General features: G+C 27.6%; 8 protein-coding genes and 2 long non-coding RNA genes across 18 annotated transcripts; 5 read left to right on the forward strand and 5 right to left on the reverse strand.

Moving 5' to 3' along the window:
• Positions 1-896: 896 nt before the first annotated feature.
• On the reverse strand, positions 897-4779 carry LOC132917745 (tRNA-dihydrouridine(20) synthase [NAD(P)+]-like). Of its 2 annotated transcripts, none has more exons than XM_060978623.1 (6): positions 4328-4779; positions 4132-4270; positions 3736-4068; positions 1936-2223; positions 1127-1456; positions 897-1061 (listed from the first exon to the last, which is right to left on the reverse strand). In XM_060978623.1, the coding sequence occupies exons 1-6, from the start codon at positions 4503-4505 to the stop codon at positions 956-958; spliced, it is 1374 nt and encodes a 457-aa protein (XP_060834606.1). In that variant the 5' UTR covers positions 4506-4779; the 3' UTR covers positions 897-955. The 2 variants fall into 2 exon arrangements, with proteins under 2 accessions (XP_060834606.1, XP_060834607.1); XM_060978624.1 differs by having other exon boundaries at positions 4335-4498.
• Positions 4780-7005: 2226 nt separating this feature from the next.
• LOC132930442 (dnaJ homolog subfamily C member 17) lies at positions 7006-8672 on the reverse strand. Of its 2 annotated transcripts, XM_060996331.1 has the most exons (8): positions 8573-8672; positions 8388-8488; positions 8184-8312; positions 7968-8120; positions 7727-7909; positions 7583-7663; positions 7314-7508; positions 7006-7252 (listed from the first exon to the last, which is right to left on the reverse strand). In XM_060996331.1, exons 2-8 carry the CDS (start codon positions 8457-8459, stop codon positions 7139-7141), a joined length of 927 nt encoding a protein of 308 aa, XP_060852314.1. In that variant the 5' UTR covers positions 8460-8488; positions 8573-8672; the 3' UTR covers positions 7006-7138. The 2 variants fall into 2 exon arrangements, with proteins under 2 accessions (XP_060852314.1, XP_060852306.1); XM_060996323.1 differs by having other exon boundaries at positions 8388-8632.
• Positions 8673-8774: 102 nt separating this feature from the next.
• Positions 8775-11273, forward strand: LOC132930457 (anaphase-promoting complex subunit 15). Its single transcript, XM_060996343.1, has 3 exons — positions 8775-9066; positions 9137-9205; positions 10121-11273. The coding sequence occupies exons 1-3, from the start codon at positions 8938-8940 to the stop codon at positions 10268-10270; spliced, it is 348 nt and encodes a 115-aa protein (XP_060852326.1). The 5' UTR covers positions 8775-8937; the 3' UTR covers positions 10271-11273.
• A 543-nt stretch (positions 11274-11816) lies between these two features.
• LOC132930433 (aarF domain-containing kinase 1) lies at positions 11817-16998 on the forward strand. Its single transcript, XM_060996311.1, has 10 exons — positions 11817-12199; positions 12274-12363; positions 12443-12646; positions 14808-14969; positions 15461-15619; positions 15771-15871; positions 16080-16242; positions 16301-16498; positions 16569-16711; positions 16776-16998. The coding sequence occupies exons 1-10, from the start codon at positions 12062-12064 to the stop codon at positions 16942-16944; spliced, it is 1527 nt and encodes a 508-aa protein (XP_060852294.1). The 5' UTR covers positions 11817-12061; the 3' UTR covers positions 16945-16998.
• Positions 16999-20680: 3682 nt separating this feature from the next.
• Positions 20681-22944, forward strand: LOC132931594 (COP9 signalosome complex subunit 4). The gene is made up of 9 exons (XM_060997464.1): positions 20681-20977; positions 21046-21125; positions 21231-21352; positions 21408-21544; positions 21606-21720; positions 21787-21976; positions 22236-22406; positions 22460-22660; positions 22730-22944. Exons 1-9 carry the CDS (start codon positions 20895-20897, stop codon positions 22867-22869), a joined length of 1239 nt encoding a protein of 412 aa, XP_060853447.1. The 5' UTR covers positions 20681-20894; the 3' UTR covers positions 22870-22944.
• On the reverse strand, positions 22864-24828 carry LOC132931595 (voltage-dependent anion-selective channel-like). Its single transcript, XM_060997465.1, has 7 exons — positions 24609-24828; positions 24134-24357; positions 23806-23923; positions 23628-23746; positions 23463-23571; positions 23193-23401; positions 22864-23126 (listed from the first exon to the last, which is right to left on the reverse strand). The coding sequence occupies exons 2-7, from the start codon at positions 24330-24332 to the stop codon at positions 23035-23037; spliced, it is 846 nt and encodes a 281-aa protein (XP_060853448.1). The 5' UTR covers positions 24333-24357; positions 24609-24828; the 3' UTR covers positions 22864-23034.
• Positions 24829-26394: 1566 nt separating this feature from the next.
• On the forward strand, positions 26395-135943 carry LOC132917005 (lachesin-like). Of its 4 annotated transcripts, none has more exons than XM_060977504.1 (11): positions 26395-26613; positions 35723-35834; positions 70243-70326; positions 94387-94490; positions 97682-97889; positions 100910-101065; positions 123710-123838; positions 125507-125644; positions 125691-125855; positions 134020-134079; positions 135144-135943. In XM_060977504.1, exons 2-11 carry the CDS (start codon positions 35768-35770, stop codon positions 135326-135328), a joined length of 1296 nt encoding a protein of 431 aa, XP_060833487.1. In that variant the 5' UTR covers positions 26395-26613; positions 35723-35767; the 3' UTR covers positions 135329-135943. The 4 variants fall into 4 exon arrangements, with proteins under 4 accessions (XP_060833487.1, XP_060833489.1, XP_060833486.1 ...); XM_060977503.1 differs by lacking the exon at positions 26395-26613 and adding an exon at positions 34100-34362; XM_060977505.1 differs by lacking the exon at positions 26395-26613 and adding an exon at positions 34102-34362 and having other exon boundaries at positions 125706-125855.
• On the forward strand, positions 40305-41590 carry LOC132918112 (uncharacterized). The gene is made up of 2 exons (XM_060979212.1): positions 40305-40622; positions 41329-41590. Exons 1-2 carry the CDS (start codon positions 40311-40313, stop codon positions 41419-41421), a joined length of 405 nt encoding a protein of 134 aa, XP_060835195.1. The 5' UTR covers positions 40305-40310; the 3' UTR covers positions 41422-41590.
• Positions 43241-102171, reverse strand: LOC132917007 (uncharacterized). Of its 4 annotated transcripts, XR_009660235.1 has the most exons (4): positions 101814-102170; positions 82140-82391; positions 81829-82068; positions 81345-81757 (listed from the first exon to the last, which is right to left on the reverse strand). It is a non-coding gene; the product is annotated as an uncharacterized LOC132917007 (long non-coding RNA). The 4 variants fall into 4 exon arrangements; XR_009660234.1 differs by lacking the exons at positions 81345-81757; positions 81829-82068; positions 82140-82391 and adding exons at positions 43241-43475; positions 44269-44427 and having other exon boundaries at positions 101814-102167; XR_009660233.1 differs by lacking the exons at positions 81345-81757; positions 81829-82068; positions 82140-82391 and adding exons at positions 67210-67534; positions 67600-67696 and having other exon boundaries at positions 101814-102167.
• Positions 135944-203464: 67521 nt separating the features above from the next.
• On the reverse strand, positions 203465-205734 carry LOC132917201 (uncharacterized). Its single transcript, XR_009660259.1, has 2 exons — positions 205386-205734; positions 203465-204422 (listed from the first exon to the last, which is right to left on the reverse strand). It is a non-coding gene; the product is annotated as an uncharacterized LOC132917201 (long non-coding RNA).
• Between the last annotated feature and the right edge of the window lie 58777 nt (positions 205735-264511).

Raw genomic sequence — 264511 nt, forward strand, 5'->3', positions numbered from 1 at the left:
TAAATAATCTCTTTCAGAGATTTATTCTGGATAGTAAAATGCTTTTTTTATATATCAGAATTTAAGATCACTTCAAATTAGTATTGATAAATGATAATAATTTATAAATTATATATTTTAATTAATACAGCTATCATAAGTCACATAAAAACTTGATAATATGATATTGATATTGAGTTAATGTACATTTACAAATATATTAAATGTTATGTATCTGTGTAGTGTACCCTCTAAGTTTCTGTCATTAAAAGTAACAAATTTAAAACAATTTAATGAATCTATCTTTCCACTTACTTATTTATTTTAGTATGGTAAGCAAAAAACGTAATGCAACTATTACGTTTTATACTCATGATTGATAACACTTAATATTATAATAATACAGAGTGTATCAAAAGTCTTCATCCGATTACAAATGTATATAGCTCGGCAAACGTTAGCCACTAGTAAGCGATCCATATACTAATGAAAAGTTAGATAACCAAGTTTATTTTAAGTTATCTTTCGATTAGTATATAGGTAATTTACCTGCGGCTAACGATTGCCGAACTATATAAATTTGTAATCGGATGAAGACTTTTGAAACACTCTGTATTATTGTAGCATAAAATTCTTAGTATAATTTTGATTATAAAAAATAAAAATAAAAATACATGCAAATTTATACTTTAATTAGTGCTTGTAATTTGTTTTAGATTCATCGAGTGTTTTAATACCTGTCTTTTATATCTTAGTCTAAAAATTTGAACATTATCTGTATAACGCCAATAGAAACTGACATACATTTTTAATGATTAGAATTCATTTATTTACCATGTATCCACATATAGTTTATAATGTGGTAATTTAAGGTAAATTAATGCAGTAAAATATATGGTAAAAACGAAATACTTGAATAATATGGTAAAATGCATTTTATTTAATTAAAAGAAGAATTCAAGTTAATAACACCATTTTAACCAAGAATTCCATTAATTTTCATGTAGTCAATATCATAAACTTTTAAGTAATGTAAACATACAATTGCAGAACCCTGCTCTGCCCATCTTTTATTTTTTTCCCTGAAAAGTACAAATCAGAAAATAAATATTATAAAATTTATCTTTATTCACAAATTAATAATTACCAAAAAGATGATGAGTATTTTTGATTATCAAATGTTACCGTACTCTTGAAAAGTTTTTCAAATTGTTCTGTATGATATTTTGGTAATGGTTTATTGTGTATTTTTGCCCAATTTAAAAGTTTGGTTTTTGGCAAGTCTTCCGGTCTAGGGTATAATGATCGTATATACATACACTTTAAACTATTAACATAATTTTTTGATTCTTCTTCATCAACAGAATTCTGCTTAATTCGTTTTTGGTCATTACACGCTACATCTCTTTCTTCAAAACGAAGATAGTTCATTTTCTTTTGTTTTTGACGACAGTAATCACCTAATTCCCAAAGGTCACTAAAAAGTCAAAATTATAAAATATTAGGCAAATTTAAAGTATAAATTAATTTTAATTTCCTAGGATCGGTTCACATTAGTACAGGATTGTGCAGGCAGCTAAGTCAAAATAAAGCAAAATTTAAAAACTGAAAATTAAGAATACAATAAAACAATACACTTAATAAACAAGTGAAACAGATAATAAGTTGGATCAGTAGCGCAACTAGGGGGGTGCAAAAAGGTCTTTAGCACCCCTTGCTTTTTTACCAAACTATTATTATTTTAGTGAAATACCATCAATTGGTAAATTGTCAACAGTCTTAGCACCCCACGTTTTAGAGATCTAGTTGTGCCTTTGAGTCATATATAATTATGCAATAGTCATATAGGTTAAATGTAAATCTAAAAGACATCATAACAGTATGTTTGCAATAAATTTAAACAAAACTGACTATAGACTACAAACTGTACTAATGCGAACCTGCCTTTAAACAAACCAAATTTGTTGTAAGGATGTAGACTCCAAAAAATGTCTTCCTTGCTCTGTTTCTTGAATATTTTGTAGCATATTTTGAATACAGTATTTTGTATTAGGAGCAACATTATCATAATCAACAGCATGGCGTAGGTAATCTCTTATTACAGTAAATAATTCTAATTTCCCATCTCTTTTAAATATAGAACAATTCTTTTCAGCTGTACGTGCTATCATAACACTTGAACAACCAGTTATGTTTTTGAATTTTATAATATCCTCAAACACTTTAATTTCTTTTGATCCACCACTACAAAATACATTAAAAATTAAAATAAATCAAAAATCTAATTTTTTAAAGTTATAAATATATAATAATATATAGGTGTCTAGGTGTCTCATGTTGTAATCTTATGGAGTGCTTACAACCCCTTTCAATCATTATATACAGGGTATATCTCCTGAAATAATGGAGATATCATAATATTATGGATTTTTAATAAGATTTACAGAGATAAGAATTACAAATATTTTATGTTTTAATTTGTTTTAATGTTAAGGTAAAAAAGTTAAAAAAATAATTTTTTTATTTAATTTTCAGAAAAATTGAAGATGGCCATTTTTTAGTTCATTTTTCTGAAAATATTGACATTTCAACATTTTAATTTTATTAATCTCTTGATTTTTAATCTATCAATCATGTGGCCCGTGTGCTCATATGGTTGGTGAACGTGGTAATATGCAGTTTTTCTTGAAACTAGAAAAAATGGTACAAAATGGCTATCTTCATTTTCTTTTGAAAATAATTAAATAAAAAAATATGTCAAAACATGAAATATTTGTAGTTCTTGTCCCCATGCATCTTATTAAAAACCAGAATTATGATATCTTCATTATTTCAGGAAATATCGCATTGGGTAAATCCTCACAGAACATCCTGTATACTCCTATATCCATTATCTTAAAATAACTATTTACCTGATTAAACAATGCATTATTTGAGCTAATAACACTTATGATTAAAATTTAAAGCAAGGACTATACAAGTCACAATTCAGTATATTACTCTTTTAATATTTAGTTCATTTTTAGATACTTTGTTCGAAATCATGTACTTTGCTAAATATTATCCATGAATTAAGTCAAAATAGTAAAATATTATTTTTATTAATTAAAGTGAGATCAAATCGTTATGATCGATAGATAAACTACTATATATTATATATCTATTAGTAATTTAATGTAAGTAATAAGTGACCATTATAGATTGTTATATACTATAATTGTAATAGATACTATAATAATTTAATTTTTGTTATCTATATTTAAGAATTTTAATTATATTAAATTATGATACATCTTTATTATGTTAATCTCACAGATTATTTTTAACAAATGATACATAATTGGTTAATTGATTGAAAAAAAGCAACTCTAGGCGAGACAGTTATGTAAAATTGATGTCAGAGATATCATCTATACACCAAATCAGAAAACCAAAAATAGTTTTTATTCTTACGCTAAATGTTAGCATTGTTAGCATGGGCAGATAGGCCATTTTTAACCTACCGGGAAATTTAAAAAAAGGGCCTAACCATAACACGAAGGGGGGGGGGGGGGCACCGGGAAATGCCCGGTTTCCCGGTAGGCCTATCCGCCCTTGTTGTTAACATTATAGGCAACTAAACTGTGTTAAATTTGGTTGCCTATAATGGCAACCCGTGTTAGGGTGCATTTTGTACGAAGTGTAGTAGTAAGGACAGCTAGTATTACGTATTATATATATTGTTAATATTTTATATATTTATTTATCATTACTAACTTAGCAATAACTGGGATATTTAATGCTTCAGATATAGTTTTAATGAAATGGTCTCTATTTGGATGCATTGGCCTCTCTTTAATGGTACGACCATGTATACCAATTGCAGCGATTCCAGTAGCAGCTAATTTCTTACACAACGTAACTGTATCATCAATATTTTGTAACACGCGAATCTTACATGTCACTGGTATTTTAACAGCTGAAACCACTGCAGAAAGAATTGCACAAGCTTTATCAGGATTAAATAAAAGAGCAGCTCCCATTCCTCCTTTGAGTGAGAAGTCTTTCGGGCAACCCATGTTTATGTCAATTCCTGCTACATCTTGTTCTCTAATGGTAACAATCACAAAAGTAATAATATTTAGCATTTATGGTTATTAAAATTGTACCCACACTACTTGTGCAGCCTTAGCTGCTCGTTCAGGATCACTAGTTCCAATTTGTAGAACAACATATGGCTTTTCACGTGAGCAAGTGCGGAATACTACAGTAGCATCGCTTTTGTCAATATAATCAACACTTTGTAATGTCTCTAAAAAAATTATATTGGTTGTCTATCATGTAAATGAGAATTTTTTTTTCAAATTACCATTTACTTTTCGATAACATCTTATTAGCCTATGATCAATCAATTCTTCGGTGTATACTATATCAGCTCCATAATCCAATGCTAATAAACGCATTGGTAGCGTATTTATTCTGACCATGGGTGCCAGTATAATTTTGTTGTCGTAACATAGTTGTTTAATGTTTTCCATACAGACCATAAATACACTACACTTAGTAAAAATAACGATATTTTGTAACGAAAATAATTATTTCTCTTGGTTAACTAAAAAACTTAAATTAATAATACGATTAACTGGTTGAATAACTTATATTTTATCACGAAAAAATATCTTATTTTTTGTATTTTAGATTTATTTTATATTTTTATAGTATCATACTATTAAATTACTATGAAAAAAATACTAAAAATCAAAATAATAACTTCACTTTTTCTGTTTTCATCATTCGATAGGTAATACATTTAAAATTTAAAAGTGTGTGATTATGCAATCATAATATTTATAATCGTATCATAAATTCTGTATATCCACCACGGATATAGATGTAGATCCGTGATATCCACCTAGCTTTGGTTTGTGGTTAATATATGTATAATCACATAATACTGATAAAAGTTAACTACCGTGATAGTAATTCAAATTTCAGATAAATGATGTGGTTTGTTTGCAACGAAAATTCAAAATATTAGATTAATAAATACATTTTTCCTCATTTGAAGAATTTAAGTAGTATATTAGTTTATTTAGTCATGTTAATTAGGTATTTGCAACTTCTAGTATACAAATAATAATTATAACGAACAGTTGTTACCAACAGTCACTATAAACGAGTTGAACTAAGTTATAAATCTGACGTTTGTTTTCTAGAATTAGAAAAAAAAGTCCCCAAGGTAATACTAACAATAGTACACACATAAAACTTATTATAAATATTACTTATAGTTTTACATTATAATAGTTGGTTTATAGGTTTGTTACTATAACATGGGCGGATAGGGCATTTTTGGCCCACCGAGAAATTTTAAAAAGGGGCCCCCCACATAAAAAAAAACAGTCTAAAAAGGCCCCCTTTACCGAAATACGAAGGGGGGCCCACCGGGAAACAGGCCTATCTGCTCATGTACTATAATAAAATAATAGTGATTTATAAATTGTGTCTACATTATTAATAAGATATTTAAAAATAATTTGTATATGATATTTAGGTTAAAGTTAAAGATAAGGTTTAGGTCTTATAATATTCATCACACTGTGGTAAATTTTAGTTTTACCTAGTCAAACCTCACTTTTTGAAACGTTAATTGACATTGACACAATAGTGATAAAAGATTGATATTTTTTTCAAAAATTACTTTTTTAATACTTTGAAGATTTTTTTAGTTGCTCTAAAAGCATAATTTAATCATAAAACATGGACGTCCAAATTTTTAATATTTTTCTAACACGATGGTTAAAATACTGTTCAAGTCTTGATAATCTTTTTAAATTTTAATAACTGGAAATACACATTTTAGGTGTATCAATAAAGAGTGCTATGAAAGTATTGTAGTTTACATATCAAATAGGAAGACGATCATGTTAGATCAAGTATAAGTTATTCTAGGGAGGCGGGCTCCAGTTGGCCCAAGAAAAAAAGGAGATGAAAACCGTCCAAAAATGAACTATAAGGGAGGCAAGATGGGGAATGTTTGATTTACCCACCCACAATGTTGTACAAATACCTATTATTTATGTTTTTTTATTTTTTATTACGTCTTCTTGATTATTAAAGATATTATTATTAAAAAGGACTTATTGAAAACTCTTTTGGTAATTTTATGATTAACCTAACTCTTAACTGTATAGAACAATACCATGGTTTAATAGAACCATATACTGATATACTTGGTTTTGTGTGAGGATTTATTTAAATTATCATTACTTCACATCAAGATCTTGGCTGGGAAAAATTGGGGGAGGGAGGGGTTTGGAGTTCGGACCTCCTTAGCTAAGGTATTGCCTCCCCTGCCAAGAAGACCTGTGTACATTTATGATAATAAATCATAATCAAAACAATTTTAATAATCAAACAATTCAAAGGAAACTATCAATAGCAATTTAAAATGTAATGCAAAAGATTTGTATGAAATAAAATACATTTTTACATTTTACTAAGACAATCATCCTACACAATGATATAAAGTTACTTAAAATATCATTCAAATCATTGCACAAATTCATAAAAAAACCCTTTTTAAATTAAACAAAATCTTGAATGACGTGTAGTATGCCAAGACTATGATTGCATTTGACACTGTACCTATTAAATATTGGCACATAGACAACAATCACAAAAGTATGACCATATACAGTGGCGACGAACTCATATGTCATGTGAAGCGATCGCTTCATATCTTAAATAGGCGGTTGGATGTGTACTACAGGTGAGTTCTTAGGGTTAATGAGTTAATAAAGTTAAATAAGGTGTTATTTATATTATAATTGATACCTGATAGTGTGTGACATAGATATTAGAAGTCAAATAAACAATAATTTTAGATTTTGCTTCACAAAAAAAGTCCGAGTTCGGCGCCACTGATCATATAGGTACTAGAATCACCAATAAGTTACTTCACTATAAATCTGTATAGTATACTACTATTCAGAGCAATGTTAAATGAATAAATAACATAATTAGACAGTTGTATGTAGGCAGTCATCACTTTGTAATTTTTAACATTTAATCAATCAAGATAAAAATAAAAAATAAATATTTATACATATTTACATATGGACATAATAACTATAAATATTAGATTATTAATAATTATGTACATTAAATGTTAGATTTTTCATAATACCCTTGGTTCTTCTGTATTTATTTTGTTTGAATTACTATTTTCTTGTTGAGGTTTACCAGCTTGTCGAAATCTCTCAAGTATCATTGCTTCATAATCCAAAAATGCCTAGGAAAATTATAATTTTTTTATAAATACTTAATTAATTAAAATGGATTAAAAAAATTACTTGTGCAGATGATGTAGTTTTTGAAGTATTTTCAGTATGATTGACATTTTGATTTTGATGAGCTGAAAAGATATTACTAGGATTTTGGGCAGAAGTATGAGTAGAGCTCTTTTTATTCTCTTGTCCATAATCTCCGAGAAAACTCACAATTAGTGGACAATTTGGATAACCAACTTCCAAATTTTTGGCATTTATCTAGCAAAATGAGGTATTTGTATGAACATAGAAAATTATTTATATAACATTTAATTTAATTTAAAATTACTTACAGCAGAAGTCTTAGATTTGTACTCAACAAGAGCAACACATTTTTTGTTTTCTAGAACCACAACAGTTATTACATCGCCATGCTATAATATGTAGTATATTAGAAATTAATATTCAAAATACAGTTTTGATAAATAACAACTTACCTTAGAAAACAATGATGTTAAATTGTCTTTGTTATATACTCCATTTTCCTTCCATTTTACTTTCAGCTTGAACGAACCAATCTTTTCTTTTTCAGATTCTTGTTGCTTAAGGAGCTCATTAACTCGAGCTCTTTCTTTTGCAAGTAGAGATGAACTTTCTTTTCTTAAACGCTCCAGTTCTTTCTATAATAAATATATATATATATTAGAAAAGAAAAAAATGAATAAAATAAAAAGTTACCTCAAAATTACGTTCCACTGTATCTTTTTGTTTTCCTAATGCCGCATTTTCTCTTTTAACAAGATCATCTATAAGCTTTTTTCTTTTTGAATCATATTCTTTTTCGCGCAATTTTGCAGCAATTTTAGCATTTACTAATTTGTCATAAGCTAACTAAGATTAAATAAAATATATGTAAAAAAAAACCATTTACAATATAAAAGCAATAAATCTTACTCGTGCTGCAGTGTCTGTAAGAATAGTTAATATTTTAGATAACTGCAAGAACAATTGAGCTGCTTTAGGATTATCGGGATTTTTATCTGGATGGCATTGTAGAGCTTTTTTCCGATATGCTGTTTTAATCTAATTGAAATAACCAATAAATAATAAGTAGTAAGTAGTAATAAGTAGTACATGAATAATTAAAAATTTACATACCTCTTTTTCAGTAGCGGACTGTTGAATCTCAAGTATTCCATAAAGATCTAAATCTTTCAAATCTGAATCCATCTTAAAAAAGATGCTTAATAATAAGAATTCTATAACAACAGTCACAATGCACAATATAAAATACCGTGTTACAAGTTACAACTTAATCAAAGTAATTATATGTTTATAACTACCTTTGAGGCTTTGATATTATGAAAAGTTCTAAAATGGGTAAATTATAGTTTGTTATCAGTTGATACCTTAACCGGGCTTAACGGATAGCACAACTACTGATTATATAATAAATAATAATATTGTTCTGTGGTACGTCATACCTTGTCTGCTTATAGTTGTATATATGGTTATGTTTATCAATACAACTGTTTCTGTTATTTTTATTCGTAGATGGTAAATTAGTATTTAGTAATCACTATTTTTTTTTATAATCTTGTCAGCTTGTCTCATCGACGGCCGATAACAATTTAAATTTTTTATGAGATGTTTTTCTTTTAAATATTTATATTTATTGAATTTAATTTTTTCATTATAATACATCATAATGAATCCTGGCATCCCAATTTTTCCTACTATGATTCCAAATATTGTCAACCCGTTATGGTTTAGTGTTGATGAGCCTAAAAACGAAGATACAGAGCTTATACGAATAGAGAGTATCCACCAAAATTGGGTAAAATTAAGAATATTTACTAAAATATTTTATAAACGGATTTAATAATAATGATTTATTCATTTTTTAGTTACTTACATTAACAAATAAAATCAATGACAAAGACTTTCCAGTACCAATTGGCAAAACAGCGACTGAAGTAATACACTTGTTATAATATTTTTATCATGATTAATAATTTTCTTGCATTGTTTATATTGCAGTTTGTGTTTACTAGTGGTAGTTTACCTGTATGTTATAATATTATTTTTAGTAATATTTGAAGTAGTTGTATTGAAGTATAATTTTTAAATTCTAAAAAAAGGTACAAAGGTATCTATAAAGTATTTATTATAAAATTGTAAAACAAATATTTATCTAAAGACTAAAATATTCATGTTTAGGTACAACTTAATATAATTATTCTATTCTAGACAGTGTTTAGCATTAATGGTTATGCTATCATTATATTATTTTTAGAGACAGGACATTGATGACCTAAAAATGTATTAAAAATGCTTTAATGTCCTAAAAAATATAGAAAATGACCAAAAAAATATTAAAAATGTTTGTACACAAAATTTAATGAACATTTATATTTTAAGTTCAATTTACAGTTGAAAAAAATATATGAAATTATTAAAAAGTAAAATATGAATAAAAAAAACTTAGTTTTCATTTGACTAATAAGTAATTAGTTAATAACTAGTTATACTTGTTTCAATAAAAAATAATAAAAAAATTGTTTTTGAGAAATTTTCTTTAAAATCTAAAATTTGAGAAAAATGCCCCATATTGTACAATCAACTACTAAAAATGATCTATAATATGAAAAAATAACATTAAAAATCAAAAAATGTATACCTTAAAATGCAAAAAATTGCAAAATAAAATTAGTATATTTTGAATTGAGGGAGCATGAAACAAATTTTTAGCTAAGGTAGCAATTTATAGGATTAAAGAAAAAAAATGCAAGTCATCAATATCTTATCTATAATTTATTATTATAAATAGCAATGTATATTGTATGCTTCCTTAATTATAATTTACTTAATTAATTTTCTTCTTTATTTAGGTGCAAGATGAAGAGGATGAAGAGGATGAGGAGGAAGAAGTTAATGCTTCAGATGATAGTGAAACCCATGATGAGGAAGATGATGATGTCGAAATGGATGTTACCAATACATATGATCGAGATTCACCCATTTCTGTTTCTACTAGATAAAAATAAATAATAATAATTATGGTTTAAATCATTGATAATGATGGGCAAAATTGTATACTCATTTAAATATTTCATCATATAATACATCTAATAAGTGTTAAATACATCTTTAAATTATTTTCATTCATCATATATTTTACAATTTTAAAATAATTAATTAATTGAACAAAATAAAAAAAATTAACAAGTGTTCAAATTATACATAATCATGGGCAGATAGGCCATTTTTGGCCTACCGGGAAATTTTAAAAAGGGGCCCCCACTTGAAAAAAAATGTCTAAAAAGGGCCCCATTACCGAAATACGAAGTGGGGGCCCACCGGGAAATGTCTGGTTTCCAGGTAGGCCTATCCGCCCATGTACATAATTTATTAGTATTATTATTATTTTCTTTTTAATAAATCAGTGTTAATATAGGGCAGTTCTTAGTAATTAATCATTACTTCAAAAGGTATTTATAAGTTGTACATGATCTAATTTGATTTGTTATTTAAATAGTGAAATTAATTTATTTTTTATAAAAAAAATGTAAGTTTTTCAAAAATTTATTTTCTAGTCTTTTAAAGGGTACACAATTTGACATGCGGTCATGAACGTGTTAAAATGTTGAAAATATTTTTTTTCATCAATGTGAAATGTTTTTTTGAACAACCACAAATTTTAATTTAATATTTTTTACTACAATTTTTAATTTTTTTATTATAATTTCAAAATAAAATAAAATGTGTTACTGTTCAGAGTGCTTTGCAAAATGTTGATCCACTTCTCCACTTATTAAATACTTTTAAATTAACTAATTAAATTTGTTCAATTTAATTATACATCTGTGATCTGACGATCTGTACTTAATATTTATTATTTATATAGTTATTGTTTATGTAATTGTAATAGGCAATAGGGTGTAATACACTAATATACAGTGTAGTGTAGTATTGAAGTACTATAGAGTATAGGGCATTATTTAATATAATCCATTGTGACAAAATAAATGATATTTTTTTTAATTTGTGATACTATCAGAGCCGGCCTTAGAGTGGAGCTAGACTTGGAGCTAATCGTATTTTTTTTTTTTTTATTTTCGCCTAAAAATTATAGTATATAATAATGTATAATTCCATGAATGCTTGACCCAAAATGTCATACCAAACTACCAAAGCGTGAAGCCGCTGGCCCCTGCCTAAAACCGGCACTGGATACTTTTACTAATTACTACTATTTTTTATTACATAACGTAGATGTAGGAATATATACTTATTTAGTATTTAATACAAATTATAAGATAGTGGTTATATAGTTAGTGTAAAATAATAACATTGATTATATACTTTATTTATAATCAATTATGGTAATAATAATAGACATATAATAGTATATTCCTATGGTAATAATATTTAGGGATGTATAGCTAGCGAGCTACTCGACTCGATGAGTCGATTAATATTAATTATTAATGTAATCAGTATTCAGTAATCACCATCTGTTGAATGATCATGAATGTAATTATTAATAAATTATGAGTGATAAAAATTCGTTCAACGTCTGTTATCATTAAGTGTTCAAGGTCATAAATTATGCACACTTCGAGTGAAATTTAAATTGCTTCCGAATTTTTCATTAATGATTTATATTTTCTATTATCTAGAAAACGTGTCGGTTAATAGTTATTCCTTAAATTTTTATGATATTATTCATTACAAATTTTGGCTGATTAGTCAATAATTATGCAATACAAGCTGACTAAAGTCTAAAATGTTTTTAGAAAAGTAAAATTAAGCTCAGTGTTTGGTGAGGTATGTTAGTTAAAATGTTGAGTAGAACAATTGGATTAGGTATTCTGAGTGGTACAGTAGCAACTGCTTACTCTTATTATGAAAATGATTTTAATATCGATTCAGTCGGCATTGTTCGATTTAGTCGAGCTGCCACTACTGTAAGTTTTAGTTTTATTCTCAGAGTAAATGTAATGTATTAATCATATTTCAATGCCAAAAATATTTTATTTAGGGAATACATGTGATGTATCATTACAAGACTACTCTGTATGCACCATCAGTTAACAAATCTTTACCAAATTATCAAGAAATAAGATCAAAAGTATGTTATGTTTTATATATTATTTTTTTATTTTATAAAATTTCACATCAGTCTGTTAATATTTACTAATTTTGTTTAGTCTCACGGGAAAGCTGCTGAATTGTTACTAGAACTATGTCGCACTAATAAAGGTGTTTATATTAAGATTGGACAACACATTGGAGCATTAGAAAATCTTTTTCCAAAAGAATATACAGACACATTGAAGGTTTTGCACAGTCAAGCTCCCATTACACCATTAAAAGAAATTTACAAAGTAATCAAAGAGGACCTTAAACAAGATGTAAGTATAATATTCTTAAGCATATTAAATTATATGTGTGTATTCACACATTTTATAATACAATATAATATATACAATACAATATAGCACTGTTTCTTTACCTTTAATTACATAATCATTTTTTTCTTTAAAATAACCATTTATTATAGAAATTAACACATTTTAACAATAAAAATATATGGTTGATCAACTTCTTGTAAGCAATAAGGCTTGTGTTGGAGGTTAAGAGTTATAATAGTTAATAGTATATGTGGATAAATTTAGATTGTTTAATATAATTCCTATTACAATAATTAATCACTAATTAAATGAAAAACTTATAAATACATAAAAAAATTTTGGTAATAAATACAACATAAGAAAGATACATGATCATATGAAAGAACAAGATAATTTAGTTGTTATATAAAGTGAACGAGAATACTAAAACACATAAATATACATATAAAATACAAAATATAAATATAAATAGGTAGATCATTTCTTACATAATAGTATTTTATTAAGATATATATTTAAATTTTTTGTAGAATTAGTTCTCAGATATTTTTTGTTATTAAAATTTAGTGAATTGAAAGCTTTAGGTCTTAGATGATCCATTAATTTATGGCCTGTACTTTTTTTGCTGAATAATTTATATTAATATTGTAGGCAATAGTTTCTCGTTTATTAGTAATATTTTCATTGGTGGAAGTTTTTTTAAGATAAAAGAAATAATTAGTTTCTTGTATAGCTGACATACAGGTAGAACACCAAGTTCTAGGTAGATTTTGTTTGTAGAACCAATTTTTAATTTCATTTAGGTAGATACGAATGGCTTTATTCTGTTGTGTGATAAATGGTCTTAGTATATTCACAGTAGCTCCTCCATACTATTATGTCATATTGACAAATCGATTGATATAGAGACATGTATATTATTCTCATGATATCATTAGAGGAAAAATTTTGTATATTATAAAGTTTGAATATGATTGTTCTTAACCGCGTTGTAATCTTTAGTATATGTATATGCCAGCTCATATTATAATCGAAAGTCAGACCTAAATATCTGGGATGTCAAATCCATGGCACGTGAAAAATTAAAATATTTTTATGATATATATTATTTAATAAGTGAAAATATTTTGGGCATACGGCTTTTATCGATCAATAACGATTATTCAATTTTATCTGCTGATAAACTCAATCTGACACTTGAAAAAAAAAGTTAACTTTTGACACGTAGTGTTCAAAAGGTTTGTCATCCCTGCATTAGTGTCTCTATTTATTTTGGAGTATGTAGTTGAGTTAGCTGTGTTATTATCGTTATTACACACTAATAATTCTTGAAAAATGAAGTTTGAGCAATTGTATATAGAGAAGGTACACTACAAACTGTTTTTTGATAGTTTATAGTTATTTTTATAGAGTTTAGTTTCTGGATTAAATGGTTTATTTCCTTAATGATTTATTATGGACTATATAGATTCCATGAATTATCAGAATAAATTATACATGTATCATCCACATACATAGTTATAGACCCATCAATTTGCATGTTGCATATACTATTTATGTGCATTATACATTTATGTATAATAATAATAATAATAATATAATAATATGTTAGAAGTAATTATTTGTATCCACAGATTTTTACACAAATTAAGAGATTATAATGTGAGGAGCTGGTCTGTATGTCAATATATGTTTGACTAAATTTTATTAAAAATAATTTTCAAATTTTGTATTTATATTACACATTTTTAAAAAAACTATATTTTTAATTATTTGAAATTTGAATACATGTTTATTATTTTATCATAGATAACATAGTTTAAACATTTTTCACTTTTTTTAAAACTAGTTATTAAAAAATATTAAAACTTGATACTATTACTTTAAGATTAGGTTTATGAAAAATAAAAATAATATAAATATTGATACTAAAAATAATTTTCTTAGGAATAATAATTTTTTTCTTTATTCATAAATCTTCAGAACAAAATTGTTCTAAAATGAAAAATTGGAATTGGAATTATTCAACGACCTATCCAAAATTATTTTCAACCTCGAATGGATCCCCAAGGTTGAAACATTGCAATATAGTATGTAGTATATATTTATTGCATGAATAAAATATATTATGTTAATAAGTTGATATTATTTATAATTAAAGGCCGATCAATTATTTAGCGAAATAGATCCAAAACCACTGGGTGCAGCTTCTTTAGCTCAAGTACACAAGGCAAAATTACGATCAACAGGAGAAAATGTTGCTATTAAAGTCCAGCATTCATATGTTCGGGGAGATGCCAAAATAGATATTGCTATAATTGAGGTAACCTAACGTACAATACAAATCAATGCAAATTTTTCTGGGCATGCTCGAGAATAAAAACATAATTACAAAAATTCTTTTATCATCAATTATTAGTTATTAATTATTTTATGACAATAATAATATTTGACAGAAATTTGGTTAAATTTATATGTATTAAATTAAATTTAATTAATAATTTTTACTGGAAGAACATCTGATAACGAGTGTTAGCTATATGACACTTGTTATTGCAGGGAAATACCAGACTGTGCCAAGAATCTTTCTGCTAGCAGCTTCAACTCTAACTATCCAGAGTATGTTCATTTAGTTATACTTTGAGCAGATGCAGATGATTTGTTTTATTAATATTAAAATTTACCAAATAAGTTGTAATTAAAAAATGAGCATTTCTATGTTTTGGAGCCTTGATTTGTTACTGATATAAATATTATATTAATATCATCATAAACTCCATATTTTTAATAATAATGCTAATCACATTGTTTTAGACTTTAGTGAACATTGGTTCATATATTTTTCCTGATTTTAAATTTCAATGGCTTGTGAAACAAACAAAACAGAATATACCAAAAGAATTAGATTTTACAATTGAAGCACAAAATACTGAAACTCTTAGATCAATGTTCAAACACTTTAAGTGGTTAAAGGTATTTTTATTTTAAGATAATATAATCAAATACATTTTTTATGCAACTTATATTACAGTAATTTAACTTGTATAAAATATGTTTAAAATAACCCACCCAAAATTAATTTAAAATTAATGTTAAAGTATATATTTGTATTATTAATTTCTAGGTACCAAAGATATATGATCAGTTTAGTTCTTCTAGAGTCTTAACATTAGAATTCTTTGAAGGTGGACAAATCAATGATCTTGATTACATCAATCGAAATAAGTAAGCATAAATACTAATGCAATTTGTAATAATTAATAACCACATATACCTTGTATATAATAACCGTGCTAACAACTGATGATAATAATATATCAGTGTTTTAATATTTAATACATATTTAATATATTTAATGTTCTATTACATATTATGTTGTTCATTTATATTAAATTGTGGTGTGAATAAAAATAATCAAAGTATATACATTTAGATTGAAAGTGGATGAAATATCTGACAAATTGGGAAGTTTATACAGTGAAATGATATTCAAAAATGGATTTGTACACAGTGATCCTCATCCTGGTAATTTATTGGTAAACAAAGACAAGAATGGCCAATTAAATTTAATACTTTTGGATCATGGACTTTATGCTGTAAGCTTTAAATTTAAATGTTTATCTGTTTTATTTTTCAATTAACTATTTGTTTCAGACATTAACTGATAGCTTTCGACGTACATATGCTAAATTATGGATGAGTATATTGGATAATAATCATGATAGAATGAAAAAATACTGCACCAAACTGGGAGTAGCTGAAATGTATGGTCTACTTGTGTGTATGGTAGCTGGACGCACTTGGGATTCAGTTCAAGATGGCATTGCTACTAAGAAATTAACTGATGCCGAAGTAATCAAAAATATTAAAAGTATAAAAAAAAAATAATTATTTTTAGTTTTTATTTTATTTTATTTTATAGAAAGAAAAATTTCAAAGTGGAATTCCATTAGTGTTGACGGAAACTTTGTATATTCTGCAAACTGTAAATCCTCAAATTTTGTTATTACTTAAAACTAATGACCTAATACGTGGTATTGATACAACTTTGGGAACATTGTCAAAGTAAAGTATTTTATTTATTTATTAATAAATTAAAAATATAATATGTTGTTATGTATATTTATAGGTTAACATCTTTACGTCCAATGACTGTAAGCTGTATAAACACTATATATGATAAACCGTTATACAAAAGTACATTTTGGACCAGCCTAAGTATTCAATTCAGAAAACAATGGTCACTTTTAAAAGCTAAACTATTTTTTTTCTGGCTCAGCATTATTGATACAGCTTAATTTTAAAAATTATCTGTAATCACAAGTTAATTAATTAAAGTATTTTTTCATAAATATTGTAAGTTATATTTTTATTATTTCATTTCTCAAAAATTGATTTTACATCATATTATGAGTGGAATTGATTTTATTGGCTATTGTGTAATACATTAACGTTCGTTGGGTGCCAACCTAATGACTACTGTTTCATAGATACTTGTATAGTTGTATTTATAAGACTAAATCACTCCATCATTGTATTTAATAATAATTTACATATTTTTGATAGATTTATGACATATCTAATGGTGTCACCAGTCATGTCCATGATTAAATATGGTATCACAAATTTAATCCATGATGTTATATTTTCAGTATTAAAAGTTTATAGTTTTTTACTGTTAATACACAATTTAAGATTTCTTAAATATTGGTTTATACTTTATAGTATTTATATAACATAAATTAAATCTTTATGATCTAAAGATTGGGAAGTCTGCATGTCCTTTTTTCCTCCCATTTGTCATTGATGATACCATTATTTTGTATTCATTTACACTGTACTGTTATTGTAATTTATTGTAAACCTTAGTGAAATATCAAGCCTGCATGTACATAAAAAAATTATACAATAAAAAAAAATATGCTAAAATATTCAGTATCAGGTTTCTCTAGAGATGAGTAAAATGTATAGTATACAGGGAACTGGGCCTCACGCATTTTGCTTAAAATGTTTGAAAAAAGCAGTAACATTAGTTTTAAAAACTGTTTAATTTTCGTAGCATTTAAATTGTATGTTTTATATAATTAGTAAATATCAAAATAACGATGTTGGTTCAACAAAAAGGTGTTACAAGTATTTTTTGCCCTGGGCCTTGGAAATTCTAAGGACGGCCCTGATAGTCTACATTGTATATAATTGTTTTTAATTTCTCAATAAATGATAGTTCATGGATGGAAGTAATTCTAATGCAGTCCTCCTTTCACCATTTTAGTGGTTCACAACAAAATAAAAAAAAGGATCCACATGATTTGAAGATTTAATTTTAACTCATTTAACAATATTTTGTATTAGATATCAACATTTTTAAAAATTTGTTTATCACTACAGAATGTATTTCATTTATTAACTAAATTTAAAAATATTACTGTCATGTAACATGTTACATGATCAATGATCATATAATATATACATTACACAATGACTAATTCCACACAGAATACATTAAAAGCATCATGTTTAATGTGTAAAGGACTTTTATTTTTAAGGAGATGGTATTTATAATTAACTATATAATTCAATGACCCCACCGCAGTACTGCATACCTTGTAAACCTCCTGACACTACCTACCTATGATTTATAATATTTATTTATTTAATTATTAAACACTAAACTGCAATATTTTGCTCTACAATACAATTAAGGTAATTAGGTGAACATGAGTAATCTAGCCAATCTAGGTAAAATAGATAGCTACACCTACACAAACATTTTCATAAGACAAGATTATTAAAATATCAACAATAATTCAAAATTATACATAATATTCAGCTAACAGATAAATTAGATAAAAGTAGTAGAGTGGCCAAGGGTTAAATATTGTTTGTAGTTAGGAGCATACATTGCAGAGGATGGTTGTGCCCATGAGATGTTTAGTGTGTAGGTACATAGAATTGAGGTTGGTTTCTAGAAGAATGAGAGGGGACTTTAAATGGAATAAAAGGTATAGCGGAGAGTTCAGGAACGTAGAACCATTTAGAAATTTAGAATTGAGTATAGGAAATATAAATTCGCTATACCAAGATGAGAAGCAAGTATAGGAAATAGGAATATTTAGAGTCTGTCTTGAATAATATAATAATAATATAATATTATGTTTGAATAACCATGAGGTTTGTGAATTCGTGATAAATATTCATTCTGAAAGCAATGAAGCTTTAACATTTATTTTGGTCGCGTTCGAGTCGTAACTTACTGGTCTTTAATTAAATACGGTTACTATACTATTGATCCATATTCAAGAAGAGGGCGAACAAGTGTATAATTTAAAGTTCAAAGGCATTTACAGATTTAAATAATTTAGTGTTACGTATTACGATGAATTCAAAGACTGAAAGATTATGAGTGTTCTATTTACTATCGTATCTACGTGAGGACTAAAACAAAGATTAGTTTAGTCGGTAGTTAAAAACAAGATTTTTAATGTAAGACACGCGTTTTAAGTCTTTACCATTAAGTGATGATGAGGTTAAGATGGGAGATGAGGATTTGGAGAAGAAAATAACCAGTGGCGTATAAATAAATCAGAATCAGTTGATGATCTAATTGTATGAAATATTTTTAAATAATTTGTATATAATACAAATTTTATATGAGTAAATCTCGAGTAAATAATGGAGTTCACTAAGAGAGAAAATGTAATGTGTTAAGATGGCCTTCATGTGGAACACCAGAGGTTGCTTCAAACATTTCAGAAGAGGAGCTTTAGATAGATAAAAAATGTTTCCTTACAGTTACATACAATTTAAGGCATTTAAGCTATTATAATAGTGGATTAGGTACCCACGGACCAAGCGCTCCAGTTTGCTTATTAAAATAATGTGGCTGACACTGCTGACAAGTGACAGTACCAAAAGCTATTCTAAAATCTGTAAATTGTAATGATGTCGATCTGATTATCTGCTTCGAGACTTTTGGCAATGCATGTTGTAAAAATAACACACCAGTGACTGGATTTTTCAGAGCGGAATCCGTGTTGTTGATTAATTAATATGTATGATTTAAAAACAATTTTTAATACTATTATAAACAATTAATTCAAATATTTTTGCTAGGCATTAGACGGTAATTGGTTACTAAAGACCGGTCACCAGATCTAAGAATGGGGATAATTGAATAAATTTTCCAAACATCAGGAAATACACCATTACCAATGGCATATCTCAATAAGAGAAATATTGGTAGAAGTTAAAGAATGACGGCAGTTATATATAGAGCAGACGAGCCGAAATTCCATCGGGTCCATTGGAGTTATTGTTTATGTGCTTTTTTCTTGTTAAATATATTAAGTTGTTTCAATTTGTAGGAAAACCACTTGGAAAATTTTAGTACCTTCGACTCTATTAAGGAGACAAATCGATCAATACAAGAGGAAATAGCATTATTATAAACGACTGTGGCTGTATTAGCGCTATATTTAACATACGTAGCTAATTAAATAAATCAAACAAATTGAGATAGCTAAGATATTCAGGCTACTCTACTAATTCAGATGATGTTGTGGGGATTGGGGAATCAGACTGCAAGAGTAAACATAAACAGTGGATGGTAAAGATCAAGATTATAAATTAATTAAATAAACATAAAGATATGATAAATAAAAATCTGAGATCGCCATAAACCATTCAACAATTTCAATAATTAATTCAAGTATTCAACTATTCAAGGTAGGACAGGTAGGTCGTAGATAGTTATAACTATTGACTATTAAAGTATTAAATATTAACTACCTTCAGTACCATGATTAAAATCAAAAATTGAACAACGTTTTCTGAATGTTAATGAATAATGGCAATTGGCACTATGTTTTTGAGACAATAAAATAAATGTAATGTACATAATTTCATGTGGTTTGATTGGCAACAATGTAATACTATAGTTTTATGGTTAAACCACGACAAAGTAAATTTACGTCATGGTTAAAACCACGGTCCGATACGTAGATTAATTGATAGGTATTTCGATCATATTATCAAAACAATTTGTTTATTCCTAAATTTGAGTGTGGACTGCATGTCTGAATTGTGAACATACCGAATGTTCATGTTTATGGTTTGATTTTTTAATACGTTTGTAGATAGCTGTGGTTTTGTATTATAATTATTAATGTATACTATTATTCCACTAATTCGTAACATATAACAGTACTAACTATTTTCAATTATTTAAGTCATTACTAAGTTTGAAAACATGTCTCTTACGATAGCTCAAATCCGCCAACATCTCAGTCACTTGGCTAATGCACAGACATCTCATAAAGATCAAGTCGATAAGTGAGATAAATTTTTTTTGGATATTTTGAAAACCAACGTTGTTAATTATTAATATTCAATTGTTACAGATATAGAAGCTTATTGAACAATGTTTTATCAAACACTGGCGACAATATCATCGAGGCTTTAAAAGTATTTGTTGAAGCCAGTAAGTATCTAGTTGTTTGTTACATTTTTATGCATTGTTCTATTAGTTTATTATAACATGTCAAATTGTAATAAATCATTAACCTACATCATATTTTATTATTAGTTGTTAACGAAAATGTCAGTTTAGTAATATCTCGCCAAATATTATCTGATGTCAGTACACAACTCTTACCTGATTTACCCGATGCGCAGTCTAAATTATTGGCTCATTTCACACTGGAAAAAGTAAGAATCTATACAGCACGTGGTTTTAATCAATAATTAATTTGATTTTTAATAGATTCAACCAAGAGTAATTTCTTTCGAAGAGCAGGTTGCTAATGTCCGTCAACATTTAGCATCTATTTATGAAAGAGAAAACAATTGGAAGGAAGCAGCATCAGTACTAGTTGGTATACCGCTTGAAACAGGACAAAAGTATTTATTGAATGCAATTCTTTTTTTAAATTCTTTTGATATGAAAACTTTTAATTTATAGGAAATATACTGTCGATTATAAATTAGAAACTTATATGAAAATTGCACGCCTATATTTAGAAGATGACGATCCTATGTTAGCAGAGTCTTACATTAATAGGGCTTCATTATTACAAGTAATATCTTTAAAGCTATCTAAAGGTACTGTTATAATAAATAATATTTTTCATTTTTTTTTTTAGACTGAATCTAAAAATGAGAAACTACAAATATGTTATAAAGTGTGTTACGCAAGAGTATTGGATTATCGTCGTAAGTTTATTGAAGCAGCTCAAAGGTACAATGAATTGTCATATAGGTCAATTATATCAGAAGAAGAGCGTATGGCTGCTTTAAAAAATGCTCTCATCTGCACTGTATTAGCATCTGCTGGTAAGTCTATGTATATGCATATCGTAAAGTTTGGCCATTCCAGTCTTTTAACAAAGCATAAATGAGTTTAAAATAAGGAAGTTTATTTAAATATTTATTCAGTAATTAATAATTTTAGGGGTAAATTATGATTTAGAGTAGTAAAAATATTATGTATTTTAATTTTTCATAATTTATAGAAAATTGTTGTGAAATTATCTTTGTTATGCTGGTCATAAAAAATTTTAATAGTTAAATGTAATTACCTTTTTTTGTATAGGTCAACAACGCAGTCGAATGCTAGCAACATTGTTTAAAGATGAAAGATGTCAAAGCCTACCAGAATTTTCAATTCTTGAAAAAATGTATTTAGATCGTATAATTCGACCTAATGAAATTGCCCAGTTAGATGCTATGTTACAACCACACCAAAAGGCTAAAACAGTAGATGGTAATTATATTCAACAACCTTTTATAACCAATTTTCAATTGTTTATGTTATAGGTTCAACCATATTGAATCGAGCTATTATTGAACACAATTTGTTATCAGCAAGTAAACTTTATAAAAACATGAAGATTGTGGAACTTGGCCGATTATTGGGCATTGAACCAATCAAGGCAGAGAAAATTGCAGGACAAATGATATCTGAAGGACGTATGGAAGGTTCAATTGATCAAGTTGACTCTTATGTTCACTTTAAAAGTGAGTGAATTATTTATACAGATCCATGTTCTTTAGTTCATATTATATGTACATGGATTCTTTTTACAGCTCAAAAATTATTGCCGACTTGGGATAAGAAAATTGAAGCTCTGTGTTATCACGTCAATCATATTATAGAACTTATGTCTGTAGATACAAAAGTACGTGAATGGATGAATAAACATTTAGATGATCAAATGACATTATAACGAGAGCAACTGATATAAATTATATTTTTCCTAATTAATTTTAAACAAATACACTGAATTTTAATGTAGTAAAAATACTCTTATGATTATGTTTAATAATCCTACGTTTACTGACAATACATTTTGTCTACATAACGTACAATAAGTTTGGTATGTATATGTCGCTTACAAAGCAAGTTCCAAGCCAATACCAAATTTATGACCGCCCTGGTTGAATTGACGACATTCGAATAAGCTGGCCAATGTCAACGTAACACCTAAAATAAAATTGATTGTTGTATATAATTTTATTATAGATGTAATAACAAATTAGGGTAACATACCATCTTTGACTTTAATGCCAGAACCTATGCACAATTGACTCTTGTTATTGATCTTGGCACGAAGCTTGACATCTTGGTTCAGTTGATATTGAGAACCAACAGCAAGTGAAGAATCATTACTTTCAGATGACCAAGAAACTTGCAATCCCAAATCCAATTTATCAGATAATTTTTGGAAAACTGAGCCGCCGAATAGCTTATTATCATTTCTGTAAAACAAGAAACAATTAATAAAAAAAAAGTAGTTTAATTTATGGTTATTTTACTTACACAGTGGTAGTAAACACAAATTGTTTAGCTACATAGCTGAGAGCAAGATTGTTAGACTGCAATTCATAATCGCCAGTATTATATTTAACATTGAATCCTCCCAACCACCCTATAGAAATAATAATCATTTAATTTTTGTAAATACACAAAATCAAATTTATATACCATTGTAAGCAACTACAGCAGAGGCATTAATGACAGGTTTCAGTGCTTTGAATTCAGTGTCCAAGTTGAGTGAGACATAATCATTTTTGTATTCAGACTTCACTCTCACAGCCTTAGATCTTTGGAAAATTAAAATAATATATAATATTATATATTAAATTTGATTATTTTAACTTACTGTTTCTTGCGGTCGAATGTACCATCAGTTGTAAGCTTGACACCAGGTAACAAGCCACTTATAGAAGCTTCAGTGGTCATAACATCATTTGTGTTCCATTTTTCAACCAATGTAAATACTTAAAAAATAAAAATGTATTAAAAATTGAATACAAATTTTTTACATAGCAAGTAAGATAATTAGTACCTAGTATCAATGTGCAAATATTTTTTTAATTATATAGATCAATAAAACTGGCATGTTAATCAAAACCAATTTAAATTGTTCGACTAACAAGATAAGGGGAAGTATGAAAATGCTTAATGACCTTTCATTGGGAATGACTTACAGTATTTAGATTTGTTAATCACGTATTTGGTTTCCAAATTAGCGTTAACAGCGCCCGACGCCAAATGCTGAGTACCACCAGCCTTGATTTCCACGTTTTGATTGGTTTTTAGGTCTAACTTGAGTACGTCAAACACATAACCGGAATTGAATACGTCGCGTGCGGCTTTGCCGAGATCACTGTATGAAGGAGGAGCCATCTTTATTGATAACTTTAGCGGAGTTCTGAAGAAAACGGAATGAAAAATAAAATTTATATTATTTGTACGATAAAAAAAGTTAATTAGGTTTCCTAAACCCCATTAACGCGGTTGTCAAGCGAACAGTGGCGGAAGTGTGCGGGGGAATGTCATTTCGTTGACACCAATCGCACAAACCAGCCACAAACCATAGAGCCCATAGAGGGACCATAGAGGGTAAGATATCAGTTGCGATTCGAAATTTTGTTTTCGAGGCGGGCTGTGGGTATAACTTACCTTTGAATATTCAAGAGAGTCCAAAATTGGTTCGAACACCAAAAACCGTAAGTCTAGAGTTCAGGTGGTGTGCACGAGCAGTGAGAAAATGAAGGGAGTCGGAGATGAAGTTTCGGTGATGGTGATACGAGCTACGGCAGTGCAGGCGTCACCGGGTCACGTGATAAGAATGGCGAAAAGAAAAAAATTGTATATCTAAAACGGATAAAATATTTCTACTCACGTTCAGAACCGAAACAGTGTTGAAAATGTTTGCAGAAATAAATATGAAACGACAATATTTCTTGACAATTTGAGTTAGTCAAACAAATTTTGATTAAAATTAAAATTGTGATGGAATATTGACATTTTTTGATTCATGGAAGAAAAAGATTCGGTATTGGCCTGGCGTGGGGACTGGACAATAGTGGACGGGACATGGACCTATAAACTTTAATATGTTCACAGTACCGGACGGCGAACATAGATAAGCATTATACTAACCGGATACATCTAAAACTATGTTGACAACTTTACTACATACGCCCTACACCATAAAATGGGCAACCGCATTCGCAATGGGATAAATTTATTAAATGCTACAGTAATAATTGATTTAATTCAATATTTAATGATTCGTAAAAATTTCGTTATAGATTTCGGGTCTTAAATTGGCTTCACTGATAAATCGTGTTAACATGTATCAAGCTATCAAAGCGAAAATTGTTATTACTTATTTAAAAGACAAAAGTTTTGAAGTTCTTTTCCAAATATTAAATAACTTTATTTCAACAATACCTTTCCAAAAGTAAATATTGTACAACAATATGGGTTTTGTGAAATTCAAGTGGGGCGTATACATTTTTTTCCGTTTAAACATTTTATTTTTAAGAGCGGGAAAAATATTTTATAATGGGACAATAACGTACCACTAGATAGCGGTATATATTTCAGATAGTTGATAAAATAATAATATGATTATATTATATTATATTATTCTATAATATATAATATATATTATTTATTATTTTGATTATGTTATTGTACTATTGTAGCACCGGCAAAGGTATAATATTTTGTGCTGTTGTGTCTTATATTATATTACCTGTACGATCTCAATTGCAATTATAACTTACAATTAAGGCATCTCCACACTGCATCGTCGTGGGGTATGCGATGGACATTTAAATACGTATCATACTATCATACTTAAATAGCAGATAACGAGTTACAAAGGTTTTGCAGACTTGGGTAAAGTACATTTAAAAATTCCTATTTGCCATTTGCAATAAATACTCGAATGCTCATGGAAAAAAGTATTCCGAATTAAGTATTTAAAATACTATAAGTAGGTATATATTAAAAATATTTTTTGTTTTAGATACCTACACACACTTGTTTTCAGGATAATTTGAAATTATAATTTATTATCACTGTTAAATAAAGTGAACTTATGTGTATACATAATACATAACTGTATTCGTAATTGTTACAATTTATGATTTATAAAATGACGATAAATATTAAATTATGTTAAGTATTAAAATTTAAAATAAAAATTGTATTATTATGAAACTACCTAATACAGAATACAACATTAAATACTGCTTTTAAAGTATTTATTCGAAATGTTGCAAGTCTGAAATTTTGTTACCAACGTACCGAGTAGGTATTTTATAAGTGTTATACAAGGTGATTTACTGAATACGTTCACTTTTTTTTTTTTCAATAATGCAGTTATTGAATATCTGATTTTTGGAATATTTAAATAAACTTAAAGACTATATTTTCAAATTCTTGAAATTGTTTGTGCTACGTAACAAATTCCTCCGAAGAAAGAAGCCTTTTTATTCAAATGAGAATCGACTTTTATACTGCAAATTACTTAGCGAATATTTTTTTTTGATTTTAACGTGTATAATTATATAAATTAAATTCGAACGAGTAAAAATGAGTTATTTGAGTTATTTAACTTTGTGTATTATGTATAATAGGTCCTTCAAAATGGGTCTGGAAGATGTTGGAGGTATGGTAATTTGATATTTTATTAATTAACATAATAACATTAATCTATTGATATTTATAATTTGGAAAAATGGTCAATAGTCAATGTATAATAGGTAAATACTAGAATCAATATCAGATGTATTCAACATGTTTCTAAAACCATTTTTAAGGATAATTATCTTTAGTATAAAAAGTTTACAATTGACACGACATTAACCAAGCACGTATTCAGAATCATTTTTTTTGGGGGGGGGGGGTATAAATATTTTTAATACATGTACTAAAAAGTATGTAGTTAGTTTTTGTTATATTATAAATATATACCTTTAAAAGTGTCGGGGTGGTTTGAACCTTTCATCCTCCATGAAAAATGGTACAAGGAATGGAGTATTGGAGTGTTAAAATACACTAGTCCAAATTCATCAATACTTTCAATATTCGTTAGGAAAAATACCCATTTCAAACTAGTTGTATCACCAATTATTCAATGTGTCCGTATTAAGGTATTAGCTAGTACATAGCTACTACTCATTATAGCGTTATAATCAATGGTTTTACTATTAGGAACAGTATTACCTATATTGACATATTGTAAATACTTAGACCAACGTCTAACCTGGTCTTCATGTTTGCGCAAAAAACTTCTGCGGCATAAATGATTGCTTCCACCTCCACTTATCACTAATTTTCAATCCAACCACATACAATTAACAACTAAACTAATAATCTATAAACTTTCATCAAATCAATTTTGACATACGATATCCAATTACGGGACTGCAAAAATCTCAAACTTCAATTGTACCTATTCAATGTTTTAAATTGGTCGATCCATAACCCTTCGATCAATTCGAGCTTATAATTACAGCGGTAAAGTCCCTCCATAGATATATACTGATTATTCCATCTCTCCAGTCATTCGGGTATTTATTGTTATATTTTTATAATACATTAAATAAAATATACTAACGTTAGGCTTAATAACGTTTAGCAAGTGATGGGGGGCGTTCATTTTTAAAAGTAAACGGAGTCCCCCTACTTTAATTTTGCCAAGTCGAGTACTGGATATGAATTTTGCGGAATGGTGCTGAATTTGTTACTAACACTATATTCATAAGCCCAAGTTTTTTTTCGATAGGTAACTCCCTAGTGGGTAGCGTTGGTTCATACAATACTTATATAAAAAGTTCAGCTCAAAAAAATATTACAATGTAGATTATTATTAAATAACTAAATACTAAATCATATTCTTTTCTTAAAAAGTTATTTCAGATTTTTTAAACATTGAAAATGATGACATAGTCATTTTTACGTAAACATTTTAACATTTCGAATTTCTTAGAATAACAATTGTATTTTATTTTTATAAATCATTTTGGGATATATATCATGAAATATTTGGATACGTTTTAATATAATTCAGGAAAGTTTTTACTTAAATGTATACACTTTTTAAAGTGTAGAACTGTAGAATATTAATTACCATGTATTATACTATAATACTATATTAAATACATATACGTTTTTAAATATTATAAATTGATAACATATATAAATAAAATAGGTATGGATTTTGGCTCTTAAGATTAAACTAGGAAATCAATAATTTAAAATGAATAATGTTTTATTTTATTATATATACTCTTGAATTATGTAGAGAAAATTTAAATTTATTTGCTGCTCATGTATTTACATAAATCATATTTGAGATTTGAGCTAATTATTTCTTCAACGATAATATTGATAATTTTATTTATGTACATTAAAGACTATAATATACACTTTATATAGATATAGGTTAGAGAAATTACATCACGTTTCCCGTAGATTGGATTGGCAAAATATCGCCTTTATCCCGTCGTTCTCTATAAGCTGTTTGTGAGTAATGTGGAAACAGGCAACGTTCTTATAATGTTCGCCAAAACTTAGCTAACACTTCGCCATTTATAATAGAAATATTCAATTGTACCAGTTGTAAGCAGAAAATGGTAATTGATAGATGTAATAATATTTTTTTTTATGAAATATAATGTTTAAAAATATTGTTTATGTTTAACATAATTATATTGATTCTAAATTTCTGAATATATTAATTAATATACGAAAATTTAAATAATAATATTGAGTATGAATAAAAAAAATAATCACTAAGATAATCATTTATGTCTGGTATGAAATATTTAAAAACAAAAATGTAAAAACCATTAAATTACAACCAAACAAAAACAAAAATAAGTATACTGTTATTTCTGAAACGGGACTGTTAAAATTAAACGTATAAATGTTGGACACTGAATTTTAGTTGAAATATTTTAATAAAGTTATAACAATTAGTTAAGAATATAATATGTATTAATTTGTCTACAACAGTAAATAGTTTGGTTAACATTTTGGAAAAGATTTCAGCATTAATAGGTATCAAGACATGGATAATTATTTACTTATTAAGTATAAGAGAATTTCATATATATTTCTAGAAATTAATCATGATGTAATTATTAGTGAAAATGAAATACATTTTAGTTTTAAAAACTTAATGAAATTAATATAAAATATAATTAAGAATTAATACACGATTTAACTATTTGAATTATTATATTAAGAAATGTGGTAATTGATATGATAACGTTATTTATTAGGTTTATGGATAAACGTGAGGATTGAAAATTATGTGTTTTGCTTTTATAATTAAAATATAATTTCTTTGAACAGGCAATACAAGTATAATATGTCTGTAAAAGTTATAGTTGCGCAATGTTTGCTCAGGGAAGAAACCATGGAAAGTCTGGAGGTTGTTATATTTCTTTTATCCATTAATAAGTATTACTGGTTTTAGCTCCGTGAGGGGCTCTTAGAGTGGTATAAACGTCCGAAATAGGCTGTAGTTATATGCGAACGTGCTGCGGGTGGGTTCAAAGCCTAAGCGCGCACCTCACTCACCTCCATTGCACGTTGGGGCTTGAGGCGCCCATAATTCAATTTTGGATCCAAACGAACAAATTTAATTTAGGATGTTTTGGGAACAATTCGGCAGTAAACTAATATGGAAGCCCTGAAGGCCGAATAAGCTAACCTTTAAAAACCGAACAATTCCCAGACATATCTGATTAATGTTTTCTCTCGCTCTTTCCTCATCCTGACACTATTTTCTCGAGAATCGTAAATACGTTCACTTCGTATTAACTGAATTATACTGTGCCTTTATTTACCACTATGTTTATGATTCGAAACGTGTATTATGTCATACAATTAGAGGGTCTTTACTTATGGTAAAAACGTGATCAGAAATTAGTTGTACCTATCACTGTTTAAGATATTATTAAATGATAAGATAAGTTTTAGAAGAATAAACCATATAGTATACTATACATATAAAAGTATTGGTAAACGTTTTCTCATGAGATAGTTGATGACAAAAACACATCATATTAAATTATTTTCGACATTTGGGGTTTGTTTTGAAAGAAAAAAGGTCCATGATTTTGAAAAAGATTAAAAAAAGGAAAAGAAAACTAAAATAAATAAAAAACGGTTATAGACCTCTTGGGATTTAAGAGGCTCGTCCAAAGGAGAATATATACTTTGGGAACTTTAAGGCTGTTTATTAAAGGTAAATGAACAGCCGTTTATTTTATGGTTTCTGGGTGACATTAGCATAATGATTCCCGCGATAGTGCGAAACAAAATAAAAAAAAAAAAACAGGCAACGTAGAAAGTAACAAAAAAGTGTTTAAATCCCAGGAATATGCTAAGAAATTCTGTAGGAAAAAACAGTACTTAGAAAATGCGCTAGGGAGTACTTCAGAACAATGAGGATAATTCTTGAATTAAAAAAAAATGTATAATTTATTTTGACAAATACAAAAGTTTTCTCATTAAATTCTAAAAGATAGATGTCATAGGCAAATATTTAAAAATTAAAATCACTAATGGATTATTATAATATCTGGTTCATTATATTCCTAATAAGCCAGTAGTTAATAAATATTTGTAGCTGCAGTGATATCTAAAAATACAACAGTATAGGTATATGTATAGTATATATACATTTACAACATGTATTTTAAGTTTATTCTAAATTTCTAATCATTATTATAATATTATGATTTATGATACTTTTTAAATACAATATTGCTAATACTTTTATGTATATTATTAATTTAGGAAAGCATTTAATTAAACATTTTATTTTTATATTTTCTTAAGTATTGTCAAATTTTGTTTTTTTTTTGTTTTTTCTTACTTTCACTACAAAATAGCTTATATTATATTAATTTATGAATTGCATTTTTGTATTTTGTTACATTATTATTATAGTTAGTAGTTACATAGTATTATTTATTATATATATTACGAAATTGCACAATTTTTATTAATATGTCTTATACATTTTAAACTATTATTCTTAAATTCTTAATTAATAATTATTTCGTTAAAAATGTTATTTTTAAAAATCACCGATTAAATATGATACCAAAACCTAATTCACGAGTTATTAAATCTAAAAAGACAAATCAATACCTACTTATAAACAATAGATTTTCTTATCAACATCATTCGTTTTACAAAAGTCCCACCAGGGAAAACTGGAGATGTGGAAATCGATTAATCTATAACGCAATGTATTTAATAAACAGTGATTTGGAAAATTTGGTTATTTTTAAATTCAATGAGCGGATGCTTTTATATCCACCAGTTGGAGTAGCCAGTAAAGTGAAAGAAATTTTCCAATGAATCAAAACAGTAGCTAAAGAAACGCCTAACTCGAAACCAGATGAAATATTACAGGGGTGACCAAATTGCGGCTCGTAAGCTTAGGCTCTCGTCATAGTCGTATACGGCTCGCGGTCATATTTACAAAAACCAAAATATTTAAATTTTTTTGTATAAATTTATAAAAAAAAATGTTTTATTGTATAGATATAAAGCTATAGTGTACAGATTAATAAACAAAAATCGGATCTGGTTGAATTGATGCAAGAGCACTTCTTAGTAATTCTGTGAAATGATCATCAGTCAAATTTGAACGATATTTTAACTTAATTATTTTCATTCTTGAATAAAGTGATTCACATGAATACGTCGTTCCAAAAATTGATATCAATTTTACCGCACAGTTTTTAATATTTGGGTATTTTAATATAGAAATATGCTTCCAAAATTCCAATATAGGGGGACAATTGTTTATAATTTATAAACTGTTTTAGACCTTCACATCTTTTAATAACTCCAAGAGTAACAAAAAATTAAGGTGTTTACAATAGGACTGTTCAACACAGACTATTTTAACAACGATATAATTTCATATTTCGTAAATTGATATGTTTATCGGCTGTTAGCTATCTTTATTACTTTTGTGGTATTAAAGTACAGATTAGATAATTTGGCTCTTGATATAATCTTATTAATACATGTGGTTCGCGTACATAGTCATGTTGGCCACCCCTGAAATATTATGACAAGATATAGAAAATTTTCATAACAAAGAAGTTCTTGTTAAATTACTAAATATAAATGCAATCAAACGAATGACAAACTTACAGCAAAATAAAACAAGACCTACTACTATATCACTTAATTTATTTGATGTCAAAATTCATCTTTACGATGTTACGACATATACTCGTATTATGAATATATGATGAACTATATCTCATGTATGGTAATGAGAATAATGACCTCGACAGATTAATAATATTTTTAACATTAGAAAAAAATTGATTATTGGTTTGCAAGTAACATTATTTTCTCCGGCGGAACTTTTTAAACTGTACAAAACAGTTCATGCAGTTATATACTATTCACGGAATTTACATGAATAATGTATTTTCTCCAATTTTATATTGACTGCTTATAAAAACGAACAAACCTATAGTATAATTTATCAAGAACTTGAAAATTCTGCCGAATGGTATTACTTGACATTAAATTCCAATTTGTATTAGGTATGCGCTTTTGAGATAGCAAACATACATTTGTTAAGAACTATATAATGAGCCCCATATACAGGTTGCCTTTTTCATTATAATAGATAATTTATATGATGTTAACTGGTGAGCCGTTGTTAAGAGAGGAGTATTTAAACTATAATCAGCCAACTGAGCTAACGTATTTACCATTCATACCATTAGAGGATATGCAAGGAATTTTCGATAACGTAATTGATACTATTGATACCGAAAATACTATTATACAGATAAAGGGTGTTCATACACGTGTCAAATCACTATAGTCCTAAAATGTATTACTAATTAGGAACGAGTTGAAAATATTATGCTCATTACAAAGAACAAAACGAAATCACTGTACATATTAAAGCATTGGTTTACCATTCAAAACTATTTACAGTAATCCAAATGCTGATTTAATAAACTAAATTTACAATAAAGATGATGTGGTTTTTATCCATTTGGTTTTTCCCAAATAATATATAAAAGAACATCGGACAAAAATGTATACTGGACATAACTGATAGTTTTACTAAACAAAAATTGTACGTTAAGTATAGGACCAATATTTTTGTAACCAAATAAATGCATAATTTTATGACTAAATTCAAAATTATTGACGAGAGAAGAAAACGTGATGATTTAATTAGGTATTCGTATATTATAGTTTAATATAGGACTATTAAGTGTTGGATTTTTCATCCTCTATTCTCGTTAAAGTTCTCATGGTAGCAGCTTTGTAGCATGTCATCCGCGTGCGTGTTTAATATCGCAACTGTTATCTCGTAAATTCCATCACCGTCGCCGCTGTCTCCCCAACAAGTTTGCAAACACACTTAATTAAAATTATCTACACACAAACACTGCATTCTGCTGATTAATATCATTATTTCCATAAACAACCGTATTATATTACTATATAATATATAAGCGCAGATCGCAGATGTATAATACGTAAATACGAGAATAATATTATACATTTATACGTAATAATATTGTAGCCAATAAGTATTATATTTTTTTTCGCCTGTTTTAGAGGAAACCGGTGAAATTTTTCTTGACTTCCGGATAACGCAACGGGTATTATCATTATTATTGTTATTATTATTTGCTCGCTAATTATTATCGTACATACGGTTTTGTGGTAAGCGGGAAGAGAAGGGATTTTCACCGGGATAATTCATTGTCGTTTGATTAAACACCGCGGCCGCCACAAAGGATATTCACCAGGTCTTTATCGGGTCCCCCTTCTTTCACGTCCCGGCATGCGTTGGCTGGTCCCGAGTCTCAATTTTAACGACCCTGGTGGCAAAGGTGTGGAAAGGCTGGTTAGCGGTGATGTCCGGGTGTGATTAAATAAACCGGTAATTGGTCGGAAAAACGTGAGGGACGCGCGTCGTATTTGGCCCCACCCCTCGCCACCACCCTTGGACAAGACCCAGCTGGGGTGAGAGTAACTTTATATACGTTTTTCCCATTTTTCGCGCGAGACCGGAAAATACGGTTTTTTCGTACCATCACCGTGTGCGGCGCCGCGTCGGCAAAGAGGCGCGTGCCGAACATCATCGCCCAGTACCGAAATCTCCGCGCCGGCTGCTAGTGTGCTAACGGACACCCTGCGGGAAACATCGTCGCCGTCGCCAATCTCGTACGCGTGTGGCATTACCGACGTGCATATTTACGCGATCGACGACGAAATTTCATCCTGTAATATCAATGTACTCCACGGTGCTGCAATGATGACACATTATATTTGTGTTTTTTTCTTCGAATGTTTTTGTCTGGTTGATTTTCGTTAAAACAAGACTTTATTTTTACAGGTACCGATATATTATAATACAATATCTCACCACTATCTCTTATTTACCAGGTGCTTTTAATTATAGTTCGGAAAAAATATGTATGAGTGTGTGTGTGTGTGTGAGTTCTAGAACATTTAAATAGAACAAAACTTATTTTTTATAACGTCTTTCGAATCCAATTCTCTATTTTAATACTTATTATTATATACATGTACGTACTATATTATATATTTTGTGTATTTGCATTACTATATAATATATTTCACACGGATCAAAAATTAAATAATGAACAACAATAATTTTTATTTTTTTTCAATTATTATTATAATTTAATGTATATCTTTGTATATATTTACCAATAGAAATAGATATGTTTTTATATTAAATATAAATTTTATTAATTTTTTCTTCTTAATTTCTTATCATAACTATTGATTTGAATTTTGAATAAATTAAACTTTCATAAAGTTTACACTACGTTATAATTCAGACACTATAAAGGGTTGATAAATATTTAAAAAAATTATCCATTGTTGAGAATTAAGGCCGTAATATCACGTGTTCTACGCTAAAACAACATGTTTTCAGTAGATTTTTCACACATTTTAAAAAAATTATTGAAATATCTGACCAATTCAGACTAATGAATATTTTTAATTTATCAAGGTGGTTTAAAGATCGTATATATATATATATATATATATATTTATATATACGTTAGTACTTAGTAAAGAGGGATTATTTGATATTATGTTCATCCTGCAGTCATCCAAAATTCTGAGTTATCATTAACTTAACGATGTATAATATACATTTAAATTCACATTAGATTTATTAAATATTCTACTATAGGTATATTGTATAGTAGCTACCATTAGCTACCAACTTCCATTAATCATGTATAAATTTATAATTTATAATTATTTACCATTTTAGTAATGTCAGTTTAGACATAATTTATTAATTAATTATTGTTTTAGACATCTTGAAAGAAAATTATGTGTATAACTATGATTACAGTAAAAAAAAACTGTTATTATGAATAAAAATTAAATGTTTCTTGATAATTTTAAGCTATTTTAAAATACTATTTATTTGGAGGGTGCAAAAAAATGGTTTTGAAGGATGAATTCTATTAGACTATTTTGAAAAAATGGAATTTGAACTATTTAAAGATGTTTTCCTAAATTATTACCGATAAAAGATGATAGTATTATTTTTATACTTATGTATTCACGAAGTTTGATTAAAATCATGATTTTGTATACATAATAGTAGTTATAATATGATGGATTCATTTTTTTTAGCATAGTATTTTGTTATTTTGTTCTATATCTAAAATTATATATTCATTAGATATTATATTTATATTTTTCAGTAGTATCAGTTTTTTCTCAATGCAATCGTTGATAATTTACTGGAAATGGAAACGCTGCAGGTCAATATTACAGTCTGGAACCTGATGGTTTGTTTTTTTCTCCTTATCACAAGTAAGTGTATCAAATAAAATATTTTTAATAATATAAATTTGGTTATGCATATTATGTATTTTCTAAAAATATAATATTACATTGTGTATACTTGTAGTTGTCAGTTGGAATACTAACTGAATACTCGTATAATCCTATTTAAAATACACGAAAAATATTAAAATATAATTGATAGACAATATGTTGCTTTATTTAAAAGTCTGTTTTAATTTGGTTCATAAGTGGAAATTGAATTGCTACAAATTTAAGCTACTTCAGAATTACTCGTTAAAGTTTTGTAAAAATGATAAATAGTTAAATTCTCAGTGTGCTTTCATAATATCAGAGCTGATTTTAGTGTTGTACCACGTTTACCCGACAAGCATAGGTGTGTCCGTCCAGACCTCCATAGCTGGGGAGGAAAATTGTAAAATTTTAGTTTTTACATACTACATAAGTTAGGTATTGGTTAAGGACATTATACTGGTAAAAGTAAAACCCTCCAATAAGTCGCTGGAGAGGCAGCTGCCTATCCTGCCTCCCCGTAGAATGCCTATGCTGTATAATGTTCTAGGAATTTTACTTTTATCCTAATAAATAATATTTATTTATATATTAAAAAATAAATCAAATAAATGTATTAATTATATGATAATAGTTACTTACCTAAAACATGTGTACATTTTTTTTAAAGCGAATTTCCTCATATTTTCCTATATTATATTATATGCGTTTACATTGTTATACACTGTACCTTATACTAGTTATACATTATGTGGCTTATAGATTGCTGTGTTTTTTTGATACGTTATTATAATAATCAAACTTTAAAGTATTTACATTTTAGTCAAGTGTTTCCTTACCTTTTTTTAATGGTGACCTACACATTTACTGTTTGTTGGATACGCAACTCGTAGGATGAGAAACACTGTTTTAGTCACGTGGTTGTCGATCTTTTTTAATGAATGTGTCATACATGGCAACTATAATATCTTACTGTAATGAAACACTATGGTTATACAATTAGTACAAGGAGTTTAATTTAAGTGTCTACACACATTATTTTAAAAATTTCAACTTTAAATTAATGAACTAGACCTTAAATTTTTTGATTGATAAAAAAAAGTTATTAACACTTTTTAATGCATTAAAATGCAAAATTATAAATACCAAAAATTAAAATAGTTTAACAGAAATATATTTTTATCATACAAAACTTTTGATGCATAGCATTCACTCCCTAATGATGATAACGGAAAAACAAGAATATATTATTAATTTATAATGTAAAATCTTAAATTTAATGATAGATGTAGATGTTTAATTCGGCACATATTACATATAATTTTAAAATTTAAAGATTTGTTTGAGCTTGTGAATATTGTGTTTTTTGATTCACTATTCACATGATCAGATTAATATTAATAAAATATTTATGAAATATAGACTTTATTTATTCCACTTAGTATATTTGATACACGATAATGATATTTTTTCCAAATTAACATAAATTATCAGATTTATAGAACGTGAAAAAGAAAAGAAAAAAACAATGGTAATAAAAATAAAAGGCCACTTAATTTTCTTTTTTTTCAAACAACTTTTATAAGACCAAAGTACACTGGAAAGAACCGTTAGTATAAAATGGTTTCTATATTATATAGGTACTAAAGCTTTATATAATATTTAGTTATGTGTTTTTGTAATGGCTATTTATTTGTGTCCCACTTGTCGTATTTATAAAATACATAAAATGAATAACATTTTGAACAATTATGACGATAATAGTATATAATATATTGTATAATATGTAATTGTTATTCTATAATACATTCTAAATTAATGAAAAAACAATAACAATTAATTGCGATATAATACTTTTATAGAGTTTGATGTGTACCTACTATCTATATTTATTTTACTGTTGCCAGTTGGTTTATACTAACGAGTTTTTTTTATGTATAATATATTATACAAACATTTTTACTTGTCCTACAATTTAATATACTTAAGAAACCATATCATATTGTTTCATATTTGTATGTACTATGAATTAATGTATTATTATATTATTATATTTTGAAACAGAAGTATTTATAAAATATAAGTTCATAGTTGTATGTTACATTTTTAGTATAAAATAATTATATTTAATGTTATTAAACAAAAGTTTATTTTAGTTAAATTTACTGAAAATTGTTTGGTACCTATAAAATATTAACATAATACTATATTTATATGTTATATATATGAGTTTATGTAAGTTAAAAGATATAACCTAGTTAGACTATTGTATGAAGTATAAACACTATTTTAATTCATTTGAACGGATGATAATGTTTTGTATAAAATATTGGATTATTTTTAAATCTAAAATATAAATAATACATAATATTATCTACGAATAAATTAAAAATGTATATGAAATTCTTATACTAAACAATTTATTGTTAATATTCAGAAATAAATATAAAATAAATCTAAATAAAAATTTACATATTATGTATACATAATATAATATATAATATATGTATTAAAATTAATTTTAAACTATTATATATTTATATTTATAAAGATTTTTGGTTTTAGTGTTATTTTTAAAATGTTTACTTTTGTGCTTTATTTGTTATATAATGTACGTATATTAAAATTTTAAATGATATATTGTCATGAGTTAGATTAATTTTAGATCACATTAGGAAATGTATTATTTTGATTAGTAAAAAAATCAAACAGCCACTGGTTTTTTCTTTTATATTTTAAAACCACACAGTACTTTTGTACTATACTGTGTTACATAGTGGTTGTCGTTTTTCCAATACTATATCAAAATATTTAAGTGGATGTGGTACCACGTTGTTTTCATAGAAAGGGTTAAAGTTGTATTAACATTGTGTACTGACAGGTGAAAACCACTAGTTGCATCTTTAAACTTTAAATGATATTATAACACGCAAAGAAAATTTATGAAGTGTAAAACAAGTACTATGTTTTATTAATAAGAGAAAAATGTTAATACCATTGTTACTATTTTAGATTGAATTTAAAATGAATAAATATATTGATGAGCTTCTGGAATAATGTAAAAAAATTTAAAAATTTAAAAATCATTTTTAAATTAATCTTTAAGAAAAATATTTTTTGATTTTATTATGATTATAAATACTTGGCGACCTTATCACAAAATATATACTTTTTATTAAATACATTAATAAAATTATCAAAGATTTTTCTTTTATAAAAGTCATTACCCTAAATTACTATGAAATTTTTGTCAAAAACTTAGTCGTCTGCACTTAAATTAATTAATCGTTATTAATTTTCTAGCATTATTTAAAATTGGTTGCGATTGTTTTTTTTTTAAATAATTATTGTAAAGTATTATTTAAATCTGTCACATTTTACAATTAAAAAAAATAATTTTAAATGCAATTTACGAACTGTAATTTTTTTTTGGTTTAGTTCGTTTGAGAATTATATTTTTGAAGGGTAATTTGTGCATAAAATATTGTACACATAGTATCGTTTTAAATGCAGTAAGTTGGCAAACAAACGAGGGAAAGGAGAAATCGTTTTGAAATCCTATGTTTGCATGACCTCACTTGGATTCACGTGATGGCAACCAATCATATTATACCTTGTCACTATTAATTCACTTATGTTCAGATATGGTGTGCCTACTTTTGATGGAAAAGGGAGAAATAATAAAATGAATAAGGTTAAAAAACCATACACGTCTATTACAATAAAACATACACACACATACATAATATTGTATGACCTTTCTGCGATATCGCCAAAATACCTCGTCTATTTGTTTAAATTGTTACCGTGACATAACACATATATGCATTTTTTTTGGCAGGATTTTCATATTTGAATAATACATAAGCAAATAAAAACGCCAGAAGACAGTTTTAAAGAAGGGAGAATAAATGTACAATAAATAAGGCAATAAAATGAATGATTTAAAAATTTCACAGTTAGATATTTTTTCTTTTATAATATTTCTTTGTAATTTGTACTTATTTCATCCTAGGAAACACAATACAATTGATTGTATCTTGTATCTATTATACAAATAATAATAAATGCATTGTTTAAAAAGTCTTGTTTTTATAAATATAAAAAAATTAATAACATTTTCATTGTCAATTTAAATTTTAAAATATCAAATATTAATATAATATCGTGTTATAATGTTTATAATTGATGTAGAATGTTATTTTCAATTGTTTAAAGAAACTTTTTTTTAAAAGCACAATAATCTAGGTATTTGCATAACTGATAAACAAAACGAACATTAAAAACAACAATACCTATATATTAATAAATTATATTTATTTGTTTAAATATAGAAAACTTTGAAATATAATAAAAACACACGTATTATTATCGTTATATCGATTTTGCACAATTTTTTGTCATATTATGAACTGTTTTTAAGTCTTAGTAACGCAAATTTAATAAATAACATTTCAAATAAATATCATAAAAATGAATGCCAAGAATAATAAGTTAAATTTCATCCGTTTAGGCAGGATTTTAGAGTTATCATTATACCCGTCTTTGGTTCGCGTGCTTAGCGAGGCACACAAGGCGGACGCTATAAGTTATAATCATAAGTTTCGCAAAATTTTCATGAATAGACTAGCTGAAGATCTATGGTATAATAATCCATTATATCCAGAACGCGAAAGGACATTGGTTTGTAGCATGCCATTTACTGCGGTTAGTAATGACTTGTTACGAACACCATCTATATTTTCTTGGGGTATATCACGAGATCAAGCGGCTATTATTATACAGGTAAACCTATATTCAGTATTCCGATTATAAGTGTTAAATTAAAATATCCGTTATAACTTAAGTAAATAACAATAATAAAATGAAAATTAAATACAAATGAATATACAATTAGTATTATTATATTAATACCTACATATTAATATAATCCATAAGAAATTTGAAGTTTGTATAAAACTAATATAAAAATATTTAAATTTGTTTTATTTATGTGTATAAAATTATTGATGCATTTTTTTTCGAGTATAAATTTATAAATAAATAATAATTAGGTTAGTATTTCATTAATTTTAACTTAAAATGTTATTAGAAAATACTAATAAAATACAATTTTTAGATATACATTTAATATAGTATATATTATAATAATATAATATAAAACGCTAAATACAAAAATGTTTGTATACTAGCCAATAGGAGCCAGAAGGTATAATAAATTATAGTAACTAAACAAAACTATGTAGTAGTTATATCAGAGAAAATTTCGTTTGTTTCGAACTAAATAATATTGTTTTGGAATATTTATACTTGTACGTTTGCCAGATGAGAATCATTACAAAAGGAAAAATAATAAACAAATTTATAAACAATACGCCAATAGCGCTTAATAATTGTATTTTATTTTTGTTTGACGTACAATAGTCGAATTCATTTTTCACTTTTCCTCTAAAGTCAAATTTATCAAAAGAATGATAAACTGTTTTTTCAGTCAGCGTATCGTGCACACATAGTCCGGATACAGCCTGACGTGGCGGAAATGAGGGCTTTTTGGCGAGCATTGACGACCAAAGGCCGCAAGTAGACGTGTTGAACTGTTGAAGTAGTTGCTTTTGTCAACTACTCCAATCAAAAAGAATGAATTTAACTGTAAATTTATTTTTTTTTTTAGCTATTATGTTTTGTACACATAACGCATCAATGTTCTCGAATTTTCGAATCATTACCGTCGACATGCAAATAAAATATCTCCCCTTGCTATACTACGAAAAATATTATTATTTTTTTTTGTTGTCTAAAGTTCTTGCTGATTTCCCCTTTCGAAAGATATAGTTTTCTATTCCCCTTTAGATATTATGTTGACCTTTTAGTTTCATTCACTAAACTACCAATAGGTCTTACAATAATAATGGTCGCTCGGGATCCCTAAGGTGTATTATTGCACAAGGACATTGTGAATGATTCGTTATATGTTCATTGTCCATAGAGTGTAATAATAAAGCATATTATAGAACATAACATAAAAATATAATTTTATATTAAAAACGTTAAATCATAATACGTATAATAACAATAGTAAAACCATAAATAAAAATTGTAAAATAACATTATTTATAACAAAAAAAGATTCGTAATATTATAATTTAGTAATTTAATAATGATTTATTGATTATTTATTATTTTGCATCAAGCTTTTAAATATAGCTAGATTATAGGAAAACCTTAATTTTACCATCCTACTGGCTACTTACACTTACATTCAATTTTATTATTGTATAAATTATAATTTTTAATTTTACTTTGTAGGCGTTCGCCTAAAAAATAAAAATTATACTATTACTTTAACTATTGTAATATTTATTTTTAAATTTACTATAACACTCGCGTTTTTATCTTACTTAGATTAATTTACTTAAAATTTAAAACTTTTAACTGAAACCATAAGTCGTATGAATTTTATTTTGTTTACATTAGTTTATTGTTTTGTTTACAAACTGAATTTTAGTATACTTTTAAGTTACTGTGAGAAAATCACCTAAAAAAATAATTGGACAATTGCTCAGTTAAAACATGACTGACGTTTATAAGTAATCAAATTATATTATCTATTATAGCTGCGTGTTTTAATTTTAGAAACCTTTTATATAAAATATTATGGAGTATGAAAAAAAGTCTAAAAAAATATACTAACTGTAAATAAACATACAAAAGCACAATGATGATACATTTTTAATATTATTTTAGATTACACATCACTCTACAAAATTAATATGAATTTATTTTAAATACTCCGTTCACAAATCAATCAATGTTATGGTATTATCCAGTTTTCATAATTTAATCAAAAGTGTATTTAATAAGTAATAACTATGAATTTTAATGTTATGTTCGAATTTAAATATAATTTGTTGAGAAACGTATGTATAATATTACATTTTTACTTAGTTCTGAATACCTATTTAATGGCAACACATTGAATTCATTCCTTTTATTATTTTAATTTGGTTTAGGTTTATAAATTATATTATTATATTTCGTAATGTTCGTATGTTTGTACTTTCAATCGTTGGTAAACGCAAGAGTGTAATGATATTGACGGATATTACGAGAACTTATACAAATATATTATAATGTTAGACGATTACATATGCGAGCCGCGAGTATCGCGGATTTCGGGCAAACAACATAACGTCAAACGGCGGTGCGTGAGCAGTGTAGTCAGCGGTCGTCGTGGGGAGGGGGGAGGAGAGGGCACAACGCCGTCACGCGACATCGGTGTAATAATTTGGCGGAAGGGGCGGCTTAGCCTTTCGTGGCAATTAACCCTAAATCGCATTATACACCCACCCGCCCAACCTCGTTGCCACGTCCGACATAGTATATATATCTATATTGTATTTACATGTCAGCTCGAATGCTGCTGTAACAAATCATCGCGTACATCGTACCAATTCCTTCTATTACTCGGCTGCAAACGAGTTGTGTCCCAAATACGGAATTGTGTTTCTCTAGGTTTTTTCAGATTGCATGAGTTGTGTCCGGTGGATTTTTCGGAAATACACGAGTTTTGTCTGGTGGATTTTCCGGAGTTATACGAGTTTTGTCCGGTAAATGTTTTTTGGATACACGAGTTTCGTTCTGATGAAAAAATGTATATGTACAAATCTAAATATTTGTCCATTCTCCATTAAAATATTATAACTTACTATACATTTAACTAAAAATAATAATTTAAATAATACATTTTGTTTCGTTATAAACTCATAATATTAATAACACTAATAATAATAAAGTATGTATTTGTAATTTTGCAAATAATAATAATTAATAATAATATATGTTATGAATATATACAAAAATAAACATGAAATAAAAAATCGAAATGTAACATCATATTGTATTTATATACTCATATTAAAAGTTAATAATACTTAGTTAAAAGTATAAAAATAATAATGTATTGAGCAAAAATTTAAATAAAACAATTTTTACAAATTAAATTCTAGAAATTTTTCCAGTTACATTTAAATTTTGATTTAGAAATAAATGTTATTCATGCGTCTTTTTCGATAATGTATCAGTATTTCTAATTTTAATATAAATATCACATTGCAAATTCTCTATGATTTTAAAATAGATTGATAAATATTGGGATGGCTTGAATACAGAATAAGGCATTGAATTAAATTTGAAGTGATATGCTTTTTGTGATGTATGATATTGAACTGGATGATTCTGCTCATATATATCTTATAATATAATATAATACTTATAATATAGTCAATTATCAAGAAAGATGGGTACAATCGTTGTAGTTCTGCTACGTGCACCTTAATATCTCCTTATGATGATAAAATATTATAGAGATAGTAAAATCTATGTATATTGCCTACATTGCATTATAAGTTTTAAGGGCATAGAACTTGTGTACCTGAAAATTTTTTTCTGTCGTTACTCAATTTGTTTACTCCTCTTTTTTGTCAGGACACAATTCGTGTACTAGTAATTTTGTGTTGGACACATCTCGTTAACTGCGCTTAACTCGACACGCTCGAGTCAATTCTTTTATGCGTCTATTTTGTCGTCTGACCTGTGAAACACGAATATGTTTAAGTATAATGTCAGCCATGTGATGTACGAACTATTTTAAAAAAGATCTTATTTTAAATTTATTCGTGTTATACGTGAATTGACGAAAGCTTGTAATTATAAATTATGGTAATGATGGTGTCCATGAAATACAAATACCAGAATATAAATATGGTTTTCAAATTAAAATTTATTATACCTACCATAATTTTGGAGAATTATTATGTACCGCGTGGTTATAGGATTTATTGCGTAAATATGTTAATTTTTTAATCACCGAGAATTTGTGGAAATAGTTGTGTTCCGACGTAATTAAACGACTGTTAACTTTAAAATTGTTTAACAAAAAAACCATTTACATTTAATTTAACTAATTGTCCGTGATATTATCACAACTTTTTTGATAAATGTGTAATAAGTTACAACATATAATATTTTATTGTTAGCAATATTAAATTCAGATTTTAATCTTGCTTCACATTTATTGTTACATTTACATCGTTTTTTCTATTTTCCTAAATTTTATTAATAATATTATGTGATTTTTGAACATTAAAAATATCTTTAGTAATAATATATTATAGGTAATCCAATGAGATTTTTGCTCTGAATGTCTGGTTAATAAGGTAAGACGGCGAGTTCATATTTTGGCACGATTTGTATTACATCTTTGTTTATATTGATTAGACGTAGGTGATGCAATGCCAAAAATTTAAAACGGCAAATTTGAAATTTCTTTTTCTGGGGTAAGAATTTATGAAAAAGTAATAAATAATAATTAATTAATTATATATTGATAAAAATATTTATGTAATCATTTTAATTTAAATTTTTTATTAATCATTTTCATTTTAAATACGTTAAAATATATTTGATTGTATTTATTTTCTTTATGAAATTGTTAATTTTATCTTGTGGTAATTCAGAAAGTAGTATTCACATGTGTAGTGGATAATTTTAGTGAAACTGTTCACTACACCGTTACCTTTATTAAACTTAGTTATCGAATGGATAACTAATGCAGACTCATTTACATTTTTTGAAAAATAATTACATTTTTATAAATAATTAAATTTTAAGTTGAAATAAATTAGATAATTCACGACAAATTCGTATAAAGTTATAAAAATTCTGTTACATAATTTTCATGTTATTTCATATATACTAATTTTATTGATTCGAAAGTTTAACAAAAAAAGCCATATATTTATTTAAAATTATTCACGTTTACTGTTTCCTGCTTGCAAGTAATAATAATATGTTTATTATGTGTACTTATTGAATATTAGATCGTAACATCTACCATATTTATCGAATCATTAAAATGAAAAAACTTCCTGTTACCGACTGCCAATCTACGAACCATATGATTTATAATGGATTTTTTTTAATTCTTCAGTAATGTTATAAATCCGTACAATACGTCAATACCCATAATTCGTTATATCAAACAAAATATTTTTGTCAAACGTATATATATTTTAAAAAAGGTGTAGATAATTAAATGGTAATTATTATGCATCGATCGATGCGGAGACCAGCCAGTTTATGGACGTAGCACAAATTAGTGTCCAGGACAGGGCTTAGAGACAAATAAAAGCAGAACGTCCTGGAGGTACGTTACCGGTGCTCGGAAATTCGTTTTCACGGTTGGCTGACATTTTTTAATCGAATTATGCTCGTTGCCTTTTTTCAGTGGGTCGCGTATATAATAGTCGCTGGCGGCGGCGTCGTGTACGGCGAGAGTGGTTGGTCTTCTTCCACTTTGGAGTTGCGTGAAATTTCTCGCCCGACAACACTCCGACAGTGTTTTCAGTGGCGGCGGTGGTGGTGGTTTTTGGCAAATAATATTTTTGTTCCGGCGGCGTGAGAGGGACGTGGCGGCGGCAACGGCGGTGCCAAAGCGGATCGGTAGGGGTCGTATAAAGTTATATAGGGTGGAAAACTACACAGACAGACGCCAAGACGGACATTAAAAACGACGTCCCCTCGCCGGCTCCACCAACAAGAATGATTCGCCCACGCGCGTACATCGCCGCCACCACTATATGTATACCGATGCTACGTTTCACCGTGCAGGGATGAATCACGACTGAAAAATATAAAAATATTCGTCGATATTTCGTAAGAGACAAATTCGTATATATTTTTATTACAATTTATTATTGTCACGCCCTCGTAAAGTATATTATATTATTATTATAATAATAATCACGAGTCAAACGTTGCTACACAGGGCCATAGCACTGTATCAGTTATTTCGTATTTTCCATTATTATCAAACATATTATTATAATAGTATTTTCATATAATTATTATATTAAAACGGTGTATGTTAATTTACTTCATATTATAGTGTCAATATTGAGTTTTTTTTTATCTAATCTTGTAGCGGCGTTAGTCGTCGCAGTCTTCGTATGATACAAAATTTCTATTTTTGTGCCTTAGTACGAAAATATATACCAATATAGTCTATACACTATATACAGAACTGTATTAATTAATTGTACAGTGTTTATTAAATGTGTTCAAATTTCTCAAAATGTCTTTTTCCCCTTTAAACGTTTAAATATTAAAATAAAAATAATCAAAGACTGTTATTATAATATTACTAATGAATGATGTTACGAATCCTAATTTTTGAGGATGAACTGAACCAAACTATTTTAATTTTATATTGAACATAACTGTTAAAACATTGAAAAATTATGTTAATTTTTATTATTCATATTTATTAATAAATAGAATTAATACTTGTAATACACTATCTATACAATCAAACCGAAATATTAGACAATTGGTTTGGTTTGAATATTTATGGTTGTAATTTTTCAAACCAAAGTGAACATTCCATGCCGGGTGGTTTTGTAAACGAACAGTGTTCGTAACATCTCTGTATAGTGTATAATATAGTGTAATATAATATTATGTCTTATTTGGTTGAATTGATATTGATCCTATATTTTTGTTACATAATGTTTTTAGTGTTTATGGGAATAAACTATTATGATTAATTCGCACGTTATCCAATATAATATTATATAGTATGACTTCATGTGCTGTGTATTATATATGACGAGTTTAAAACGGTCGACGATAACGTGTTCACCGCTGACAGTTCTTTGATCACAGAGTCGTGTATATATATTATATATATATTTGTGTGTATTTGTTTTTGGTACGTGCCATGTTTTGGGCAATGTTCGATTATGTGTTTTATACTACAGCGATGCGTTATTGTTGTTACTCATTTTGTGTAACTTCGTACACACGAGTCTTTGTTTATTTGAAACAATTGTTGGAGGAAGACGCGTGTGCACTGTGTGTCGTTTCTACCTATATATAATATTTGTTGTGCATTTAGTTTGCTGGTAACATTAAGAAGAGATTACTGTTTTCCGATAGAAATTTTTCAGTTATGCGTTGTTGTATGTTTTTAAGGAAACATCAAAATTATTGAAAAAACATAGTGTATCAAAAATGATTCTAATTTTTAGTTCTAATAGGTTTAACAGTGATGTGAGTTTTTTTATGTCTAAAGACGTTTTATTGTAAAGTTCTTAGTATTTTTCGAAATAACATATGAATATATTCGTTAACATTTTATGTTATTTTTAAATTATTAACTGTTTGATAACCTTGGTTACCAAAAAGTCATATCATCTTCGTCTTAAAACAATTTATTATCTTAACAACGATTTTAATTTAATACATTCACTATATAGTGACTTACTAAATTATGTGGATATACTAGATACCTATATTGTACTTTAGAGTAGTTATCTACTTGACGTCTTTTTTAAGTATAATATTATTAGTTATTTATACTTATCACTTTTTTTTTAATTTTGAATACTTGATTTATTTGTGCTAAAATTATGTTTACTCGGGTTTAAATACTTGTTGGCCTTAACCTGTTGAAATTTGGCACACATTTGGGATAAGTTATATGTAATGTTAATTTATTATGGTTTGTAGTTAAATAACTTATTTATTATACATTTCATGTATATGCTCGTAATTATCGTATAACTTTACAAAAATATACAAATATGATTCTGTGTTAACTGTAGTTAATAACCAATTTATTTTTTACATTTTATACTATTGAAATTTAACATTTCATTTTCAATGACTTTTGATAATGGGATTAAAACGAAAGGAATTATTGAGTATTCTAAATATTTTAATTATCTATCAATTGTATTAACATTTAATTTATACTTATAATAATGGTATTTGGGCTTAAATAATTTTAGTATGTACTTAAACAACTATTATCATATTGTTATGGTTCGAATGTAAAGCATTACGAAATTTAATTAAGCTCTAAAGTCTAGAAAATCCCGTAAATTGAACTTTTACTTGCTCGAGAAATGTAATGGCGTATTACCTGTAGGGTACCAAAATTATCCGAGACACGGTTCATTGAATAATTATCTAATGATCCACAAAATCGTTGCTTTTTACAAATAGGGCGATTCATCGAAAGATACTTTTTTCTTTAGGAAAATTAACAACTTTTTTTTGACATCGCATGAATACTTCTACTTTAATGGATACATCGTGTTTGTTTTTATATTGACTACTACAAGGTTGGGCTTGATATATATATATTTTTAATTTTTGAAATTAATTTTAGATAAAAATACATGTAATTTATAATACATAACAAATATTTCTTCACAGATCCCAATTTGAATTGTTAATTGTCATTTATGTTTAATTCATTTATAATTTTAAAAAAAGCATATTATATTTTAATTTCAGGTAGATTAAGTAAATTAAGTTTAAACGATGTTGGAAAATAAATTGATATAACTATAGGGAAGAAGTGCGAATATTAGGTATGCTATAATAGTTTTTATGTGTACAATTTTATTGTACGAGATAGAATTTATAAAAAAAATTACAAAACTCCAGTAGATTGTGTAATATTTTACATAAAATAGATTTTACGAGTAATTGTACTTGTGTATAGGTTATTAGGGATTATTATTGTCGGGTACTCGGGTTAAACTTATTGAGCATTAGATTTACGGCGTGAAATAAAGTACCTGCAGGTATGTAAGAGTTGTAAAACTATTTTTCTTACTGTTAGCATAGTTTTTATAAGTTGATTATTTTATTTGCTTGTACATGCTATGTGTGGGTAGTACTCTTTTTTGAAGAATTCGTAGGTTTGTTGTATTTACAATCTTGTACTATTTTTTTTTCTTACTATCAATTGTATATATATTTATTTATATTAATCAACGACCATAAACCATTTAACAAAATATTACATATTTATTTACACATAGAAACTAATATTAGACATAGTGATGATAATACAAACAATATTATGTAATATGTTTCATATAAATATAAAATATTTAGGCCAATAATTATTTAATATTATAGGTATGTTAATCAATATCATCGTTAACATTACGCTTCTTTTTTTTTATATTATGTACGTATATTGTATAGGTTATGTTTCAGTAGGAAGAAAGTAATTGCCGTCATTTGTGTCTGTAATATACTCGACGACGGACTAGGTTAGGAACCTACTTATAAAGACGATATTATCACCACAATGAATATTAATTTCGTAGACAAGACAGTTTTTATAGTGATGGAACTAATTGTGTGTAAACTGTAGCAATCTTTATATAGGTAGCGCCTTACAACGATACTAGACTCGTGCGTATGGTTAACAACAAGGTCGTGTTTCAAACACACTGCACAACGCATGCATGGAATATTATGTACATGCGGAATACACACGCAGTATTTATAAGCGGGGAGGGTATATATGACGTATACATGGTTTAATCAAAATTAAAAATAAAACCTTCAACCCCCTTGTATATTGTATACAGCGCTATGACGGGTTTTCGAGAATACTGTAAACACGCGGGGAAAATATATAAGACAGTGTTTGTATATACTCCGAAGCGACGTCTAAAATAACTAGGGGAAGCGAAAACGGTTATATAGCGCGCGTGCACCACGATGACAGCTATGGCCGTAGTCCGTCGATGCACATTAGTTTTACACGAGGAACCGATCATTCCTCCTGCACTTAACCCTCCGCTTCATCTTTTTCAAACACACTCACACACACACGCGCGCGCGCGCGCGCATGCATGTATGTTTATATATATATATTATACACGCGTTTATGTTTTCATGCAAGTCAGATTAAATGACTATAGTGAAACGACCGGCGGCGGCAACGACTATGGACAATAAAGCTGCGCTTGTTTAGTTTAACTCATTAGTTTCGTTTGAATGTACATGGACAGGGAGACGTTGTATAACTTTTATATATATATTTATATGATATAGATGTATAGTATTGATTTTGGCGATGACGGCGGCGGGTACGGAGACTGCGAGGATCTGGTCTACGTATCGAACTGTAGTTATAGCGGACGACGATGAGCGATCGTCGATTGTCGTCGCATTGTCGTACAGTTGTTTTTCAAACGATTTCTTTCTCCCCCTCGTATCGCAGGATAAAAGTTAATTGTGTACCACTAGAAATTTGTCTACCGAGGGGTCGCTGCTCCTGAGATAGACGCACATAAATCACTGTCGATATACAGTGTGCTTAACGAAGTAAGGAAAAAGAAAACACGTGTCACCCACTTTAAAGTGCGGGGTTATATTATTATCATAATATGATTATGCGTAGTGATTTGTTATGGCGCCTTTAGCCAAATGCCCAAATGTCATAACTTAGTAATAAATATATATTATTATTTATTCATGTTCTTCAAAAAAATGGAATATAAATTGATCGAAAAAACTTAAGTCATGGTAATACTCTCAAAAGTATAAATTATTTGAATAAACGTTCTCGAGAAGATTGTAGATTCACAATGACAATAACACATCTCATCCGTTAAAACTATAACTAAATAATAACGTTGCAATAATTAATAGTCTATGCTAATATTAATTTATATACAACCTATTATTATGGTTGATTTAAATCTAACCATCATAATATGCACTCAAAACATTTTAAACATTAAATTATTATTTATCTTAAGTTTTGATGAATGCGTTTATAAAATGGCGTATCAATTTTGATAGAAGTATCATGGAATTTCGTTGCAAAAACAGTTTTGTATTTCGACTATAAACAGTGCAACGAAGTGTTATTAAGTTGTCTGAAAAATAATATTATTTACGGGGTGCGCCTGCTTCTCTTATTTATTTGTTTGCCTTTTGAAAATGTTTGTAACTATTTACCAACATTTTTAAACAAAGACATAACATTTTATTTTAAGATCATTAAAATTAAATTTTGTTATTATTATTGATATATTATCTAACTTACACTTAGTTTAACAAGTTTTAACTTATTTTTGTAATGTAATAAAATACATTTCTCGGAATATTACTAGGATTCTGAGTGGAGATTTTCATTATGATGTGTTTTATTTTTATGTCAAAATCGATTATAAAACCGTGTAGACTCTTGAAATTTTTACTAAATATTATAATATTTTGACTATAGTTGACTGTTTAGTTATTTTTAAATATTTAAATTTTTTTCTCTATAAATACTTTTTAAAATAATGTACAAACTTAGTCATTAACATTTATTCCCTATTGGCTATTAGTAATAATAATATAATATTATAATAGTTATTATATATAATAATATATGCGTTGCTTTGGCAGTTTAACCCGTACTGTAATATAAATATAAATAAGTTATAAAATATCTTTAGAAATGGAAACTGATAATTTGTGTCCATTTAAAATCGTTGTTTTTTGTATGCATTGATCAATCATTGTTTAATATTTAACATATCCGTTAAAGTAATCTACTCAATAACAAGGTATCTACATACACATAAAATGTATTATACGAAGAGCTATAATCAATTTAAATTATAAAAAAAAAAAACAATAGTAATAAATTCAGTAGAATATTTTTTGATTCTAGTTGAATATGTGTATAAAATATTAACATAATTTTATTAAAATGAAATATTTTATGTTTTATTTTTTATTTGAAAGTATAATTTTTTAGTTTTCAACAATGTTTTATTTTTCAAAACTGTTATGTTAAATGGAAGAGAGGTGTTCATTTCCATATTTTATCCATTGATTCAGAATCAATAAAAATAAATAAATGTTCCTGAGAACATACATGCGTCATATTACCATATACTGGAAATTGGGCGAATCACTTAGTATGCTCATCCTATTTTTTATTAATTATATGTATCTATGCATTTATTTAAATTCAAAATTTAAGATTTTTATACTTAAAAATCTTATTTTCAATTACTTTAAAATATTTTATCATTTAAACTTTAAAGTACCTAGTGTCTTATGGCAATAATGCAATACAAACTTATTTTTTCAAATAAAAAATGTAAATTATTAAGTACATAATATTATATCATTTTTTTTAAATCCAGTACTTACAAATGTGTCTTTAAAGTTTTAAATTTAGTTAAAAATTCCATAATTCGAATTTGAATTAATATATTAATACAGCCATTACAGGATAAGTTAATGTTGAGCATGCATGGTGAATCAATTAGTATAGGTATTAAAATATAAAATATATGACCACTAATATAATGCATTTTTTAGACTTAGTTTATTTTTTTATGCAAATGTAGTAATACGTATGATATACAGGATGTAACTCGTCTATTTGACATTATTGCATTTGTAATATTATTGCATTTGTCAAATAGACGAGTTACATCCTGTATATTAATAAGGTTTATTAATATCACAATATATTTTATTGAAATAAATTGAAAATACACTATTCGGAAGCTTTAATGGCTTTTAGAGATCTATATTTAGAAATAATGATTTATTATAATTACAATTAAAAAAAAAAATGGAAATTAACAATAATAATAATGAATAAATTTATAATATTTTTTAATTAATAATATATTATTCATATGTATATATATATAATATACATATTTATTTTTATAAATTAGATGTAGGTATTAATAATTTTATGAGAAAGAAATATTTACAATTATCCAAAGAAACGTGTATAATGTTAATGTATATATTAATAAAACGGATTTTTGTGTTATAAAAATTAAATAAAAGTTGATTAAGCCAGCAAGTTATAATTATTTGTAAGCAGTGTTCTAATGACAGTTAATTTGTTGTTACTGCTTAATTTTTTTTTATTTAAATAGAAACGTTTTTTGTATAAAAAATTTAAAAAATGTTGACTAAAACTTTTTATTTGTTATGGTTAAAAATATATATATAGAACGATAATTAATATTTTAAAATATGAAATAAAAGGAATATATATATTATATAATGTTTATTTGGATACATTAATGTGAATGTCAATATCGTAGATATAAGTTAGAAACCACTTAACTTAGTACTTATTTAGGGATAGGTAACAATAAAAAAGTTTCAATGAATAAAAATTTTTAAAACTTGATGAATAATAATTTATTTTATACTATAGATTTTTTTAGAATAATTTTAGCAGCTTTGGATTACCTTATGAAATATACAATAATAGTAAGGAAATAAGACAACAATACATTAATTAATAATAACTAGTCTTCAATAATATCTAATAAATATATTAATTGTTTAACTAACATTCATTATTATTATGTAATTTAAATTTCAAATATAGTAACAAAATTACTTTTTGGTATTTTAAGTAAGTAAAATAATTTTACAGCAAGAATAATTTATTATTTTCATTGGAAATTAAATAAAATCGAATGAAAAACATTTTAGGTAGGTAGGAACGTAATTTAGTTGTTTGAATTTAAAATGTTATACTTTAATTGCTTAGTGCGGTATTTCTTATAATTTATTTGTGCCACAACACATGGCCATGATTTGTGGTTGTGAATGAAAAAAAAAAACAATTATTACCCTTGTTGTTTGGCACAGTTAAATACCAAGAAAAGCGAAATTGAATTTTAAATATTGAGGTTCTTTTTATAGAGTGTGACAACATAAAGCTCTTGAAGCCAAACACTCTATAGTTCGCCGAATAAAACATCTAGAAAATAAGAAATAAACACCGTCGAATTTTGTGCATATCCATCAAATCGGTCACCCATATTTTCATTTGAATCTTTTGAAAAGTTTAACTAAAAAGAAAAAAAATACGAAACCTTTGTAATGTATATAATATGTATATATATATTTTTTTCCTTCGAATTACACGTCATACATGCACACTTGAATACTCTTACAGGATCCAATTTAGGCGTCGCATTTAAAGAAATGGAAATGATTGCATTTAAAAAAAAAAAAACCTTAGTGTTTTCTTTACAGTGTAATTTGTCCGCCAGCGAAAAACGAATATACGCGTATTGCTCAGATAGTGAGTGTGTGTGGTGCGGCTGCAACAATTTGTTTACGTTTGCCGCGCGGGTCTATCGTTAGCCGCCGCCACCGCGTATATAAGAACAGAGTAGTTGTCGACGGCGTGGTGGAGGAGAGTCATGTAATCTTTTCCAAGAGGTTTCCTTATTACATATCTCTCCATCCCCCCCTGTTACACCCCATCCGACCTTACGCACACCCACCACCAGTGAACTATTTTTTTCCACGATATCCCTCGACAAAGCCATTGTTTTTATTATGACGATAAAACATCGCTACAATATCCAATGCGGGAAGTGCTGGCGGTGGTCGGGCTATAGCTAGGCCAAGCGAAAAGAACCCAGTCATTCGGATTATGCATTATACAGGATAAACTATCGTAATTTTTTTCTTTCCAAACATCCCTCACCCCTCGCTCACACAAGCGCGTAGGTACCTCGTTTTCATCGTCGTCGAGTAGTAAGTCGTGTGTCATCGTTTTCGTTTTTCGCCTTTTTACCACATATACGCGCGCACATATGTATATATTACTATACATGTTATAACCGCGTTTTTGTCAGACATTGTCTATACAATATTTTTTTACAGGACGCAATATTACATCATTTCTCGCTAACGTGCGCCAAGCAAAAACTAATATGTTTGCAAAACGTTTGGCTTCAATATACATACATGTACATATAAAATATATTAAGAAATAATGTTTTCCGGTTCGATCGTCGTAATAAAACAATCACAACAATCATATATACATGCGATATTATGCATATTGCATTTGATTTGATGCTGAATGTAGGACAACTTATAAATTATATTGGTTAGATTGTACGTCTCGTCGTCTTGTATAATACGATTCAAAAATAATGAAATGTTCATGCGTAGCATAAAAATAATTGTGTACGATGTCTCGATACTTTGGGGATATTAACATTATGTTAGTAATTGTACATTGTTCATATTCCCTGAGTATTGTTATAAATATTTCTTAAACTTTTGTATTAAATTTATAGATTTTTCTAATATCTAATACACATTTTATAAATTAGTTGTAATGTTTTTTAAGCCAGTATATTGTCAATGTCTTAAGTTGAGTTGTTGTGTTTATTAATGTATTGTAAGACAATTAGTTTCTTGAAGTATAAATATAAATTGTTTGTTTGCACAATGTATGATATAATTATTTTAAATATTATTAAGTTATGAAGTATGTATGTATGTATGTATGTATGTATGTATGTATGTATGTATGTATGTATGTATGTATGTATGTATGTATGTATGTATGTATGTAGGTTTAAATTTCACACGGCTAAAATAAAATAATTTTATACAATTTTAAAATGAAAAATTCACATAATATAATATTATGTAAGTATACGATTTTAAATATAACTAATTTTATAGTTATTAGTATATTAAGTATGGAAATTAGTGATTAGTGTACTTATTTCATTAGTATATTTATGTAACAAATACCAAATATAATGTTTAAGCAATATAGGTACAATATAAATATTATTGTACTGTTTATATATTATACATATATCCTTATAGGCAGGTATTCTTAAAATAATATTGAAGTTTTTCAAATAATAATATAATCTAAATTATAGTATAGTATCGCGAAGTAGATATATAGTGTCTAAAAAGTATGCGCGTCTCTCAAGTTGTTTTTTGACTCTTAATTAAAAAGAATCTTGTATACTTTAAAAGTACTTCAATATAGCCAACATCCACATAATTTGAATTCATATTTATTTACATTCGTCTGCTGTGCAAATAAATATTACAACACACAAATTTAATTTTAATTTTTATGTAAATCTAGATGTGATTTATGCTTTCAGTTTTAAAATTGTATTGAAATTCTTTATAATATGCAATAATATCTTCTAAAAAAAAAATAGATCCACTTAGGTTAATGTGGTTTATTGTTAAGTATTATAGTATTGGTGAATAAGTGGAACAGACAAGCTACTCCTGCGTAACATAAATTTGAACCAATGATAAAAACCCATTTATTTCTATAAACACATTATATATGTACATTAACTTTTTCTTAAGTCACAAACAATATGTCAAACAAATTGCATTTGTAATCCAAAAAAATTAATAATAAATTTTAAAACTATTAATAAAGTGGATCACTAGTATTTTTAAACGTGTATTTTTAAGCAAAAAGTTTAGGTATAAGTTAATCGATTTTTGAAGATATGTTTACATAAATCATAAATTGGAAACAAATTATTTCTGTGGAATTTGTTATATCTATATCGTTCAAATTATGAATTAAACAATAATTGGATGTGTAATGTCAAGTACAAAGAATATTGTAACACGATTTATACTTATGGTAACCATATTTTCTTTCGCATACGCATAATTTTTTTCTTCAAATTTCCAATAAAGATGTTACATTAGTAAAATGTAATCAAAACTTATCGGACGAAACAGTTAAACTCAATTGCATTTTTCTTACAAGTTGTGTGATATTTTCTATAAACTATGTACATATTGATGAAATTGTAGGAAGTTTTTGTTTGCATCTATTCGTGTACGATAAACATATTACGGTGAATAATACACATTGCCCGCGAGACTGCAGCAATATAAATTATGGGCAACGGTTGTCGACCTCTCGAGTGTTCTGAGTGTTAAGATTCGTAGGTAATCGTATTATCATTAATTACAAACGAATTCCTATGTGTAGTACAAATGTATAGTAGAATAGTAAAATTATCACCCGATCCGATTTAAAAGTATCAATCGATTTTAGCGAAACAAAAGAAAATAACGTCGTAAAGCGCATTTTATAACAAAATATTATCATATAGCTATATTATAATATTTACGGGTCATACAATATAGTTAGCATATAACAGTTACCGTATACATCATTATTATAAATTGTTATAACAATATAGAGGATTGGAAATTTTCGATGTGAGGTTCGACCTCACGACCCATTTTCAGTCGTGTCGAGATAAAAGACTTCTAGACAATAATTATAATAATACAATCTCGGCATTTTATCCGGTCCGCGGTAGTCTATCGTGTTTCATTTTATACGTGTTTTCCGTATTGCTATAGAAATGTGCACCGGTATTCACGATGGAGGTAAAAATTAAACACGCCGCCGTTACTCTACAAGCTTATTATCATATTTTATCATACACAAGTACTACATATTATTATTATTATATACGTAAATATACACTACTACGGGGCGCTATAGTATTTATTCACTTCGACGAAGTGCACTCTAGTTAAGTACGTTACTGAAAAGAAGAGAACAGATTTTTTCCTTCTCCTCTCGTCGCGGTCTACATATATATTGTATAAATATATTATATATTTTTTAGAACACCACAGATTTCCGGTCACGTTGACGTCCGTTTGCTTTTACTCCTCTCTCCCCCTCGCTCCTACACACATACATAACCATTAACACCTCAACACCCCACACCGCGGCCGAGCCGTTTGACGAATGATGTTTCGCGGCGGATACGCGGTTTTTTCGTTATTCCTTCATCATCCCTTTTCCCAACTCTATCAGGGCCACTTTGGGCGATGTGTTCCATTAGGCGACTATCGCGTATACATAATGTATGTATTATGCAGTACGCACAGCTAGTCTAAGCGCGTGTGTATATTATACTCTGCTGGATGTGCACCACTTTAACGCATCAATCCGGGCGGCGAACGACGAGCGATTTTACCACCATCCACCACTCCCACCAAAAATATTATATTCTTTCAATTCGCCTCCGTAGACGTTCGTGTTGGTACGTTAAAATACCCGAGTGTACAGCATACCTACATGGTTAGGTACTGTATAATATATACATGTATACATCGGTAATATAATATATGCAGAGTACGTATATAGCGATCACTTTGTACATAAACATATTATACGCCATACGCGTGAGGTGTGCAGGATTACTATGGTCTATGGTATAGTGGTTTTCCGAACAAGACTAGTGTACGGAAATATTTTTATCTCAAAAACTTGGCAACAAAAACATTTTGGGCTCGACGGGCGCGATACGAAAACGCTTTTTTCCCCTCTTACGAGACTATCTCTATATTATATTATGTTAAACGTTTTGTTCGGTTGCGTATCCCGACGACGGTTGTACAGTACGAAATAATAATAATAATATGACGGACTTGATATGATAATTTGTCGTTTAACAGCCACGTTTGCCAATGTAAAAACCAATGTAAATCCAATATCCTTCCCAGATTATTCGTTAAAGTATTTATTATTTTTTAAAAATATTTTCAATATATTATTTTAATATTTTTAGAATTTTCAAATTTTATTCTTATGGTATAATTACTTAAAAATTATGATTATTTTTTCTTATATTATTGTTATTTAAAGATATAATTGTTATAAAAAAGGACTTATGTATTCATACTAACCATTTATAGATCAATATATAATATGATTTAATTTAATGATGCCTGTAATTTTGTATGTGTAAAGATCGTTTAAAAGAATGCTGTCTTATATCAAAGCCGTAGTTGAAAAACAATTTCGGGAGCGAGATGGGGTCCAGATTCGTGAAACCCCTAGTACGGTATCGACTCTCCTGGTAAGAGGACCTACTAATGTTTATGTATAGTTATGTATATAAATATAATATTACCGAACAATAAATCATTTTATTCATACCATCAAGGTCGTTTAAATTGATGGTCACAAAATCGTTACAAGGCCGCGGGGATCTCATACAACTATACAATATGCACAAAGTTTGGATAACATTTTTTCTTCCATTTTTGATTCACAACATGAAAATGGACCGCGTGAGCATTAGGTACTTCCTTTGAAGTTTAGATAATTTGTATAGTGTAGACAGTATAGTCTAGACGTGTCAAACCGAATAAAATGTGGTGTCGGTCATTTATAGTTTTCAATTTATTTAAATATTTACATTGCCCGACAAATCTCAATTGCCTGCGTATTTGTATTACGAGATCGGCGTGTGATTATATTATTTGCCCACTGTCTAGCTGTCGTAATTAATGTAATGCATTTTATGTCATAAGGGCACACTACATACGTGTTAATGATCTACAATAATTATTTACGATCAAATCGACAGGCGCGCCCGACCGCATCAAACAATCTTATATAGCTGGCTGTATTCTTTGACTTCGCTAGGATTAAAATTAATCTATCTTTATATCGTTTTCCATTTCGCTAGAAATGTGTAATACAAATAAAATAAAAATGATTACTATTATGATTTATCACTTTTTAATTTTAAATATATTTTTATGTAAACACAAAAAACTAGAGCTAGATTTAACTAATGTTTAAAAGTCAACGTAAATTCAATTTCGTTAAGATTGGTATTCGTCTTAGTATGATTATATCAAAATGTTTGCTTTTAAATATATTTTAAAACCATTTATATTTCATATTTGTACTAAAGTATAATGATAGTAATATAATCTGTAACCAAGGGCAGTCATTTAAAAAAAAAAAAAAAAAAAATGATATTAAATTTACGTTAACTGAAACTAAATTCATGTATGAAGTGTGAGTCACCCTATGACAACCTATAAAGGTTGAAAAAAACTATAAACACTCTCCTAGTCTCAAGAAATCTATTGATATAACTTTTATTAAAAACGGTTCAGTAGTTTTTTGAGTCTGCAAAGGAAAAATAAAGAAACATTTATTTATATAATATATAAAAGAAGATATCTCGGTTAAAATTAGGCTTGCAGCTTGTATAGATTTGGGATAAAAAACGAATGGATTTGTATACTTATCTACAGCGAAAATAATATGTTAATATATTTTCAGTTGGTAAGTCATGTTATAACTATAATATATGTAAATTGTGTATAGATATAAATTATAATAGTACTTAAATAATAAATCTGATCGTTGCTTTTAGTCTTAAGATTCCCAGCGGAGCGTAGAATTGGTTTTATATCGATGTATATTTTAAATTTTTTTTTATTTTTATCTTTTGTGTCTGCCATAGCCTTTTGGATTTGAAAAATTGTTTAAATCTTCAAATTCGATGATGATTTCTGACAACCTATTGGTTGTTTAGTTGGTACTCAGAGAAGGACTCGAACTAAATTTCCCCTTCCTTTCATAATAATTGGAAAAACCTAAAAAAAAAATATAGAAAAACGAGAATATATACGCAATACTAATCTAAAAAAAGGTTTCATGTTTTTCTTTTCTAATCCAAAAATCCGTAAAAACTAAAAAGGTAATAGTTTTTATAAAATATTTATGTAAAAATTATTTAAACATGGTGTAATTTTCAAGTTTTAGGCTCCGTAAAAAGCATCTAAATTTAATGTACGATTCTTGATTGATTTTTACTTATAGCATTTTCAAAATTTTTAAATTTATGAATAAAAGTTTTTTTTATAGAGAATTGAGAAGTTATAATTTTTAAAAAATTGAATATTTAAATGAAAAATAATTTTTTTTTATTAAAATTATATTTAGTTGGAATTATTTAATATTAAACTATAGTATAAACTCCGTCAAAAGCCATAATAACCATGAAAATTAATGTCAAAACTCGGATTTGGTCAAAGTTTAAATAAATAAGTTTGTATTTAGTGATTAATAATACACATTGAAATCGAATATATATATCACAAATGTGCTATTAAAAAATAAATTATTAAAAACTTTTAGAGCTTGGTTGATATCAGATACTAATAAAATCATTTCTTTGGTCTTTAAATTAAGTTTATTGTTTTTATTTACACGTAGACAACTTGACAAGTATTTTTGATTATATTTGGTTTACTGTTCACTATAGGTGTATTAAATTGTTATTGATTACCATTGTATGTTAAAGAAATAAAATGTTTTGTAATCTCATTTATTATTTCAGTTTTATATTCATATTTAATTCTTATTTTTGTAAAATACCTATATTATCCGTATTAATATTCAATTAGTTAATGACGTCTAGCAATCTTTATTAATTCTATTAATTTATTTATGTAAATTATAAATTATAATTTATAAAAATTACATAATATTATGTTTTAAAATTACATAATAAAAAAGTATTTATTTTTATTTTTAAATATTCTCTATTATAAAAATAAAAATAATTTTTATTTAGTTTTTATCAACACGAGTATTGGATATAAAATAGAATAAATAATTCTTACTTATAAATTATGACAATAGAGTTAAGTTAATTAATTTAAGTATATTCTGGAGTAGTTTTAATCAATACGTGTATTAAAAGTACCTATATCAAGTAATAATACTAGATTTCAAGGAACAAGTAAATACAAATTTCAAAAGCGCGTACAACTTTTGTATATTGAGTTTTATTTCCGTGAAATTATAATAACACTGCACTTGTGATAAATAATGTGCATAATTGAACATAAAATCGTATACCACAGACTACGAGTATATTCAGTTTTTCTTAATTAAAAATGGCTTAGGAAATTTTAGCGATATATAAGTGACAATAATAAAAAGGATAATCTCTTTTCTTTTAACTTAGTAAATACACATCCTGAAACATTTTTAAAAATATTTGTTTTTTCATAATTTGAAGTCATTATAAAACAATAACTTTTACTTTTTTAAATTTTATTATTTTGAAAGTCAACATAAAATTTTAATTTCATATTCTTAAGCTGTATATTTTGTTGAGAATTTAAATGTATAAAAATCAAATTTTGATTAATTAGTTATTAATTTAAGTAGGGTTGAGAATTGTTGAGATAATATAAATGTTAAATGCTAAAGAAGGACCTCAAAATATTTGAAAAACAACAAAAAAAGGCATTTTAAATGTAAAATAAAACAATTGAAATGTATCAAGTTTCCAATTAAAATTCAAGTAGGTGAAACAACAGTGTCTGAAAATGTTTACCAATTCATCGTGTTTCTACTCATAAGTTTTTGTGTTCAAAAAAAAAAACTGTTATAATATAATATTTTGATTAACAGAGGTCTTTTAACAAGTATTTTATCGTCTATCATTGATTAAAATTCCACACATGTGGATACGTACTTCTTAGCTTTTAGATATTATTTGTTATTTTAAATTTAAATTCAAAAACATGTAGTCTTTTCAAACTTATATAGATTTATACAATGAATAATGAATACGTACATAATTATTGTTATGAATTGATAAAATAACTAAAAATTTAAATTAAAAAGAGGAAAAAATAAAAACAGCCTTTGTTTGGACTTTTTTATCTTTATTATATGATGTTTGATATACGCTAGATAGATGTTTGAGGACTGACGAGTAATCTTCTTTGCTCTTGAAGCAGCGGGAAGCGTGATTAAAGTAATTTGAGGTGTGCTTATAAACTTGGTAGTTATGACGCTGCGGTGGACCACTCTTGGTTTTATAAAATATTTTTTTTTTTTGATCATGGTGTATATTAGTAATGATAGATTGCGAATATCCTTATTATTGTTGTCAGATTTGAGGTTATTGAAAAACAGAAGAAGCGGATGTCCGTTTCTTTTAACGTTCGTAACACGTTGTTCCCATCGTTTAACTCATCTGCACCAAAATAAAAAAAGGTATTTTTTCGACCGCCTATTCGCGCTAAATTTACTTAGGTACGTAGTAAAATGATTTTACATGATAATAATAATCAATTAATTATATTTTTATTTTTAATATTTTAATAGTTGTAATACAAATTTAATTAATATCCCTAATAACTATGAGTCCTTTCGCGCTTTCTTCAAAACACAATTGTATAAATAGCATCATAATAATTTTACATATGTAGAGATTTTAACCAAATTACTTCATATTATATTAAAATCATTAGAAGTTAGAATTAACAGTATCCATATATTATCAATATACCTATCCGTCTGCAAAATTTACAAGTTAAAATAATTAATGCAATGGATATTTATGAAATCAAAAATTAACACATTATAATTATGTAAAAATAGTTGTATTTAGCTATAATAAAGATTAGATTGTTTTGAAAAAAAGTAATAAGGGTGATTGATTATTATTTGAAATTAAATTAAATTAAATTCTTATTATTGAAAGTTATTTTTATAAATTTATATTATTGGCTATTATTTAAAAATAATATATATTATTGACAATAATTGAATTATTTTTTAAAAAATGTGTTCTATATTAACTATTATTATAGTCTATTATTTGAAAAAAAATTGTAATTGATTATTATCATAAATGAAAAATTATATATATTTATAATAAAAACCTCGGAACTTTGACTACGTTATTGCTTTGATTAGGTTCCTTGACGGAGATTCCGTGTATTTATCGATACGCGGTAAACAAAAACTAATAATGGCCGGCTATTATTAGTTTTTGTTTTTTACTCCAATTATGTAAATAATTAAAAAAAATTTCTCTGTGATAACAGTTTGTACTTCTCCAGTAATTTGTTTACGTCACCTCAGGGAAGTATTCATTCAATTTGAGAAGTTACTATGTCAGAGTCTCAGAAATATTAGAGATGAGGGTTGGATACTTAGACGATGCAAGTTCTTAATAATTATTTTTTGAGGCCGTAACAATAATTGATGGAGTAGAGATCAAAAATCAAGAATAGAATTATAATTTAGGCATCCATGTGAACGTATAATCAGAAGTGAAGGCGATGACGTATATCAGTAGAACTGGTGAGTTGTGTTTTTGAATACAGAGTGGTTATTACTTATTAATGTTTTGTTTTGTTAATATAGATGTATGGATCCCGAAGGGTTGGTAATTTGCTTATTTGTAATAGTTAAATAGTTTGAGTAAAATTGTTGGATTCTATACATGATAGATAAGGTATCGAGCTCGATCGCATTGTCACGCACATGTTCCCGTGAGTTACCAAAGAGGTGAATCAGTTTGGTAAGTAGAAGGATTTTGTTTTTTTCACTTTGCGAATTTGGTGGTGACGGTAGTTTTTGTTTAGATTATTTTATTTTATGAGAATGAGGAGGCCATCTATTTGTGTAAAAAATAGAGAACGCACTTTATGATATAAATTCATAAAAATAATTACGTAAACGACAAACAGCGATAATGAACAAATATATCGTATATGACTGTGAAGCGGGTCAACACCGTACTGCATTAAATACTTACTAATAACTTATTTACTACTTGTTCTAAATTATACTCATTAAAATTCTGGGGAAAATTTTCTGCTCCAGAATATAAAATTTAAAATGTATATTGGCTTTCAAAACTTTAAAAATTGTGAAAATATAATTTTTTCTAAAATAATGTTTTATAATGACTTAAAATTAGGTAAAAAAAAGTATTAATAAGTGATGTACCTATAAGAAATGCTCATATTGCATATTATTTTCTTTGGGCATACTAATGTCAGATTTAAGGAACTATAATAACTAACTGGTACACTGCATTTTATAACGCATGGCTCTAAAATAAAATTGTATTTTTGCTTTTTAAGTAATTTCTTTTTCATACTTTATATTGTTATGACGTACGTGGATATTTATGACTTATAACATGCGCAGATAAAGTTTTTTTACATGTTTTTAATTTAAACGTATAATAAATAATAATTCTTCTGTAACATTACACCTTTTTTAAATTTTTAATTGTTGTAACTATACAAAAGTCGTGTTAAAAAAGTTTTCGAATACGTATACACTCAAAACGAAATGGACAATTCTACAATAAATTTAATTTTGATTTTTTCTCTTCTTTTACGTTGAATGATTTACGTTTTAATCTGGTAAACGATAACCAGACTGCAGTAATATGGAGTATAAAAGTCAATATTTAATCACACAAAAAAAGTAGATGTATTTTCATCGCTATGATTATATCGTTATTATATTCTATATGTTAGTTAATTTACGATCCGTATATTATATAATATTATTATAATAATATGTCGGACATACTATTTTTGACTAAAGATAAATGGTTCGAATTTTTAATATTTACATGCCTGAAAATTTTTGTTTAATCAATATGTCAAAGATGTTAAATTTTGTAATTCGTACCTATATATTATTATTAAGGAATGATCAAAATCATGCCGCTGATGTTTATTATTATTGTTATTATTTTGAATTGTTCCTTAGGATATATTATAGTATAGCTATACGGTTTTAAATGATGACGTTATGCGTATAGATTATAGGCAGGATACATAAGCGAAACGTCCCCCAAACGATAATAATTTCGGACTTTGTGGATACCCTCCCCCCTGGGCCTTAGTCTGTGGTTGCTGCAGCATAGGCAGTATTGTTGTGTAAGCGCGCGCATTCGTCGATAAGAAGCTTTGTCCTAGTCTACATGGGGGACGAGGCGTATAAAATATATATAAAGAAGGGCCAGGCAGGAATCGTATCGATATACACATACACGCACGCAGTGTTATCATCTGAAGATTTACGACGTTATATTATTCCATATGTATTTCCATAAAACGACCGTTTTCACAGCGTTCTCGCTGGACTACGAGTGACTGCTGCTGGTGTTTACGCGCTCACAAATACACGTGCGATTGGTGGAAACCGTTTACCACGATTGTGGTAGACGAAGAGAGAGAGAGAGAGAGAGAGAGAGAGAGAGATCGCGACTATAATATTATTGTATATATATATATATATATATATTATATCATAAGAATTTCGTATTTTTTTCTTCCTTTTAGTTTCTTTTTTATTTTCAATAATTTCTCATCGCGAATTTCGTTCTTCTCGACCACACATGAGCTGCAACTTTCGTTTCTGCTGCTGCCACCACGTGTTTGGCTATTCGGATTTATCCTCCATAATAATATAATAACGTTCGGCAATATAAAGCCCCCGCGGGGTTGGTCGCGCCGCCGTGCATCATCATCAGCCAACAGATGTGACGTCGGCCGTATATAGTAGACGTTGTTCTCTATATATTTCTATTATATCATCTGCGGGTCATATAATAATATAATAGTTGCCGCACGCACATTATTTGAGAGTTCGCATTCGGATTTATTGATTTGTCCTGTTGGTCGAGAACGCGTCTCGAAAAGAAATTCGACTTTTGGTATTATTTTGTATTGTATTTTATTGTTTTTTTTTTTTATCAGGAAGTCGATTTCATTTTTTATTTCCACGAAAACGTTATCGGCTTTTTAATATCATATATAATATAAATTATTGGTAAACTACACACAGTGATTCCTATCTGATATACACTTTAATATAATATATACTGCCGCAATAGTCGGTCGTAAATTATAAACGTATTATAATATATTATTTTCAAAAATATTTTTACAACACAAACCCCCTTTTTTTTATACAAGTGATGTTGTGACAATTGGCAATAGTATACCTACTCTTTTTTTATGTGTTTTTCGACGACAACGACGACGAAAACGAAATAACTATAATTATATCCACGTAAAAAATAAATTACAATTACAAAAATTCATTCTAACTGCCTATGTATATAATATTAAACATAATCATAATATTATGTATGTATACTGAATATCCTGCCAACAACCATGCTATAGTAATTGCGTTTGCCGTACATTAAGCTTCGTCGATGCGTGTGATCTTTGTTTATCGATTTTGTTGAACCATAAATAAAACATGCACACGCGTTTGGAACATATTTTAATTAAAAGCCTTGTACAAGCTAATAATTTTAGATATATTATTTTTTCATGTTTGTTATCGATTAATTGACGTTATTTATAACTGTTTTAAAATGCTTGACAGATTATGATTGTGTATACTATTTATGTATCTATAAATCACATAGTTTTATATTAATATTTTATACCAAAAAGATCGATTAAAATCATCGCTTACAAAAGATGTAGATGCCCGACTCCGTATACTCCAAACCTGGATTTACGTATTGTGCGTGTTTTAACCCGTACCGTAGCATACATGATTTTTGGCCCAACTGAAACCGACAACAGTCAAATAAATTCTCGGAATATATTAATAATTATGTATACCATCAATATTTTAGACTTCTATATTATAATATAAACAAAAATAATATACGCAGTGGCAAAAACGTTAAATTGTTTTGGGGGAGGATAGGCGAGGATCTTTTAGCTATTGTTATTTTTTTTAATCATCCGCTAGTATTAATGCAGTACAACTTAGAAAAAGTCAGTAAAAATATATTAAGTATAAAATATTTCTGTTTAAAATGTATTTTCTATAGTTTTTGTTTTTAATGGATTAATTTTTATATCGTAATGTTGATTAGAGTTTCAGTATTATTTACTTATAACTGTACTTACTAACGTGTTATCATTAAATTTAGAAATGTATTAGTATGTGTGAAAATGAGAATTCATCATAAAAATGTTATTATTTAAATAAATGCATAAAGTTATCGTTATTTTCAACCGATGAACGAAAGTGTTATACCTTGTATATATTATATTATGATAAATTCTTAACTTATAAATCACTTTAATTTAATGTAAAAACTATAACAAAGAAGCTTACCTAACAGTTTCTATTATGTATAATATTTTTGTTTATTGTATTGCATTATTATGTATGAAGTTGTTCATTAGAGAAAATAAAAATCTTAACAAGAATTTGTAGATACTTGTAAAATATTTTCTTATGAAGTATAATAATATTTTGTTCTCAAATAACAATCGTATAAAGTGAGATTCGTTCAGATATCACACACAACAATACATATAAAAAAAAAAATAATAAACGACTTAAAGAAAAAGAAAAATAACTTCGGTAGATGAAAAAAAAAACAATTTTTCAAACAGCAGCAGCTTATTGAAACAGCACCGTATGACCCTTATTGAATAGTTAAAGGTTTACGGTCTTTTAAACTCGTTCACCTTTCATTGAGTTTTTTTTATTAACTTATGAATTTAAAAAAAAGATATTTTGTTATAAAAATTATATTCTTATTTACAAGAAAATAATATCTTCATCATTGGTATTGGTATAATATTGATAGTACATATAATATCTTTTTATGTTATAAGTAAATTAAGCTAAACATGTATTAACAATTTATTTTTAAGTTTAATTTAGTATTTAATGTTTTTAATCAAAAAAATATGCTTATATGTATGATTATAATATATATATATATATATATATATAAGCAGTAAAATTAAGTTAATTATAATCGCCGTTACCGTAATTGGTTCTAATAATGACGATACATTGAGAATATCCACAGGTTGGTAATAAATCATCGATATTAATGATGAAGTTTTTAAACACACTTCCATTTTTAGTATTTTTATTGTTACCTAAGTATTTATATTTAATTTTAGAGAGAGTAAATTTATTAGCGTGCAGACAAAATACACCGAATCGTTTTTCTTAGCTTAAACTTTTCGGAAATGTATACGTTTTATGGAAATTTGAGTAAAATAATACTATATAGTGTTCTTGTATATATTTTTAATATAATGTTTTTAAGTTTTAAAGTGTTTAAAGTTATAATAATAATTACCATTTCTAAAATATAATATTTATTAGAGAATATATAAGATACTCATTTAGATACTATCCAAACATACCAAGCTGGTGATATTTTATTTTTGATATTGATAGTTGCTATTTGTTTATACTACCAGTTATACAATATTCTCGATGAATCTAGAACGGTCTTCCCAATCCGGGAAAATTTAATATTTTTTAAGACCTCGAGAGGAAGGAAGGAGTTAACAAATACAATAAAATAGCGTGCATATAATAAAAAAAAAGATTCTGGTTCTACAAATTGTTTTAGATCAGAGTTCCTAACCTTTTTGTAGCCGTAGATCACCATAATACAGCTTATATATTCTTAGGAATATGAACCATTTATACTTGTATGTGGCTTATTGGTTTAAACACTAGTAAATTTCATATTTTTCGACTAAAACATAGACCGGTACTCTTTGTATTTAGGACAGTTAGTATGACGTGTATACTTTGGAACTGTATTTTCGGTAACAATGGTAACAAATTACTGAATCACAGTAAGTATACTGGTATTTTCAAACACCAAAAATGCTGAATACTAGTACTTAAATAAATAATACCAGTGTCCGATAATAATTATTGGTGTACCAAAAAATACCACCAGCCCTATTTAAAACTTAAAACCCGACCTAAAAATATAATATACATTACGACAATAGCAATGAATATGAAATTTAATAATTGTATGATTAAAAATGTTAATGTACGTACGTATTTGCATTTATTTTAGCTGATTGTAATTGGATTTATCCAAAATAATTTTATTTCATAATTTTATGTTAGTATACTGACCAAAGAGTGCAAATTATTAAATTGTAGTTATAATTTTAATTTTGTATTTTGCAAAAAATAAAAAAAAATAAAATAGTTAGCCACTACCATATTGTGTCAACCATACGTATTTGGTACTTAACGTGTGCAATAATACGTTAAAATATCACGAAATATAATATTATTTATTACAAACGTGTTTTCGTGTTACAGGCGTTTTCATAGTCAGCGGTAACCCACAGCAGACGGGAAAAGAAGTCGATCCGAACGCAAATTCGGTGAATCAATTCAGTCATGGTGAGTGCGAATAAGCAATATAACATAAAATACATCATAATAATATTATACTAAACGGCACACGCCGCGTATTATATAGAAATGTTAATTAAGTTCTAAAGCCGACTGGAATAATAAATAATACGGTGGGTGAGTGGGTGTATGGGTCCTGCGCTTTTACCATGCCCGGACAACAGACGGTGTGTGGATCGGCGTGCGTCCGTAAACGTATTTGTGCGGCAATTTCATGGTCAACCGCGCTAAGGTACGGTTTTTTTTTTTTACCACATCCCATCGCGGAAACGTAACAAATTGTTGTATATTATATAGTAGACGGCGAATACTCGGTGTATGCACCGTCTACTGTATAAGATACACCGTATGAACTTTTGTAATGTCGCGCTTACTGTTTTGTGTCATTTAGGTGTACACGAATCTATGTAGAAAACGTATCTCGTATAAAAAAAGTACACACACACACACACACACAAATTTTTAACGTTAAACACTTCAAACAATAAATGTTATTGAAAATATATTATTGTAGTTACAGAATAACTTTTTGTAAAAAATAATTCAATTTTTATTTTTTATCGTTTTCAATTTTTTTTAAGTTTTGACTTCTTTGAACTACAACATTGTTAATTGTATAATATCCCGTATCAGTGTTACTTGTATCAGAGTATTTCAATATATAAAATTCAAATTTCAAACTGGTAGTTAATTAGTTTATTTTAAGTTTAGTTAAGTGGAATTTAGTTCATCAATATTTTGCGAGGTGCCTCTTTACTGTTCCACGACGCTCATCTAAATGCTAAATATTTATAATTATTCATAGACAATCCGCCTAAAATTCGATGAATACATCAAAATGCTCAAGAATATCATCTACTTTATAATTTACAATAAAAAGATTAGTAAAGTTATCATTGAAAAAATAAGTTTATATCACCACAGAAAACTCTTAAAACGGTTTAAACAATCGAAGTATTTGAAAATATTTCGCATAAATTCACTATTAAATGAAAAAAATGGGGATGCATGCTTGGAAAATCATTCTGTATAATATATATGTATACGTTTATTGAGCATATGTGCGTGTTGATGACGATGTCACTATAAGGAAGAAGACTGACATGGATAGAGATACAGAGAAAGAGAGATGGACTACGTAAGGTAGAACGAGGGTGAGTAGAAGAACTGAACTTAAAACACGATAAATTTAGTGGCGCGTTGGACACGGGTTGCGCCGCCGCCGCCGTTGTCGTCGGTACGAAAGGGGTAGCGGGGACTCGTATTTTATACCTGTGCGCCGCGGGTGGGGGTGCGCGAGTCCCTCAAGACTTAAGTCGATCCTTCCGTTTCCGACCCTCGAGCCCAATGAATATCTTCGCGTTCGGCCACTATAACTACCTCTCAGAGATAACGGTTTAATTAAGTAATAATTTAACACGTAGCGCGGCCCGCCAACCAACCGAGTGTTGTGTACACGTATTATATATAAACACACACACACACAAACATACATTCCGCCCGAGAAAGCGCAACATTTATACGGTCTGTGCACAATGGTTTCTGATGCCGCTGATGCTGTTCTGGGGTTCCCGACGTTGTACCGGCGGTGGTGGCGGCGTCACGTACCCAATGGCGTAGATTACGACGAGCGATTCCACCACGCGAGCATATTGAGTGGCGGTCGCAGTGCTTGTAGGGGTAGTCGCACCTCCACCAGGGGGATAGTTGTTACGGTGGTACGCATATTATACGCGTTGCATGTAATTGTAGGTACGCTGCTGTACGGCCCGGAAGAGAATGTCGTGAAAATAATATGATATACCTATTCATATTATAGCATATACCTACTGTATGGACGTATGGTTACATAAGAAGTGAGTCGATCACTAATTTTTTTTAAATAATCGATTTTAAGCGATACCCGTTCGGAAATATAATTTTTCGTGTTAGAATAATGGCAAAATGTTTTAATATTTTTAGCTATTCATCACAATCATGGAATATTAAAAAAAAAAAAATAACCCTCAAATTTATTCAAAATCAAATCCTATTTTAATATCGTTCTGCAGGTATTAACAAATTGTAAGTCTCGAGCAATAATACTTTTAAAATTATCGCAAACATAAAAAAATACCGGTTTTTCAAGGTTATTTCTAATATGAAAACTACTGTAAGTCAAAAAATAACATTTCACCCGAATAAACGATCATAGGTATAAAATAAACCATATCATTGTTAGATAAGTTAATTTTTCGTTTTTGCCAAGAATATCAAACAATTGATTCCTGTTACTTTTTTGTGGTTTTTCTGGTATATTTATTGTACCTATACTTTAACATTTATAATTATTTATCACAGAAGTGCAGATTGTATCTGTACAATGTTTGTTGACCTCAAAAATACGTCTGTTCCAATAGTTCGCTCTACTCTTGAAAACTTATGACAGATGACGCAAAAAAAAAAAAACGAGTAACGGACGGCAAATGTGGGATTTTTTGTGGTTAATAAACCTATATTATTGAGGTTTAGTCAGTCTCTCTTGATAAATTGAGCGAAATATAGCTATACTTACCCAAAGCACGCCGCATACAAGCTCGTTAAAGTACGCGTATGAAATACGTTTAAAAGCGGTTTTCAACTTCACTCGACGACTGGGGTTCATTAAAAAGTTTAGTTGCAGTTTAAAAATAAACCACCCTGTATAGACAGTAAGCACTGATATTTGCAAGTGCTTGCGAGACGATAAAGATCTACAAGATTGCGTGTTATTGCACTTATATTACTTGAACTTTTCGCGTGGTGGTCGACCTTTGATTGAACATGTACCTACGACTCTGCGAGTAAATTATAATTGTATTGGTGTTACTGGTTTTAGTATAGATACATGCAAGTTATTAACAACTGTTACCATGTAAAATTATATAATCGAAATTTTATTTCTAATTTTTTTTTGTTTACGTGCGGCGTACGCAGTAACAATATAATATGGTCATTAAGATATCGTTTATCCTTTTGTACTCATCACATGTGACCATATTGCTTTACTGTTTTTTACCGATTTATTAAAAAGTTAAGATTTACATTCCGTAGTTTTATTTTTAATTCATATTTTTAAGATACATAAATGTAATAAATACAATAATTAACTATCATTAAACAATAAACATATTATAGCTTATAACTATTATTAATATTATTATGCCATGAATATATTTTTAGGTAGGTACATTGACAAATTGACCGTCAATTATTTTTATTGTGTGAAAATTGTTATTCATATTAAATCTGATACAGCTGGGTAGTTCCAAATTTGAGTATTTATAAATTATATAGATTGGATTAATGGATAATATATGTATAATATCGTTTAAACTGAGTGCTTATTGAAATTGTGTTTTTTAAATGTTCAATATTTTTAGTGACCCATCTATTCTATAAAAGACATGTTAATATTAATAAGCTATTTGTGTTATGAATTTATGATGTATTTAGCCGAATTCATTCATAAATAATTTGGGTTGATATAAATGTTAAGCAGGTACTAAAGTTAAATTGACACAACCCATAATCATTGTTCATTGTGATTCCACATTTGATTCATGATTGTACACATATACATAATTATATTACACTGTCAAATTAATGTACACTCTATATAATATATATATACGTATAATACGAGTGCAAGTTACTTTAAATATAGACAGATAGATGTTAAAGCGAATTTATGAATACGAACTGGAACTTATTTTTTCGATGATCATGAACCGTAGGTTCTTTTTGAATTTTTTTTCAAAGGATTTCCATTTTAATATAATGTATAATAAACATTTAATATTAATTTTATATTTAATGAATCCTATTAGGTACAATATTGATTGCTAAGTCTAAACCAAGCTAAATAAAAATAAATTATGCATATATCTCAAATATAAATTTAATTATTTTTTTTTAAATAAAAATCAATTGTTATATTTACTTAGTAAATTTAAGTTTTTACCACATAATTATTAAATATTTTTAATAGGTTTTTATATTATGTTCTGATAAATACAATTAATAGATACTTGTATATTTGTAAAAAGTAACAACTGGTAATTAAAATTACAGAATTAGGTCATGTAATTATTTATTACTTTCATTAAAGTATGAAAAACATTATTTTTGAAATGTTATTCATAACATTATTATTTATAGTTCTTGAATAATTTAATACTTTTAAAATTGAGTCAAGTTAAAATCAAATAAGTAATTATGAATAAAAGACAATTTATTTAATTAGATTATATATTTATAATTAAGTTGAGAAATATTTTATAATGTATCAGTATTCAGTAATGTAATTTTATAAACTACTTAACTTATGATTCATTATAGTCTAAAAAGTTGGTTTTATTCTATGTACATATTATATACTATGTAGTTTATACTATAGATATGAAATCTATAAATTATGACAATAAACCCTTAAAGTATTGTTTAGAACAAATTTTGATGGATATGTTCAATTTAAAATTAATCATAATAATTAATAGGTGTAATGTGTTGTATAGTTTACTATTTTTATTAGATATACATAATCTTGTAAATTAAAAGTTTTACAATAATTTTAAAATAATCTACAAATACACTTAGTACAGGTTTGACTTGATATATAATAGATTACAAGATGTTACAAGTGGTGACACTTTTTAAAAATATGATGGCTAATTACCAGACGTAATTGGTATTTGATACTTATCAATAATTTAAAAAGTTATTGCACCTAAGTAGATTTCCATCGTGAATGTTTTTTTTAGTGTCGTAATTACGGAGGGGATTTGGTTTTCGTAATTTTCGTATTCCTCCATGATCTTTTTTTTCTTTAAAGACGGGTTAACTACATTTTTTTACTGATTTAACAATAAATATTATTGAATATTATGAAATTTTTTGTTTCTATGTGGCCCGTCATAATATGCGTAGGTACATATATTTATTGTACTGAAAGAAGATGCTTATGATAAATACAATTTTTTTTTATGGGTGGGGTATAGTATAAGTAAAATGTAAGAACATTTCATCCCCTTCCTCATGACTAAATTACGCCACTGGTTGTTTTAGAGGTAATTTTACATGCTACGATTTGAGTTTAAAATATGGTTGGAGACGTTGTGAGGTGTATTGGTGCACATATTATATAAATGTAACGCTGTTAATTAGAATGATCGAATACATAATAATTCTATAAAAATAGTTATTTAAAAATAAATGTAATTTTCAATATATTTTTGTATTTTTACTGAAGATAATTCTATGTTGAATTGTTGATATATAAAATTGAATTTTGATATTTTGAATTAATTATGATAAACTCGAGTTCTCGAAATAGATGGATTAACTGTCAATAACCTATAAATTAAATTATCAACATAAAGTCATAAAATTTGCAGTCAATATTATTGTTTATTCGATTGTAATAACTTTATATACAAATTTATCCATCCATTTATGTTTGATCATTATATTTTCATAATTAATGCGTTTAATCTAGAAATTACAATGTAATTAACTTTGATTCTATAAAATATCAATCATAAACTTGCTTTGATTCCATAACCATAAATGTATGTTTTGAATAAAATAGGTTGTTGAATATTGATCAATGATAATTTATTAGGTACGATTATGAATTGTTCAAATTCTAAACCTAAAGTTTACTTAAATGTAATTTATGATTGAGAGAGACGCACAATTCAAAACGCGTGTACAATTTTGACATTCATCCATAAAACATAAAAACAAACATAATTCAGTCAAAAATATAAAGTTATAATTTAATTTAACTCTCAAAAAACAAAATTTAAAATTAAAGTTAACATTACGTGAGCATATTATAATATTATTATATACATTTGAGTTGAGTATTTGGATTAAATACATTTATAGTTTTATGTATTTCTTAATTTTATAAGATTATTTGTTAATAGCAATTGAGTATAAATAGTTTAATGTCTCAAAAATATTAATTTTTTATTATGCAACATACTGCTATTTAGGGTAGAAAGTTTTATGATTATATTAATTTTTCGAATAATGCACATGATTATTTGATGTTATCATTTTAAAGATTTGATGTAGTATTATACCTATAATATGAATAATAGTTAAGTTGTTTTATTACTTTTTAATGTGTCTTAAGGGTTTTGATGTTTCATTTTAAACGGTGTACATTGTACACATTACAATTAAAAGTACTACTTAAGTTTATTTATAAGTTTTAAACAAATTATACATCATAATGTACCTAAATTTATTCCATAATGTCGTTTACAATAGTCTATTAAATTATTCAATTACTCGCGTCACGTGGTTTTTATTTTGTATTTAAAGAATGATTGGGCAACTATAAAAAGCTTCGTACGTGCATTACATATTTATGATGTGTATATATTTACAATACGAAACAAATGTATTATTTCACACAATTTTAAACATAATATACATATATAAAGCTCGAGCTGAGATTCCAAATACTTGAAATGTTATAGATCCATTACATTTGTTTTACGACCTATTCCCGAAAATGCAATAGAGGAGGTATCTGTAATAACTTTATTTTATCTATCATTCTAAAATACATAACGCGCAGAAGATATTTATTATGCAACATACTGCTATAGAGCCAATAATTTATTAGTTATAAAATTATGGTTTTTAAATATGTAGGAATATTGCGTGAACACTGTAGAGTTTTACATTATTTATGAATAATAATTTGTATAATGAGAATCTATATGTATAATACAACTATCCATTTAAACGACTTTTAAATGACGACCATTTAAAGAGAATTAATTTGTTATTGTTTTATTTACTTTAATTAATTTACATATGACTTTATTTAATCCTATAAAAACTGAAATATCTATTACAGATCCCGTCATATCAAACATGTCTTAAATATTTACTAACTTATTGATTAAATGCCTATTTAACCTTTTGAATACCATAGACTCACATATGCGTCCACTCTTCCAGTGCCATGGATGCATAATATAATATACGTCTTTACCACAGATTTATAATAAATTAAAATTAATTTAATAAAAATACTATAATATGTATATATATTATGTAAGGCTAAAATATTATTCATTAAAATTCTCAAATTCGTAACAAATTAAGAACCATTGGCCGCATAATTCTAAGTATAAAATAACTTTGGAAATATTGGCCCAACAAATTTTTTTTGTCTATACCTAATATGTAGTAAATAATAATAATAAAATAAAAAATAATTTGGTCCTACTGGAAAAAATTTAATTTGGCACTCAAATGGATGATTTAAAATATATTAAGTACAAATATGTATATTAGAATGTTGTTTATATTTTTTTTTAGGATTAATTTAATAAGTTATATATATATATATATGTATATATAATATATACCTATTATGAGATACACAAAACATTTCCTGAATTTTCCGATAAATCTGTATTTATATAGTATTGAATTTCGAATTTTGTTAATACTTTATAGGTTATAATATTATTATACCGATAAATAAATGAGTGCATTTACAGTAATATATTTATTAAAATATTTGGTTTTAATTATTTAATATCTGCGTAATCCCTCTGTCTCTCTTTATGTACATAGATGTATTTTAGTATTTATATTATAATATAATATAAAGATAAAAGATTAATATTATACGCAATACGATCAATAGGTAACAAAGACGTATTTGTAGGGTTATTATTTCCACGAATTTATTTGATTAAAGAAACTCATCATCAAAGGCAGTACTTCGATAGAACGTATAATAAATAATATTATCTACCTAATGATTTAAACATATTTAAAACTACATTGTATGTATTACCAACAATTTCTGATATTTCAATTATTTATCTTTTAAAACGAATATCAATATTTTATTAGTGCATGTACGCATTAAAAGGTATTTATCTATAGTTATATGTTTTATTAGCAGTATAGTGTTTTGACTTACTTTAAAATTAAAATAATATTTGCACTTTTGGGTGTACCTGCTCGTATTGCCGTTATAATTTATAATGATAGCCTATTGCCTTATTGGTTCCCATAAGCCTAGCCTACCAAAACCTAAAGTAGTGTTTGCAAAATTAACAGTGAAATTAATTTTTAATGTATGTATTCAAACAGTACTAAAGTTTCGCGATGTTATTGACGTATATTCAGATGTTTATGATTTTGGCATCACCGTTAAAAGGTTATCGACATTATTATGATGATCCGATCACAGAAAGGATAGCATAGTTCAGGTTTGTCTAACAAGTCGACGTTTGCTCTAGTGGACGCTAGCATCTATATGCATGACTCACATATATGTTTATCAATCCGTGAATGTATAACATATACCCACCTACGTAGTACATATATATGTGTATACGAATCGTAAATACGTTTCGCAGTGCGTAATTTATGCACAAGTTTTGTTAGGGGTAGTTAAAGAGTGGCTAGTGATAAATCAGTGTCTGGCGGAGGTTAGTGCGAGAGAACGCGAGAGGGAGAAACCCTGTATTCTCGTTTGACGTCTAAAACTGTCCGTTCGGGCTTTTAATACCGCTAACTGTGTTCGCGGATTACGGCAAGTTTACACTTGTCCTAATATATATGTATATACTCGTATAAAGAGAGATACACACGCAATTTACCCAATCCGTCTGACGGAATTGCATGTCCTCTCTACACCGTCGTGCTAAATTTTCGTATTATCACAGTACGAACCTCAAGAACGTGAAATTTCTACTATCTAATTTAGCACAACTTTGTTATAGGTATATATAGAGGGATTCATCAAGCACACTCGTCTGATTTTTTCTCCAATAATGCAATTCTAATTGCATTGAGTATCTGAGTTTTGGAATTTTTAAATATACCTACGTATAAAGATCATATTTTAAAATTCTTAAGTTATTTTGTATTACTTTAGTAATACTTAGGTATATAATATTATATTTAATGGAAAATTTTTCTAAATATTTTGATAAATCAAAAAAAAATTATCAATGAGTGATTTTTTAATTATTAAATTTTATGTACTTAGGATAATAGATCTATGATAACAGGCTTACAAGATAAAGGGGCCATAGTGATGTATAATCAAGTATAAATAGTATAATAAATAATAGATTCAATAATAAATCTATTTTATATCTACAATTATTTTTACAGTAAATATTTTAATAACTGAGAAACTATTCGTTTGAGTTTTAAATTAAGTGAATTAAAATTTTCAAAAAAATCATGAACTTAAATATTAATGCCAGTAAAAGAGATTGGTTCTCATTTGAAAAATACAATATCTTGTATTTTCATAAGTTAGGACAGTCAAGTTAAAATGAACGATTAATTATGAGGTATAAAAATATAATTCTTATGTATGACTAAAATTTTAAAAAATTAGAATAAATTTATTTTTTAAGAAAAATAATGGGGTAGTGATAGTGAATCATTCTGTGTATGCATTTTTTTAAATATTATTTCTTGTCGATCCGTAGTTATGTACTGTGTATTTTACATTTGTTTTCCATACAGTAGGTACATTATAATATTTTACATAAAAAAATATTATTATATTTTGTTTAATTAATGTATTGTGATAATATACACTATAACTAATATTCCCACGTGTGATCAATCATTCTCCATTCTATCATGATACATGATAATATATGGTAATATAAATTATTAATATTAACGGAATATAGTTTTTTATAAAAGTATATTATTATTTCATGAGTATATTTTTACATATCACAAATTACGTAATGTTAAATGCGTAAATATTTAATTAACTTTTTTTTTGCTTAATTTTTTTAATTTTTATACTTTTGTTTTCTATTAAACAGCCGTTAAAGCCATTACATTTTTTTTTTAATTTAATAAAATACTTATTATAGTTTATGGAAAATAATTAAATGTTATCAGATGTCTTGAATCAAAAGAATAAAAAAAAAAAAAAAAAAATAATAATTCTTAAAATTAATTGTCATACTTGTATGCCATTGTTTGTGAATTGATTTTACTTGATAATTTGTCATGTATTCTGTGAAATTTTATTTCAAAATATTTTTTCAAATCCATTTACTTCTAAGTAAGTACTAACAAATTTTTTTTTTGTAATTTATGATGATTATATAAAATAAGAACTTAAAAGCGTTTATGCATGATTGTTTTAGTTCGGAGTAAATACTAATTGTTAATTAACTTCATTATCGCACAGATTATAAATGAATAATCAAAACCTTTTGTACAGTATCATTACAGTTTTTGCTAAAAAAATAAACATTTGTCAAATAAAAATTTTTTTTTAAAATTTAATTTAACACAATACGCATTTTTTCAATAATTTTTTTAACATCTTATAAAACTGGATGCTTATGTAAAATTACTATAATAAGTACCTAGTAGTTGAATATTACACCTTTTTTCTATTATTTAAAATGATTTTTGATAATTTTTTATTTTATGTTTACTTTTTATCTATCATTGTTACAAACATACGCGTAAATATAAACAAAAAATATTGTTTTATTTATATTTTTTGTTATGGCCAATGCTCAGCCCGGTTTAAACCTGGATAACTTAAAACAATCTTCACACATAATATTTCTTGTAAGTATTTAATTTATTTTAAGTATACATTACTAACTAGTAAAATAGCCATAAAAATTATAAAATTGTAGCTTATTAGTAATAATCATAATATAATTACATTAAATAAATAAAATGGAATTATAAAAAAATGTTTTACTTAAAAAATTAGATACTTAAATACATTTATAATGAATGAATAGAAATCAAGTATAGTTAAAATCAAGTTAGTAGTCTTATAATTTTATTTTTAGAAGTTCACAAAAATTCCATACTTGGTTTAAGAATTAATTTGATATATCCAATTATTCCTTAAACTTTGTTTCCAACAATAAAAGTGGAATTTTGTGCATAATGATTTCTCAAGGATTTATGTTAAATGGATAAAATTTTGAATATAAGACTATACAAGTACAAATGAACGATACAATTTATATAGGTATATAATATATATATTTCAAACATTTATTAAGTAAAACATATTTTTATTTTTGACTGCTTATTGGTTATATTTAACACTTTTTAACGGATCTCTTTTATTTTAAAGTATCACAGTATCAACTTAATAAATATTGAATATTGATTAAATATAATATAAACAGTAACACTGATGATTGATGATCGGTAGAAAAAATGGAGTGTTCTTAACGTAGGTATATTGGATATATTATATACAGTGTTAAAATAGTATGTATACAGACTTTTGGCATCCGGAATAGCGGAGTAATAATAATCAAAACAGGGGGAAAATAATAAAAAGTGTTTCATTAATTTAAATTGTTAACCAGAGTAAAAAAAAAAACAATACTACCTGTAAAAAAAGCAAGGCAATAAAATTAGTGGGAACAAATTAAAACGGAAGTTGGTCGATGTAAGACTTACAAAATCCTCGGGTTTTCATAACGGTATCAAATGAGCCGTCGAAATTGAGTTTGTAATGTAGTTGTTTTTGTAATCCCTTTTGTTTTCCTCGCGCGTCGTCTCGGCAGCAAACTTGTGCAGTGGTTTTTTTTTCCATCCCTGATAATTTTGTCGTACCCGCCACGTCCGTTGTACGTTATTCAATAATTTAGACGGAATAGAGAGATAGACGGATAGACGGAGAGAGAAAAAGAGACCGACCTACACAAAGTTTTCGTCGTTTGAAATGTTATATATTATATTTATATATATAGAGTGAAAAAAAATGTCACTTTTTGGGACCATGTTCTATAAATATTTTCGTATCCGTTTCTCATCCACCTGGCGCGTCGATATATTACTTTTTCAAATTTTGACACGGTGGTGGCAGAAGATAAAACTATGAGACCGCGATGGATGATTAATGGCCACCGACGCCTGTCGTATGTAGTAACTACGGCAAGCCCTGGCCACCTCCCGGCCTCCGTCATTCCGTCCCATGCATTTGGTTATCAGGATTATATGCCGTTGACGTATTGCGTCGCCTGTGATTGATAAATTATTTAATACCTTATATATATATATATACATATTATGCGGACAGAGATTTAAAATTTTTTTTTTTGTTTCTGGTCGGTAAATGAAAAACAACAGTTTTTTTTTGTTTCGGCTAAATAATAATTGGCAAACGGCCGTTTGTGTTTGCTGTCACGTTTTTATACTGTTCCTATAATTGGCGTGTCATCCTGCCACTTACGAGTCCTGTTCAATTGCATTACAATACGGGAAATCGTTCACTACAATCTACGGCATCCTCCTTTACTAACTCTTGAACAAATCGCTTACGCTGTATGTGGTACGCGTCAATTAATTTTAATAATAGCAATTGAATGTTGTCTATATAATAACAATCTTTATTATTATTTTGTTTGAATGAATAAATAAATTACAACTCTAGAAAATGGTAATTCATTTTTAGAAGGTATAAATAATGTGTGTAAATAAGTGTAGTTGTACAAACAATAAATACAAATCAATTTGGAATCTTGAATAGATTTCAATAATATTAAGCCTTTAATTTGATGATAATATTTTTTGTCAAGAATTATTATTTACAGTTGTATAAGCATTATAAAAATACATTATATTATTTATCTATTCATATTTGTGTATTTACAATAAATTACCGAAAACAATTTATTAAGTTGGTTTCATTTTTTTTTATCTTTTTATTTAAATTTAAATTTTGAAATTAATATAGTTTTGAATCTTGTATATATATATTTTTAAATATACATTTTTTGAATCAAACTACTATATTTTCAATCAATAAATTAGATTATCTTTATTGAATTTTCTGTGAATCAAATTTAATTAGTTGACTACACTAGAAAAATGCTCTTTGAGCACTCATCTATTTTAGTATTATTTTAATTACTCTACCAAGTAAAAGCTTTTATTGTTGAAAATAATAAAAAAAATTCTGTTTTTTATTATATTTTTACTCAATATTATAATTATATTTCGTTGGCAAATTCTTTATGACTTCAATAATATATGATCATTTAGTTTACTTTAAAGGTTTAGGTTTGCTATATTCCACTATTATTATTTAATAAATATGTATTTACAACAAACATTACATATTACATGTTTATTTTTAAACATTATTCATTATAAGTACTCAATAAAAGGTTATATATCTTAAAAATTAATATGATTGTTATAGTAAAATTTAAAAAAATAATTAAATCGTCTAATTGAAAATTATTAAGAAAACATTTGATTTCGATAGTAGGGTAAATATCGGTGTTAATTTATTTGGGAATTTGGTGTTTTTTCTATCCAATTAAATGTGTTTTACATAAGTAAATACGTGTGTATTTATAGTTTGTATGCGTTCTAAATAAATAATTGGCTAAACAGGTCATGAAATGTTATATAGAACGTGGCGGACAAATGTGCACGTGCGTGCGAAATAAATTAAATTACATAAAATTTGGGAGAACTACAAAAGTATACGAGAAACGTAGGTATTGTAGGTATGCAACCTTACATCCAACAGCACTGTACAATATACGTAATATAATAATCTACGAAACGATATATTTTATCTTTATAATACACAAATTATATAGTTTGACTATATATCATAGTCATCTCTTCGTATTTAATTTGAACGTTGAATTGTATTTTCGTTTGTAATAAATTGATTGTGCGCGTCGATTAGGTAAAAAAAGCTTATGCAAAACAGTTTAAATATATATATATATATATGTTTATATACAATAATATTTGAATAGGAAATTCGGCTACAACCCTGTTTATATACATATAGCACCAGCTATACTATATCGACACGAACCTTACGTACGCGGGTGGATTTATTTCGGTATCAATTTATCCGGTGCTCCGCGGGTAACGTGATTTGTTTACACGTCGACCAGATGGATGCACTTGATATACTTGATATATATGTATATATATATATATATATATATATATACATGTATGCGTGTATATGGCGTGTGTATTATGTTGGTGTAGATTAATGCACATCAAACATACTTTACCGAACGCAAAATAAAATTGTACGTACCGTGTAACTAAAGATTATTAGGTTTACTATGGCTGCTTTATTATAAATATTTTTTTCCCACGCGCATTTACTTACTTAGGTCAACTATTTTCGTTCAAATCATTTCTCAAACGTACTTTATTGTATAGCTTGCCGTGTGTAAATTATGGCTTACGTTATTATACATCTTATTTATGTTATCCCATGTCAGCGCGAAATATACTATTGTCAATGATGAGTGATGACTGGCTCAACTCGACTTAATATTATAGCGATTTTTATTTTCTAAAATTAAATGCTACAGGTAACTAAAAATAAATTGTTTTACCTATACTGGCTATACTTGAATAAATATAATCTATTGTGGTTGGCGATAATATTATAACTCTTATGTACTTTATGTGTTTTAAATTGCATACAATATAATCATAAAATTGTTTTTAACTTAAATGTTTTGATGTTATTATAAATTTGTATTTTACATCATAAATACCTAATAATAAGAATGAATATATATTTGTTTTTAAACTAAAATATAAATTTATAAATTAAGAATATTTGTTGTTGGTTGTTTAAAATTGTAAACTATATTTTACATCGTACAATGAATATTGTTACTAATAATAATATAGTGTAATATATAAATTTGATTAAAAATATAACTTGTTAAGTTATTTATAACATATTATGGAGCTTTTCCCCTTATTTATTTAGCTTGTCAATCATTACTTATTATTATTGCTTGTTTATTATAATTTTTTTTTTTTGTTACCAATAACAATTATATAATAGAACGAAATATGTATATCCTGGAATATATGAATAACCGCATCACATTGGTATTAACATGTTATTACATATTTTATAATTTATCTGTTATTATTAAATATTAAAAAAACAAAATTAGTACAATTAGAATTTCAATCAAAAATTATAATTCTACAAACGTGTTTTGCTAGGTTATCGAAATCAAAATATTTCTTCAATTTTCTATTATAGGTATTTTATAATTATTTTTAATAACTATCGACATTTATTTAAACGAAAGAATATTTTTCATATAATATTTTATTTGTGACTAATTAATATCGGTAACAATATACTTGTCGTAATAATCTTGCGAACCTAATAATAATAATTATATTATTATATCTACTCATGCTAATTGAATTTCTACGTTATTTCTCGTTGTTAATATCCATTACCAACTGGTGTTTTGAATAAAACATCCATTGTCATTTGGTTAGACATTTTTTATTTATATTGTCGTTTTGCCGTTAGATATTCTTGGCGTATCTGAGTCCATTTGGCATGAATACTTCTCCAGACAGACAACCCTTTCCCGTATAACCCCTAGACGATAAACCCGACTACACAGTAATTCGCCAGAATGTTCTGAAAGATAATCGGTCTAGTTTTCGTATCTACCATTCGTTTTATTATACATAATAATAATCAATGAATAATGTGGCTATTGCAAACCGTACATTACATGTAACAAGCTATGGTTTTATTTTATTACATATACATACTTATTGTTTTTTATACTCGTTTTTGAAAATGTTTATAATTTATAATTTATGAATGTACTTATATTATAATAATTGAAATAAAATACATACGTATTATTATAATAATTATTTCTTTATAGATAATATCTCGACAACTATGGCCATTGGCAGAATTAAGTATTATTGTTAATGTGTTATAATAGTTTTTAAAATTATTTTGTTGTAGGCAGAAATGCAGAATAGAAAAATAATAGGCTAGATAAAAATTTAATATTATTCACTTGTGTATTGTGCCGTATAAATAGTGTCAGATTTAGGTGTAATAAATTGTATAGTTTATGACTTATAAAAACAATTTAGGGATAATTTTAAGGATTAAAAATATGTTTCTTCTGTTTCTTGGAATGCTATCATAATTTTACATTTGCTCACTTCGTTCATAAACTCCTTCGGATGTATTGTTTAAGATCTTTATTTACATAAATTTCAATTTTCAGTATATTTATTGTCGGAAAAGCGTTATCTATAGTTGCTAAACAACTACTTTCAGAAAAAATAATATTAAAAATTGTTTTCTATAAAATAATTTGTATCAAAGGACTTCTTATTTAACTAAATTTAGTCTTGAATATAATTTATTTAAAATGAAACTGTAACTTTAAAAATGATAAATCATTAACATATGAAGTCATTTTAATATCGTTAGACAATAAAGTATATTAAATCTTTTTGTAAGTTAAGTATTAACTGTTATAACCTAGAAAGAATCTCTGAAATAGTATCTAAGTAGGGTTTCTGCTTTCATAGCTCGACTGTAGTCTATAGATAATATTAGATATATTTATATGTAATATGAATTCCATATTGTAAAAATTATAAATACTTTATAATTGTCTTCCATAATTCTAAAGACAATATCATAATATAGTAAACAAAATCTAGCACAGTTAATTTACATAAATTAATTCGAAACGATTAAATTTAAAAAGAATGAAAGTTAAACATAAAAATTATTAAAAATATTTTCCGATTTCTCAAGAGTTTTGACAATGATATATTTGTTGTTACATACGTTAAAATATAACATAATAGTCTTATAGATTCCTGAATAGGCTATTTCACAACGAAAATTTCGAGAGTCAACTGAGTTTACCTGTTGATATTTTTTTTATATTTTGTCTTGGTAATTTTTTTTAATAATTAAATAATATATATCATTAAAAAAAATGATTTAAATAGTGATAGCTGTACAATTATTATTTAACTGTATACTGTATCTTTTTACACACATATTTATTAAAAAATATATAGTATTAAATCTTTACGTAAGGGTTCCTAAACTTTCAATTTTATAATTTATAATTGGCAGAAAAAGGAATAACTTTTTTTCTAAATTGGCAGAAGCTGGCGAAACTAGTTATATTTTATAATATAGAAAATTGTATTACCTAATAAATTTAAATAATATCAAGATCAAAAAGCTATTATTAGTTACAACACTTGTGAGCTTATATTTCAAGTATTAAATAATAATTATAAGATATTTGAATTTCCATAGTAAAATATTGGACGAATATAGTAATAAAATTGTTGATAATGTATTATTAGTCTGACTGACTTGGTCAACTCAAGTGAGGTATACACAAATCGAAACGCACGCAGGCTAAGCGTATTGCATTTTTGATACATGTTTTTCTTTGAAGCTTTTAAAGTTCGAACAATTGAGTTCTGTTTACTAGGCATAACCTGTTACATGTTCACACAAAAAATAACTGACCTAGCAACATTGGAATTTAGATTTTTTTCATCAATACTAGTGTTTCTTTTTATGCAGTTTAATTTTCTAGATGAGTATTGAATCTAAAGAACAAATTACCTATTAGTTTTATCTATTAACTAAGACTTAATCTAACTTTACTTTATAATTTCATTTGTAATCATGAAAAATCAATCACCAAAATAATGATTCCTTTAATAGTTTTTAATTTTTAAATTATAATGAATTAGTATATATTTTTATTTAATAAATCACAGAAAATTTTAAATTTAATAATATTTAATACATACTTTTATATATTTTATGTTCAGCAATATTTTAAATAAAACTTAAAATTAATATTAAAAAGAAATGTGTGTTATAATATGTACTATATTATACTATGCAATTGAATAAATTATTTTGTATAAAACAATATTATTACCATTATTAAGATAAACAAATATTTGCGAGAGTTATCGATGTAAATTTCTAATAAACTGCAGCGATTAAAGATAATGAAAATTTAATGTATGTACATACACTGCGCGATAAGATTTTGGCAACTGTTTCTGATTAAACAGTTCGATTAGGTAAATATCTAGATGTAGATATAGCTTAAAATATTTCCACAAGCATAAGTATAAGATTTACGTTTACTCTTAAAAGCTAATTTGTTAAATTACATTAAATATTTATAAATCTAAAACCATTAATAAACGAAGAGAATATGTTTTAACGATTTTAATTTTTAAACACCATTTTAAATTGATAATTATAACATTTTAAAATCTATTAAATATATTTTAATAGGTAATTGAAATTATTATAAAAGCATATAGGTATAAAAATTATTAAATCACTGATATTTTTGAATTTGCAAAAATATAATACTATTAAACATAATATTTAATTCAAAATTCACGCGAAAAGGTTGTTATAATTAATTTTTTATAATTAAATAATAATAATAATAAAAAAAAAATTATATTATAATCGGTATATAAAAGTTAAACAAAACAGGATGTACATTTGTCACAAGAGGTATCTATTGCTTATGTAAACGAACATTTTTATAAAAAGATAACGTAATCTTTGAATACGAAGAGCAAGTTCGTAGTAAAATGTCTATAAGAGAATTGTTTGCGTTTTATTTTTTAATATGATTGAAATTATAAATACATATAAATATAATATAGCCATTAGCCATGTTACATTATAATATTCTGTTATAGACACAATTGCTTCATCTGAAATATAGGCAATAACATTTTCAGATGAGTGAAAATTCAAAATACATGTAGGTATAATATTCAAATATCCTTGGTAGATTGGTCAATTGTCTTTCGTAATATTCATATTATAATATCCACATAACTTCAATATTATCGTATTTATAAATTTGTATAATGTGAGCTAATATATAATATATAGTGAATATGCGTATCAGAGATATGTTGTTTCAATTTTTTCATTGCTAATGTATTGCTTCAAAATATTCATTAATATTTAAAAAGGGATTGAACGAAAGAATATTATAAAGTGCACAAAAAACTTTTCTGAATCTTGCAGTTTTCTTTGTTTGCATATTTAATGCTGAGTGAAGTGGTACAAATACTGAAATACATATTTAATGTTGTTATAAAAGTTAATATTTAAAAAACGTTTGAATTATAAAAATCACAATTAACAAAGTGGATAAGAGAGAATTGTTGGTACTAACATTTAAAAATAACTTACAAAGCATCATCTTATTTAGGTAATGAAACATAAAACGTGTACTGCAGTGTTTCTGTGAATAAATTACGTGTATATCGTCAAGTAATTATACTAGATTTGACATCGAACATTTTTTACGTATACAATTATATCATTATTATAAGTAACGAATAATGGCAAACTTAAATCCGACTTAATAGTTAAATTACATTTTTTACATTACCAATCCCACCACTATGATGGATTAAACTAATCTTTTTTTACTTCAACTCATGGTTTCAGTAACGATTCATTTTATGGAATTTACTAGTAGAAATTTAATGAAAAAAGTTAAGAAATGGGGGGACGAAATGATAAGCAAAAACAAAAAAGGGGGAGAAAGAAGGAAAACATTATATGGAAATAAAGCAAATAAATTATATAAGAAATTAATCATAAAAAAGGCACAAACAATGCTTTTATTTTCGACACCCTCTTATTGTTAGTACTTTTTTTCTTGCTCTTTTTGTTTTCCCTTCGTATATTTTTGTATTTAATAGTTATTTATTTTGAAAATGGTTTAATTTTCCTCGTACGATTTGAATTATTTTATTACTTTGAATAATATTTTTTATCATTTTGTTTTATTGAGAAAGCAGCGAATAGGTTGTTAGTCGTTTTTTATTGATCTATGGTAAATATTTAAATATTAACTTGTAGTTATATAAAATAAACTTTATGTCTGGTTGAATAAAAATGTAAATAATTTCCACAATAATATTTAAGCGATAAATTAATAATAACAATTTCACAATTGTTAATAAGTAAAAAAAAAACAATGTATTTTCTAATAGAAAAACGAGTTTTTGGTATAGTTTGTCTGATAAGTGTACACTTTTATAACGGTTTGTAACGACTTTTAACTAAATTGTTACAATTCATATTATTACCTATATGATATATTATATAAAGTTTTAGTGAATAATTATGATAATCTTATTTTCCATATACAGAATGCAATATATAGTAAGTTGATTATAAATCATGTGTAGGGTAAATTTGTTATATCGATGACAATTTTGGATATTACCTATGTTATGTATAATTCATGATAAAATGTTCTAAAATTTAATGTAGCAATCATAAGAAAAATGTTTTTTATTTTAGTTATCTTATATTTGAAAAATAGATCACTAACTCTTAGTAAAACCGTACTATGTAGGCTATAATATGTCAATAAATAATAATTGAGTTGATATTTTGCCCATTGTATGAAATTGAAAGGCGAAAATATTGTCTATTAAAATGTGGCGTCGAGTTTTTTCTAAAGATTAATTGTACCTATACATAATATATTTACAATATTTAATATAATATGTATTGTGTATATATTTATTTTATTATATGATTTTATATATTTATAGTAATGAAGGTCTCAGTGTGGGTTTAGAGAAAATTAAATTTATTTCGTGGCGAGTATGATAAAGGTAGAGAATAATACCGCTTAATTCTTTTAAGTCACGAGATATTCACTACAAGTCTTAGAAAACTTGTACTGTCTTAAACACAGTTCATTTTTCAATAAATATATTACGTATTAAACATTATTATTATTATTTATTATTTATTTGTTAACGGGCTGGGCCCTATTTAACAGTTTAACATAATACAATAATACATAATTTAAAATAATTAATACAATGACATAATTAAATTTATATAAGATAATAATTACAGAATAATAAGTATAATAATGATAATAAAACAAATATAAAAATATATAATAATAAATGTATCAGTTTTGATGAACGGTGCTCTCATTGGCCAGCCGCATCATGCGGTCTAACGGATTATTTCTGCCATAATTGGTAGTGTGCGCAGGAACAACGAAAGGAGCATGGTATCTAGTAGTACGGGAAGGAACTTTGAAATTGACTATCGAGAGAAGTGAGGGAGCATCTATACGGCCATCAACCAGTTTATCCAGAAACTCTATGTTAGCGTTAACTCGCCTGTCGGCCAGTGAAATGAGGCTGAGTTCCTGCATAACTAAGAAATAGTCGTGGGGAGGATGATTTATTTTTAAGACAAAAGCTGCGCAAGATAAGAACCGTCTCTGAACACGTTCTAATTGACATGAGTCAGATACCGTATAAGGGTCCCATAGGACCGATGCATACTCTAAAAGTGAACGGACCAATGAGCAGTATATAGTTTTTAATGAAGAAGATAGATTGAACTCCTTTGATATGCGCATTACAAACCCAAGCGTTTTGAAGGCTTTGCAGCATATCATTTCAGTGTGGGAGTGAAAATTGAGATCGGAATTAAAGATAATACCTAGGTCTTTCTTACTACAAACCGATGTTACACTTGAACCATTGATGGAGTAAGTATAGTTAATAGGGGAGCGGTGTCTTAAAAATGACATGGAATGACATTTATTTACATTAAACTGAAGACCAATATTATTAAACCAGGAGACCGGGTTGTTGAGATCATTCTGGAGCGTAGAGCAGTGAGATAAGTTATCAATTACCCGGCAATAAACTTCCGATTGTTTAATATATAAGTGCCAACATAAGATACCAGGCGTTAGTTTAATAAATATATTATTACTTACATTCACTTAAAAAAGCACATTTCGTCGGTTTGTCATAATCATTATGAGTAGTAACATAAACGAAAAAATAAAAGTCCAGTTAATGCGTCGTATATTTATTTATTTTTTAAACGTTATTTCAGTCATCCCCATACAGCATATATTATGTTGTTTGTATATAATATATACGTACATGTACGATTTTGTATAGTATATTTTTATTATAACGTTGATGACGACAAATTTATATCGCACATAAAAAATTCTGTACAATAATATATTGTGGTAATGTAACGGCGGCTACAGTTGCAGCGTGGGGGTGTAACGGGGTGGAATACGAGAGATGGAAAAAATGTGTTTAATTTAAAACAATAAAACGGGTCACTCAATTCGCAGGACTCCAGACCCTCTCCTACCCAGTCATTTCCAACGTACGTGATGTGTCTGGAACACTTGGCAATATTATCTAAACTATGCATATACGTATATATATATATATATATATAATATAATGACCACGGTTTAATGACTCACTCGACACTATATTTAGTATATATTATATGTATATATATATATATATATCCACACATACACGTCATGGTGAATATTGTTTCGCTCCACAAAACGAATTCGCACCCCCAACCCCACCGCCACCACCACCGGGACCCACACCAAACCTCAATCGCCACCCCTCTTCCGTATATTATCACTAACTTTTCAGGACGGGCTGGTGTACTCGGCCTAAAGTTTTAACGTTGTCGTTATACAACTTCCGCCGAGCGTATACACCCACAATTTCTCGCGTTTCCAATAAACCGCATCACAAGTCCATATATTATAATATATATATATATATACGGACACACATTCATGTGCGTACTCAAATGTACACACGTGTACACGCTTGTAAATCGTCACAATATCGCTATAATAACGAGAAACTTTTACCAACCACCAGAACTTAAAACGGAAACGCTGTCAAATAAACGTCGACAATTACATATATATTTTAACTATGCCTTAAAAATTACCAAAATATAACTATAAAATATGCTTTGTATGAAAAATTCCATTTTAGTATAGCGATAGTTTATTATTTAAAAACAAAAGTTTTGTATGGGACGATACTTTTTAAATAGTATTATAATATTTACACTATCCATTAAAAATTTAATTTTTTAAATAATTAAACCCGAGAAAGTAACTCTTTAGTGGAGTAGGTTTCAAGTATCTATACCTCATCGTCATTGAGAAGGTCACTATAATATAATATGTTAAAATATGAATTTAATGAATGATAAGTCATTGCTTATTTTTATAATATTTTATGATTAAATTTTATCACTATTGTCCATTAAGTATTAATTCATTTTTTCATTAGTAATACAGTATGTTTAACTATTTTTATCTATAAAAACGAATCGTATAGGTATAATATAAATTATAAACCTTAATATATACTTAAATTATACCTATACCTATTATATTATTCAATGTTATAATCTTTAAAAGTTTTTACATTTTCAGAAATGTAAATGTCTATAAATAACATAAATATTTTGAAAATTAAAAGACGTTTAGTAAATGGTAATATGTGTTTGGTGAGAATTTCATATCTCTTAGGTTATTCGTTTTTAAATTATTACTACTACTATTACTACAAAAAAAAAAAAACGAAATTAATTTTGCTGAAAATTGATAAATATTCCTGTTTGCAAATAATTATTTTTATTACTTTGAAAATTATAGAGAATTCTCGGTTTTTACTTCCTAAAGTATCAAATAGACCTAATTTACCATTTGGAACTTCTCTCAAAGATAAAGATATTTAGTGTTTCTAAAAGTAACGGAAGGCACATAAAAAAAATGTACAATGTTTAGTAAAATCAATACAATTATTGTTCCACACAAAAAATAGTTGAGACAATTATTATAAATGTCTAATAATTTATTGTTAAAAATGTTTCTTTTAATATTTTTACTCTTTTTTGATTTAACAATGGAGCACGTTATTTGATGTTTTTTTTTAGTAGTTGACTTAGTTTCAAAATAATTTATATCTCTTTCAATTGTCGTTTCTTAACTCACACGACCGCTCGATCTTATTTTTCTAGATCTCTTCAGTCTCTGTAAATTTACAATTTACTCGATATAGAACTTTTTAAAATTATTTTTCGACTTCAGTCGTCGCATTACATAAGATAATACGAATTAGTATTATCATTGCAACCGTTACTTTCTTTCGATAACGTACAATTGTAAATAATCATTGAATAATCAATAACTAAGCTATGGTATTCGGCAATATATGTACCACTGTAGCAGCTAGCACTATCCCGATTCGTGTGATAATCGGATTAAAAATAATGTCTTTTTTATGTTTTATTTTGTATAGAAACGTCAATGCCAAGATTTGCCGAGCCCATACCAAACGTTACGGTCAGCATTGGCAGAGACGCATTACTGGCGTGTGTGGTGGACAACCTACGTGGATTTAAGGTGAGAAAACCGAAACGCTATAGTTTCGTTAATACGCAGTTAATTTAAGAGATATAATAATATTCTCCGGGGGAGTCTTGTCCCGAGCCATAGAAGTATCTGCGAACATGTTTCTCTTTTCTAAATAACAAATAATATAATTCTTACTAACGGTACATTACGGTCACTTAAATAACCCCAAAACAGGTGACTTCAGGCCATTAAATAACCTCGGTCAACAAAGGAAAACTTTTAATTGGGTTTTAAAATAAAAGTCTGAAATAATTTCATCTATTCGCTATAATTTTCCGGGAAATGGCTGGCTTTTAAACGGAAAAAAAGTTAAATAATGAAAATTTAGTATTTTACTGATCACTAATTAATACAAGTGGACATTTTGATATTATATGTTATTTATAGTTACCTTGTTATTTTTATTATTATAATATCATAAATAATCATTTACTATAGAAAACGAAGTATTGTTGTCTATAAGTAACACAAATTGAATGAAGAAACTAACATTTTTCAAAATTTCAAATTATTTTTAAATTAAATAAATTTATTAAATCGCAATTCTTCTATGTTATTATAAGAATAAAGTTTAAAAATATGACTACCTATAAGGTAAATATAAAAAATCGATTCTTTGCACTTAACGTAAAGTTAAGTTTCATAATTTTATAATTGAAATGATTCGTATTTTAATCCAAAAGTTCTGTTAGGTATGGATTATGATAATTATTTAATTTTATATCATAAGCTAATTAAACTAAAAATAACTATTACCACACTAACTGTAAATACCGTAGAAAATAATACAGTTAAAATTAATTCAATTTTATAATATCTATTAAATATCTATAGTACCTAATAGGTATCTCTGGCATGATAGCATTTTCTAGTATGATAAAAAAATGTTACTTTTAATTAATGGTTTTTTTATTATACGTAATTATATTAGTTAAACTGTAATTATTATAGGTAGGTAAGTTATAGTTAAATATATATTTTAATACATATATCTAATCTTACTTTATAACACATTTTTTTTTATCATTTAGTACAAAACACAAAGTATTATTTTAAATAAAAATCATAATACAAGAAGTACTTAAATAAATAATCATTAAACATATTGGTATTCTACACATTTTGAATATTTAAACCCGATATGCTCTGTATTAATAATAATAAAAATTAAAAATTACCCCACAAACAGGTAGTATTAATATTTCATAATGTATTATAAAATACAATCGACCGTAAATAAAAAACGTTTACATATTAAACACGAAAGTTACATTTTTTATTGTAGTTTGAAACCAACTACATAATATATAATATATTATAACATTCCATAGTCGTTTGTGAGTATGATTCCTATCATTATACAATGTATTTTATACTACATAATGATTGTTAGCCTGTGATTTCTTGTTGTAAACATCGTGTTAGTCAAGTCTAATCAAATATTATGTACCTACGGTTCAACGTACAAAGGCTTACAACTTTACAAGAGTTACACGGTGGTCGATCACGAGCGCGTCTAATCAACAACAGTGGGTTTATAATATACATATTACCTATTATTACAAAGAAACGGTTGGGTGTGGCTAACTGGCCAATCAAGCTACCATACATCCGTATATTATAATCATAGACACGTGTATCTATTATATTTCTATGATTATAATATACTGTGATCATTATCAGCTATTTATGATGATAAGCCAAAACGCAGTTGGCCGTTGATTCACGTAATGTTGAGTGTGGTTGTATAGTGCAGTTTGGTCTCGACGATCTACACGCATAGCACAACATTAATATATAATAATATATTAGTTCGTAATAATCGCTCATTCGGAGAATGTTATAATAAATCAATGTTACAATAATGTATTGCACATAAACGAGTGTCATGAAAAATAACATAAGATAGCAGAACGGTGGTTCTAATTTTAACCCTTGGGTCGGACAGCATCAAATATCTTTATCAAATCTAATGCATTTTTGATATCCTATGACGGCGTTATATATAAGTCATAGAAAAATTCGATAAAATAAATTGTATTCGTATATTATGTAAAAAGATACTTTAGATCTAAAACGACTAAAACTGGATAATTTTTTTTTATATTGTTTTTACAGTGGCATTTTTTATGACGACTATTTGTTTTGATAAAAGAAGTGATCCAAAAATTTAGTATATAAATGATCTATATAGATATGAGATAGGACCTATTATTTATATTGATAGTACTTCATAGAAGTCATTTTTAAATTCCTACTGCAATTTTCTAAAAAAGTTGAAAGAAAAAAATAACTGAAAACTGGTGGGCATATATGAAGGGAAAACGGTTAGCATTAAAGATGAAAACTTAATGCATTAAATTATAACTTTTTAATGATCCTTGCTATCTTATCAATTATTTATTTTGTTAAATTTTAATAGTTTTTTAAGAGTTGATATTTTAGAAAAAAAATGTATTATCTTCATGTTGAAACTATTATTATACAATCTTTAAAATGTTTCTTATGATTAACTATATAGCTGAATTGAAAACATTCTGCATACATACAATGCAACAGAAAATCGAGCTTCACTAAGAATTGATTTTTGAACGCAATTTTGTTTTATTATTTTTAAATATATAAAATACAGCAAACTCGTACCCGATCATCCAGGCGAGTGAGATTAGTTGAGTATCCAAACATATAAACTATTCATATATTCTTTAAGTATAGAAATAACTTTGCTGTCAGTTGTTCGTGAGAATTTAATGAATGAAATAATTTGAAGAACATTCAAAAAGCTTTGTACTAATTGTTTGTACTTATTTGAAATATATTTTTGTAAGTAAAACGCATAGGATTGAATTTATTTAATAATAATAATAATAATAATAATTGTATTATAATAAATATTAAATATGTTTATATCTATATGATGTATACCTCCCTATCATATTATATTATACATAATTTTATTTTAGTATCATATACATAAGACATTATTACTGCATCTTTTGTACTTATTATATACTTTTGAGTTAGGATATGGCTCAATAAGCATTGCGATCCCTGGGATTGGAACATACTTGAATTTATAATATGCATGTGCAGTCCTATAATACTTCCGTATTGTATTCTATTGAAAATTCCAAACATTTTATAATTAATCTGGTATTTTTTTTATTATTTTCTTGCAGGTCGCATGGGTTAGGGTAGATACTCAAACAATTTTGTCCATTCATCACAACGTTATTACCCAAAATCCTAGGGTAACGCTTTCTTACAACGATCACCGATCGTGGTATCTGCACATTAGAGACGTGCATGAAGAGGATCGGGGATGGTACATGTGCCAAGTGAACACGGATCCCATGAGAAGTCGACAAGGGTACTTGCAAGTGGTCGGTAAGTATACCACTTATTTCTATCCTCATTCGTTCATGTATTGTGTTGCGATTCGATAAATATGTTTTATTATAATGTACAAAAAACGTAAGTGACGAAGTAAAACAAGTCCCATCCTTCTCTGTTAATTAATGTTCATTTTTTAATTTTTTTTGTTTTAACTTGAAAGTTTACAATTCACTTGAATTAATTGAGTTTATTAATTTTGGGAAATTGTTTAAGGACCTACGAAATAATATCAAAAGTAGACAATTAGTTCTAAATATAATACCATAAAACTAACTAGCGTGAAACCACCCTAATGTTATATAAGATGATCCAACAATCATGTCCAGTCTTATTTTTCTATTAAAATTAATTCATTTGAATTCTAATTTTTATTTTTTTTTTAATTATACATAAATGATTAAATTTTTAATTACTTAGACTAATTACGTTATTAAAATTTTTTGTTTGAAAAAAATAAAGTTTGTATCGCCAAAGAAAACTTTTTAAACAGTTAATATAAGTGTCGAGTATATCACTATTAAGGTGTATACAATTATAATGAATCTTGTATTCAATTTTCAAATTCTTAGATAGAAATAGAAAATATTTATATATTTTTAAAATAACTTATATTTTTTGAGATTTTCACAAATTTTATCAAAATTTTAAATTTACATACTTTAAAAAAAATATCGTGACAACAAATTTTTGATACGAACCACTTATCAGATACCTTGAATCAAATGTTCAAGCATTTTTACTCATTCATACGTTTATTTACATTTCACATCAACTAGATTAAATTTCCTATCTAAAACCATCCTCAAATTTAAAATCAAAATATTTTATCGACAACTATTATCGTATACTTATACACGAAAAAAACACATATCATTGTAAAATCAATACGTCCATCGTTCCGCTCAGAATCTAAAATAGGAATGAACATTCTTGGTGAATCACTTTGCATATTTCCAATGTTAATAATAGTGAGTTTAAAATACACATATACAGGGTATTTATTAAACGTAAAAAAATATTCAGTTTTTTGTATTATTTTTGTTGAAATTTTCTAATGGTGCACTAGCACTATATCTACTTTTGTTTTATATGATTATAATAATACCTTTGTTAAACCTTCTTTAAAATTATTATAATTGATTTTCAAAGAACAGACTACTTAAGTACATTTCATTTTTAATCAGCATAATATATGTTATATCACAGGAAATTGTACTATATGTTACATGTGTACAATAAATGTATAATATTATTATGTAGTTGGAGAATGTGGGTATTTATAATAAATTTCGAGGTATTTTCTAAAGTTATAAAATCCCAAATTAAGTGTAATAATATATGTTAGTAACATTATTATACATATAATAAGATTTTTCATATAAATTATAAACAAGTTTGAAAGTAAACTAAACAATGTCTAATAATAAATATTAGAAGTAATAATATTTTGATATTTCAATAATGACATTATAAAATATATTTAAGAGATAAATAAATGTCACCCTACATAAAACTATAATATACTATGGCCGGAACTGGCAGATTGGATTGAGGTTTAAATTCAGACTTAGTAATTAGAATTTGTTTAGGTTATTTTTTCTGATATAATAAAATTTAAAGGGAGGAAGTTAATATCGGATAGATTTAGTAGCTAACTAAAAATGATAAATGCTTTCTAAAAATTAAAGCTTTTCTTCCATTTATTCGGAAAAACTATGAAATATTTAATTTTTAGTATGAATTATAAACGTAATGACCAAAGATATGTGATTAAAATTAAATTTATTTTTGATAAATTATATATATTATATATATTTTATAATATAAGCAAATGTATGCATGAGTATTATAATATAGACGCTGTGATTTTTGAGAGAGTACTATTGATCTGTTTTTTTATTAATTTATTTATTATTTTGGGTCTAAATAAAAGTTTAGTTGTACGTCATCGATCATTGTATGATTGTATGCATAGTGGTAGCATTAAACCATTATTTTATTGTCTTCAAAGTCTTAACACAACATATTATTATAAGGCATGTAATTTTATATAATATATTTTATGTATGTCAGTATGAATAGTACGATTGATAATCTTGTATGTGATACTAAATAAAAATGTTTACATTCAATAAAATAGGTATCTATAATGTTATTATTGAAACCTAAGAAAATAATTACTTATTTTACTCGTAAGCAACCTTGTAGTTAACTACACCTAATTAGAAAATACATTTAACGTAATACACTCATTGTCATAAAAACTATACATTTTTTTAAAAATTATTTTTAATCTTTAAGAAACAACATTTTTATAGAAAAAAAAATATTTTTAATGACAGTATGCATATTTCGTTTCATATTCCAAAGGTTATTATTTCATAATTAAGAAAAATTTTTGGAGTACTTTGATTCATAATAATCCAATTTTGGACGAGTGGGTTATGACTTATAAGCATTGAAAGTCTAAATGAGTGAAGTAGAGTGGTACAAGGGTACTCAGTTAAATAGTTAGTTCACTCATCGAAATTTTAAATACTTACGTATAATCCATGTCAAAAATACTCCGAATAATATTCTGCTTCAGAATATGAAATTAAAAATGTATTTGTTGTCATTCAAAAAAGTAAAATCTTTAAAACACGAAAACCACGTGTGAACAGATTGCCTTACATTTAATGGATTATCTCGTATAATACTGATTACTGACATGTATTAAATCCCTGATATATTATTATTATAGGTAAAATACACAAATTTTACTATTGTCAATTATATTATATTATTAACTATACTAAATTATTATAGTTTCAAGTTGAGACGTCATATTGTAATATTACAGTTTCGCGATAAGCGTAAAAGCATTTTAATGTGAAAATCCGAATAAAACTAACGACGAAAATAGAATCGAAATTTGAAGAAAAATCTAAATACACGCAAAACGATAATAATAATTGCCTACTTATAAGTAGAAAATAAAAGTTTAATTTTTTTAATTTTTTGTTTTCAAGTACCCCCGAGCATCATAGACAAGGAGACGAGCACAGACATGGTGGTGCGCGAAGCGAGTAATGCTACTTTAATATGCAAAGCTGCCGGATACCCAGAACCGTATGTAATGTGGCGGAGGGAGGATGGCGACGATATTAATTACAACGGAGACACAGGTAGGCACGCGATACCGTATAATAATAATGATATGACGATACCGATGTAGTTATGATAACGAGGGTGTATCGTTTATACACAGAGAATATAATATATTGTAGCGGGCAATAATAAGAAGGGTTGGAGAGGGTGGGAGGTACCGGGCCGGTCGAGTAGAAATAATTACTGAACCACTTAATGCTCCGATACGACGAATTCACCGCGACGGACAGCCGTACTGTAAATATAATATTATATTAAATGTCCACGATTGAAACTGTTATACCTTTGTCGTGCAAACATTATAATATTTATATCATCATATACAGGTGATTCTTTTATCAAATGGCACTCGTCATTTTAATAACTATTAACGTATTTGAAAATATTTGACTTACGCTAATTTTAGGTAATATATTATTAAAAATAAATTATATTTCATATTATATTTATCATTTTTAAAATTGATAGCATGTATTTTTTATTGCAAAGCAAACTATTATTCGGAGGACTTGGATGAATAAAAATCGAATTTGGGACGAGTGGGGTCAATAAGTTCTAAAATAATATTTAAAGTTAAATCTGAAATTTTTAAAAAGTTAAAAGTATGTAAAACAATAATAAGACGTTCTCCGATAAAAATACACCCAGTATATAATAGTATAATAGTATGCGCATAACACCTACAATATGCAAACTGGCAAAGTGAATGTATATTTTAATGAAACAATCTAATATTATTAAATTATTATCTGTGTTATCACTTACCTCGTCATTACATGTGATTGCCGCCCAGTTATGGCGAAATTAGTCGACTTGGATTTATCTTTCATTTCGACTGATCTTCACTGTATAATATAAAACGCCGATTAAAACTACCGTGATGAGTTACGCTGCAATAGAATAATAATAGCACTATAAATTATATTATTTGGCTGTTGGAAAGGTTTTGAACGCGATTATATTGTGGTGACCGATTGTTTAAAAGTTACCTACACGCGCGTCACGTTCGTTTATGTTCGAGTTGAACTCGTTTTTTGTGATGTTATGTGTGTGTGTGTGTGTGTAAATGCGATGAAATTCAAGGTTTCAAAAAATATACATTGTACCTGGTGAACTAAATATATACATACGTCCTGAATACTATATTATACGAGCTAGCGACCGAGGTAGGGATAATAATCGCGTTCACCACTACTTTCTTTCGTTATTTAATTACAATAATTTGTTCGTATACATTTTTCTTCGTAACGCGATTGAAGCCAAACATATTAATATAATTACTATGATTTTTTTACAGCGTGCGCTATCTAATGCGTATACGATATAATAAGCTGAACTACACGATATGATTATAGCCGTCTTGTTATGTATCTATTTTCAATTATTTATTTCAACCGATTATTCTCTGCAGACCCGAACTTATAATAATAATAGGTAATATTATAATAAACAGTATGTAATACGCAAAAGTCGTCCTGGGCTTAGCACCAATAAAATAATAATAAACTTTTTTCGTTTTGCTTGTGTGCTCCGGTATTGTTTTGCTACCGAATTACAATAAAAGTAAAATATATATACCCATGTATTGTGTCGGTGCGTGTAATCGCGTGCATGAGATACCTCTTATAAAAAGTTATAATCCTACTATATGCATTAGTATAATATACAAAGGTTACAGAAGTGGTTTGTAAGTTTTGGTGTAACCTATAATATGTGCGCACGTTAAAAATATTTAAATTTATGTACGGAATTTAGTGGATTACACTTTCAAGGGTTAAAACTTTTGTTATTATACGTTGTTGTTGGTGATGGTGGTGTTGGTGGTGTCGGCGGCTGTGGTCTTAGTAGAGGTAGTGGTGGCGGTGATAGCTAGTGATGTCGAAAATTTAATTTACCACAGCGCTATCATATTTTTTCAAATTAAGATTTAATACTATAATGTTGTTGTTATTGTTGTTGTTGTTGATAATTTTAATCTTGAAGAAAAATGATAACAACACATTGACTGACAACGAGTTTTAAAGTGTTACGAGTACATACTTATATATATATATATATATATTATTATATTATAATATATTTCTCTGGTGGATTTTTTTGCAATAAATATATATGTATATATTTTGCAAAAAATTTTGGTAAACTTTAATCACACATTCTGGAAATAACGACGATAATACTATCATTGTTTTTATGAATTATATAGCAATCCTATTAAGATTGTTTTTTTTTTATAATATTAATTATTATTGATGGATGGTTGAATGTGAGGTATGGTATCTTATTATTTCAAAAATGTAATTTAGCACTGTGCTTTTCAAATTAAGATTTAATATAATGTTGTTATTGATCATTTTAATCCTGGAAAATAATAATTTCAATACATTGACTGACAAAAAATGTTGAAATAATATTTATATAGGTCCCCCTCCCAAAAAAAACGCATTTTTTAAATAGGTCTCCATTTTTTTGTTTTTATGTTTACAACATTTTTTTAATCTACTATAATTCCAGTTTGTCGTTGTGTAATCAGTTTTTGTCAGGTGTTACCACTCACCATGGATCGAATGTCAATTGAAATACGCGTGTTGGTTGCTAAGACCGTTTTCCAATCGAACGAAAGTGGTACGGAGACTATTATACGACTTTGTATCTTGCTCGGATGGGATGCTGCTCCCAATGTGTCATCAAATTCGAAAAAAAACTGGGCTCCGGTTAGGTTAAAGCATCCTCCTGAAATTTACCAGAGAGAACTGAGAAGTAGTTATTGTTAATTTTTTCGATCGCATTTCGGACTGACAAACTAGGGAAGGACGAACCACAAACGAATGATATTATTTTTCATACGTAAACCGGATGTTATACTGAAACTGTACATATCCTTTTTTGTATTTGTTTGAAAAATATAGTGTTTGTTAGCTAATTTAAAAAAACGTCCTTTTTGAAACACCCTGTATAGTATATATATATATATATATATATATATATATATATTATAATAAAATATTATACTTCTCTGGTGGAATTTTTACATTAGGTGTATTACCTATATACATTTAATGACAAATTTTTGGTCAACAATAATCATCACACATTCTGGCGATGACGATATTATCATGATTATTACGATATTTTCATAAATTATACAGCAACCCGTGTTAAGATTTTTTTTGTTTTTATAATGTGTATTAATTGATTGAAAACTTGAATTGAGGTGGGTGGAGTGGTGACTTGTTTTCTGAGTAATAAAATCGTGTTGTTTTAATTTCATACTGCTATATCACTAAAATTATTACGTTATTTATTTTATCGATTTTTTATGGTTTTTTCTTTGAAGGAAAAAGTATGTTTGGAAAATTGAATTATGTTGGCAATGAATTGTGTAAGAAAACTTTCAGAAAATAATCTTTATGGGAAATTTAAAAAAAAAGTATTTAGAATCCAATTGTTGCCAAAAAGAAAGTTCTTTTGATTTATTAAGTACTTGCATTTGGTATAAATAAAAAAAATTAATTTAATTACATTTATCTAAACTTAAAAATAATTTATTATTTATAAGTTATAACTAAAGAAATATTTTTAAACTATACATTGATTTAATATAATATTTAGTATATTTTGAATCATAAGTGAATAAATTCTTAAGTTACATTTATTTTGAACACATTAAATAATTATGAACACTTTGTCTCTTTTAGATATATGAGATGTTTTGTATATATATTTTTTCAACATTAATTATTGTGTTATAATAGACGAAACATATTCATTACATTTTGTCCAAATACATCTGTGGTTAAACATAAAGTAACTGTCGTAAAATGTATTAATTTAGTATTATGGTTGGCAATTAATTAATATTAAAACACACACCGAAGTCTAAATACTTAGTCGTCTTATCATAATACATATTATAATATGATTAATATGAAATAGTTTTAATTTATATCGTATGTTTGTACTTATATTATCTAATGCTTATTTCCCAGGCAGCAATTATTTATTTTAGCTAAGTTAAAAAAATGTTTTGATGATAAAACTTTGCAGTTTATTTCGCAGCTTGTTTAATTGACTTCATACTTAAACTGCAAGAATGAGTTTAATGCAAACTCTAAATAAAGACGTTACGAATTATTCGTTATACTATGTTGGAATGTATACCCTACACCATGACCCATTATTTTCATGTCAACCGTATTTGCATGTTTGTGTTAACTGTTAAACGAGTATAATATATTGTTGTAACTTCTTCACGAGTTCGTACATTTTGGGAATTTTCACTGCCAATTTCGTCTATTCAAAAAAGATTCACTTTGTCTATTTAGTGTTATATAAAATTTAGTATTTTGTTATTCAATTTCGAAAATGATTAACGGACAAGCATTGTAATAAAACTATGTCAAAATAAACCTTATTAAAAAATATATTGTAATAATAAAAATTATATAGTATAATATTTAAAACATATTGCAGTTTGGGTATAATCTTCTTCAATATGGATGAGTTGAACAAAATCCTGAATAAAATTTTCAAACGATTCACAAAAATATGTAGTTTGTTTTGAAGTAGATGAAAACTCTGCCTATATTTTTGGTGGAAAATCACAATCACCAGATCTTAATAATATTACAAACTTGTACGTATTGAAACCAATTCGAACAATTGTATAATGATAAGTAATTTTTATCGGAAACTAATTCGTATACTTTACTTTGACCGGGGAACCGATTTTCTAGTAAATGCTTAAAACGTTTTGCCGCTCATCATTTCGTTACAGTATTTATTGTTATCAATCGATCGGAAATTATTTTCGGTTAAACATTAGTTTTTTAAAATTTGTGATATTCCGTTTTATCAGGAAAAAAAGAAATATGATATTACGACTCGAGCATAAATATCGCGCAATAATATTTTTCAGTGTTCTCGTTTGAAACTAAAATAATAATGGTCATAAAAGTATAAAAGTTTAAAGATTTATTTTATTACTTTTAAGTGACATTAAATGGCGTATGAATAAATTCGATTTAGTTTGTGTGTGTTCAAAACTTCTAAATTTTATCTATAAAATCGACAATTTTCAAAGCTTGTCACTCAAGATTTCCATCGTTAGTAAATGGAAGATAATATTTTTATACAAATCGAAAACAACACTGTGATCGTAAATACGATATGAAATGTTTTTCGACTGTAATCATTTATGATTCACTGTTTTTTTTTAGTCAAAAACTGCCACCGTTGTCTTTAATATCTACTCATGTGCTGTTGTTGTTTGGCCACGGTGGATTTTATTAGTTTTGTGCACTATACCGTCATGTGTATTATTGGTGGACAATGTATTATGTCAAACATAAAATTTAACGGTTATTGTTTATCGAATTAAAACAGGGACCGTTGAAAACATGAAGATGAAAATATTTCAAAAACTCAGAGCGTGCGGGCGACCGGCGATCGTTTTTGTCGTTTTGCAAGACGCCAGCCTGACCTCGTGGGCAAGGGGGAGGTAGTAACCAGTTACAAATTAAATTTTTTTCTAAATTTTTTAACATAATTAGTTAAGTTAATTTTTAATTTACTCAAGCACTTAAAAATTTTAAATTTACTGTTGAAATAACTTAGATTTTATCAATTAATTTCAATTATACATTAAGCTAAAATATTTTTGAAAAAAAAATAATGATTTTATACACTAACATTAGTATAAACATGATTTAAAACAATAAGAATTTAATACTATTATAATTGTAATTATTATACTTAAATGTCTGTTATGTTTCATAATAAAATAATAATAGGTATGTAGGTATTGTTATTATGTAAAAACAGACACAAAATACTCTGTATGCGATAAACAGGCGATAAAGACACATACTAATTAAAAAAAGTAGATTGACTTTTTTAAACTGAGTTAGGTTAATATTTTTTTCATATCAATTTAAAATTTTTCGAGTTAAATTAAATACATGATGAATATTAAATTCAGACTTAACGATTATGAGTTAACTTAATTTAACTTGAATTCATTATTTTCATTAAATTGTCCACCTCTGCTTAAAATATTATCATAGGCACCTATAATATAGAACAGAGTTATGTTTGGTAATGATTTATCGTCGAAGACTTCTAAACAAAACATGGTTATATAAAACGTTTGCTTGTAGTTAAAAGTAATGCTAATGCTAAATATTTTTGTTAGTCGAACAAATTTGGCTAGTTTATTTTTCGCATCATGGAAAATTTCAAACCGTAAATTCACTGGTTCAAATTTTTAAATAGAAATATCAACATTTTTAAAAATTTGTTGGTTAAGTAGATAAATTAATAATTTACAGTAAATAACTCCCCCCCCCCGATCTCATTTGAAAAATAGAAGTCTATATCATCACAGAACACTTCTTAAGTAGTAAAATATTATTAAAAATTTGAAAATGTGATTTATATATTTATTTAAGAATTTCATTAATTAGAATTTGAATAAATTCAAATTAAAAAAATTGGGGGTGAACATTTTTGGTCAATTATCCTATACACATAGCTGTGCATAGGTTTTTCATATGTTAGTTATTTAAATTAAATTATGTCAAATAAATATTAATGCATTGCGTAACAATTTAATTTAATTACGTCATTAATATTATTTTTGAAGTCGAACAGAATAAACTTTTTCAATTTTTTTTTCTTCGAAGTAAAAATGTAGATTTGTGGGCGCATTATAGGGATGAGACCGTTGAATTTTCATTTGGCCCGAGTTCACTTTTAGAAGTTTGCTGCCACTTTTTTGGTCCAAAAGAACTACAGGCGTAGGAAACGGTCACGAAGACTACATAATGTCTTCATCGCCCGCTACCTACCAACACTACCACCACCCATTATTAATTACAGCGCTGTAACTTCCGGCACTTATGTACGACACTAATACTACAGGTATACCATAATAATATAACGAATGTCCGTATCCGATGGGACCGATTTGCTGGCAACATATAATGAGTTGCTCGTATATACACATATATTTTTATACGAGCTGTATGTAACGTTATAATGAGGGAGTAGTGTCGTACACGGTTATTTTATTTACTTTTTTTTTTTAATTTTAATTATATTTCACGGGGTGGTTTTTCCCGCGATGATTCGATGCGAATCATAGTCTGCGTGTAATTATTGACAACTGTTGGACTGGAATGTAGCAAAGGTCTACAACTGAGACCAGTGGTAGTGAAATTATATTATCAATTGCTAAAATTATAATAAATTCAAACTTTATTTATAAACGTATTAATAACAATACTCTTACGAAATTATTAAATGTATCTATTTATTTATTCATTTAATTTAGCTTGTTCGTCCAGTAATTCGTTTTCAGCTACATTTAAGCCCCGAGATGTACAGCCATCATGGTTAAACCACTAAGACGACTTTAGAATAATATAATTATACAATTTATATACAATTATTAAATTGACATTTCAAACATATTTATAAATTATAACTTAATTAATAATTACATATGAAAGAAATAAACAAACTTAAAAAATAATAGTTTCAAATATAGTGTTTTATGTTTAAACTGTTAATTTAATACTTATTAATTATAATAATAACAGCCTAGTTTTTAAATATGAGTCTAGATAATAATATACTATACGTAGTATAACAGTGTATAAGAATATAGCCATATCGATATATCTTCTGAAAATATACCATAGTTAATTAGTTATGTTATTAGAAAAAATAAAATTATAAGAAAATTTAATATATTATACAATATACATTGTGTAATATAAATTGTTATTAATTTAAAATAAAATATCATATGGTAGATCTACCCCCGTCATCATCACTATTTGACCGCCACTAACCAGGGCCGTATTTAAATTATAGTGTATGAAGGAGGAGTAATAATAAGAGGCTGATTTTATTTAAAGATTCTCATTGTTTGAATCTTCTCATAACTTATTATCTCCTATTTCTTATAATTAATATACATTTTATTATGCAATATGTTATACCGTCATTAGCAATATAGCATAACTTAACCGTTCTATTAAATATTGAAAATGATGTATTATCCACTTTAAACCATGGTAGTATAATTTAATAATTTAATCTTGGAAAGAAACACAAATATTGTTAACCTTCGTTTTTTTTTTAATATATATTTTTTTTATCGCTCTTGGGCAACGAATTCCTAAATACTAGTGCCCTGTTTACAACTACTGCACCACAGTAGTATTATATCCACAGGACTAACCTGGAAATCTCGTGTACGTCATATATACTAAAAATCTCTTTATGTACACGTATAATACACACGTATTACATATCACCATGTATGTGTGTGTGTGTGTGTGTGTAGTACACCAACGCTACACATCTCCGAATATCTCCGTGCACTGCACTTCCTCTACGACCCCGTACTTCCGCGCTTCACCGTCAGTGCCTTTGGGGAAAACCGTACCGAAAAGCCGGTGTGCCCCGAGCAATTTATATATTGCGTCCGAGCGGCAGCGGCGGCCGCTCGGGAAAACATAACGAACCTCCACTCACATACACACTCGTCCGTTTGCGTTCCACCGCCCTCCGCGGCCGTTCTTTTTCCACCGGTCAGTATATCTTTTTGATGGTCGCGGGGACTCGAACGTACATATACATATATACGTATATATATATATACTCTGGGCGACGCGTGTACGTATGTACCGCTTGTATATATATATATTATATATATACACAACCCCCCGAGGTAGATATTCGGCTAGACAGATTTGCTAAAACCCCGGTCACCGGCGGCGGCGTCAACGTCCATCCCCCCCCCCACTCCACCTATATACACCTGCACCGCCACTGCATTCGTATACCCTCCGGGAAATCGGTCCTTGTGCAGTGTATCTTTTTCCCATATTGCATATATATGTATATAGGTATATGTGCGTATTTTTGTAAGTGTGTGTGTGTATGTCCTTGCCCCGACTTATTTCCACCGTTGTACTACGTTATTTTTTTCCATCTCTTCGACATTTTTTTCTTATAAATATAACGTAACAAATATGGTCACCACCACCGCCGCCGCCACCGTCATTGTTGGTCAGAGATTTTGCCCCAACGGAAATAAGCGTTGTACCGAATCCCAATATAATAATACGCGGTACACGTTCGATTCTCGTATCGGCAATAATTTAATTTATATATGACGCGTGTACGAGAAAATAACGTGCGATTTGTGCGAGCTCGAAATCGATAAACGGAACAAAGTGAATTGAACAAAATATAATAACAATATTATATTGGCGTGTGCGCACATATTTTTATTATTATTATTACTTATTACCTATGGCGTACTAAAAATCACGACGTAATATATGATCGTCAACTGATGATTTTTGGTTCTATGGCTGATGCATTTTTCGTTTTTATTCGTTTGTTTCGCGTAAGTATATTATTATTAATAACGAATGTCGAGTTATATTCAGGTATTTTTTAGTCGTTGCTGTTGAGCTTGCAGCACACCACCAATGAAAGTATTAACCGACAATTTATAATTCAATATGTATTTAGTGTTCACATATACGTTAACTAGACAGTATTCATTGTTCGGGGTAGTACTAAATGGTACTATGGTATACACTTTTCAAATAACACAAAATAAATTAAAAAGTACTTTATATTTTATCCACTACACGGAAAAATATTGAATCATGTAAATGTATTATGATTTTGGCGGTGGCAATTCTAATGTAACAAATATTAGCGTAAAAATAAATTCTAATATGTCAAAAAATACGATTTATCACGTAACGAAAAATCGGTTAACGAAGTATTATATAATATATTTGTTAATATTTAATTGCCATTGCAACTAAAATTGTTATGCCGGATTCATATAGCTACATCGATTGTCGTGTTGTGTTTAAAATCTAAATTTGTCCCAACTCACGGTAGATTATGGTTTGTGAATGACTACAACGGTCAATCAGAATATGATGAAAAAATATGACACGATAGACGACGTAGCTGTATAAAAAACGTTGGATCCAACTTAAAAAAAAACACATATGTACATTGCACATAAACAATATAATAAAATTATAACAAGAATTATATTGAATAAAAACAGTCTCTTGTAAAAAAATAATTTATTTTCTGAATTCAATATCATTTTACCAACTAAAATACTATTCTATAGAACGGCGGTTGTTTTTAGAATTAAAAATAATTGAACATAAACAATCAATAGACCTCATGTTTCACACAATAAATAAAATCAATAATATTATCATCTATAGAACACATTATCTTCATACATCATACTTATTCGTAGAATCATTAACATTTAATGCACTTCCCTCGGAAGAGTGTCATGTTGAGATACAAACTTCCGTTTTTAAATGAGAACCCCTCTTCTACTATAAATTAATTAATGGATAATTTTTCTGAAAATCTTGATGTATCAAAATTCAAATGATTATTTTTCGAGTAATATAACTTTGTGCACTTAGGATAATAGTTCTATGATAATAAGTTTTGGGAGGTTTGGTTATTTGAAAACTTTATTAATTGGTATTAATCTATTAAAATTTATAATTTGTAAAATTGGTCTAATATTACATATATTTAATATTTTTGAAAACTATTTTTTCACGAATACTATCCTTAGTAGTTTAACAATTTTAATAACCGAGAAACTACATGATCAAATATTAAATTAGGGGCATAATGTTTAAAAAAATTATCCACTAATTATATAGTAAAAAAGGCTGTTTTTTTTTGAAAATTTGTTATTACCACAAAAAATTCCTAAATAAAATGAAAAATTTCTAGACTAAATAAAAAATTAAAAAAATAATGTGAAATTTAAATATATTCAAAAATTCCAAAAATCAATATTTGAATAAATTAGTTATTATATAAAAAAAATTAGGTTTGAACATGCTTGATGAATCACTCTGTATACTATTATATTATAATATATGAAACCGCAAACTTTGAACGATTACGGTATAATACAGCGCATGTTATTAATAATTCGTTCTTGGCATCGGCAATGAGCGCTAACAAGCGATAAGTTCACACGCGGCTTTAAAGGTTCAACAAAGACGAAAGTATTATTTTGTATTTACACCTTAGTTGATAATATTCTACTTATTACGCTACAGAGAGACCGGAGCGCCAAGAAGACCAATAAAACTGTGATTATTTTACAAAATACCTATAAATGTCGTATTTTATTCGAGAAGATGAAATTCCATATTTTTGTACTCTATATTTATAGTTTAATTTATGTTTATTTTCTCACGTCACATTATACCAATTTGTATTAATATATATTTCATGTTCTAGTGTAAGTTATAGTTTTACACGTTTGTCGTAGGCATAATATTAATATATTTATGTATACATAATACATATTATAGATAATAAAGGGTAAGTACGGCACATGCACTTGTACAACATAATATATTTCACATCATCAAATATCATTTAAGTTCAAGTCGTCTTAAAATGTATTGTATAATATAATATTTCATTCAAATCATAGAAAATTGAATGTACTTTATGAGCTTTATGTTTAGAGGTACAGTCGAGGTTCTGTGGTTTCAAACGTTTAAAACACGATATTATACGTTCCAGCAATATATCTTTAGTTTGTAACACAACACTTAAGATGAAGTATTATGTTATGTGAATAAAACATGCTGTGCTTGTGTGCAAGGCACGTTTCATCTACTCTTAAATGTAATATTACAAACAGAATTAAATAGGTACCAACGTGGGTAGTACTTCTATCGACATGCGTTGTTTACTGTGCCCTACCCTCTACCTCCCCGTGGTTCTGTAATTAGCCATAACAGTTGCTAGTACAAATATTTTTTATTAGGCAATGAGACTCGATCGACGATTCATGAGCAATGTATTTGATTGAATAACGTTTGTACAAGTTTGATATTATTTAATACGTTAGGCGACCAAATACTTTCCACACTTCATTAACTTTTCATGAACTTGGTCGTTGTCAAAGTAAACCAAGAACCCCGCATCACGTTTACAAGATATAAAATATAAATCTCACATAAGCAATAAGAAAGAAAACTTTGATAGTTTCCTTAATGGTTTTTGTTTTAATAACACCTCATACTAAATTTTATCTCAATATGTGCAAAATATATTTTAGACTACATCATAATGTGTATATTTTTAATACTGAGGTTCTTTCAATCATTTATTGTATTTTAATGTTCTTCATTTTAATTGATGTAAATATATATTTGTGATATCGTGATATTATAACGTTGATTTTCGTATTATAAAAAAAGAAGTAATAATTTTTTATGTATGTAACTATAAATATAAATTTTAAGTCAATTTCTTTTTCGGAATCAAATTACAAAACCTTTTAATTTTATGATGGTTATTTTTTTACAAGCATGTGATCGCTATTTAATGCTTGAAAATTTTATAACTTTTTGTAAAAAATTCTCATCTTGACGGTAATTTTTTTTTTGTTAATATTTTTAATAGTCACTCAAAATGTTAAGAAAAAATACGAGAATAAATCATGAATAAAACGACATAAAATGGTTTATTTTGTTGCTTTATTAAAATAATCATATTTAAAAATATTCAATAAATATTAAAGATTAGTGTAAATTTCGAATACTTAAGCCAAATTATAATACTTCAATTAATAGTATTCTGTGCTGAGGGATTTTTAAACGTAATTTGTTACACGGCTTAATGGATAGGCAATATAGGTACATAACTATGTAAAGGAACACTTTGAAATGCTATCATTTATTACTCCATCATATTATATTATATTATTATCATAGTTTAAACTTAAAAGTTTTGTGAATAACTTTGATACAAATTGTTTATCTGGATACATGTTATATTACATATGGCTTATCAATCATAGTTAAAATTATATACTTTAATTATAATGGTATATCATTTTCTAACACCGTCACCATGAAAACTGAGTACTGGATGTAGAACAATGTGACGAAACTTCCAAACAACTTTGTAAGATAACTAATAACAAATATGTATTTATAAAATCTTATTTGCAGTCAATTTTATGTGGAATATATTTTGATGTTTAATTAATCAAGCTATATTGTTGTACATTATACTATTACTATTTATATGCTCTACAGTAAAGGGGATTGTATAACTACTCAAAATCATAGTATAATAACTATTATTAAAATATTTATTCTTAAAAAGTTTTTTAATTGTATAAAATATTGTTTTACTAGTCCCATTTATGTTGGTTGGTTTTCTGTTACATTACATGACTCAGCTACTCAAATAATAGTAAAGGTTCGTAACAAAAACTACTACAAATTATTTAATATTGTGTGTACTTTTCTAAAAGTACGTGACTCATTTGCGACACTGTTAATTTGCAATATTGTAAAACCTCAAGTTATTTAATATTATAATATTCTTTGAAATATAAGTTATCATTAATAAGGGCGTAAATGAAATAATATTATAGGCCATAATATAACTCGCGACGCAGTATCTTCACAGCAAGGAGGAAAGTAGTGGGTCGAGACGAGAGAAACAATGCATTTTGAGTTTAAGGATATTTTTTTATTTGAGAAAATTACAAATTATTACCATATATAATAGGATTTGTGATTGTAATATGTATTTATTTATTAATAAGGCAACATTTACTTGAGAAGAAAACTCTTCTTGGAGGCATAAAAAATTTAATTTTTTTTATAGGTCTTGAATTAATTCCCTAAACTATGTCCTTTTTAAACAGCTAGGTAGCTAGGAGGATGTTTTTGAAGCGAGAAAGGGAAGTTCTAGGATGTCGAAAAAAATAAAAACTCTCTAGTCATTTAAATATGAATAAAAATATAATTAAATTTCTGTACTATTAAGTTACATAATTAGAGTATATTTATTTTTCTCGTTTGAGTACGAAATTATAATTAATCTGTTTTAGCGACAATAACAAATAGGTACTTAATTATCGAATATACTCGTAATATAATATTAATATTGGATATTGACGATCGTATCCTACCAGACCTACCATCAATTGTAAACATATTTTATTACTCTTGTATATTAAACTATTTTTATACTACTCGTATACACGGGAAATTACGATAAATAATTATTTATTTTCAAATAAACATTTTTAAATTTTTAGTAGTTGTGTATGAAATTTTTTCTTATATTTTATATTAATAAGAAAATTGAAAACTATAGTTATTAGTTATTTTTTTAAATATTTTTATAATATAATAATATAACTATAATACAATTAGATCAAAAAGATATAAATTTCAAGAATATTTTTTTGAAATTTTTTTTTGCCTGCCTTTTGCATTTCTTATGTCTTCGACGTTATTCGAATCCACGTTCTATATCGTACTATCATAATATTATAATGTGTATAAATTATACCTTATAATATTGCATAATATAATATATAGGTAATAATAACAGTAACAATAATATACAAATATATATTATACGCTCGCGCCAAAGATAAACGGCCGTGAACGTTATTTCGCGTTTCCATTTCCGGCGGAGAAAAAAAACAAACAAACAACAAAAAAAAACAGGATATTATATATTTACGTCCGAAACGTCTGTTCGCTCGAACGCCAGTCCAAACGTGCTGTTGCCATACGTTTGGGTGAGGGCGACGGCGATAAAAATTCGCCACGTCGTGTGCGCGACGAGTGTTCGATATTGTCTCCTTCCGTATATAGTCTCGAACAGAAAAATGAACGTAGCTATTATATAATGTACAGACTACTGCAGGTACAGGGGACTGTACGTGTATAACACACGATTATATTTGATATATTTTATTTAGTCATTTTAATGTTTACAAAGTAAAGTGAGATAATACTTCTTTAAGCGACATTGTAAGATGTATTTACTCATTTACTGGAGTAGATTTATAATAGCAAAAATCATACATTAACCCAATCTAGACACGATCGTAATCTTAACACGTTTGGGGTGGTCACGAATTCCATATTATTACGACAAGAACAAATAAACATTGTTAATCGTGATAATATGATTACATGATTTACACGCAGTGATTTAGTCATCAGTTATTCCTAGTCGAATAATTTTAAAATTATTCGATACATTATAACGAGTTATAAATATATCAATTATTTTGATAGAAATGAAAAGTAAACATTTTTTCAGTATGTCAAAATAAAACGTATACATTTTTTTTCAAACGATGACGTATGCCCACGACGTGATGATAAAATTTCTGAGCCGTGTCCTTATTGTTTTAAGAATAAATAGGCCACGACGATTTCTTCTACACGAGCGGAATCTAAGTACAAGTTGAAACTAATTTAGGAGTAGTTATATACATATTTTTAATAGCTAAATATCGAATACAACTGTCTGGAAATATAATATAAATTAAAAATAGTATTAACCACATGCATCCGAGTTGATCCATCCAACCTAAGTAAAACCAGAGGTCTTGGCGCTTGGCCTCTTAGCAGCCCCTTTACCGCAACACTGAGTAGGTAATGTAAACTATCAAATGTCTGATAATGCGAGTCTTTAATTTTACGACATCAATACAAATCTCTACTAAACGTGAACTTTTAATGTCAGTTAACCGCTGCCTCCGTTTCTTCGTTAAATTTAACCAGATATGATTTTTTCAGTTACACGTGCATATTTAATATCGTAGTATATTTCGCATATCTCAGAGTTATATAATCTCGTAGAATATCATTGTTTGCTTGTGATATCGTCCTTTTTGTGTTTCATCTTGTATCTTGCTTTCATTTGCCTCCGAATGTGATGTTGATGTATATTATTTATAACAGTTTAACGCACATATATAAATACATATATATATATATATATATATATATATATATATATATATATATATATATGTGGTTTACTGGATATTATAATAGCTTGCCAACTTCTTTACGGTTTCTTAGGATTTCATTTGTGACAATCACTAACAACTTCGTCTCAAATACAATGGAGGACAGTATAATATATTCTTTAGTGCACATACATTATGGCGAATACAGAGGCAAAAATTTAAAAAAAAAAAAAAAACAACAACAACAATAATTAATATCACAAGATTCTCTTGATCAAGTCGCAGGATTTGTTTTTAATTAAGCGTGTTCGCTTGTTAATTATTATGAACTTTATTGCTCCCGAAACTAAAATATATTATGTGTCATACATAAATTATAAGTGGATTTCTCGTTGTGAATTATGATGACGTTAATACGTGGATATTAACGAAAATTCAATTAACTACACATTTCCAATGGCAATAAAATAACAACAATTTTTTGATCCTTAATAATCGCCTGAGTCTAATGACTCATTACTAGAAAATATTATTTCGCAACGTTTTATTACTTAGGTATAGGTATTTCGTATAAATTAAAAAAAAAACGATTTGAATATCGATATTATAGTATTTGACGACAACTTGTATGTAAATATCATAAATAATATTGTTTGATATTAAACTGTAAGAAAATAGTCGAAAGATAATAATATACATATAAGAATCAAACTGAAAATGTATTATAAATATTAAATAGTTGGTTTTGTTTTTATTATTAAACGGCATTCTAACAGTTATAATAATAATAATACATTATAAAAACAATATCACGTAGAATAGATAGAACTACCATATTATAGTTTACATTTCAGTACTATAAACTATTCAGAATTGGTTTTTTTTATTATTACTATAAAAACATAATATTTTTGTGTATAACAAAATATCTTAACGATACATGAGGTTTTAAAAATATCAATACTCAAAATATCTTGATATTATTGTCAAAGACGTACAAAACTCGACGGGTTAAAAGTGGATTAATATTTCCTTTTTGCGATTTGTATATCGAAGTAGTTGCGTTATAAGTTATAACATTATGCGTTAATACGCTTAAATCATTAAAACGTTTAATTAATATTTGACATTTATTGTGGAATATTTTAATGATTTTGGCGGTAATCTTAGATATTTATACGTGTAAAACACACGCATCATGAATAATCCAAAATTACCTCATGAATAAGATTACAATAAAAAGTATAAATAAAGCTTATAATATCTGCACTCTGCAGTGTTTATAATTAAGTAATCCTGCAGTAAAAATAATATGATTATATAATAATGGTATAGCGTGTTGTAAAATATCGCGAAGTGGAGTATTAACGGTATTAAAGAATCTTTTATAAATACATTTTTTATTGTTTTTTTTTCAAGTATATTTTTATAAACATTTCGAAGTTGTTTTCAAGTTTTTAATGTTAAAAAGCGATTATATTTAGTTATGATATTATTAAACGGTTTTATCAATAAAAAAAAAACAAAACTTTTTTAAAATAATTGTATAAAAATATACAAGTACAATAATAAATAAATTCAAATTTATTGTAATTACACGCAAGTCGTTTTCATTCATTTATTAACAATTTAATTAATAACTATATTGAAGGAATTGTAAAATAATGATACTTTAATGCATTGGCTTGTAAAACTAATATAATTTACCTAAACAAGCTTAATTATTTGCCTGGTTATTAATTTTATTTATTTCTAGGAGAATAAATAGCATTATACAATACTCCCCGTACCTACTCTAAACACAATCAATAAACTATTTTCGTCAGATGTTGCCTCAATAATGATTGAATTAAAATCTATATTTTAATCATTTCATAGTGCATTAAGTGAATTTATGTTTGTAGATTACTCGGATACGATTGGCATATATTATAGATTAGTTAAATTAGGGTCAATCGCACGATAAGCCCAAAGCGAAAAAAATTCCAAACTCACTACAGCAGTGGTTCATTTAATATTTTTAAGTTATTCAATTATTTAGCAATATAGAGGTGTAGGTATAACAAACAAGAATTTAATAATATAGTAAAAATGCTTTATACCAGAGATATGTATAGACTATAGTAAAAAAAAATTTAGTGTATTTTAGTGTGACAAATGACAATACTTCATAACAATTATTAGAAATTGAAAACACTGCCTGTGTAATAGAAATATAATTTTTGGTATACATCAGTACATCACGTCTGAGTATTATGTAGTTAGTATTAACTAAATCATCATAATAATTGTTTTTAAAACCTCTCAGTACCTATAATATTTAAATGTATAGGCTGGTACATACTCTTAATAGCAACAATGGCTATTGGTAGAAATCGCATGAAAAGGTAGGAAATTCCAAAAAACAGGAATATTATTGCTCGGTAATTCCCAGAATTGTCAGCCTTAGAAGTAGGGGAAGTACTCAATCGACTGCGGATTACGTGAAGATGCGGTACTGTTCTCTCGCGAGACAGTGTATAATAATAATATTATAGTAATATATAGTCTGTTGTGTAAATTGGCAGCGACTATAGATTTGGATGGAATGAGTGATTCTTCAATGATTCAAGGAGTTTAATAGTTTAACGAATTTAATTGACAAATTCGAACACTGATTCAAAGAACTCATTAGGAACAGTGAACTTTTTGCTGTTATGGAACACAATTTTCGGTTGATATTTCTGATGTGAAAATCAAATTGCAAACGGAATTTATTGAGTAAAAACCAGATTATACATTGATAACTAACTCATAGAAACATTTAATCGGTGCTCTTTATTCGATTTTTAAAATTATAACTATCCAAGGAAACATATTATACCGTCTTTCACAATCACGCGTTATTCATGCCCTCGGGAACAAATGCTTTCAGGCATAAAAAAAAAATCGTAAATAAAAATCGGTCCACTATTTCGGACAAGCACATCGATAGTTTTTGACGATTAATACAAATTCAATCGATCCGGATATTGGTTTATTCGATTTTCACAACAAAGTACAAATAAATAATGAATTAAAAAATGTTAACAGCCTACGAAAACTTCTACTCATTATTAATGTTACGCAATATTTCTCAAAGATTGGACACTCGTGCTTTAAATAGTCTAAATTATATCTGTATTGTATATATTGTGTACAATTATGTTGTTGTAACGATATACCGGTGTGTGCTTAATTAAGAAAAACCTATAGAATCAAACATTTTTTTTTTCTATTATTGCTGTACACAAATTTTGTTTTAAATAAAATCATTAAATTTACTGGCGCATTTAAAACGACTCGACGAATCCAGGTTAAATAAAAACGCGTATAATTCGAAAGTTTTCGTGATTTTTCTTATTATACGCGCACTTCGATCGTTTACGATTTGAATAGATCGACTGGCTTTATTATTCTTGACAAAAAACGAGTAAAACGAAGGTATTGCTGAATTAAAGCAATACTATATAAACGACGATGATTTTTTTTTTTTTTGCTTTCGTTATATTTTCTTCGGTCATGATTAAGAGGCGGCGCAATAAGTATAAAAACGCAATATACATATATATTTATTACATTAAATTGCACAGCTCCTCCGCACCATTTTACAATGAATATTCATAAGTTGTCCCTCTCGCCGCGACATCATCCTCCGGTCCACCCTCATCGTACATATACTATCGCCTAAAGTGAGCCGTATGGAAACTTTTCGACCAAGAATAATATTTACATATTTTATTACATTTTAAACGCTCGTTTGTAATACTTATATAATAATAATAATAATAATAATATACACCGTCTTCCGCGTCTGGCGGGGTTGCTATACGAAGGGTACTTATTGCTCGCGAGCGGCGGCAGAGGTCCACTCCGGGCGGCGGTGGCCATGCCGAAAGCGCAGCGAAACTTCCCGAATCGTATCGTCGTTGACTCGTAGTAGTATTATATAGTTATATTCATATCGATAACGACGATTGCCGCCGATGTTTAATAAATGTAAATGTCTCGGTGGATTTATTATACTTATTGTTGTAGTGTAATGTATTATTATTGCGTGTACCGCATTTCGCCTTATCGGATAAATATAATATATCCTACGACTGCAAAACAAATAACGATCGCTGCCATTGCCAGCGTAATCTTCGAGCGATAAAAGTATATAGTAATATTCACGAGAATAATGTATACACACAGTATGTAATTTTTATTTTTTATCTCAAATTTATCAGACGAATTTTTAGGAAAAATAATTCACTGGACATCCCATTTTGTTAGTTATTGTATAAAACTGTGTTTGTTACCGATGAACATTTGTCAGTTAAATACCAGTTATTCCAGTAACTTAGATGCAGTAAGTTGTAGTTAGCAACTGCATTTCACTGTTACGCGTCATAATTGTTACGATAACACAAATAGGAATTAAGTTGTATACAAATCAGTAGGTACTCCAAACGAACCAAATGTTGTAATATATTTTTTCCCAGACTCATTTTATTGCATTTTTTTAAACGTTTTTTAAGTATAAATTTTAAATATATATTATTATTAGCAATTTCATAACACTCTTGACTTAAATTTCTAGCCGTTTAGAACTGCTATTTGCATATTATTAGAAAGCATTGGTGCTATCAGGAAAACCAAACGGTTGTATACTTTCCATTCGAAATGCGCTTAAAGTTATTTTTTCACAAATAACTTTGAAATTTTATAGTTTACCCATACTATATAGGTGTATAAGTATATTGTTATAAAATGGTATAAGACGTCTTGTTTCAAATTTTGATATATATATATTATACATATACAATATATATGTATATCACACGTGGATTATCTCGGAGTACAAACGACTCAAAAACATTACCATTGGGTAATAACAATATTATAATAACCGTTATTGAAAACTGTACAAGTTGCATAATATACAAATGTATTTTACGAACGTTATTATTTCGGTCGATTGAATTTTTAATGCCAACAGTTGATAAAAAAAAAAAAAAACAAACAACTTTATAATCTTTTTTACAATATATAATATATATAATATATATACTTATGTATAGTATGGCTCATCAAGTTTTTAACTTTCAAACTTCACAAATACATACACACATAAACGCATATAAGTATACCATGTTGTTAACTTTTAAACTTTCTCTATTTCGCACGCAATTACGGTGCGATATTTTAGCGCGCGAAAAACGTTACGCGAAACGCTGTCACTTTATCCGCTGTAATTTTAATGCGCGTGGTCTTCTGAAAGCCACCACAGGATAACGTTGGTACATTTTATGATATTATTATTTTTATCTGGGAATGAAAATCGTATGCGCGTGTATATCGCATTTGTATAAACTTTGCGAAATGTAATTTTCCCATACCTACACAATATTATACTCTACTTGGTACGTTATGTGTCGTATTTGTACACATTTAAACGTAAATAATTATTTTTAAAAAGTTTAAAAATATATTGTGAATAAAAATGGCAGTAATCAGAAAAGTTTTAAAACCTATACGACCACTTGACATATTTTCCTATACAGGTGCAGTGAATAATTGCACGAAAAAACGTGTATCATATGTCAATATTAAGCAAATTTAACAATTGATAACTTTGGTTTTCATGTACCTGTATAATATAATACTTGTTAACTGTATAATATCTATTTTACCTCATCACACTTCACGAACTCTTCATCTCGATCGTATATCAATTTTTATTTTTTTCTGTTTTCTCATATTGTATCATCTATATTTAGTACATAGGGTAATTCATCAAGTATGGTCCCCCCTTTTTAAATTTAATAATGCATTTATTCAAATTCTGAAGATTTTTTAAATTTTAAAATAAATTCAATGGTTATATTTTTAAATACTTAAATTGTGTTTATACCATTTCAAATGCCCTATAGCTATATAAACGTCTGTCTTCAAATAAAAACGTTCTTATTTTACAATGAATTGTTAATTAGATGATTTTTTCAAGAATGTTGATGTAGCTAAAAAACAAAATTTGAATACGATGATTTCAAGTTATTAAAATGTTTATATGTATTAATAATAGTCTATAAAAATGTTTTTACAAAAATTTAAAATATGATATGTAATATTTAATCTAGTACTTACAATACTTAAACACTTTTTACCGACCATAGTAAGTTAATATAATAGTATTCGTATATTAGTATATATTTTTAAAGCCCCTATATATTTAAACACAGTATCAAACAGCATTATTATCCCTAGTACATTATTTGTAATAATTGAAAAACTATTCGTTTAAGTTAAAATTTAAAATTACAAAATATTTCCATAAACCCATCTACGAGATAATTTATTATAAGTAGAGTGATTCTTTAATGAAAAATAAACATTTGTATCAGTATTGGATACTATAAAATAAAAATCTAAATAATATGACATTTTAGTTCAGAAATTCCAAAAACCAGAATTTTAATAATTGTATTATTTAAGAAAAAATGGGATGTACATGCTTTTATAATATACATGTACTTTAATACATACTTTCAAATTATTTAATAGTATCATCTTATATTTTATCAATAAAATTGAAGTCATTGATTTTATACTCTTATATATCACATTTTTTGTATTTCAATATAATATATATATATTTGCTCGTATATTAAATTGTTCATCGCACGTTTTCGCTAATTTTTGCGTGTTAGATAAAAAATTATTCGGTTAAAAGATATAAAAATGTATTAATCGTTATATTAATTTTATTTATTTTTCGACCATATATTTTATTATGATTTTATTTTTTCAGTTAATTTCATCGACGGCGAAGTATTACACATAACGAGAGTGAGTAGGCTCCACATGGGTGCTTATTTGTGCATAGCCTCGAACGGTGTTCCGCCTTCCATCAGCAAAAGAGTCACACTCAAAGTCCAATGTAAGTTTATATTTATATTATTTAAGTTATCAATAATACATTTTACTTAATCGGAATTTGATTATTCGCATGAAATAAAATATACTGTTGGAAATATACCGCCTACGCCACTCAATAAACCATTACTGTAAAATATTTATATTATAATATATAGGTAGCCACCACAACTGTCATTATTATTCATTTTATATTTTGAACATTTAATATGGGTAGACGGTTTTATATTTAACCTTATATTGCAATTTTTTGCATTATTGTTTCGATTGGCTTAAGTATTTTTAAACAACACCTAAATATCCATCCATGTATAAATTATACAATAAATATATAAATACATAAGTATTTAGTTGCACTGAATTGACCGGATTCGTCGTGTAGAATAATATAGGATATTTAGCCAAAACAATTATCTTAACGGTAATTGTAACAAATCAAGATCACGTTTATTCCAAGTGTAATTTTATTGGCCGGACAAACTATGAATAGTAATGTAAAACGATATTTGGTTATAGCGTTCGTATATTAATTAAATAGACTAATTAACTACAACCTGCGTAATATTATATACAATATACATAAATAAATCCAATGGATGATTTCACATTCTTACATACTATAGGTATGACGTTTATATTTCGTATTTCTGAGATTTAATAAAAACACTCAGAGTCATTTCGTTTCTTGGAAAATGTAATGGTGAATATTATATACTCAACAAATAGTAAATAAAAAAACTAAACAAACACTAGTTTATTCTGCAGCGCATGCCTAGCTGTTTTTAGATTAAAATTAATACGAGTATAATCGTAAATACCTTCAAGAGTAGAAAATTAAACTTTTTTATGAAATAAAAAGTACTACAATTTTTCATGAGATATACAGTAAAAATCGTAAAAATATGCAACAAATTTGTAAAAATTATTCATAAAATAGAGTATAGTAACAAAAAAAAAAAAATGTACAATATATACATTTACAATAAAATTGTTTATTTGATAATTATTATTATATTTTCAACAAAATAAAATCAACATCCGTAGTATTAATATTAAAATAAATGACTTTTTCATTAAAAAACATAATATCGTAGTATAAATTTAGTGATAACAATTGACAATCCTTTTACAGAATCATTTTTTTATACAATAATATATTATTGAATTCAAATTTAACAAATTTGAAATAAATTTTTTAAACAAATTAAAATAACTTACTCAACATCTACTATACAACAGAGTGGTTTCCACTTGCCTACCTTTTTTCATTCAATTTTGGATTATATTTATAATCAAATGATTTTAAATATATTTAATGACTTAGAATAAAATTTTATATTTATATTTCTTAGTTGTAGGATGTTTGTACAATAATAATTAATCCTTCAATGTTTGACTAAGAAACTCTAATTGTTATCCAACGAAGTAATAAATATAATAATCTTTCGATTATAGACTATATAGAATATGGTCAGCTCATCTTAATGACGAGATTGTTAGTTTCTCAAAATTCAAATGATAAACAATAAAACATACAGGTGTTCCATATAAGTCTAATAGAACCTAGTAAATTCAGATTTTTATTGAAGTTTTTTTTTAATTCGTCTCGTGTTTGCGATTATTGTCAAGATAACTGATATTTACTAATTTATATTTGACAATTGTGTTACAGTTCCTCCAATGTTAACTATTTCGAATCAACTGGTGGGTGGCTATATTGGCCAGGACATCAAGTTAGAGTGTCACACCGAAGCGTTTCCAACGTCCATAAATTTTTGGACGACCGAAAAGGGTGACATGATCGTCTCGGGTAAGCAACGAAGTGACTGAATTGTGTAAAAAATGAACAAAAGTAGATATGACGGTTTCAGGCGAAAAATATGAGGCCATATCCACGGATAGCGGGTACAACAAGTACATGATTCTGAAGATTAGAAAATTGTCGCCACAAGATTTTGGATCATACAAATGTGTAGCAAAGAATTCACTGGGTGAAACCGATGGATTTATCAAACTAGATCGTAAGTGTATTTTATGTACCATATATTTTATTTTCATTATCTACCTGTTTGAATCTTTGTTGTTTTCACATTACCGAAATATCATGATTATTTAATTCGATTATCGTATCGTAAATAGCGATCGGCTACATCACTATATAATTTATTATTACTTTTAAAGTAAATATTGTCATGCGATCTGAAAACTACTCGTAATTAGAGTGCTTCGATAAAGAGAGTGTGGTTATAGAGCGTTTCTCTTATAATTGGTTATTATGATTGTCCGTCATTAGTAGGCTAATATTTCTTTGACAACTGATATTATATGAGCATAATGTATAAACTGTAAATTGTGACTTAAATAAATTAATACATTTTACATATTTAAATATTTTTCCATCTTTAATGTGTAAGATGTGATAAAGATTTTTTTTTTTTTAGTGATTACACGTCTACATCTATGTATAAGTACTTATATAATGTTTCCCTCTAATAATTATATTTATTCATTGTTTCAATAAAATTTATGTTACATCACTAGTATATTTTTTATCAATTATATTTTTCTCTTGTTGATTAATGTTATTATAGTATTGTAACGATGCCAGTACAGGCTGTTATTAGATGCTCAAGCTCTTGTAGAAAAGAGTTTCTTATGAAATAATAATCTATCAACTAGCGATTATAAGATTTTTAAATTTTTAAATGTATATTCTCATAATATCATTTCAAACATAATACAATATTATTGGAATATTCAAACGTCGCAAAACTCGCCCCATCTTTCACCTGTTTCATTGCCCCCCCTACCGGCCCCTTCCCACTTAAAACCATAATACGCCCGCACTGCAGAGTGTGTATCAAGTATAGTTTATCCGAAGAATTCGGATACACAATTATTGCAAGAACACGATTTTATTCACGGTAACTCTTCAATAACTAAAAGTACTCACACATCACGTATTTCACCGACGAGATTCGCTTTAAAAACGTTTGATCAAAACGTATATACGATATAAGTTGAGAGTTTGAGATATAACAGCGAGCAAACTTGTACAAACCTAAAATTGAACCTTGTACCAACACACACTTTGTATACATTCGGCCATCGGTTAAGTAATTTTATAAGAAAAACACGCAACTGCATTTTTTTTTTTTACAAATGTGCACGGAACGATATAAAAGGGAGCGGAATCGAGTAAACAATCCGGCCGTTTAACACACAATACATGTTTATTCAACAAGCAAGTTCACCTTCCTTTTTTTTCAATAATGCAGTTATTCAATGTCCTTGTTATTTAAATAAGAATGACCTTTTTAAATATAAACTATTAATTAGATGATTTTTATGTATTTTAAACAAATTCATAGTTCTTTAATATGGTTTCACACAACTATAATATGCATGTATCATAAGATAATATACTATTCATTGTATTCAGAAAATTTTTTAAATTTATAAAATTTAGAGGACACATATTAGTAATTATAAATTTTATATCATATGAAAGACAGCCACTATATTATATATTCCAAATTTATTAAAATTGACATAATATTATCATAATTAGTACACAAAGTTTAATTACTCAAAAATGACTAGATCAATTTTTTTTTATTTATAAGTATAAAAATGTTCAACAGTCTTTTAATTAATAATTTATGATAAAAAGGTGATTTTCCACAGAATGTTTCTTAAATAAAGTGTTCAGATCTATGGATTTTAATTTTAAAAATGTTATTCTTGCTTGTGTTACATTACTATAATATACTATTGGTTGTTAGTACCTATAATTATTACAAGTTTAAATAGCAAAATGGTTATGCACGGAAAAAGACCACTCGAGTTGCTCATATATTAAGAAACTAAATATATATACGACCGAAATATAATTTTTTGAATATATTAGTATTTTATTTTTCTATTAATTTATTATAAAAAAAACACATTCTTAAGTTTTATTTATTTTAAAGCATAAAATAATTGATTTTATTACAATTGTAACTGTATTCGAGTTAATAACGAAATAAAAAAAAATTATAACGCTCCGACATCGTAAAATATATAGTCTCATGTATCGTATATAAATTTAGTTTAATAACTATGAACGTATGGTATTTTTGATAAATTGGCAACATTTTTAGAAAAAACTATTCCGCTTCTGATAATATAATAATAATATAACTCTTAAATAAATAATAGAATTTTTATTCATAAGAATGTAACAATACTTCATTCCATGTATAGAAACGATTTTTTCAAAAACGGAAAATTGACTCAAATAACACTATAGTATAATATAATAATACATATATAACAATAGTTGTAAGGGTGGCTCACTATGTGTATATAGGTGTAGCTGTGCGAAGTGAAGCGTATTGTTTTGCCAATATACGTTTTTGGTTGAAAAAAAACGAAACGAAACGAAACTTGTCGTGGCGCGTACGATACACATCTAAAATAACACGACTGTGACTTTGGTTTTCGTTTGCCCGAGAGATTTTCAAACATCAATCACCCCCGTTATCGCTACATATAGATATCGCTGGAAAATAACCTGCAGCCGCTATATTATTATTATATTCTTTTGCCGTTAGCTGTTCCATAATATTACACGACGTAATACCGCATTATATTATACGATATACTGCCGGGAATATGTTACATTATTGCAACATTCATCCCACTCGTAATTAAGTCCCGGCGTGAAAAAAGTGTCATATCATTATTATCACGGGCCGTGGGATAGCGGTTCTTTTTTTTTTGGGGGGGGGGCAAGTGCAGCAATTCTGTAATAAAAGTTTAAAGCGAAAATTGTACGTGCTAATTTAATATGTTTATATTTATAAACAATTTTTCCGGTTGTTTGGGTAGATAGTATAGGATAAGATTTTTTGAAATAATGTATCAACATAATGAAGTAAACTTTTTTTTATTAAATCTGTTTTAATTTCGTTCGCTGATCTTTCACGCTCATCTTATTTAATTTTTTTTAATGATAATTGCAGTTACTGTTTATCATTAGGTAATTTTTAGTACGTATTTTGTGATGTTTAATAAAACATTTTTTTTTTTTTTTTTTTTAATGCTTTGAGGCTTTATTATTTAAACGACTATACGGTCTTTATAAATATGTTTAACAAATGTTTATGGTTTTCATACTAAATTTAAATAATATAAACATTTCAAGTTGATAAAGGTGCATTTCCAATGAAATGACTACTGTCCTTAATCTAAATTATTCTTACACTAAGTCTTTTGATTTTAGACGCTTTTAAAATGTCGAATATCCTTATAGAGTTATCTATAGTAATCGGATGACCAATGGATTGACATGGTGATCTAGCCTCGTATCGTGTCAGCGAACAAACTTTTAGATTTCGTCAATTGTAATGGGCAGCATTATATCATAGGGAATTTCGATATTTCTTTCGAACTGGTAAGTTGTAGTAATGGTCTAAAGATCGATGTTCTAACAGCGTTGTATTACATTAATGTTAGACTTATCTAGAACAAGCCCACAGTTGGATTTCATAATTTATATAATAGCTATATACAGTAAACGTTTGTTTTGGATGGGTAATTCGGAGTGTGGTCCGACTAACCAGTAAAGTTTTCTCATCTATTCTCTAATTTGTATTTTTTTTATGACGAACGTGGTATTTCCGGTTTAGACGAGAGTCAAAGATCAAAATATATTTCAAGATATTTTGCTGAATATTTTTGTCGTATTAGTAAAACGAAACATGTTTAGGTGAAAAAAATTCTTCTCATTTTGATCTAATCTGATTCAATACTGAGAATACATTTTGTTAATGAATATATTGAAAGCATAGAATCAACCATTTTTTAGAACTAAAAGATACGTCTGTAAGAGAGTTTCAAATGTTTATAATTGGTGTAATTATATTATTTAATTATTTTTAACAATTATTTATAAAATACAAAATTTTAAATTAAACAAAAATATCTTTCGTACGGTACCTATGCCATAAGTGATTCCGAGAGATGTAAATATTTAAAAAAGATTACCCTATCTGCACTATCATTTAAATAAAAACAAATAATTTGTACGATGTATGAACTTAAATAAAATACTATTACAATATTTCACATTTCACAATCATTACAATATTACAGAAATCAATTACGAAATAATACCAAATTATTATCATTTTATAAAATGTTGATCATATACGAAAGTTTGTTTATAAATAAGCCGTAGGTTCACAAATATGTTGTCTGTCGTTTTTATCGTATTCTAATTGGTCATTATAATCATGGTGTATCATTCACTAACCGTGATTTAACAGCGAATTTTTTGAGTTGAGTCGAGCTTAATATTTGGACACGACACAACAAACGTTGTAACTGTGAACCCGGATTAACGCTGTTTATTAAACGGGGTTTGCATTAAGACGTAGTTTATATAATTTTCTGTTGCACGTTACTCACTTATTAATTCAAATGCGGTGTTGTAATATAATTTGTAGATCACCGCCAGGGAGTAAGTTATAACCATTTCTATGTATTATTTTCCTAGCACTTCACTTGGCATTTGTCAGGACGTCTTTGTTAGGGTTGATTCGTCGCGAGATGAGAATTCACGCGTTTGTTGTTGCGTGTCGACGAGACAATTTCCGGATTTGTCGGCGATGGCCGTTTCGACGATAAACCGCAAAATGCATAAACACGCTGCAGATGAATGTTGCAAGCGAATATATCATACGTCAAGTAGCATAGGCCGATTCAACATGCAAGCATGGTCATTCCCATTTTCACATTAAAAAACCGTTTTATTTAGATTCCGATTTTTGGATTTCTCTTGTATAATAAAGGTGGGAATTTACAAAAAAACATAGCTTCTTCATAAAATTTAAGGAATATTATATATTATACTCACGTGGTAATAAAATAATTTTATTTTTAAATGGTTAAGAAAATTATTTTTATTTTTTAAATTTAATTTAAGTAGTTAAATAAATATTATCAAATTAGTAGTTTTTGAGTTATTGTACTCACTAATGATAATAAGTTTAGAAGATATGGGGGGTGGGTATAATTATTCGGAAATTATAGTAATTAATATTAATCTATTAAGATTTTATAGTTTTTTTTTAAAAATTGATACAATTGAATAAATACTAGATCAAAATATTAAATTGCTTCAATTTTAAATTTCTGTAAAACCATTTATAGATTTTAATTCTCACAGTAAATTAAGTTAAATATCTGAGACACTTACGTACAATTTTGAATTAGATACATTAACATTTTCAAAAAACTACCGACTAAATAATTTACTGTTTAAAAAAGATATTCGTTTTTTCATATTTCGTTTTCGGTATTTTATTGTAATATAATATAAATCCTATACATTTTATACAATACAGTGTTTTATTAATAATTTTTTCTTGTCATCGGCAATGAGTACCAATAAGTGATAAGTTCACACGTGGCTCTTTATATAATATATACAAGTCAATGAGTGTGTTTTAAAAAAAAAGAAATAAAAACATAGCCTTTAAGTAATCTTAATAATTAAAAAATCATAGTAAATTGAATAAAATATGCATTATTACAGAAGAAAAGTGGGGAAAGGGATTGGTGAACATGTTGTGTAATTGTGTGAATATTATTACTATTACTTAAGCTATATTATACCTATTGTTATTGAAAGAAAACGAGATGCAAATTTTGTTCCAACAGTTCCGAATGATATTACTAATGTGAAGTGGTTTGAGCTATAAAAATGTCGTATATCACGATGACGATGACTGTTTGTATACTGATCTTCTAATAAATAAAACAATAATATTCAAAATTCACTTTTCAGCTATCAGACGTTTCACCTGCGTATCTAGTATACTATTTTTTTTGCTGGTTATAACATTTTTTTTAAATTATTAAATATTAAGTACTTATTTCAATAATGTATTGTATAAAACTTACATTTATTACGATTATAAGTGTTTTCCAAGTTTATCTTATGAATTTTATTCATTCAATGTATACTACGTAACTGCTATTTTGTTTATATATATATATTATATATTTTACTATTTTAAAATGAAATTATAAATTTCTTTTAAGTATTCGAATAGTATTAAGTCATAAGATTATAACGTATATAGTTACGAGAGGAAAAGAATAGTATAATATTATACATATTATAATATACGCATTGATAGGCTGCGAAAATGTATCTATACGACGATAAAACCGTTGGGGTTAGGTAGCCTAGCGTAAATCCGATAAATAGCTTCAGATTTCGTGTTCATTCAGTTAGAATATTTGACTCGTTGTTTGATAGTAAATATGTTTCTAGAATTCGAATGGCGCATATGTCTTATTAATAAATGACTTTGTAGGTATGATATGAATCGGCACAGTAAATGCTCCACGGAAATCTCTACATAATAATAACGCGTGTGAACTATATTCTACGATTGATGGCAGAATACCGATGATATTTTGTACCTTTTTGCGGAATACGTGAGGTAGGGATAGACAAAAAAAAAATGGTTTATTAAAAAATTCTTAAAGCACAATACTAATATGGTTCGATAAAATATACAAACCCGATTTTAAAATTGATGCTGCCCACACATTATTATTATTATTATATAATATGGATAGAAACCAAGTAGAAGTCGGCGTATTTAAAAGTGATGGTTTAATCAAATCCTCAGATTTGTTTTATATGTACGTTCGTGTTTTGATAATATTAACCGTTGGAATTATTTTGATTTTGCACTAAATTATTATTGATTAATAATATGCAAACATTATACGGAAAATACAACTACCTATATATGTGGAATAAAACGTTTTAATATTTACCGTGTACACATATTATTATATAATATTCGCATTAAAGTGATAAATGTTCGCTCTGAACAAATAACATATTATTCAAAAATCAACATAGGTAATATGGTCTTATTTCGCTAATAATCACAAATAAACGATTAAATATTAATATAGTGCGCATGTCACAGTAACTTTTTGTTAAGCATCTGCGCATGCAGGTGTTCCGTTGGCTTCGCTTAAATATACTTTGGTACAAACTTTTATTCATTTACATTAACGGCCGCGTCTTATAAAACAATTTCTCGACAAGAAGCTATATTTTTTGTTAATACTGTAATAACAAAAACAGTTTATATATACATACACCTATTATATTATATTAAGATACATCAATATCGTCGTATATACCAATTGCTCTACACCTCTGCCACCGTGTTCTGGGAATATAAGATATATGTATAATAAAATAATATTCTATAGACATTGTGTGTACTTAGTAATAATAAGTATAATATTAAGTTTCGATCGATGTAATGGTGAATGGTTCAAAACTCGAATTTATTACGTTTCCTGAAACCCTGTAAAATGTCAATTAATATTTGAACTGTGAAATGTTTTTTAAAATTCACTCCATAAAAATAAAAAGGAGTATTATTAACTTTTAAAGTGTTTGTTATAATAATATATCGAAAATAAAAACATTATTCTAACTATATTATTATTATACTTTGTCCGTAAAAACCGTAATAAATTTTCCTTCAGTTATTATTAAACAATATTTCCATAGTTTTAATTTTTTTATTATCTAATTAGGTTCATGTTCGTAATCTACTAGTTTTTTCTTATCGAAATATTCTCGGATTAATTACAATTATTGCCGACTGCATTTTTCTATAATCTATTACGCCTTTGCTGCAATCATTAAACGAAAACAATATTGTACAAAAATACTTTTGACGACTCAGTAAATCTTCAAAATCCGTGATTATACGATCGTACGAGTTTTTACCACTGCAGTAGTTTTAATCTTCGTTGCATATTATTATTATTATATAGATAACTAGTGGTTACGTTATCTACAAAACGTAACCGAATGCTTTGTAGGAAACAAATGTATTGGTTGAGTATAATATATACTTATATGTCCACGTCCGTTAAGACGAGAAGAGAGCGTACAGCGAGTTTGCAAGGGAGAGATTATATACGACAGAGGGAAATATAAGTGGGACCGGGGCGGAAAGAGAAATAGATTAATCGTTACAAATGAACGTCGCTTATATCGCATCTTTAAATGTATAGTTAAGGTTCGACGGTCCGTAGTGTAAACCGAAAGGAAGGTATAATCGACTGACTGTTGGATTTTGTTCGCAGAAATTGCAGTGCCGTCAAGACCCGTGGTGATTACCGAAGAACCAGACGACGATCGAAAAGGTGAGTGACACGCGCATAAATTATTTTTACTCGAGTTTTGCTGAATAGTTTATAACAAACCACTCGAAAGAGTTGCGGCGTTGTTTTATGCGTTAAAACCTAGCCTGCAGGGGAGTGTTTAAGGACGGAGCTCCATATCATAGTAAAAATTATAAGATATTGAATATAGTAAACAACTATTGTGACTCGTTCACATTTAACTTAGAAACTAAAACATATTTATTTTTTAGAGATATTTTTATATTTTAAAATCGAGAATACAATTGAATTTTTCGTTTTATTTTCATACCTATATACATTTTTATATCATAGGATCTAGTGATCCGAAAAATCACTTGCATACTGCGTCAACAAAATTGATATTAACTAGCAAAATAATCACTTAAAATGCCATGATAATAATATTATTTTTAGAAAAAATAATAAATCAGATAGATACCATATTGGTCGAATCTATTAACCCATCGTCAAAGTTTTAGTTTAGTCATTACTGTCTTATAGTTTTCTTTGTATTTTTATTTTCTCGTGCCCCTTTTATTGATTTTTTTTCATATGCTCTTGTGACCCTATAACACTCCTTACCTGCGCTTTCGCACACACCTCTAAGGGATTACAAATGGTTATTTGCTGTCCCTGTTCATCATATGCGTAATATAGAAATTTGTAGTTAAGTTTATACTTAAAATTGACTTATTAACATGTCCGAATTTATCTATATATACATAAATCACACCAAAATGAATTGAAAAAACATCAACATTTTTTGCATTTGTCTTTTTAATAAACTCGAGAGAAAGAAATCAACGTTTTGGGAAAGTCAATATTGGATAGATTTCATGTCTTATTTGAATCTATCTTCAGAGTCATTATTACTAGATAGGGATTAATTTGTAGTCAAAACGACGTTAAAAATAGAAAAGTAAAAAAAAACATAAGTTTTATATAACTTATAAAATATTTGAAGATATAATTAATATAAAACTTTTTTTATAAACATAGTGATTATAGGAGACTTCTTTTTCATATTAGTAATATTACGATCTGTTGCGATTTCGTATTCACAGATTATGACGACGGTGATATCGACGGTGGTAACGGCGGCCCGCCGGAAACCATCTTCAATTCGTTGCCGACAGACAACAGTTCGCTCAACTCGGACGCGGTCCGGTGGTCGCACGATGGTGTCTTCTGTTGGATTGCGTCGGCCGGATGCTGTTGGATGGCGTCCGCTTTGGCATTTGGAAGGTGATCGTTACCGGTCGTGAATTTCCCATAACATTCGATGCGGAAACGTTGTCGTGCATGTTATATTGTCGCACGATCTAAATGTAGTGCGGTGGCGCGTCATCGTTTCACCCCCGAAACAGGAACGGACTGTAGTAATTTTTTTATGCCCTTAAATTTTCGTGTTTTTGGTTTTTTGTTTAGTTATAAGTGCGTTATTCTCCTCCTGCATTTTTTAAGATAAAAAAATAAAAACTCAGTGGATGTTGTGCCGACGATTATGTTATACGATTAAATTCGTCGCTTTGGTTTGTAATATATTATAATATACCTAACTGCAGTTATTATTATATTATATTTATTATAATATTATGCAAATCAAAAATAATATTATATATTGTGTTGTATTATTCAGTTAATTGGAATTTTTTTTATAGCATAATAATATATTTTATAAATTATATAATATTTCGTCCTATTCAGCACTGTGTAATAATAACAATATAACAATATTTTACAATGTTGTGATGTATATGCGTGCGTAGTCTCCGCTGAAACCGTTGTATATATTACTATAGTTATAATAATTATTTTGATCGTTTACAATAAATAAATAAAAATACGCACGCGTACAAACGTATTTATGATAGTATAATTCAATACCTTCAAAATAATAACAATATTGTACGCATAGATACGTGTATTTGTATTTATATACAATAATACAATGTTACATATAATCTGTGTATATTTTATTATCGTGAAAGAAGCGCAATGCGGTTCCGATAGAGGTCTGCATGTCAGTGTTCTTATTTGGAAGAGGTAGGGGTGAAATTAAATCGAAGTTTTAAGGAATAATTGCAAAACGAAATTTCGAGGTAACTTTGTGCGCGCGCATGCGTATATAGATGATTTGGTATACATATACGATATACATATCTGTAGCATCGTTCAAGCCCAAAAGACTTAGAAAACAAGTGGTTTTCGTGATTAATTTTCAAGTATTAATAATCGTCGAAGAGATAATTAATTTTCAGTTATCTATGTATAAAGTAATTCACCTAGCATGTTGACCACTTTTTTCTACAACAACGCAATCTTGTTTTTGGAATTTTTAAATACGAGATTAAAAAGTCCATATTTTCAAATAAAAGTCTCCTTATTCAATTAAAAATTATTGAGCGAATAATTTTCTTGAAGTGTTTACTCGTTAAAATAAAAATTTCAACGAGTAGTTCTTAAGTTAGTTAGCTTTGTGTATATTAAAAAAAAAAATGGATTTGAATGAAATGAGGGCTATGATGGCTTGAAAATTTTAATAATTAATATTAATCCATCAACATTTATAATTTGCAAAAATTGTCTAAGTTAGAAACTAGATTCAATATTACATAATATGTTTTATATTTATGTAAAACAATTTTTAAATAATTCTTCTATATTTGAATAACTGATATATATAGGTTGCCTATGAATAGTTATTCAACAAGAACAGGATTCGGTCCTAGGATTCAGTAAGTACATATTAATATTATTATATACAGCACACGAGTGTGATTACAATATCCTAATCGTACGTTATAATTATTGAGGTGTTGATTTTAATTTCCAATAAGAAAAATACTTTAAAAATTGTTTCTAACATAATATATTAATACAAATGAATTAAATATGAATCTATTTGTAATATTTAAATTTACGTAATTTGGCGTTATTATGATTGTTACAAATCGTAAAAAAAATTACTTATCTACTCATCGTATACATAATACTGTCTGTCTTATCTGCCTGCACGTGACGAAAATTAATTTATTTTGTTAGTCCGTCATGTAGCTGCCGTCGCTTTTATTTGGTATATTAGAAAAACATACAAAATAAAAATAATATGACGAAGCAAAATAAGAAACACCTATTTAATTGTTTTTTTTTTCATTGTTTTACTTTATGGTACATGTTTATCGATTTGTATCCGTTCTTATACAAATTATACGAAAAACGTACTCGTAGTTTAAAAATTACAAAACAAAAGTTTCGTTTTTAAGTTCTTCGATGTAGATGAAATGATATACGTGATTTATCGTTTGTTTTCTTGGATTTCAACGGTAGTACACCGATTACCACATTATGTCACTGCCACGTTCACCTGCAGATTTGAACAAATACCAATATGATATTTTCATGGTGCCATCCTAAAGCTCAAGTGTACCAACATCGTTCTCAAACTTTGAAAGACATCGAGAGGGTAATGATGCGGGAAATGTTGTTGTCATCCCTCCCGTAATGACCGAACAGACTACTCTTAAGAAAGGCTCCATCTGCAGTGAATTGAATATAGGGGAGAGGGTTACCTAAGCGATATAATTTTTAAAATAATGAATATAAAATAGTATTATTATTATGTACAATGATTTGGTTTTTGTTAGTCTCACAAATCGGGTAGTTTTTTTGTGGTACTCTATAAATATATACACACACACACACACACACACACACACACACACACACACACACACACACACACACACACACACAGTCAAAAACTCAAAACGAAATACCAATCAGAAGTTCACGATTGCGTCGCCGGGAAAGGGCGAAGAGGTACTGTTTTCGCGTACACTGTTATATACTAGACCATATTATTATGTAACTATATCTATGTAATATGTGCGCTACCTTTATCGTCGGTAAACACAGTACACAGGTAACCCGGGCGATGCGAATACCTCGTGCATATCGTTTATATATATACTTATATATTATCTATATATTATTATACGTGACTGTACACATACATCTTTCCACGGACTGTGCGCGTGTATATAATAATACGCGCGTGTGCCCGAGCCAGTGCAGGCGAGGCGTGACTCGCGGGTTTTCTTTGCAAATTTATCGGTGCTGCCACGCGGCCGATTGCCGGACCGTATATCTTGCGGACCCGCGGCCGGCTGACTATATATTATATATATATATATATATATATATATATATATACTATTATACACATATGTACGCCCGCGAGTTTCGTAGACCGACGACGGACGAAAAGCGTACTCCCCATCCCCTTACCAACCCTTCAACTAATGTAAACCACCCCTACCGGTCCCCTCATCCATCCTTTTTTCAGTCAGAATCTATGTACATATATATATATATTTATAAATATAGACGGAGTATTCCCCAGGAGAGATATGTTTTATCTGCACAAATACGGTCCGAGTATCAATGTACCTATATATATTATTATTATTATTATTACATCGGCGCGTGTACGTGCATGTGTGTGAGCCTAATGTGCAGTAAATGCATGTAATACGTCTATTTAGGTACAATGATATACATTGGAACGGATTGGCCGACCGATTTGCGAATACAATAGACAGCGGCAGGGGATCGTGTGTGTAATTAGGGATTTCCGGTGGAAAAATAAAAATAAAAATCACGCTGTCGGTTCGACCGGACGTCCGGTGATTTTTATACAACGCGGCGCGTCGCAGTCCGGTCGAAAAATCATCTATTTACCAGAGACCCACCATACTTCTCTCTCTCTCTCTCAAAAAAAAAAAAAAAATATATATATATATATATATGCACATGTGTCAGCAGACTGGGGTGCGTTATATATATATCGCAACGGGGCATACATTTTTCCATCCGGATCAGAGTGAATACATTTCGTTTATATTTTGTGTGGCCCGACGCGCTCTTTTTGCGATCATAATATTTAGCCTATACTGACGTTTAATATCACTCCTCGGTCGGGTTATGTAAGTATTATGGCCTATGCGATTCGGTATCTGTAAACTCACGGGGTTTTTTCTATATTACAGCAACGTGCACTAACCCAAAAATTATGGGGTGTCTAAAGTGCTCCATAAGTTTTCTTTAAATGTAACCCGACAGAACTTTGTCATCCCGCCAATGAACAAGGGCATTGTCTATTTACCAATAAAAAATATATTTTTTTTTTACTCTAGTTTCATTTTTCTTGTATTATTTACCTACAAGTGTCATAGTATCGTAAGTGTTTTAAATTGTCCTTAGTGAATTTTATTTCAAATGTATTATTTAAAAAAAGTCATTAAAAATAATAACTACTTTAGATACATGATATAATTTTAACTTTGAATGAATAGGACCTGTAATTATAGTTATATACGCGATGAAATAGGTCAATAAATAGCTGACAATAAAATATAAATACACTTTATACAACATTAAACAAATAGCAATTACAAAATGTCTTATGAATTTATATCGTTTGTCTTGGGCGTTGAATATGTGCTTGTCACGTGCAGCATTTTATTGTGCAATATCCATTAATGTTTTATTTTTATTCACTTTAAATTGATATTAAATTAGTTCAAAAATTGAGGGGGCTAAATTTAAGAACCCCCACCCCCTATTTGTGCTTTTATGCATGCAACAAAAAATGTATACTGACGACCTTTTAAATATTTAATTATTTTTATTGGCACATGATGATGATAATCGATCGAGGTTTGTATTTCTTCTAAAAGAAATATCGATCATTGGTAATTGCATTTCGCTTCACTTATATATTATTTACCGCACGGGAATTTATTGCAAGTCTATTTTGTCGCAAGGTAGTTCACCTCAATAAAAATGTATCAAAATAATATGTATCGCGATTTATAACAGTGTCTGTTGTGGCTATTTTAATATTGATGCGTACAAAATGTGTAATTAATGAAAACATTAAGAATGACTTACTACATTCAAATATAATAATAATAACATTACAAAATTGCATATATCGTAATAATAATGTGTACTGAAAATTAAGTCAACAACTTACAGTTTTATATAAATTGCATAATATCTATTATTGTTTTTTAAATTAAGACTAAAGATTAATATTAATAGACAAAAGTTGTTTATAATACCGATAATGTCTCATATCTGTGTACCTTTATCGTATTATAAAAATAGCTTTTATTTATGTAAATTATAGTACCTAAGTTATCTACACAAAAAATAAAAGACAGCAACTGATTCAGATAAGATATTATAATAGTAGACGATTTACGATAAATCGGTCATTGTGATCAGTCGTCGTTCAGTAAAATGTTTTCAATAATTGGTCGTCGTGCATACTTTCAATTAGTTGACGTATATTCCATTTAAACATCAAACACAGGAAATCTGTGAAAATAGGTATAATACGTTTATAATAATAGTTCAAATACAGAAAAAATGTCATTTATCAAAAAACCTTTAACTTATACCGGGTTACACACCATGATGTAGGATTCTATTTCTCGACATCGAGATGACAACTGTCAACAAAATACCTCCTATAGTATAATAATAAACACCGAGTGCTAAGGACATTTATATAGACATTTTTAGAACATTTAAACGGTTTAATAATCATTATTATAAAATGTTGTATTATTATGCTCTAGTGCTGATTGCCAGTTAATAGTTGTTACCTACAAGCTGACTTTGATAGCTTCTTTATGTGGTTTAGTATACATGGGTTTATCACTAAATTTTTCCAAGTGTAAGGTTTATACATTTTCTAAAATCAAATCCCTGGCGGTCTTTTCTTAATAACGTTGATAATATTCTGTGAATATTCGATTATGTTATGAAACTTAACTTTAAGTATTGAGCTATAACCTTGATCCTAGTTTACACATAGAATAAATGTGAACACTTGGTTTTGATACGGAGTTGGCAAAATAATTTCAACAAAGTATGTCTATTAAAGTTGTATATTGTGCGTTTTTTTGTCCACACGGTACTGTAGAATGATTATATTGTGCTGGATCCTCGTACCAAAAACCATTCAGGGCAACTTGACAGAGTCCTGAGTAATTTTTGTGTATTGCCGCCAGTTACGTACCACAGTCTATTCTCTCTCCACCACATGATTAGGCTCAAGTATAGCAAATATACTCAACCTATCTTCTTTGACCGAACGAAGGACTATCACACGATCGGATACAAAACTCCTTTTTGAACTACCTATATTTATTTAATTTCTTTAATGATGGCTTGTAAATTTATGAAAATACGTTTAACTGAATTAATTTTACTAACAGTTTCTGTTTGTGTTTTGAGAAATACTCTAATAACTGCATGGACATGATGGTGAAGTGAATACAACCATATATTTCCAAATCTATAAATAGCTAGCATATAAAAATGTATTTTATTTTCCCTATAGATACTTCTCTACAATTTGCATCACACAGAATTTTTAAGTTTTATCGATGATCATCCTAGCATAAGCGCAAAACATTAAATTATAAATTACAAGGTTTTGGTTTAAATGTGCAAACATTCCATATAAATATTATACGCTCAACCGTGGTAATTAGGCGTAAAACTCCAAATATGAAATTAGATTTTAATTTTCCAACTTAAATTTTTAATTTTGGTTATATATTATAATAATTCATATTTTGTTACGTTTACTTATATTTACACTTGACAACATGTTTTCCTTCGTTAATTTAAAGATATAATAATAAATTAATAATATATTAAAACAATTATAATACAATATGGTTTATTGCAGTGGCGTATTTGAATAGATGGTACGGGGTGATTAAAACATTCATTTTTTTTTTTAACAGTGCTATAATTAATTTCTATATTATTTAATTCTGATCTAACGATTGTAATGATTGTATTATATTATTATAAATTCAGAAGAAAAAGCTAAACTCCAGAAGATTACACGATCCATCTATATCGTATGACCACAAAACCCACCGCATAGTTATCGTTATTCTAAATGACAAATGTACGATAATATTGTCAAAAAACGTAAGCACAAATATAATGAAATACAAAAAATTTAAATCGTATCGTTCTAAAATTATTAAATCCCTAATATCCGTGTGCTACATTTTAGATATGTATTAAATGTAGAGTAATATAAATCGTCCAAAAACGATTAACGTATAATAATTTTAATTAATTAATTAATGTATTATTTGATTACGATAGAGCGTCAGAGTTTATTGTGTTACAATAATAATATTTTATTGTTAGTACCTAATTAGTAAGTATTTACGTAGGATATACGATAGTGAAAATTAATTTAACAGACAATTACGAAAAAAGGCGTTATATACATTTTATTTAATTAACATAAATATAGATTTTTACAATTATATATTATGGAAAAGGATAATTAAAGTTTTTGAATATTTTAAAATAAAATATAAATATTATTGATGCAAATTATTTTTTTGATTTAAATATTTAGCTTTAGCGCTGTCTAAATAATTTTGGCACAAATAAAATGGATGAACAATTGGTATTTTATCTTTGGCAGAGCCTACGATATATTATCAAATGCATCATTGTTGTCTATCTACGGCTTACGAGGTGATCCTTTTAAAACGTAACATAATACTAATTATTTCAGAAAACACTAAGATTTATGAAAATATTTCTTTTAAATTATTTTAAGTCGTAACAAAACAAAACTTTTATATAAAAAATTATATTTTTTACTATTTTTATCGAGATATTTGTTTTAAATTTTTTTATTCTTTGAATAACATCATGTATTTTTAATTTCATATTCCTAATCAAAATTTTATTCAGAGTATTCCAATCAATAAAAATCAAGATTAAAGTTGTTTATTAGTTATAATTTATAACTTATAAGAATACCATCATTTTAGATGAGCGTAGTTGTGAACCTATATTTTGAGGAGTACTTCTAGACTAGTTGTACCACTTAATTTCGCTCGTCTTAACTTATGATTCTTAAAACTCATTAACTAATTGAGTTTGTTATATCAAAGTACTCTAAAAAAATTCTGTTTTTGAATAAAGAATTAAAGACGTATCATTAAAAAAGTAAAAAATCGATAATGATCAAATCATAGTAAAAAATGTAATTTTTTAGAAGCAATTTGCTTTTTAATGACTTAAAATTATGTGAAAAATATAGTTTCTAAAACGTTAATAGTTTTGAAATAATGAGTATCTTACATAAAACTTGGTATATCTATACCTGTTCAGGTATACATAGTATTAACTGCGACCACAGTGCCATGGCGGCATTTGCTTGCTCACGGCGTTTGTCTAATCAAGGAAATATGCTAGCTCTAGGAAACAGAATAGCTCAAAGGACTCTCCAAATACTAATGTAAACATGAGTTACGAGTACATAGTTGCGGGAATTGCACTAGCAATAGTACCCACTTGAATTAGTGGCGGGCATGTGATTTAAGAATGATTTATTATTATAATATTATAATATTAGTTGGAATGTATTTATATATATAAATATAATTATGCATACGCATGTGATATGTAAGCTCAATATAAGTATATAACTATTATAGCCGTGTATATTTGAATTAAAAATAGTAAGTTAGGTTAGTAGTGGTGCAGGTTGCAAAAAAACATTTCTCACCCGGAACGTATTATAGCCGTATAGCAGAAAGAAATGGAAAATTTAACTATAACTAATGAAATAACAAATTGTATAATCGATATTTTAAAAATTGTTGTTTTCAGTAAAACATAATTAATAATCATTAATAATTACGTACGTACATTTCTTTTTAAACATTGATAAGGACGGAAATAAATTATGTCATATTATTAGGGTTCTACAATTTTATCAAAATCCTATAAAAAGTATCATCTTTATTAACGAGCACGGTCGGCAATAACTAGACCGTGAATCTGTTGTTACACGTGCCGTTTTAAAACATTAAGAGTAAAGCGGAAAAATTTTATGTTTAGGAGTAAGAAGAACATATTATTATAACAAATGTTGCTCAGTGTTAAAAATCTCACTATACCAAGATTAAGCTTGAATGAAAAACGTCCGATTAAAATATAGTTTTGCTATTCGAGCTTTTAAGTTATTTTTAATTCAAGGAAAAACAAAAAGCAATAATAACCATTTATACAGATGAGCATATTGTTATTATAATAAAATATACGAACAAAATTATGTTATAATTTAATTGAAGCACATAATATTGTATTTTTATTATTATTATTATTATTATTATTTTTATATCTAAGTGTTTTTGTAAGTTTTAAATGGTTTTAAGATTTATTACAACAAATTGTTGTTTATATATTATTATTTTTTATCTCCGAGTAATAAGATTTCTTCGTTTAAACCTAAGTCGTTTGTCTCTCCGTATACCATAAACTTGGTTTCTATCATTTCTATTGTTACCAAATATCATATAATATATAAAAATTAATTTTTAGTATTTGGTGTAGACAATTTTAAAAATTAAAATCAATAAATTTAATTGGAGAATTGTTTAATGATGCACATTTATTACATAAATTTAATATATTACATTCCAAACAATTAGTTATATGGTTAATTATTTTACCGCTATTTAGGCTGTAACAGACGAATGATATATAATTTATGACATCTTAAACTTACACATATATAACTTTAAACAGAATAAAATAATATTTAATTGATACAATATAGTTGATTATTAGGTTTTTTTTAACGAATTATATAGTTATTAATCTAACAAATGTTCACAAAATAAATAATACAGGGTGTTTAAACGCGAGCGTGCTCACCCCCATTTTTACTTTAATAGTACTTTTATTCAAATTGTGATGCTTGGCGAATCATTCTGTATAATTTTAATGTTTATATTGTGAAATTAATCGTTAATTCCGAAGATTTAAAGTTATAAAAAAATCACTATTTTAAGCAAATAATTTTTTGTACTTTTTAACTTATTATGAAACGACGTATATTTACTGTAGTTGGAATTATGTAGAAAAAACAACTGGAAAAGGAAGTATAAAATGAAAATTATCGTTCAAGTAAATTGCATGCGTAATATATTATGCATTTATTATTCGAGCGATTAATCATCAAAAACTATACTGGATTAAACTCATAAAAATATCAGTTTAATCCAGTATAGTTTTTGATGTATTTATATAATTAAAAAGTTTTACATGTTTGTTAGTTAAACCTCTACCTATTTAAGTTTATTAAAAAATCATTATTTGATTACAGAGCGTTTGAGCCCATACATTATTATCGTATTCTTACATATTTCGTTTTCTAACAAAATAATATATTTCGTATGAAATACGAAACCCTAACCTACCCGTACGGATATCGTATGTATATGTAAATTGTGAAAGAAATCAAAAAACAAATATTCGACCGGTTTTCATTAGTTTACAATGGAATACTCGAATACAATTAACATAACATACTATCTATACAAGTTGTATGGGCTGAAAAGATTTTCTTGACTAGTAATATTAGGTTAAACAGATAATCAATGGCGGGGTGAATATGCCCAAATATATTTCACTATATATGTATTATAATTTTAAAAGAACGAATTTTTGTACAGCAAACGATTGAAAAACATGCAATTAAATTGTTTAAAAAAAAATTGCAAAATCTGTATTATGAACTAGAGAACAATATTTTTCTTAGTATCTGTAAGTTATATTATATTTCTATAATTATTGATTTCATATTTTAATAATTTCCTAAGTAATGAGAGTATAAATTATAATTCGTTTAAATTTAATCAAATTTACAAACATCACCAACATTAATACATTAATACATGATGGAAATTTCTAAGGTTTTTCTCTAAGTGAAATTTTTGTTTCCAGTCGCATGACCTATTATAATATATGTTTTTATCTTGTGCTGAAGCCTGTTTTTTTGTTAATAATAATAATCATACTCTTAATCATCCATCTATCAGTCATCATGGTTGTCACATATTCTTTATCATTATTTAATCGTGTGATATTACGTTACAACTACATCGATAAAGTAATTCAAACTAAAAAATACGAATAAAACCTAAAGTAACGATGCTAATTGTTAACTAATGATACAAAAACGCATGTATTAAGAAAAAATAAAATTTTTAATTTGCATTTTAATACAACACCCATGAAACTTGCAACTTTGTACAAATTCGAACTTTTTTTAAATAGAATTTATTTTATGAGGAATTTTATCTTATTTCTATAGGTTTTGGAGCCTGAAATCAAAATTTAAAATTGCAGAGAATCCGGTTCTAAATTATTATTATTATACCATAATTTCAGCTCAACGCATGTTATATTTATGCAAACGCGTATCTTATCAAGTTTATTATTAACTGGATTCAAAATAAGGTAAAAAGGTTTACAACCCTTATTACTTGCATTATAATTAGTACTATTATCATAATATATTAGGGTTCGGATGTTATATATAAGAGCTGAAATAGAAAAACTATACACAAAAAAAAACCTCTAAAATATGCAGACAATTTTTTATTTGAAATTCTAATAAATGTAAAAATGTATAAACTATATATTATTTACTAACATTGTTGTATTTTTAGTATATTCAACTATATTGAAAATAATTTAATTAAGTAGATTTAAAATGAAATATTTAATGTGTGGATAACTATAATGGTTACTGCAGGTTGGAGATGAACTGAAAGAATATTATCAGTACTAAATAAAGGTACTAATAAAAATATGAATTCAATATTTGTAGAGCTATGTACGTTTATGAAACATACAGTATAATATGCATTTGAACTTTCGATTTTCCAAACTCATTATTGGAAATAATTATTGATTTATAGCTTTGTCTGATATAAATCTTGAGCCTACGTGGCGATTTCACGTTATGAGCAACGAGGTAGCCGTCCGCGGTCGGCGAGAGTAATCGGAGTGGCTAATTACTCTCACCGTCCGCGGAGGGTTATCTCGTTGTTCATAACGTGAAATCGCTAATAGATAAATATACAATTCTAAAAACTTACGCTTCAATGCCAAACACTCGCAATGGGGCTGTCGGACCGATAACACTAGGGGTCGGTTGCTTCAAAATATTATATTGAACACAAGAATTACATTCATATCTCCTCCGGGGCCTACTTACTGGCCTTCCCACCAAAACCGGCACCCCGATATTTTAGATTATTTTCTCACCACAATCCCAAGACACATTACTCATTCCATAAAAAATCTAGCAGATCCAGCATGTGACCACAGTCCAGTTCTTCTTAATCTGAATTGTGAGATTTACCACAATCCTCCCCGTCCTTCCTTAGCGAAAGGACCAGTCAATTGGAGTTCCTTTTCAAAAAATCTAGAAAATGACACTAATCTTAAAATCTCACTTAAATCAAACGACCAAATCGACGAAGCAGCGCAAAACCTAACCACCTCAATCCAAACCGCCGTTTTCAAAGCATCGTATGTCACAAATACACCTGACATTTCAAAACATAATATCCTTACTCCCCAAATCCAAAAATTAATAGTAAAAAAAAGAAGGGTCCGCTCGTTGTGGCAAAGATCCAACCTGCCTTCTGACAAACGACTATTAAATAATCTATCAAATTTAATCAAAAAACTCATAATAAAACATAAATCCAACTTTTTCCAAGAAAAATTTCAATCACTTAACTCTAATGACGGTTCTCTATGGAGAACTACCAAAAATATTCTCAAAATCAAAGAACAAGCTACACCGCTCAATGGTCCAAATGGAGAGCTAGCGATCTCTGACAAAGATAAAGCTGAACTTTTTGGAACCCATCTTTCAAATATATTTATGCCACATCCTAATGTTAATCCTGAATCTACTCACCTCGACAATATTGCCAGATTTATTGATAGTCCTTTACCAATGTCTCTCCCAGCAAAACACACATCCCCAAATGAAATCAAACACTTAATTAGCAAACTAAAGCCAAAGAAGTCACCCGGATACGACTTAATTACAAACAAAATATTACAACACTTACCCAATAAAACTTTATTACTTCTCACATTTATTTATAACTCCATGTTAAGACTCTCTCACTTCCCTCCAATCTGGAAATTTTCTATAGTAATACTTATACATAAACCTGGTAAACCCAAACACCTACCGTCATCCTATAGACCTATAAGTCTACTACCAGTTTTAGCTAAACTATTCGAGAAAATTATCATCAAAAGAATTAGACCACTCATTCATTCAAACAATATAATACCCCACACACAATTTGGCTTCAGGACATCTCACTCGACAATACATCAAATACACAGAATTACTGATAAAATTCAAACTTCATTCGAAAATAAAGAGTACTGCCCAGGAGTTTTTCTAGATGTGGCCCAAGCCTTTGATAGGGTTTGGCACGTCGGCCTCCTATACAAGTTAAAATTATTCCTCCCAGCTCCCTACTATCTAATAATCCAATCCTACCTCTATGATCGTACATTTGCAGTTCGGCAGGGCGACTCAATATCCTCCTACTTTCCAATCTCTGCCGGTGTTCCACAAGGAAGTGACTTATCACCCGATTTATTTAACATATATACATCAGATATTCCAAAAACAGCAAACACAACCATAGCAACTTATGCAGATGATACAGCTATACTCTCCTCCAATCCAGACCCTATTTTATCCTCAAACTATCTCCAAAATCACCTCAATTTAATAAACACCTGGGCAACCAAGTGGAAAATCCTAATAAATCCCGATAAATCTTTCCAAGTGCCATTTACACTGCGCAAACACAACCTACCCTCGCTCCAACTTCAAGGAGTCGAGATTCCTTCATCAAATCAGGTAAAATACTTAGGCATTTTACTAGACAAAAGATTGACATGGGGACCTCATCTTAAGTCCAAACGTAAAATTCTTAACTACCGCCTTCATCTACTCAGGCCGATTCTTAAATCCAAACTATCGATACACACAAAGTCCACATTGTACAAGTCTCTACTCAGGCCCATTTGGGCGTATGGTATGCAAATCTGGGGATGTGCCAAACCCTCCCAAGTCCGCACTATCCAAGCCTCCCAGTCCATCACTCTCCGGCTAATAGCCTCGGCCCCATGGTATGTAACAAATGAAACCCTACACAATGACTTAAGAATTCCAACAGTTGACCAACTAGCTAAATCATACTACAAAAGGTTTCACTCCAAACTACAACACCATCCCAATCCTTTAGTCACTCACCTTGCATCACGTACTCTTCCTGACAACCCACCACGCCGACTTAAAAGAAATTGGTGCCGCGACCTACTAAATTAATGAATTAAATTAATGAACAAAAAAAAAATAAATTACTAGAGGGTACCATCGCTGGATGATTTCCCTCATCATGTGCCTCAAGTGTATTTTTATTATTTTATGTATATAGTGTTATATCATTTATCCATTTTACTTATTGTGTCATATTGTATACAGATTGTAAATTTTCTAAAATAAAAAAAAAAAAAAAAAAAAAAAAAAAAAAAAAAAAAAAAAAAAAAAAACTTACGAACCAAATCGTTATAAAGCAATATTCCTTGTATATTATATTAGCAAACTATGTTTTTTCTTTATTATTTATTTTTTAACCAATATTTTGGTCTCTATAGTTAATTTTTACTTACCTACCCACAAAACTATTTTCCAATCTAGTGATCCCTTGTTATGGTTATTGAACAGTAAATATTATGAATAATGAACCAATAAACAATATATTTTTAATTTAATTCATTAATTTTGCGTAGTTATATAACGAACGGAATTTTATCAGCTATTTCCAAAATGTGTTTTCGTTAAAATATATCGTACATGATGTATATACGCGTCGCCAACAATATGTTGGCACGGGTATGATATAGGTATGTGCGGCCACGATACACGGATATATATTATATAATAGGAATTAGGAAAGACGACGGAACTAACACCGCTCTCTTCTTACACCGATTTCGGAATTAGGATTTATAACTGTGGTTTTCTCGATGCTCACGCGTGATGACTAATGTCTTTGTATTATATCGTACAACAACGAAACGTAATAATAATAATAACAATAATACAATTATTCCGAGCGCACAGGCTATTTAGAGTTTAAATCGACAAATGGATGTGCGAGTACGCAATTCACCTTGAAGTTTTTTGTAAAATTTCATCGCAGCAAAAATCGCTAATTTTTTATACCATTTTTTCCAGTGAAATATACTGCGTTAATAAAATATCAATTTATTATGTTAATTTTCCTAAAACATATTGAAAATATGATATTATTTTTAAGTGCAAATACAATTGTACTAAATTTAAAAAAAAAATGCATACAAATTGGCCGAATAAACAAGAATGTACCTCACGTTAAAATAAACCACCTGTATATATACACATACATAACCGCAACTTGGTTCTTTAGATCCCTAGGGTGAAATTAAATTGTGTTCCCTTATAACTATTAGGTAGGTACATATACAATTCAGTTTTGCTGAAAAAGTCAAAGATATTATTATTGTATTATATTGTATATTATATTTCGTGTTATTAGAAATTACTCATGTTTTTCTTCATTATTAATGTATTACACAATTTGTAAAATAAATGTTTACAATTAGCGAAAGTGATGCGTGGAAAGGAGGTTATTTAGTTTTGTGCGCAAAATATATCTATTGATACGACTTAATGACGAGTTACTGAAATAGGAGATGACCGTTACCGATTCAGTCGTCTTCCGTAATATAGACATTTACATAATATATTGAGTAGTGTAAAAATAATAATTTTAATTTTATACGATGTCATTTTTTGTAATATGTTGGGTTTTTAGTTATTTTGGTCGTGTGGTCGCTATCCACCGACAACGGACGGTGATGATAACACTATTATAAAGTTATAATATAATATTATAATATAGTATCTATATGCTGTGCTTTATTATTTATTATCTATTATTTATTAATCTGAATTTGTCGGCGCGTCAGCCCGTCATACGCTCTTTTTTTGTTGTTGTTGTAATAAACGTCATTATTTTTTGAATCAATTTTATCTTTATTTTGCCTTTCCTGTTGAAAATCCCTACAGTAGAATAAAAACCTTAGATTAATTATAAAAAATAAAATAAAATAAAAGGCTTTTAAAATCATAAATAAACTTGTCTAATTTTATGAAATTTACATTTATAGCAGAGGCAATTTGGAATCAAAAATGTTACTACTTAAATCTAGAAAGGACACATTAGTAAAAAGTAATACAATCATATTATTAATTAAAATTCGTTTTTTCATTACTTGTTGTTTTACTAATTTAAATTCACAACGAAATTACGGGTACATAAATAATAATATATAGTACGCACCGTTTCAGGGTACTGTTGTCAAATTCTTTGCCAGTATGCAATTTCTCAATAAATCATATTAGAACCACATAAAAAATATAGTTGGAAACGCCGGAGAATTGGTTTATATATGTATACGTCATTTCATGATCACTCTATACTTGACCGAACCCTTCGGGTCCGGGTCGTTAGGCTAATAGAACTTACATTTACGTCTCAAGAGATACATATGATGACTTTACCTGTGTATATGTACAGTCAAGCGGTGAACAAGCTTACACAGATAGTGATCAAAATAATATTTGTTACTTTAGGTAAAACTGAAATATAATAATTTTTGTATATTGGACCAACAACTCAAAAACGAACAACCGTAGAATTTGAAATTTTCACTAAATTTATATTAATATTTATTTCTATTTATAATAGTTATAATAATTTTCAAAATATTTCGACTCTTTTTAAGCTATTTATCGGAGTAACTATGTTAAATAAGTTTTGATATATGTTAAAGTATATGTTGAGTTTAAATATTAATGTTTATTGTGTATTCAATTGAATACAAAGTTCTTCATACAATTTTTATTCGCCGATTAAAAAATATAGAAAATGTATAATCACAATATTTTATTATAATATAAGCATTTAAATTTAGAATTTCAATTAAATTAAAGATAAAATATCGAAAATATTTTAAAAATTTTGTAGTTATAAATTTATAAACAATTTCGTTTTAAATCTAAGATTTTAAAATGTATAAGAGTTTATAATTATATTTTTTGAAAACTTTGTTAAAAAAAAATCTTACTAGAAAGTCAATTTAGTTTTTATGGGCGTTTGAAGTTCAAAATGTTCAAATTTTTACGACACTGCATATTCATCCATAAAATAACTATTTTTCTTCAAAGAATTTTTGATATTCTATTGTAATTATATAACAAAAATCTTAGATACTCAAAATGTTTAATAAAGTTTAATGATCATTTTATTTACACGATAATATTAGTTCACACTTTGTCAAAATTCATCAAAATCACGAACATTTGCGAATTATTAGCAGTTGAAACAAAGTTCTCCTTAAGTATTTCACACAAAATAATATTTTAGTTGAGTACTTCTTATAATATGAAAATAGTTATAAACTATAATCAATAAAATGAGTAATGATTATTAGAGAGAACATTTTTTTTAGATTTTCACTGTATATTTTATCATAATAAATTACTTGACAATTATTAGATGCTCATTTCTATATATTATTTATCTAGATGAGATTTTTATCTATATACATTTGTACATGTAGACTGTTTAAAATACGAAAAAAGCTATGACGAAGGAATGATAATTTCTTCGTAAGATTCAACTAAAACGAAAATAAAACGTAATCGACTAGTGATTAGTCAGATAAACATTTCGGGTTTTTAAAGTTATTATATTCTAACCAGAAACAAAATAGCCAAAACAGGTGGACAGTAAATAAAACCGTTATTTTTGGAGATTTTCGACATTTTTCGGATTCTATTGGGAAATTCCGAAAGTGGCCATTTTTAACACAACTACCACGTCATATTTTCAATCTATCTAGAGAGGCTATACTATACGAAACTTTTGGAGCAGTCTCCTATATTATATGCTGTACTAGAAAAGTCTTAGACAAAATACATGGGTACATACATCATTGTAAAACCAATTTTTTCCAGTTCACGAGTAAACCAAAAAAATAAAAAGTATTTGATACAATATATTACAAAGTAGATTATTTTTATATATTTTGTCTTTCGTAACTGCCAAAATAACACATTCATAAAGTATTTTGTTGTATACGTACACGAACAGAGAACTCCATGATAATAAATACGGTTATTATTACTGTATAGAAAAAAAAAACAATTATTATAAATACAATAATATAAACTCGAAATTAAAACAATACCTCGCCGTAATTGATTGAATTTATTAATAAAACGAGTAAAATGTTTTATTTAAAGTTTATTTTTTAATATAAAATAATATGATATTGGATACGTTCAAGGTGTCATCGACCCACTGTTCTGTCGCTTAATTTGTAATTTTGTACTCTTCTATCAATTTTTTTAATTGTATGTAGAAGTTATTGCACCTACGGTGCAACCTGATAATAAGATATTCATGTTAAAATTCTCAGACCTGAGCTAAAATTAAACCTTTTTTATTATCACTATTATTACTGTTATATAGACGTGTAGTAGTTTCAGGAACTGTACACCTTGTAAAACCCAATAAACTCTCGTAAAACTGTATTTTAAACTTACTATACATAGTACTAGGAATAAAGATTGTGTGATTGTGGTGGTCTGGTGGCTTTTCGTTTCACACGAAAAACAGTTAACAATAAACGATTTATAATATTATATATTATCATTATGTTCATAGTAGTGTTTTGGTTGTGTTTCACGCTCCACTGCACTTGAAGGAGTTATACGACGATAAATGGTAAATGTAAATTTTCAGGAATTTATCAATCTATCAATTACTATCGGCCAACCCTACGATATTACGTAAATCTATACACAGCGTTCACAGCTTATTGTATTTATTAATATAGGTAATTATATAACTATTGCGTATTGAAATAATTAAAACGCCAATATTAATATTAGAATATGCAAATGGGGTGAATTACTTCTAATAATATATTCTAATATACATGTAATTCACCAATCATTATCACCTCCTCTTTTTTTCTTATATTATGCATTAAATTCGAATTCTTTTGAATATTTATATATGCTTAAAGGCATTATTGTTGTCATATTCTAGAGATTTTTGTACTACTTACTTAAGGAATGTCTTATGAAGATATATTCTTCTATTTTTTAAATGAGAACTTAGGCCCTTTGCAACTATAAATTATTTAGTTGATATTTTTTTTGAAAAATTCACTGTTTCGAATTAACAATTTAACGAGGTTAATTATTTAACTTTGTGTAAGAATAATTAATTATCTTATTATATTATGTTCGTGGATTTTGGAGATATATAAGGACTACTATACTAGTGATTTGACAAATTAAATATTATATTACATGTATTATCAACATTTTTTTATAGTTTAAAAAAAAGATCCTAGTACAATAAAAACTAGATCCCATATATTTTATATTTTTATAAAACCTTTTTAAAATTTTTTATCTTTATTATAAATATTTTAATAACAAAAAAAAATTTAAATGTTTGAATTTAAATTAGACATATATAATTTAAAATAAAAACATATTCTCTAAGTAACTTAGTATCTAGTAGAAAAATGGGCAAAGATTGATCATTTTAAAAACAAAATCCATATAACTGTAAGTCACTCGTTAGTTAAATAGTATAAAGATATCAAGACTTAGTTTAGTAATAATATGGTCTTTACGTATTTAAAAATCACAAAAATCAATTGAATTCATTATAAATATTTAATTAATTATTAATTAAATTAAAGAGGGTGAGCATACTCTGTATATATTTGCAGACATATTTAATGATATTAATATTGAATTTTTGTGTTTGTAACCTTAGTCGTTTATAAAAAAACAACTATTTTTCAAATAACGATCTAACTTCAAAATATAAATTTACGCTTGTTGCAGTACCAATGATTTGCAAAGCGCTGGAGATGAAAGATTACTAACAGTAGATGGAAACATAAATAAAACATGGTTATGGTAAGTTAGAATTTCACGAACGAATCATGATATTTAGCTATAGTGCGCATCTCATATGTGGCTCTTTGTCTTCGCAAGGCGCTTTTAATGAAAGTTCATATTATATTGACAATATATACATAGAGTAGGTATAATATAGAATTCAATCGTATTTGTTTATCGTGTCGAAGAATAGTGTACTCAACGGATGTTATAGCAATTATAGCGTAGTTGCAGAAAATGCTGCAAGAATGGGACTAAGATTAATCCGAAATTTAAAAGAGAAAAACAAATTGCATATCAAAAACGAATAAAACGATGCTGTATTTTGTAAATTGATTATATATAGGTATAGTATTATATCAATGAAAATCAAAACGATATTTTTCCTATACAAGTGGGAGATGGTTATTCTAGACATAAATATATTGTATAATTATTTTACTCACTATTACAGAGTTGTGATAACTAATAAATTTAAAGGAAGATATAAATAACACAATTTAAAATTGTCAAGCTACTTATATTGAACAATATGTTGTTATTTTTAGTACATGTTGAGTGTTGACATTTATTTGCATTACCTATTATAATTATTTCTTGCTCATCTATCATCAATCACTGCAATAACTGCTGTCGCGCCGAATATAAATATTTAGGTAAACGGCAGTATAGTGATAGGACTGATAGGAGGGCTCTAAAAGCTTCCTCAAAAAATAAAAATACAATATGTTATATTTTTAGCTATATTCTATAGTATATAAACAATCAGGTTTTATACCTACAAATAAATACAAATACAAATAAACTGAAAATGATGTATGTTTATTTTATAAAAAAATCGTCTGTGGTCTTAAGGATCTCGTGAATATTATCTATCGTGACCGTCCTGATATTATGTACATTAAATTATATAAAGTTGCATTTTATTATTTTAAGCCATGCATAAAACAATTAAGTTAATATTCAACGAGAAAATGCATTGTTATTGTTGTTATTAAATTGTATGGAAATAAATATGAACAGATCTATTGCATAACCGAAATAGTAAATTACTTACCAATAGTTCTCGATTGCAGTATATCTGCTGGGTTTCGTCGAGATGTTTAGAATTCAATTTTGACGCGAAAACAAATTGAATGATTTCAAGTCATTTTACGTTTATTTAAAATATCCTCAAAGCGAATATTTTTATATGATTGACTGTACCACGTTAAACGAGGGAGGTATGACCTATTTTTGATACTTTCACATCGGTTTCATAAAAATAATTTTAAAATGTGTCTCTGTAAAGCTACAGTACATCATTGTTTTCACGTTTCACGTCTATCGAATTGTATATTGACACATATAATATTAAGGCACTTATTATAGCAGTATAATACAGTTGTATAGGTATATACTCGTACGAGTGCTCGCCAGAAAGGTTGGCTTTGATATTTTATAAATTAACAATATTCATTGATGCTGGTTTTAATGAATTTTCATTCGTTTGTAATACTACGTGTATATTTCTATAGATTGTGATGCAAAACAATGTCCACCACGTGATTTACCTACTTCACACTGTAGGCCATTTTAAAATACATACCTACCTTGAACACACAAAATAATATCACGTTTCTCGGTCCACCGCTGTTTACGCAGCATTAGAATTTATTTCGAAATAATACTATTTTTGATCATCCCCGCGACAGACTTCGTTCCCACCCGTCGACACGTCGGCTGTACACAGAACCTTGCGTTGTACAAACTCGGTTTCTGATTACGATCGCGATTTGAAAAAAAAGACGCATGCAAAGAGCCAGCGAAATACAATGGTGTAAAAAAAGTTTTTCTCTCGGATTGCTTGCAGTAATTAAATAACTCGGCATTTTAAATATTTTAAGTATTTTCAACGTACCCATTATGCATGATATTATTTATTATACTGTGGAGCGCTCGTAGGGGCATGTATACAATACGAATAAGATCAGGGATACGATAGGGTTGTAAGTTCGAATCCTATCAGCTTATTTTTAAATATATTTAATTTTTACACTGATGCATACCAGCACGGTATATAACATGCATTTAACTACCACAAGACACCTAAAAGCGCTATTTACGGGGTAGATTTTTCATCTTTGGCACCCCTATTTTTTCACGTCTTAAATCGTGCCATAGCATTTACGAACGTATCGATGATGGCCGATGCATTAAAGTTAAAATACAACATGAAAACCAACCATAATGCAAAAAGTAATATATAAGTAGTTATTAATATATATTTATTATTTATTAATGAATATTGCATGTATTGGTTTGTATTCTAAAAGTTATATTTGACTTTTCAATCTTCAAAATTAATTTAAATGAAAGCATATATTACGTTTTAAATTTAATATTCCTAAGAAAAACATTATTTACAGTATTGTAGTACATAAAAATTTAATTTTAAATGAGTATAGTTAATTAGTTATAAGTACTTATTTGTAGTTTGAGGAGCGAAGTAGTAAACCAACTTTTGAAGGATACCTCCATGTCACTCTACTCTGCTCATCTAAACATGAAATACATAATTATAAATTTATAACTCATGTATACTATTCATCTAGAACTATTCGATTTTTATACATAAAAGTTATTCGTAAAATATTTTGCATTAAAATAAAGAATTTAAAATATATGTAGAGGCTATTAACATAGTTTTTCTATAAAAATGTATTTTTAAGGACTTAGATTTATTACAAAAAGCTCATCAACGATTTAATTCTTCAATAGCATACAATACCTATATGGTTAAAATATATGGTTATTAATTATTAATTCCGTTCAAATAATACGAGGGCATAATATTATATACCTTTGATCCTATTATAAACGAGAAATACAATTTTTACGGAGTGCCTGTAAATTTTGATTTAAAAAAAAATATATCGGGCTTTTGAGTTTATTATTGAAAAGCCATATTTAATGGAACATTGATATGTTAATCAAAGAACATGTAATTAACAATTGTATGTATACACGTATCGGTACGAATATATTTATTTTTTAATTTTTGATCTAAAATTGCTCCACTTTAGCTTATAAAATATGCACAGATATATTATGTATGTGTGTGTACAAATATTGTACACATGGATGGATGGGATCGAATATAAATGCGTCAATTATAGATTATATTAGCAAAAACGTGCGTATATAATAGGTACCTGGTACACGTTAATATATTATCAGACGACCAATATTTGGGAATACAACGTAGTTGTCTGAATAATGCGGGAGTCGGCGTCACTGCTGTGACTGTATTTCGTATAAATAATTTGTTAAAACGTAATATGTTAAATTGCAGGCGACACTGCACGGTTTGACATTTTAATAATTTGTCTGTGCAGTTGCATTTACGGTTATCAGTTATTACCACCAAGAGTTTTGCCGTTCTAACGACTTGATAAAAATCAGAGGACATGCCGTTATCACGTGTTCGATAATATCAAATTCAATAGTTGCAATTGAATGAACGGTACGACCACGGAGTTTTGTCGGAAGAAAATCACAGTAACAAGAAAACTTAGTAAACACATAGAATTAATATATATATATATATTGTATTTATATATAATTCCGTACTCGCTTCAATCGAAAAAATACGAATTCAATTTTGATTTGATTAAATGTATAATATTATGCGTGGAAGCCATTTTTCAGCTTGCCTCCTACGACATCCGTCCACGCGGGTATTGTCGTCATTATATCCCCATCGAACGTCATATCAATACACGACTTTATTTATGTATTATTTATTTAATCCACCGCGCGCACACGTATGCACAATATACGAGATGATATATAATAACAATACTCGAAAAATTAATTAACTTTTTTCAATTTTTTTTCAATGCAACGACATTTTATTATTCAGCGCACATACTCGCATAATACAATATAATGTTATAATATAATAGGCACAATTATATTATTTTATAAACGGAAACGCATGCGCTATGGCTTACCGTCGATCCGATCCGATGTGCCACGTACGTGGTTACATTATAATAGAAGCTGCTTTAATGGTATACTCGTGTGTGTGTGTGTGTGTGATTCGAAGTCATCGAACTCGAAATACGCGATAACGGCTAGTCAAATACCAATATTTTATTTATAGCTATCTGCAATTTTACGTGTACATTATTTACACTGATATACATGTAGGTATATAATATATAGCTGTTGTATGTTGTACTTTTTATGGGTATGTATGAATGCAGAAGATCATCAAATTACGTATTTTTTTTTTATTTACTTTACTGTTTTTACTACCCACAATCGTTTGTATCTAACAATTATACAACATTTATAATCATATAATACTAAACTTTACCACCCTCGCCCACGTAGTAAATGGTTTTGTCTAGTTTGTCATTATTTTTATTATTACATTTTTTTTTAATTAGATTTCTTTGTCACGAAGTTATGTCACTGAATGACTTCTTTACTCATGTCCTCAACCTTTATTATATATATATATAGGTAGCTAATTAATTTAATCTTATTTTATATTAAATTACAAACACAATTTGTGATTATTGTAAAAATATATTTACAGTTTGTACAAATTAAAAATTTAAAACCAAAAAAAAATTAAATCTTATGTTTGATTAGATATAAAGATATTTGCTGTATTTTATATGATTCTTAGGTATTCAATGTTTTCGATGAAACTGTTTGATTTATACACAAACATATCATTTGGTATTCATGTATGGAAGTATGCAAAATAATATAATATTAACCATGTGGAAAATATGGATTCACTAAACTCAATTCACATATTTACAACGATTGACCATGTGATATGTATAATATTGTTATTGCAAATGCTAATTTAATCGCGGAAATCGTAAACTTTTAAATTGAGATGGCATATCTGCAGTTAGGATCATCGGGATGCTTGGCATCTAGTAGTTTTTGACTCTATAAGCTACAGCCATACATACATTATACATTATTTATATAACATCTTTATTATTAGTACTAGAAATGTCTCAGAATCCTCCAACAAGACAACATGTGATTGGCAACTAACAAGTCCTGGAAATTTTTAAAATAATTAACCTTGGATAATGCATTGTTTTATATGTGTTGTAAATATATTTTCAAATTAATTATTATTATTATTATTATTATTATTATTGCATTGGGTCACCAATAATATTATTCTTAAATTTATATATCATATGAGCATAATATGTTAATACAACTGTCAGCCAATGCCACAGCCAGTAAGGCTAATTTAAATAATACAAAATTGTTGTTTGATCGCAAAAAATAAAACAATAGACTTTTAAAAGATGAACGCGTAAAATTAATAACTAATTAATCCTACACATTGTTAACCGTGACAAATTAAATGCCCTTGGATTTAACCCTTTTTAACTTCGTTAAATTTAAACTGCACAGATTTTACACATATTTATTTGAATTGTTTTGGCCAAATATGAAATAAAGGTCTAAAATTAGAATATATAATCATAATAATTATTTTATTTTCTATAATTAATGTTAACGATAAGAAAATTTAATATAATGTTCTTTCATGAGACAAATATAATATTTATTTATTTATTTTATAACAATACGGGACATGCCCAAATTACAATATTGTAATATTATATATTAAGTACAAACAGTTAATAATATAGTAGTGCTGATGGATCCTTATTGGCTATACTCATCATGCGATATAGTGGCTGGTTTTTTGCATAGTTGGTGTTGCATTTGGGTAAGGAAAAAATAATTAATTGACGACAATGAAAAGATGGAACTTTAAAGTTAATTTGGGCTAATAGTTCAGGAGAGCATATTCAACATTTATGTATTGAAAAGTAAAACGTAATCAATAAAAACTATTCTACATGACACTACTGATCTTGCTAAATCTTTTTTTCAGGAGTCCATTGAAAATAATTTTATGGAAATCAGTTGGAAACTGAGAATTTGCAATATTTACATTAAAGACACCCCTTTGTGTCCTCTGATTTTATATCTTGGATGTATTTATTAATAATATAGTTGATCTTGTATGGCGTTGTTCGTGACAAATTAAATAATACCAGCCGATTTACCTTGTCTTACACTCTGTTAAATGCAAACTACGTACATTTTTAACAAAGTAAGTAACAAAATATATTTAAACCTATAACTTACAATTAAATTATTATATTATTGTGATAAAAACATATATTTTTTTAAATTGTGTACAATGTACATCATAAATGTACTGTGTGATATTGACATGTTATTTAAAAATTATAGTGTAAATTGTTCATAGATGAATGTGTATTGACTATTGAGTAGAAGAATCAATTTTTGATTAAATTTTTTTTTTAATTTTTAGAATAATCGTTTAAACGAAATCGGAAGAGCGTATGAGACATACATATATTATGTTATAAACAGTTAGGTTTAGTGTTTAGACATGTCGATATTTGCGTATAAAAATATATTATCGAAACGGTTTCGACGTGTTTTAGGTCTTCGTCTTTTATTACTCTATATTACGTAGGTTCCTGTATGATACAATATTATATGTATACCAGGTGATCTATTTAACGGGAGATACTTACTATTTCAAAAACTATTAACACAAAAATATATTTTTTACATAATTTAAAGTCGTTAAAAACAATAAATTTTTACTACTGTTTTTTATCACTATCGGTTTTTTAAATATTTTTTACTAAAACATACATTTTTAATTTCTTATTCCAAATTGTGTATTATTTTTAAAGTATTTTGATACATACAAATTCGTATTTAGGACAAGTATTTTATGAGTTATAACTTATAAGATTCGACGAGCTGAGTGTGGATAACATGAAATAAATTGAAAAATAATAATGAAAAAATAGTAACAACTTAAAGTTATTTGAAAAAAATATTTTCAAAAACGTGAATAGTGTCTTACGTCAAATTGATCACCCCGTATATCCTCTGCTGTGTCGGGTACTCGGGTAATATTTTGTTCCTGAAAGGGTTTTTTTTACGGAAAAACAACTCTTACAGTGGTTTCGTTGAGCTTTCTACGTCTATAATGTATGTATAATATATAATATTCACAGTACACAATTAAGCGTATAGTAGGTAGAAGAGACGAAATTTTACATACATTATACACACTGTGCTTTTTATAGAAATCGACGTAATCGGGTGATAAATAGTTTTCTTTATTCAATGCCTAAGTGATCGCAGGTATTATAATATGATGTTTATGCAAGTATATTTTATCATGTCGATGATTTTTGTAAAAAATATTGTGCGATGCTTTAGACAGCCAAGGTTTCTCAACCGTGTTCATAGTTTGTATGGCTCGATTTGAATTTTCAAAAAACAAAAAATCAGGGTCATCGCTTACTTGTAGATAAGTACATACGTTTGTACTAATTTGTACCGTTAATTTTGTTGTTATTTGTACCAAGCGCTATAAAGATTTACAAAAGCTTTAATTAAACTACGATAGCAAATAGTCCTACATAACGTGTCAATGCTATAACCCTACTATGAACCATATTCCTTACAGAAGAGATAACAAAAAACAATTTTGTAATGTCTTAATAAAATATTTATTGCAAAGGAAGACATTTATGGGGGGGGCGATCGCCCCTATCGCCCTCTAAAATATGCCACTGCATACGCACACCCCCCGTTAAAAATTTATGGTCGAATTTGAGTCATTGCTGAACTTGAAACCTTGTAATAAGGACTCGAACTGAACGTAAAAAAACCGGTTCTTTACCTAAAAAATATTATCAACCGAAATTAAAAATATTTATTAAATTGAATCATCACGTTTGTGTGTCGTATGTGTGTGTGTGTGTTTGTGTGTATAGTTAGTAGCAAACGACTTGTTTGTTTTTACTATATGACGTTCCATCGAATCTCATCCCTCGGGCTATGTGTTATAAATGCTTATAATAAATTATACTATACAATATGTTAATATGTGTTCTTAATGTAACTGCTGCAGACGTATAATATAATGGACTATGCGTGGATCACGGTTGACTGAATTTATCTGTCCGTTAAGGTTTCGCTATACCGATTGATTCTGTAATAATAATACATTTTACGCACAACGCTTATCCGCCATAATATCCAAATCGTGTTATCGCGTATCTTTTATTTATCGATGTATTCAGCAATTCGAGTTTTTCAATCTTTTATAGTCCAACCGGTCTAATTTAAATTGCTTTTCCGTTTTCCCGACATAGTAATATAAAAACACTTACTATAAGAGGACGTGATGTAATTTCATTATTTTATGAATTTGGACAAATTTTAGATTGCCATATATACTTATAATCTATACAAAACTATAATTATATATAATATTATATGATGCATTTATAGTAGATTATATTGTATACGTATCATTTAATTTATATCATTTCAACTACTGTGTAATACAATTTGTATTCTCACGTGCTACTACTCTTACTTGCCTACTATATTAATATAGTAATATATTTTCTTGAAAACAAAATTTGGTACAGAGTTCTTTGCAATTATTATTTTGCAATTTAGTAGTTTATGTTTTTAGAATAAAAATATAGATGTTACATAACATAACAATATAATATAGTGTAACATTAAAAATATTAGCAGCATAATAATATTCAGATAAGTATTTTAAATTCATCTTACTTTCAAGTTGTTTTTATTTAATTCTGATAAAATAAAATTATAACTAAACACCATTAGACGTAACTTTAAACTTTTAAATTTACTCAATTAAGTTCTTATTTGTGTACATATATTTTATAACATGATATTAATATATTCAATTTTAAAAGAGTTTCGGTGATGCACTTTTCGGCTGTCAACTTGTGTCAGTTCTTCATACTTAAAGACTTAACATGTAATTAAGTCACACACATTGGGCTGAGGTGAATTGGGTGTAGTGCTCTGCGTATATTTCTATTATATTTTGTGCATTTAAAATGTATACAATTTTTTTAGTCTTGTTGGTTTGTATTATTTAAAGTTGTACCTATTTCGCTTATGCAAGACGCCACGTGATCAAAACCGTATTATTAAAATACATTAAAGCCAGGATTCTGTTACAGTTAGTTACCACCATCCACCGCTCCAATTATTAAATAACTAAAAGGGTAATGCGGAATCGGTTTCCGATTCAAATAAAATGTTCGAATTGGTTCTCAAATAAAAATATTTTCCAGTATACAACTGTTACAAAATAGGTATATACTAATAGATAATCTTATAATATATTAAGTTTTACGATGTCTGGGAAAGTTTATAAATATAATTTTAAATTTAGTTGTATTTAGTACCTATAGTAATTGTTTAATTTCACTTAATTATTATTATTAATGTAAGGAAAAAATATTATTACCTGTAGACAAGCCGGAAACCAATTCGACAATAATTGGGAACCAACTCGTAATCGCCCAATAATTAAAATGTTGACTAGAAAATTGTTTGGTATAATGTATCATAGTGATCGATATGACGTCAGTACGAAATAAGGAGAATTATCGTCGAAACCATACACCGAGCATACCTAAGTCGGTATCGTCACGTAGATTATACTTCTCATGCTCGGGGCCTGGCCGGGTATTCGAAATACCAGAGATATTTCATGCGATTTTAAAATTAAATTGAACAAAAATCAATTAGAACAATTACACACAGGACATAGCTCCTAAAACAAATCAACGATACCTACCCTGCCCAGAATTCCGATTCAATGTACACACAAAATTCGCTTCTATTCGTTTGGGTTCCGATTGGCCGAGGTTTTGCGATTGTATGCGTGACAAGCTGAATATTTCTAACATCAGTATAACCCTATAATATAATATATTGAACAATAAATAACTTCACCATATACTATATACATTACAATGTTTCTTGATCTCGCCCGTTGAACATCACATTTTAACCAAATTAAATTAAATTTCATAATTTTCAGCCAACTGTGTGCATTTTCAATAAGTGAAAAATCAATAACTACGTAGTATAGTACAATTGCTTAATTATTTTATTTTTAAAACCATCAATTTGGCGAATCTTATTGTTACACAAACATCAACTAAAACAATTACTAATACATGTAATGCCACTGAACAAACAACAATAAACTCAATTATTATCAAGTTCTAATTTAATAATATGGTCTTTGGTATACTAGCTAAAGTCAAGTCATCACGAAAGTACAAACCTTTATGATCATCAATAATAATAATAACTATATGAGTCATGGCTGTAATAAATTATATAATATTATAGTCTGTAGTTTATGGTTAAATATAATACAAATAATTGGAAAAATATTATAAATTATAGTAAAACAACGTTGAGCATAACTTTAATTTTGAATTATTCGCTAAATATCATCGACATTAATTTTAAGATGGTAGTATTTCATATACATACTCGAATATATTATAGTTTACTCTTTATTCCGATTTATTTATCATAAATCTGATATTTGTTTGTCTTTTACAAATCAAACAATTAATGATCCTGATGTACATCACTTTTCTCAAATCTACTCAAATATTATACGGAAAAGTCGCGGATCAAATACAAATGCGTCTAATGGCTCGGGGAAAAAAAATGTGATAGTGCACCCTGCTGAACATAATAAATGTGCAGTTGGCTTAGATTTTAAGACCAACTGTAAAAATCCACACACATATTTTAAACGTTTTTCTGGCTCATGTCGTGAGATTAAATAACACCTAACGAATACGTCTTGTTTGCATTAAAAAGCATACTTATTTATAGCTGATATAACGTACGTAACAATAATGTCGAAACAACAAAAGAATCGCACACGAATTGTATAAGTATTCACTTAAAGCTCACTCGCGAAAATATTAATTTACAAGTGGGAACACCATGACAATAACAATTTTTACTTAATTTATTTTATTATTATAATACGTGTGCAGTTTAGTAGTAGAACGAAATTTCCAATATCCAAGTGCGTAGCAATATAAAATGTCTTTATGTATTATATACGTAATTAAATTCGTTTGAAACTTTTTTTATTTATAAGGATTTTTTTTTTTTTTTTGGTGGAGCATGTGATTTCTTGTGTGTGTTTTTATTCTTTGGAGAAATCTTTTTTCGTATGGTAGTGAAAGTGATTATCCGAATAAGTTTCGTTACTTGAAAGTAAAAAACATCGAGGCTAGTGCTGTGGAACGGTGGAAATTTAACACATATCTTAATAAGGCTAACAAAAATTAATAAATTACACAAATTTCAATGAATTACGAATACGTCTGTCTTGGACAGAGCCGTAACCGTTTTTTGATAAACCTATAAGTTATATACCTAATATGGGTGACACACGATTCTGCACGATATACCTCTTTGTTTACCCGATTCCGCACATTTTCGTAGTATAAAAGATTTTTTTATCTGACCAGAATGTAACACGATTCAGCATAAAAAATATACAATTATAATAATAATTTTTATTAAATTTTATTATAATAAAAATAAACGAATAATTTAAAATGAAGTATATAAAAAAATGTGATAAGAAGTTGATTTCAATTTTTTCAATTCACGATAAAGTTCAAAAAGGTATATAATATAGTAGTAATAATAAATTATTGGTTTTCAAACGCCAAAATAAAATACAATTAAAATAACAAGAAAATAGTAAAAATTGGTGAAAATTGATTAAAATAAATAATTAAATTAAAGTTCACTACAATTTTTTTTCTTTAATATCTAAGACCTACTTCTAATAAAAATATCGTAGATTATTCAGATAAGATCGAATTTGGGATAAAATCTTTCGATGTCGCAAATTAATTTTATACGGAATCGTGAGTGTAGTTCCGTTTTAAATAGTTTTTTTTTAAAAAATTTTAATTATTATCATTTTTCTCGAGATAATTCACCGAACTTTCTGGTGACGATGATAAAACTAGACGGAGAGTCTTCAACACTTGGACAGTGTATACAAAATCGATGATGACCTTATGGTGTGTAAAAAGTATTTTAAATTTTAAATTAATCAATATAGTTTTGATTTTATTATGTTTTGTATGGGTGTGTTATTTTTGTGTCTATCATCATCTTTTGGAATACCAATAAGTTTCAACTTTGAGCGTGATTTCTACTATGAAATTGTATCTAGTTAGTATCTTTTTTTTTAAATGAAGGTAAAAATTCCTCTTATTTTTCAAAACGATAAAAAAAAAATTGAAATAAACGTAAATTTTTACAAAAACATCAGTTTTAATTAATAACGAAGTTCACTCGACGTTACTATATAGGAGAGTGATTTACTCTGTTTTTAGTAATTATTATGTAATACAATTTTTTTATAATATTTGTTCTTATTTTGTTGTCCATTTGTATATATATATACGGCAACTTTGAATAGTTCAAACACTAATAATAATAAATTACACAGTAATCCACACCAAAAATGTGACGTCATACTTTATAAATCGTAAAAATTGTATAATCCTTTCAGACCAAAATCGTTCAGATTTTTCCTTCATAAAATCTACCAGATCAATTATTTAGACGTCTTTGCAAAAATTCAACGAATCAGCACCGCAGCTTTTCCATTAGGGTGAACAAATTCACATGAATAGAATCCCTTTTATTTATTTGTTTGTTATTGTTTATTTTTTTTTATGATTCAGCATGTACTATTTTTACTTGTCTGAAACCTCGGGATGTTTATTGGCTGTATTTTATAATAACTTACTCGAAATATTTTCATCGAATTTTTAGTTTTCTTAAAAGCGTATTCGACCGATAATATTTCTGTTTTAAAAATAATATCGAATCACAATTATTATATAGTACCACTCCTTTTGGGTTCTTAGATTTTTTTCATAATAGGTATGTTATTAGAATCAAAAAAATTGTTTATCTACAAATAAAATGACATTCGGATTTACGAAAAACTAGATGTATGACCTGTAATATTGAAATTCTAAGAATATGTTTTACGCACAAAAAAATAACCTTATATTTCCTTCAGTTTTGGCTGTTTCTCCGGCAGCAATGCCGAGATGATAAAAAGAAAAAAAACTTTTGTTTAACAAAATAACATATTTTAACATTCGCGTTGTTTTCTTCATACTGAAACAAAGTTCGAACACGATATAACTGTTCAGGCTTGCGTCAGTTATAAATAATGGGTTTTCGGAAAAAAAAAGTAAAAAAAAATTGAAAAAACATATAAGTCAACATTGATAAACTATATAAATAAATGTTTCTTTTTCGGAAAAGTACGATGCTTAGGACCATTATTCGTTTCTATTTCTGTTAACTGTTTTAAATCACTACTATATGCTATCCCGTAGACCACTGAAACGGCAATTTTTATATAACACGACTCGTCGGGTTTCAATGCCGTATGTTAAACTTCGTTAGAAAATGAATATAAAGTGGACATGTGGACAGTAGGCATCCGCTCTTCTGCACAGTAAGTGTACCTTATGGCTCATGTATTTATCATTGAGTAAATTATTATAATGTTATATATTTTAAATTTGAATTGTGATGAATTATTACATATAAAATACGATTATAAGTAAACCTATACAGCTAGGTATGTATATTTTATGATATGTTTATATTTATAGGTGTAAATTTGCCTTGTTATAGGGGGGGGGGGTAAAATTATAAACATAGAACAGGGCTGCGGAGGGTTTTGCCCTCACACTCCCTACATATACATTTTACAATTTTATTATGATTTCTCTAAGAAATAACCTTAAATTTTTTGAAAAAATTAAAAAAATATAGTGGGCTAAGCCCCCCTAAGTCTCCCCCAATTTACGCATATGCTTATATTATTATTCAAGTAATTTATTTAACTATCCATAATACGGTATAGGTCAGATTAATTTTTGCCGAAACATTCGATTTATTATATTACTAATAGGTATTTAATTATTATAATAGTATATAATTTATTATGTAGTTATATAATTTATTATTGTTATTAACTCTTGAATAATAACACCTCTTTTTCCTTTTTTGTGTACGAATTTTAATAGCATTTTTTTCTAAAAGTAACTAATTACATTTTTTTCAATGTAAAATAAGATAAAGTGATTTAAAATTATATAAATCATATATATATATATATAATATTATAATATTATTATTATAATTATATAATCTCACAAAATTACATAATGGAACTTTGTTTACAAAAAAAAAAAAAATGATATCTATATGTGATAAAAATAAAATAAAATAAAAATAATACGAATAACAATAATAAAATTGCAATTATTGAAATTTTGCTTAATTTGTATTGAATATTAATTCATAAAATGTTTAACTAACTCTCAATCACGTCGTTTTTTATGATTAAAAAAAAACTTAAAATTAAGCTTAAAACAACAATGCAATTAAAATTTTAACTCAAAAGATAGCGGAATGGTTAATTTAAAAAAATGTTTTACATGCGCTTCAAGAAAAGGTTTAAAATGTTAAAATTCTAAAATATATATATAGGTATAATACAGCCGGGTATTATTATATCTTCTTCGTAATTAAAACTATGTCCTACGCTTAAAACTCGCCTGAATAACGTTTGTCTAAATTAAAGTATATTATATTGTATAAATATAGAATAATATAACATGTCATATATAATATTTTAAGGTGTAATAAAAATATACATTTTAGTGTTTCTAGAAAATCTGCAAAGGTCCATCAGTGTAGATCCATCCTAAGGCGGTGTATACGCCTGACTACCAAGTGAATCCGTTTCATGCGGATCTCATGTGGTTGTCTGGCATCAACCAACATAGGTAATATAATGTATGTTATTATAATTTACAATGTCAGCAGTTGCATGACCCGTGCGACTCAAACATTTATTCTGAATGCCCTGCAAATATATTCAGGGTGTATGCATAGGAGTAATTCTAGTTAAAGTTTCTGGGTGCATTTTTATGTGGATTAAAGTGGCTTATAGGAGGCTTTTCTCCTTACACCCCCTTCCAATTCATTCTCTTTTATCACACTAACTAATTTATAATCATTTTTAATATTTATTATTTATTTCACGTCATATACATGTTAAAATTATTCATAATTTTATCTTTATCTATTTCAGTGCTTATATCGGCTTATCGTCCTATATGGTCTTCATTGGTTGTTTATAATACAAATATTTTTAGTATAAGCTGCAATTACCCACCCATGTTATTCCGACATGTAGATAATGTTTATGAAAAACATCAATATCTTAATTATCCGAATACCTCTAACATAATGTGATGGGGAGCACATAAGCAGTTTGGTATCTTATCTTGTATCGTTGTATGGGTACGTTTTTGTGATTATGGAACAATAGTAAATAATATGAAATTAAAAAAAAATATATTTTTCTTTATTACACGTACATTATATCTATGACTATTTTAAAATGTATAAGCACGCAGTTGATAATTGCACCCAGTGGCATAAATTGACCTTAATTTCTGGTGGCGCAGAGAAATATTCTAATTTTTAACCCACAAATACTTCAACTTCCTTTGTATAACTGCTTTATGAATATTTTTTCCCCTCCAAAAATTTCATTTTATAAAAGTTATAAATAAATATTGAATTATTTTTTTAATTTTATTTTGAATAAATATCAACTTATTATTAATGGATCTGTTTTAAGCAAATCTTTAATTTTATTTTATTTTATAGTATATTAATTTCTAAAAAAAAAAAAAACAGATGAACAAACAGTTATAATCTGAAAGTTAGGTCAGGTTAAGTGTAGCTTAAAATATTTAACATTAAACAACCGTAAATTGGAGTAGTGACAAAACGTAAATTAATTTTGATTATAATATATGTTTTCAACAATTCAATCGTATGTATATTCATCACGATTTAAGATATTATAACTTATTATTAAATTATCAACTTATTAACGTCATTGGGACGTTATCAATAACTATTGATATGTATCCACCTTGTTAACTACTTTTTAAGCATTTATCTTATATTCTTATCCATCTCAATCGTTTACAATTTTAAATTAATGATATCTACTTTCATGATCTTTATTTTTTCTAGTGGCTTTTATTATAATATTATCTTAACACTAAACTTGTACATATTACGTTTTTTGTTTATGCCTTGTGCCTTACACTTGTAGTTTTATTGTTTAACTTTTAAGTTTTAAATCCAATAGTTAAAATATCAAAACTAACTATTCAGAGACCACTAGCCCAGTGGATATATAAAAAAGGTGAAAATCGTAATTATATGTATAATGTATATAAAAAAAAATTATTAAATATGATAAGTATGTATATCGATTGAATAGTATCTTAGATACCTAGCTAATAAATAAAAAATATTGAATATAATATTATATAGCATAACATTAAAATTTCTTTAAATCGTGGTATTTAATATATTTACCACCTCCCCTATCCCAAAAAATGGTTCACAACTACACCACTGGTAGAAGTTTGATAACAAAATTATACAAAAAAAAAGAAACTATAAAATTACAATATTGGTAATAACGACGTAGGGGCGTAATTATTAATATAAAATAAACGACATTTGTGTGACATATTTATGTTTATGTGTTTATGACAACTAATTGTTTAATTATCAAACTTTACTTTTGAAAATAAAAATTATAGGTATATATATAAGGACTTTCTGGCAGTGCTAAAATATAAACTTGCACCACCACCCAATTTACACAACTGGTTACATCAATGACAAAATGAACTTTGGTAAAAATAATATATTTTTTAATTGATTCAGACACTATTTGAAATAAAAATCGATATACGATTTATAATACGATATCGTATTTCTAAAAATATTCACTATCTACTTTATTAGCTACAACCTTTTAAAGTCGAGTAATATTAATATTCAACAACAATTTTAATTTAAATAATTGGAATAAATTTAACTTATTAATGCTAAAATATATTTTTAATTATAACATAATAAAGTAATTATGAAATGTTTAAACAAATCATTTATTTTATAACTACAGTAAGTTATTTTATAAAATATATTAAAATATTCATCATACACGTCAAGACATTTATGTTTATGTCACTGATAATGGATTAATGACACATTAACTTAAAAATTAAGAAATATATTTTTTTTAATCAAAAAAAATATATTTAATATGTAAATACTGTATATATTGGATATATATATTGGTTTCCAAATTTAAATAATAATTATTATCTTAAATACCTTAGTAATTTCAAAATATTTACATACATTTTTTATACAAATACCAGTTTAATCTTAAACAATATATATAGCGAACATCGCAGGAAAATTAACATTATTTAGATATGTCCGCTATAAAGAGGGTTATCATTCAATTTATATCCATGTTTTATACTGGGAGTTTAAACTATTCTAACTATTAAAGAATGTATGCTATTAGAGGTTACCATCAAGGTTAGTGTAAACTGTGTCAGTTACGACCGTTACGGGCTTACAAGTTCATATTATTATGTAGGTAGTATTTAATTTTTATATGTTAAATTTAAAAATAATATCCTATGTTTGTCTTTATTTTGTTATAATTCCAAAATTTAAAGAAATTTAATTTTTTTGTTTAAAAAATATATCTAAAATCATTAATACTTTTCGAGAAAATTACCGTTTACCTTATAAAGAATCATCCTACACAAATAAACACGACATTAAAACCATTATTTATGTTGTTAAATTTGTGTTTACTCCAATGTTTAATTACATTTATCATTTATTCATCGTTATTTATTACAAATAAAAGTTTATCATTAGTTATAAACATTGTGATTTGTAATTTGTATTTACATTTTAAAACAACTACATATGACTATCATGGATTAAATTATTAAAATCGTTTTGTAAAATATATATAATATTGTGGTATATAGTAATTACATTTCTCTAAATTCGATATTAAATTTAATACCAACTTCCAAAGTTCAATGTCATTTATTTTTGACTTATGACAGGTTTCGCTGTTAATTGATAAAAATGTAAGTACAAATATATAATGTGTAATAGTTTGTATGATTATATGAAATCAGAAATTTGCATAAACAAAATATTTTGCTATGCAGTTTTAAGAGACGAAAAATCTTTTAACGATATTTATCGTCACTGTTAATTTTTGAAATTTGCATTTTGATGGTTTTTTTTTTAAGTGGATTATAAAAAAAAGAAAGGTTACTAATAGTATTTTCAATATCATTCAGGTAACATACACTAGTTATTTTTATCGACTAATAAATTATTTATATCAGACAAAAAGTTCATATTTGTTTTAAAATTCATGTTAAATATTTTTTAGGAAAACTATTTTTAAAATGATTAATTGTCTTATATAAATAGTTTAAAATATCCATTTATTACGATAGTGAAATATAATTAGATAAAATATAGGCATGTTTATAGATAGGTACACATTATATATAAACAAGTACATACATAGTATCACTATATTATATTATTATAACTGTCCAAAATATTATACTAAAAAAATTGAAAAAAAGTGCTTATTGGTATTGGTGCATAATAATAAAATACGTTTGCACACTTAAAAGCGGCTTATACATAGAGTACCTTTATATTGTATTATTATAATAAGTGAAAAAAATAGTGACTTTTTTGTGAAACCTGACAGAGGTTACATCAATTACGACGTGATGGTTATACATAATAATTCATAATAATATAATAAACAGTATATTATGCACAATACACACTACATGTATATTGTATATCTAATGCCATTGAGTAGATACACTATACTCAGTGATAATGCTCATCGGAGTGGTTTCGTTTGTGTCCCTCTTCCACTCTTCTCCAATATCTCCCTCCCTCGTTCACTTCGTTTATTATACGTAATATATTATATGCCTATGTACTGGATTAATATATATATATAATACACACATGTTACACGTACTTACACTGCGATAATTCATTTAGCAGGATGCACTTAAAAAAAATGTTTATGCATAGTTTGAAGTATAATAATTACATTTTCGCAAAATCAAAATGATCAAAAATAAAATTTTTAACTAATTTTTGCCATATTATTTATATAGGAAGTGGTTTTTACTAATTGATTGTTTTAATTGTTGATGAGTGCATCAGCATTACAATTTTTGCAGGTATGGAGCAACGGATACGCCATGCAATCATTTTAATTCTTTTATTTAAAATGTATAATTAATATTATTAGTTAATGAAAAAAATTTAAAAAGTATCCTATATTGTATATTTTTATATGAAAATTGTTATCATATCATCAAAACAAATGTAAAAGGGTAAAGATAAATTTTTTTCAAAAACACAAATATTGATCATAAAATTTAGTGAAGAAATTTAAACGTATTATTCCGGTTTATATATATAAAAACAAATACCAGATATATAAACAATGTATTTTATGTGAGGAGGGTCGACCGGCCAGTGCGGTGTATGATTATTATTGTTATTATTGATACTATAATATTATATTTTATAACAAAGTACCGTCGATACAAGCTGGACTACGGGCAAGTAAAAACCGAAATTCGATCGAGTTATGGGTGGATAGCGGAAAAATGAAAAGATGGCAAAAAAAAATTATATAAAAAAAAGAAAAACAATTTTCCCGGCTGGTAAATCGGTTTTGCCGGACGGGATCTATTAAAACACGCGAACCGTTTAATCCGCCACCATGCCCCTCCCTTCAGCTTCTTCAAATATAATGTATAATATACTCACTCTGGCACTCGTATATATAGATATACATACGCTCGCTCGCATTATACATTTATATAACAATATTATTATATTCTCTCTCGTCCGGATTGTTGTTGTCGTAATAATACCTAACCCATATAATACTCGTCGTCGCGTGCTAGTCCACCACCGCGTGCCACCGATGGACCGCGGTTACCACCATACTGTTACCACCCTAGCCACCGCCTAACCACACTATATACTTATACACAAACACACACACACACACACGTGGCGTATACACTTCCGTTCATACCTCAACCACCGGCACACATATTATATCGACAGCGTTATGCGGTCGGCCGGGTCTAGGGGAGGCTGTGTCAGCGATTGTTCCGGTGGCTTGAACGTAAAATTAATAATAAAGTTGGTTTTATCGCCTCCCTCCCCCCAACATGCATATTATCGTACACTGCTGCAACAATAACTACCCCAATGCATATTATATCTATACAATACATACAAACGCTTCGTCATATTATTACACAGACTCTAGACCGTCATCGTCATCGTCGTCGATCCTCTTCTCAAATGAATCGTATACTAATATTATAAATGGGTAAGCTCGAAAAAAAATATTATTCCATATAACGACATATAATCAATCTTAATGGCTTATTTTTATAAAACAATACACCTTAGATAAACCAAACATATTTTTTTTCTACTAAAGATTTTAAGTAGGTATCAACTTTTTCCGAAGTTGTAGCCAATATATATTGTTAACAATGCTAACGGCATTAACTACAATAAATACATTTAAAAAGAAACTTAATTTATGTGAACCTATAAGCGATAATAGTATGAACATATTTACACTATTTTAGAGTATTTACTGCAAGCTGTTTTTAACTCAATAGTTAATAATATAATAATATAATATGGTATATAAATATTTATTATTATGATAATTAAATTATAATAAAATATGATATATTTTTAGAAAAAATTAAGTCAGCCTACCATAATACTAATAGTTAAATAAATAACTTTAATAAAAAAATTTTTTTTTTTTAAATGTATTATTAAATGTACATCCATTGCATTGACCCATCCAACAGCTGCTGTAGGTACAGTAAAGCAGTAGCACTTTCCCAGCTATCTTCTTATTATTTTTATAGTAGTAAAAATACTCTAAACTTCGATTGCGCTTTCTTACATTATAGAAAACTAGATATAATTGGTAATTTTAAAAGGTCAAAGTATAAAATTATGAGTACTTTTTAAAACAATTGGGAAAACCTAACAAACAAATTCAAACATTTGTTAAAATTGTAATATTATTATTACTATTAAAGTAATTGTTTAGTAACCCTGATTAGGATTAAACTTTCTTCACTCATACTTGTTATATACGTATCGTATACAAATATTTTAATTATATAGTATCTAATTTTTCCTTTTAGATTTTTAAACACAAGAACCGCCTATATCCCTGTTGGGTCTGTTCGTCCGTCCGTACGTTAGTTACTATAACATAGTTACAATTGTTGATATTAAGAAGATATTTATTTATTGTTCCTAGTTACTGTACATAGTTACGATTGTTTGTATTAAAATTGTATAACAATTTTATTAAAAGTAAATTCATACTCTTGAATATTTAAAAATATCAAAACATGAGTGTTTAATTATAAATCCATATTAGCCAATACCTATTAAAAAAGTAGAAACCAAAATAAAAGGTTACCAAATTATTATTAAATTTATTGTGTATGGAACTATATAGTTTATTAAGTTGTATTCAAATACGTTTAGAAACCACAAATTTAGCACACTATTGTAATGTGAGCCTTCCTAACTTGTTATTATAGTTTATAGTTATCCTAAAATTATTGTAAAAACTATTCCAGGACGTATTAAAGTCATTGCAATATATTAATATATACGGTACAAGACTTGTCTATTGTTTTTAATTACTGTCAAGACACTTTGCTCAAACTTCAGCACGATTGTATGTATTAAAAGACGTCTGTACTCTTCATCATACCCCTATGTCTTATAGATACACATTATATGCATTACAGTAGGATGGAAATAAAAACCGTATAATCGCGATCTATATCTGCCGTACGATATCCACGATATGAATTATGTGCGGCTAGGGGCTGGTGTGCAATATAATAATAGTATACCTGCACATATATTATCTAAACATCAATGGCCTTTATACCATATAAAATGATATGAAAACGTGCGTGCCGCATATAATAAACTGTATATTATACAAGGACGCGCAATAGACGATTTCGTGCGCGCGCACTCGCCCCTTATCGAAACAGCGTTTTTCGAAGAGACGTCATCGCTCGTACCTATATATGACTATATAGACCCTATAGTGTGCGAGATGAAGAACGAGAATAAGTGTGTGTGTTTGTGTGTGCGTGTGTGTGAGAGAGAGAAAGAGACTTAAATTATATAATAATAATAGTACAACGACACTATATATCATATTATATATCGTAATATAATCGTATGGCATATACGGAGAAAAAAATAAAATAAAAATAATAATAGTACCTAAACAAAAAATAAATAAATAAATAAATAAAAAAACGGCCACGGGTCGTTTGGCGCACCCGGCGGTGAGTCTGCAATATATACGTCCATAGATATATGTGCGTGCGAAGTTGAGTCGGAGCGCTGAACCGAATATACATAGAACGCGTACGGTGCGTATCATATAATATATATATATATATATATAAGTATGATATTATTATAGTTTGAGCTAAATCGTTCTCCGGGTGTATATATAAGTGTGTGTGTGTGTGTATTTGTGTATATGTGAAGTGTCATTTCGATTTATAAGTATGTGAATATTGCCGTGGTATGTTATATCGTATGCACTTGATATAATATAACTAATGTAATTATCAAATATTAAATTTAATTATAGAATTGATAAACAATTATCATTTCTAAAAGAACACTTCTCTTAAGTCGGTCTCATATTTACTATCAGTGCCAGATTTAGGGAGGGGGCTAATGCTGTAACAGAGGCGTATCCAAGATTTTTTTATAGGGTGCCGAGGGGGCTAAATACTTTTAGCTTGAGTTATTAAAAATCAAAAACAACAACAAAACAAAAATACTGATAACATATTAACATTGATTTTCTGTTAACATTTTTACTATTTTAAATAACTAAAATTTGTAAGACAATTTCCACACTTAAATTTAAATATTTAAAAATTAAATTAAATTTACAGCCAATGAGGGGGGCTACAGCCTCTTTAGCCCCCCCCCCTTGGCTACGCCACTGTGCTGTAATGAGTAATAACTAATAAGTATTTACTAATAACTAGTACCTGGTTTTCACGGCCCGTTTTACAATGGCGTTTTAACGATGCATGTGGAACGTACAAACAACAAGCGATTTCTCGTTGCAGAAATTTAAATTAAAATCATATTAAAATATCATTTCGATTTTAAACCTAAAACATAAAACCACCACAGTTTTGGGCCAAGTTAGCCCTAGGTTATAGCTGGGTTTTCGCTTGCCCTGTGATGATGACAGTTGGCTAGGAAATCATGAGCGCATATATAATAATATCATTACGATACGAGGAGCAGCTGAACGTGTGTGTCGCGCCCGATTTCGCGCTCGTGCTCGGATGATATATAATACATAATATAATGTGATGACAGCCACCGCTTCACGTGGTGTATAATAATAATAATAACAGTATCGTAGTCTGTGTGGGAAACGCTACAGTGAGTGTGCACTTCACGTCAACATTATATTTCCGAACGGAAAGCGCCGAAAACGATCGCGGTCGGACGCCCCCGAAAAACTCATATATAGAATTAAATCACGTTGAACGCTTTGGCGGTTCCGTGGTGTGCCAATTTATGATTTTATATTTGACAAACCGTATTATAATGCACATTCCCGCAACACGTGGTGCAGTTGATTACGTCGTCGAGTATATTTTAACAAAAATAAAAACTTGGTGATTTATTGTAATAATGATCATTCGAAAAAACACAAGAGACGCACTAAAATATTAACTATACTTAAGTTATATATTTTGCTCGGAAAAAATTAATTGTTAATTATAAATCACATATCTATCGTCAATGAATAGGTTAATGTCGAATTAAAGCTCAAAAAATGATAATATGTATTTGAATTACATGCATTCCGATCACAAGACATAAAACCTATCAGTAGAGAGACAGAAAAATAACTTTTAATAACCAACTATAAATAAATAACCCGAATTTGTCCATGAAAAAAATATACTTATTTAAATTTTTAATTTAATTAATATTCAAATACTTATCAGTTAAATTATTATATTGCTGTACCTTATAATAGTATCGTATCATTTAAACAATAATACATAGTTATATGAATAACTTTGTAATTAGTACCTAATTTTTGTTATTAATTAATTACAATATAGTTTGACTATTGTAATATGGAATTAATAAAAATGTATAAATATTTAAATAATAAAATTAATGCGCTTCCGTCAAACTGATGTTTGCCAAAACGTCTTTTCACCTAAATGCCATTCGTTGAAACGACCGGCTACCCTATAAACTGTATTGACTATAGAGTATAGTACGTCTATATATATAGTTACCTTGTTCGCGCCGCACGGCACTTATTATCATTATTACTATCTTATCGTAAATATTATATGTTTATGCGTAACCCCTATCCACATAACACATTTAACTCAATGCAGTAGGAATGCTTCAGTACTTGCGAAGGTTATAAATGTTATAATTATATTTATTATTATAATCATTTATCAATGATAATTTATATTTTAATTGTCACTATAATATACTAACATAACGTTTATTATTGGTTATTATTATTAATTACTTGGGTTGTAAATTCAATGTATTTAAAAACCTTTAAAAATACAATCGAAATCTCAACATATTTAGTATAAAATGCACTTTAAGTATACCAGAAAGTTATATTTTAAAAAATATAAAAATTGTCGATTGTAAAATATTTTAAACTAGCTTTATTATATGGCGTTTACCGAGGATAGCTAAAACTGAGATGAGTATACCACCTGTCTGGATATAATAAAGCTACTTTTTTTTGCGAAAACTATTGCTGTTACTTTTAGCTTATATTCTAATACTTTTATGACTCGTCTAGGATCCCAAATAATTGATTTTACAAATTTGTGGCAAATTGATCTAATTGTGAGTTTTAATATCCATAATTAAAAGATACGATTTGTCAAGCAATATCTCTATTAGCCGGTTAACAATTTTAATTAATTAATTTATTGTTTTCTTTTTGTTTCAGTTGAAATATTCTCAATTATTAGTTGTCAAAATCGACCAAGTATTTTTTAGAGTATAAACCTCAACCATATACTTTATCTATTCATAATAACTATTTTATTATGTGTAACCAATGGCAACCTTATGTATAAATAAAAATATATTCAATTTTCGTGACCCTATAGGTTAGGTTGAAAAATGAAGCTAAAAATCTTATCTGAATCTTAAAAAATCCATTTATTTAACTTATATTCCAGTGATTTTTGTCTTCTGAGTCTATTTAAGATTAAAAAAGAAAGAAAGATACATTTTTAAATAATATAGATAGATTAAAGGTATTGTTAATTAGGTAGGATGATATATAGTCGGTTATAGAGCATATAAACTATTTATGAGATTTATAAGATGGAAATTAAAATAAAAATGTGAGAAATTGGGTAACCATTCTAATGTACTGTTGTAAGAGTCAAGTATACCTTGAAATTGAATACTGTTAAATTTGAATTTAATTTTAAATACAATGTAACATTATTCTGAGCGAAGTGTGTCTAATAAGACCAACGTTTATTTTAATAATAATATCAAAATATTATCTAATTAGGATTTTTTTTTTTTTTTAGATTTTACCAATTAATTAAAAAAATATTGAGAATTAGCAAGAAAACTTCTATTTTTACATCCTAAAAATTCCGACTAGATCTAATTTTCTACTAGAAACACCCATCGAAGTGAATAATCAGAGCATTATTTCTACTATAAAAAGTATAACCTTCGATTAGAATTTAAAATAATTTATATAATATGTGTATGAACAAATTTTTAATAATTGACGGAAACTATTAAAAATATTGAAAAAAGCAATAAAAAAAAATAAAAAAATAAAAGTTTCTAAATTTAATTTATTGGTATCTATAATTTGAACATTGTATAAAAGAATTTTGGTTTGATTATTCTAAAAATAAGGTATTTTTAAAAAAAATATTCATAACTTCAACTATAACAATTGACTATACTTAAATTTTAAATTAAGTTACACATTAGCTGCAACAACATGAAGTATTGTTATCATAACGCACGGCTTACTTATTAGTTACTATACAATATTATTATGTTTTGTATCCACTCGAACAATAGTATAAATAATTGTGTAGATGCAAATCGTCAAATTCGTTTTGTTTTCACTTGTTTTATGTACTATTATGGCAACAAATTTACTGAAATCCACGTTCGTTAATTGCAATGTTATAAATTACCAGCCGTTTGGTAATAAATTATCGTTCAATAGCTATATTTTATCGTCTTTGGTTAATATTTACCCCCCTTTTTTAGAGCGGTCAAGTCATAACTACCAACGTACTTGTGAATAATTTATATGTCTTTCGTTCATTATGTACACCTATCGTTTTTTGTGAACATTTTTCGTTAATAATCTGCATTCGTACAACATTTTTTATACGTACGAAAGATCAACTCAGTTTTGAATCTAAAAATGATTCAAGGAGAAGGGGTTAATGTCTTGGTTCAACATTTAAATTTTCTCTTGACTAAAATACATAATCAGCACCAAAAAACATTCAACTTGTATTCGTCGCAGGATTAACTACAAAGTATGATAATATATTATTTTATTACTTATTATAAACGTTATCGGCAATAAGTTTAATATAAATTTTTGATATAAATCTTAGGCAATCTCTACAATTCTTAAAATGTCTGCAATAATAATATGTTAAGTATATAGTATGAAGTTTTTATTTGTGCTCAATCAGAATATGTATATTATTCTATATTAATTTATTTATTTATTACAGCATACGGTTGATGCAAATCATTTTTAACTCTATTCTATATTATTATATATGTTTTCCCGCACACATCTTTTAGTTTGACATTTTGAATTGCATGTGCATTTGACAAAACCTTATCCAATTTTCGTACACTCTTGAATTTCTATTGTATATATAAAGCAAATATATTTCCTATTGGAACTTTGTTGTCTATCGTTATTAAAATTCGTTTGGCATATTGTGAACTAAGACTTACAGGCTTAAGTATAAATACTTTAAAAGCCCTTACCTCTATAACAACACCTAAGACATTTAAAGCGTCTCCGTGACCTCTGTTTACATTCAGTACTAGAACTCGAACTGTAGCACGAACTTTAGATGGTTTAAGTATTTTTCTGACCATGTTTATAATGTATAACTGTATATAAATTGTGTACACTTACTACTTGAAACTCGGATTTTTTTAGATATACCTATTATAGTGATTATATACATTTAATACTCTTCCTGCACATGTTTATCATTCTAATTTAGAAGGTCTAAATGTTTTATTAAATATGCCAAATTGAATACTTTGTTGGTAACATATATAATATACAAACCACGCGAGTGAAACAACGTTGTATGACATAATTACCCATATTATTACAAAAAATGCACTTACATAATTTACGCCACTATACCAACACTACAATACCTGCACGCACAAACAAGGATATCGGCGTGTAGTGGCTTGCAACATGAATTTTGGTGATCATATACCATACTACCTAGGTATTTACCTAATAACTATTATACGGCTATCTAACCAACGTACCTATACTAATTATCAAAAATGGGCATTAATGTAATTTTAATTTTAATTTTTAACCAATCTACATAATGATATTTAATTTATTTTAAGTAATAATTATCTGGAACTTTAAATTGTTTTCCATGATTTGCAGTAATTTATGAGTTTATTAATTTTACTGTCACGTTAAGTTAATTTGTTTTTTAATATAAACTCCATGCATTTAAAATATGTTACATTTTGTAAAATTTTTTTTTTTAAGAAAAAAATAATCAAAAGTATAAAATATTGTTTCAAAATGATAAAGTTATATGTATTCTAAATTATACTGAAAAAGTATTTATATAAAACTACCTATATAATATACCAAATAATAATATTATTATATTATACTTATTGCTCGTAGTCCATTTCAAACCAATATAGTTTTGTAATAAATAATGTATGATTTATATGTAAGCGTAATATAAAAGTATTAATTGTACTATATAAGTTATGATTACATAACCCTCCATTGAAATATAATTTTAGATGGTTCAAACTTACCACTTTATGTACTCGACGCTACTGATTATAGGTACGTATAATATAATTTTATATTTTGGACCAATATGCATATAATTTTTTTTTTTGTTATTATACTGATTATAAATAAATTGCCGATGTCTAGAAAGATGTGTTTTTGTTTTAGATATTCTAAAATCTGAATCGGCCTGTTGGTTTTCCAGCGATGTTTGCTTTATTTTATTTGTGTTTATCTAAACGATTTCTGGGACAGAGAAAAAGGTCAAAAACTTTTACACATAACCCCTATCATCTATATAATATGGTCTATAGTCCTACCTAACCTATGCATGTAGATTGGAAGTTGGACATGTGTTGTAATTTACAGGGGTCGGTTTTGTGGAATTCCCCGAAGTGGTCGGTTTTAGTGAAAATCACGAAAAACGATGAAACCTATAAAAAAAATTAAGCAAAAATGCAACATTGTATAAACCCACTGTTTATCAGTTTAGTCAAGTCGGAAGACGCTCGCCTTCCAGTTACAGTATTTAACTTTTATTGTATATAATATTGTGTGTGTGTGTATATACTTATAATACTTGCATAAATCAGCGGAGAAATATATGAGGGTTGGGAGGATTACAGACATTAAGTATCCTAAACGTCTTTATTGTATATATTATAATATATAATAATATGCAGCATGTCTCTATGCTGTTTAATATATATTCAGATGACAGATTTAGTACCGGGTACAAGCTGTATAAGCTCCTATTCTGTTTCATTACTTACCCAACAGAAATCAGTGGCTGGGTATATAATACACACAATTAACTCGGACCTACAGAGTATAGATCACTCGAGAGTAGTCGGGACGATTGGTCCTCATTATTATAGGATCGCGTTGGTCGAGAGTCAGGACAGTTCGGGGCTTGTAAGCTCTAAACTCTTCAGTGGATACTATACACTACTAAAAAAATCTAAGTATTCTAGTGATGAATATAGATTTCAAAGTATGGGCATAATCATTTATAAATTATTATATTATATTTCTATTGGTATTTAATATAGCTCTCGTTACCTCGAAAAAAAACTATTCTACGAAATATTAAAACCTGCACATTTATTTGATTATTTCAGTCTGTATTTTGGGCTGATATGCAGTTACACGAAAGAAAATATGATTTATATCTTATTATCATTATTACTATTTTGCTTAATTTTTAACTCCCGACCATATTGGACCGGCCAACTTTCGTCTCATACTTTGATCCATCATATTACAGAGCTTATTTCCCTCTTCGTATTCTTTACACACACATCTATTTTTTGTGTCACTCTCTATTTTGCCTGTCCGTCACCTTCTTGGTCTCTCTCTCTCTCTCTCTCTCTCTCTTTCTTTTCTTTTCTTTTACATTTATTTCCATAACTGCCTTCACTACCTCCGAGTCACCTCATAACTGACTAGTAACTAATTTATAAAATCTGCCTTTCAATCTTGAAGGTACTTTTTTGTTACCTGGCGCTCCTCTTCACTTCATCCATCCACACATAGTTAATATTATTTCCGACATCGTCTTTGAAACCACCATTATTTTTTGCCACTAATCCTAAGTACTTGACAAAAATTAATTATTATTAAATTAATTAATTATAACCCACTCCCGCATATAAAAAAAGTGAAAATCCTAGTAACAATGCGTAAACACAAAAATATCACAATTTTTTCACGTAAATGAGTCCTGTAGTGTTCGCGAGTTTCCTTTAAGACAATATTTTGGAATAATAGGAAGAGTCAACAACGGTGGGCCAAATAATGAGAAGGACATATTATTATTATTGTGCATAAAGTGCCGTGGAGTAGCACCATTTGATTACTAAAAGGGAGAAATGATGCACCCTGGAGTGTCATTAAAAGCTCGGTGCTTACGAGATTAGGAAGGAATATCGTTGCTGGTTTCTCGAGTCCACCCGCCTCAGATGGGAATTGAAAACAATAGGACGCCGGTCTTACGCTACTGTCTTTCGTGGATCACGGACGAACTACGATGTATAGGTATAGCATATTATAAACATGCGAAATTAAATCATTTCAGAAGCGTTCTCGAACACGGATATGGTAGATTCTATGCAAAGCTGTACTCTATGAAAAACCACAGTAAATAAAGATAATAAAATATATATATATATTACAAAACCGGCACTTCCAAGGTAATATATTATTTATGACAAATCGTAAAGTTTGATCAAAATGAATTCACCGTCATAAACGGTGGTCTCCCAATATATTACTAAACCCCTAAAAATCCTATAGTGTTGGAACAAAGTGGACGATATAATATGTATAAAAATAAAATCGCATCTTGACGACGGGTTAACGAGGGTTGCGCTCGCGGTCGTCAGTTGCTTTCGCTAGTCCAACCTCCTCCCTCGCACCAAAATTGAAAAGCTAAAAATTAATAAGAGCAATTATTATATTATAATTTTGAGTTACCTGAATGTTTTGAGCAACTGGTAAAAGGATTGTAATATACTAATATTAAAGAAAACATAACACATATATACACAACAGAGAGTATTGACAACGAGACACACGGTATGTTAGTTTTTAAGAAAACATTTGAGTCAGAAATTATATGATTAGGCAATGGAAAGAACGTTTTTGTGTTGTCAAAGAACACCTAAACAATGACAGCAAAAGAGTAGCTTACAATTACAAGTTTAAAAAAAATTGTACCATGTTTAATTAAATTAAAATTACTTTTCTCTGATACAAAACATCACCGTTTAAGAAAACTCGTATACGGTAGAGCAAATAAAAAAAATTTTTTTAGGTTGTCAGTGTTTATAGAATCTTACTATAATCACTGTGTATTTCATAGACGGACGCGTACGAAAAGTCGTCACGAAGAAATTATCGATCAGCGAAATCCGGTGAGGTTCTAAAGCTCTGCGGTTTGACCACAGTAAGCACGGCTGAGTAGACCATTAAAGGATGTTTGGGTATGATATTTGTGAATTGTGTGAATGATTAATAATCTTACTTGTATATATAATATAAAGAATACTTAAGAGTTAGGTTCAACTTATACATTGACAATTGTTTTTTTAGCCATCAAAATTCCACACAACAATTCAAATAAACAAATTAAAAATGATTATTACGATTTTCAGGCAGTAACACAATACGAATTAAGAAGTACTGAAGATATTGTGTCACACAACTGCGATAACGTGGGAATAGTAGTAATAATAATTAACTATGATATACCAATAATATAATTAAATTAGTGATTATACAATTGTGTATTAATTGTGTACCTAATAGTGTTGATAAATCTTTGAAACCAACCTATAATATAATAATAATAAAAAAAATATAGAATATTTTTGATATTTTTTTAAATTAATAAAATGTTGTAAAATATATATGTATCTAAATAATATGCTCGATTATTATCATTAGTTATTCAACAAAAATGTAAAAAAAATATTTCCATAAGAACAATAATGTGACTATTCAGTGTAGATGTATAACATAATATTAATATAATATTTATTAGAGTATTTCTGTCATTCCAATTGGGTTTATTCTGTGTTGGTGTGGTCTAACCCATTTAACCATTATTCCATCACTGAAACATGGCCTACGGAAGAACTAGAAAAAATAAACTGACTGGTCGAACTCTAATTCCAAGTTCAGGCATCGCCGATTATTATTATTGTCAGACTTACCCCAAACGAGAGTGGAGGCCGTTTTTGAAAAAATTGTGACCAATTTTCAAAATTGTTTTATACATTTTTATTGAGTAGGTACACCAATTACGACCACGCAGTGTTATCGTTAATGTTTCTGGTAGAACCCGCAACTACGTTTAAAATCGCATCATTAATTTTAATTCGTAATTTTATTAACAATAACACCCGATGGTCTAATATATTATTAAATTAATTTATAGAAATATTAAAAATAAATTGAAATTAATACAGAATTTCTATTCAATCGTATCTTATCAAAAACTTCTGAGGACAATATCAGAAAATTCAAAATAGGTTAATTTGATTTCTTGGAAATAATGCCATATACGAATTAACCAACAACACGTTAATTATATAATTTTTTTAAATAAAAAAATGATATTAAAATTTTTAATTTATAACATTGTTTAAAATAATATTATAAAATTCCACAAAAAAATTGCGGAAAATGATGAATACCTCTCTGATGTACAATAGATTGAGTGGCTCACAGAAATGGATGTGTTATATTTTAATTCAATGATGAATCATTGTACATTGTATACGAACAACGATTCTGAAGGAAGATCGTCTGACAGATTAAATCACTAAATATATTTTATGATATTTTTATTAAAGTAATTTATTTTATTACACATGTTATGATAAGATGATTTAATTTTTTTTGAAAACATAGCATTTATTAATATTTAATTATTAGAAAAATATAAATTTACGAATTTCTAATTATGAAATAGTTTCTTTTTTGCGATTTTTACCAATGATATCGAAATTCTAACCTAAATACATATAAATTGTGGATATGCATTTTTAATATTTATACAAATATAAGAAAAAAATATATGGAATCTTATAATACATTTTCAAGATATTTGACCTACCCAATAATTTTTTACTACTACTTATCTTGTATACAGACACAAAACAAATACACATAATAGTGTAATATAAATATATACATTTACCAGTCCACTCAAAATCTAAAATGAAAATTCCAATAACAAATTTTTTGGGTTTATCTAGTTCGCTTCCTTATGGTACACACAGGGGAATAGTTAATTTTCAGAATGGGATACAAGGGTATACATAGGCTATGCAATATAAAAATAATTTCCAATTTGGACACATACAGATCATACCGTTTTTATGGATACACTCTGCAGGACATTATCCAATAATTATTTTAGAACGCTCAGAGAAGATCCCAAAAATCACAGGATACAAGTGAATAATTTCTTAAGTATTTTAAATAATATTTAAAAATAAAGTCTTTAAGTATATTTTCTAAAAATTATAGTTTGAATAAATTCATTTTTTACGAAATATACAGAGGTCAAGCATATTTAGCGAATCAATCAGTAGGTAAATCATATTATATTTCATCATTCTTTCATAAATTGACAATATGATTATTTAAAATATCTAAAAATTTGAGGAAGTTCCATTGTAGAATACAGGTTTTTACCTATTTATTTGCCATATCGAAGAAAACGTTTTTGTTTATCAAAAATATAAAATCATTACACATCAATAATCAACGCAATAATGCAAAATGAAGACGTATTTCAATTATAACAAAAGGTTTTTAAAGTTCTGACAAATGAAACGTTGTGAATATCTTTTTAATTAGTAATTTAATATTTGTTCCTTTATTTAGTTTTTAATTGGTTAAAAGTTAAGATTATATCTAATCACTAAAAAGCAATGATATTTAATACTCAGCATTCGCTTCAGTGTTATCGATGATTTTTTGTATTTGCAGTTTGTTCAAAACATTCTTTATTTATTCATATCTACCTTTTTTTTTTAATAGGAACCGCATTAAATCACTAATTGTTTATACATCACAGTTTTTTTTTTATTAGTCATATTGTTTAGATATTTCAAATGTATACCTAATGGCTAATACATTTTAATGCAAAATCACGTAAATAAAGCGTGAATAAAATATATCAAAAATATTAATTAGTAAAATTTATGTCAACTATGGACAAAATTGCATAGGTTATAATTTGACCTAGATTATGTACTAGCAAAAACTTATAATCACATTATTATCCATAATTGGCATAACCAAACGTACAAATATTACTGTTCACTCTCATACACTTTTGAACACACACGCAGAAACGGCAATATTATAGTACACAACACGGAGAACGTAATAATACCAATTTATTGAAATTTATAAATGGATATTTGACATTATACCATTCATTGCAGCAACATTATTCATTGATTCTTGGTATTTTGTTTATTATAATTTTTTTTTTTTTTTAATATTAATAAACGGGAAACGAGTTAATTTTTTTTTGGTTTAAATGCATTAAAAAAAAAATGAAATTTAAATGCATTGCCTTCGGGCATCCTTGGATTTTAGTATTTTACTGACTTATATATTCTAAGTGAAAATAATAATCACTTGAGTGAAACTTGCATAATTATAAAAATCTAATAGTGATTTATTCGCCGAACACCGATATAATGGTATACCCATGTACGTTTAAATAGGTTGTTGAAAAATGAAAAATATTTTATTAAATACATACATGGAATAACAAATTATTGTATAGAATTTTCAACAATTGCTTATTTACTCGATAGATATGGACAATTAATAAATTTTAATTCATTTCTACTAACGCGCATTAATATAAACTAATCAAATTAACATGCAACGTTAAACACGGATATCATAATGTTATAATACTATATGGATAGTGCGCTGTGTATAATATTGTTATGACGGTGACACGATATTGACTAGTTGTTATGAATACTACTGTAACAGCTGTGCCTTGTGAATAAACCGCATCTGAACAATAATATTATGAATGTTCGACTAAACTCAACGGGTGAATTTAAATTTTCGTAAATAATGATATTTTATCATGATATCTGTTGATTGTTAAAGCGGCACAGCCACAAAGATGCTTTCCGGGATTGCATGTAGTTTTGCGTATTGCCGAGCCACTCGAGATCGGGTTACGGATGATAATTTTTATCAGATAAAATAGTAAATAAATTAAAAAATAGTTTCGTGATAGACGTTAAGACAAAAAAAAACAATAAGTATACAATAACGTGTGTTGGTATATACCTACCAGTTATAATTCGGTGTGCCGCATTGAATTGACTGTTAATTTTTTATTTTCATTCTGAAAGCTTCGAAAACATTAAATCACTATAGTGTTTCACTTTGAGCGAGTATTGTACCGTATATCAAAAACCTTTGTGAAATAATAACTACGATGCGCGTAATTGGATCATCTATTGAATATTCTATTTATAGTTGATGTAAACGTATGCACAGTATTCACTCTTATTGTAAACAGCTTATTGGCAGTCTGTGGCAAATTATTACGTTAAGAATCGTATAATATACTATATTATTATTTCTGTAGCTCAACTAAACGTTTCGTGTCGGTGCCGTGACAATAATTTTGTGAAAAATAAAATGAGCTGGCTTTTCAAAAAAATTGAAAACTGACCTATAATCTGTCTATAATATAAACAATATACCCGAGAACCGTTTTATTCTTTAATATATACTAAATATACATAATGTACATTTTTACACACTGATATACTATATGTGACCAACTGCATAGCCCATGTAAAGGTAAGTCAGCCTGGCACACCGAATTCAAAATTTCAAACTCAGACTATGTATGATAACAGTATAACCTGTTATTAAAGTATCAAGAAGACATGGAAAGATCAGTTAACATGTTTTTGCCTTATTGTAATAATATATTTTAATAAACTACTCTAATTAATAAATATAACTTATAAGTTGTTCTTTCAATTATAAATGTGTAAAATAAAACAACTTAACGAAACAGAATACACTAAAATGCTAGTAACCAATTCGTAATAATTTGTAACCGCAAAATCAGAATTTGTAACCTAAATCTTGACCCCCAATTTTTTGTTTCGTTTTTTGGGGAAATGATTACGAGTTGGTTACTGATTTTTTTAATGTAGTCTAAGTTTGGTTACTAAATTTTTAGAGTAGTCTGAGTTCGAAATTTTGAATTCTTGGTGCCAGATTGACGGACCTTCTATATAATGTGTTAGGTGTATATAAAATATATTATTTATGTATACGACTGAGTAAGTGAAAAGTTTGTTTTGGTGGCATTACTCACAAGGGGAAAACCAAATAGTGAAATTTAAAACATTTTTACATTTTTATTCCGTTTTTTGAATTTTTGCATTTCATATTTTATTAGTTAACATCAATGTTTCATAGATTTTTATACTTTGAAAACAATGAGAAAGTAATTTTTTTTTCTTGATTGACTAAGTTCAATAAGATAATTGATCTATTTCTTTTTAATTTAAACTTTTCTAGTATCACGTTTTGTAGCAACAAATAGAAAAACCATAAAAAAAATTCAATACGTGCCTATACATAATGAAAATATAATATATCTAATTGATTTTTGTATAATTGTTGCTTTTCAGACATAAAACTGCTATTAATGTATACATACATATATTTTTACCTAATTAAATAATTTCTGTCAAACTATAAAATATAAACAGGTTTCGCAAAAGATAAAAAAAAATCGAAAATATTTTTTATTTATCTACCAATTTTATTATTTGCATGATTCCACATTAATTGTTCATAGAACAAATATTTTTCAATTAAAAACTACAATGCCTTTATATTGGGCAAAAATTTAAATTTTGCGCCAATATTTTTAAAATGAAGGTATATTTTTGGTGCATTATGATCTGATCGTCAATCATTTAAAAATAATTATATTCACAAAACTAAATTATTAAATTTCGAGACGGTTATAATGTTTTGAACATTATAATATCATTATATGCAGTAGCTACCTATAGATATTATGAATGCAAACGTTAAAGTGCAACGTCTTTATGGGGTGACGTAGTATATATTTTTTTAATGTTGCCCACGTAGTAGTAACATTGGCATGTCTTAAATTTGGCACACTTTAAAAATAAATTGAAATAGCGGCTTGACATCTACACTGCGAAGTGGTCGGTACTTATAATGCCAGTAACATTTATAGACTATGTTTTGTATGGTTTATTTTTTTAAACATATAATTGAATGTTTTAATATGTTTTTTAAATTTTAATTTGGTTTACTTTATATTTTTAAGTACAAAAATATTTCAATCGGTATGGCGTTCTTTTAAGTTTTAAACACAGCATTTTAAATATTTATTTTTGTTTCGTAAATTAATTTTCAACTTATAGATTACTATAGATACATCCTATTTTAGTCAAACAAAAACACTTCATTTATTTACTTTTAAACTTGTTCAATTTCATTCAAACATTTTTCAGATGTAAATTATTCACGTTCTACAGTCAGACCCCCAGTACCTTTTTTATTACTCAACTTCATTTTATATATAACTCATACATCAAACGTTATTTACATATTAAAAATATATAAACATACTCCACAAGTGATTATACTAATATCAATTTAAATGTTCTTACTATAATACAAAGGTAAATAAATGAAAAAAAACAGGCATTTATTTTATGTATGTTTGTTTAAGAATAAAATATTATAAATATAATATTTTGATGATACAAATAAATACGAAACTATAAAAAAGGAAAATGTAGGTACTTCTCTGCTGTACAGTAGGATTCGAGTGTACTTCGTCATTGAGTATGAACTGTAATAGACGTGTTAAATTTTTAACTCAATGATAAATCATTTTTTTACGATGAAAAACGATTCTGGGCGAAGACAGTCAAACTTTTTACGATTATACTAATAATAACATTACAATTTTAACCTTTTTCGTATTATTATTCAGTTTTTCCGATTAATTTTAAAAGTACTGATATTTTCAATCCTGACTCCTTAAAAGTACCAACACTTCTTACAAGAAATCTCCATTAATATTGAGAACCAACAATTTTTCTTACTAAAAAATAAAATAACTGAAAAGTATAATTAACAGTATATTCATCACTACGTTAATAATCTAAAATTTAATAAATGTAAACATAAAACTCAATTTTATATTTAAATAACAAATAGTACAACTTATTATTTGATAGTAATGGACTGATTTCACTTACAAGTAGCCTTTATTATTGATTGTGACAACATATTATTGGCTCAGAACACAAAATTGCTAAATAATGATTTTTTTTTAATAGATTTTCTTGGAGTTTAATTTAAACTTTCCCACTTTTGCACAACAGTAAACAATAATAGAGCAGCCTATAATTTTATATAACACTAATTTTTATAATACAATAAATAGTCGTTCTTGTATTTCAAAAATTCTTATAAGATGCAAACCTATATAATACGGTTATAGGTATAACTTATATTGCAACAACTATAATATAGTACCGAGGCAATCAGTATTGAACAATTTATGATTTATTTTAAACGCTTAAAAATATTTTTCGAATAATTTAAGATTCTGAGTGAAACAATGAAATATGTATAATGATTTTACAGTTATGTGAATTTTTTTTCAAAAAAAGGGGTGGTCTTGTATATAAAAATGGATCTAATTTGTTCTTTAAAGAGGTCAAACTTAAAAGTTGTCGGTGTTATATAATCAAGAAAAACAGACAAAAAATTAAGGAAAACAATTCTAACATATATCCAATTTCGGACAAAACTGAAACGTAAGAACTTGAAATGTTCACCAATTATTTTTATAATAGTTTTCTATTCGTGATAAAATTTTCCAAATATTTTGACTATTTTTGAGCTTTTTATTAGGCATAAGAAATTTTAATTTATTTTTAGTTTTTTATGTATAAATATTGATAAAAAATTATTCACCTAGTCAATATTCTTGTAAATGTAATACAAGATCCCAAAAAGTTATTCTTATTAAATTCAAAATTGTATGTTATATAAATTGATATATTATAGTATAAATATATTTTCGAAAAAAATAATATTGACCTACCATAATATTAAATGTAAAATAAATGACTTTAATAGATATATATAAAAAAAAACACATCACTTGGTAATATAGGCTGATAGACCGTTTCCACTCAGTATCGTTTTTCGTATACAATGATAAATCATTGAATTAAAATTAAACACACCTATTATAATAGTGACCCACTTGACACCTAATGTATAGCAAAGCAGTATCTACTTACCACCCTTTTATTTATTTGATTTTGAAACACTGGTTTGTTTCAACGTTATCCATATCATCGGTCCGACTCGGGTGACAGAGCCTAATGTTATGATATCCAAATAAATTCGCGTAAACTCCATAATCTGATAATATAGGTATGCAGGGAAATCTGACTTTATAACGATGGGAAAACGGTCAGTACGAAGTGTAAGTATAATAATATCATACGTTATACATAAAATAATATTTATAATATAGGTTTTATCGATCTCCTATAGTAGCGATTTATTCACAATATACATAAATAAATTATGTGATTATTGTAGTCACTATACATAATGTATACATAACGCTAACACGTCGTACGATATCCGCAAATCAATATTACATAATATGGAAACAAAAGTCAAAATCGAATGGCTTATGTGCTTATAAACGCGGATTTTACCCACATACATAGTATAATATATACAGAGTGATTCACTATTCATGAATACCATTTTTTTTTCAATAATGCAGTTATTCAAAATCTGATTTTTTGGAATTTTTAAACGTATTTAAAAACAAAAGTTTAAAATTCTTAAAATTTTTTTACTAATTAATTAGCGAATAATTTTTATGAAAATGTTAACGTATCAAAATCAAAATACTAACGAGTAGCTTTTTAATTATTTAATTATGTTTATCAGTGGTCCCAAAACTGTGTATACTGTAGTGCTCGTGCGCCTTTAGGGTGTATTTATAAACATTACATATACATTTTATGAAACCATTTTTAAGGACTATTATCTTCAGTATAAACATCTTAATGTAACTGAGACATTACTGGTTTGAGTTTTGAATTAGGTATATCGAAATTTTCAAAAAAACGTATCGTTATTTTCAGTAATAAAAATAAGTTAGGTTATTTGAACTGAAGTTTGCATCGTCACTAGACACAAATTATTGTTAAATGTCGCGAACAATAAATATTAAGAGTTTGAAAATATGGTCTTACATTAAAAATTCCCAAAATCATAATTTAAATAAATGTATTTAAAAAAAAAAAAAAAAATAGGCATAATAGTGAGCGTTTTTTGTGAATCACTCTGTATACAATATAATATATGCGTGCACGCAAAAAGCTTTCGACTGTTTCAGATTTTTATTTTCGTTTTTTCTCCCTGCCCTCGCGGACTAGGCAATAATATATACCTATATAATATATTACTATAGGCTATACCGTTACGCGGGGGGGAGTGGTTCACACGATGCCGTGTATACCGTTGTCCTGAGGTACCGCAGTATGGGGGTGAGGGTATTGTGGGAGGAAGGGGGGGAGAGATGAGAGAGAGCGCTCAATAAAATGTCAACCAGTTTATCTTGAGTTATCGTCCTCACTTTTGTGTATACGTCCGCGGGATTTACCGTCGGATCGCGGCGGTCCAAAAACGATACAGCGCCCGCGATTCGACACGGCGCTGGGTGTGGTGGGTGATAGGCGCGCGCGAGTATTGGTTATACCGGCGCCACGGGTGCGCGGGGTCGTCTTCTCCTTCTAGACAACTTACACGCGACGACGGTCTCTCCCGCCGATCGACCTACACCCCGCCGGGTCTTGCCCCACCGGTATAGGTATACACTAGCCGACTTAAAACCTTGTCGAAATCTTTATTTATTCGCGCGCCGCCGAATTTACACGCCCGCGACCCCCCCCCCCCCCGGCACCGACACTACCGCGCGACCATATTATTATACGTCCCGTTTCCGTTGTGTAGGTACGTCGTCGTGTATATATAATATATATATATTATATATGTACTATATATACATACACACCTGTACAATGTACATATGTATATTTATTGTGTATATATATATATATCCGAGGTACCTACGCTGCTTTAGATTGCCACTTTTCTTTTAACCGTTTTTTTCCCATACTTTTCTGCACGTGTGTGTATATTTCACGAACACACGCGATTCCGCGTTACGATATATATATATATATATTATTGTTATATAGTGTCCCCCCAGTGTTGCAGGTTTTAACAGTCAAACGTTTTGTGGCAGTGGCGGCGGAGGAGCGAGAAAGAAATCGCGTGGCAGTCGAAATCTAGACCGACTATATTTTATTTGCGTTTCGTTCGTTTTTGCGGCAGCCTTTCCGTATACAGCAACCACTACGGTGGTACGTACGGTTGTTAGAGCAAGTTGAGCCGCTCCTTACTCGAATATTTTTCTATTTTACGTTATATTATGATATAATAATTTACAATCGGTTTCCACCAAGAACCTAATCTAACCAAATCATTCTACCCAGAGACTTGTCGATCGCGTCGCACGTATATCAACAGACAACAACACAATGTAACCCTACTTTGTCCACTCAAAATTATATTTTCATGCATTGGTATGATGTTCGAACAAAGTATAGACTATAATACTATATAATAGATTCTTTCAAAAAGCCAATTTTTCCTCCTTAATCTTTTAAATACGTATTTAAATTTGTTTTCCATAATATCGTTTTCCCGTCTCAGTTTTAGCCACACTTTATTCCCTTATCATTCCTTTAAAATTTCATGGAACAATTCCCCTCTTTACGTTTACACACTTAACAATGACCCTATGGTTTGTGATATTACCCACCTAATCTTCACCTGACCCAGTCTATCGCCCTAACGTGATCACCTATTATCCCTTTTCAATTGCTCCAACATTTCTTTTTACACCAAAAATATCCTCTCGAACCAATAAAAAAAATATAATACTTAATATAATAATATTATCTTTTTTTAACTATACTGGCTTTTTAATTTGGTTGTATATTTTCCTCTTTATTTTTATAAATAATTTATATTTATTATTGTTCTTTATGTTTCTCACTAATACCTAACTATCAAATGTAATTTTAATACAGTTACAAAAAAAAATCGTTTTCGTCTTAATTTGAATATATACGATAAATTATTAATAAAATCACCCTTGTCCAAAATAAACCGTTTGCATTACTGCAATGAGTAATACACGTAGGTATACTTATTTCTGCTACACTCGGTTTATCTCGTTTCCCAATAAATTATTATAAAATGTATACTAAAAAATTAAAACTAAACACGAATACACTAATTATTAAATTTCCAGCAGAGTATATTTTTATTCCCTCCCCCCCCCCCCCATCGTCATCACCAAAACCTAAAATCCCCGCGTTTACGGCTCTGCTGTATAATAAAACATATACTTGCCAGATTAATCGGCATAAATTGCGTGTAATTAATCCCCCTAATTGATGGATACTTCTGTGACATATAGAACCTTTATATAAATTATATATGTATATTTACATACACGTGTGTATGCAATTTTATACGTGCACAAACCTATGCAAAGTAAGCGTGACTGTATATAATATATATGTATAATAAATATAAATTCGATAGTTTAATTAACGCATCACCTGTATCGTAACTGTATGCATACGACGAGAGCGTGCCATTAGATACACTATGCGTAATATATTGTGATACAGACGACACGAGTTTATGGTTAAATCTATCGTGTTTTTCCCGCGTGCTATCGGAAACTTTAGGCGTGCGCACATGCGTGTCGTCTGTCTGTCTGTCCGTCTGCCGGAAAGTTATAAGCACGGTTTTTACCTTACGTTACCATACGGCTGAGTATTACTGCACTATTGTGATTATAGGGCTTTTATTTGGAACCAATTTCCCTGAATAATTTGTTCGTTATTACTAGTCTGTGACTTGTCGTAAATGCCAACCCTCCTCCACCACTGACATCACCAACGATGCCAATTTATGCACACATTCCTCCATAGTCCATACGTCCCTTATGTAAGATATCGAAAACACAAGTGTATCATCCATTTAAAACTAATATCGCTTAAAGTTATTCATACGTGTGCCACACGGGGTCTTCTCTAATCCCCATTAACAGTAATAAACGTCTTTCTCAATTTTTTTTCCAAAATTGTCTTTATCAACTGTTTGATACCTTCACACAAAAATTAAAATGTTTGTAGATATTAAACTTTGTTACATAATAACCTACCAATAACCCATAGTAAGTGATGTCAATAAAAAAATTGTAAGCTTTACTAAATATTTCTACTATCCATAGTCCATATATAATTAGTCATAACTCATAATTCAACAAATTGTTAATTTTGTGTAGTACTTAAAGGTGTAATAATTTTATAATTTTTTAACAAACATAATTAGTGAATGTTCTTTATTTTTTTTAATGATGCCTTCTTGTCATTTGAAATTAATGATAAGGACACCTAGAAATGGGAATTTACTAATTTAGTACGAACAATTATCTCCAACTTAGTGATTTTTGACAGTTTATCAATGAATAAATATTTTTAACCTTTGGTAGCATTGATGTTATTTAATGAATATTTATTCGTAAATGCATATCAATTTAAGTGTGTTTGAATTCTCCACTCTACTCGAAAAACTATCAGTTATTAGTTATAGGTATCACTAGTATATAATTTAAGATTTAAGAATATCGAAAACCAAGAATAAAAAATAAATAACACATATGCATATTTTTCTTCTAAGTGCGTGTTATTTTATAACTGTGTGCATATTTAGTACATTTTTCGAGCATTTGACTTTGAGCTCTACACAATGACAAATATATAAGTACCAACCAAAATAAATATTTACTAGTAAAGTTTTAGCTCAGCCGGTAAAACGTCACGGAATAAACAATTACGACCGTGCCAGCAAACTATATGTTTATACTTATGTATTATGTATAATATGAAACGGTTGCATATTACATAGTGGTACCTATCTACAATACACTACGCATATATTATAGTATGTGCATGTGTGCTATTTCCGGGATCGTATAATTTAGTCGATTACGGAAACCGGATCTCGCACTAACACCCGCACAATATTATATAATATTTTGTACATTATATGTGTGTGTGCTCAATAACAATAATTATCGTCAATTAACATTTACACATCATATAATATGGTATTAACGACACCTATACAGTGTTCGTATGTGCAGTTATAGGTTAGACAACCAGTGTATACGTATAGATATATAAGAATACATCTTATATTATCTATGTGTAGACGGCAATCGGGTAGAAGGCTTATCAGTACATTAGTCAAATAATAATATTGTATTGTTTGTATTTTTAGACTCTGAACGCGGAAGCGACGATAAGTGAAAGCTAAAGCGAACCGAAAGTATGAAGTTTTTTATAGTTCTGCTCGTTATCGATTCTAAAGCTGACACCATCAACGTGACAACGTTAAGGGGTAGTGTTATAAAACTAGAGTTTGATCATTTTATCGATCATTTTTTTTTTTTTGAAAGAGAGAGAGATATTACATATTATTGAAATTCAAAAACGGTTTTTACAACGGTACAGAATGGATTGCTTTTTAATTAAAACAAATAAATTTAAGGTTTTAAATTACTTTATATTTAGAGAGAGGGTATATATAATGGGTATACCCATTAATGTTTTATTTTTATAATCCAGTCCGTTAAAAAAAGTACCTTATGTTAAAGACGATATTAATGTTTTTTCTCTGCGTTCTGGTTTGGTAATAAAAAGTATTATATATTATATTATTTCCAATCTATAAGACTATAAATATGTTCGATATTTTAGTTTCGTATATTATATTTACTTGGCACATGTATATTATGATAATTTAAGCATCCTAGTAACGATCGAAAAATACACTTATTATAATGATATTTATATTATACATGTAAATGTAGTGATCTGGTCTCTAATAGATTTAAAACTAAAAAGTTTATAATAATATGTGCATAAAAATATACCTTATCGCCAGTTAAGTAAGTTTCAAAGTGTATAACTTTAAGCGAAAAATCCAAAAATAATGATGTTTCGTTTTATAATAAAAATGTACAACTGTAAAACAAAAACGCCATTTAAACCCGAAGTTAACACATATAATTGACACGACAATCATTAATAGCTTTTTTTTTTATTTATTTTTCAGTTAACAAATTAAAATATTTCAATAGTTGCTGTTGGGTTCTACTTAGCTACTCGTAATTCGTTTGAATAAATCAGTAGGTAGTTTAACATAATCTGCAAACGCACCTCGTTCAGTTCATTTAACGTGGAAATAAGATAAACACGATAATTATTATTTTATAATGATGCTTGTTAATTGTTAAGTGAATTAATATTTTTTAATTACTCGGTATTTTCTACTATCATGAACTCTAATCTTAATAGAGAGCTATTTTTTGTTGTACTTTAAAAATTCGGAAATTTTTTTTCTGAATTAGATTTATCTAGAACTGTAATTTACATGGAAACATATTTTGAAAAGATATTATACCCAAAAATTTATGCATTTGGAAATTAAACCGTTTGCAAATAATATTATGGATTTTATTTAAAACGAATTTTGTCGGAATAGTACATTTGCTCAGAAATGTATGGTTGGAAAAGTATTTTTTGGAAACGTAATATTATTATTATACATTTCCAATGAAATATTTTCCATAAAAATAAATTTCTGAGTAACTACGATTCCTGCAAATTAATTTTTAGTTTAGTATAGTGCCACATTAATACCATCCTATAATGTCTTCAGCACAAGGAGTTATATCCTTTCTAACGAGATTGTTGATATTACTTTATAAGTTTATAACATGTGTTTAATAAGGAGATTCCTCTATAATTTTTTTATTTAAAGTAAATAATTTCAAATATTGGACGTAGCATAGCCATATTCCAAATTTAACGTATCGTATGTGTTTTCGAAATAAAGTCGATCATTTTCTATATTTCGTTCTTTACCGCTTCTCCATTATTTTTGAATAATACATTCTATTAATTCATATTTTAAGTTATTATTCAAGAAAGTTAAACATTTTATTTTAGACAAATTAACCGAGAACAATAATCACATATGCATATGAAAGTAAGTTGATAAGAAACATTTTCGGCCAAGGGAACAAACGGAACCGAGAACGTTTGGAAAAAAGAACAGTAATTATCTGTTCAAGTTGTACAAAAACCTAAATAAATTAAATTTCTTTCTTACATAGTTACATGAAAGTCAATAGATTGGAATTATTCGGACACGTATGGAGAACAAAAAATTACATACTAAAACAAGCTTTAACTGAAACCATGTACAAAAAAAACACCACTAGGAAGGCGCAAACGATATAATAAAATATAGTAGAAAAATACATTTTTGGACAGTGGACAGAATATATCAATTTGAGTGGCTTTTGACAAAGAAAGATGTAAAGGATTGCTTGTGGTAGCTCAGAATGCTCAGGTCCTACACGGACCGTTAAGCTGAAGAAAGAAAGAAGAATGAATATTACGGTTCCAACAACAATATTTCCATACAATTACGTTTTCAACAAAAAACATTTTAAACGGATTCCAAATTAATATGATTCAATAAAAATACAAATCCAACAAGCGTTGATTGAAAATTTAATATTTTTCAACAAAAATTCGGTTTACAACTACCTATACATTAGTGTATTGATGTTTGTAACTCGACCTGTCCACCGTTTTTATATGATAAAATATAGAAAATAATAAAACTAATTATTATTAATGTTTCTATACATAATAATATATTTTAACTAAAGTAAAACCAAAATAATAATTTTAATAAATAGTTATTAATTTTCACCCAGGCGAAGTCGGGTAATATAGCGTACGTATGGTTTACGAGACGTGTTAATGATTTACATAATTTTGTATTGATATAATAATAATAATATAACTTATATAATGTTCCCATCTGTGCACATTAATTTTTGTCGCACGCGTATTGATTTTGTCATCAGCCGTAATATGTATATTATATACATTTTACACAGCAACTATATTAGAAATAGTAGTACCTATATAGACTACGTTTCTCCGACGATCGCAATTTGTGTTCATCATATGATATACAATATCAAATAAAACAATATGTCATTGTTGGAACGCTCCACATTATACATATAGGTACATAGGTAAGTAATCGTTTGAATTCGTGACTTTTTCGTCTATGATAAATTATTATTTTTTATGCGCGCGTGACGTGTCGTACGCGTGTGGCGACGTTGGTGTATGTATATTGCTAGGTAATTCATTCACCAAACATGTTTACCCTATTTTATGTTGTACTTGTGTATTTATCGTTTATACTGAATTTTCGTATTCCCATATATACTAAGAGAACATATTTTCGAATATTTATTAGATTTTTTTTTATGTTGTCTAAGAAATGAATAACAATATAAACTTCTTTTTTTATGAATTCGAGAATAAATTAATAAAAACATTAGCTTCTTATTATGATAAAGTTTACAAGACTAGGGAGAAATGCTTGTATATTATCTTTATTATACACCTTAACGCACTTTATAGTTTTCTTATTATATTCATTTAAATACTATTAGTTTTATGTATAATTTTTGTTATAATGTTTTTTCTTGTTTACTAATTTGTTAATATCTTATGTACACATATTCGAAATTGTAATAGGACGTAAGTCCGTATATTTGAATAAATAAAATAAAATATTTAAAATAAGATGTACCTAATAATAGTTATACTTAGTCTAGTATGCTCAGACGGTTTTAAAACTCAAACAAATTATAAGATTCTAAGTTCTAACATATAGATGAATATTGATTATAGTAATTGTTTTCTAATTATCATAAGGAATAATTATCCTTAAAAAATAAAGATTAATAACTCGGAAACAACTAGTTCGATGTCTATTTAGTTATGCACTGAACTTATAAATAAAAAAAATAAACTATTGCGGCTTACAATAAAAATGTTACAGTAAAAAGTTTTCATTTTAAAAAAAGTTTACATCGTCACAAGACATTTCTTATTGACTTACAGGCATAACAAATCTAATAAATATCCGATAGTGTGGTCACCAAGTAAACTTAAATTCTAAAAACCGTAATTTAAATAAATTCATATATGTAAAGTATAATACGGAGTGAACATGCTCGCCGCTCGGTGAATATTACCCTATATGCAATATCGCGTGACGAGAACACGCATCCCGACGTAATATTCAACTGCGTAGACAATATCATAATAATACATTCTTAGGTATATTTAATGATCCAAACACGCGTATACATCGTTTTTGGTTCTGTAAAAATTACGACAAATGTAATATTTCAGAAAATACACTTTGGCAAAAAAAAACTACAATAGCATATGCATATCTATATAAATAGAAGATCGTCATTATATATATATATATAACTAAAAAGACATGATATCGTCGTTGTAATAGCACTTAACGATTTACATAATAGCATATAAGTGTATATAATATTATGCACATAATACATAGAAGAAAAATAATGTAGAATATTTTTTATTTTAGTTTTATATGTACACACAAATTTACATTTCGTTTTGAACAATACTATATATATATACACACAAAACATATATATAATATATGCTGCATTATCACATACACACATTTATATATACAAACACGTACGTCTAAAGCGTTGTTATATATGTTTACAACTAGGCCTGCGTTATATTATTCGGTTGATTTTTCTACTCTGCGACTGCTTTTGAGAATTCACTGTCACATCTCTATAATCGCTAAATGACGCGGCTGTAGACGAATCGTCTATTATACAGTATATAGTTTGCGTATACAGGATGATCGTCTCGACATAAATCGCTCATTCTGACATAATATAAATATTACAATTGATTTTTCGATAATTTACGATTGTAACGAATTTTTAGATTTTATTTTTTCGTAAAGATGGTTACTGATAGTTATTTATAAGCAATTAAAGTTTTAATAAAAATAAGTTGAGGAGAGGTAAATACTATGTTGATATTATTATATGAGACACTATTATTTGCTCATCTAAGACACGACCTCAAATGCTTACGAACGAAAAAACGATAAAATTAATGTTTGTTATTTATACAGGTTTTGCAGAGGTGCTTCAATAAGGTTTGAATCATACAAAAAATAGTATTTGTTTTACTCCTGTAAAAACCGAATATATAGCTAAATGTATAGCAGGATAATATTGAGCGGGAACGTCAAACGAATCGTCCTGTATACGACTGTACATTATAGTAATGTGTGCGACGTAATATTGTCACAAAAGACGTCAACGCAATCTCCTCTTTATCCGCCACAGTAACTTGACTACTTTGTACACTCCGACGGCGGCCGAAGTCATTGCGACCGATGGTAGGCCCCAGCCGGTTGCAGCAGCTGCAATCGTCAAACCGGTCATTCCGATGGTCGTTTCTAGTACGTCACCGGTTATCATGGCGTCTGTAAAATAAAAATAAAAAAAGAATTATTTTACTATAAGAGCAAATATATATTTTTTAAATTATTGAAATTACACGACCTACATAACCTATATTATAATATTTAAATTGTGAATAAAAATTATGTATACATAATATACGTAAAGGAATATACATCAATAGGAATTATCTAAGTATTAGAATACTGCTTTAATACGGTGCAATATTTTTCAATTAATATTGTTGTTTTGTTTTATTTTTCTTAACTTTTAAATTTTTATTGAATGTATAAAACGTTGTTTAAAATTCATTTTTAAAATCGTATGAATAATGAATAAGTAACTTTTTAAATCGCCATTTAAATTTAATGTACCTATATACATTAAGTATATAAATAATTAACATAAACATTTTTGCTGCCATTAGCACAAAAAAATAAAAACAAATACTGTGATTTATTCAAGAGGTAATCGATCGTCGATTTATCTTCAAGAGAAAAATAAACAAAACGTCGGCATATTGCCGTGTACAATAGACAATAGTACGACAGTAAGCGATCGTATCAAATAATAGAACCAACATCACCTACAGGTGATACTACCTAATAACCTAACTAGTTAACTTACGGTTCGATTAAATAAATAACCAACATATTTCACGATATTGTATATTTTATCTTCCGTTTGCAATATATTATATTAATCGGGATTGAAGTAAAAAAAAAATCCAAACAAAATTACCATCGTAAGATATCTGTTTTACGGTTAGGCTTATAACAGTAATAACCTAATATTATTATTGCTGCGTTTGTATTTTATTTTCGGTAAATATCGTGAAAATGCGTTCTTAGTATGACATTATTAAACTATACACTCGTCTCTCTTTGTTTGGGTGGTAGGTAGGCATAATAACGCCATTTTTACTTCAACGAATATAAAAATTCATATAAAAAGCGTGTGAAATATATTTCTAATGTTGTACTTACAGCGTACTAACGGTCCGGCGTTCATTTTGAAAAATCGGCGTTACAATATTATTTAACTGATGCGATAATATGCTGTAAATATCTCTGGTAATTCGTAACAAAAATATTCGAAGACTGAAGACGAAAACGGTTCAAGTCACGCGTTTTAACTTAAACGATTAGTATTATTGCGTCTTGTATCGACACGCACCTCACTGCGACATACCAATGCAATATTTACTATAATACTGCGTCGCAATAACAATAATATTTACATCGGCTATCGTACGACGGACAACGGGCAATGGCGAGCTGCTGTTCACAGGTTAGCTTCAGGGTCATCGCGTTCGAACATATGTTGAGCGATGACCTTCACGATATTATTACATCTGATATTTTTCTACGTTGCGACAACGTTATACCGAACGATTCATTTGACTGAATACACTCATTTTTTGGAATGGCTATTTATTTTGTGTTTTTGTACATTATGATATATTATTCTAACATTAGGTACAAATTGCAAAAGAAAAATTAAACAAAATTCCCTACTATTTTATCAGATAAATCGGTTTAAAAAAATAGTCAAAAAAACGGATCCCTCCGTATTTATTTATGTTATTGTATGCCACTACATATACAGATATACAGGGTGATTTTCCAAGCATGCTGACCTGATTTTTTTTTTAACAGTTATCTGTACAAAATTTGGTTTTTTGAAATTTTTAATTATAGATTGCATATATTTTTTTAATACTCGAGATATTTTGTACTACTTTTCTACTATTATACAGTACATAAAAGGAATTCTCATTTAAAAAATAAAAGTTTGTATATCACAAAGGATACTCCTTAAGTAGTACAAAAAAAAAATTCTAGAATTCTAAAATATGGCCTTTAAGTGAGTATATTTAAGACTTACAAAAACTATAATTTCAATAAATTTATAACTAACGGAAAAATACACTAGTGAACATATACTTGCTAACTCACTCTGTATAATATATAAATGTATATTCCAAGTGTAGGCATTAGCTATTAAGCCATATTTTACCCATGTGCTTACGACGTTCACCTCCACACTGTTATCGTGTCTTTGTACTCGTGAAACGTGCTTACTTCAGCCAAAGTATAAACTCGACGAACATGATAATATTGTTGTTTGTTTACTATGTATACATTTACCGAATTCAATAACCATGTAATCACACGTGTATACGCAAATGATGGGTGTGGGGATTTGTGGCTAAACACAATAATTTGCCGTAATATTGTTGACTGATAAAAATTTTAATGTTTAATCATATTGTATAGTAATTAATAACTACGTTACGTCAAATCAACAACCCCCTTAAAAATAGAAAGAAGTGTAATTTCCTTAAAAAAAACAAAATTTTAGTACATTTAAAATAATACACTTCATTTTATTTTATTTGCATCGGAAATAGGTTTTTACACACACACACACACACAAATAAATAACCAAATACAAGTAAATATCTTAAGGTACTAAGTTTTATATAGTTATTAGTTAATATAATTGTTTCATGATTGCTCAAATCAAAGCTAGCTAAAGTACTTATTGTTGAGACACATCAAACGGTATAGAAGAGAATCATAAAGTCATAAACGTACTTATAGTTAATAGTAGAGAAAGGAACGATAAAGTGAAATAGTTTTTAAGCTGTCATGTAAGCATCTTAAAAGTCTATATTCATCAATACTGAATAAGTCAATAGAATAGATGAATCAACCACAACAGACATATGTTTATAAAGAAACGTTTCCATAGGTTTTATAGCACCGGTTTGTTTATATCAACATTTTTTGATTTGAATAATATAGCGCCTAGATTGTGTATATATTATTATAATAATTAGTCTCTAGAAAATATTTATTGGTCATTATAATACGATTATTAATTATCAATTTAAATATTTAAGCCATATAATATTATATTATTATGATATACAAATATTTCATGGAGGCAAATTGGTTGGAGGTTTCACATCGAATTCTGCTCTATAGATATATCGTATAATAGATATTAATATATTTAATCAATAATCATCACTTAATTTATACTTTTTTTTAGCCGAGAGGTTCTATATTTTATGGAAATGTACTTAATATAGACTCACCACAGTTTTACCGATTTATATAGGTATTTATAAATAAATATTATTAGTTTTTTTTGTTTTTAATAACAAATGTAAAATAATAAAAGACGGAGAATGGTATATAAGTATAATAAGCGAGTTAATATATATATATATGAGATGAAAGACATTATTTATGTTATTCATAAAAATAATTCATTTTTGTTTAAATATTTATTTTTTTCGTGGATAATATAATATCGTCCACTTTTCTTACGAAAGATTTGTATTTATACCACCGCTGTCGTACTGTTTATTAGTTCAAAGCAAAGAATGAAAATAAAAATATTTTTCTTTCAAGCCATTAAGTTTACTATTCTGCCTATTTGACGACTTATAGTTATTATTTTTTAGAATCTATGCAGACATTATGTATACATGTATAACTGTTAAATATTTTTGTCAGATATTACTTAATGAATGTTTTATAAGAACATTGTGTTTTCAAAGAAGAATTCAAGAATAGGCAATCAATCCTTTTTCTGTAAAGCTAATGAAAGTAATATTATAAATGGTTCGCAAATTATAATACAGTTTTGAGAAAAAAATGTAATTTCACGAAGTTCCATTTCTATTATTTGAATTTTTTTTTAAATAATTAGTCTTATAACTGACGACTTTCATTTTATTTTCATTTTTTTTTTTTGCAATTTTATTCTTCTTCAGGATTCGACAAAATTGCCGATAATTTATTAAATACATATTATATAGATTAAATAAGTGTCCATTTTTAGCTCAAAAATATAATATAGTAAGTAAAATATACTATTATTTAAAATAATTGAACATTACTTAAAAATTAATAATTAATAAAGTCCTAGAATATAAAGCAATATGTACACGTTATAAAATATAAATAGTTTTCCGTAGATTGTGATTACTTGTAATAAAAAGTGCATACAAGTTCAACAGTAAAAAAATAAATAAGTAAAATAAAACATCCAAATGCAATTCTATTATATTATCGTTTCATCTACAACGCCTTTCCACCACACGTCCAAACCCCACACAAGATTGCCGACTGATATAACATTTCTGCGGTCGTGAGCCATAAACACAGCTGATTCGTTTTAACTGAAAGAAAACAACGATTTGGCAATTTAAACATTTTGATTGATTTTTCTTCATTCGTCGTATACGTGAGCAAAAAATCAATTCACATTTAATAAAGTACCTATATAGTACATAAGTGCGACGTGAAAACATCTTATGGAAAAATAATGTTTTTCGAATCTACATAATACATAATATAATATATTATAATTTGCCTATAATATTATTATTATAGCTAGTATGTGGAATTTCAGATCGGCGTGCATTGATTGCATTACAATGTGTGCGGTCTAACGACTCTAACCACCTGTTGCCATTGCACAGCAAACTGTTTAGACATGTTTGAAATAGCAAACCTTTTATGTACTCGATGGTGAAAAGGTAAACGTCGCCTATGCCAGTGAATCTCAACCTGAAGGTCTTACTGACTTGGAAGTATTCTGCAGATAATTATTTAAGAATCACCAACACGCAATATTATAATAGGTTATAGTAAGTATAGCCTAATAGAGTAAGTTGTGTATGAACATTTTTAGATGCCACAAAAAATCAAATATTTAATTTTGGAAGTTTTTGATTTTAAAAAAAAACGAGAATCTCTATTAACGCCTATATACCATAGAACCTAACCTAGTTGTTAGTTACTGAATAACGAGCATAACGACAACACTACAGTTGTTATAATGGAATGCCTGTTATACCTACTACCTATAGTAATATTATACACACAAAATTCCCGTGGTTAATATTGTAATATCAATATTGTATATTATATTTCAAAATTGTAATAATAAAAATATATTATTATTATTATTGAGTATAGCAGTATTTACACACTGTACGGGTTTTTATGTCATTTCCGCTAAAATACAACGTATTGATATAATAAAGCAACCTATATTTTCAATACATATTCAGGAGACAAATCGATTTTTCCTTTTTTAGTACCTACATTTGCTTCAATTATAATTCTTTAGTTTTTATTAAACAATAAATTTATGATAATTAACTTATTATTTATTAATAAAAGTACGTATATATAATATGTATAATACCAAAAACATGTCTAGATATTTTACGGAAAAATAATATAGATTTGTATTTAAAAATGATTAATACATAATTTATAAATTACAAATAGCCATACTGTCTAACATCATCCGGAAAACATTAACAATTTTAAAATACGGCATCCAGCTTATTTTTATAAGGCACATCTCAGTTTACAAGTTTACGACAGTGGAATATTTAATTATATGGCGTATCAGGTACACAAATGCATAATCATACGTATAGCGCCTTTTTTATTAACATATTTTAGCAACTTAGATATACAAGTAATTATAAGGTAATATGTGACGTATAATCATCCAAATCATTATAAATAATCCCTATGAAAATATACAATTTTAAAATTAAGCGCATCTTCTTATTGTAAGTATATGATATGTAATAAAAAAAAGTATTTTAAAAATAAGAGGTTTTTCTGCGCCATCCATTGGACGTAGTTTCAACTACTTTCTAAACTTTTCTTGTATATCTAAAAACAATCTTTAAAATGTTTGTAAAAAAATCAATCGATTAGTGTTTGATTCTATAAATAACAACCACAAGGCACATTACCTGTATATACAATATACATTTATTTAACTGTTGTAATTATATCATCATTTTTCATTACTCTATTACCATTTTGCGTTGTGAATATTTTAAATGAAAAATAACTTATATTTATTCCATAAATATGATATGTATATAGTAACATAATATTATACACATTTAAGAACGTTTCATAGTTTATTCAATGAAATAACCCTCAACCGCATGGGCCATTGGGAGTTGTTATATTTTTAGTTTGTTTTAATAAAACAGGTAAGTTTTTTTTTATTATTAAATATATGTCTTATGTTTCACGGAGTGAATAATAATAATAAAACATTTCCAATTGCTTATAAGTTATAACATTATTTTATTAAATTAATTTATCCAATTTTGAATGCTGGAGGAAGGAGATAATGTTGAGTATTGGAATTCAGTACATAAGGTTTCGAATATTATGTCGTTGGGTATCATAGTTGACATTGCAAACAAAACGAAATCTTTATGTTGTACACTTGTCAGGGCCACAAAGGCTTTTGTGTAGTACAGTAATTTCATCTTAATAGATTGTTACTATGGCAATGATATATGTATGTGCGAGTGGAAAAAAGCGAGCAAGAAGTTACGAAAAAACCGAGAGGAAAAAAACTAAGTGATCAATTTAAACGGAGGCGCGATTTCCCGGGGTGTGCGAAAATGGTTTAATATGATCTTCTCCCTCTGCCAAAAGGTTTACAAAAAGGGACGTGAAAAAAATAAAATAAAATAATCCTGGCGTTTTATTTTATTTTTATATTTTATCCTCCGATGGCACGACGTGCGGCACGAGTAAGGGATGAGAAAACACCTCCAGTTGTGTATATATATATTACATAGGTGGCAATGTGTTGTGTAAACGTGACGTCCACGGAGAAAACCGGTGCCAACTTTTTATCAAGATCCGAGCACGTTTTTTTCCTCCGCTTCTTTTTATTTTTTTATCCCCGGACTGCCTGATAGCAACATTCAAATATTGTCAAACTCTTCTCCTCCCCAACACACGCATACACATCCACCGGATGACTGGATATACGACTAAACCCGAAAATTCCGTGAACTGATTCACAATTGGACCCACCGACACCGTGGCGTACACGCACGTATTATAACACGCAAACGCACGCAGGAGGGAAAAATGTTCACTGCAAGGTTTATCGTCATCATTATTATTATTATTATTATAACATGTATTTTGCACGGTATTCCTTCCACTCTGCTCGCCGCGTTCAGTTGCGGATCGTCATTGCCGTAGCCGCAGATTTGCATTTAAACGTCTAAAGATTTGTAGTCGAGCACAAAAAAATAAAAAGAAAGAAAGACTTTCTTCTCGACTTGTTTTTCAAAAAGTTTTTCCCTCCCATCAATTTTTTTTTTTTTTTGCTTCACCTCGAACTTCACGTTATACACACACACACACACCCATATACATACAAGTACACGCCCACGCGTAACTACCTATATATTGTATAATATGGAACATCGCCAAAAGATTACATAATATAATAATATAATATTAAAAATTATATTTCGAGACCGCTAATCTTATGCACGTAAAAACAGAATTATTCAATTCCGTGCCGAACTCGCGTACCCTTGAAGTCTTGCTATTTGAGTTTGGTACTCGCTTTGCGGTAATGCACATCTTACGCACACGTGCGTATTCAACGAGGCTTGTACATTTTGGAACGCTTGAAATTTTTTTCAATTATTTTCTTCTTTAGTCGCTATACGTAATTGATATATAGAAATTAATAGGTATTATTTATACCTACCTTAAATATTTAAGATTGTAAACGAAGCTATGAATGTATTGGTTTTACAATCATAGTGTGTATTTATCGTCTGTTATATTAGTTATAAAAAATTTTAAATTATAGTTATTATATACAGTTTACGTTTAATGTTTGACAATTTAACGTTAAGGGTATTGGATTAGACAAAAACATATTTTTCATTTGTTCATACCCGGAGAAAAAAACTAGATAAACACAATTATTTTTACACAGACTGTAAAATAAAAGGACCACAATATTATAATAAAATCTGTATTTTATATACTTGGAGTTTCAATAATTTTTCAATAATCAGATATCGATTTTCATATACGAAATCTGTGTTATGAATATTTACTGTACATAATATTATGGTGTGTTATTTTTGTGTTAGTACACACAAGTTACTAGTTAGTATAACTTTAGATGTAGGTAGATACCTACAAATCACTTAAATTAAAGAGAAACAAATATTTTAGAAATAAACCGATGTTCCCTAAAATTGCATCGGTTAATCCCGGTTAAATCGATTATTCCCTGTGTTCAAAAACACATTGAATCCAATTAATCGGCATTAATAGTCGATCACGACATGTTGCAGCTGTTGGTATAACCTTTAAATCATAGTAACGTTTACAATATCAATCATTTTTGTTTTCGTACTTAACGAAACGATCCATAACTTCTCGGATCACGTTGTATTATTGTAATGTTTTCAGGGTGGTTATTTATGAAATACCGTAGTTACATCCTAGAAAAAAAGTAGTTATGCCTGTATTTTAATCAGGAATTCTTAAATAACTAATAAATAATTAATAATTTTTTGTCAAATATATAATTAACAAAAGGTAGATAAATGGATATTTTCTTTTAGTAATAGTATATGTCAAGTACCTGAAATGTATGTGTTACATTTGTATTCAATAATACCTATATATATATTATATATCATTATATCATTATTGTATATAAAAAACGATTCTGGATGGGAAGGACTGTCAGCCTGTAGCACTAAATACATAATATAAAATATGATATGTTTTTGAATATTTCTATTAAATTAATTTATTTTACTATTAGTAAGTATTGCGATAAGTTAATTCTATTTTCATCAAAAACATCGCATTTATTATCTTACCAATATTTAATTATAAAAATAATATATGACGTATACATAATTTATACAATATTATATATTATTACTATTTACTTTTGAATCAAAACCACCTTAGCGTAAAACAGCGTGAATGCTATTCACTGAATAAGTTAATGGTAAAAATAGGTAATATCTTAAATTATTAAACTTAAACTATAAAAATTGAAAAATGTTTAAGTTTTTTACTGTAAAATACATGTAGTTTGTAAATTTTTATGACTTTTGAAAAACAAATGAGCTTCAAATGAATACAAAAAAAAAACCGATATAATGTATTTTTAATATTTTAATACATATACAAGAACTCATGACTCATGAGGGATCTTGGATTGAATTTTAAAAAATTTATACCGATAAAATAATTTTTTCAACATATTTATAAAAAAAAAAAAATCAAAAATTTCTCATTGTAATCATTTACTAAAAATTTTTAGTATAATATACGGTTATTCGTTTTCGGCTTGTAGTTTTATTTTAATTTTAGTCTTTTCTTTTATTCACAATATAATAATTTTTTACATTAATTTTTCAAATTAAATTTTAAATTTTTCATTGTCTTTTTTATTTATTATTTTTAATACAAAAATACAATGAAAGATACATTTGCAACATGTGTACAATACCTCGAAATATGAGTTGTACATAAACTTACCGAAAAACTGACACCTTATAGGCTCACGCACAAAAAAAAATATAACGTGTGTTGAAATAATTCCGGGTTTCGATGGCTTTTTTTATGACAAATGTCAGTATCCATTAGCAGTGTTATTATTATTAACATTAATATCAACTGTGGCAGTATTTTTTTTTATTTTTTATTAGTGACTGTGTTTGTTGTGAGCGTTCCGATGTAGTATAGTTATTTTATTAGTGGCATTATCCACGGCACACGATACACGCGTACATCATTCATACATAATACATGACATTATAATATATATTTTGAAATTTTTTTTTAACGATTTAATTCCTTACTAATTGACGAGCTATTCATAAAAATTGATCGCGCTTATTAATCGTAGACTAATGCAGTAATGTATACATAAATCTATGGTTTTGATTAAAAAATAACAATATACATAGGTACAACTGATTTCACTGAGTGGCGTTAATATAAACCGACTGACGTGAATATTATGGATCGCGCACTTGTGCCAATATTCAATGTTAATAATGCTCATGATGTTATATTATGCATATTTATTCTTTCCCACTAACTGGTAGGTCTGATAGTTTCCAAGTATGTTTTACATTCCAATATTTCATCATTAATTTCGTTTGTACAAACACAATATAATAATATGTCACCGCAACCGCATATATATTTTCACAATCCTTTAAGTTTCAACTCAACCCTAAAGTTTTCCATGTCACTATAAACCACACGCCTATTATCATTTATTACATTATTGTTATTTCCGTATACTTTTATAAATAATCCAATATAGTTTTCGTGTAACTTGCGTGTATTCGAATAATATATTAAATTGTTAATATTTTGTACTGCTTATTTTTTAGATCGATTCAAAAATCAGCCAATAACATGATGTTATAAATTCAAAATTCTTCTTAATATTTTTTAATCTTTAAATACGGTTTTCAATATTTAAATGATCTGCACACTGCTCTTATATAGTTGTATTTTTGAATTTACTCGTATAGTCATATTATATGGCAAACTGATACATGGAGTATTAAAGTAAAAAAGTTAACACTTTTTCTAAAGTTTTGAATAGTTTTGAAGTTTTTTAACAAAACTTATTAAGATATCCATGTTATTTAAATTTGCTATTGGCTGTAACTCGTTAAATAATTCAATTTCATATTTTAAATTATCGAAAACAAATAGTTTAATGTTACAATAATACATAATATATTCGAAGAAAAATAATAATATATTTAATACTGATTCGTAGTTTAAAAACTATGTGCGCTGTAAAACTTAAAAACTTTGATTCACATAATCTCGTATTTCAATAAATGGAATTAAAATAATTTACTTTTAATTAAAATGTAATAATTCTGATTATTTTGAAATACTTATATTTTATAGCTTTTATATTATTATTAACACCAAGACCAAGATGGGTTTTATAATCGTTATACTCACTTTAATAGATTAAATTTTATTATTTTATTTGGAAACTTTAAAATTATTCCAAAAATATCCAATCCTAAATAGCACGACATTTTTACAAGTATTATGAAATTTGATATTGATTGAAAAAATTAAATCAAAGTTGTTTCATTACAAATAGTTATACAATAACCCTAGTTATATAATAATCATAATAATAATGCATAACTTTATTTCAGAAAATGAAAAATATTATAGGTAAATACGAATATTAACACAATCATATATTCTGATCTTACTTTTTATTTGTGTATAGATAAATCTTTTTTATAAGAAATTTAAGGTTTTTAAGTTGTATTTATATGATTAAAGTTAATTGCAATCGCATAGAATTAAATGGTATTTATCTTCTGCTGGCTGATTGTAAATTGAATATTATTGTTCTGCTCACAAAAGAAATTCTAATATACCATGACCACTGCAGTACCTTCCATTATTATTTTAATGTATACAAATCAGTATCTATAATATTTTGTTCTATTATCACGACAATTGTATTATATCTATATAATTATTGAGAAGGAACTATAAAGAGAGCGAAAACAACTCTTTATTATTGTTATCTATATAATTATACGTATCTCTTGATCGAATATATTATTAATATGATAACCACAGACGACGGCGATGATAACCGCGATGATTGGTATGAGTACATGACATTTTGTAATCAAACGTATTCGTCGATGTGTACAAAAGTGCTTTTACGTGTAAAAAATATTACATTATAATGATCGAAATGTTTTTTCCATTAAAGTATAACTATAGATATACATATTATTATATATTATAATTTGGTGGTCGTAGCACGACAGTACAAAATATGGCCTCTCTTCCTTCGTCTCTAGTCAGTTGATACGCTTACCGCTCCAGTGCGCGGTGGATAGGAAAGCAGTGCTGAGGCATATATTGCAGGATTGCGCGTATGAGTATATATATAGGTATATGTGAGTGGCTGGTAAGAGTGGATGGGGTCATGAAAAAAAAGATTTATTAATTACCGACAAACGTCAGGATTATTATCCTTTTGCACACCGCTGTCGCCACTGCGGGGCCAACCCTGCAGTATTGCGAGCGATCCACGCTCGTCCGATTTATTAAATTTCCGAAAATAAAAATTTCTACTCCACACCACGCCAAGTGGCCTCCCTCTCGATGTCCAAATATGAATTATGATATATACTCGCGACACACATACACACGTTATACTATGCGTATATACATACCTATATATATATGATACGCATACATACATACATATATATATATAATAATATATGCTCAGTACTTGCACGCACGCGCACATAGACGCGGATATACTGAGCGTACTGGTCTAACGGCGCGGCGATGGCTTTAAACTGTATATTATGATATACGCCGGCTCTCGCGGATTCCATTAATCCATCAAAAAGCGGTGCCTCATATATACACACACACACACACACACAAAACTGCAAAGTGTCTCCATTTATCTAATTTCCGCTCTATCTCTCTCTTTATATATATATATATATTATGCGTACGCGTATGCATACGGTGTAGTATTATGTGTGTGAGCAATAATAATTATCGGGCAACAGAAACATCCTTCGCCAGTACACAACACTCATTCCATCGTGTACCTAGTCGAGCTATCACCACCACTTAATCCTATTATACTGTCAATGGTTAAAGGCACACATTCCCAAAACGACCGTATTCGCGTGTGAATGTGTGCGTATATATATATATATATATAAATTCATACACGCACGTGTTCGAAATCCTTTTATTTTATATACTGCGCCAGTCCATTATTAGATCTTGTTTTGAATATTCGTTTAATAATATCGTGTACCTGTACCTACGACTACCACTGCAGCGCGCGTTAGACGTATAAATAATTTTAATTATACGATGGTAATTGGCAATATTATTATAGCTTCCGTGAACATAATATAATTATCTTGTACATTGTGATATAATATGTCACATTATATAGCACATGTGAGCGAACGGGCATGCATTACGAGAGAGAGTGAGAGAGAGAGCATCCGACGATAATATATTGCGATAAGAACTGACAAAAATGATAAAAATACGTTGAAAACTATACCTGTGTGTATAACAAAGTGCATGTAAAACAAAATAGGTGCATAAATATATATTATAAATAATCAACTAAATATATTTCCATCGATATTAAACTTTTACACGGTGATAAGCAACATAATATTATACACATGTGCAGATTAATAAAATTACATTTTTATATCAAAGCACTTTAGTCATTTTTAAAATGTTATCATCTTGAGCCGCTCATGACAATTCAAACCTGTTCGAAAATTACACGGTATTTATAAAACACAGGTATTGACATAAATTAGTCTGTCACGATTTAGAATCTTCGAAATTGATGATTAGAAAATTTATGAAAAAAGCCGAACGTAATGAAAACGTTTTCTTCGAACCCAAGTTACAGTCGATTGCAACTGATAAGGTAGTGGTAGTTATTGTTGTTGTCGTTTTCTCTAGTGGGATGCTTAAATGAAATTACCTCTTTACACGAACACTGCAGATTGTGTAGTACAGTTCCGATATATATATATATATATTACTACATCATGAAACCTTTTGGCCTTTGGGTACATATTTCATGTGAAAAAGTATTTATGGACGTATCACAAAAAGCCACCACACATTTCAAAACTAATGGATAAGCACGGCGGCGGCTCCGTCAACTTGACATCGCCATATTGTATACATATATATATTTAGGCACCTACCTTGTTCCCCACTCAGAATCCAAAACAATTTATTTTAAATTAAATGTTGTCCATCTATATTGTTATTAATGAAACTTCAAAATCGTATTATTAATACTGTTCAACGTTCATACCCGTCATAACGCATTCATCATGTTATCAACAGTGTTTAAGTTTCTACATCGTTGGACGATAAACGTTAATCGAATTGGTTATGGTGTGTGTGTGTCCATACATTTCACGTATATTATAATATTAAACATTATTCATTACGCAATATACTTTGCAAAATATTATAATTTTCAAGATCATAGATAATAGATTAAAAATCTGTATTTTGTATAGTAATTTTCACGTATGTATTCGTTAAAAAATGTAGTTGAACTGAACCTTAGTCCATAATGTGAATTATTAGCACGAAGGTTTTGTTTTTTGGAAGAATTTATAAAAAATTAATCATTTAAATGGAGTTAATACTATAACGATCTGTTATATCGCACTATTTATAAATATATTGTATTAAATATAAACTGTATACATATTATATGCAAATATACACATTATCTCATTTATGGGTTATATATATATTCGACGAAATGTAATTAAATTTCTAATTGAGTTAAATAACCTGCATTATGAGCATAATTTGTACATAACATACGTATAATTATAAATCACTTTTATACCGGATGTATGGTATTATATTATTTATAATGTGATTTAAAAAAAAAAACAATATTCTCTTTTAAAACTTTGAACGGACGTTATAGTGAATAAAAGAAAAGTTTTTGACCACAAACCGCTAGTATAATATATATATATATAGGTATCTGGCTGTCATAGATTAAACCGGAAATCCAGCGTTACTTAAGTTGAAACTCAGGCCGAATTCAATTAAGAAGCATTAAAGGCTCGAGAAAAAGGATACGTGCACTTTTAAACTGATTTTCAAAAATCAAATAGCGTACGTACCCATATTAAATATACACACACACATATATATATTTATAGCTATTTTGATACTATTTATATTCACAGTACACCATAGATATAATATAACGTGTTTAATATAGTAACTTGGTATCGTGGTAACGAATGGTAACCTCACAATAAATTAAGGCCCTGAAATCTTGCTAAAGACGTAATTCAAACAATTGGTATTGTATTTCAATATTTATTCTGAGTATTCGCCACTACAATAAACGTCACCGCATGTACAATTTGAAATATATACTTACAATAAACTTAGAAAAGTGACCTATATTTTCAACTTAAAAGTTACACAACCGCTGGTTTGTCATTCAACTGAAATCTCAGTCCCTTTGTATAAGAGGTTATTCGAAAATCAGCGCCAATATGATACACGTAACATATTTATGTGAAGTATCTACAGTAACAGTAATATTTATATAGTAAAAACATAATTTAATAGAGTTAGGTATTATAGAGACACGATATTAAATAGTTTGACTACACGTGTTTTTTTAATATTTTCTACAAAAAACAAATTGCATTGTTATATCAGAGACTCGAATTTAGGTACATAGTACCTATACATATACGCAAAACAGTACTATATTATTAGTTAACTAAAAATTGTTAAAGCTTTCGTGGATTAATCTCTTACAACTCCCACATAACAAAACAAAATAACATTGCTTTAATGTTGAGTTTGCGTAAGTAACATATTCTTAAATTTTAATTAGTTTTTCATCGAACCAAATGGATATCATATAATATACATTCTTCTTATTTTATTTAAGTTGGCATATAATACAGCACGTTGTACGACTTGAAAGCATGGCCCTAAGAACATATTCTATCAGAAAGTGTTTATCGCGATAAAGATTTTTTCTATTTAATAAAAGAATAATAATTATATTAATATATACTTGAACACGCAATAAACTATATAATATTATAAGATAGTTTTTAAATATACACAATAAAAATGAACAATGATATAACACATAAATACGAAAAGAAAAAATGTCTCCATCCGATCCATCCGGTGATAGAAACCTACGTCTATGTGTTTTTTTATTGGTTATACCAATATAATTTATATTATATTATATTATTTTATATGTAAATATTATTTTTTTTCAGTAGGTCTCTGCAATATTTTCTTTTTATTTGATAGGTTGGATTTATAGGTTGAGCATACCTATTTGATTTAAAATGTGATATTTACGGGTTCGTATGAATTTGTTATCTCGAATAAAGTATCTTAAAGTTTTTGGTGGCTATTATTTGGTTAATTGATTCTTTGAATCCAGTGTTTAGTCTGATATATACAACAATTCGTTAGTTATCACGCGTAGAAAGAGCGACTGAAACGCTTAAAAAGTATGAATTAAGGATTCCTCTGCACAAGCATAGTATCGAGATACTTGACTTCCGAAGACATTGGGATTAGAATAATTTTGAGAATTCTACAAAAAAGGAAGATAATGAGGATTGAATCTTTTTAATGTGAAAGGTACGTGTAAATTTATGTGGATTTATTTTTATACACCACTTACATAGCTGAATGACTATTTTTCAATTAAATCTAAATGCAATTAGAATGAGCTACTTTTTTATTATGGATAATGTTCAGCACAAAGTATCGCAATCGATATTGAATAATGTAGTTTCGTTGTTTTAGCGCTTTTAATTAAGTATATCAGACGTAAAAACATTAAACGAGTATGGTGAATAGTTGTGGAACTGCTATACTACTATCGCGTACTATATATAAAAATGGATAATCAAATAATATGGCGTAATTAAATATTATTTAAGATAAATAATAAATAAACATATTTTTTAAAACAAAATAATATTTAAGTTGTCGACAGTCATACAACAATGACATTTTTATTAAAATAAAAACTGTTGAACACTGCACACAAAAACCTTTGAACGTTCATTTAATCGTTGTCTAAAACAGTAAACTGTTTTTGTGGTTAACACTTTTGGATAGAACCTTTTAATTTTTGTTTTATAACATTATAACACATTTTCTTTGACATAAGTTATTTTATTTTATTAGCTTAATAAAAAATATTTTGCGTATTTCGATTTTCCTTTTAATTAATTTTCATTCTCATTTACTTTGATGCAATTCGTTTTAAAATGAAATTCTACAAATAAAAAATACTGTTTGTTGTGTTAATTTAATTAATATTTTAGCAGTATCTAAATATTTTTTTTTCTTTAGAATATTATTTAAGTTTCGAAAAATTCAATGTTATGCGAATTGTGGTACTTAATAAAATCTCGTAAATTTAATCAGTACAGAAAAAACGGATTTGTATAAAAACGGTATAATCATATATATTTACTATAAATCAGAAATAGAGCACAATAATACCAGGATATACACTTGAACCATCCCATGAAATATAATGATTATTTTTGAACAGTTAAAAAATATAGTTTCTGATTCGTATCGTATCATTTATAAAGAAGAGATTATGAGAAATTTAATTCACCTTAATTTGTTTTTGACTAGTTTTGACTTGTGGCCATAATATGTTAAGTGGAGTCTTGATAATTTTAATACAGCTATAGTTATATTATAATCTGCAGTTAACCTTTGTTAATTCACTATCGTCGTTAAACCAACTTTGGGAAAACGTCTTAATACTTATATTGATTGGTTTTCATTTATTTTTATAATCCTATATCTTTGAGATAGGTACCTATTTTCAATAAAACAATATAAAAATACTTATAACTATACTTTGTGATTAATAAATTAAAAACGTTAAACCATAAAGATAATCCATTTTTTTTAAATCCCACAGTTTGAGGTTTAATTTACATTTTAGATAATAAATTATCTTAAATAATTATTCACTAAAAAATCAGTGATTATAGATAATATTATTATGATTAATATCCATTTAAAGACAGAGTATAATATTATAGAGTCAAACTGAATATTTCATTCATATCTAGCCATATTCTTATAAATTGATTCTTGGATTTATTAAATCAGTATTTTCATAAAATATCAACGAGAAAACTTGATGAAAATCGTATGCAGTATAATATTATGATATAGGCAAAATTGAATGGTCTCCATCTTCTTTTGTATTCATGTCTAGTACTTACGTATACATATTTTGTGCTAAAAATTTACTTGTTGTATTAATGTAAACAGATTGTATTATTTTATTTTAAAAGAAAATATGTATATATAAAAAAAATAGTTTTAAGATTATTTTACACGTCGTTTATTTAGCCGTTTCACCCGTTAAATATAAGTATTTGTTTTTAATAAAAATCGTACATTCAAATAAAAAAAAATACAAAAATACAAAAGAAAAAATCCATGTCGCAGAGTCTACAATAACTTTTAGACTCCGTGGTGGGTGGCGGGATGATCCTCGGAATAGTGCATTAACCACAGACACGTGAAAAAGGCGTTCACTTCAGTGGCGGCCAGTTCGCATACATACCATATATTATATTATATAAGTACGTACAATAATTACGTAACTATACGATAAGGGTAGTTTTCGAGTTGTGTCTGACCCCGTACACTTGTGTTATATTTATTCCGTAGTTTTTATTTTTATTTTTATTTTTTTCGTACGTGAAAACCACCGGTCCTTAAAACTTTTAATTGTACCGTGTATATAAGCGACTCGGAACGACATCGGCCTCGTGGTCAGAGGTCATTTGTACTATTATTACCATTATTATGTGACTATAAACTTTATAAACACGAGTTCTGACTATTTGCACGACGATAATAATACATTTTATTATTTTTAATCGAAACCGTATTTATTGAAGTTTGTACTATAAGGAATATAATATAGGAATATAAATGAATATAAAAAAAACATACGGTATAATGTATTTATATATATATATATATATTTATGTCATACACGCGACGAATTCTTCTACTTTTCCCTCTCGTTATGGACGTTTTTAATTGAATGCCGTTCAGATTTTTACAATGAAAGATAAAAACATAATATAATAAAACACATTATTATATCTTGTACAGGGTGTACAGATGTTCCTATCTTAATAATTGTATTTCTATTTGATATTTTAGAGATCTATTGGTAATGTAATGTTATCATCGAGGTCTGTAATTATTAGAAATCATAATATATTTTTGTATACAAAATAATAATAAAAATACTAAAACTCTTGTTTGTGCGTATCTTAAGAAAGCCAATTTAAACGGATTTAATTTATGTAAATGGGTATTTTAAAAGTCAAAATACTAATTTCCATTGTTAATAGTATTCAAAATATATAGTTTTATGCAATTTAAAGTTCTGATAGGAGAGACGGGTTAGGAGAGTATATATATTTATTATAGTGGCGAGTGATGGTTAGTAGGCATCGAGTGGGTGGTATGAGGATACCCTGTATATATGAGTAGTATCGTAATAAAATATTGTAGTATAATACGAGTATAATATTATGACAACTATTTTATTTACTGTTAGGGGTTACGGAATAATTCTAGAAAAATCGTAAAATACATTTGAGTTTTATCTTTCGTTTTATTCTCTGTGTATTATATCTGACGTTATACTTCTGTAAATAAATTCTTAAATCTCATAGAAATTATTAGTTGTTTTATTCGTGATAGCCAAAACATATTTTTGTCAATACTATAACACAATCAATTTATACATTATAATTTGTTATATTCAATGAGAAATAGCTAGGCTTGTGTGGTCATAGGAATTATCGCTATAGGCTCAGTCAGAGTTAAAGGAAGGCACTACATTTTTTTATAAATTTTTTTTTTTTTAAAGTGTTATTATTTATATTACAACTTATCATTTGATAAATTAAAAGGTTTTTTTTTTAATTTTTCAAGTACTGTTTTTTACATCATTAAAACAGTTTTTCTTCTAACTCTGGAAAATGTCTGCATGAAAAAATCACTTTTATAGTTTAAAATCAAAGTGAGCATAGAATTTAGTGCAATATGGCATTTATGTAATATTCATATTATGTGCCATTATAAAAATGTCCTCTATAACTAAAAAAATTGTCTATCTTGCCCTGTTTATATCAAATATATAATAATAATATATATAACTACATACAATAATATATTTTTTTTAAATAAATATTTTTACTATTTTTATCGGTGGATTTGAATGACAATATGCATTTTTATTGCCTGTTTCTAAAGCAGAATATTTAATATTTCAAATAATATATTAGTAAAAAAACTAATAAGATAGTAACATTAATAACGTTACAAATTGTAAAAAATATAATAACTTTTTGTTCTCTAATGACTTGAGATTAATTATTTATTAAAGAAGTGTTATCAAACCCGTGTATTATAAAATAATGAATGCCTTGCGTTTAATGGATCACTCCGTATAAACATTGACATATGTCATGTTTAGGGTTCTATCTCTAAAGAGGTAGGCCCTTCCTTTAGACGAAGTCACTTAAACTAAGACATATAGCTTTAAGCGTTTGAGGCACCATCTGATGTCTTGCCAGCTGTCTAGAAGTAGAAAGTTAAAGGTAAAAGTTGTTTAACAGCTCCATCAGCGTGCAACTATACAGTCTATTTGCATATTTCTTAACTTTTTGATTTTATCTTAGATGGATGATATATATATATACATATATATATAGCATGGTGGGTGATTTCATTCAAATTTATATTCTGTGACCATAATACGAATGGCTAAAATAGTTTATCAATGTTAAATCACTTCAATGATGAAATGAAAATCGTTTTGATGATATTTACGTATATGAACTGTTTCGTCTATTTAGAATATCTTTAAATTTTGGGACTTTTTTTCATTTGAAGAACGTTTTTTGACAAGCTATTTATACGTTTTCAATTCAAGTGGGAATAATAATATATTGGCGCATACCCAGGTGTTTAGCTGAATTTTTTTCAGTTTTAACGTATAATCCAGTAACAATTAAGGTATTTAGAGTTTCACGTAAAGTATAATTTACGTATACGCTTATTACTATTATACATAATATACCTAATATACAAATATGTTTATATTTTTAATGGTTATAGTCTATAGATATACATCGAAATTGTTAATGTTAAATTTATGTGTAATTTGTAGTGCTTGTAAGAAATTAAAAATAAAAACCTTTGTGGTTACAATAAATGTACAATATACACGCGTATCATAATATAAATGATAAAAAAGTTGTGTCATTAAGACACATTAAACAGTACAATATACAGCTACATACAAAAGTTTGAAACTTAATAAAATCATAAGACCGGATAAATCATAAAAATTATATCCAGTCTATTAATGCAAAACTTGAATAAAAATAAAAACATTTAACCATATACCTACCTAATTTATTACACTGAAGTAGTAATAGTATACATATAGGTTTATGTGCAAAATTATTGCTTTTACTACGAATTAATAATTTAAAATCGAATAAAAAACAAAATCTGATTTATCGGTATCAAATAAACAATATAACCTAAAAACAAATATTGAGTAGTATTGTTTAGATTTTTAGTCGAAATGTGGATGACAAAGCTCTATAATCTATTATAATATTCGTAAATATGATTGCTATCTGGTCATATAAGTATCAAATTACCTATTATTCTGAAAATAACCAACAAATATACTCAGATTTTTGTTACTAAATTTGATACTATTGCACAATACCGGAAACTATACTTACACCCATGTTAATACAACAAATATAGAATAATATTGGTGGACAAAAGTTTTGAAACCTCAAATAATTTACGCGTCTTTAAATCATAATGATACCTATTTTATATTATTATTTATTAATATGATAAATCAACTTAATTCAACCTAATATATTTATGAGAAGTAATGTTTGGTATCCGGTAGGTATAATTGCATTAAATTGTTTAAAATTATATGCATGATGTATTCTACTTAATATATTAATAAATTACTAAATATTAACTATTAATATTAAAATTTAAAACATATTGCTTACAAGTTATGAACTATAACTTATGAGATGAGCTAATATAGTCAATAGACTGAGATGGTATTTTTTAATTAATCATAAAAATAACTAGCAACGATTTTAAGCAATTCGCAAGTTTTTGTATTAAAGTAGACTAATGCGTATTGTAAATTTTAATACCGTTATCGATAAATTATAAATCGTGAAATTCAATTTATATATTATCTGCTTCTAAACATTCTGCTCTGTCAATAAACAATTTAATTTTTCGAAAATTATTAGTTATTTTTATCTACTATAATATTATATTTTTAATATCTTTTAATATTAAAACGTATATTTTAGTTTTTTTTTTTAATTTAAATAACAATTATACAATCAATATAGGTTAATTATAAAAATTAAATATTTTTGAAAATATTAGATTTTGTTTGTGTCGTTTTTTATGACCTTTTGTTTGTGAAAAAATCGATTTATTTATGTATATCATACACATACAACTGCATGAAAATGCTTGCACTATATTCGGTAGACCCTTAATTTTGTTTAAAAACGACCTATTTGCTCAGGTGATAAGGGAAATTGAGGGCTTATAGGGGAGGAAAAATAGCCTCGGTGAGAGAAGGAAAAACTGTGTATGTAGAGAGAAAGAGGGAGAGAGAGAGAGAAAAGATAACGGCTCGACACTTGTCAACAATAATTCACCTCCGCCAACTCGCCGAGGATATTGTTTCTTTCTCCATTTCCAACGGCCGTTACCCGATAAATTATCGACAAAAGTCCCTGGGTGCGTTCGATTCTCGCGCCTCTTAGACTGTTCCTCCCATCCTATTTTATTCTTTTAAGAATAAGCTGCGATAGTGTACAACTGCAGTAGGGACAGGGAAAAAAAAGAAAAAGTTTCTAAAAAAAAAGGAAAAAAGTTAGACCACCCCCAATTGTTGTTAACTTTTACGCAGGATTTGACGATATTATTTCTCACTCAAGGCTAGCTGCGCCCGTTCTTCTCCCCCCTCTCTACCTATCCGACCATTACCTCTTCGTCACCGTTTGTGAGTGAAATAATGAAAGTCCCATTTTGTCGTCTCCCACCCTTAAAACCTAACCTATTCTCTCCCCCCCTCCCCGACCGTCCAACCACCATCATATATTTATAACACCCTTATCTCAGTACATTAGTTTTTCTTCTCTGCCACTGCACCACGACGTCGTTGTGCTGCAGGAGGGGCAGAAACTTTAGCATTAGTCACTTCGATTTCACCCGACCTTCCTTCCATCTGCCCACCGCACTAAAACACACCCGTCCACCGCACACGCGCCACTGTTTCGGGGTCTGAACAGACGCGAGGAAGGAACACAAAAGCGCGTATATATTATATATAGGAAACCACCGCTTGGACTAATTTACAGCACGACAAGACGGTCTTAATTTACTGTGCGAAATTTAATGATCGCCAAACACTAATTATTATTACCACTATACCGCAATCGCGTTGAAATCGAGCCCATATTACTCCGCCCGGATAAAGAGGAACTATTACACATAATATACATAATATTACACTCGTACAACCTAACAGATAACGATGGTAGAAGACGAACGAATCGGTAGCGTAATTTTTTAACAGTAAATTCATAACGTCTGACCTAAAATATAATAATAATATATTCATTTATAGAGGTTAGTTTATTCGGTAATTCAAGAAAAAAAAAGAAGATTTTTAGCTATTATATCGGATAGAAATATTAATAATAATATTATTTCAGTCCGGCGATAACGTTCATCATGAACGCACGGTCATTACGCTCGCTCCGTTATCTGTTTTTCATACGCTAATATTATATTATTACTTTCTGCCGTTTACGTTTACGTAATATGGCGGCCCAATCGTCGAATAATCGTGTCACAACTAAAATTAATTCAACTTCAAGCAAAAGAAATCTTTCGTCTTCTTCGCTCTCACCCAAGCCAGATGATAAGAAATCAAAAATATTCATAACTCCTAACCGGTACTCAGTTCTCACCACACTTAAAGACTCAAACGACAACACACAGCCAAACAAAACTCAAACACATACTCAAAATATCCTACCAAAACCACCAGCAGTTTATATCAAAGGCGTGAGTAATTTTTCCAGTTTCACCTCAAACTTGATGAAAATTTTCAATACAACAGAATTTATCTGTAAAACCACACCTTCTTACCTGATCGTCCATACTCATTTCTATGAGCATTACAGACTACTCATTAAATATCTAATTGAAAACAGCATCAGTTTTCATTCATACCAGCAGTATGATAAGCGTCCATTACGGGTGGTGATCCGCAATCTCCACCCTTCTACCTCTACTGAAGATATAATTACTTCTCTATCGGAACTGGGACACCAGGTTACCCACGTTCATAACATTAAGCGCTCTTCCGATAAATCACCTCTACCTCTATTTTTCGTCGACCTCAAAATAGCCACCAACAACATGGATTTATATAAAATCGAGTATCTATTGCACACCAAAATTGTTGTCGAAAAGCCCCATCCACGTAAAGGCCCACCTCAATGCCATCGTTGTCTGTCTTACGGGCACACTCAGGGTTACTGCAACCACATTCCACGATGCATCAGATGTGGCGAAGAACACAGATCTGACGTATGCACTATGTCACCAGAATCTCCGGCCAGGTGTGCTTTATGCCAAGGTAGCCACCCTGCCAATTACAAAGGCTGTCCCGTTTATAAAAAACTTAATTACAGACCACCTCGTCGTAAACATTTCATATCTACTCCCAAATCTCATACAAACTTCCTTAAATCCACCTTAAATTCCAATACCGATAAACCATCATATGCCGAAGCCACTTCCTCCAATCATAACCATTCCCACCTATCTCCTAATATAGAAACTTTATTTACATCTTTTATTACCGAATTCAGTGCAATCATAAAACCCCTCCTGTCTCTCCTAACGGCTTTATTAAATAAAGGTAATTTGTAATTCCATATACCGTTATACGTCCACCATAATATATTGTATCATTTCATTTTATATTGTTATCTAATCACCAAATTATCTAAATTATGCTATAATTAAGATTCTATTTATTGTAAATCTTTTATACATATATTATATATTGTAATAACTGTCGAACTATAATAGTTATATACTGAAAGTTCTAAATGAAAAAAAAAAAAAAAAAAAAAAAAAAAAATATTATTTTAGCAATAATTTTCATGTATATCTGCAATCATTCATTAAATAATTAATTCCTCAATAGCTCTGCTTAAAACAATATAAATAATACAATTCTTAATAATTCTGATAGTTTTAACAAAAATAATATTGAATAATAATATTATTACTTTTTTAAGCTACACAATATGTAGTATGTTTTTACGTCATCTTTCGTTGTTATTCGACCAGTGTTCAATTGATCTATTTTATTCTTCATAAATAAAATTTGGTTTTTATTTTTGTTTCCCGGTGTACGAACATTTCAGTCTACTGATTATTAATATTTTAATCAGTTTTAAGGTTTTTATTTGATGGATATCTACGTATATAAGCTATAAGTAAATAAACAAAATCAACCATTTATTTTGGTTTTTAATGTTTATCAAACGCAAATACAATTAGAAACTCTATACGAGAGATTCATATTTGTATTATACACTAATAAATAATAACTCATTATTAATAATATAAGTAATAAATAATGAGATATTTATTTTTAGTCATCATTTTAAATAATATAAGTACAATTATTATTATGTATGCATTTTTAACTATAAATTAAAATATGTTGAAATTATAATTATATCATCTTAAGAACTAATAAAACTTAAGAGTAATCACAGACGCCTCATCCTCTATTTCAAATATTCTACGAATCAAGACGTGGTTTATGTATTTTTTTATACCTTTAAATTTTTAATTAAGAATCACGTGAATAATCAATAACCTATGAATATAATTCTTATATTATACATTTTATTTCTCTACTATAATCAAATTATTTAGATAAACACTATTAAAATGGAAATGTATTTATATAAATGCATTATAAACTATTGATAGTTGTTTAGATTAAATGTTGCATAACAACTGGTTTTTTTATAATGCACGTATTATAATGGACATTTTATAATAGTTTGAAACAGTTTATTTATATCATATTATTATAAACATAAAATATAGCTGTTTGTTATTAATCACTGATTATGATACTTAGTAGTATACAATTGTAGGTACTATGAACAGTTAGAAAAACGCAACATTTTCTTTCATTGATGTAAAGTTTAACTAAAAAATATTACTCTCATATTTTTAAGACACTATACCTGCAGTGAACTTTATACGGTTAATCTAAACTTAAATTTTTTTAACCTTTTATTTTTCGCAATGTTCAAACGGGGTTGCCTACCTGGATCGGTGAAAAAATCTTAGAATCTGAGTGTAAAATATTAAATAAGAAAAGAATTCCTGATACGTGCAATTGCTCGAGAAAAGAAAAATGCTATAACAAATTTCATTTCTGACGTTTGTAAAATCCTCCTCTGACCACTTGCGGGAGAAGTAATGTCCTATTAATCATCATGACGTTTATAATGAAACAATAGCCGCAAAAGTATCCGGGTTGAATTTATCAAGTTTTATTACGTTATAAAGATATTAATAGTGTGTGTATATATATATATAATAATATAATAACTTTTGTAGGTCTCTTTTCAAATCGTTATTATACGTCTTTTTGTAATCAGTTTTTTTTTCTTTTTTAGATCTGTGTTTACAAAAAATCGTGTCTACCAACTCTACCACAACACTGCAACTGTGGTCGTTGAATCTCTAACCATCGGTAAATTATATGAAGAAAATAAATGTTATAACCACGTTTCAGTAATTAACCAGAACGGATTAAGCATGAATAAAGCACCACCCTAGCGTTAATGTTAAATCTTTAAGAAAATAATGACGAGATAGGGACAGGTAAAAAGATGTTGTTGCAACATATTATTATATAAATGCGCTGAAAAGCACTTTCATTAATTTGTCTCGCAAAAGGATTAACAGAAAATTGTAGGAGGACGTCTCCATCATCATCGTCGCCGAAAATACTTTCAGAATACAAATAAGGACGTGTGAATGAAAAAAAAATTAAATAATACTACAATCCCCTGGGGGTGAAAAAGAAAATGAAGGAAAACCAATGACGGGATTATGACACTATGATTAATTAAACGCACCCCTTCCTTGAAAAAATAAAGAACTTAATGAAGTCGGTATATATATAATTTTTTTTTTCGAACAACTTCATTTTTCTCTCCCAGTCCATCCCATCTGTAACTCTCGCTCACCACCCCACGGGAAACGGTAATTAGTGCTTTTCATAAAATGAACCGTGGATGCAGGGTAGAAGTGGTGAATGAGCCAACGAATAATAAAACGTAGATAGAGTAACCTAAATCAGAAATAAGTGGAAATATTTTGTAACATAAATTGAATAAAACCTATTTAAATAAACCACTTTAAAATTTCAAAATTAATCGTAAATTAAAAAATGAACTAGACATTTATTTTGCAAATTTGATTCAACAAATATATCTTTAAAACTATTTACTGTTCAATTAGTATAAAATATTTTATCAAATTAAATTTGATTACATTAAATTTCAATTCATTTTAAAACTGCAGTCGATAAATTCAATTTCAACCAAATAGAAATAAAAGAAATACAAAAATAATGATAAATCTTGTTTTAATATAAAGTATTTTCACAAATAGCAGCCTAATCACAGTGATAAGGGAGATGAAAATGAATTCCCTTTCATCACTTAGGAACTTTTAAATGTATTTTATAAATCTTTGTCAATATAAAACAATCAAATTTAAAGTATTTTAGTTATATAAAACGCAGTTAATTGAAGTAAATATGAAGTGTACATTTTTTTTTTTTTTTTTTTTTTTTAATAAAAATATTTGACTTTAAATAACAATTTCTAACTTAAATCTTAACAAGTATTTGAATATATTGGCACCAAAATTATTTTTCAAATTGTTGACTACTTTTTTTTTTAGATTTTTAGTGGATCTATATTAATACTTTAACAGTTTGAAGTAACACTTAAATAACTCAATAATTATTCGTTCAAATTTTGATTTTGATACGTCAACATTTTCTGAAAAATTATTAAACAATAATACTGTAAATAATTTACAGTAGAATGAGGGGTTTTTATTTAAAAAATAGTAGTTTACATCTTCTTAAATCTTAAGACTTAAGGAGTTGAAAAAAAAATTAATACAATCTTTAAATATATTTAAAAAATCTAAAATTTAAATTTAAATAACTGTATTATTAAAGTAAAAAGGGGTTCAGCTTACCTATTGAAGCACTCTGTATAATATATAATAAATATATAATATAATATGTTTCATAAATCTATCACGTGACCATCGTGTAAGTCTAACGATTTAAGGATTATCAGAAATTGAATTCAATAACTATATTGTTTTTATAAAACCCGTGTACATGACCAAAAACATCTATACATTATTTCGTTTTCAAAATTCTATCCACGTGTTGTCCAAAAGGCTCTTAAATTGCGTCGTGTGTAAACTGACCGTATAGCTTTTTAATGCCGGACACAACTCTTGGAACATTGCAGACAACTTAATATAATTAAAGGAAAAACGACAAAGCAGAATGAAATACGTATTAAAAGAATTAAAACATGGATTAAGACTTACAACGTATTATTCACCAATAACCCATTATACAGTATACGACGTACAAATTAGATAGATTTTATAATCATTAATAATTGTACATACGTTTTATTTAAAATATAAGCAGTACCCACTAAGAAACCTTTGTAGTTATTTAGGTACCTCTGTATAAATGTAGTTGTATTTATATTAAATTATACATTAGATAACAGGAGTAGGTGAAATAAAATAATACTTTAAAAAATTCTACCATTTTAAATGGAAATAGTAAATACTGTACAACGTTACGAATATCCTGTAGGTCTTAGCTTATAAAATGAATGAACTTAGTAGAAACGACTTAGTATTTGATTGTTTTTTCCGTCTATTGTAATATAGTAAATTAAATCAAATTAAAATTTTTTTAATTTCACAACAATCTAAACGCTCACAGTAACCCATTAATAAAACAACTTTCCTCCAACTCACTTCCTGGTAATGTACACAGAAGATTCAAAAGACAGTGGCCTAGAGACCTACTAAAATAAAAAATTATAATAATATTTAAAATGTACCCGGCCGGGTGCATGCCCATAAATTTTAATCTCCTGTCACTAACCATTATAAGCTATCACATTTGCTTATTATACTAATTGTTGTATAGATTGTAAATTATTTTAAATAAACAAAAAAAAAAAAAAATTTTGTATAATTATATTATAATGAAAATTAAACTATTAAAAAATGCATATAAATAAGATATAATCTCATTAACCTAACTCAATATTAACAAATAATAACTAACTGCTCAATTAATTGTTTACTTAAGTATACTTAACTATTTATAAGTATAATATTAATTACAATGTTTTTATATAAACTCAAGTTTAGGAGATAAAAAACGTTTATTAAGTTATTCATTACGATGTACCATATTGTTTATTAAGAGTAATAAAAAATGTAAACAAAGTCTATTTAACGGCTTTTAACTTTCACGCTAATAAAAATATCACGAGCTTCATAAAAAAATATATGATGAATTTACATTTTTCAAATTAAGGGAGTGTAAGTTATAATAATAAAACTTTATATAATATTTTTAAAACATTGACAATATATATATATAAGTACTAAATAAACTTCATATAGTATATTATTATACATAATATTATTGTTATTAGATCATATTATTGACTTTAATGATTTTCTATAACTTTTGTTCGTTAACAATAATAATAACAATGATCAAAACATTTTAAAATTTGATTCATCAAAATTAAAATCTCTATAATGCAAGCAATATCTATTTTAAGTCTAAATTATTTAAAAATAAAAATAAAATATTAATTATATTATTAAGATGCAATTACAATAATAATGACTAATATACTTTAATATAAATTATACTTATGGAATAGAATCATATACATTACATGCGATGTTATGAAAAACGATTCAATTTGGATACATTTAGATCATTTATTATATCACATAATATATAAAAACATTAAATTGTTGAAATAGGTATAGTATGGTATATTAATTCATAATATTGCAAACTTAATTTCATTGATTTTACGTACTTACACTCGTCGATTCAAAATATATCACTAGACTAACAGTTCCTTAAAATATATCATCAATAAAAAAAAAACGGAAACGCATAGACCATAATATGGTTATTTTATAGAATATATTATTATAATTTAAGTACGAGAATGCGCAAATAAGCTTCTATACGTTTGAAGTCAAATAATATTTGTAATGCCGGCTTACTATGCGTATATACTTTCACTCGTATACAATATTTATCGTCTCTTTCAGGTTTCAGCCTGTCACTTAAGAATAAACCACCCCCGAAAATGTATGTGTGTATATCAAGTAAGGTATTTTATAAATCTATTTTCCTGTCACTTATGCCTAGATTTTTGAAATTGTGTGTTTGAGTCACTATGTCATTTTATAATTTTTTCTCAGAAATGTCAAAGAAAAACTCGCATAGAATAATTTTGTCCCGGACAGATCAAAACGAAATTATTGGATAAATTTGCATTGTTTTATTCGAATTAAATAACTAAAACTACTGATCTTTTTTAAGTTATTCCGATAGTATTATTGTGTTATAATATTATATAATATGTAATATGTAATAATATGTATAGATACTAATGAGTCAATGATATTGTTTTAACATGCGTACTAATTAAATTTCTGCATCAGTATAGCGTCTCACGCTGACTGGAATATAGTTAAGCAAAATACTAATAAGAATATATGTAAGTCGGAATTTTATTTACTCGAAATTTTATGTATTTAATTCAAATAAAAAAAAAAAATCTCATTTATATCAAAGTATAGACTTTATTAAGAAATGTACGACATTTTTTGATAGTTCGGTTACTGTTTTTAAAGTAAGCTTACTGAAAAAATCTAGCTATATATTTAATATAATTTTAATGCTTATATTATATAATTTATACTTAATCATTAATCAAACTTACTGTATTGTTAAGTCAGAATATATGGTCATTTTTAACGAGATTTCATCCGGTACCTTTGAGGCTTTGATGGACACTGAAGGTACCTTTTTTAAACAATCGCACTGAATTAAATTTGAAATGTTCTTGTTATTTATATACTTTGTGACAACCTCTAGGTTTCTTCATACTTTATGTATCACTGGTTTAAGAAGCTATCTCAAATTTTAGACAAAAAACAAGTAGGTATTCCAAATCAAAAAAATTAAGTACAATATCTAACGTTCTTGGTTTTTTAGAAACATGGCACTTCCAAATTCAAATATAAAAAAATAACATTTTAATATTGTCGAATAAATTTCAAGAATAATTTATAAATCCGATGTTATTATTAAAATAATTGATTTGTAATCATTATTATAAAAATGTAGACAGTCTTCACTCGGAATCATTTTTTATCATTTACAATGGGTAATTATTGAATAAATTTAACAAGATCCATTATAGTGATTTATTCAATAACGAATTTCACTCAACATCTAATGTACTGCAGAGCGGTAACCACTTTCATACCTTTTTTTTTCTTTTTTAGGAAAAAAATACGAACGTGGTAATTAAAAAATGTGTACATGTAATATTGGATTCGTATCTTCAACGACAATGATAGCCAATTAGAGTAACGCGTTGACTTTCTAATGTCACTGCATAGGCTTATACGCTGATGCGACAGGCGGTCTCGTTAGTTCATTCTATTGTCTATATATTATATATTTACTATATGATTACGGTGACAATACAAAACGTTCAGTCACCCATTGTTAATCAATCAAAGTGGTCGAAATTGCAGTAGGGTCATCGGCTTGATATTCCCGTAAGTCCCAATAAGATAATATAATAATAATCGCATAATTAGATTAATTTCGCATAGGCTTGGGGCGGTATGAAGTTAACTTAAAATAAACTACACAAGTCTAACTAATCTCCTTAAAATATTAAACGCGTACAATATAATATTTTATGCATATTATTTCATTTTCCTGCCTAAAAATAATACCCTGTAGTATTACACCATTACGCTATAATATCACATATTTTATATGACTATTTCGAGTAAATTTTTTATTTTATTACTCGGGAACCTGATAATATAAACTGTGGTCGGCTTGTTGAAAATCAACGAAAGCAATTTTAAAATTCAATAATAATATTCACAATTTAAATTTTCACAACGTTTTTTGTTGTCATAATTTAGTATCAAAACTGTAATAGATATGTGTTTATATTTTATAAGTAAAGTTTTTAAAGTCAAAATTTAAATACACAAAAAATACAAAATTTAATAAATAAATACAATAAAAATTAATTTACATACGAATAATGCAGATAAATATTTCTAAAAAAAAAATTTTATTTTAAAGAATAAAAATCAAAACTATAAATAATAAAAATAAAATATGATAATTGTAAGCTAATGAAATATTTAAAAAAAAATGGTGAGATTATAAAGGCTGATTTATGTTACTTATCTCTGCCTATGCAATATATATATGTATATAATATAGGCAATATAATCAGTACCTAAATACCTAATACATAATATCATCATTATAAATGCACCTACCTAATATGTATATTAATAAAGTCCAGATGTAATATATTAAATTAATTAAAATTTAATTAAATATTATAAATTTTATATTAAAAATTAGATTTTATTATCGTATTGCGGGTTGTTAAAGATCTTTTACTAAAACAAATACGCTTATTTTTCTATTTTGAATACTACTCAATCTCAATCCTCCTTTGCAAATCTATGAGTTAGAAGTCGTTTGTTACCTTGTCAATTCACGTCCTAAAAGCTATTTTCCATTCGGTTCTACTCTCACATTTCCTTAAAGTGATTTCTTTTGTTAACATTACTTTTATAATTTCTTGTACTTTACATCAACTATATAACTCGGTTAATTCTCCACACGCGTTTATTAAAACTAGCAATAATAAGAAAACTATTAAGTACTTAAAATTTTTTTATTTTAAGCAACATATTAGCACAGCTCATATATATTAATAAATATTAATATTTTAGCACAGTATTATACTCTTTAGGGAAAAGAAATTGAAATAATAAATTTAAGTCAAACGTTTTGAAGATAATAATATATTTACGTTTAGCTACGTTTATATTTTCAAAAAAAAAAAAAAGTATACTAGAAAGGCATTATAAAATATTTAATCTTTTCTTTAAGTTTGATGTTTACTATCTGAATATTTATAAAATTTTACTGTCAGTTATAATTCGATTTCTCATGAACGAAGATTTGATTTGAGATTCAATATAAGAGTGTTCATAGTTAATTTTTTCAGGGGTCTAATGGAGTGTTCGACACTATAATGATAAATGACATATGATTCATGATATTGCTTAAAATACAAGAAAAAAGCAACTATTTTTCGCAAAAAAAAAAAATAGCTTTTTACCAGCTAAAACTTTTAATGGAAATTGCACAGCGTAAAATACAAGAACACGTAATATTCATTAACATTTCTATTTTAAAAACAATTATGAAAGAACTAATTATTTCTATGTGTTTTGTTTTCTTTGATAACAATGTGCGTAACAAAAATGATAATTTGCAATTATTAGTGCTGTCACTGTAATTTTTTGTATACGATTTTGGTCTTTTGCACTCAAAACACAAATAACAGTCACAATATTTTTAAAACTTTATAACTAAAATACTATGAAAGTTGCTCTTCAATATAGTATAGATGCAGTTGAGTGTAAATTGTCATTAATTAAGTCGCTATAACAGACGCTTAAGTTACTTGTGAATTCTATGATAAATCATGGTGTACCTACGACAAAATATTATGAGCGGATATTAGCTTAGGTTTCTAAAAATTATTTATCATACATATATTATATATTTATATAGCTATTAACTTATTTTTCTATTAGTAATACGGTAGTTAGAGCTAATTTTTATCAATAAAACATCACATAGGTACGTATTATAATGCCATTTCATATGATATTGTTCTAACAAAAATATATACGTAATTGTGAAATGTTTTAATTTCCTAACAATTACATTTTTTGAAATCTAAAATTAATCCCCAATATCGTTATTTTCTGTTTAAATATTCAATTTCGTCAGAATTTTCACTTGAAATGTCTACATAATATAGTTGATATTTTTAGATTTCTGTAAGAACAAATAAAACAATATAGAAAGAACCTTGTAATAAATTCTTAAGCTTTATAATATAATATACTATGATTGAATAGTTATTAATTACAAAATTATTTGCAAATGTTCGTAATTTTGACAAACCGCTCATAAATAATGTGAATAAATTTACACTATACTTTATTCTTAATTTACAGTAAAAATCATATGATGAATTATATTTATAAACATTAAGTATTAAAATTAAATTTTTATACACGTTTAATTAAAAAATAGTTTGCTCATATTCATAATTTTAAAATTTTGATGAATTTTGTAAACATTTTAACTTTAAATATTTATAAAATAAAAATTATAAATAAATATTTTTGATATTTTTAAATTGGAATATTAATAATTTATTAAAAACTTTGTACTACATTTTCTAGCTTGTTTATTCAATCATAAAAATATACGCTCAAATAGCTAAACTTATCATTTCAAATATCTATTTATAGCACAAAAACAGCGAAAATATTTTGAAACTTATATCAAGTTTATGAAGTTCTAAAATAAACATTTAGTGAATAATTTATGTCTACATCTATTCATTTTTAAATCATAAGAAAAAAATCATATGGATTTTTCACTAGTTTTGCGTAATAATTTACGACTATTTTGTAAGCTACTGAGATATTTTCACTTTTGACCCCTTCGTCTATCAATTCTAAAGTCCACCAACTAGATCATAGAAACTTCCCTCAAAGTTGAAGCATTTTTACTATTCCAAAAAGTGGTGACTGACACACAAAAAATAAATAAACTACACACACGACACAAATCATTATAAAACCAATACATTCATCACTCTACTGACAATCTAAAATAACGTGTATAATTTGTTCGCGCACGATAAAATTTGTAAGTATTATCACCGCGAATGTATAACGCGTACATATTTCAGGCATACTCGAATAACGATTTTCTGTTCATCGAAGAATTTATCATTATCCTTTATCATCCACTTTTGTCTTTAAGCGGATTTATAAGCTTAAACTTCTATTTTCATAATACTACTGCAGTGCTATATTATATAATAATATAATACTCCATTGTAGGCATTTATTCTATATAATAAACAATACATATATTTAAATATAGATACGTATATATCGTATACGCGCATCATATATTGCGCCATGTTATACATAACCACTGCTGCAGTCACTATAATAATATTCTTCATTGAATTATATTGTTATCGTTGCTATTACATAAATACCATTATAAATATGCACTAAAACAATATTATAGACGTGCACAATACGAATATCGTCGGAACACCTAATTCTGCGTATTACTATATTGTATATAATTTATTTTTTTTACACACATTAAACACCAGACGGCTTTAAATTTATATAATTATAACAATCAAAAAAAGAAAAAAATACATAATAATTTAACAAAACAGATGAAATAAAAGTCGGCGTGAAAAATAGGAGCATTGTGATCTCACATCATCCAGGTCGGAAATGCGTTATTCGCGAAGTTAGTCTGACCCGAAGGCAAATAAAAAATGTCCTGTACCCGAGTCAATCCACGAATAAAAATTGAGAAAATCTACTTGGCCATTTAAAAGTCTCGTACTTATATCGTGTTCCAATACTCTTAGGCCTTTCTTCTGAGAAATTTAGACTTAAAATGTATACAATAGGTCCATAGTCTTAGGACTATAAAAGACTATAAATATACCTTCTGTTGTGGTCGAGGGTATTGATATAACTGTACTTATAATAGGGTTTAGGTATATTATTACTAAAATGATATAATAAAACGTTGCTAACTATCCGTTAGCCAATATAATATATTATTTGATCCAACTAATGTAAGACACTTATTATTTCAAAATTACGATAGTATTTAAAAAGTATTTATTTAGTAATTTTTAAAAATATTATATTTTCTTCTATTTTGTAATATTATCATTGTTTAAGGTTTTCACTCAATATACACAATATACATTTTTAATTTCACATTTCGAAGCAGAATACTTGATCTATAACAATTTTGAACCATCAATTTATTAGTTATAAGTACTTTAAAGTTTTTGAGCGGAGTAGACTAACACTTTGCGGAATACTCATGTACCACTCCACTCAACTTATCCAAACGTTAAATACTTATACAAACTTCTTGTCAAAAATATGATTTTTGTACACTTAAGTATAAAAAAATATATATTCTGCATTAAAAATCGATACTGTCATTCAAAATTTTAAAAATAATAACGATAAAAATAGTGAAAATGTAATATTGTTTTGTAATGACATTAATTTATATAAAAAAAATATTTTTAAAAACGTTAATAGCTTTTGTAATAATAAGTGCGTATTATGTTAAATGGATTATCAAGTAAATTGTGTTATCTTATTTTTACCGATGAAAAATATCGGCAGTTTTAATATTCATTTATTACATATTTTTACCTTCACCATTATTATGACGAACAGAAATGTGGAGAATTAAACTATTTCGTTATTGTTCACTAGCTTGTAAGAAAAAACAAAATCATATATTTTAATAAAACAACCATTAAAATATTTTTCAAAGGTATTATTACCTAAATATTAATAATTCTGTTTTGATTAAATTTTCTGCAATGTTAAAAATCACAAAAGTATTTTAGAAACGATTATAATTATATTATTTCCCATTGTGTATAATAAATTAATAACAATCGTAAACTTACTTTATTTAATCTTTTTTTTTTTTACAAGAATATATTGAACAAAACGTTGAAAAAGTTTTTGATTTCACAAATAAAATAATGAATTTACAAGAGAAAAATTTTAAAATCATTTCTTACATTCACGTTTACGGTTTCTAAAGTATACTTTATAACCAAATTGTATGGAAGTTTATCTAATGAATCACTCAATTTAAAATAACAATAATAATAAACGTATGTGAGTTTGGCCCATCTACATACTGCATTTTTTTAATCTCAATGTCATTATTTTTCAAATTATTTACAAGTATTTGCAAGTAAATTTTTATAATTTGCAAGTTTAAACTTTCACCGTGAATCTAAAAAATTAGAAGTTTGATTAAAATTTAGTTTAACGCGTGTAGATAAATAGTGTTTTTAGTTTTTTGATTTTTACTATGTTGTATACTACTGTTGTATAACTTTGACAACTTAAAATAGCTGACCCCCCAGCATTATTTTTAAGTAATTTTTTTTTTTTTTTGTTAAACGATCCAAATTTGATTTTCCTTTCATTCTGGACCGAAAACCAACAAATCATAAAGTTTTAATAATGTGAACAATAAACAATGAACAATTTTTATACCGTTTTACTACATCAACTATTCACTACAATACTAATTTCTAATAATAATTAATAAATGGTAAACCAGGTGAAAAAAATATACTTTTGTGTGTATTTGCCAACATCTAGGTATTTTTCTCATTTTATTTTCTTATAATTTATTTTTCCTATTATAGTATATTAAAAATAATAAATTCATGATAATATAGATTTTTCAAGTATGGGAACAACGATTTCAAAAATTATAGTAATTATAATATAAACCAATCAACAGTTTATAATATGTTAAAATTTCCCGAATAAATGCTATATTCAATATTACATACATATTTTATATGTCAATGAAACCATTTTTAAGGACTATTATTCTGACAGTATACATATTTTAATAACTCATAAACTACTCGTTTGTATTTCGATTTAGATACATATAATCTATAATTAGATACAATTCTGATTAGGTAATGAAGACAAAATGAGAGTGGAGTACACTTGATCACTGTATTTGTTTTTATTTTTATTTTTTAAATATAATATTGTTATGATTAATACACACATTGATATATACGGTGACATATTACATAGACAATGTTTTATAGTTTTATACCCAGAAAGCATATAATATAATATATATATATATATATATATATTTATATATATGCACGATTCGTTTCCGGTCTGGACCCAATTATTGTGAGCTCTTTTTTTTCTTTTTCTTTGTTTTTTTTTCTTTCCGTTCGAATAGTGTTCGATAAGTAAGCGTATTTTTTATATTATATAAAAGGATAATGCGGTTCATTCCGAATATAACGGACCCTCGATTGCACATATTATACGAGATATAATATAGATCGAAACCAATCCGACAGATTGATACTATTAAATATGTACATTTTATCCATCCTAATATCTGCAGCGGATTGGGGGTGAAAATGATGAGTGCGTACAACTGAATAATGTTACTCAGCTAAGAATAAACAACAAATTAAATACAAACCATAAATGTATTACCATTCACATATTATGTTTAGCGTGTACTTACTCTCCTACCCGCCATAATCATACCATAAAGTTTCCTATATACGGACGTGTATAAAAACATCGCTGTTATAAAATTTAAAATATATAATATATTCAAACAAATTTACATTTAATTTTATCATATCTACCATTTATGTTTACACTGTATTTGTGTATAGTATAATAAACTGAGTTCAAAAATTAAAGTTAAGTTATTTTTATCTAAATATATAACGAGTTAAAATTCGTTTGATGATAATATGTACCTACTACCTATTCTCAGATCAATTAATTAATTTTATAGATGTTTCATGTATGAAAATCATTAATTAAAAAAAACGTTGTTTTATACAAATAATTGTCAAATATCGTTCGAAAAAACAATAACAAATAAATAAATAATAAATATTATTTATAAATATATATAATATTATATAACGTATATATTGTAAAAACTAAATGTTAGGTTTGTCAAAGTGTTGAATGTATTATTCCTGGATTTCAATAAGGATAATAAGGATAGAAATAATGTGTGTGTAAATCAACTTTATATAAATTTCCATAGGAATTGTACAATCTCACCACAACACATAAATTTCAAATCTATAAAACTACCCAATAACAATGTCTTAAAATTATAGAAACATTTGTTTCGTTATCTCTTAAAAAATTAACATAATTTTACATTCTGATGGGAGTAGGTATGTAAACGATGTATATTTTTACTATTTTCATATTACACGTGTATTCTATGTCTCTATGTACACATTTTACAACATATAAAATATTCTAATATCTTCAACTTTGAAGATAGTTTCTACCGATTTAATTGCAAATGGACCTAGTTGGAAATTTTTGGTAAAAAAATAGTAAAACCTTAGTTAACTTACCCATTTAACGCATGCGACGATTTACAATAGTGCCATCAATTATATTACAGTAATTGAAAGAGTAAACAAAAATTGCAATTAAACGCATACAATTAAAATTAACTTTGAAAGCAACAAATTGAATTTACTAAATCGATACAAATTACAAAAAAATATCTCATAATATTGATATTCTTGTATCATATAGCTACTTAAATACTTAAAATACTCGTCTCTTCAGTTATACTCTGAAAAATTAAATCATTAAACTAAAATTTGTATTGGTTAAGTAAAAGTTAATTATACTTTCCTCATATCCCTTATGAGGATCTTGTTATAATTTCTGGGAAACTGTAAAGAGCAACAAATAGAGGGTTGAAGTATCTATATGATTTATTCGTAGATAACACCATTTACCAGAGACTAGTCTATTCCGTGGAATACTTAAATTAATGTGGTGCGTGTAGTTGGTATATTATATTTTTTATATACATACGTCGTATAATAATATACGTACTATTTAATATGATCATTGGTCACGAATAATCCGAATAAAACGTTCGTGCTATTTCAAAAGAAAAATCTAGTGTAAACAGTAAACATTTAAAACTAAATCAATATACGCTCACGACTAAACTGTCTAGATATTAGAATTTAGAATACCGTAAACAATGCAAATTACGAACACGAATTATTATTTAGATACGCTGCAGTGAATCTACCGTCGATTCACTCGACAACCTTCTGCCACAATACATAAAGTCATAAACGTATACAATTATAATTATTTTATTATTTAACACATTTTTAATCGGAAATCGACAGTAAATCGTACAGCATTCGGAAAACAACGGCTATTTTTAAAACTGCATGTGCTTTACAATTTACAGTATACTTATTATATATTCGTATACCAATTAATAAGAGACGACCGCATACCTATTTTAATACTCGCGTTGACAGAAGTTCAAATCATGTGTTTGTATTGTGAAATTAAATTTTCAAATTTTATGAAATAAAAACCGAGAACAGAACAATATTATCGTTGCCTATTATTGGCTAACATCGCTGTAGTACGCGTAATCGAAAAATGGACATCGATTTGCGCATATTTCATTTAGAATCATTTAGAATTAAAATCGAAGTCAAACATTTTAGAATTATTATTCGTATAAAAAAAAAATCGTAAAATAATTCAAAATATTTTCCTACCACGCGGTCCTAAATTGTTGGAAAGAGCGGCTATAATTATGAAACTTTTAAAACACATACCACACTCACGTTTGTATACGTATATATATATATATATATATATTTATACTATACATAGCACATACCTATAGGCTATAATTATACATGAACAAATCAAATAATACCAACTTAATAGTAAAACAAAGTCGTTCTTATTAGCGGGGCCATATTTACCATTAGGTAGATAGGCAACTGTCTATGGCCTCCGTTTTAGAGGGCCTCGGGTTTTTATGAACTTTTATTATTTTTTTTTTTTTCTAGAGTACTACTTTCATCATATAAAATAAATATAAGAAACATAAAATAAAATAATTAATCCTTATTAGCGTACAATGTAAATTAAAATAATAGGTACAAGAAATCTGTAGCCTGTAGAGATAAAAAAATGTATAACATTATAATTATGTTTGTGAAAATGTATAAGTAAATACTAAATTGTAATAAATTATTATTTTGTTTTATAAAACTCATTTGTGGAGATGGGCTATGGCTATATATGCTACTGTTGACGATAAGGGGTCACATTTTTTATTTTGCCTAAGGCCACAAAATGCCTAAAATCAGGCCCTGCTTATTATACTTAGATGTACCGTCTATTAATATTTTTTTAATAATTGACGCATCGCAAAACAATAATACATGTAGTACCTATAACTATATTTTGATTAACCAACCATTACGATAGCACCGTCTGGGAATACTTTGAAACTGAGTTTCCCCATAAATATACATAAAAGCTAGGTACTAATAAATAATTAAAATGAAAAATATATAATAATAAATAAATAATGATAATAATAAGATTAAAATTTGTATCTTAATAGAAAAATGCGTATTTTTTTGTAATTATAGCAAGCCACATAATCTATAAATAGTTCTTTCGACGGTTTTTGGGTTTTAAAGATAACGACGCCGGTCGTCAGTTGAATGATACTGATGGTTTACCGTTTCAGTCTTATCGTATGAGTGTTGCAAAGAGGGTCGGAGTGATTTGCCACCGTTTATAAACAGTATTGAAACTGGGTTCATTTATACCGTACAGTTATACTTTATATTATAAAGTTTTTATTTTTTACGTACTTATTTTTTGTGATATTTTTATAAATCAAAATTATATTATTTCACTTCTTCGTGTACACTTGAACAATGAGTTGTTGAATACCTACAACTTTTTGCCAACTTTTTAATCTCTATAATTGCTTTTTGACAGGCTGCTGGATCTCGGAAGTGTAAATTTTTAAACCGGAGCTTAAAATTGTAGCTATTGGAAACTTATGGAAGTGCTTACTCAATTTTACCAAACCGTTTTTTTTAATTCAATTATCGTGTGTTTTTTAAACTCGATACCAATTTCTGAATTAAGTTCTAATAATTAAATTTCAATATAGCTACACAATTCAACAATAGTAAAATCTTACTATAAGTAGAATATATTACAACTATTCATTGTACAAACCCAAGACCCAACATTAGTTTCATTAATAGTAAGTTAATACATTATAACTTATTAATTTATAATAGGTACATCGTATAGTATTTCTTTATCAGCATTCTAATAATAGCCCAATAATATATCATAGGTGACGCGCGACGGCTTCAGTGAATTACGATATCTAAATTTTTTTTTTTAATTTTAAATTTTAAAAATAGATGATATATTGCATTAAAATATTGAGGGTAGAGATATACCGGTGACCAAATATCTCACGGTATATCTAATTAATATTTATCGATATTTTCGATTTATTGTTTCCATCCCTTAGTAATTTCCGTACGCCGTCGGCTACCGTACCACGCATCATCATTCGTTAATCGTAACGTACTCGCATCCAAGTCATTGTACGCATTACGCTGCGCTTTTAAATTTTATTCCACGCCCTGTATTATTTTATTAGTTATACTATATAATATAAGTTTAAATTTTTAATTTCCCCGACATATTTACCCGCGGGCCACACGGACCGTTACTGTGTGATAGCTACCAATTTTATGATAATATGAAAATGTAATATGCATATTACTAAACACTAATACTGAAAAAAAAAAAAATAACTCCAAAACCAGTGAACTACAATTTAGCGCGTAATTGTTTCCCGGTGACATGATACTGAGTAAAATCAAACCTAATAACTATAGTATACGTACGTTGTTCAAGAACAGCCGGGGCCAAGTTCAATTAAAACAATCATTTTGATCATCGTATACGATATACTCATACGGAGACGATCTAACATTTCGCACGATCACAATACGCGTTTATAAGTCCTAAATAGTTTTATTAATTTTTCGATTGATGTGCTAGTTGTTTAAACAAGATAAACTTTTTATATATTGTAATAAATCGTACAAGTATATACGACTTATGCACAACACCTGTCGTACGTTTTTGCTGTAATTCGAAGCTGCGTATACGTACGAATCGTATGCGTGCGTGTACCAATAAAATCTATATGATATACATATATATTTATTATTTATTATCACAGATTTTTTACTTAAAATCGTCCCGTCCGAATGTTAAGTATAAAATTCGTCTCATCCATCTGGAAGGAGGTCGGTGGTGGTGGTCCTATAGTAGGATAGGAGAAAACCGAAATATTGTACGTGTGTATTCGAGAAAAATAAAAATCTTCGTCATCTAAAATAAATATTAATTATAAATATTGCACCAATCGCTTTCATTAAAACGTGATCGATACTGACGCCCATCTTATGAACTTAATAAAACTTAAAGTTATGTAAGGTTAAGTTGCGTAATAATTGTAATTAACATTACGTATCACAGTTATTGTCGTAATACAAAAGTGTACAATAAATACACACGTAAGACGCAGAATGGCCAGTGCGATTGTATTGGATATTATATATTGTATTTTGTTGTATGCTGATTACCGTTGGGGCGAACGAATTTGCAATCGTCGCAATGCGGTGCCCAATTTCGAAACACTGTAATAATATTATGGTACGCACCCTTTGACTGAATGATTCGTCTGTTCAAACTGTACGGGTCTAACCTTTCCAGCTGCCGTCGGGAAGTGATTACAAGGCAACGGCGGCGGTGGCGATCATCTTCCACGTCGACTTTGCGACCCTTGCCCTACCACGCCGCAAAGGTCTGATCCTGTGTAATGTGATACTTTTCGTTACCGACCTTTTGTATGTAATCCGTGAATCTGTGTGTGCAATATAAATCACCGACAAACCACATAAATAGGTGGGTATAGTCCAGATAAACACGACAATACCTTATTTTCGTTGTATTTTCATTTAAGGATCTTTATTTTTTTTATTATTATTATATTAGCTATTTCAATAATCATTGTAGATCAATTTAATTCTAAGAAATGTGAATTTAACTTTATAGATATGTAATTGCATAACGAGCAATTTATAAAACTTCACTCAGACTCTGGAACAAAATTATTTTATTCGGATATAAATATAATCATTGAAATGATTAAATATATGACAATTTATTATTGTTCTGTGCCTGCGATTATTGGGATTAAATTATTTGAATATATAATAATAATATGTATTGTATAATATAAAGAAAATTACGGGTTTTCGTGAGATGGTATAATTATTTTTTTCGAAAACCGTTATTCCGGGAAATTCTACTAAAATCATTTAGAGGAAAAATATTCCTATTCAATTGACCTTAGATAGTCGGATAGTCCCCATCCTCCATCGAACGTACAATTTTGACTACCACCGTCGGTATAATATGGTAGTTTTTATAGTTACCTTGTCATCGTTAGACGGTCAACATCAGTCGACTGACTGTGCCCGCTTCATTTTTTTTACTACAAAACCAATCCAATTCGTAAAAATCACGTAATATTTGCTGGAAAAAAATACGAAATACCCTGTTCTACAATATGAAATATGTCATGTGTTATTATATTATTGTAAATATATATATATATTTTTTTTGAGACATGTGAATCGTTTTTGATTACACGAAATTACCGTACAAAATTACTTCACCATACACAGTCGGATGATAAAATATAGTTTTTGTCGAAGCAAAGCAATTTACCGTTTTAATACGTTTATTATATATAATATATAATTCTTACGAAATCACAGCAGTTTTCGTATAACATGTGCATTTACGATCAGTCCAGGTATAATGTATGGTGTATCAAATACACCTTGTCACCTTAATTTTTGGTAGGTACATTTTGAGTGCTGCAGTAATAAATCAACAGAAAGTCAGAAAAACAATAAGATTATCAATATCGTGTAAATATATAAACATAGATACAATGTATTTTTCCGTGTTTTTCAGTGTCGATAATTTTCTATTTCATATTTTTAATTATTTCAAATAATTATTGCTTTTTGATAAGAAATATCCACGAAAATTGTTATTTTTGTGTACTTAACAATTAAATTAAACAATTTCTATAATTAGATTTAAATTTGAATACCTAACTATGTTAAAGGTTTCATTACTAATGTTCATTAGGTTGGTATTTAAATAGTTTCCCAAGTACGTTTTTAAGTCGTAGCAGTAAGTGGGTAGATGAGTCAAATAAATATATCTGTAACTACCTCGGTAGGATTGTGGAATGATAAATGTCTACAGAGAAACATTCCCTTTACACGATATTTTGTATATTAAAACATTATTGTAATTTACTAGTCACAAAGTTTTGTCAAGCAAACGTGTTAGCAATTTTTTTAGCTTACTGTTTAAAACGATTGTGTTACCAAAAAACAAATTAACTAATAAACATAACATTGCAATAATGTCAGATTTGAATCTAAATTGAAATGTATATGTACACGCGCGATGCAGTGCTAATAACAATACAGTTTACCCTTTATATTTTAACGTTTCACGTTTTACTGTTTTTTTATTAATTCAATATTTTTTTCATTCAAATATATATATATTTTTTAATATAGTAGTTTATACCTAACCATTCGCATTAACCAATGAGATTCGATATGTTGTATAAAGTGAACTTATTGATTTCATAAAGTAGTTCTAAACTAATCATTCGATCTCGGAGGTACATATTGGCTATTACATATCAATATATAGAATATACATATATCAAATTACAAAAGCCTATATGAAATTTTCTTTACCATAGCTCGTTTTTTATTTTATTATTATATATTTATAATATAAATTGTAGCTATTACACAAACTATTACAAATGTACAGTGCGTAATTTTTATAGAATCATAAAATTATAAGAAGTCCGTACACGCAGCTGTTTAAATTAAAATTAATTCTGTATAATTACATTTTGCTTCTTCTTTTTTATTTTTTTTTTATTTCTATAAATTAGTAAACAGACAAAATATGTAGGTACACTACGCGTTGTTTATTTTATTTTTTTATTTGTTCGTTTGCTTGTTTTTAATGCGAATTGCGTGTTTAAATATTAATTTGTTCCTTTTTTTTTTTTTTTTTTTGGTAGACATAAATCGTTTTTGTTTTACCAGTTTAGGAATGTTAAGAATTCCGAATTCCGAATTATTTTATACCTGGTACAAATATATACTTATCAGAAAAAATGTAGTTAAAATTTAATATATTTTATTAAATTCTTTCTGATTTTAAGCATATACTAATTACATCCACCCAGAATATACAATAATTAATAGCCAACCAGTATATTCTTGGCTATATAAATAATTTCAATCCCACGTATGAGGATGTTAAACAATACTAAACGAAAAAATGGGAATAACACAAATATACGGTTTAAAGATTTATAACAATACAATAATCGTAAATTTGTTTTTATTTTTAGTATAGTTGTTGTTACGTTTCACAACAGCCCTCGAAATTGTATAATTTGTATTTATTTTCATTTCAGTATATCTATAGTATTATACTTCAAATTTTTATCAAAATAAAAAATGTATTTCATGTTTTGTAATAATTGTGGAATACTCAATAACTGTTTATTTTGAACTTTGAGCAGAAAGATAACTCTGCAGCTATTGGTTTAACAATGATGAGTGTTTCTTTTTCGAAAAAAAAACAACTACTTAAGAGTTGTAGTAAGTATATATTCCAAAAGTGTTATGTGCTGTACAAATTTTATTGAAAATCGATAGATAAAATAATTAATATAATATATTTTGTTATCATTCAAGAAATAATTGATAGTTTGATGATTATTATACCTTTTTTTTTAATTCAATATTTATATTCCGTTCTGTAAACAACTGTTTTTTCAACAAAAAAAAAATTAGGAAAATAACTTTTGCATTGATACAAATAATAAATAACTCATTAACCATTGTCATAGTACTTTATTTTTACAATTTGAATTATAATTTCTGATTTAATAATATTGGATGCTTCAATGCAAAAACCAAATATACGATGTTAAGTAACCCTCATGTTTTAGCTAAAGGTTGATAAAACTTTGAATCTCACGAGAGTTTTGCAATGGATTTGCCGGAATTTCCACAAAGCTTTTTGAGGTCACTTTGCCTTAAATCATAGGTAAACGGTCGGGAGAAAAACATTATATTCCATCAAAATTCTTACCATGTATGTCGTCCAGTAGAGAAATTTTACAATGGTAACTTTACCTCCTCTGTAACACAATACTTCTGGGAATACCGGTATAATGGAACGAAACTCGTGTTTACCAAGGCGAGTAACATCCGAAATACTAATGTTTTGACGAAAGCCAAACACTAAAATATTTATTTATACAACTAAAATGATTCGAGATAAACTTATAATATAATAATAATAATACATAAGTAAATATTATAATTCATAAAGTTCCAATTTTTCATTTTCGTTCGTTTTTTTGTGTATTTTCAAAAAGAATAAAATAAAAAATGCATTAGTGTTTACTGTTCTATAGGTCATTTTTTTATTATTTCGATTACTTTGTTTTTTCAACAACGGAATAATTTTTTTATGGAATTTTTATAATATACTCCTATTAATAACAATATTATAATATATATCTGCTGATATTATATAAACTTAACATTTTTCTAATTTTAACTACTCTATAATATTATACGTTACAATTTGTTATTTATATTATAATATTCTAGTATTATTATAAAAGCTATATTTCAAACGGTGATTAACTATCCGATTTAAATGTATTTGTTATAATAAAGTAATTTGATTACTCATTAGACTTTTGTTTATTAAATGATCATTAGTATACGTGAAACATAATATATCGTGGTAACTTGAAATTCCGTGTACATATAGATATTTTTGGGAGGGCGAAGATTCAATAAGTGCAATTGTCTTTTGAAATTTTCAATGAAAAAAAAAATACTTTTTACCTCTTAACAACAGACTATAAGGTGTGAAGTACATATAATATTAATATTCCAATGCAATTTTGTTTTATAGATTACAATTTATAATACTATTTTTAAAATATTTAATTTTCACACAAACATACTCGTATTTATGTTGCACTCTATAATGTTTGTTTTCGGTGTCCAACATAACAACTGTTCTGATTTCAGGTACTTAAAATAAGAAAACAGATTCAAATTTGTCATAAATGTATAGAATTATTTTTTCACTTTTTTAAGTTATTTATTTTGTATTTGTATTATACATAATATTATGTTATACATTTTGAAAAAGTTATGAATTTAAAATCAAATCAGTTAACTTCAAATGTTAAAATTCAAAAAAGCAAGAAAATCCTATAACTATCTAAAACAAACTTCATTAGAAATATTGATCCGTTTTCAATAATTTTATCAATTTATTAAATCGATCGGTTATTGGTACTTAATGAACAAAAGACGAATTCCGATATTATGTGGTGCAAAGTATTGTTTGTTTTCAATAATACTTTTTTTCTAATAATTACTACAGCTGTAAAAAATAATCTAATCATTTCCGAATAACAACGAAGTTTGAATAACAATTTATACTTTTTTTATTTTTAAATGTAATTTCTCGGAGTTTCCTAAAAAAAACCAGACGTGTAGATTGCAATAACTTCGAAATGTCCATTAAAATATATTAAAAAAAAAAGTTTACAGAATTTATTGTTTTACATTTTCAATCACCTTAAGTATTTTTATGTCGTGGTAAAACGAGTTGATCCCGGAAATAGTTTTTCTTTCATTACGTCCTCCAAAACGCGTCCCTTGACTTGTAATCGCCACGGTATGAATTTTATTGCTCGACCAACTATATATATATATTAAAGTCTGATGCGAGAATTCCAAAAATAATTAATCTAATTGACGAGAAGAGATTCTTCATTCTAGACGGCGACTGGCGTAACGTTCACGGTAGCGACAGCAATTATTATTCTTTCACGTAAAATCTTATCTGTCATGTAAGAAGACGCAGGCAAAGTGAGTTTATATATATGTATGGAGACCTTTACGATGGTTGAGAGACATTATATTTTATTAAAAACTTTATTCCGAAACTGAACAATAATAATTCTTTCTCAAAGCCGTTTTATATATAAAAACTGTCTTGTCTTTGGTGCAAAAAATTAATTTCTTCATTTCGTTTTTATTCCAACCGTCGTCGGGCCTGCTGCAGCGTCACCGCCACCGCCGCCGCCGCCGCTACCCCCATACACCGTCCACTCGGCCGGCGCAGCCACCTCCCTACGCCGGCGCGGGAAATTACGAGAGACCGTTTAATCCTAGTGAGAAAAAGTTCGACCATAAATAATCATTAAATAAAAGAGGGTTTATATGAAAGGTAAGGGATTAAAAACATTTTTCGCTTAATACGCGCGCACGCCGCGCGTATCGGGTGATTTTACTTTCGGGAACACTCGTCGGCGGACATACGCGGTGTCGGTCGGGTGAAGAGGAGTAGGGGGAGTTTATTGTTTTCGATTGTTTTTAATTTCATACACACACACACACAGACACGCACACATACATAAGTATACTCGCGAAATGAGTGAGCGATCGAGAAGGAACATCGACGAAGAGGAGGGGGATTGAGGCATATGTGTCTGTGTGTGTGTGTGTGTGTAGAGTTTATGTGGAGAAGTTCGTTATACTGGCCCAGCTCTTGGCTTTAATAACACGTAAAAACTTTTGGCGCTGTCGAACAACTTAAGACAACTCCAACAGGCAATCATCCGACAGCCACGGGCCGAGAGGTGGGTTAATCAATCCTGCGGGCTAAAGTTTTTAAAAGCTCAAACCTCTCTCTCGCCCCCCCCCCCTCATCTCCGGCCCCTTCCTCGACACGTCACGACAACACGGTGTACAGTATACCACGGCGCTACTACTATATATATATATAATAAATAATAATAATCACAGGTATAAGCGGAACTCGTGACGGCGTGTACCTCTACGCGAAGAATAATATTATATAGTTGACACGCCGCCGGCGACGTTTAATTGGTGCCTATAAACGCGCCGTTCGCCGCCGTCTCTACTTATAAATGACATTACCGGCACCTCGTCGATTTGCTAATGACCGAATAAGAGCGGGCCAGCGGTCGTGGTCATATTCCGTATATTAATAGCCGGCGGTATAATATAATATGTATAAGTGATGGTATCTAAATAATTGGAGTTTGACGATGTTTCATTTTTTTTTTTTTTTTTTTTGCTTTTAATTTGTTCTCATCCGATAGACTCGGCGGACACTATAACACCTACTGTACGTCAGATCGAGATAGTTACATAATTATACAACAATAATACGACTGATTTATCGACTATGATTTTTAAATGTTTCGATTCAACTGTAGTCGTTTGATTATTCGCGTGTAGCCGTTATTGCGATCGTACCGACGACGTATGTGCGACTTTGGCAGTGCGCATTTACAGATATATCGTGTTTACTGTAACAATCCCTAGAATCTATAACTACAATGTCTACGATATATCGATTTGATCAACAATCATTTTCTAAAAAAATATTGGTAACTATAATATTTATTATAGAATAATAAATCACAGTTGTAATAAACCTTAAAAATAAAAAAAAATTAAATCGTGAAATAATTAATTTAACCCACCGCTGATCGTAACTATTTATGTACCTGTTTGATCACATTAAGAATATTTCTCGATCGTTTTTATACATAAATCACGTAAACACATTTATTATATGATTAGTTTTAGTTACAATCACTTTTTAAATTTATATACCTACTTAAATATGTATCTGAGTATCTCGTAATTTACATAAACATCATTAAAAATTTAATTATTGAGCATTATAATATTATTATCATTTATATAGAGAATTTCTCTCGCTATATATGTAAGTACACACATGACATCACGTAAGACGAATACTGATATTTGAAAGTCAATCAAAATGTCCAATAATGTATAGTTATTCTTAAATATTAAGTTAATAATAAACGCTAAGCAAATGTCCCATCTAGACAGAACATATAAAAATTAAACGTACCACTCTAAACCAAAAACGGAAATCACTTTTCTTATGAACACCATCCATTTGCTTGGACGCCACTCAAAAGTTAATCTCAATACAGTAGAACCTCGATTATCCGAACCTCCGTTATACGAACCATCTATTATCCGAATTACTTCGTTTCAATTCATGTATCCAAACGACAATGCGTAAAATATCACGACGTACACGATCGGTCGCAGTTTATTATTAGTGCATATGTACAACCTAACCGAATCAAAAGAGCGTAACAGCAATTCATTAAATAAAAATTGATCAGTTTGTCAAAAAACAAATAATAATGTGTAATAATAAGTCTATAATATTTAACAATGTTCTTATATTCGTAATAATAATTAATAACATAATAAGTATAATAATCCGATAATATGTAATAATAATTCTATATTAATTCTAAAAATAATATTTTTTTTTAATTTCTATTATCCGAACTAGGTGTAGTCCCAATTAGTTCGGATAATCGAGGTTCTACTGTATTAAACTACTCATTTATAAGCAATTTCTCATGCCAATATGCATTATAGATATAGGATTAAGCTAAATTGTCAAATTTAAACATAATACAACGATACCAATTGATTACCTTTACCTTGCGCATGATAACTAAGGCACCCTTCTTCGTTTCCAACCACACACTTCAATACTTCACATAAGACCTACATATCAAAACTGTCTCAGAAATATCATTAATTATACATAAACATTATCATTTACAATTAGGAAATCACCCTTACCCACTAATCGCATCACTTAACTCCGATTCAATAACTAGAAACCTCAAAGGAGGCTTAGGAGAATATTTTGTCGCGATCTAAACACTTAGTACTTTATTAAAAAAAACAAAAAAAAATAATAATATACAAATATTGCAAATTTAAAAAAAATCAAATATAAAATGTAGCCACTTACTTCTTTTTTATTTAATTTATGTCATGTTTATCTTGGCACATATTCTTTAATAAATAAAGTTTTATAATAAATTAAAAATTTAAAAAAATATATTGATAATAAAATATGTGGATACTTGAAGTAATAAACCAATATAATAGACAGAGGTATTTAAAAAATACCGAAACGAGATCTCATCACGTGGCAAACGATGAGGTTAAGTCGTTAAGATTTAATACCTAACTATATCATAAGTCATTTAAAATTTCCAGTTCATCATTACACTCCCATACGCCTCCCAAAACAAAAAAAAATCCTCATAATTATAAAATAAATATAGTTTCATCGTGTTCCATTTATGTATATGTTTTATATAATTACATATTATATGTATTATATTATAATATTTATCTCTACGCAATAATCAAACATTATTCATAATTTACTGTTTGCATTTATTCTTCATTTGACATCGATTTTTTCAATTTAATTTATACTATTTATACATTATATTTATAATAATAGAGCATGTCTTATGATTAGAAATAATCAAGAAAATAACAAATGTACGAAGTATATATGAGAAAATACAACCCGTTGTATGCTCGTACATTGTATGTATATTGTATAATGTCATAATATACATTATACAATATACTTATAACTTACATCTATTTTCGTATTTTAACAACAAAATATTCCTTTTAATAACAATAAACAAACTTTTTTGAACACATGTTTTTTTAGTTTTTACCCATTTCTTTTTTTTCACATTGACGACACATATATGCATCCCTTAATATACTATACATACTTTAAACGCGTATCCATTGTAATTCACGATTAAGGGAACATATTGTAATGCGGCCCGTACTGAATGTCATTTTCGATCCATTTATTTTCGTAAATTTACATAAATAATTAAATGTGTTAGGATTATATAATCTTATAGATAATGTATAATATCATATCACATTATGTTATGAGCATGAAAAAATACTGTAGTGTACGAAATAGCGAGTATAAGTAAAAGTTGTAGCTACACATAAAAAATGTTTGCTCAATTCAAACATTTGTTGATAAAAATTAATTTAGTAGGATAAATTCCTACATATTAATCAAATACAGTTTTTATAATATTTAATACATTTTATTACAGATACCTGGTATCTATACATATTAGTATATTACTTAATTTTTATTTTAAACTGAACAATCATATAAAGTTGTAGTTGTATGAACGTAATACACAGTTGTTTTGCTAATTCATTAATTTGTTTAACAACATTGTACTACATGTACATAATATGTATAAATTAGTATAATATTTTTTAGTAATTATATAGTTATTCAAAGTATAATATGGAGTAAATATTTATACAATAATACTGTGTAGATGTAAATTATGTAATAAAAATCGAACATTATAACTAACCGCTTTATATCATATCTTACACAATACGAGATTAAAAATATGAAATAAACATTTATAGATATATCATATACCTATATATCATGAAGACTGGAAAAACAGATTATTTTTTCTCTATCAGTTTGGCCTTTTGTTTCAAGTTTCTACAAAATTGGTTTAACCATTCGTCTTCAAAAATAAAGAACATGAAAACAATTTTTAATAGCAAGAGAGTACAATTGGGTTTTGATCAATAAATAGCACGAGTTCAACAACACCGAGATAGCTGTACATTTTCTATATTATTATTTTTCTATGAAGTTTTCACAAAAACTTCTTAAACCATTAAAAATAATTTATAAAACTGTTTTTCGTTAAATTATATGGGAAGTAAAAAAAAAGATGCGTAAGTTGGGGGAGGATACCGCTCTGCTTTACAGTATGTGTTTATAATAATAATTATTATTATAATTTTAGTGAATTTTACCATATTATATTATTATTAACTTTTGATACAATACCACCTTACCGTAAAAATGTGTAAATAGGCTCGTAGTATAAATAGGTAATTTATAGCATCTGCATATAATATTTTAAAGAGGTCAATAATATAATAAAATTCATAATATACGTAAAAGTTTTAAGTCATCATGAATGTTTTTTAACTACAACAAAATAATTCACATAGTTAAAATAATATGTAATTTCGTCAACATTTGAACTTCAAATCTCTACAGAAAAATAACTGTGCTTACATATTTATTAGATTTTTTAATTTCAATATTTACATGATTGACCTACAATTTTCAAACCTTAAACATGAATATTTATTTTAAAATTTTATTAATTTACAACTTCAAAATAATTTGCTAATTTTCTCGATTTTGCTTCACTCGAAAAATTTATGTATGTGTTGATGTGTTGAATACCGTAATAATGATTGAGCTCGGTTTTATATTTTTAATAACCTAATTGATAATAATTGTATAAGATATATAATCTCGACATAACATTATATTATATTAATAGTTGATTGTCACCATTAACGGTCTTGTACTTTTACAGTGTATTAATTGTTAACTGTAATTTGCATAGTCGCAGTAAAGTCAACCATTAGACGTATTCTTAATGATATTTAACTTGAGAAATTAACTCAATTAAAACTAGTCTATTGTAAATAACCGGATATATTTTTATTCCTTGAAATGGTACACAACATTTAATTAATGAGTCGCGAAAGTTTTTTCGAACGTGATTATAATAATAATATTATGTAATAAGTATGCATATAAATATTAAATTCCAAAATTCATTCTCTATAATATTGCCAACTGAATCAATAATCATGACTCATAATATTATTATAATTTATAATGGTATCTGTCAGCCGTCAAGTACCTATATATTATAGAATATAAATAGAAGTATTCATTATCAACACTAAACATTTGTGTTGTTTGTCGTGGATAATCCAAAGATAGGTATGCAGCATAATATCGCATAACATTTTTGTGAATGATTTTATGATTCATCATCCAGACTATTTTGAATCTCGTTGCATAATACACAATAATCATCGTCATAATATTATTATAGTGTTTATCTATGTGAAAAAAAATCGTTTGGAAACTAATCGATATGGGTTTATATAGGTTTAGAAGACAAAATTAAATGTGATTTCGGTGTAGGGTGAACAAAACCTTCACAGATACGCCTAATATATTATTCGTAAATGATTGGTTTGTAGTGTTTGTGCAAAATTTTTGGCCTATTTCTTTCGCTTTTTACTCACAAAATCGAAATCCGAATCAACCACAGTTCTTACAGTGTACTTGTCGATTTATTTGTTAAACTCGTGTAATTACAAGACAGACTCGTGGGATTTGACCTCCTACGACCATCGTATGCTGAAGGCAGAAATTCCTACAACCATACTATTGAACTGTATATGTGTATGGTCTCGGGGGAAAACGCTGTTCAAGTCTACGAATATACCTCTGACGGTATGGGAGCGCGTTCAAGTTGAAACACTGTTATTTTTTTCTTACCGAAAAAACTAATTAGTTTAAATTGTATTTATGTTTTTATAAAACAATAAGGCTTATTATATAAATCATATAATGTAAATATGATATATGTATAGCATACGTTCACGCACCGTTGAAGTATTATAAATATTAGGTATTATCTTCTAATATTTTATGCGTAAAAATACATACATAAAATTGTAGACATAATTTTGGATTCTAAACGTAAACCGAACATTTTAACCATATTCTCGTTATTTATTTTATGACGTTTTCAAACAAGACTCAGTTGATATTAAGCAATTAAGCAACGATTATTATAATTTTATATTATATTTTTATGAACTGTATAATATTATTGACTAGGTATATATTATTAATAATATGATATAACAATGTACTTGGACCAAAGCTCATTTTTATTTTTACACTCGTACGTACACAGCCACGCGTGATCACTTTATGGACATTTACTTATACCTTTGTCACTTTTTTTTTTTTACAAAGTCGGACAATACATTTGAAACCATATTCATTGTCTACGGAGTATGTTCGGACAGCGTTGGAACGAGTCGGTTGACCGGTCAGTGAAATAATAACGTTGTCGATTTAATACCAACCACACGATCAATTATTTGTAATCTCGCTTAAGCCGTCGTTATATTGACAAAATTATATCATATTGATATCGATACACGAACGACGTATAGCTCAACGTTATCGTACGACGTCTATTTTGTCTCCGTCAGTTTTCGTCGAATGTAAAATATAAAAGTCTATAAGGATTTTGATACCAACAATTCGTTTTTCTTCTCTACGAGTCTTGTACAGGGTGATTTACCAACCATGCATAAATTATCTCCAATTTTTCTTTTCATAATAAATTTATTCAAAATATTGTGATCCGATTTTTGGAATTTTTAAATATACCTCAAGATCGTATTTTTGTAGTATTGAAATGTTTTGCACTGCGTAAAGAGTTTTTTGTGATAATATAAACTTCTGTTTTTCAAATGAACCTCCACTCCTTTTCTTACTGCAAATCATTTAGTAGATAATTTTTTTGGAAATATCGATATACATATACCTAATTTATATAATTTATTTACTAATGTATTTATTTATTTATTATATTTTTACAAACCAGTAGTTTTCAAGTAATTAAAATATAATTATATTAAGGATGATATAGTCTTTCTCAATGGTTTCACAAAAATATAAAATATATGTAATATTGGATCTAGTATAAATACTCGGACCATTTTTAAAAATTATAAAATATCTTGATCGATTCGATAATTCGATATTTTATGAAAAATATTTGGGAAATCATTTACAGTCAAAAAGCGAGAGGGGTTATCATTTGAAAAAAAGGATTTTGCCTCTCCGCGGTATACTTAAATAATACAATAAATCTCAAAATATTACAAATATGGCCATTAAAATAAGTGAACACCCTAGTGAAACACTCTGTATACTGAACATCTGTGAACAGTAATCATATCGATCGGTCGACTACAAATAAATGTAATATGCCTGGATTGGCTAAATTTTCAATTCTAAGCGATAAAAGCATCGTATTCCAATGATTAATTGTGATATGTAATCGTATGATATAGTGTAATCAGTCACTTTTATAAAAACACAATTTATTTATTGCCGAGTCTTGTTAAATAAATGATAATTATTGCTCATTATTGTTCCATGGTCCATGGAACAAGTGGGATATTTTATTAGGGTTTTGTTGGGTTAGACAACTTATACAAACTTAACTATTGTGCGTATACATTAAACTGTAGTTGCGTTTAATTAGTTTGAAATTAAAAATACTGTTCCAACATCTGACTACTATAGTGCAAGAGTATATTATAATAATAAAAACTGTTAATTTATATTTATGTTTTCATACGCGTAATACTACAAAGTAATGCTGTTGGTAAATGCTTTTTAGTGATTTCATCTATAACTCTTATTTTCGCCGTTAATTAAAAGACAAACTAAGTTTTCAGCTATAAAACCCATTTATTTAAAAAAATTTACATTAATAATTAATTATCATATGCTCTCTAAGATAACATTAACACAACAACAGATCGCGATTACCGTAGAATCACGTTTTAAAATATCTTCATCATTATTTATTATTGAAACGAAGCCAGTAAAAATAATAAACTCAAAACTAATCATTATTTAATTTATATGTCTATATAACATTCGTCAAACAATATCTTTATAGAAATTTAAAAAAACATAAGACACAAAACTGTTTCAACAATTCATTTATCATTATGTTCTGTAATACACTTTCTAATATCAGTTATCTAATAATTATGATTATAAACTACATAATTTTTTGTCATCATCGTCAATAGGTTTTTATTAAAATTACGTATATTATGATTTAGTTAAATTATCATTTCATTAAAGAAATTATTATTATTATTATTTATTTATAATAAAGTATTAATAACTAATCATAATAATAACATCAAAGATTTTATTTTTTATATAAATTAAATCAAAAATGATCAAATAGTTAAGCGATTATAATAATTGTCAGTTTTTTAGTTTCCGTTGTACTCTGAAAATAGTTACACGTAATGTCTGTGTGAAAGTTCACATATAATATATATAGTATAATATAGGAGACACAATACACGCACACACACACACACACACACACACACACACACACACACACACATACTAATTACATTTACAATGAATGTAGGTATATGTTGTTATTATCCTTATTTTATTCAACGTATTAAATCATCATGTTTCTTCTTTAAGTTTATATTGTGTGCAAATACAGATTATACATACATATTACGTATATATATATATAAGCATCATTGATAGGTTACGTAAAGGTATAATATATGGTAAATGTAATTTTACCGTATATAAAGTTTGATGAATAAAATGATCTTCGAAATGCTATTTTCCGTGAATAGAAATTTGATTAAATCTCAGCCATGATATATAATATATTACATGTATTGTGCAATACGTAACTATTATAATATCGGGATTAAATAAAAATAAGATCGGATAAATTTCCCGTTGCTGTTGATCTAGCAAACATTTAATTATATTTATTTTTCCTTCACTTCTCTACCATCCATCTACACACACGAATTACACTTTTTGTTAATTTCACTTCTTTCTTTGTAATCCTTTTAAAATATGAACATTTGGTAAAGTTTTCCATTATAAGCTTACTACCTAGTATAATTAGTTATCATAATATTATACTATTAAACAAAATCGTACAATGATTAACCAAAAATCGTGAAATTATTTACGTATATAAAACGGGAACGTTCAAAAACTTTATTTTTATTTCAAACATATATTTATGTAGAAATTTATGATCAGATGGCCAGCAAAGTGGAGAGGGCGTCGATAAGTGACTTATAGATTAATGAGTGACTCATAATGGGAAACAGCAGAAATAAAACCTCTGACTAACATAGGTAAAAGAAGCAAGTAAAATCTAGGATAGCGGATTCTGATCAGTCCCAGAATACGTCAATTAATACCAAAACCAAACAAACGATTTGAGGCTAGTACTGTCCTAATATCTCCCAAAAACAAGTGCAGCATGAAGCAAACTTGTTATGTTTTTATGAAAATAATATACCCTCGTGTAGTGATTACAAAATAGAAAAAAAAGGTTTGTATAAGCAATCAATAAGAATTTATAAATTCATGAAGCGATAAATGTATTGACTTTACAATAATATGTGTATGGGTTTTATATCTATTTAATATTTTCATTTATTAGTTATTACCCTCTAGAGTAGTAAAAAAGCTTCAATCTAACTTCTAACTGTGGTTTATTATAGAAAATAGTATTTTATTGGTTTTTTAGAAAAACATTTGAAAGTATTTTTCAAAATAATCTGAAAAAAAATTTAAAAAACAAGAAATTGTATGTAAATCCAGTTTTCGGCAAAATTGATTTTAATATTTTGATGTAATATTCAAAAATCAATAAAAGTAAAAACTTAAGCTGTTCACAAAATATAATATTGTATTATTTTAAAAATATTTTATTTTATTCATAGATATTTAAAATTTTATACTTTTTTCGAGTTATGTATAATATTTTTATTTGTCAGTAAAATATCAACAACAAAAAAAATAACATGAACAATTTTTTTAATTTTTTTTCTTTAAGCGTTAATAAAAATGAGTAAAATGTAATTTGTTTAAATCAAAAGTTAATTCAGCCTACCGTAAAATATAAAATAATTATTATTATAAATATACGAGTATAATTAAAATGACGAGATACATTCAAAACCTATACTATACATCTGTGCAACCTTTTCTTGTTTCTTTCTATTGAATTTGACTTTAATTTTTGTCTAAATTATTTAATTTGTTACACCACATAATATAATTACGTGATGGTATTAATTTTTAAATCTAAATGCACAAAAGTTTTTTTCTATTTCCATGTCACTTCTTTTTCAACCAACCCGATACACACTGATTTATGAATTGGTATAACAGTATTATGTCGTATATAGTTTTTACAACGCTCCGGTTAACGGCATGCATAAATCAAATTCTTTTTTTTTCAAATGTTAACCACTATATTTAGTAAAATAAATCTGGATATTTTATACTTACATAGTATACTTTGTTCTTCCAATATTTTTGATAATAAAATCATGAATTTTTTCCAAAACTTAACTATAACTTGTTCAAGTTCTAAAAATATTCTAAAGTTGTTATTCGTATTGATATTCGTGTTAACTGTTATTTTTAGGTATCCACCTGATAAAAAATAATATTTAACTTAAGTCAAGTGGGGAACTGTGACTCATTGTTAAACATTTTTCCAAAGAGGACTTTTAGATTTTTAAATCTTACAAATCTGAAAATTATAAACAATTATTTATAATTAAAAATAATAAATCCCATTATAGTAAATTTCAGAACGTGTGACACAACGCCGGCCAGTCAATTGACATAGA

Source organism: Rhopalosiphum padi, chromosome 1 (assembly GCF_020882245.1).
Source record: "Rhopalosiphum padi isolate XX-2018 chromosome 1, ASM2088224v1, whole genome shotgun sequence".
NCBI lineage: Eukaryota > Metazoa > Arthropoda > Insecta > Hemiptera > Aphididae > Rhopalosiphum > Rhopalosiphum padi.

Coding starts and splice junctions, on each gene's coding strand:
- LOC132931595 (XM_060997465.1), bottom strand. CDS start 24,332: ATGGCTCCTCCTTCATACAGTGATCTCGGCAAAGCCGCACGCGACGTA. Junction 23,924..24,133: donor GATTAACAAATCTAAATACT/GTAAGTCATTCC, acceptor TTATTTTTTAAG/TATTTACATTGGTTGAAAAA. Junction 23,127..23,192: donor TGGCATTAAAGTCAAAGATG/GTATGTTACCCT, acceptor ATTTTATTTTAG/GTGTTACGTTGACATTGGCC.
- LOC132917745 (XM_060978623.1), bottom strand. CDS start 4,505: ATGGTCTGTATGGAAAACATTAAACAACTATGTTACGACAACAAAATT. Junction 4,069..4,131: donor GCTAAGGCTGCACAAGTAGT/GTGGGTACAATT, acceptor TGTTACCATTAG/AGAACAAGATGTAGCAGGAA. Junction 1,062..1,126: donor AAATACTCATCATCTTTTTG/GTAATTATTAAT, acceptor TGTACTTTTCAG/GGAAAAAAATAAAAGATGGG.
- LOC132917005 (XM_060977504.1), top strand. CDS start 35,768: ATGGAAACGCTGCAGGTCAATATTACAGTCTGGAACCTGATGGTTTGT. Junction 94,491..97,681: donor ACAACCTACGTGGATTTAAG/GTGAGAAAACCG, acceptor ATTTTCTTGCAG/GTCGCATGGGTTAGGGTAGA. Junction 125,645..125,690: donor GGGTGACATGATCGTCTCGG/GTAAGCAACGAA, acceptor GAACAAAAGTAG/ATATGACGGTTTCAGGCGAA.
- LOC132931594 (XM_060997464.1), top strand. CDS start 20,895: ATGTCTCTTACGATAGCTCAAATCCGCCAACATCTCAGTCACTTGGCT. Junction 20,978..21,045: donor CATAAAGATCAAGTCGATAA/GTGAGATAAATT, acceptor CAATTGTTACAG/ATATAGAAGCTTATTGAACA. Junction 21,353..21,407: donor CTCATTTCACACTGGAAAAA/GTAAGAATCTAT, acceptor GATTTTTAATAG/ATTCAACCAAGAGTAATTTC.
- LOC132930457 (XM_060996343.1), top strand. CDS start 8,938: ATGAATCCTGGCATCCCAATTTTTCCTACTATGATTCCAAATATTGTC. Junction 9,067..9,136: donor AGAGTATCCACCAAAATTGG/GTAAAATTAAGA, acceptor TTCATTTTTTAG/TTACTTACATTAACAAATAA. Junction 9,206..10,120: donor TTGGCAAAACAGCGACTGAA/GTAATACACTTG, acceptor TTCTTTATTTAG/GTGCAAGATGAAGAGGATGA.
- LOC132930433 (XM_060996311.1), top strand. CDS start 12,062: ATGTTAGTTAAAATGTTGAGTAGAACAATTGGATTAGGTATTCTGAGT. Junction 12,364..12,442: donor ATCAAGAAATAAGATCAAAA/GTATGTTATGTT, acceptor AATTTTGTTTAG/TCTCACGGGAAAGCTGCTGA. Junction 12,647..14,807: donor AAGAGGACCTTAAACAAGAT/GTAAGTATAATA, acceptor TTATAATTAAAG/GCCGATCAATTATTTAGCGA.
- LOC132930442 (XM_060996331.1), bottom strand. CDS start 8,459: ATGGATTCAGATTTGAAAGATTTAGATCTTTATGGAATACTTGAGATT. Junction 7,664..7,726: donor TAACATCATTGTTTTCTAAG/GTAAGTTGTTAT, acceptor TACATATTATAG/CATGGCGATGTAATAACTGT. Junction 7,509..7,582: donor ACAAATCTAAGACTTCTGCT/GTAAGTAATTTT, acceptor TCATTTTGCTAG/ATAAATGCCAAAAATTTGGA.
- LOC132918112 (XM_060979212.1), top strand. CDS start 40,311: ATGAATGCCAAGAATAATAAGTTAAATTTCATCCGTTTAGGCAGGATT. Junction 40,623..41,328: donor AAGCGGCTATTATTATACAG/GTAAACCTATAT, acceptor CTGTTTTTTCAG/TCAGCGTATCGTGCACACAT.